General features: G+C 43.3%; 4 protein-coding genes across 5 annotated transcripts in view; 3 read left to right on the top strand and 1 right to left on the bottom strand.

Annotated features, from left to right (window-relative positions):
• Nucleotides 1–32594: 32594 nt before the first annotated feature.
• On the top strand, nucleotides 32595–43203 carry CDX4 (caudal type homeobox 4; the record flags this gene model as incomplete). The annotated part of the gene is made up of 3 exons (XM_082264012.1): nucleotides 32595–33024; nucleotides 41010–41155; nucleotides 42973–43203. The coding sequence occupies 3 exons, from the start codon at nucleotides 32595–32597 to the stop codon at nucleotides 43201–43203; spliced, it is 807 nt and encodes a 268-aa protein (XP_082120138.1).
• Nucleotides 43204–94244: 51041 nt separating this feature from the next.
• CHIC1 (cysteine rich hydrophobic domain 1) lies at nucleotides 94245–136706 on the top strand. The gene is made up of 7 exons (XM_082264641.1): nucleotides 94245–94423; nucleotides 104737–104791; nucleotides 112724–112879; nucleotides 115145–115201; nucleotides 115296–115355; nucleotides 125993–126133; nucleotides 136253–136706. Exons 1-6 carry the CDS (start codon nucleotides 94248–94250, stop codon nucleotides 126041–126043), a joined length of 555 nt encoding a protein of 184 aa, XP_082120767.1. The 5' UTR covers nucleotides 94245–94247; the 3' UTR covers nucleotides 126044–126133; nucleotides 136253–136706.
• A 17175-nt stretch (nucleotides 136707–153881) lies between these two features.
• LOC309560084 (uncharacterized protein) lies at nucleotides 153882–232182 on the top strand (the record flags this gene model as incomplete). The annotated part of the gene is made up of 15 exons (XM_082263604.1): nucleotides 153882–153981; nucleotides 160553–160604; nucleotides 163493–163565; nucleotides 176881–176972; nucleotides 183090–183142; nucleotides 201979–202089; nucleotides 207618–207751; nucleotides 211109–211233; nucleotides 212385–212490; nucleotides 212605–212788; nucleotides 214320–214380; nucleotides 214473–214528; nucleotides 226330–226495; nucleotides 229161–229319; nucleotides 232053–232182. The coding sequence occupies 15 exons, from the start codon at nucleotides 153882–153884 to the stop codon at nucleotides 232180–232182; spliced, it is 1602 nt and encodes a 533-aa protein (XP_082119730.1).
• Nucleotides 232183–236713: 4531 nt separating this feature from the next.
• The window catches only part of LOC309560700 (ligand of Numb protein X 2-like), a 108970-nt gene continuing 57325 nt past the window's right edge, over nucleotides 236714–288358 (bottom strand). For both annotated transcript variants that reach the window (XM_082264324.1, XM_082264325.1), the window contains 8 exons: nucleotides 276114–276316; nucleotides 275809–276005; nucleotides 260212–260586; nucleotides 256233–256409; nucleotides 252001–252175; nucleotides 248965–249190; nucleotides 241315–241473; nucleotides 236714–237085 (listed from right to left, as the gene is read on the bottom strand). In XM_082264324.1, coding sequence (XP_082120450.1) covers nucleotides 236950–237085; nucleotides 241315–241473; nucleotides 248965–249190; nucleotides 252001–252175; nucleotides 256233–256409; nucleotides 260212–260586; nucleotides 275809–276005; nucleotides 276114–276316 — 1648 coding nt within the window. In that variant the 3' untranslated portion in view covers nucleotides 236714–236949. The remainder of the gene's footprint in view (nucleotides 237086–241314; nucleotides 241474–248964; nucleotides 249191–252000; nucleotides 252176–256232; nucleotides 256410–260211; nucleotides 260587–275808; nucleotides 276006–276113; nucleotides 276317–288358) is intronic.

A 288358-nucleotide genomic window follows, 5' to 3' on the forward strand; every position in this document is an offset into this window, starting at 1 on the left:
TCCTGAGGGAATAGAAATAGTGGGCGTGGTGTTGCAGGGGTCAGAGCACCTATGGGAATAGGTATAGGGTAGAAGATTCTAGAGCCCTCTGAGCCCCTATATAAGGTAGAGCTCTCCTCAGAGGGGCTCATTCGCCTCAGAAGATTTAGCAGTGTGAATTCCCCATTCCCCCCCCCCCTTTTTTGTCGCGGCTGTTTAAAAAAAAAAAATATATATATATATATATATATATATAATAGGTGTGGTGTCGTTTTTGCTATAGCAAAGGGCAATTTTATATGTTTATGAGTGGAAGTTGATGCTTGAAATGTGATGTTATTTATCCGGCCTGAGCTGTGGTGGCTAGGCTGTTGAGTGTGTTTAAATTTTTAATTATATATTTATTTATTGAAGTTATTTTAAAATCAATAATAAACGGCCGCGGCCTATATATTTTCCAAATAATACAGGTGTCTGCTTCTTATTTTATTTACTTAAGTAAAAATGCTAAGTTGTTATTGAATCCTGCCTACCGTCCCATACAAAGCCTTTCCACTAGGTTCAATTCTTTTTCTGATCTGATGGGTTAGGGAGGAGATCCTACAAAGTGTTTCGATTGCCTATATTTCCACTCGTTTAATTAATATCAAACCAGCCCGATTTTTGAATTAGTGTAAAGACCTGATCTTCCCATTATGTGTTATATCCTTTAACTGCAAACTCCTTAACCAACCACCAAACCGTTTCTCTATTCCTGGTAAAAAATATTTTGCGTCTTCTAGTGATTGTATTCCCAATCAGCCTGCTTGTGTAACGCATCCCATGCTTTAAATACAACTCTCGTTAATTTGTGTGTATCCTCGTGTGTCTCCCTATACTTTGGTAGGACCCAGATGTTCTTATCCAATTGTGTTTGACTTAATGTAATTTCTAACCCAACCCATCTTTTCCTCGTGTTTTTCTTTTTTGTCCATTCTACCATTTGTGATATCACTGCTGCCGTGTAGTATCTTTTTATGTCAAGGGCCATTATCCTCCCCACATCTTATCCCTGCTTACAGCTGCCATATGAAATTTAACAAAAATTTTTTTAATTGTATTGAGGTATGCTGGTGGAATAGCAATAGGTAACATTTGGAATCTATATAATATTTTAGGCAGGATTATCATTTTAAACATATTTATTCTGCCAAACCAAGAGATCGGACGGCTCATTAAATACTTCATATTTAACTTTATCTTATCAAGCAAAGGTATGTAATTATCTTAAAATTTTACTCTAAGAGTGTGATTCCTGCGCTATCATAGAAACTAAGGTTTCCCTGAAGCTGCACGTACAGTAACTGGTACCAACAAACAGTTCAAGATACTAAAAAAAATGTGGGGTTGTACTGCGCTGTCAGGGTGTTCAAACTCAACTTCTTAAAATTCACAGATATAAATTGATTCAGGTATATAAAGTGCTTCTATGCTTTTTAAATAAATGCAGATATTCAAATATGAATTCATTTAAGTATATAACGTGCTTCTTTGAGTTTCATAAATGTGCTATTCAATTGTGCAAATAATACTTCATTAAAAAATCACATTAATAAAATTAAATTGTGTGTTGGTGTCTCAATTACAATAAACGACTAAATAAATAAAATGTGCTTAATAGCTTAAAGTGAGTTTGTGCATCCTTAAAGAGATTTAAAAATCCGTAACCATTTATAATAGTGCTTCCTTCTATACCACATGTATACCTTAGTGTGACAATATAGGTGCTGTACACAAAATCTCCACAAAATAAAATATATATGTAGTGTCCAATCAAATTAATAATCAATTGGGTGGTTTACAGTGTTGATAATCTTCCTCCACCTTTAGTTTCCATGATTGGGAGTTTTTTTCAGTGATTACACTTCTAGGTGCTCTAAAGGCTCACCTCAAATGAGGTCAATAATACACTTGTATCATTGGACCTGTGTGGTTCCCTCTGATCCTTATCACCGCGTAGTCCTGCTCCTTCTGGGGGAATCACAGTGTCTCCTGGTCTGTGTAAATCTCCTTTACCTAGGGTGGGTTTCCTGTGGAGGCTTTTACTGAATCCTCCTTGGTTCGGTTTGATGGTTTAGTGCCTCTGCTCCTTAAGGCTCATTAAAACAATAGGGCCATAATGGTGCAGTAAATAACGACTTTTATTCATAAAAATATAGCAGACTTACATATAAATTCACTGCTTGCTGTATTCGGACAAGCGCTGGGGGACCTCCGTCCCGTTCCATCATGTCACTTCTAGGTTCCTACGCGTTGCGTCATGCTACCACGTGACTTCCTCAGGGATTACCCATTACAGGAGGTGACGTGCTATTTATCTCGGCGGAGCCAGAAATAATTTGAACGCCATATTTAAAGTTCTTAATAGACATACTTAAGCAGAAGTATGTTTTCCCCCATCTTAGGATTTATTTTTTGCTAGTTGCCAGTTAGTTTTGATACATTAATGGCTGTGTTAATCCCCGTCCAACCTTTATTCAATCTATGCTATCATTATCACACCGGAAGTGAGGTTTTTCATTTCTATTATGTTATAAATACATAAATCGTGTGTTAGAGAGTTTACAGCGTTGCATTACAATATATAAAATTAACCACTTTACCACCGGAGGATTTTCCTGCTTTACGTCCAGGCCACTTTTTGCAACTTGGCACTGTGCGACTTTAACTGACAATTGCGCGGTCATGCAATGCCGTACCCAAACTAAATTTACGTCCTTTTTTCCCACAAATTTGATCACCTCTGCGCTTTTAATTTTTTGCGATATTAATAAAAAAAGAGCGAAAATTTTGCGAAAAAATTGACATTTTCTACTTTGACGGTTAAAAAATATCCAATATATTAAATTTTTGTCATATATTTAGGCCAAAATGTATTTAGCTACATGTCTTTGACAAAAAAATCTCAATGAGCGTATTTTTAACCGCTTTAAGACCGGAAGATTTTACCCTATTCCTGACCAGGCCATATTTTGTGATTCGGCACTGCGTTATTTTAACAGACAATTGCGCGGTCGTGCAATGCTGTACTCAAATTAAATTTATGTCCTTTTTTACCCACAAATAGAGCTTTCTTTTGGTGGTATTTGATCACCTGTGCGATTTTTACTTTTTGCGCTATAAACAAAAAAAGAGCGACAATTTAGAAAAAATTACAATATTTTTCACATTTTTTTTATATGAAATTCCCCCCAAAAAAATGTAAAAATCAAACTTTTTTAACATTTTAGGCCAATTTGTTTTCTGCTACATATTTTTGGTAGAAAAAAAAATCGCAATAAGCGTATTTTGATTGGTTTGCGCAAAAGTTATCACAGCTAATAACTACGGGAAAGATTTATGTCATTTTTATTGTTTATTTTTTTTTACTAGTAATGGCGGCGATCTGCGATTTTTTTTTGCGGGACTGCGACATTGCGGCGGACAGATCGGACCCCTAACTGACATTTTTGACACTTTTGGGGGTACCAGTGACATTACTACAGTAATCAGTGCTATAAATATGCACTGTTACTGTAATAATGACACTGGCAGGGAAGGGGTTAACTTTATTGGTGATGAAGGGGTTAAATGTATGCCTGGTGCTTACTGACATGTGTGGGGGTGGGGATTGTGTGACACAGACACAGATCGCAGGTTCAGCTATGCTGAATCCTGTAATCTGTCCCTGCCTGTCACAGAGGAGATCCGCCCACTTTGTTTACACAAGCGGGCGGATTTCCTCACTCGATCCCCAACGATCGGGGAAGAGCGGCGGTGATCACCGCCTCTCCTCCCCTGGCCCAACTACCGCTGTGTCTAAATACAGCGGGAGCGAGCCTCCGGCGGCACGCGCACGCCGCCGAGAAGGGGAGAAGTCCAGCGACGTAGGTCTACGTCGCTGGACGATAACAAGCCACTTTGCCGCAGTACGCTCAATGTGAGCGGTCGGCAAGTGGTTAATTTATCAGAAAAATAAAAACCATACAATATATCCTATATAATTTGGTTTTGAATTTTAGGAAGTTGAGTTTGAACACCCTGACAGCGCAGTACAACCCCACATTTTTTTTATGTAATTATCTTGGTATAAATTTTCAGGTGGTGGGGTTATGTTTATCCCTATATATTTTAATTTGTCCTTCACCCAGGTAAATTGGAAATCCTTCTGTAGGGCTTGCTCTTCTTTTTTACTTAGTCCGATATTTAGGATTTCTGATTTAATTGGGTTTATTTTGAAATGTAATAGTTCCCCGTATCTCTTCAATTCCTTGATGACATTTGGAAGTGTTATTCTGGGGCTTCTAATATAAAATAAAACATCATGTGCATAAACTGCGATTTTATGTTCTTCTTGTCCAATCCAATTCCCTCTTATATCTACATTATTCCTTACAGATGCCTACAATGGTTCTAATCACAGTACGAACAACAGGGGCGAGAGAGGGCACCCCTGTCTATCTCATTGCTCATCGTAAATTGTTTTGATAAACTGCCACTTACTTTCATTGATGCAGATTTATTCCTGTATAAAGCTCCTCTCCATTGCATAGTCCTTTATTGTTTCAAACATAAACTCCCAATCCACCCTGTCAAAAGCTTTCTCAGCATCAACTGATAGAAAGAGAGCCGCAGTCTCTTGTCCCTTAAACTTATGTAATAATAATTTTTACCCTCTCTACCTGGGATAAATCCTGTCTGATCTGCATGGATACATTCTGTCATCAGATCCTTTAATCGAGACGCTAAAATTTTTGCGTACAGTTTTATACCCGTATTTATCAATAATTTTGGCCTATAGCTAGAACACAGAGTTGTATCTTTCCCATTCTTAGGACTGTTAAATCGTTCTGCAATGACTCCGCTCTCACCTCCCCCTTTTCAGCTATCTCATTCAAGTAGGAGCAGAGTTTCGGGACCAATATTTCCCCAAATCTCTTGTAATAACGGATAGTATACCCGTTGGGGCCAGGACTTTTCCCAGATGGAGAGTTCTTTACACTTCCCTTACTTCTTTTAGGGTAATCAGTGTCTCGAAAGCCTGGAATTTTTCTGTCTATTTTGGCAACTACAAATCCTTTATATATTCTTGTATCTTTTGTTTTCTGAGTTGTTCTCCTGCTAATGTATCTTTTTGCCAAATATAAAGTTTAGTAAAAGTTTTGAAAAGTACTGGCTCTTTCTGTTGTCAAGTGCACTATTTCCCCTTTACTGTTCTTTATTTTTTCTATATAGTTATTTATTTTTCATTTTTTAATATTTCTGCCAGATATTTTTCCAGGTTTGTTGCACCATTTATATCTTTTCTTGGCAACCCTGTTGAAGCATCGTCTCGTCTCTTCCTCCAACAGTTCTCTCAGTTTATCTCTTTTTAATATTAATACTTTTTGTGTCTCCACGTTTAAATTCTTTTTGTGTATTTGTTCCCACTCATGTATCTTAAAATTAATCTATTTATATGGGTAGTTCTTTCCTTTTTTTTTTCTTCTAGATCCTATTGAGATAAACATTCCTCTGATATAAACTTTCTGCCCTTCCTAGGTTGTTGCCAAGGAAACCTCTGGGGTCTAGTTTACGAGGAAGTATTGGTCCAACTCTTCCTCTATTTTTTTTCCCACTTCCTCATCCTGCAATTATTCTTCATTTTTATTCAAGGGTTCACCTTTCCCTGGGAGCCTGAAAATTGTATTTCCATAGTAATTGGGGCATGGTCACAGATGGTCATTGACCCTATTGATGTACTGACTACTGCTTCTATAAATCCTGTGTTCTATCATAGTATAGTCTAACCTAGACTATATCAAGTGCGCGGGGGAATAGAAAGAGTAATCCCTCTCTCCCGGATGTTGAATTCTCCAAGCATCAACTAATTGACATCGGAAAAGCTTACTCTTTATCTTTCTCAATTAAAAATCTCCCACTTCCCGCGCACGCAATGTACAATCCAGAAATGGATCCATGCAGAAATTAAAATGTCCAGCCAATAAAAGGTTGCCCTTTTTATATAGGGACAATTTATCAAATCCTTTACTCAAATACTCTTTTAAATTTTTATTTGGGCAATATATATTTGCCAGAGTGCAATCCCTTCTTGAAGTTGTCCCTTTAGGAAGATGTATTGGCCCTCTGGGTCGACTAATCTCTCCTCCAGGGAGAATCTTACCTCTTTAGCCATACCAATTGCCAGCCCTTTTGCTCTCTTAATAGGTGAATCTCCATAAAACCAGGTCGAGTAATATTTTGAATATATTTTCACATTTGTATCCTGTGCAAAATGAGTCTCCTGTAAGAAGATAATTTTGGCGGAGTTACGTCTAAGTTCTTCTAAAATTTTATGTCTTTTAATTTATACTTACTAAAGGAAATGAGACACTTTACAAATTTCCTTTTATTATCCAATCATATGAAAAGCAGAGATTCCTGGTTACTTAATTTATCTAAACATGATTGGATAACTGAAGTGAATATTCATACAGGTTATAGTGTTTGCATTCACTGCTCCTCCTTGGTAAACTCCTTGGTCCAACTCTGTCAAGGGTCATAATAAAAGAGTCACAGTAACAGACAGGATTTTGTGCAGTGCCCCAGCATGTGCAGGAGATCTCAAGGAATCTGTTTTTAATCCGTGACATAAAGAGTATATAATTATTATTATTATTATTCAGGATTTCTATAGCGCCAGCAGTTTACGCAGCGCTTTACAATGTTAGAGGGAGACAATACAGTTACAATACAATAAAATAGGATTAAGAGGGTCCTGCTCAGAAAAGCTTACAATCTAATAGGGTGGGGCAGGTGGTACAAGAGGTTGTAACAGTAGGGAATGAGCTGATGGAAGATCAGTTGAAGGTGTGATAGGCTTCCCTGAAGAAATGAGTTTCCAGGGATCGCCTGAAAGCAGCTAGAATAGGAGATAGCTGTACAGGTTAAGGTAGAGCGTTCCAGAGGATAGGAGAGGCCCTGGAGAAATCCTGGAGATGAGCATGGGAGGAGGAGACAAGGGAGCTTGAGAGTAGGAGGTCTTGAGAGGAGCGGAGAGGACGGTTTGGGTGATATTTGGAGACAAGATTGGTGATGTAGCTCGGGGCAGAGTTGTGAATGGCTTTGTATGTTATGGTTAGTATTTTGAATTTAATTCACTGGGCAATCGGGAGCCAGTGTAGGGATTGGCAGAGAGGGGAGGCAGACACTGAGCAGTTGGTAAGGTGGATAAGCCTGGCAGCAGAATTCATGATGGACTGAAGAAGGGATAGCCTATGAAGTGGTAGGCCTAAGAGAAGGGAGTTGCAGTAGTCAAGGCGAGATGTATCAAGTTTTGAACAGTCTTTAACCACATTAAGACCGCCCGCTGCACATTTACTGCAGCAGGCTGCCTCTTCTGCGTGAACTGACGTAGCCCTATGTCGGTCGCATGCGTGGTGCTGGGGGGCTTGCGGCCGCGATTGCCGCCGTGCTATTCACGATCACTCCCTGCTGAGAGAGAAGTTCTCTGTCTGAAATTATCACAGAGCGCCTATGATCCTTCTATATAGGAACACAGGTCTCTATGATCATTTCACAAGCCCCTCCCTCATACAGTTAGAAAACACTCCCCTAGGTTCCCACTTAACCCTTTGATCACCCCTAGGTTAACCCCTTCCCTGCCAGTGTCATTATTACAGTAACAGTGCATATTTTTAGTACTGATTACTGTAGTAATTTCACTGATCCCCCCAAAAGTCACAAAATGTCAGTTAGGGGTCCGATCTGTCCGATGCAATGTCGCAGTCCCACTAAAAATTGCACATCGCCGCCATTACTAGAAAATAAATAAATAAAAATGACAAAAATCTTTCCCCTAGTTTGTAGACGCGATAACTTTTGCGCAAACCAATCAAAATACGCTTATTTAGTTTTTTTTTACCAAAAATATGTAGCAGAATACAAATTGGCCTAAAAGGATGAAAAATTTAGATTTTTAAAAAATGTTTTTTTTTTGTTGGGGAATGTTATATAGCAGAAAGTGAAAAATATATATTTGTTTCAGAATTGTCGCTCTTTTTTGTTTATAGCGCAAAAAATAAAAATTGCACAGGTGACCAAATACCACCAAAAGAAGGCTCTATTTGTGGGGAAAAAAGACATCAATTTTTAATTGGTACAGCATCGCACGACTACGTTATTTTCCGTTAAAGTAACACAATGCCGAATCGCAAAAAAGTGGTTAAGGAATATAATGTGATCCTCAAACAATATATGGTTGTATTAGCTTCTGAGGCATAGTCGCGGATACATTCTGAACATGGTAGAGAATATTGACCCATTATTTAAAGTCCATAGGACCCATCTTGATTAAATATTTAATTTTCTCAGAACAATTTTTCTCAGAGTATGGTATACTTGTTACACTCACATACACTGGATGCATAAATTACCACCACCAATAAACCTGGGCAGAAGATAAACTGAAATGTTCATTTACTGTGTCATGTCACACAGTGCTAATTCAAGATAAATAAAGAGTTCTGTAGAAAGGAAGTTATCTCACCAAGACATCTCCAGATAAACTTGTGCTGTCTATGTCCTTCCCAATTTATGTGATCTATTATACACATTCTGATCTAATCAGAATATGTATAATATATATTTCCATGACTATACATATAAACTATACAGTACATATCGTATTTACTGTATAAACTTTCATTTTGTAAAGCTACAATTATAATTACAATTTAGATTTCATTCTAATCTAACGGTTCCACTTTTTTCCAGCAGATGGCACTACAACCTAATGATAAGGAAGACCCATGAGTATAGTCCTCTGGGTTTACCAAATGTCAGGCAATGGCAGGGGTGATGTGCAGCAAACCAAAGCAAATTATCAACATTTTTGAGTGATCAAAGCAATGAAAGATGAATAATAATTGGGGTTGAGGTGATGGGGGGGGGGGGGGGGAGTAGATATGATTTCATTTTTTTTTTTTTTTTCACTAGATAAGGTGCAGTCTTTAAATAGCTACTGCACTTGTAATTTATTCTACATTAGAACTTGTACAGATAAGCGCTGAAATCAAGATATGCCATGTCCACAGCACCACCCTGGTCCAAAGCATTGGTAATATAGTCAAAAAATTTAATCAGATTTGTCTGACATGATCTGCCCTCAGTAAAGCCATGCTGCTTTGGGTCCAGCAAGTTGTGTATTATTAAGTGATCAACGATCCTTCTTTTAAGGAGGGATTCCAATAACTTGACTACAGCTGATGTTAAACTCACTGACCTGTAATTGTCAGCTTCTACCTGGCTACCCTTCTTGTGGATAGGTACAATATTAGCTGCCCACCATTCATAGGCATGCGCAAGGAGTGTGCAAGGTGTGCCTGGGCACACCCTAATCACTATGTGCAGTGCTGATTCCCCCTACTGCCCGGGCTCCCCCCCCCCCACCCCCTTCAGTTTGTGAATGAACAGGAAGCCACGCATTATTACAGTAACAGTGCATATTTTTATAAATAAATAAATAAATATTTTTATTTCCCACAAATAGAGCTTTCTTTTGGTGGTTTTTGATAACCTCTGTGGTTTTTATTTTTTGCACTATAAACAAGAAAAGAACCACAATATTGAAAAAAAAAAAAAAAAAAAACTATATTTCTTGCTTTGTGCTATAAAACATACCCAATAAAAAATGTAAAAAAAATCAAATTTTTTCATCAATTTAGACCAATATGTATTCTTCTATATTTTTTTGGTAAAAAAAAAAATGTTAATAAACGTATATTGACTGGTTTGCACAAATGTTATAGCATCTACAAACTATGGGATACATTTATGGACTTTTTATTGTTTTAATTTTTTTTTTACTAATAAAGGCGGCAATCAGTGATTTTTAGCAGGACTGCGACATTGCGGCGGACAAATCTAACACTAATGCCTCATTTCCACTGAGTGGTATGGTTCGGTATGGTACGGTACGCAATTTTTGCCGTTTCCATTGTCAAAAGTTGGGAAAGGTACCCTAATTTCGAACCGCACCATACCACTTTTTTTTGGGACCCTTTCGTTGGGGTACCAAGCACATTAGTACCGTACCAACAGGGTGGAGCTACACTGTTGAGGTACTGTTGGCGGTGGAAACACAAGCCTGATCAAGGTGTACCGTTCTGAACCGTACCGCTCAGTGGAAACGAGGTATAAGTGACACTATTTAGGGACCAGTGACATCAATACAGTGATCGGTGCTAAAATGCACTGTTACTGTATAAATTAGACAAGCAAGGAAGGGAACACCAGGGGAGATCAAGGGGTTAACTGTGCTCCTAGGGAGTGTTTTCTAACTGTGGGGGGAGTAGATTCACTAGAGGAAAAGGAAGAAAATCTTAGCTGAAACACAAGATCTCTCTTTTACTCCCTGACAAAACAGCGGTCTGCTTTGTTTACAAAGGCAGACTGCCGTTCTTTCATTCCTCCGAACCCTCACGGCTGCCGGACCTGCTGATTGGTTTCCTCTGTACGTGATTTTGCTCAGTCGGGACGCCCTGCCACAGTATATATTTGGTGGGCGGTCCGGAACTGGTTAAATAGCTACTGCACTTGTGATTCATTGTAAATTTGAACTTGTACAGGTAAGTGCTGTTTGCATAGCACACTTGGCTTTTGTGCTAAAAGTCTTGTTTGCTGCAGTGTTAATTTTGGCAGCAAATTTCAATTTAGTTTTAGTCTTAGTCTTAGGACTAAAATGGCCTTTTAGTTTTAGTCCCATATTAGTCTTCTGCAAGTGTTTTAGTTTTAGTCGTATTTAGTCGACTAAAACTCAAGTACATTTTAGTCGACTAAAACATCTTACATTTTAGTCGACTAAAACTCATTTTAGTCATCTATATTCGAATGGGTGTAGTTCAATAGTAATTTGTAATGCATTATTTAAGCATTTCTCTACAATTTCCAAACTCATTATATACTACTGCTGGTCCTGGAGTGAAAAATCGAATATGTTATTATTTATGATATTAAGCTTTGAGCATGCACTAGCACAGCACTACACCAGTGTTAATTTTGGCAGCAAATTTCAATTTAGTTTTAGTTATAGTCTTATGACTAAAATGCCATTTTAGTTTTAGTCGTATTTTAGTCATCTGAATTGTTTTAGTTTTAGTATTTAGTAGTTTTAGTCGACTAAAATTGTGTTCATTTAGTCGACGAAAACGTTTTAGTCGGTTTTAGTAGACGAAATTAACACTAGTTTGCTGACACACAGTTGGAATCGGGTTGGTCACATGCTTCGGTGTTTCTTTGGTAGAAACGGGTTCCGCAACCATCCATGCCCAGGGCTACTGTTGGAAATCACGGTGCCCCAAACATCATCAAAATATAAGATTGATAATTTCACTAAATACACTAAAATCCTTATTAGCGGACACAAAAATAACGTAGCTTACAAAATTCCTGCTAAATCTAAAAGATAAAACTGCACTGATGTAATAAATAAAGCTCTATGTGTGAATGATGAATTGGGGCTTAATTATTATTATTATTATACAGGATTTATATAGCGCCAAACAGTTTGTGCATCCCTTTACAATGTGAGGTAAGACAATACAGTTACAATACAATTCAATACAGGAGGAATTGGAGGGCCCTGCTCGTTAGAGCTTACAATCTAGGAGGGAGGGTCAAGTAAAACAAAAGGCAATAACTGTGGGGGATGAGCTGATGGAGAAGATGGAGGTACATTTGTTAGGGGTGGGTAGGATAGGCTTCTCTGAAGAGGAGGGTTTTCAGAGATCATCTAAAAGCTAATAGAGTAGGAGATAATCAGACAGATTGGGGTAAGGAGTTCCATAAGGTTGGAGAGGCTCTGGAAAAGTCCTGGGGGCGAGCATGGGAGGAGGTGACGAGGGAGCTGGAGAGCAGGAGGTTTTCAGAGGAATGAATAGAGCGATTAGGTTGGTATTTTGAGACTAGGCTAGTGATGTAGCTGGGGCTAAACTGTGGTTGGCTTTGTAAGTTTTTATTAGTATTTTGAATTTAATTTGTTGGGTGAGTGGAAGCCAGTGGAGGGATTGACAGAGAGGAGCAGACACGTAAGATGGATGAGTCTGGCAGCAGCATTCATGATGGATTGAAGGGAGGATAGCCATTGTAGAGGTAATCCAATGAGAAGGGAATTGCAGGTTTCGAGACATGAGATGGGTGCTGTGGCCTGTACAGTGTGAATCCGTGTTTTTTTGTTTTTTTTATTGTATGTGGGTGGAACTGTGTGCAGGCAGCCTATGGGGGTGCAGCAACTGTACAGACAGCCACAATTTGACAGGCTAGTGGACACAGGTGTACAGCCCTGAACACAAAGTGTGCATTTGGGACCACTCACCCACACCTGCACACCTAAAATAATTTCTTATTATTATTGTTGGATATTTTAGATTGTACCTTAACTTGCTCCAGGGCGGTCCGTATAAAGCTATGTGAGTCCTTATTATTTAAGTAGATGGTTGTTAGTAGTGGGTGTGCAGAGAGGAACATGAGATTAGGATACTGTTTAAATTGGTTGTTCCATTGTCCACAGGAAGTGGGTAGACTCATATAGACTTTGGATGGCTGAGAAGAAGCTTGAAGGTTTCCCTGATAACACACATTGATATAAGGCCTTGGGCTAGAGGTCTTTCCCATCCTACTGAAGACGCCAATTACATGGCGACACGCGTATAAGAGGGGGGAGCCCAGCCTGTAATGTCACAGAGCCACTCTTAACCTGGCCGAGTGGTGAGCTTTTCTGACACAGATTGAAATGTGCTGATTTTTATTGTTTGTCTTGTAAGTGTAGTTTTAAAAGGGGGCATTTAACCACTTAAAGAGGAAGTAAAGTCATTTTTTTTTCTTTTTTGTTACCTGAAAAGTAGCGCTGGAAAATAATGGGGGCCACACAAAATATTGACACTTGTGGCCCAATTTAGACATTTTTACTTAGGGGTGTACTCACTTTTGTTGCCAGGGGTTTAAACATTAGTGACTGTGTGTTGAGTTATTTTGAGGGGACAGCAAATTTACACTGTTATACAAGCTGTACACTCACTACTTTACATTGTAGCAAAGTTTTATTTCTTCGGTGTTGTCCCATGAAAAGATATAATACAATATATTAACAAAAATTTGAGGGATGTACTCACTTTTATATATATAATTTTTCAGCAAAGACTCTGGAGAATAAAATGGTGGTCTTTTAAATATTTTTTATCATGCAGTATTTGCCCAGCGGTCTTTCAAACGCAATTTTTTGGGAAAAAATACACTTCACTGAATTAAAAAAAAATGAAACAGTAAAGTTAGCCTAATTTTTTGTATATATTGTGAAAGGTGATATCACGCTGAGTAAATAGATACCTAACATGTTACAGTTTAAAACTGTGACAAATAACGGAAAATTGGAATTGGGAGGGGACTCCTGCTGCCATGGAGTCCATCAGGAAAGGAAAATTACGGTAAGTATTTGATATCAATTTTCTGTTTTCCTGACAGACTCCATGGCAGCGTACGTTCGGGAAATAACTCGCTATACACTCCCGGGTGGGAAGATGCTGAACAAAGAAAACTTTAATTGGCACTGTCAACTGACAAGACTTGTACGCCAAAATTAACTGAAGATAAAGCAGCAGGTTCAATACAATAATGGGAAAGGAAAGTATTGACAGATGACCAGGATGCTGCTTTGCAGATCAGGTCAGGCGCGACGTGTTTGGAAGCTGCCCAAGACGTAGCAACGCTTCTTGTAGAGTGAGCTGTAATCGCCTCTGGAGGAGCCAAGCCCTTCGCTCTATACGCCCATTGGATAGTCTGAACGATCCATGCAGCCACTGCTCTAGAAGATGCACGCATTCCTTTCTTTTTGCCATGGAGCAGAACAAAAAGGAAATCCGATTGGGGAAGGAGGATGTGGCCTCCAAATATTGACTTAGAGTGTTGCCCACGTCTAGAGGATGGACTGAAGATTCCTCATCAGTTCTGAAGGTGGGAAGAACTATCTCAGCATTTTCGTGGAAGACAGAGGTCACTTTTGGATTTGACCCCAGCATAGGGATTAGGACCACTCTGTCTTGAAAAAAGGTCAGAAAAGGCTCTTTGTGACCCAAATTGTGTATCTCAGAGACCCTCTTAGCGGAGGTAATGGCCACCAAAAATGCTGTCTTCAACGTAAGTTCCTTGATAGGCATGGAAGCAACATCCTTTGAAGAAAAAAAGTCCAAAACTAATGGAAGATCCCATTTTGGAAATCTCGGCCTTCTCTGAGGCCTAAGCCTGACTGCGCCCTTAAAAAATTGCTGAATCAGATGATGACTTGCCCACTGAATTCCGGTGAAGGCTGAAATGGCGGATACTTGCACCCGGAGAGAACTAACTGAGAGGGACAGATCCAGACCAGATTGCAAGAAACTTAGAATCTGCTGAATAGTAGGTGTACCTACTGGACCTGACCTCTGGGCCTGATGACTCATGAACCTGGCCCATATCCTTTCATATACCCTGTTTGTGCTAGGTCTTCTTGAACTCATGAGAGTCGGGATCACCTCTTCTGGACATCCGAGAGCTTTCAAACTCCCCCTCTCAAGAACCAAGCCCTGAGGTGCAGCCGTGCAGGGCATGGGTGCAGAGTAGGACCCTGAGATAGAAGGTCCGACCTGAGAGGTAGAGGGATTGGATCCCTGAAGCTGAGAAGGGACAGCAGGGGAAACCATGGCCTGTTGGGCCAGAAGGGGATTATTGCCACGATCTCTACTTCCTCCATCTTCAGTCTCCGGAGGAATTGGAGTACTATTGGAACTGGTGGAAAGGCATAAGCAGACTGGAAGTTCCACCTGTCCGTGAGGGCATCCACTCCGAAGGCTCAAGGATCTCTGAACCTCGAGTAGTACTTCCGAAGCTTCTTGTTGCGTGGACTCGCAAACAGATCCACTTCTGGCAAAATCCCCAGGGACAGCACCCAGTTGAACACCTCCTGATGGAGAGACCACTCGTTGTTGTCTAGTTGGAAACAGGATAGGAAGTCTGCCTCCACATTCAACACTCCCGGGACAAAGACCGCTGAAAGATTGGCCAGATGATGCTGAGCCCATGTCATAATCGGCTCTGTTTCTTGGAGGAGAGACATGCTGCGCGTTCCTCCCTGTCTCTTGACATAAGCCACTGGCGTGGTGTTGTCCAATCTTAGCAGCACTGAGGCCCCCTGCGTTAGATGGTGAAAAGCCTGAAGGGCTTTGAGGGCAGCTCGTAGTTCTAGAATGTTGGACACCACTCCGTGACCGGGAAAGTTCCACCTGCCTTTTGCCACTTCGGACAGACAGTGGGCTCCCCAACCTGTACTGCTGGCATCGGAGGTTATCGTTTTAGACACTGACGAGCAGTGACACGAGAGCCAGCGAGAGGCAGCGAGAGCGTGAGCCACCCTGCTCTGGACTACTGGAATTTTCTCTTCTGGCAGGGAAATGGTGCACTCCACCGTGTTGAACAGTGCCCCAAGAAACACCAGCGACTGCGTAGGCACCAGATGGCTCTTTTCTAGATTCAGAATCCAACCGAATTCCTGAAGCGTAGAGATCACTTGCTCCAGATGCAAGAGTAACTGACGTCTGTCCTGAGACAGAAGGAGGAGATCGTCCAGATAATGATGCAATCTGATGCCTCTGGTCCTGATGAGAGCCACAACTGCCAGCAAGGTCTTGGAGAACGTGCGAGGCGAAGTTGAGAGCCCGAAGGGAAGACACGTAAATTGCATGTGATCATGACCCACAGCAAATCGGAGGAACTGATGGTACTCTTTTGCCACAGGAACGTGGAAGTACGCGTCTTTTAGGTCGATCGATGCCAACCAATCTCCTGGGAGAATCGAATGTTGTATGGTGACTAGGGACTCCATTTTGAACCTTTCTTGATGGATAGACCTGTTGAGATATGTGAGGTCTATTACCGGACGCCAAGTGCCGTTCTTCTTCTGGACGAGAAACAGAGGTGAATAGACTCCCAAACCTCGTTCTGCCTCGGGAACTGGCACAACAGCACGCTGAACCAGTAAGGAGTCCACGTAAGCGAGAAGAATCTTCTTTTTTTCTGCCGAAGGAGGAAGTGAGGTTGCGACAAACCTGGGTTTGGGAACGTTGTCGAACGCCCACGAATGTCCCTGGGACACGATGTTTAACACCCAGGGATCCTGGATTGAGGCCGCCCAGACATCCCGAAATTGGAGCAACCTGGCCCCTACCGGGAAGGCCTGGACGGGCCCAACCTCAAAAGGATTTGGTGGCCTCCCGGTCACCAGACGAAGAGCCTTTAGAGCCTTTCTGGAAGGTGGATTGCCTTGACTTCCAACCTCTTCCGTAGGACTTGCCCGGTCTGTAGCTGCGTGCTTCCCTGGCACGATTGGTAGTTTGTCTTCTCGGAAAAGAGCGCTTCTGAGCGCCTGGGCGTTTATCCTGAGGGAGGAACCCAGATTTTCCACCCGTGGCCCGAGTTATGGCTGCATCCAATTTGTTCCCAAAGAGGGAAGAACCCTCAAAGGGAATTCGGCACCATGCCTGTTTGGAAGCAGCATCAGCAACCCAAGGCCTAAGCCAAAGGGCGCGTTTAGCCGTAACCGAAGCCAGCATAACTCGAGCCAAAAGGCGAATGGTGTCTAGAGACGCCTCCCCCAGAAAATCCGCAGCCATCTTCAGCTCCTGGATTGGGGAGCTCTGGAGCACTTCTTCCAAAACTCCTCCAAGAGTGCCCTCGAGGGCATTAATCCAGACTTCCATGGCCTTTGAAATTGTAGCCAAAGCCAAAGCTGGCTTACAGGCCATGCCGGCCGAAAGATATGCTCATTTAAGGTCAGCGTCGATCCTCCTATCCAACGGATCCCTAAAAGAGGCTGTATCCTCCATTGGAAGGGTGACATGCTTGACCAAACGCATCACAGCTGCATCCACACTTGGGGAAGATTCCAGGTACTTCACCTTTTCTTGTTTAAATGGATACAACTTCGCCATTTTTGTGGTCAGGGAATTTTTCCTTTCCACTTTGCCCCACTCTTCTGTAATTATATCTCCCAGCTCCCCTAGGAATTGAAAGTCCAAGCGCTCTTTGCATAGCTGTTTGAAATATTTTCGTTGTTTCGGGGAGGAGACAGCTGGTTCTTCCCAATCAAGGGCTTCTCTCACCGCTTTCACTAGAGGGGAGACAAGGCTGAACTCAAATCCTGAACGGGAGTCATCTGAATCAGAATCGGACTCTGACGGAAGGATAGAAGGATGGCTGGGTTGGGAGGACTCAAAAGGATCCTGAACCAGAAGATCTCTTTCCAGAGAGCGGGATGGCCCTGCCGAAGTACTCGGCTTCTGTAACTCAGCTAGAGAGTCTTTGAGGACTCTGCACACCACTTCCTCAATATGATGGTCCGACTTCTCCCTTTCACCTGTAGCTTGGGCATAACAGGGTTTACACAAAGAAGAACCATCCGTTACTATGGTACCACATCCCCAGCATTTCTTCCCGTGCGGGCGCTCAGAATGGCCATGATGTGTTGAACCAGAAGTTTTGCCATCACGTCCCCTATTATGGGGGGAGTTGCGTCTGGACCTAGATGAGGAGTGCCGGTGATGCGACTTTGAACGTCTGTCATGGCTGCGTGCGTTAGGCTGCTGATCAGACCTAGAAGAGCTGGAGAGAGAGATATGTAGCAATACATAAGAGCAAACACAGAGACCTTCCCCTCCCCTTAAATGCCCAGCACATACCTGGTATGAGCGGGCTGGCCACTAGGGGGCGGAGAAGCGTCCATGATCACAACAACAGAAGGCGAAACAAAACTCTTCCTACAGCCAGATATAAAAAGGACACACTCTGTACCAATAATTCCAAGAGAAGCAAAACTGCCAAAAAAATCCTTGTAAAATCAAGATTCTTACCTGTATAATGCCAGTCAGAGTCTGGGGGAGGCTGTATCAACGTGCCGACCTTCCCACCAGCTCTGACAAACAACAGGATTTAAATATGCCGCCTCGCGGCCGCCGAACGCTGCCGCGCATGCGCGAGTGACGTCACGCGTCATCCCCGCGCATGCGCACCGAATCCCGTGCCCGGCGGCTACCGTGCATGCGCAGAAGCGCCGCGCAACCCGGAAGCGGCGGCCGCAGACGCGGCCACGGCGAGACCGGGAGCCGCCGGACACAGAAAGCAGGGAATAAAGCGGACCGTGAAAAATGTGAAACCCAGCCCGCACTCAACCAAGACAGTAAGTAAAACATCCTAAAGACACTGACGCACACATAGGAACAAGCACTGAAGTACAAAATGAAGTAAAAAAGATGTCCCATAACAGGGCTTAGCACCCTGCCCAGAGCAGAGAAGGGTCCCAGAGGCGCACCACCGGTCCATATCTTCGGGCAAATTTAGGCCACCCGCGGCAGCAGGTCTCTCGGCCAGACCCCCAAGCTCCTGCAAGGGGTCTCTTCCATTGCCCCCTCCATACCCTGCTAATAGCCAGGGCTTATCGGAGGCTCCACGACCCCTTCTGCTTCAAAGTATAGGACTGAAATAGTAGGAACATAACACCGTATGTATGAGGAGGACGAAAAAAGAACACTGATGCTGAAAGGGAGCAAAGATTTATGGGAGTGGGGTCCTATGAGGTAGGAGAGGAGGCGGGGCCTACCCGAACGTATGCTGCCATGGAGTCTGTCAGGAAAATGGAATTTCAAAATCTCCATAGGTAACGTTTTAACATTTTTAAATGGTTACCAGTTTAGAGTTACAGAGGAGGTATTTTGCAAGAATTCTTGCTCTCGCTCTGGCGATCGTGGCGATACCTCACATGTGTGATTTAAACACCGATTACATTTGCGGGCGCAACTTACGTATGCGTTTTCTTTGGTGTGCAAGCTCATGGGGACGGGGGGGGCGCATGCTTTGTTTTTATGTTACATTTGGGATAGATATGTTTATATTTTTTGTAATCAACACTGTTGCAGATTTGGTTATGGTCAGTAGCGCTGCACTGTATTTATAATTACTTTTTGTATCTTAAGTGTGGTGAATCACTATGTAGTGTACAGCAGCTATTGAATCATTTTTTTTCACAGAGGGATTGTTTGTTTTATTGTGTATATACACATAATAAGTACACTGTTTTAGTGCCGGTTCACACTTGTGCAATGTGGGAAACCTGCGAATCCACTGGAGGTTCCCGCATTGCACCTGACTCGCAGGCAGTTCACACTGCCATATGCAAACTGCTGGGAGTGTCAATACAAAGTTAATGACAACCCCACTTTTCTAAAGTGATGACCTGTAGGCAGGGCCAGCCCTACCATGGGTCCCGCTGGGTCCATTGGACTCAGACAGCACTTGGATAGGGGCAGTAAATTGACATCCAAGATTTTTTTTCCAGCAGTTTTGTGTGTCATCAGTTTGCGGCGCATTATGGGCATCATTTCTCCATCTCATACTGCCGCCGTAGAGCAAACTGATGAGCATGAGGAGGCGGAACGTTTTTTTTGTGTGATCGTGGTGTGCGCAATGACGTCAGCGCACTCCATCTTACGCAGAGCAGGCTGGATCTTCTAGGGCAGTGGCCGCGGTAGACACAGGAGTGACAGTGAATGTTTGGTAGACCGGTCCGGTGGTGAGTTATGGAAGAAGTTAACAGCAGGGGCGGACTGACAACTCATGGGGCCCCCGGGCAATAGGAGATCATGGGGCCCCCTGTGTCCTCACCCACACCCAAGCCACACCCACACAAAGCCCCACCTACATATTACACTGCCTACGCTACATGCGTTTGTCACAGAATTTCTCTACACTATGTTTAAAATAAATGTTTATTATAGAAAATAAAGAAAAATAAACTTACATTAAAGAAAGTACAACAATGGTACATTTCCAAACTTAAAGTGAAGTTCCACTCAAAAGTGGAAGCTATGCTTATCTGATTCCCCCCTCCCCTTCCGGTGCCACATTTGGCACCATCGGGGGCGGGTACCTGTTTTTGACAGGTACCCTGTCCCCACTTCAGTCAGACCTTGCCGTAGTGAGATACATCAGCATTTGCATCCCCTCCTCCTTCCCCTGCTGCCGGGCCAGTAAGAGCGCAGCGCACTTCACGCATGCACAGTTGGGAACCGGCTGTGAAGCCCCTTACAGTCAATGGTGGCGGCAGCACCTGACAGCCAATGGAAACACGGCTGGATTCCAGGACAGGTAAGTGTCCTAGTATTAAAAGTCAGCAGCTACAGTATGTGTAGCTGCTGACCTTTAATTTTTTGAGGTAGGGGTGGAACTCCACTTTAAGGTTTTCATAAATTAACACAATATAACAGGTGCAACAAATGTCTACTTAGCTGAACAGTTTAATAAAAAAATATACAAAAAATTAAAAATACAAAGCTCTGACCAGCATGTTACAAAATTTTGGACCTAGAATTACTTTCACTCTGACGTTCCCGACAATACCATACATAAATGGCGCTACTATTGTTTACATATGTGTGCTCGTCCTACATAATGCTTTTTATATAGAGGGTATGCTTTACACTTTTAATAACATATATATATATATAGTATGTAAATCATTTTTATATAATTTTCACTAACCACCAATGTAAGGGGCATTCCTCCCATCGACCACCATTGTAAGGGGAAGTGTTTCTACAGGCCACCAATGTAAGGAGCATTCTTATTGCTAACCACCATGTAAGGAGCATTCTTCCCACTCCCACTGACCACCAATGTAAGGGACATTCTTCCCACTGACCACCAATGTAAGGGACATTCTTCCCACTGACCACCAATGTAAGGGACATTCTTCCCACTGACCACCAATGTAAGGGACATTCTTCCCACTGACCACCAATGTAAGGGACATTCTTCCCACTGACCACCAATGTAAGGGACATTCTTCCCACTGACCACCAATGTAAGGGTCATTCTTCCCACTGACCACCAATGTAAGGGTCATTCTTCCCACTGACCACCAATGTAAGGAACATTCTTCCCACTGACCACCAATGTAAGGAACATTCTTCTCACTGACCACCAATGTAAGGAGCATTCTCCCTGCTGAAGTCTATGGATGTCAGTGTTATGTATATAGGGAACAACACTCAGTATACAGATATCAGTGTAACATATAGGGAATATAACTCACTAAGTGCCGGTTCACATTTGTGCAATGCGGGAACGCTGCGAATATACAGCGTGTTCCTGCATCGCATCCGCACATCTGGCAGTTCACACTGCCATATGCGATACGCAGGGGGTGTCAATTAAAAGTTAACGACAACCCCAGTTGCGATCGCATATCCCAGTGCGATCTGCAAGTTCGCACAGGATCGGATCGCACAAGTGTGAACCACTGTGCGATCCGATTCTGATGCGGCTCAAAAAATGCCTCTTGTGCGAGTTTGCTGTGAATGCACTGCGAATTCAGCCATACAAAGTGTATGGCTGAACTCGCATCCGCACATCCGATCGCATGTAATGAAGGAGCAGTGCGCTCCGAATTACATGCGATCTCGCAAACTGCACAAGTGTGAACCGGCACTAAGTGCTATTCCCTATTTATAACACTGATATCTATACACTGAGCAGCACTCAGTCTCAGTGTACAGATATGAGTGTGCACTCAGTGTACTAGGAAATAGCACCTGTAGATGGGCATTGGGCAAGAAGAAACACTTAGCCTGGCTTGTGATTTTAGACATACCACTAAATTGCGGTGATTACACACTGACCTGCTGCTGCTGCACACCATGCATGTCAGATGGCTATCTCTGAGATGACTTCACTCCGTGTGCACTCTGCAGCCTCCAGCTCTCTCATCGTCTGTCTCCCCCGGCAGGAACGTATATTGTGGCCCCGCCCCTCTGCTGAATTCCTTAGGGGGAGAGGTGGCCGAAGCGCCTGTCACTGCTATCATCCTTATCGCTCTCTGATCTCAGCAGGCACTGGATCCTCTCATACAGCTGCATCAACTGCCGGCAGGGATGCCAAAGCTCGCTGCCTCCTCAGGGCATAAACCTCCTCTATCCTGCATGATAAGCTGTGGGCACATCCAGGGGCGGACTAAGCCTCTCATGGGGCCCCCCCCTGACTCGGGGCCCTCGGGCAGTGCCCGAACGCCCGAATGGTCAGTCCGCCCCTGGTTAACAGTATATAATATACCCTACAAAGCAGCCCTTAAACCCACTAGAAAGCATTCCCCTAACCCCCCCCCCCCACAAAACAGGCCCTTAACCCATCCCCCCCCCCCTTCTCCCACAATGCAGCTGTTGCATGTAAATCTTACTTCCTGATAAATTACATTTTTAGTTTTAATTATCACAATATAAAATAATGGATGTGGGGCCCTTTTTCTTGGGTGTGATTTTTTTGGGGGGGTTGGGGGGGGGGCAGCATTTCATTCTCGGACCCAGGCAGCACAATGTCTTGGGCTAGCCCTGCCTGTAGGGGCTTTGAAAGTGGTAGTAACCTGTACTTTTTTACCTACAGGTAAGCTTATACTACAACTTGTAAGCTAAATGTATATCTCCTAAATGTGCACGGTTTAGGTGATATTCTAGTGAGCAGCAGTCGGTGATGTCTTGCATTCAGAAGGAACTGCATTCCCGTGCCATTCCTTCAGAGCTCAATGCCGTGGTCATGAGAGTGTGCCGCTGGAGGGCTTTGTTTTCAAGGTCAGTCTTCATAATGTGGTAGTATGCAATACACACTACCACATTATGCCTTGAAGGGGAGATCTCTTTCTTTTTTTTTTAAAGTGTCGCCTATGGAATATATGGGGTACCAATGTTCTTTGTCATTTTGCAGGCACACACAATTTTAAAGCTTTACATGTTTGGTATCTATTTACTCAGCACAACCTCATATTTTAGAACAAATTCGGTAATATATTGGGTTTCTGTACCCTAAAATTAACTTTAATGAAAATGTGTGCTTGATAAACCATTGCACAAAGTGTTACTGCTATATCAATCCTGCATTTTATTATTTATAATAATAATAATAATAATAATATAATAATATTCTGTGACATGAAAACTTTTGGAAAAATTATATATAACGTTTGGGGGTTTGAACTAATCTTTAAGCCTAAGGCTAAGTTCCCAATTATGCAAAGTAGATGTGGGTTTCCCCGCATCCAATTCGGATGACAGGATAGTGTGACCGACTCTTAATAGAGCCGGTTCACACATCTCCAGGGCAGCTGCGGAGCACATTGCAGAAGTGTCCTGTGCATCTTTGGCTCCATTTCAGGTCTGAATTTAGGCAAAAACTCGGACCTGATTCGCACCTGAAACAGTGAACAGGGACGCACCCGGACCCCCTGCTGTGACCTGCACCGCAGCTAGTGTGAACCCAGCCTAAGATGATTTTTTTTAAACATTTGTGCAAAAAAGTCTCTGGTAGCAAAAATGGTTAAACATACATGTCTGAGCAGAAAACTTGATATACATTTTTATACAGAACAGTATATAGGTATTCTACAAAACTTTCTATTATTTGCAGCATTCTTCATGCTTGTATTTTCATGTTACAACTTCTAACATCTTGAAATATTCACATTTGCATTTCTATTTATGCCTTATTTTACATATAAACTAGTTCAGTTCAATGGGTTTGTGGGTCCAGGGTTAAAGTGACTCCTTTATGGTTTTAGCATTGTCTTCTGTGACCAGTAGATGGCACCCTTAGGTAACATAATGGAGATGGCTCCCTCTAGTTATCACAGTACAGGAAATCTATGACTTGATGTGTTCTTGTTTGTCAGCACAAAAAATGTTAACAAAAACATGCTCTTTGTTACACAACAATAAAATCATGTTTTGTGCTTTTTTTATTACTTTTATTAAAGTATATTTCAAAGTAAAAAACATTTTTGCATAGAGCTGGAAAAGATTAAAAATCCTATTGGATTTTTACACCTATCTGGGAGACATTAAGTCCCGGTTAACATATATGTGATGACAGACATTGCCTGTGATTCGGAGCAAACTGCTTTGCAAATCACATGCAATGTCTGTGTGATGCAAATTCAGCCATACAGATTGTATTGCTGAATTTGCATCGCATTCAGATACAACTCGCACAGGACCCTTTTTTGGGTCCGCACCAGAATCGCATCACATGGGTGTTCACACTGATTCATGTCCAAACTGATCTGGGGGTGTCGTTGACTTTATAGCAATTCGCATATGGCCTGCCTGCAAGTTGAATGCGATGTGGGAACCTGCAGTGGATTTGCAGGGTTCCCGCATTGCATATATGTGAACCGCCACTACTCTCACTTTCTGTCCTGGTGAAAATGATTTCACCAAGCAGGGTTTGAGGGAAAATCAACAACAGAGACAGAAATAAAAACCTGATAGCGATTCCAGACTTTTCCCAATCTACTAAAATACATTCAGGTTGAAGTGTTGCTGTTGGAGAATTGCCCACACTTCCTATCTGGTAAAACGTTGTCAGCAGCACAGAAAATCTCTCTATCGGTGCCTCGGATAGCAGTAACAACCCCCACTGTATCCAAAACTAAGAAAAATGTATTGACTGACATACATGGTAAAGAAGGGCCCACTGAGCCAAAGCCTTGTTTTAAAAATTGTCTATGTATACAGCCCCCTGTGCTCCACATCTGAATTGAGGTCTCATACGTGTCAGGCATCACCTCTAAAACATAATTCTCTGATTTATATATAAATATTCTCTATTCTCTTATCTCTCAAGATAAGTATAATCTATGATCTGCACTCATCCTAATACACAATCTAAAAATGTAATAAATAACTAACCCCCAATAAGATGCTGTATGAATATCAACAGATACAGTATAATACAATAAATATCTAGACTTAAAAAAAAAACCCCAATAACAAATACACCAAAGTGTTTATAACCACATCAATTTTAACAAAGTGCTTGTAGAATAAACCCAACAATGACACATGAAGTGTCCATCCACCATAAGTGTCCATCAGCAAAGTCTTGTTGTAATAATCCCAATGTGTAGGATATGAAACATACAAACTCTTGAGAAAAAGAAGTGCATCTCTCCTCAAACTGCATGGTGTGTACCTCATAACTAGGCACCCCAATCCAATTATTAAAGGTCTAACAGGGGCTCTAGTGTAGGAATATGGGGGTTAGATCTAGTCTATGGGGAGTTAGATCATAAGGGTGGTCAGCATCAGAGAAGATTTTTGGCCCAAAGATGGAAAATCCAGAGGAGGCTGCCTCTATCAGGAACAGGTAAATAAGCACCTTGGGAAGAGGGGTGCAAGGCTAGATTATGTTAGGGGGCTAGGTAGGGTGGACTGTGTTTTAGGCAAAATTACACTTTAAATAAGGTATATTTTTCTGAACTGTTTGTTTTCTGATTATCTATATGATTTTCACCAAAATTGAAGCTGCAGGGAAGTAAGCCATTGGTAGGACTGGCTTGAGAGGCATTGCTCTGATACAAAGACATAAGGTTATTGCCCAGTCCAGCTAAAACCACCAGATTGGGCAAAGGTCTTCTCGTGTCTCTGTTACTGGGTACCTTATCACATTTGTACAACTGGAGTAATGACGCTCAGTTTAAAGTGTTTGTAAGACCCCGTTCACACTGGGGCGACCTGTCAGGCGACCTGGTCGCCTGACAGGTCGCCGTAGGTCGCCTGCCATAGAGAAGCTGTGGACCCATTCTAATAGGAGCGACACAAGTCGCTCCGACTTACAAAAAGGGTCCGGAGCTTCTTTGGGGCGACCTGGAGCGACCTGCATTGACTTCAATGTTATGAAGTCCGTGCCGGCCGCTCCGAGGTCGCGGTGCGAGCTGCGCACCGTGACCTGTGAGGTCGCCCCGGCAAGTCGGATCGCCCCAAGATGAACGGGGTCTAAAGGTCCTTTTTTTCCTAAAATAATAAATATGTTATACTTACCTGCTCTGGGCAGTGGTATTGCATAGAGCGGCCCCAAGCCTCCTCTTCTAGGGTCTCCCATCGGCACCCCAGGCTCCTCCTCTTCTGTGTTTGCCCCCATAACAAACGCTTGCTATGAGGGCACACATGTGGGCTCTCTGCTCACAGGATTTGATTGACAGCAGCAGGAGCCAATGACTCCTGCTGCTGCCAAGTCTCTTGTAAGAAGAGAGAGAGTGGAGAAGAGCTGCTGCAAATAGACAAAGCGTTGGATTGAAACATGCTCAGATAAGTTTTTAAGGGGGGATGGGGGAGCTGACATTGAAAGGTTTTTATTACCTTAAGAGAGAATGCATTAAGGTAAAAAAAACATTTACCTTTACAACCACTTTGTGTTTTACGTTCCATAATGGTTGCTAGCATTATAAAGTGACTGTTACTGCTGTGTGAGAGTCTCTACAGAGATACTTCAATCATCATCTTTTAATTAAAATGTTTATTTTCAAGCATGTTGACAGATCACATGTTTTACCATGTAAAGCATTTGTTACAAAAAGCAATGTTGATGCCAAAGGGTCTACAACATCTAACGATCCCCACAGAGTTTAGATCAGTGGTGATCAACTTACTAGATACATGGGGCCTCAATTGTGGCCCCACATTCCCCAAGGGGTCACTTATAATATTCAGTATATGTAGTGTTGCAGAGGTTTGACAGAGACTGTGACGCACTTCTGGAGAAGTCTGAGATTTGCGATATGCTATAGGTATAGTTGCTGGCTGGAGATGTGCTGCAGGAAACTGTTAAGGTGCAACATAACAAGTTTTAGCGTGCATGCATTACCACACTCCAACTGACCTAAATAGAGGGAATATAGGCCAGTGTTGGCAAACCTTGGCACCCCAGATGTTTTGGAACTAGATTTCCCATGATGCTCATGCGCTCTGCAGTGTAGTTGAGCATCATGGGAAATGTGGTTCCAAAACATCTGGGGTGCCAAGGTTCACCATCACTGGAATAGGCTCTTGGACACTGGCGATATGTTACATGCAACTGATTAATATCACAAATCAATGTTCTCACTAGTAGCTGCTGGGGCCCAAGGCTGCACTATTATTACCAATAGGCCACAGGCTGGGCACCAGAGAATTTGGCTGAAAACAAAAGATCAACAAATATACACATCAGACAAAGAAGAATGTTCTGGCATATGGAAGATGGAAGGTCAAATGTCTGATGCCAGCTTATCACAAAGTAAAACAACTGAAACTTGGCCAAGTAAGTTCATCCTAGATGCCATGGATCATGCCATGAGCCTTTGTCAACATTTTCCCTTCTGATGGATTTCACCACCACCTTTCTCTACAATATATTGTGAAAAGCTGTACCTGTTACTGAATTTTGTGAAATAAGAAAAAGTTACTTATTAAAAAAAAAATCCATCCCAAATGCAGGCGTTGTCTCCCAAGAATGTCTCGCTCAGGCCTGGATTGGAGGACCCAAAGACATTTGAATATTCCCAGATTTTTAAATTAGGCTTACATTCAATTGTCATAAATCACTATTGTGTGTATTCTTAAAACAATGCTGATGTTATAAAATTAGAGCTGTGATCCTAGATTTCCTTTAATTGTTTTCGGGCATCTTTACCAGTCAGCACTTCTTCAAGTGACCATTCATGTTTGAGTCTACAGAAAATGGTGGGATAAGAGTGCTACATACACCTCTGGTGCCTGCTTATCAGGGGAAAAGCAAGTGATCAGATAAGACTCAGATGAGATCACCTGTAGGAAAAATGGCCAGATCTGAAGACTGAGATCTACTGTGTTTTGGAGCCTTTAGGGTGCATTGACACTTGTGAATGCACCTTGCGGGCGATTACATGCGAGAACCCCAGCGGGGGTTCCCATGATTAGTTGAGAGTAGGCAGCCCTGGGAGGCTGACAGCTCTCACAGTTAATTCACATGTAATCTTTCATGCTGCGATCACATGCAAGTGATCAACTCTTTACTCAATTCCCCTACCACTGATCTCTGCAGTATTGAAGGTAAACTGCTAGATGAAGATTCTGCAGAATCAGACACTTCTTGGAGGGGTGATTTCCATGCCTCTGCCTTCATTATTACCATAATGTATTAGTTGTCATTTAAAGTGTAACTCATCCCTGTTCTTAAATTGTGAGTAGACTGTGTCTTTTTGTAAAAAAGACTGTATTTGCATCTTGTCAGTGCAATACACTGTAGATCTTGTGTGCCAGAATAATGCAACTTCATCGTGCTAGTGCAGGAGTTATATCATCAATGACCACCCAATGGCTTAGCGATGAAGACACAGGATGTGGAAGAAGCAACAGATGCTGGAAATAAAGAAGCAGCAATGAAAAGAGCAAAGCTGTCATTGCTGATGCTGAAGGAGGCAAAACTCAGAGGTAAGTTTGCCATGATGGACAGGTATACTGCGCATACCTGTCCATCATTGGGGAAAGTGCCCCCAGGGCTCCAGGTGTCAGTTTCATTTTATGAATCTATTTATATGAATGGATATGCATCACACTGATCCACAACCCTATGTTCCCCATGGGTTTTACATAACTGATTCAATTTTACTTGGGTGTCAAAAGGACTCTATAATCACTTGAACACAAAGGGAGTCCTTAACATTGCCTCTTTACAAAGTTCTCACAACACTCGTTGTTGGGGATCTTCTGGTACTTACAAGTTACAAATCAAACTTCTTTGCCTGCATTTCTGCTTCTCCTATCTGATTGGATTTTATACCAATTTCAGTGATAATAACAATATTTTTTGTATTCAACATTGTCTCCATGTATTTTGTTTGTTTTCATAATGCTAAACACTTTAAATAAAGAGAACATTTAGCCCCCGTTCACATGCAAGCGACGCTACTTCGCACCGCAACCTCCGAGGTCGCGGTGCGAGCAGCGCGCCGCGACCTCGGAGCGGCCGCCACGGACTTCATAACATTGAAGTCTATGGCGGTCGCCTCCTGGTCGCCCCAAAGAAGCTCCGGACCCTTTTTCTAAGTCGGAGCGACTTGTGTCGCTCCTATTAGAACGGGTCCGCAGCTTCCCTATGGGAGGCGACCTGTGAGGCGACCAGGTCGCCTCACAGGTCGCCTTAGTGTGAACGGGGGCTAAAAATGTCTTCACCTATACCAGGGTTTCTCATCCAAGGGTTCCCCCAAAGGATGCTAGGGGTTCCTTGAGCAATAAGCAATTCTTGACTCTCAAACAAGTTCCCACTGGCACCATTTTACCTATTAATAAATATAGGCTTAGAAGATCTAGACATCTAGATGGCCATTCAATGCTGATATTTTTAAAGACCTGTTAAAGTGTATGTAAACCCACACCTTGTAAAACAACCCATTTCGTTTAAAATAGAAATGAAAGGCAAAACATTTATAAATAGATATTTAAAAAAAAAACATTATAAACACTTTTGACCCTTTTTTATATAAGTGATCACATTCCTTCTGTTCTCAGCTGTGTAAGAGCAGGGAGTGGAGAAACAGCAGTACACTAAGCTTCCCCATAAATATGTGTGCAAGGGGGGTGTGTCATAACAAGTCTGATTATTGAAGGAGAGCAGGTTGAGTTTCCAACAAAAAAATCGAATTTATAGTAAACAATTCATCAAAGCTGTGCAATTTAAGCAAAATAAATAAATCAATAAAATAAAAAAATATTTCTATACAATAACAACATATCAAAAGTAGGAAACGATGTGAATAAATATAAGACTAAAAAAAACAAGTGCTCTGTGTTTAAAATGTAAAGGTGCTCCAGTGCTCAAGGTGTTTGTAAGACAGTGGGACCTCTTACCAGGCCGCAATGAACTCAAATTATAGAGATCAATAGAGCTTATGTAGCTTAGAGGAGCCGATGCTCTAAAGCCCCCTACACATGGACCGAATGTCGGGAAGGCATGTTGGAAAATCAGCAGCCGACGACTCCCAATGAGCGCTCCCAGCCAATGGTGGAGAACACTGATCTGAGTTTTCTGGTGGGGGGGACGTCCCCTTGTCAGAACACAACAGCTCAGCGGGGGAGATCGCTGTACTAACTTTGCATAGTTAGTACAGCAACTCCGACCAAAGCTGACAGGTTTTTAGGGTTCAACCCACTGGGTTGAGCTGAAAAAAAAAAAACTCATAGTGTGTACCCAGATTAACCCCTGAATCTTCACACATCTCAGTGACCCCAATGACTGCAATTAGCAGCAAAGTTCCCGGCATGTAATATACGACACAGCTTACACTCCATCTGCAAGCTCCAATATACTGTAGGTGTGCATCAGGATATGGTGGACTTGTGGGTTCTGGCAGCAGTGCTGCACAAACAAAAGTAAAAAAGCACGTTTCTTAACCACTTTAGCCTCGGAGGATTTTGCTGCTTAGTGACCAGGCCCTATTTTGCTATTCTGTACTGCGTTATTTTAACGAACAATTGAGCGGTCGTGTGACGCTGTACCCAAATAAAATTTACGTCCTTTTTTCCCACAAATAGAGATTTCTTTTGGTGGTATTTGATCACTGTGCAATTTTTATTTTTTGCGCTATAAACAAAAAAAGAGCGACAATTTTGAAAAAAAAAAAACAATATTTTTCACATTCTATAACATTCCCCAAAAAAATTTAAAAATCTAATTTTTTTTTAACATTTTAGGCCAATTTGTTTTCTGCTACATATTTTTGGTAAGAAAAATTGCGATAAGCATATTTTGATTGGTTAGTTATTCTAACTGTAGAGGGGCGTGGCTTGTGAGATCATCACAGAGACATGTGATCCTATATAGCCTCTGTGATCACTTCAGGGAGAAGGACAGAGGGCTGTGTTTACATCAGCCATCCATCCTTCTCTGTCAGCGGGGGGAGATCGCGAGTGGCCAGCGGCCATCAGAGCCGCCTGTCACATGCACTGGCTCCCCAGCTGACGAGCGGGGGCGAGAGTGCGCCGCCGGCGGCGCTTTTGCCCCCTAGAGTCTCCTGAGCGAGCGACGTAGTGCTACGTCGGTTTGCCCAGGAGTGGCCGCCTGCCACAGTAAATCTGCAGTGGGCAGTCATCAAGTGGTTAAAATCAGTGTGCAATCAGTGTGCAGTCCGGACATCTGCGGAGATGGATTTCAGAGCGCAGCTCCCTCTGTGGCTGGCAAACCAGAGCCGCTGCAGCCAGACACTATAGGCAGGGAAAGAACTGCCGCTGCGAGACACAGAAGACACCGCCGGCACCTGGCAACGTGGGCACATTATCCGGCGGTGTCTTCTGTCCCACATACGTGGGAGTTCACTGTATGCATTTCTTGCTATTTAAGGGGAAAGCACAATTTATTATGATAACCAATATCAGCCAAAACACATTGCGCTGCCTTTTTTTTGCTGATATCTGTTTATTATTTTTGTGTCTGAATAATAGTGAGTGCAGCTGTCCCATAGTATTATTTTTTGAGACTATTTTTTTTGAGCACTTTGAGAACAGTATTTTTGTTTACTATGATAATGCTTTAGCAAAATAAACATAATTAATTTATGGTTTACATTTACCTAAGTCAAAACTGTTAGCAGTATTTTAGAACCCATATATCAAAGCTGAAGTTAGTCCAAACAATACATTTTATGATTGCCATAAATACTGCGCTCTGTGATTTTTGTCTGTCAATAAAACTTGACACATGGTGGTCAGACATAGAAGCTCAAGTAGGCATGTCTATGCATAATCTATGCATGGGCAGATGTCCCACTAGGAGCAACCAGTGATAAGAAAGCAACCCATGCCTGTTTATATGTACTACTATTACTCATAATGTTTATCACCTACATGGCTAATTTGAAGATTTTATTAATTAGAAGGCACAGTTCATTTTTACACAACCCAGGAAACAATAAGAGAAGAGATAAACATTTTCATACAAATGTACTATTTATTTTCTGAGGTTATGTTTTATACATTTTCAAGTCATGTGAATAAGTTGATATAAACTGCTGTCTGCAGAAAACTGCTCAGGTTACCCTCAAATATCTTAGAGTAGGCACCCCCTATTTTGGCTAACCTGATTGAAATATCAAAAAATGTTTCTACATTCTCATATAGAGCATTGAATAATATGTTTCTCTGCTGATTGTTTGCTTCATTGGCCTCATTATCTGTGTAGACTTCCCTGTAAGCCTAATAAAATGTTCATACGTACACCATGTATATTCACAGAGTATATACTGTTATTAAAAGGCAAACCAGGACATTTTTTTCTTAATTCTGCACTTGTTGGAGGACTACTAACATAAACTGAGTTTTATTGGGCATATGTGGCCTAAACTTTCAGCTGAGGTTTACATAAAGTTATCAATTATGACAGCAGTAGTTGTTTGAAGAATGTTGAAAACTTTATATGAATTGAAAAGGAAGCACTGGAAGTAGCAACAAGGTGATGATACTGGGTTGTCCAGCCTTTCATTTGAATGCAAATGTATTTGGGGGCCAGGCAGTTATCTCTGACATCAGACAGGGCCTTAGTAAACTGTTACTGCCAGCACCTGGTCACACCATTGTTAGTCATGAGTAGCAATGAGACTCCACAGCTAGCAGGGGTCATTTATGGATAGACTGAAGGAGTGAAAGAAGCAAGGGTCAATTTAAGAGGACTATACAGCTAATGATGACCACGGAGGAATTGGTACAACTATGAACATCGCATATTCTGGGAGTAAATCAGGTAACATGTACCCACTTTCTGTAAGGCCAACAAATAACAACCATGCAGGGCAGAATTATGCGTCCAGTCAGCCATACTTTAACTATGTGGCTTATCATCATGTACCAACCATGGATAACCAAGTGCAGTCCTGTGGAGTATGGGGATCACAGTATGGATCACCTCGGGAAGACTGGAGCACTTACTCTGCTTCGCCATCCAGCGCAAATACCATACAGACCTCTGACTTATCACCCAGCCAATTTCCTTACAATTCTCCTGGTTATAATTCTCCACATCCTTCCGGACTTGGGATTATGCATACAGCTGAAGGAAATCATACAGCTGCACACTCGCCCAGCGGTCAAAGTCAAAACTCCTATGAATGGATGAGAAAAACAGCACAGTCTACATCTACAGGTTTGTGAAAGAAGCTACATTAATACTCAATGAAAATGTTCTTTCTCTGTTTACACAACTTGATTCTGGTTCACTGTCATACAGAATAGAAATTGACAATTTTTATATGATATATGCGGTAGTCAATGTCAGAAAATGAATATTTTTGGGGCAGCATATTCCAGACTCACTTAGGTTTCATAGAGCATTAATAAAGGCATAAATACGTTTTACCTTTTAGAAAGCAGGCTTCGAAAAACACCTGCATCTTTCACAGTTAAAAAATATAGCTTTTAAATAGCAAAATTCACTAAAACAATAGTGTCTCATATTAGGCATATTCTTTCATTGATGAAGTACATATACAGTATGTGAAATTTAATAGTAATTCTCTAAAAAAAAAAATGATTTTTTTAAAAACTTAAGCCCAGTTAGGAACACGGAGCGGGGGTTGGATGCACAGATAATCAACTTGATATAAATATACATCTATTCTTTCTAGTAAAATAAATGAATAATAAAATACTCCAGTGGCACAGCTGTCTGTGCTGTCATCAAAGATATGTTAGTGTTTAACCCCCCCCCCCAAAAAAAACATTTAATACTTATTCAAGTTCTACTTCCTTACCAAAAAAATGTAATGAAATTGAGGTAAACCTTTATTTTTGACACAACATATTTTCAAGAATATTCACAATATTAAAGTCCTATATTTTACGATTTTCTATAACCTATAACAGTTTTTAATGTCTACATTTGTCTGAGATTTACACACACATCTTTCAAAATCTGACAACATTTTAACTTGCAGGTGGTTTAAACTGTCCACAAATCGAGGCAAACTTATCGCATTGCATTCACAACTCCCCATTTATTGCACTAAGATTAAGAAGGATCAGTCATGTATAAGCCAGAATGCAGGTAACCAACAGTTGAACATAGTAGGATATAGAAAAGCGGTACTGTCATGCACTGTGAATCAAACAGTAGCAGCATGTTGTTCACATGTGCTGTACAATTATTGTACAAAAACTAATTAACAGCAGTAACATACTGTAGTAAAGTGTCTTGTTTATTGTAGGGTGTAACAGGTTTAATAGATCTATAAAAGCTGTCAAGCTAATATGAGGTTAGTAACTATTCTCTAAATCAAACTGTCTTATATACAGGGAGATTAACGAAAATATTAACTGCAATCATTTATAGAGTATATAACATAACATTTAGCAACTGAGATTAGGAAAATATTTTTTTGTAACATAAAGCCATATGCTTGAAAATCATGTAAATGGAACCCTATCCCTTTTTTTTGTGCTAACATTCCAACCATCTGAATTATCCATTAATGTTTCCAACAATTATTGCAGGGGGAAAAAATGAAAAACAGCAATCATAGGTACAATTTGCGCCTTGCTTTTTTATAATTATTTCCCTAATACTGAGTCTGCAACTGATATTCTTGTTTGGCTTCAATGTTTTAAAGTCAGGGCTTTTTTGGCAGAAGAAGTACTGAAGTGTAGTCTTGCAATAGGTTGATCCGGCATGAGTATTCAATCATCTTGACTGGGTGTGGACAGGCACCAGCTGATATAAGGATCTATTCTTTAGTGGTACTGGAAGGATTTATAGTAAAATGCCTTATGACCAGTATGGTAGCACTATTTAACCAAATATTAAAGGATTGTAAACAACAAACACTTGGATTTTACTCCAGTCCAATAGCCTCTAGTATAAACATATAAATTACATAGGGATTTATTTACTAAAGCTAGAGAGGGCAAAATTAGTCACAATTCTGCAGAGAAACCAATCAGCTTCCAGGTTTTATTGATAAAGCTTAATTAAATAAGCTGAGGTTAGTAGCTGATTGGTTTCTCTGCAGAATTGTGACTCATTTTGCCCTCTCTAGCTTTAGTAAATAAACCCCATAGTGTTAATTGCAATACATCTGTGTGTGTAGCATCTCATCAAGTACATAAAACAAGTAGGTGCTCTGCAGGTAAAATATTATATTGCTCTACAGAACCAATGCTAAATAGATGTTTATTTGCAAATGTCCATTACCGCTGATCTGTACAGACTAATGGCCTATACACATGATCCACAAATCGGACTACAGATAGTCCGTTTTTATTCCGGCATTTTAGTCGCATATTGAAAATGGAGAAGTTACTAAAGTTACGAAAATTCTCGTACGACAGGATAAAAATTCGGAAGTGATATAATGTGTTCTAGTGTATTTGTATTGTATTTTCGGATGACAACTGTACTGATTAAACGAAAATCGTACGATCTGGTATCGTACACGCAACATTTTCGTGCTTGTCCGATCGGATAATATCGGATGAACTATGGTGATCAACTCTCAAAAGCTGTGTACTAACGATCCGAATATCGTACGATCGCTTAGAAAACTGTATTTTTCGTCCGATTTTCACATCGTGAGTATGAGCCATTAGGCTGGCCATGCATTATGTGAATTTCTTGTACAATTTTCCTTTATATTTACCAAAACCATATAATATGAGGTCAAACCTAAACACTTTCAATTTGTATGCAATCAGGCAGGCCCTTGCACTACATAGTTCAAGGTAAATCTAAAGGAAATTGAAAAAAAAAAATGCATAATATATGGCCAGCTTGATGGGGGGTTGTAAAGCACATGGGGGTGACAGGACATCTCATCATCCACAATATATGTGACCTAAATACTGAGAATGATGAAATATGCTCAACAAGCCATGTCCCTTCTTTATTACAGCCGCTGTATTTATGCACCTAAATACAACCGTTGCACAGCATGAGAAGATGTATTTGTAAAGATCCATCTGTTTAGGTCGTGTACTAGAGAACTAGGCACATAGAACAACACATGCATTTATTCTGCATGTGTTTTTACTCTCTGTAACAGTGAGCTCTCTCTCTCTGACACCACATCCCAATATTATACCATATTATAAATCCAATTATAGTGGGAATTTTAAGGTATCAGATAAAAGAAAGTATAATATGTTCAAAAATATATAGTATTTTAATTAATACAATAATAAAATGACAACAAATGAAAAAAAAATATTTTAATGAAAATATATTTATACTTTCTGTACATGGGATACCTTAGGTGCTTGCATTTATAAAGTGGGGAAGGAACTTTAAAGACTGAAATGTTCCATGGTATATTAGTATTTGTTATTATATCCAATGCTTAATACTTTGCATGTTAAAATATGAATTAGTTATTAATTTTAGTTGACCAGTTTAATAAGCATTAAAAAAAATATCCGGGGTTATTCTTTTTTTTTACATATTTTTTGATTACTTTTGACTTCACCAAATGGTACAATAAAAGTAAATACCACTTCATTTTTGGGATAACTTTTACAGAGAAGTTTGACATTAAATGCAGGTTTCATTCTGTCCTTTCGGGCATGGTAAAGGTATCAAGGCCTTTATTCACACCTCTTCTGCTTTCGCTTTGATATGCAGCTTTGTATTCCCATAGTCCCTTTTCTCCTGGGGTTATACAGCCGGAAAGGGTGCTGATTTTCACAACATATAAAAGAGACCACAGGCTTTTATTGCACTTGGAAGACTTTTATGATCATCATGTCTTTAATGATGTATGGCTTTTCTCCTAGTAAATCATGGGTATATTTAGAAATGTTAAGCAAATTTGAAGCAAGTTTGCCACCTATATTATATATATGTTAATCAAAATAGCTTTTAATATTGTATTTACACACCCTAATATCCACATTTACAGACACACATCTGGCAAAGTCATAAAGTTGGGGGATGAGCATGGGAACAAGTGACCCAAAACACATTGGTTCTTACTCTACAATGGACACTACTATACAAAGAGTATTACAAAAGCACAACAGGTTTTTGGAATGATACAAAAGGAATCTAACTACCAACATCATTGGGAAGGTGCAATAAACAAACACTAAGCAATTGACCCCTCTAAAAGGATGTTTCCCACAGGGCAGAAGTCATTTTTGCAAACAGTATTAGGAAGAACCCCTGCAGAATAAAGGACACCAAAAACTTGTTAAAGAATATAATTAGACAGATATAAAATATTTTCTATACATATAGTAAAAAAGGTACACTGCACTGACAGGGCATTTTTTAGGAGACTTTATTATTATTATTTAGGATTTATATAGTGCCAACACTTACAATACAATTCAATACAAGAGGGTTAAGCCTGGTACACACTGACACTTGTTTTTTTCGTTCAACCAAGTGGGCTGAACATAAAAAAACAGAGGAGCTGGCGCAGAGCTAGCTGTACTAACTTTCAATGTTAGCACAGCGATCTCCCCGCTGAGCTATTGTGTTCTAACAGGGGGACTGCCATTGGCTGCGAGCGTTGATCGGATGCCATTGAGCTGCGGTTTTCCAGCATTTCGGTTCGACAGAAGCCAGACGTTCAGCCATCTTCTGTCGGATAGGCTGCTGTACACATAGGCCGAATGTTGGATGGTTTCTGTTGCACCGGCCGATAGAAGCCGATATTCGGCCCCTGTGTACCAGGCTTTAGAAGAGTCTTGCTTGTGAGAGCTCCCTTTCTAAAAAGGAAGAAGTGATATGTGAGATTTTCATATTTTGGCACAAACAAATAACGTATATTTGTATAATTTATTTAATACTAATTACCTATGTAGCACCCAAATGCCTGTCCTCCATTAGCAAATTCATGTTTAAACCTAAATAAATACATCTGTAGTAAAGGAAATATGGGGGCAGCCATTGCTAAACTCCTGGAAATGTTTTTTGCCTGGCTATTTCTTCAATATTTTCTTGTCACAAATAAGCCTGCAGCAAGTGAACTCAGAACTCCTGATCTGCATATTTATTTCAGGTTAGTGTGGAACTCAATGACTCAGGAAATACTAGAGCCATTGGCTCAGCATGACAGACAGGCAACCAGCAACTGAAAAGGCAGTCCAACATTTCTCTTTTTGCAGGTTTCCTTTAATTAAGTTACAAGTTAAGCTATCCATAGACATGAGATTTGCCTGATCTGGCTATTTGTGGCTAGATCAGGTGATGACCCTATGCCTGCAGGAAACCCATCACTACTGCCACCCAGAAGAAATACTCGATCAGACAAGCTGGAATCCCACACCAGTCACCGTGACCCCTCCCACTAAGCAAGTGAAGGTTCCCGCTTTACCACCTTCTCATAACCATGGAGCAACACTCTGAGGTTAATCAGGCAGGACATTCAGGTTTATGTTCCTCCAGAAAGTTTTTTTCTTGACTACATTTAGATCATGATTGCATGCCTGACTGCTTGTCTAAACCTGTAGAATCAGGAGTATACCTTCAGTCTTAACAGACTTAGTACCAAGATAAAATCATTACAATAACACTTTGATCTCAATTATATCATCCTGCTTGCACAGAGGGAGTCGCTAAACATATTTCCTGTACATGGCAGGTGACCTTTGGACAGATTAGAAAAAGTGTGCAGAAAATGTCAGATTAATGTACAAAATAGTAATATATTGGGCATTGTATGTCCTCAGGCTCATAGTTATAAGATGACAGTTGCTTATCCAGTCGTTTTCAAACAGAATGGGCAACTATTGCAATTTGTACAACCAGATGTTTACAGGCCAAGAACTATTAGGGTACCTACAAGTAACAGTACTTTCTGCTGCAGGCTGACAATGCTAAGTAACTGCCTCTCAGTTAGCAGCAGAGATGACAACCTGCCATGCATACTCCTTCAGTTGGCCATTGGAGTACCTATCAAGTCTGTGCAAGCCTCCTTTAAACCTGACAGGCAGCCCAACAGTCTAGGCTAAAGGGCTGAACAAAAAAAACTGACAGCTCAGGTTGGAATCCGCTGTACTAACAGTCCGATGTTAGTACAGCGATCTCCCCTTCTGTTCTATTGTGTTCTGACAGGGGGGCAGCCCACCCCGCCAGAACACTCTGGTCTGCGCTCTCAGCCATCGGCTGAGAGTGCTAAATGGGAGCTAGTCGGCAGACCTTTTTTGGTCATACCCCTTCGACAGAAGCCAGCCTTTATTGGACCGACTCTAGTACACATGGGCCAAATGTCGGCTGGTTTCTATTAAACTGGCCAATGCTGTCTGACATTCGGCCTGTGTGTATGGGGCTTTAAGATGCTCATACAACAGGCTAATAACACTGCTGATGATTAAGAGGCAGTGGCCTTATATTGTTAGCACGCAACAGGAAATATCTTTACTTAAAAAATCTCCGGTTAGAAAACTTTACAACAGATTCATAAAGACGATATTGCTTATGAAAAGTGTACACATTCAGGCATTATAAAGGTAGTTGAATGTGAACAACGAATGATGTTGTCAGATGGATACTGCCAGCACTACTTACATCAATCAGAAACAAATGAGGCAAGTCTTCTATTTCCAGCAATTGCAGCAAGTCTGAGGCAAAGGAATGGGGCTCCCCACAGACATGAGAACACTTTGATTATCTATCATGTGTATCAGTACCCTTAATCTTCATTCAGACATAAGCTGCTCTATGACCCTGGCCAACACATCTTGCCCAAGCCTGCCATGGGGAAAGTTGATCAACTAAGTTGGATTTTCCTGACCAATCGCTATTGTTTCCCGAGACAGGCTGGTGCCTGTATCGGCCTCCCCTTCTTCTATAGTCACAGACATGCATGTACACCAGATGCAACCCTGCATATTTGTAGAAATATCTTTTATTAGAAAGATTGTTTGGTGGCTAGGCCGAGTACACAGCTAAAGTTTCATGTTCGCTGGCAACGTTAGGTTCAGCTTTACTTTTATTTAAACCAATGCCTCCAAAGAATGTTTACATGGGACAAAGCATTTTTGTTACAGTACAAAGCCATAGAAAACAATAAAGTATTATCTAATTAGTAACTCTCTTGTCTTGAATTGTATTGTAACAGTACTCTCTCCCTTTATTTAAGTGAATGTGATGAGGCCATAATCAAATTTTGTCCAAGCAAAAGTCGTTTTTAATGTTCTTTGCACATGATAAAGTGTTGTTTACAAAGTGAATTTTCATCACCTTTACTAAGCTAGTGAAAAATGTACTTGCAAAGTGAAAAATCACTAGCAAAAACAGCCTTATTTTAGTAAATCAACCCCAGTAAGTCAAACTTTGAATAAGAACCCAACATTTTGTTTCTCTGAACAATTCAGAAACTCCTTGGTATGAAAAACATTTTTAGCGCAATTTCTTGAATGACAATCCTACAGTACTTTCCCTAACATGAAAGGGAGTCTGGGCAACACTTTCGTCTTTTGCTTGTCAAAGACGTTCATTGATAAGATCACCTTGTAGCTCCTTTGTCTGCTATCAGTTTGAAATTAGCACCTCAATAGAACTTAAAGAACCAATTTGGGCATCTTTGTTCCTCTGTATGATTCCAAACTTACATCAAAGAGAATAAGGAAGGATCAAAGGCATCAGCACACGTAGGTAGTGTTGTATTTGTTTGTTATCTTCACAGTTGTGTTTTGCTTTGTTTCTTTGCTTTTTTTCTCCCTTTGAGTTGGTTACATCCTGTCTCAGCAGAACACCGAGATACCTGGAGGCAAGACTCTTAATGACCCCAAGTGTTACTGCTTCCGTACAGTTTATGGTAGTAACCAATACATTATGAAAACATGAGCACAAATATGTTGCCTACAAAACAGGAGCAAGTTGCCTTACAGGTTTGGTTACCTTTGAAAATATCAATTGATAATACATTGTAAGCACATAAATTCTCATCATAAATTAACCTGGTCCGCCTGAAACCCTCCAGTTGTACAGGAACTACAGGTCTCAACATGCCTTGGTTTTCCCCATCCCCAATGTAACCTATTACTTCTTAGGGTGTACTACATATTGTTAATGTCATTAGGAATTAATTAATCACAATAACTAAAGGATTGATATAAAGAAATGTTAGTATTCTCACGCAAAATTATTATAATTGCTGGAATAAATTTATAACTGCAGTTCTGGTTTTCTAGGTAAGACAAGAACAAAGGAAAAATATCGGGTTGTTTACACTGACCATCAGAGACTGGAGCTTGAAAAAGAATTTCATTACAGTAGATATATTACTATAAGAAGAAAAAGTGAACTTGCTGCTAGTTTAAGCCTTTCTGAGAGACAGGTAAGTTCTAAACAGTTATCAAAATGTTTTTTTATTAAAAACGAAAAGGATAATGATTTGTTACAAAAAGCTCTGGACACTAACAAGCCCCTGATGTTTACTATCTGAGTGGCAGTGTTGGCATGTTACAAGGAATGCAGCACCAATGAAGCCAACTGGCTCCAAAAAAGCAATACTGTAAACACTAAGAGTGCGAGAATGAACACTAAACACTTTGTCTTGGCAATCAACTTATCGTATATTGCTCCCTTTTAACTTATACAGGTGTTGCCTATGAAAAGTGTCTATATTACCTTTATAGTTTGCCCCAATACAACACTTTGGGGTTAATTTATAAAGAAAAAAAAAATGTGTAAACGTCTCTCCATTTGTGCAAAAACCACAAACAATAGCCGTAGTGTTTGTAATATTGTGTGAAATGGCAGCTTCTATTTGTTGCCTTTTGCAAGGTGAATGTAGTATTCTTCAATATTCGATTCTAAGAAAAAAAAAGGCCTTAAGAATATTCAGCAAGGAAAGTTAATGAACTTTCAACCAATAGAGAAAATAGCCTAAAACTATAGACTATAAACAATTGACCAGAAGAGGAAATAATAGGGGGGATGCCTCTGCACTCCAAAGTGTATGGAGATTTCTGTGCTCATCACTGATGGTCTAATAAATCGGCTACTGCGAAGAGTGAGAATAAACTTCTATACAGAAGGGTCTGTTGCCCATCTGTGTAGGGTTTCAGTAAACTCTTCAAATAACAGAGTTCAGTCTCTGCAAAACTCTGTTAATTCTGTATAGCAGTACATCTGTGTAGGTAGTGAGAACAGGAATCTCCATACACTTCGTACACAGTGCAGAGGTCTATCTCTTCTGGTCGAATGTTTTTAGTCATGTTAAGCTATTTTCTCTATTGTTTGAAAGTTCACTAACTTAAAGTGTAACTAAACTCACAACAGTAACATCAGTCTGTATATGCAATAAAGAAAGCTTGGTATACTCACCGTGAAACCTAGGGGTTAATCCTGCGTATTGTGTAAAAAGGCTGTTTGATCCTGCCTTCTATGACTGGCAGTGATCACATGAAAACTAACCAACAGGTTAGTTGTATAGAAGTCGATTGATAGATCGACTTCAATACAATCAGCCTGCCCATTTATTTATGATTGGAATTTGGCTACTTCCTGCTAAACCAATCAGCCTATGGCCAGCTTTACCTTGTAAAACAATTTATTCAATTTAATATAGAAAATCAAGGAAAAAACATTTTTTTTAAAATGAACACACGATACAATGCGCCTGTAATCAATAACCATAACGTTCAGGTATCAGCCTCTACACCATCATACACCACCGGATCAAACCGCTGCTTTCCAAATGTATCGGTTTGTATCATGTGTTCTGGTAAGTGTTCATTACCTTAAACAGGAATCATGAGAGGTTTAGTGAAGGAGCATGTCAGGACACATTCATTTATGAACACACCGGTGAAGGAATGAAGGAATGAACATTCAAGATTATAAATCATTGGACTGTTATTAACTTAATATGTCTGCTTGTGATAATAAGGACTTTATTAGCTCTACTAATGTTTTCTTTCCAATTACTATCTTAGATTGTTTATTGGTAGGGTAACATATGTGGTTTCATTGTCTATTTTATTAATAGCAGCAGCTTCGCAAAGGTGTATATCTTTGAGAGATGAATATTCGGGATTTCTCTATTTTGAGTGTTGGGTGAGGGATTGGTTGTGTTATCACATAATAATCACTCTAGTTTTATTTTAACCACTGTTGTTTTAATATCTCTCTCATTATTTGACTCAATAGGTTAAAATTTGGTTCCAGAACCGAAGAGCGAAGGAAAGAAAGCTTTTCAAAAAGAAAATGAATCAGTTCGAGGGATCCGGCTCTCTGCAGAGTGATTCCAGTTCAGCCAGTCCCAACCCACACTGTGACTCTATGATACAAGGGGAAATGACAAGCTCTTTATATCAGCAACGACAACTTGCACTCAATAGCCTGCATCCCGATGACATCATACAGCAAGTTGTTGTGTAAATGGGAAGCTTAAGCACAGCCTATTACAACCAGAACTAATTATAGGAAATTAAAGATTTCTTTTGTTGCCTTTAAGACTGAAAGCTGTTACCCTCTTTAACAGAGGTAGAGTTTAGCAGATATAGCAACTACCCATAAAGAATGTCTTAAAGTACCTGTCATGCAAGGAGATGCTAACAAAATTGTTACACCTCTCCTGCAAAAACTGAAGGAAGACAATGTTACACTTTTTATAACGTACCAAGGAGTTCCAAAGTCAAATGACTGGTTTACTTTGGTGAACTAAGAACTAATTTTGTACATCCTTTTAAATGTTACATATAACTACTCTTACACACACACACCTTAAAATTATTTGTCATTAGGTGTGTGTACCGAATATATTGTTGTTTATGCTAACATTTTCTTTGTACAAATGTTTGAACTGAAATCTTAATGAGAAATAATACTATTACTGAGAAATCTTTAACCCGATCTACATCCACTCAAACAATGTGCACATCCTGTACAGTTTTAGCTCATACTCTGTTCATTACCAAATGATTGCTGTAAGGAAAAGGATCAAAACAGTTTGGTGATTTTGTTCATTCATGTGAACAGAATAAAAGATTAGAGCATCTGACAAAAACAAGTTGACTTCAATTAATTAATGGCATATACAAAATATATATACATATACAGATCTACCTTTTATTCTGTTCATGCAACTTTTCCACTGCATGGTACGGATCAGTTTGGTTCGGTTTGGCACTTTTCCACTGCATGGTACTGCATGGTACGTGTTAGAACGGTTCGGTATGGTTTGGTACAGAGGGCGCTTTTCCACTACATGGTACGGCTCGCTTAAACAGTACTACCTCGGTTGGGGTTCCAAGCAGGCCGTACCGATACCATATCCCACAATCCTTTGCATGCAGCATTGATTTTTTGTCACTACTAGCCACTGATTGGTCAGAGAATCGTTGTAATCCCACCCACTTACTACTTAGTGGAAAAGCAAACCAAGCTGAATAGAGCCTATACAGTGCTGAAAGGTGCCGACTCGTACCACGCAGTGGAAAAGAAAACTGAGCCGAACTGGGCCAAGCAGTGCCGAGTGGAGCCGAGCCGGTACTTGCAGTAGAAAAGTTCCACAAGAGAGTAGTGTGTAATAACATGTTTCAATGCACTCTCACCAATCGAAACATTGTCAAAAATATTGCACCTTCTATGCTAAATTAAATATACATAAGGTTTTCATTGGCAACAATAAAACAAGCTAAAAAAGAACACTATATGTTTTTTTAAAAGCCTATCTCCAGTTAAATGTATTTATTTTAATTTTGGATACAGTGGGGAAGACTTAACATTTTGTCATTTTTTTATATATCTGTTACATATACTGTATATATATTATATATACTGTATGTATACTGTATATTTTGATCCAGTTGGACAAATTTCCCCTCACTTCCTGTGCCTGTAAAGCTTGTACAGGAAATGGGGAGTGTGGTCATCAGCAGCAAAGGAAATCATAGACAACAATAAAAACACTGTCATATGTTTTTATTGTTCCTACTAAAAATCTTAGCACTTCAGCCAGATTTTTATTGTTGTCTGTGTTCCTTTGAAAGATTTACCCCCACTTCCTAATATCACTGGAAGTGATTAAAAATGTCTTCAACAGGGACAAAAACATATTCTGCTCTATCCAAGACAAAATACAACATTTTGGCTGGAGCTGGGTTTTAAGTGCTTCTTGGCTCCTGAGATTTGCAGTTTTGATTCAAACATTCCACCCAAAGGTTATATTTCATTAATATTTTCATCTAAAAGTTATATTTCAGTAGAGTCTACTTGCACAAGTAATCCTATTAATTCAAATAGGCTTTTATAGGCTGCAATATTCAGCCAAGTGACTGTTTTTTTCAGTCCTAATGACTATCATAATAACATTTGTAATGGCAAATATTGATCCATAGGTTAATAATCTGAGTTTATATGTCTTTTTTAAGTCTATGGAGAATTCAGCCTTGCATAGTTTAAATTTCCCACTCACATTGTGCGCTCCCATTTTCATTTGGTTGTTCGATTTCCCTTTTTGCATAATGGTAATTAAAATTAAAAATTCAATATTAGGAGTTGTGCCATTGTGAAATGGCCTCAACAGATCTGGGAACTCAAACATATGAGTCCTCTTACTGAAGTTTGCAACAAATGTATGACATTGTTATTGAAACAGTTTTATCTTGTGCCATATAACCACATTTTAAAACACTGTGGATGAACTAGAAAGAAACTTTTTTATCAGGTATTGTGTACTACTGTGCAAAAATTTTAGACAGGTGTGAAAAAATGCTGTAAATTAAGAATGCTTTCATAAATAGAAGTGTTAATAGTTTGTTTTTTTTCAATTAAGAAAATGGAAAGTAAATGAACAGAACATAATCCAAATGAGATTGATATTTGATGTGACCAACCTTTGCCTTCAAAACAGTGTCAATTCTCCTAGGTACACTTGCACACAGTTTTTGAAAGAACTTGGCAGGTAGAATGTTCCAAACATCTTGGAGAGCAAACAACAGATCTTCTGTGGATGGAGGCCGTCTCAAATACCTCTGTCTCTTAACCAGTTTATGACCGCCCACCGCAAACGTACTGCGGCAGGCAGCCGATCCCAGGCAAATTGCCGTAACTGTACGGCGTTCGCTCTCGGAAGGCTAGGGGGCGAGCGCGCGCTCCCACCCACGCTCATCAGCAGGGAAGCCGATGCAGCGGGCAGATGGCTCCGTTTGCCGCCTGACACCCGCGGACGTTCCCAGATGAGATCAAAGGACGGGCAGCTGTTGTAAACACAGCTGCCGGTCTTCTCCCTGTAATGATCATAGAGCCAATTCTATATAGGATCCTTCTATATAGGATCACATGTCTCTATGGTCATTTCAGAAGCCACACCCCCCCCCCCCCCCACAGTTAGAATCACTCCCCTAGGCTCACATTTAACCCCTTGATCACCCATAATGTTAACCCCTTCCCTGCCAGTGTCATTTATGCAGCAACAGTGCATATTTTTAGCACTGATTACTGTAGTAATGTCACAAGTCCCCCCAAAATTGTCAAAAATGTCAGTTAAGGGTCCGATCTGTCCGCCGCAATGTCGCAGTCCTGCAAAAAAACGCAGATTGCCGCCATTTCTAGTAAAAAAATAAAAATGACATAAATCTTTCCCGTAGTTAGTAGACGCAATAACTTTTGTGCATACCAATCAAAATATGCCATTTGCGATTTTTTTTTTTTTTACCAAAAATATGTAGCAGAAAACAAATTGGCCTAAAATGTTAAAAAAAATTTTTTTTTTTTTTTTTTGAGAATCTCATATAGCAGAATGTGAAAAATATTGTTTTTTTTTTTTTTTTTCAAAATTGTCGCTTTTTTTTTTAATTATAGCGCAAAAGAAAAGAAAATCGCACAGATGATCAAATACCACCAAAAGAAAGCTCTATTTGTGTGGAAAAAAAAGATATCAATTTTATTTGGGCCCAGCATCGCACAACCGCGCAATTGTCCGTTAAAGTAATGCAGTGCCGAATTGCAAAATAGGGCCTGGTCAGGAAGGGGGCAAATCCTTCCGGTCTTAAAGCGGTTAATGTAATCCCAGACAGACTTAATGATGTTGAGATGAAAGTTCTGTGGGGGCCAAGCCATCACTTCCAGGACTCCTTCTTCTTCTTTGCGCTGAAGATTGTTCTTAATGACATTGGCTGTATGTTTGGGGTTGTTGTCCTGCTGCAGAATACATTTGGGGCCATTCACGTGATAGTATGGCATGATAGATAAGTATATGCCTGTATTTTTCTGCATTGAAAACGCCATTATTCCTGACCAAATTTCCAAATCTATTTGAGGGAATGCAGCCCCAAACTTGCAAGGAACTTTCATCATGCTTTACTGTTGCCTGCAGACACTCATTGTACCACTCTTCAGCCTTTCAGTAAACAAACTGCTTTTTGCTACAGCCAAATATTTAAAATTTTGACTCAATTGTCCAGACCACCTGCTGCTATTTTTCTGCACCCCAGATCCTATGCATAGTTGAGTTGCTTAGCCTTATTTCCACATCAGATGTATGGATATTTAGCACAATTCTTCCATGGGTCCCACTGGTTTCCACCAGTTCTGTGCTGATGGCACTGCTGGACATCTTCTGATATCGAAGGGAAGTAAGCATGATGTGCCTTTCATCTGGTGTATTAAGTTTCCTTGGTGACCACTTCATCTACCACCCTCACCATTGCCCTTTTATTTGTGCTTCTTCAAAAGAGCTTGAACAGCACATCTTGAAACTACAGACTGCTTTGCAATTTTTGCCTGGGAGAGACCTTGTTGATGCAGTATAACTACCTTGTGTCTTGTTGCTTTGTTTAGTTTTGCCATGGTCATTGACCTGTGACATGAAACTGTCTTCCGCAGCCTGACTTTAGTAGCAGAGTTTGGCTGTTCCTTGTCCAGTTTTAAGCCTCCTGCACAGCTGTTTCTGTTTCAGTTTCAGTTAATGACTCTGTTTAAACCTACATATGCAATTGACGATCATTAGCACCTGCTTGGTATATTTTGTTAATAATACACCTGACTCCAATGCAGCACATTGATTATGCGATTTTCTTTCCTGAAACCAAATCGCTCAATTCCCCCATCAACATAGTCAGTGCTGATGGGGAAATCCCTTTTGCTGAGCTATTGCGTTCTCCCAGTGGGGGAGGGGGGAGTCGTCCCCGCTGGGAGAACACAGTGACTACTGCTAGCAGCTATAGCCACTGGCAATAATCACATGCTAAAAATCTGACATGCTGGTTGTACCCAAGTCAAGTCGATTGATTGACTTGGGTACAATCAGCCTGCCCATATATGGATCTAATCTGTTCAGCTAGAACCGGCTAAGATTCAATCCATCTATGATCGGCTTAAAAAGATTGTAAAGTCTTGTTGTTTTTTTTTTTTTTTTTGTTTAAATAACAAACATGTTATACTTACCTCCTCTGTGCAGTTAGTTATACACAGAGTAGCCCAGATCCTTCTTTTCTCCGGGCCCCTCGTTGCTGTTCTTGGCTCCTCCATCCTATCGAGTCCCTCACAGGAAGCAGCTTGCTAGGGGGGCACCCCGAGTCGAGCTGCAGCTTCATCTGTCCATTAAGATATGGAGCTGCCATTCAGCCCGCCCCCTTTTTCTCCTGAATGGCTCAGTGACTTTGATTGACAGCCATGAGAGCCAGTGGCACCACAGCTGTATCTCAGCTAATCAGGAGGGAGAGTCCCGGATGGCCGAGGGAGTCTTGGACATCGGTGGATACAGAGGGGGCACAGGTAAATATTAGCGGGTGCTGGGGAGGCTGCTACACACAGAAGGCTTTTTATCTTAATGCATAGAATGCTTAAAGATAAAAAAAAACCTTCCTGCCTTTACAACTCCTTTATTCCCACAAAATCCCTAACTTTGTGCAAGTGTACAAAGTGTGCAAGCGTAAGAATTGATGCTGGTTTAAAGCCAAAGGATAGTCACACAAAATATTGATTTCATTTAGATTTTTCTTCTGTTGGCTCACTTTTCATTTTGGAAATTGCTAAAAACATACAATTAAAATATAGATTTTTGAAAGCATTCTTACATTACAGCATTTATTCACACCTGCCTCAAACTTTTGCATAGTACTGTATACAGTATTTGTGATCTTGGTAATAAATATACTACAATTTAGCTTTTAATAATATATCTTAAAAAAAAAAAAGAAAAACTAGCTAAAAAATACATATAAAATATTCTGGTGCCCTGGAAACATTTTAGAAAATGTTAAAAATCAGTAAAATGTCCCTTTTCATATTAATTAATTTAGGACAATAAATCCCATATTACAATTTTAAATTATAGAACAGAGTGACATCAGTTTATGCAAGTATTTAGCTTTTGCTTTATCATCCTTTTATGAACTGTTATATCTTGCTGAGGAATGCATGATATGCAAATGTCCATCTAGTGTGACAGATCCACTGGCTAGGGGTTAACTATTTCTAATCTTTCAGTCTATCTGCATAGAAGGGAACATCTGCACAGAGACTGTGATTTCTGCAATCTATCTTTCATTTATCCATAATATGAAAGTTTGGAGCATGGTGTTTCTAGACTATGTAGTTAACTAGGTCAAGTTCAACACTGTGGAATCAAGTCACATTTTTTCTAGGACCACTTGCTATATACACTGAACAAAATTATAAACACAACACTTTTGTTTTTACCCCCATTTTTCATGAGCTGAACTCAAGACTTTTTCTATGTACACAAAAGGCCTATTTCTCCCAAATGTTGTTCACAAATCTGTCTAAATCTGTGTTAGGGAGCACTTCTCCTTTCCGGAGATAATCCATCCACCTTACAGGTGTGGCATATCAAGATGCTGATTAGACAGCATGATTTTTGCACAGGTGTACCTTAGGCTGGCCACAATAAATGCCACTCCACAATGTGCAGTTTTATCACACAGCACAATGCCACAAATGTAACAAGTTTTGAGGGAGCGTGCAATTGGCATGCTAACTGCAGGAATGTCCACCAGAGCTGTTGCTCGTGAATTGAATGTTCATTTCTCTACCATAAGCTGTCTCCAAAGGCGTTTCAGAGAATTTGGCAGTACATTTTAACCGGCCTCAAAACCACAGACCATGTGTAACCACACCAGCCCAGGACCTCCACATCACATCTTCATCTCCAAGATCATCTGAGACCAGCCAGCCGGACAGCTGCTGAAACAATCAGTTTGCATAACCAAAGAAATTCTGCACAAACTGTCAGAAACCGTCTCAGGGAAGCATGCTCCTCGTCCTAATCGGGGTCTCAATCTGACTGCAGTTTGTCATTGTAACCAACTTGAGTTGGCAAATTCTCCCATTCGATGGCGTATGGCACTTTGGAGAGGTGTTCTCTTCATGGATGAATCCCGGTTTGCACTGTACAGGGCAGATGGCAGACAGCGTGTATGGCGTTGTGTGTGTGAGTGGTTTGCTGGTATACGACAGCATGTTCCATGTCCTGCCAATATCCAGCAACTTCGCACAGCCATTGAAGAGGAGTGGACCAACATTCCCCAAGCCACTATCAACAACCTGATCAACTCTATGCAAAGGAGATGTGTTACACTGCATGAGGCAAATGGTGGTCACACCAGATACTGACTGATTTTCGGATCCCCCCAATATAGTAAAACTGCACATTTTAGAGTGGCCTTTTATAGTGGCCAGCCTAAGGCACACCTGTGCAATAATCATGCTGTCTAATCAGCATCCTGATATGCCACACATGTGAGGTGGATGGATTACCTCAGCAAAGGAGAAGTGCTCACTAACACAGATTTAGACAGATTTTTGAATAATATGTAAGACAAATAAACCTTTTGTGTACATAGAAAAAGTCTTAGATCTTTAAATTCAGCTCATGAACAATGGGGGCAAAAACAAAAGTGTTGCGTTTATAATTTTGTTCAGTGTAAATAGTACTATATCATGTATGTCAGTGATAACCCCTGGAACTAACCCATCAGTATTTAGGATTTATAATTTTTGCATTGGGGTTCTTCTAAAGTGATTGTAAAGTCCCGTTTATGTTTTCCTATAAAAATAATAAACATTTTATACTTACCTCCTCTGCGTAGTGGATAGAATGCATTAAGATAAAAAACCTTCTGACTTTACAACCCCTTTAAGGACTATATTGTGAATACATTTTAGAAACATGGCTTTGCTTTATGAACAATTTTTGAATGACAAGATTTTATTGCCTATATCAGTGGTCTACAAAGTCGTGGACATCTTTGCTTGCTTTTATCTGGTTCCAGGGGCATTATTTTCATCCACTGATACCAACAATGGGGCATAATTCCCCAGCTGACATCAGTGAAGGGGCAGTATTACTACCAATGATGACAACAATAGGGCACAATGCCTCCCAATGACACCAAAGATGGGGCATAATTCCTTCCAATGACACCAAAGATGGGGCACAATTCCTCCCAATGACACCAACAATGAGGCACAATTCTTTCTACTGACAATAACGATAGGGAATTATTCCTCTCACTGACACAAAGATAGTGCTTTGTATAATCCCAATGACGTTGGAACCTTTTCTATTCCCAATTGCCACAGTCAGCCTTCTGTAAAGGCAGAAGATTTTATTATCCAAATGTATTCTGTGCATTAAGATAAAAAGCCTTATGTGTCCAGCAGTCTCCCTCAGCCCACCTAATACTTGCCTGAGCCCCATCTCGATCCAGTGATGTCCACGAGTGCCTTGACTCTACCTCCTGATTGGCTAAGACACAGCAGCGGTGCCATTGACTCCCGCTTCTGTCATTCAAAGTCAGTTAGCCAATGAGGAGAGAGGGCGGGGCCAAACCGTGGCTTTGTGTCTGAATAGATACACAGAGCTGCGGCTCTGCTCTGGCAGTTTGCTATGGGGGCACCCAACAGCAGGGAGGGGCCAGGAGCACCGAGGAGGGACTCGAGAAGAGGAGGATCTGGGCTGCTCTGTGCAAAACCACTAGACAGAGCTGGCATAGAGCACGTAGTATAACATGTTTGTTATTTTTATAGAAAAAAAAAACAAGAATTTACAATCACTGTAAGTCTAAAGGACAGTAAACTGGCCCTTTGTTTAGAAAGTTTGGAGACCCCTGGTCTATATCATGATAGATTTTGTCTCATACGTCAAAAACATGTCTATCATTTAATGCCTAAAGGAAGTTGAAAGTTTGAAGTAGAACCTGCATAGTGCTTGTAGGGCCACCCACAACTGGAATTTTACCAGAATTAGCATTAGTCAGCCAAAGTTCAAGTTAAATATGCCCGGATGAATTACATTTTTGCAGAGAAAAAACAATCCTAATCTGGCCAGTTACAGTACATGCAATAAAAAGATTTTAATAAACTATATTGTCCTATCTGCTGCTAGTATCAGTAGCCAGTTGTGGTTATTCACATCCAATTTGTGTTTTTTATTATTATTATTGTACTTATATAGAGCCATCAATTTACACAGAGCTTTACACATATATTGTACATTCACATCAGTCCCTGCCCTCAAGGAGTTTACAATCTAAGGACTCTAACTTGCATTCATACATACACATTGTAGGGCAAACTTAGACAGGAGGCAATTAACCTACCAGCATGTCTTTGGAGTGTGGGATGTTTGTTCTGTAATGCTGACAATGTTTTCTTGCAATGTAATCTGTCTAGAAAGCAAATATGTTCAACATTAGGAAAAAGTCCAATTAAATGTGACTAGACTAGTACAAGCTATACAATGGCCTAGATAATCGAGAACCTTCCGAGAAAGCTGACACAGTTTTCACTCCCTGCACTTCCTGCAGTCATTTCCTACTTCCTAAGTGCTGAATGGGAGATCCCCTGCTCCTCTGCAGGGAGCCAATCTCATCAACAGGGAATAACATATTTTGGGAGGTTCTGTACAGAAACAGAATACCCGTATACAAGGAAGCCACATTTGCCAGACTTAGAAAATGATAGTTGGCCACAGATTGGACTTAAAAATCTACAAACCCGATTACAAAAAAGTTGGGACACTGTACAAATTGTAAATAAAACAGAATGCAATGATGTGGAAGTTTCAAATTTCAATATTTTATTCAGAATACAACATAGATGACATATCAAATGTTTAAACTGAGAAAATGTATAATTTTAAGGGAAAAATAAGTTGATTTTAAATTTCATGACATCAACACATCTCAAAAAAGTTGGGGAAAGGCCATGTTTACCCTGTGTGGCATCCCGTCTTCTTTTTTTAACAGTCTGCAAATGTTTGGGGACTGAGGAGACAAGTTGCTCAAGTTTAGGAATAGGAATGTTGTCCCATACTTGTCTAATACAGGCTTCTATTTGCTCAACTGTCTTAGGTCTTCTCTGTCGCATCTTCCTCTTTATGATGCGCCAAATGTTTTCTATGGGTGAAACACCTGGACTGTAGGCTGGCCATTTCAGTACCTGGATCCTTCTTCTACGCAGCCATGATGTTGTAATTGATGCAGTATGTTGTCGTGCATTGTCAAGTTGGAAAATGCAAGGTCTTCCCTGAACGAGACAACGTCTGGATGGGAGCATATATTGTTCTAGAACTTGGATATACCTTTCAGCATTGATGGTGCCTTTCCAGATGTGTAAGTTGCCCATGCCACATGCACTCATGCAACCCCATACCATCAGAGAAGCAGGCTTCTGAACTGAGTGCTGATAACAACTTGGGTTGTCCTTGTCCTCTTTAGTCCGGATGACATGGCGTCCCAGTTTTCCAAAAAGAACTTCAAATTTTGATTCGTCTGACCACAGAACAGTTTTCCACTTTGCTTCAGTCCAATTTAAATGAGCCTTGGCCCAGAGAAAACGCCTGCGCTTCTGGATCATGTTTAGATATGGCTTCTTTTTTGGCCTGTAGAGTTTTAGCCAGCAACGGCGAATGGCACGGTGGATTGTGTTCACCGACAATGTTTTCTGGAAGTGTTCCTGAGTCCATGTTGTGATTTCCATTACAGAAGCATTCCTGTATGTGATGCAGTGCAGTCTAAGGGCCCGAAGATCATGGGCATCAAGTATGGTTTTCCAACCTTGACCCTTACGCACAGAGATTGTTCCAGATTCTCTGAATCTTTGGATGATATTATGCACTGTAGATGATGATAACTTCAAAATCTTTGCAATTTTTATATATAAATAAATATATTTAGAGAACACTGCTAAAATGTTGATATTGATATTGATAATTATTTTATACAGACAATATAAAGGTTAAAATCACAGCTATAAAAACATAAGCTTAAGGTTTCACATATAGTACTACGAGCAGCTCCAAGTGGCAATACCATAACCACTACTAGGACTATTCGATTATACTGTATAACAAAACACCACAATCCAGGTTCATACAGTAGTTGGGTATTGATATATTGGTTGGGGATATGGCCAGAATTAATTTCCCTTAGTGCTTCTTCAGGAGTGAGGTGAAAATCTCTAATAATCTTACAACTAAAGGATGCTGTTCATCACTACGCCAGCACAGGGGTCCCATAACACCTCAATCAATGGGAGTCACTGAAGGAGCAGAGTGATGTCAACAGCACCCATAAATCGTTCATTATATATTGATGCTCATATCAAAGGTGATGGTTATCACAGATGTAGTATATAGATGATTTGATCAGGTCAGTGAGCCAAAACACTCCACTGAAAGTACTTCCTTCAACAGGTGGAAGAGTCTCCTGCCTGTAGGATGTCTCTAGTCCAGTTGGATCAATTGCTGATCCAGCTAGATGAGAGACATCCTACAAGCAGGAGACAGCACTTCTGCTAATTGCAAGGCAGCAGCCTAAGGGTGACAGAAACAGGAAGTGCTGTTATTGGCAGAATCGTAAGTTAAGATCTTTGCAACAGATTCACATAAAATTATTTGCTTAAGAAAATTGTATTTTTGGATTAGAAAAAGAATCACATAGCAACAAGTCAGATAGCTAAAGCATGTGAAGTCTAAAAGACCAATCACCTAACCTGTCGAGGACCAACCTTGGTAGTGGAATGGCCAAAGCACTTCCATTTATGCAAGAGCCATCACTAGACAGTGGACAGCATAAGGCCATACATGGGTCAAAATTCAGCCTGGTTAGCAGGGGCCTAATTTCAATCTATGTATGGGCAGGCTGGTTGTACACAAGTTCAAGCTATCAACTCCTGTACAACCAACCTCTCGATTAGCACCACTATGAGAGTAGGGAATCCAAAGAAGACAGAGCATATAACAAGGGGTTAAAATGTGTAAAATTAGTGTAGCACTGCTACCTTCCAAACATCAATTCTATTATTTCCCCTCTAACTAACTCACTTCTCAATAGTCCATCAATTTAATAGTGTAAGTCGTCCATTCATATTTCAATAAATAATAATAATAATAATATATGACTAAAGGATAATATTACAGTGCATCAATGATCACATCAATAAATAAATTGGTGAAATTGTTAAAGAATATATACATTTATTTAAAAACTATATAATGGATAAATTAAATACAAAACACCCAGTGGGTTGCAAACCCCTATTTTAGCAACAACAGTTCAATCAAACGTCCTAGTTCACAAACTCAAAGGCCCTGTTCACACCTGAGCGTTTTTCAGCTCATCAAACGCTCATCTCTGAAGTCTCCAAACGCCCAACAAGCAAAATCCCATTCATTTCAATGGCCCCTATTTACATCTGAGCATTTTGTCGCCTGAAGCATAACGCCTGAAGCTCAAAAAAGTACATGAGCTTTTTTTTTGGCAGATTACAAGCATTTCTGTTAGATGTCAATGCCTGCCCTCAAACACATGCAAAAAAACGCCTGAAAAACACCCGAAAAACCAACTGAAAACGATACGCTCAGGTGTGAATGGAGCCAAAGTGTTCCTTAATATGTTCATCATGTGTCTTGTGAAAACTTGTACCACAGTGATCCACCACTTTCAGGCATGCATACTCACCTCCATCTCTGACCCGAAAAGTAGGTGAATACTTGCTTTGTCAGATCACTTTCCAGGATCCCAGGTCCAGCATATCCCCACAGGTAGGCAAAGTATGTCCTCTTCCGTTTCTCACTCTTTAATGGATTAGTATTCAGGCATAAGGAATAAACAGAAGGCTGGCTTCTCCAGAAGTTTCTCCTTCAGATTCTAGGCTGTGTCTGACTCCAGACATGGCGCTGTAGTGTGTATGTATTCTATGTATTATGTGTCTATCCTTTTTGATCTTAAGGGTTATTCATCACTTTATTCTTATTGCAGTGTCTTGTGATTTACTTATATTGTACCTGTACACTGATTGTCATTCATGAGATATTTTTTTGCAATATATTGAGAATTATTGCTAGAGTAGGGATTTGCAACACAGTGGGTGCTTTTTATTTCATTTATCCATTATATAGTTTTTATATATACTTATATATTCTTTAACAATATTACCATTATATTTATTGTTATGATAATTGATGTACTGTATTATTATCCTTTGGTCATATATGGGATGTTAAATGTGTATGTATGGATGACTTACACTATTGAGTTGATGGACTATTGAGAAGTGAGTTTTTTAGAGGTGAATTAATAGAATTTATGCTTGGATGGCGGTTCTACACAAATTTTTCACTTTTTATCTTTTGGTGTAGGGACACATTTGAGATGTTGGCAGCAGCTACTGTTACATCTCATTGTTTTTCATGTATGCTTGGCAGCGCATGAGAATTTATCTTGATTTATAACAACAGGTTATTTCTCTATTGGGTTTTTTGTGCCCAAGGTGGAGGTCATTTGCAAAGCCTAGATCATGGAGTGAGGGGGAAGATAAGGAGGAAAATGTAGCAGGGGAAGAACAGGGAGGACACCTCTTAGAAGGGATTCTTCCTAGCAGGACATACGCCTATGGACACCACAAAAGCCATGGCTAGGTGTGAAATATTGCAACATGGTAACCACCCCCTTGACAAACCTTCACTGGGAACAAAATGTACATAAACTGTGAGTCCCAGAATTTATGTCTGGATATTTAGTCTTTTCAGAGATTGTACATCACCAATTATATCGAATGCCAATGCACTATTTAAATGGTCTGCACTATAGCGTATGTGGCAACATGTAAGTAAGAAAATTTTCTTAAAAGCTGCAGGCAGTCGGGCACGGCAGTATGCTGGATGATAACAGAACTGGTGTTACAACTATTCTCAGCCAATACCTGAGGAAACAAATGTGTGGTAGCCAGATCGTCAGAGGAGTGGTGGTGGTTGGTTGCGGTAAGCTGTTAGGCAGCAGTGACCAGAAGGCTTAACCAGCACACGGGTCATGATATCTGGCCACACGTGTATCATTGGCCTTAGCTATTTGTGGTGAACTGATCCTCTGGCTAATCCTATTATCTCACAGCAAGACTTCCAGACAAAACACTTAGCATGTTCTTGGAGACCAGGTATTCTCTGCCTATGTTTTTTGTCTTTTGAAGGAGACATACATGATTCCTGCTATATCAATCGAAATTTGAGCCAGAGGTGGCCCTGATGTTACCACCTGGCTCCACAAAAGTTGATTGAAAAACCAAAAGAGCCGGATGGAAAATTGTCAGCCAAACAGTGACAGTCCCATCGCATGCAGTCACTGTTTGGGTATTCAGACAGTCATGGGTGCATATTGGGGAGTGCATACAACCTAACTATATGGCATTTGGCGTCCTAAAATTAGATGGTCTTTTCTTTCAACAGTGGACCATACCTAAATAATGTGTCTTATGGCCACTTGCATGCTCCATTGGAGGCTCTTCTGACAGGGTGTCTACTACACAGATACACAACTCGATAGCTTGTGTCTGAATAAATGTCTGAACAAAGACCTGCATGTATTATTTAAATAAAAGCTACAGATTTAAAGTTAGTGGAAATTACTTTTCAAATTGCATTACCATATAAATGCTTACAGTATATGAGATTTTACTGTTTGAATATATTACATATATTATTCAGACTGAGTAAAATTGATGCCATATCTGTAAGAAATCTTTTGGTTTCTAAGCTCCCATTAACAGGGTCCTTCTTACCCTCTTGAATTGTATTGCAACTGTATTGTCTCCATTTATTTTGTAAAGCGCTGCGCAAACTGTTGGTGCTATTTAAAGCCTGTATAATAATAATAATATAAGTATATTAACCACCTTTACAGTGAAGGAAATATTTATCAGCTATTTCCTTAGTATCTTATAATGTCTGGACTCTGTAACATAGCCCAAGGGTAAAAAGAAGCAGAGCACAAAAACAGTTTATGACTCTTTAGATCTGCTCTAAGATAACCAAGATAAAAGCACTAAGCCATTTTACTTTTTCTGAAAGATAGTGAAAATATGAAACTTTTTTTTACAAATGTAAAATCTTTCAAGTCATCTTTATGGTGCATAAAAAGTAGGAAACAATGGAATCAGGTATACACATAAGCCATATCTGAATGGCATTTCAGTATAATGAAAGCCTAAGTTATAAAACCAACTTTTAAATGTTGTCTCCCCATTGTTCCCCTAACCTTCATACATTTTCTAATACACTGCAATGGTAAGTTCTGTTTGTATTGTTTTCCTATGCAGTCAAATGACTCCAATGCTCCAGTAATGTGGAGGACTGACAACAGAGCTGAAAAACACAGAGCCATAAAGTCACCAATTGGCTCAGCAGGGGCGCCATTCAGAGAATGCTTTGCATTTTCGAAATTAATTCAGAGTTCTCTTATTGGACGAGGTGAAGAACATATCACCACCCCTGCCTTGTCCAATCACAGAATGCTTTGCATTAATTCAGAAAATGCGAAGTATTTTCTGAATGGTACCCGTGCTGAGCGTCCAATCTCCTGTATTCAGTAAGCAGGAGTACAGCTGCTCGGCACAGGACCTGGAGATCACTAGCAGTATCTACTTTAGTGATTTCCAGCATCCAGAGGCATCGGCCAGGTATAGTACATGCATAGTTAGGCCCAACCTGGACCAGTGTACTATCTATAGTATAATAGCCTTGCCTGAAATTATTTTTTACTATATTCTTCTTGCAAAAATATAAATAAATTAAATCTCAGCATGGATATATATATATGCCCTGCACTATTAGGTATGTGTCCTTGACATCAGCTTCTGAGATCATTCAGAATTTACTGACTGGTGCATTGGGCTTGAAGTTGGTTTCCTTCTGACATGTATTTACCCTTCTTCAAGTGGGTTTTCACTCCTACAGGAAAGCAAATTCTCCTGAACCAAGCAAAAGACCATTGATACAAAAGTTTTTTGCCTGCAGTGCAGATTATATGAGTTTTTCTAACCGTGACATACAATTAGAACAACAAAGGATTTCCAACAAAATAATTAGATTTTTTCCTAGTGGTTGTTGCATTTTAGACATCATTACCACATACAGTACATGATCTTCTGCTCTTCATTCATTTAGTCCAGTCTTCACAGGGTCCACCTTGGACCAGCCTTTTGTTTGCTGTGGGTTAAATAGCAAATCATCTGAACAAGTACAACACTAAGCAAATTTCGGAACAACCATATATTGTAAGGTGAATTATACAGGTACCAAAACTACCTATGGATCCTTTCACAACAAATGAATTGCAAAATTACAAATTAGTTACACAGTTCACAAGTAAAATATTTTATTTTTTGCCACTTTTGACTAAAAAGCTATGAAATCCCATTACAATATTTATAAATAAAAAACAATGGCAGAAGAATTCAATATGTAAAACACTTTACCAATAAACAACTGATGCCCACCAAGTTCTTCTACTGAATGCCACAAACTTTTCTTTGCTACTAGATTGTCTTTTAATGTCTATTTTTACACTTTTAGATCCAATGTCATTGTACAAGTAATGTTTCTTTATCTTTTATTTTATGTTCTACTTTTTTGAAAAATCCAATAAAAATATACCGGCAATAAAAAAAAAAAAGTAAAGCCCTCCTAATGGAAATGCTGTAAAATTATTTGGAGTTGATAACCCAATGATATAAAAAGGCACAAAGTAAAATATACTGAAGATTAAATTATTTTCGAAACATCGAAATGAGGATAAGAGTTGCACATGAACTCCCTATCGTTTTAGGGCTTGTCCACACCAGAAAATTTTGAAAATGACTAGCGATAGCACGCTTTCATGCAGTTAAAGAACATTGGTTAGTGCTTTAAAGCCCTGTTTACCCTAGCAGTTGGGGGGCAGTAAAACCATGCTTTTACACCATAGTTTTATTGCCCCCAAACACTCCCAGAGTGTACACATACCGTGGCTGTAATGCTTTGCAGTGTGTCGCAGCAAAAATGATCCCAGCCATCATGTTCAGTGGACAGTACCACCTGCTGACCATAGCCCATTCTACTGAATGGGAGTGCCCTGTAATCACCCCCAAGTGGCTGAGGCAAATTTGTGCAGCATTCAAGGGGTTGAAGCAGGAAGTGAGAGGGTGATACACTGCCTCCTCACTGCCTGTCAAATGCTCTCTGAACAGCAATCTAAATGCAGATTGCTATGCAGAAAACAAGGTCTTAAAGTGCTGTACTACATCTTACAAGTGTTCTTACAGGAGTTCTAGCACTGGGCTGCATAAATCCCCCTGCTCCGCTCCTTGACTCTTGGGCTTCAATCCTCCTGCAGCTGGCTTCTCCTCCTTACCTTCCCACTGGCTGCGTTGCAGGGAGATCAGTTCCAGTATCTGCACCCGGTGCCCCCCCCCCCCCACCACTCTGATTACTGCCAGCCCACATTTCTCTAATCCCTCTTGTGTGCCCTGTGTTCATTAAAACATAGTAAACTGTGTTTACTACGTTTCAGTTTGTGAATGATAAAGAGCAACTGTTCAGAATGCTTTCTGTTCATTTCCTGTCCAGTGCAGCTGAGGCTGCAGAGAAAGGAACTGAGGAATCCGTGTCCTCAATTCCTTTCTCTGTCTCAAAAGTGAAACTTTAACTTTAAGGGTCTGTTATTTCACAACAGCCCCCCCCCCCTCCCCAAAAAAAAGAGCTGTTAAAAATGTAAATAAATAAATACATTTCTAAAAACTGTAAAAAAAATAATAAAACATATAATTCATTAAGGGTTTGTTCACACATGCTTTGGTCTTTCATTCAGGTCACTCTTTAGTGAGCACTTTTCAGGCGGTAAGGAAGTGTTGTACCGCCTCCTCCCTGCCTGCTTTAAGCCCTTCAAACTTACATCAGCATTTCACAACAGCGTGCATTGCATGTAATTACAGGGCACTTGCAGAGCAGAGCTATTCACTTGAATGGGTCACATTCAACATGGAGTATAATTCATGCCACGATTGTGAAGCAAAGAATCATGGCCTTAGCATGTGTACACCCCCAGGCTCTACCTCTGCAGCTAAAAGGGGTAGCAGTTGGGGGGCGATAAAAGCACAGTGTAACTGTGGGGTTTTACTGACCCTTTACCTCACATATAAACAAGAGCCAAACAGATTTATTCATACAGACACCCTGGCCATGTGATAGAGTGGTTCATTCATGTGGCTAGAGCTGCTTGCTACTCTATGGGGGACGCAGCGGCTGTACAAACAATACCACAGGTCCTAATTTGACAGGTGTGCAGGTGCAGGTGAGTGACCCTGAATGCACACTGTCTGTGTTTGGGCCGTACATCCACACACCTGTCAAATTAGGACCTGCAGCTGTGTTTGCATAGCCGCTGTGCTCCACAGGGTAACATAAGCTGCCTGCACACAGCTCCGGCCACATAAACAAACTGCTGATTCACACTCTACAGGCCACAGTGCCAATGTGAATGACCCAAGACCACTGGGAAGGGATTTGCTCCAGGAGGGGGAATTGATGGGAAGGAGGATTTTTGTTGGGGAGGGATTTGGAGGGGAAAATGAAATGTGCTATGAATAGGGATTCGGGGGGCTGAAGTATGATTTGTTTTGGATGGGAGAATTTGGAGGGTAAAGCAGAATTTGTTCTAGGAGTTGGGGATTTGTGCAGGATGAAGCAAAGATTTGGGCTGGGAGGGGTAAGAGTGCAGATTAGTGCTGTTTTTTTGAGGGGGGGGGTTTACTGAATGGGGGGGATTACTTTAAGAGAGGAATTTCTACTCGCCTGACCCCTAAATTGCGCGTTACACACCTCTGACTCCTGCACTCTTTTTGGTTTTGTACGTCTGACAACTAATGCACATTGCATCATACTCCTTTCCCCTGCATTCTGAACTATTGTACATTACAGACTCCTGCACGTTATACATTATATTGTATGTTACAGACTCCTGCACTATATACATTATATTATACAGTATAATAGACTCCTGCACTCACTTCACTATTTTGGACATTACACACTTCTGCATTATATACATTCTATTGTACATGACCTACATCTGAACAAAGCGTTCCATATCTCAGTCTCAACAGTTGCTGGTTGCTAAGCCAGCCCTTAATAATTTATGTTGTTCTTTAAGGTAGGCATGGGGAAAAGTGTAAGCTCTCTGTCTATTTTTAATGCACAAAATCATTCTGTATGCAATGGAAGAGATTTTTGATGATTGTGCTGAGCTTTATATGTGTTTGTAAGACTCCTGCTTGTGGCACAGCAAACAAAGCATAGGTACAATGAAGCCTGCATTTTGTTTACCCATGCCCCTTAAGCCCCACTGTTAACAGTTCGGCAGCACCCACTGTTTGCCGACATGTGTTGCATGCACTGCATAACTATTCTACCTGGAGTGTCTGAATTTCTTCCTCCAGGCCATCAAAATTTATCCACACCTACCTTCTTTAGCCACACCCACTTTTCACCTTGGTGAGGTCACTGTCCCCCTGAAGTGTCCCTCATTCTCAACTTCAAAAGTTAGGAGGTATGCACTCTAATTTGATAGGCATGTAGATGAGCAGAACATGTCTAGAACTGTGTTCATGCAGCCACTATGTCTTCATAGACTGACATGGGCTGTCTGCATGAAGCACCTGGAAGTTCTAGCTGTATAAACAAACCGTTCAAACCAATTCACAGTGTGCTGACCTTAGCGCCTCTGTGAATGATGCCTATTGCAGTGGTGGTCAACTTTCTTGATATGGGGGGGGGGAGGCCCCAATTGCAGCCCCCAAAATCACCAAAGGCATCAAATAAAATTTAGTTTCAGGCTGCTGACACAACAGGATATAGTCAAAGACTGTGGGCATGATACAAAGTTATAGTCAGAGACTGTGTTTATAAAATAGGAGATGGTCAGAGATGTTGATATGGTACAGGAAATAGTCATAATACGGGAGATAGTCAGAGACTGCGGGCATGATGCAAGAGATGGTCATAGACTGTGGACATAATATAAGAGATGGTCTGAGGCGAGATGGTCTAAGACTGCAGAAATGATACAAGAGATGGTTGGAGACAGCAGACATTATACAAGAGATTGTCAGAGACTGTGGACATGATGCAAAAGATGATCAGGGGCCGCAGACATGATACAAGAGATGGTTGGAGACTGCAGACATTATATAAGAGATGGTCAGAAACTGAGGATATGATACAAGAGATGGTCAGAGACTGTGGATATGATACAAGAGATGGGCAGAGACTGTGGATATGCTGCAGGAGACTTTCAGAGACTGTGAACATGCTATAGGAGTTGTTGTTGGAGACCAGGGTCGAGCTTTAGAAGACAGTCATTGATCGGTGACATACTATGAGACTGCTACAAAATTACTACTATAACAGGACAATAAGGGAAAAAATGAGTGTCTGCAGGGGCCCCAAAAGCTGCAGGAAAAGTGCCAAAGGGCTGCAGAGTGAACCCAAGGCTGTAGTTTGGGAACCAGGGGACTCTAGGATCAAATATATGTTAAATATGCAACAGTGATTCCTGGTTTCAAACAGAGCCGCCATCAGGGAAGGACAGCTGATACAAACATAGGGGGCCCAGGCGTCTCGAGGGGCCATGCCAACCGGGCATCCTAAACTGCCTACTCTGCTGCAGCTGAGCTCCTTTATTTGGTAGGTGGCAGTGGGTGAGCGGGTTGGTGGGGGTCGTGTGACCGGTGGTGAAGCATGGTTCAGTCAAATTGAGGGAAGGGCCACATCTTATATGGTGATTAGAGCTTGGCTGGATGGTGGCTGTGAAGAGGAAGGGTAGAGCTTTCGTGAACCAACCTGCCTATTTAATGTTTCATTGCTGCTGTATAATTCCTATACCTGTGAGCTGAGCTAATGCTTTGTGGCTGTCTCTTTGCGGGAGGGGATGTCTCTAAGCTGGATTGGGCTGTCTCTTTGCTGGATTGGGCTGTGTCTTTGCTGGATTGGGCTGTGTCTTTGCTGGATTGGGCTCTTTTTCCTGGAGGGGATTTCTCTTAGCTATATTGGGCTGTCTCATTGCTGGATTGGTCTGTCTCTTTGCTGGAGGGGAAGTCATGCCAGACTTTAGTGAAGGAGAGGTAAAATGTACATATTTGTTTGGGAAAATATAATTCCTTGGTCCCCTTTCACACGGGGGAAAAATCATCAGTGTATCCTCTTGCTCAGGGGGGAATCTCTTCACTGATCCCCACTAAGCAAGCGAATGATAGGTTCGTGTCCACTCCGCTGATGCAGAGTGGACACAGACACATGGGGTGGTCAGATGGAAGCCGACCACCTGTCAGTTTCCATCCAACTATCATCTGATCCTACAGACGGATGGGGAATGAATCCCTATCCGTCTGTTTTTAGTGGATCGGATCAGGTGCTGGCAGATGTTAACAGACACTTTGGCTGTCTCTTTGCTGGATTAGGCTATCTCTTTGCTGGAGGGGATGTCTCTTTGATATATTGGGATGTCTCTTTTCTAGAGAGAGGATGTCTCTTTGCTGGATTGGGCTGTCTCTTTGCTGGATAGGAATGTCTCTTTGTTGGCTAGGGCCATTTGAAGGAAGGTAGGGTGAAAATGTTACCCACCCTTTCCTTTACATGCCTATTTCACTGTGAAATGGGCATGTAAAGGAAGGAGAGGTAAAATGTAGTGACAGGCTTCATTTTTTCTGGACAAAATATAATTCCTTGGGCCCCTATCACACATGGCGAATCTGCTCAGCAGGGGATCTCGTTGCTGTTCCCCACTGAGCAAGCGAATGGCAGGTTCGTGTCTGCTCCACTGAAGCAGAGTGGACACAGACACATGGGATGATCGGATGGAAACGGGCCACCTGTCCGTTTCCATTCAACTGTCGGCTTGATCCGATAGATGTTGGGGAACCAATCCCCGTCTGTTTTTAGCAGATTGGATTAGGTGCTGGCAGGTGTAAACGGACACATGTTCGTTGACATCCACTGCTTCATAGAGAGGAATCCGATTGGGTACGTCTGAAAAATGGGCAAGCGGACTGGATTGGTCCACCAGTGTGAAAGGGGCCTTAACTGTTAAATTTTGAAAACACTGATGACTTGGATTACACTCTTCATTCATGTATATCTTTTATATCTATTTTGTAAGAGTGTGAAAATAAAAGTGGGTGTGCTAAAGGACTCACTGGGATAGCCAGTAGGCATTTGATGGAACGGCCAGTGGCTGGGCCCTGGGGATTGTTGGTGGTCAGGCCCATTCAGCCCAGGCCTAAAGCTGTATAAGGGGCCCTGAAATTTCTGATGGCTGCCCTGGTTTCAATATATCTAAAGTCCAAACTTTTATAATAATAGTTTGTTTGTTTTTTTATTAATAACTTTTTAACACAGGAGAGGGGGTAGAGAAGAACCATGCAAAGGAATTGCACTATACAAAAATAGAATGGATATCCATGAATAAAAATAACAGCAGCAAAGATGGTCACTGCACCATATGAAGTTTTTTAAAAAAAAGCTGGATCAGCATCACTTTATAAAAGTCTCTGCCCAGCCACTGCAACAATCACAGGCAGAGGCATTTGCTGGCGGTGCTGTTCTCAGTGACCCTGAGCCAGGCTGTTTGTCACTTAGGAGGCCCAGTTGTGGCTCCTGCCTGTGTGAGGGGTGCAAGGGGCAGCCAGGGAGCTCAGTAATGCTGAACCTATGATTTTGTCAGTCTGAGCCTTATTGAGTGTCCAGTGTGGACAATATGACCTCAGTGTCCCTCCCTGAATGTGCCTCTTCTGAGTCTGCTACCTCCATCAGCTTCATTGTCAAAACGGCCCTGGTTTTCACCAAAACAGGAAACAAGGGGAAATTTTCTACTCAGGAAAACTGCTCTGATGATAAAGAAAGATGGCCACACATGTATTAATATGAGCGTCTGATATGATGGAATTAGAGTTGTAAACCACAGACCTGACAGTTGTTGGATTTAGCCTGCTTTCCATTGATTTCCATGTTGTCAAGTTATGGGCCATTGTGAAATTTTGATGACCGCGTATGATTGATTAAACATCTGCCTGTGTGTCTGACAATCATTCATTACACAAGATGGATTCATTGATCGTATCCTGATACTGTATGTGTTGCATCGCTTGAAATTTTCCAGAAGGAATTGCTTGACTGTGAGTGTATCTACATAGATATAAAATTAATGCATACACTACTGTGCAAAAGTTTTAGACAGGTGTGAAAAAATGCTATAAATTAGGAATTCTTTCAGAAATAGAAGTGTTAACCAGTTTTACTACTACAGGGTGGCCCTCCTGTGCAGGATCACGCAGTGGTGTATTTTGGCTTTATGCTGCCCTAGGCAAGACTAAAATTGGGCGCCCCCCCCCACCTAAATTTGTCCCATCCCTTCTTGCTTAAGATCCACCCCTTCATCTGTAAACCCCACCCCTTCCTCTTTAGGCTCCACCTCTTCCTAGTAGAACTTCACGTCTTCAGAGGTGGGGGTAAAAGAGAGAGCGTAAGGGGGAGGGCAACACACAGAGAGTTGGTAGAGGGGATGGGGGTGTGTGCAGTGCAGTCTCTATACACAGATCCGGCACAGCTGTGCAGATTGGATTTACCTCGGTGTTGGGGGTGTCTGGTGCTTGCAGCTCTTCAACCCAGTGACTTTGTTGACTACTGGATTTTCTCCAATGCATACCACCTGATAATCCCTCTGGGACAGTGGCAGTGATCCGATCACATGCCCCGCACACCGCCTGATGTTCCCCCGAGGACCGGACTGTGGGTGTGCTTGGTGTGAGTTGTGTGCCGCCTCCTCTTTCCCCCTATGCTAGACGTAGCCAGCTCCCATCCCTACACATGGGCAGTGGCGTCATTAGGGTTGGTGTCACCTGGTGCAGTAACACATGGTGTCAACCCCCCTAGCGCTGGGCCCCCCTCTAAAGAACCAGTAGATGATTCAATCTTCTGGTTGGGAACGCCTAATGTGAACCCCCCTAAAGAACCAGTATACAGTTTTCCCTTCTAAGGAACCCCCATCTGGGCTGTGGATCTCCCCTAGGGAACCAGTTAATGAGTCCCCCCCTCTAAGGAACCAGCACATCATTCCCCCCTTTCAGGATCCCCCCGATCTGGATACTGGAACCCCCTTTCTGAGGATCCCCTGATCTATTCACTGGACCCCACTTCTGAGGAACTCCTAATCTAAACTTTGAACCTCCCATCTCAGGAAACCCATTTTAGACTCTAGACCCCCCTCCTCTGAGCAACCAGTAGATGATTCAGCCCACCACCCTCCACCCATAAATTAAACATAGCATTTTGGTTCATTGTACTGCTTTATTTCAGTACCCCTAAGACTTACTTTTCTCTGAGTCTCTGGGGGTCATATGCCTGGTTGTCCCTCTCCAGTTGGAGAACCTGTCGTTGAGCCCCTGCGTCTCAGCCTTCTTCTTGGTCCTGTTGGCTTTGCACTCAGGATTGATGGTATCTGCCAGGGTGAAGTCCATGGTGTCCTGAAGCTGGGCTGGGGGGAAGCTGCATCTCAGCCTGACCAAGGTTTTAGACAGCTAAGGAGTAGGAGGAGAAAACAACCCTGCTTTTGGCCAGACCACCGCAGCCGGAGCACAGAGCACTGCCCAGGGAGTACCTGCTTCTGAAGGTGACATATTGGCAGCTGCTGGAGGAGCTGGACCTGGGATTTCCCCAAAGATCTTCTAGTAGAAAGCTGGGTATGGCCAGGTTGCAGGCGGAGCCGCTGGGTATCACCGCTACTGAGCATGGGCCAGGTAGAGCGGGGAGCTGCAGAGGAGTCGGGACTGGAATCGGCGCTGAAATCGCTGCACGGGGTTCGGGCCTAGTCTAGAGGGGGGAGGGCAGCGGCTGCAGCACAGCGCTGGGTACCCGAGCCCCCCCCCACCCACCCACCACTTACTCATAGTGTCCCTGACTCCCTTCTACCCAGAAGTGACACGTGCCCCTGAAAAATGCTGCCCAAGGCAAATGCCTTGATTGCCTCACGACAGATACGCCCCTGGGATCGTGTATATATATATATATATATATATGTATATATATATATACAGTATCTCACAAAAGTAAGTACACCGCTCACATTTTTGTAAATATTTTGTTATATCTTTTAATGTGACGACACTGAAGAAATGACACTTTACTACAATGTAAAGTAGTGAGTGTACAGCTTGTATTACAGTGTAAATTTGCTGTCCCCTCAAAATAACTCAACACAGAGCCAATAATGTCTAAACCGCTGGCAACAAAGGTGAGTACACCCCTAAGTGCAAATGTCCAAATTGGGCCCTAAGTGTCAATATTGTGTGTGGCCACCATTATTTTCAAGCACTGTCCTAACCCTCTTGGGCATGGAGTTCACCAGAGCCTCACAGGTTGCTACTGGAGTCCTCTTCCACTCCTCCATGAAGACATCACAGAGCTGGTGGATGTTAGAGACCTTGCGCTCCTCCACCTTCCGTTTGAGGATGCCCCACATATGCTCAATGGGGTTTAGGTCTGGAGACATGCTTGGCCAGTCCATCACCTTTACCCACAGCTTCATTAGCAAGACAGTGGTAATCATGGAGGCGTGTTTGAGGTCGTTATCATGTTGGAATACTGCCCTGTGGCCGAGTCTCCGAAGGGAGGGGAATCATGCTCTACTTCAGTATATCACAGTATATGTTGGCATTCATGGTTCCCTCAATGAACTGTAGCTCCCCAGTGCCAGCAGCACTCATGCAGCCCCAGACCATGACACTTCCACTACCATGCTTGACTGTAGGCAAGTGTTAGGACCCGGACTTGAACCTGGGACCTCCATGGTGTCTGGCAATGACTCTACTCACTGAGCTACCTGGAATGCTGGACAGCTCCCTGGACAAATCCTTGAATGATCCTGCTGTGAATCTTTATTGCCTTGAACCTTGAACCCTTTGCTCCTCCCATGAACTTCCTGTTATAAACCATGTCTTTGCACTTCCTGGTCGCCAGAATATTGTGCCTTAAACAGCCGATATCTCGCTTGTCTCTCCTGCTGCCGTCTGTATCTTTGCTACCATCCGTTATCGACACTTGGCTTGTTCCTCGACTACTCTTCTGTTTGATCCCAACCTGCAACTACTGGTTACCGACCTTTGGCTACTCCTTGACTACGCTTCAGCTTAATCCCTATCTGCTACTGGACTCTGACTTGCTCACTTCCTGGTGGGGCGATCTTGAGGACCGCGACCTGGTGCTAACACGCAGCAAAATCCATCTCCACCTTCAGGAGCGCTGGTGAAGACCGGTTAGTACTTAGACTCCGCACCTCAGGTGAGCCTGCGTCATCTGCCTGGGTGACCTGTCAGTGTTCCTATCCTGCTGGTTCCTGTGTGACCTGCGACTGCTATAGCTACTGGTCTTCGAGCCTGACCCCGGATCGTGACAGAATATTCTGGCCCAAAATATGGAGGCCGCTATAGCAAGCATCGTGACTCCTCTCAGGCAACAAATTGCTGAGCTGCAAGAATTTGGTGTTACCTGCCAAGAAAAAGTTAATAAACTAGAAAGTCTATTGGAAAGACAACAGAAGGAGATTCATGCTCTGCAGAGACTACTACTGGACCGAGGTGATACTATCACACATATGCCTCAGCCTTTACCATCCAAGTTTAATGGAGACCGCCATCATTACAGGGGTTTCCTAAATCAGTGTCGTTTATATTTTCAAACACACCCTGCTGCATTTCCTTCTGAGAAGAGAAAGGTAACCTTGATTCTCGAACTTCTGACTGGAGAAGCTCTAGCTTGGGCCTCCCCATATATTGAGCAGGACAGTGCTATTTTAAATAATCTGCAGACCTTTTTGACCGCAATGGATCAGGTTTTTGATGATCCCAACCGCTGTGCTACTGCTGAAGCAAAGCTGCATAGTATGAGGCAGGGAAGACACTCTGTCGCTGAGTACACAGCAGAATTCAGATGTTGGGTTGCAGATACTACTTGGAACCCTGCTGCGCAAAAGAGTCAGTTCCGCCGAGGGCTTTCTGAACAGGTAAAGGATGAGCTCGCTAGAGTTGAGACTCCTGATGATCTTGATGCCTTCATCCAATTATGTATCAAAATTGATCAGAGACTTACAGAAAGGAGGAAGGAGAGGCTGGGAATGTTTGCAAGTAAGAGTGGCATGCGTTTCTCTGCTACTCCATTTGTTCAGCAGGATTTCAAAGTTGCTCCTAATTCTAACACTCCTGAGCCAATGCAGGTAGATGCAATTAAGAGATCCATTTCCATTCAGGAGAAAGAAAAAAGACGTTCTGAGAACCTATGTCTTTACTGTGGAGATTCTGGTCATTATGCAATTAACTGCCCTAACAAGGTTAGAAGAACAATTGCATCGGTTGATGTGATCACGCCTGAACAAATAAACTCCATTAGCCAGTCCATCTCCCCGTTGGTCCAGGAAGAAAATAAAGTAAATTCTTCACTACCTCATTTTGTCCTCCCTATTAAACTTATCTCTGAGGGCATTGAGATTCCTTGCTCTGCTATGCTGGACTCTGGTGCAGGGGGGAACTTTATGGACATAGACTTTGCCAAAAACAATATGATTCAGACAAGAAATAAATTAGCCCCAGTCGATATGGAGACAGTGGATGGATCACCCTTAACTTCAGGACCTGTTACCCATGAAACAGTCCCTTTGGTTCTCCAATTTGAGGCTAACCATCGTGAGACCATCAGTTTTCAGCTGATTACGTCACCTAAATTTCCTGTGATCTTGGGCATCCCTTGGTTTTCCACCCATAATCCCTCAATCAATTGGGAAGCACGCGTTATAAATTTTACATCCCACCATTGTGAGGAATACTGTAGAGAGCCTTGTCCAATTAGTTCTCCACAGATTAAGGAAACGCAGTTGGATGTGGTTACAGCACAGTCATATCTCAAACTGCCTCCACAATACCATGAGTTTCAGGATGTCTGTGATAAGAAGAACGCCGACCAGTTACCTCCTCATCGCCCATATGATTGCCCCATTGAGCTACTCCCTGGTGCAGAAATACCTTAAAGGTGCTCAGGGAGTGGCTTGATGAGAATTTAGAGAAGGGGTTTATTAGACACTCAACATCCCCTGCTGGAGCAGCCTTGTTCTTTGTTGAAAAGAAAGACTCTACCTTACGTCCTTGCTAGGGTTGAGCGGACACCTAGATGTCCGTGTTCGACGGGTTCGGCCGAACTTTAAAAAAAAGTCCGGGTCCGTGTCCCGGACTTTTACCGAACTTTTCCCGGACACCGAACCCCATTGAAGTCAATGGGGACCCGAACTTTAAGGCACTAAAATGGCTCTAAAACACCAAAGGAAAGGGCTAGAGTGCTGCAAATGGCAGCAAAACGTAATTAAGTGCATGGCAAGTGCTCTGCAAACAAATGTGGATAGGGAAATAACTTAAAACAACAAAAAAAAACAGAAAAATAAAACAATGTTCTTCTTCATCTCTGAAGGACGAGGCCCATATGGAGTAGGAGGGAGGTTGAGGTGGTGGTGGATGTGGCGGTGACATAGGCGTGCGCACAGGGTGTGCTGGGTGTGCCTGGGCACACCCTAATCACCTAGGGCACATAGCATTGCCAGTGAGGAGATGGGAAAGATCTCCCTGGGACCTGCTCTGCTCTATTTCTCCTTGCCTACAGGTACATGGCCCCGATACATTACTCTCCCTGCTGGCAAACACATGCATGTGTATTTCAACTTTGGGGTGCACACCTTAATGCAATAGGCTGCGCACACCTATGGGCAGTGTAGGTGGAAGCGGCGGTGGAGGAGGACCAGGGCCGGATTAACAGCATCATGGGCTTGGTGCTGAGGATTTTGAAGGGCCTTAAGGGCCGTGCCTTGCCATGCACCCAGAGGAGGAAGGGTGCAGCCATGCATGCCTAATTCAACATGGGATGCTGTCTCTGAAGCCCATAAACACATCCATGCATCGCCAACTGTCCCTCCTTGTCCGGCCTTCACGCTGTGTGGGGAGGTTCTGAGGGTGCTGCCTGGGGAAGCGAGCATAGAAGCCAGACTTCTGTGTTTACAAGTGACAGAAGAGCGGTAACAGTGAATATGGCCAACCCATGTGTGCCAGGCTGCCCAGAGGCAACGAAAGGCTGTCCTCTGTGGGAGGTGTATCGTCCGTGTCCTCTGTATCCCCCCAGCCACGCACCAGTGATGGCCATGAGCTGGCCTGGGTGCCACCCTGCTGTGAACATGGTTCCATCTCCTCCTCCAGCTCCTCCTCCTCCTCATCCTCCTCATCCTCCAGAACTGTGCCCCTGCTGGACAATTGCGTCCCTGGCGTTTGCGTGTGCAGGAACCCACCCTCGGAGCCCCTTGCGAATGACTGCCCTGAAAGCCTTGGAAATGTTACCTCTTCATCCTCCTCCTCCTCCTCATCCTGTGCCACATCCTCTTCCATCATCGCCCGAATTGTTTTTTCAAGGAGGCATAGAAGTGGGATAGTTAAGCTGAGAACGGCGTCATTGCCACTGGCCATGTTGGTGGAGTACTCAAAACAGCGCAACAAGGCACACAGGTCTCGCATGGAGGCCCAGTTATTGGTGGTGAAGTGGTGCTGTTCCGCAGAGCGACTCACGCGTGCGTGCTGCAGCTGAAACTCCACTATGGCCTGCTGCTGCTCGCACAGTCTTTCCAGCATGTGCAAGGTGGAGTTCCACCTTGTGGGCACGTCACATATGAGGCGGTGAGCGGGAAGGCCGAAGTTACGCTGCAGCGCTGCCAGGCGAGCAGCAGCAGGGTGAGAACGCCGAAAGTGCGCACAAACGGCCCGCACTTTCTGCAGCAGCTCTGACATATCGGGGTAGTTTTTAAGGAACCTCTGCACCACCAAATTCAGCACATGCGCCAGGCAAGGGATGTGCGTCAAACCGGCTAGGCCCAGAGCTGCTATGAGATTTCGCCTGTTATCGCACACCACCAGGCCGGGCTTGAGGCTCGCTGGCAGCAACCACTCATTTGTCTGCTGTTCCATGCTCCTCCACAACTCCTGCGCGGTGTGTGGTTTGTCCCCCAAACAGGCAAGTTGTAAAACTGCCTGCTGTCGTTTACCCCTGGCCGTGCTGAAGTTGGTGGTGAAGGTGTTACGCTGTCCGGATGAGGAGGCGGTAGAGGATGAGGAAGCGGAGTAGGAGGAGTTAGGAACAGGAGGCAGGAGGCAAACTGAAGCGCCCTGCAATCCTCGGTGGTGGAAGGACATGCGCCAAATTGCTATCCGCCTCAGGCCCATCCGCCACTGCATTTACCCAGTGTGCCGTTAGGGAGATATAACGCCCCTGACCGTGCTTACTGGTCCACGTATCCGTAGGTAGTTAGGTGGACCTTGGCACAGATGGCGTTGCGCAGTGCACACCTGATATTTTCCCCCACTTGGTTGTGCAGGGAAGGGATGGCTTGCCTGGAAAAGTAGTGGCGGCTGGGCACGACGTACTGTGGGACAGCCACCGACATAAGGTTTTTAAAACTGTGCGTCTCCACCAGACGGAATGACAGCATTTCAAAGGCCAATAATTTTGAAATGCTGGCATTCAGGGCCAGGGATCGCGGGTGGGTAGGGGGGTACTTCCTCTTCCTCTCAAGTGTTTGGGAGATGGAAAGCTGAACGCTTCCACGGGACATTGTGGAGATGGTTGTTGGTGACCCAGGTGGTGGTGTTGCTGACAGATCGTCTGTTTGCGGGGTGGCAGGTGCCGGTATCACTACAGATGTGGCTGGAGCGGCCGAGACTGCAGCAGAAGAGGAAGCAGGATGAGCCAGAGACGTTTCTTGGTTTTGAAGGTGTGTACTCCACTGCAGCTCGTGCTTTGCACTTAGATGCCTGATCATGCAGGTTGTGCTCAGGTTGAGAAGGTTTATGCCTCGCTTCAAGCTCTGATTGCACAGGGTGCAAACCACTCGTGTCCTGTCATCAGCACATTTTCTAAAGAACTTCCACGCTAGAGAACTCCTTTGAGCTGACTTTGGTGCGCTCGTTCCCTTGCTGCGTTGGGCAGTAGCGGGCGTAGTGTCTAGGGCACGGCCGCTCCGCTTCTGCACCCTGCTCCCTCTTCTGCTGTGCTGGTGGCTCTGTGCGACCACCGCCTCTTCCTCCAAACTACTCAGGTCACCTGCATGACGTTCATTCCATGTGGGGTCGAGGACCTCATCGTCCTCCACATCATCTTCCACCCAGTCTTCACCCCTGCCCTCCTTGTCGGTCTCCACAATGCTGAACGCCGCAGCAGTTGGCACCTGCGTTTCGTCATCATCGGAGACGTGCTGCGATGATCCTTGCATGTACTCATCTTGAGAAATAAGTGGTTGGGCATCGCTGCACTCAATCTCTTCCACTTCTGGGGCAGGGCTAGGTGGATGGCCCTGGGAAACCCTGCTGACAGAGTCCTCAAAAAGAATAAGAGACTGCTGTATGGCTTGGGGCTCAGACTGCTGGCCTGATTTGCAAGGGGGTGAGGTGAAAGACGGTTGGACATTGGCTGCAGGTGCCAACTCTGACCTTTCTGCAGTAGACTGGGTGGGAGACAATGTGAAGGAACTGGAGGCACTGTCAGCAGCAAACCAATCTACTATCGCCTCAACTTGTTCTGGCCTCATCACTTCTAGGGGCGTTTGATGCCCTACCAAATACTGATGCAGGTTCTGTCGCCTACTCACACTTGAGGAAGGTGTTTCACTTGTGCGTGTAGCTGGCACAGATCGACCACGTCCTCTCCTTGCAACAGGAGCTCTACCAGCAGCACCACGACCCAGGCCACGGCCCTTATTTGACGGTCTCCTCATATTTCTGTAATTTAAGATCTTGCCCTAGAAAGGTTTTTATTGAATAGCGGAATAGGAAATATGATCCAAAAAAGTGTATGTATCTCGCACGTACAAAACCACACTAGGCCCCAATTACTATTGTTTCTACCCCTAAAAGGATGGATGAGGAGTAGGAGGAGTATGGAACAGACAGCACCCTCAAATCTTCAGAAGTATGAGATGAACCCCAAAAACTTGGAAAGGTGGATCTCACACGTACCGACACAGACTATCCCGCAATTCAATTGATCCTCAAAGGTTTTTATTGAATAGCGGAATAGGAAATATGATCAAAAAAAGTGTATGTATCTCGCACGTACACAACCACACTAGGCCCCAATTACTATTGTTTGTACCCCTAAAAGGATGGATGAGGAGTAGGAGGAGGAGTATGGAACAGGCAGCACCCTCAAATCTTCAGAAGTATGAGATGAACCCCAAAAACTTGGAAAGGTGGATCTCACACGTACCGACACAGACTATCCCGCAATTCAATTGATCCTCAAAGGTTTTTATTGAATAGCGGAATAGGAAATATGATCAAAAAAAGTGTATGTATCTCGCACGTACACAACCACACTAGGCCCCAATTACTATTGTTTGTACCCCTAAAAGGATGGTTGAGCAGTAGGAGCAGGAGTATGGAACAGGCAGCACCCTCAAATCTTCAGAAGTATGAGATGAACCCCAACAACTTGGAAAGGTGGATCTCACACGTACCGACACAGACTATCTCGCAATTGAATTGATCCCCAAAGGTTTTAATTGAATAGCGGAATAGAAAATATGATCAAAAAGAAAGTGTATGTATCTCGCACGTACACCACCACACTAGGCCCCAACTACTATTGTTTGTACCCCTAAAAGGATGGTTGAGCAGTAGGAGGAGGAGTATGGAACAGGCAGCACCCTCAAATCTTCAGAAGTATGAGATGAACCCCAAAAACTTGGAAAGGTGGATCTCTCTCACACGTACCAACACAGACTATCCCCCAATTTACTGATCCCCAAAGGTTTTTGATTAAATAGCGGAATAGAAAATATGATCCAAAAAAAGTGTATGTATATCACACGTACACAACCACACTAGGCCCCAATTACTATTGTTTGTACCCCTAAAAGGCTAGATGAGGAGTAGGGGGGGTATGGAACAGGCAGCACCCTCAAACCTTCAGAAGTATGAGATGAACCCCAACAACTTGGAAAGGTGGATCTCTCTCACACGTACCAACACAGACTATCCCCCAATTTAACTGATCCCCAAAGGTTTTTGATTAAATAGCGGAATAGAAAATATGATCCAAAAAAAGTGTATGTATATCACACGTACACAACCACACTGGGCCCCAATTACTATTGTTTGTACCCCTAAAAGGCTAGATGAGGAGTAGGGGGAGTATGGAACAGGCAGCACCCTCAAACCTTCAGAAGTATGAGATGAACCCCAACAACTTGGAAAGGTGGATCTCTCTCACACGTACCAACACAGACTATCCCCCAATTTAACTGATCCCCAAAGGTTTTTGATTAAATAGCGGAATAGAAAATATGATCCAAAAAAAGTGTATGTATATCACACGTACACAACCACACTAGGCCCCAATTACTATTGTTTGTACCCCTAAAAGGCTAGATGAGGAGTAGGGGGGGTATGGAACAGGCAGCACCCTCAAACCTTCAGAAGTATGAGATGAACCCCAACAACTTGGAAAGGTGGATCTCTCTCACACGTACCAACACAGACTATCCCCCAATTTAACTGATCCCCAAAGGTTTTTGATTAAATAGCGGAATAGAAAATATGATCCAAAAAAAGTGTATGTATATCACACGTACACAACCACACTAGGCCCCAATTACTATTGTTTGTACCCCTAAAAGGCTAGGAGTAGGGGGAGTATGGAACAGGCAGCACCCTCAAACCTTCAGAAGTATGAGATGAACCCCAACAACTTGGAAAGGTGGATCTCTCTCACACGTACCAACACAGACTATCCCCCAATTTAACTGATCCCCAAAGGTTTTTGATTAAATAGCGGAATAGAAAATATGATCCAAAAAAAGTGTATGTATATCACACGTACACAACCACACTAGGCCCCAATTACTATTGTTTGTACCCCTAAAAGGCTAGATGAGGAGTAGGGGGGGTATGGAACAGGCAGCACCCTCAAATCTTCAGAAGTATGAGATGAACCCCAAAAACTTGGAAAGGTGGATCTCTCTCACACGTACCAACACAGACTATCCCCCAATTTAACTGATCCCCAAAGGTTTTTGATTAAATAGCGGAATAGAAAATATGATCCAAAAAAAGTGTATGTATATCACACGTACACAACCACACTAGGCCCCAATTACTATTGTTTGTACCCCTAAAATGCTAGGAGTAGGGGGAGTATGGAACAGGCAGCACCCTCAAACCTTCAGAAGTATGAGATGAACCCCAACAACTTGGAAAGGTGGATCTCTCTCACACGTACCAACACAGACTATCCCCCAATTTAACTGATCCCCAAAGGTTTTTGATTAAATAGCGGAATAGAAAATATGATCCAAAAAAAGTGTATGTATATCACACGTACACAACCACACTAGGCCCCAATTACTATTGTTTGTACCCCTAAAAGGCTAGATGAGGAGTAGGGGGGGTATGGAACAGGCAGCACCCTCAAATCTTCAGAAGTATGAGATGAACCCCAAAAACTTGGAAAGGTGGATCTCTCTCACACGTACCAACACAGACTATCCCCCAATTTAACTGATCCCCAAAGGTTTTTGATTAAATAGCGGAATAGAAAATATGATCCAAAAAAAGTGTATGTATATCACACGTACACAACCACACTAGGCCCCAATTACTATTGTTTGTACCCCTAAAAGGCTAGATGAGGAGTAGGGGGGGTATGGAACAGGCAGCACCCTCAAACCTTCAGAAGTATGAGATGAACCCCAACAACTTGGAAAGGTGGATCTCTCTCACACGTACCAACACAGACTATCCCCCAATTTAACTGATCCCCAAAGGTTTTTGATTAAATAGCGGAATAGAAAATATGATCCAAAAAAAGTGTATGTATATCACACGTACACAACCACACTAGGCCCCAATTACTATTGTTTGTACCCCTAAAAGGCTAGATGAGGAGTAGGGGGGGTATGGAACAGGCAGCACCCTCAAACCTTCAGAAGTATGAGATGAACCCCAACAACTTGGAAAGGTGGATCTCTCTCACACGTACCAACACAGACTATCCCCCAATTTAACTGATCCCCAAAGGTTTTTGATTAAATAGCGGAATAGAAAATATGATCCAAAAAAAGTGTATGTATATCACACGTACACAACCACACTAGGCCCCAATTACTATTGTTTGTACCCCTAAAAGGCTAGATGAGGAGTAGGGGGGGTATGGAACAGGCAGCACCCTCAAATCTTCAGAAGTATGAGATGAACCCCAAAAACTTGGAAAGGTGGATCTCTCTCACACGTACCAACACAGACTATCCCCCAATTTAACTGATCCCCAAAGGTTTTTGATTAAATAGCGGAATAGAAAATATGATCCAAAAAAAGTGTATGTATATCACACGTACACAACCACACTAGGCCCCAATTACTATTGTTTGTACCCCTAAAAGGCTAGATGAGGAGTAGGGGGGGTATGGAACAGGCAGCACCCTCAAACCTTCAGAAGTATGAGATGAACCCCAACAACTTGGAAAGGTGGATCTCTCTCACACGTACCAACACAGACTATCCCCCAATTTAACTGATCCCCAAAGGTTTTTGATTAAATAGCGGAATAGAAAATATGATCCAAAAAAAGTGTATGTATATCACACGTACACAACCACACTGGGCCCCAATTACTATTGTTTGTACCCCTAAAAGGCTAGATGAGGAGTAGGGGGAGTATGGAACAGGCAGCACCCTCAAACCTTCAGAAGTATGAGATGAACCCCAACAACTTGGAAAGGTGGATCTCTCTCACACGTACCAACACAGACTATCCCCCAATTTAACTGATCCCCAAAGGTTTTTGATTAAATAGCGGAATAGAAAATATGATCCAAAAAAAGTGTATGTATATCACACGTACACAACCACACTGGGCCCCAATTACTATTGTTTGTACCCCTAAAAGGCTAGATGAGGAGTAGGGGGAGTATGGAACAGGCAGCACCCTCAAACCTTCAGAAGTATGAGATGAACCCCAACAACTTGGAAAGGTGGATCTCTCTCACACGTACCAACACAGACTATCCCCCAATTTAACTGATCCCCAAAGGTTTTTGATTAAATAGCGGAATAGAAAATATGATCCAAAAAAAGTGTATGTATATCACACGTACACAACCACACTGGGCCCCAATTACTATTGTTTGTACCCCTAAAAGGCTAGATGAGGAGTAGGGGGAGTATGGAACAGGCAGCACCCTCAAACCTTCAGAAGTATGAGATGAACCCCAACAACTTGGAAAGGTGGATCTCTCTCACACGTACCAACACAGACTATCCCCCAATTTAACTGATCCCCAAAGGTTTTTGATTAAATAGCGGAATAGAAAATATGATCCAAAAAAAGTGTATGTATATCACACGTACACAACCACACTAGGCCCCAATTACTATTGTTTGTACCCCTAAAAGGCTAGATGAGGAGTAGGGGGGGTATGGAACAGGCAGCACCCTCAAACCTTCAGAAGTATGAGATGAACCCCAACAACTTGGAAAGGTGGATCTCTCTCACACGTACCAACACAGACTATCCCCCAATTTAACTGATCCCCAAAGGTTTTTGATTAAATAGCGGAATAGAAAATATGATCCAAAAAAAGTGTATGTATATCACACGTACACAACCACACTAGGCCCCAATTACTATTGTTTGTACCCCTAAAAGGCTAGGAGTAGGGGGAGTATGGAACAGGCAGCACCCTCAAACCTTCAGAAGTATGAGATGAACCCCAACAACTTGGAAAGGTGGATCTCTCTCACACGTACCAACACAGACTATCCCCCAATTTAACTGATCCCCAAAGGTTTTTGATTAAATAGCGGAATAGAAAATATGATCCAAAAAAAGTGTATGTATATCACACGTACACAACCACACTAGGCCCCAATTACTATTGTTTGTACCCCTAAAAGGCTAGATGAGGAGTAGGGGGAGTATGGAACAGGCAGCACCCTCAAATCTTCAGAAGTATGAGATTGTGTTCACTGTACCCCACAAAGATTGAGTTCACTGCACCCCACAATGATTGTGTTCACTGCACCCCACAAAGATTGTGTTCACTGCACCTCACAAAGATTGTGTTCACTGTACCCCCCAAAGATTGTGTTCACTGCACCCCACAAAGATTCTGTTCACTGTACCCCACAAAGATTGTGTTCACTGCACCCTAAAAGGATGTTGTTCACTGCACCCCACAAAGATTGTGTTCACTGCACCCTAAAAGGATGTTGTTCACTGCACCCCAAAAAGATTGTGTTCACTGTACCCCCCCAAAGATTGTGTTCACTGCACCCCACAAAGATTGTGTTCACTGCACCCCAAAAAGATTGTGTTCACTGTACCCCCCAAAGATTGTGTTCACTGCACCCCAAAAAGATTGTGTTCACTGTACCCCCCAAAGATTGTGTTCACTGCACCCCACAAAGATTCTGTTCACTGTACCCCACAAAGATTGTGTTCACTGCACCCCAAAAAGATTGTGTTCACTGTACCCCCCCAAAGATTGTGTTCACTGCACCCCACAAAGATTCTGTTCACTGCACCCCACAAAGGATTTTGTTCACTGCACCCCAAAAAGATTGTGTTCACTGCACCCCAAAAAGGATTTTGATCACTGCACCCCAAAAAGGATGTTGTTCACTGCACCCCAAAAATGATTTTGTTCACTCCACCCCAAAAAGATTGTGTTCACTGCACATCACAAAGATTGTGTTCACTGCACCCCAAAAAGATTGTGTTCACTGTACCCCCCAAAGATTGTGTTCACTGCACCCCACAAAGATTCTGTTCACTGTACCCCACAAAGATTGTGTTCACTGCACCCCAAAAAGATTGTGTTCACTGCACCCCAAAAAGGATGTTGTTCACTGCACCCCAAAAAGGATGTTGTTCACTCCACCCCAAAAAGATTGTGTTCACTGCACCCCACAAAGATTGTGTTCACTGCACCCCAAAAAGATTGTGTTCACTGCACCCCAAAAATGATTTTGTTCACTGCACCCCAAAAAGGATTTTGTTCACTGCACCCCAAAAAGGATGTTGTTCACTCCACCCCAAAAAGATTGTGTTCACTGCACCCCAAAAAGATTGTGTTCACTGCACCCCACAAAGGATTTTGTTCACTGCACCCCAAAAAGATTGTGTTCACTGCACCCCAAAAAGGATGTTGTTCACTGCACCCCAAAAAGGATTTTGTTCACTGCACCCCAAAAAGATTGTGTTCACTGCACCCCACAAAGGATTTTGTTCACTGCACCCCACAAAGATTGTGTTCACTGCACACCAAAAAGGATTGTGTTCACTGCACCCCAAAAAGATTTTGTTCACTGCACCCCAAAAAGATTGTGTTCACTGCAGCCCAAAAAGATTGTGTTCACTGCAGCCCAAAAAGATTGTGTTCACTGCAGCCCAAAAAGATTGTGTTCACTGCAGCTCACACACAGAAAAATGGATGTGGATCACTGACACCTGCCTATCTCCAATCCCACACCACACAGCAATATCGATTGTAGTTTGTAGAACACAGTTTCCCTAAAATTCAGCAGACTCTGTCCCTAACAGGATTGAGAAGAGATCGTAGATCAGGATTGAGTGCAGATTCACCCCACCCCCCACACAGCAATATCGATTGTAGTTTGTAGAAGACACTGACCCTATAATTCAGCAGACTCTATCCCTAAAATGCCTACAACTCGCCCTGCCTAAACACTCCGACCTGTCCCTCAATTCTATCCGGACACAAATGGTTTTTTCCTGCCTATCTTTCCCTAATCAGCAGCCAGCACATTGATGTGTGCTCTGTCCCTTAGCTAAGCAGCAGAATGACGCTGCTGCGGCGGCTGCCTCGAACTTATAAAGACTTGGTCACATGCTTCAGACGGCCAATCACAGCTACTAAGACATTTGCAGGCATGGCTGGGATGGCTTAAGGCACACCAGTTAAACGATTGTTGATTGGCTGTTGAAAGCCCGCCATGAAAAGAGCGCCAAAGCATGCAAAACCCGGAAATAAAACGACCGAACACGGATTTTTACCCGAACATACAGTAAAGTGTCCGTGTCCGTGTTCGGGTAAAAAAAATCCAATTATTCGGTACGAACACGAATAATACAGTCCGTGTTCGCTCAACACTAGTCCTTGCATTGATTACAGGCACATGAATAAAGTTACTATTAAAAACCGTTATCCTCTCCCGTTGATCTCTGAAATGTTGGAAAGACTTCGTTCTGCCAAGATTTTCACAAAGCTTGACTTGCGGGGGGCTTATAACCTTGTTCGTATCCGCCAAGGAGATGAATGGAAAACCGCCTTTAGAACCAGATACGGACACTTCGAGTCCTTGGTTATGCCTTTTGGTCTTTGTAATGCCCCTGCAACCTTTCAACACTTCATCAACGATGTTTTTCGAGATCTGTTGGACCAATTTGTAGTTGCTTATTTGGATGACATCCTCATTTTTTCCAATAACCTAGAGGAGCATCGCAAGCATGTTTGCACTGTCCTTGAAAGATTAAGGCAGAATCGACTTTATATCAAATTGGAGAAATGTGAGTTTGAACAAACCCAGATCCAGTTTCTCGGGTATATTATTTCACCAGATGGAGTAAGCATGGATCCTGAGAAGATTAGAGCAGTAGTAGATTGGCCTGTCCCTGCAAACGTTAAGGAAATTCAAAGATTCATCGGGTTTGCCAATTTCTACAGGAAATTCATCAGAAATTTCTCTAAGGTGATAGCTCCGATTACACAGCTGACAAAGAAAGGGGTGCCCTTTGTGTGGTCATCTAATGCTCAGGCTGCTTTTGATAAGTTAAAGACTCTGTTCACTTCTGCACCAGTATTGGTACATCCCAATCCTGAGCTACCGTTTGTAGTGGAAGTGGATGCTTCTGACTCTGCTGTGGGAGCTATCCTTTCACAACGAAGCGGTGAAAAGATGCAGCTTCATCCTTGTGCTTACTTTTCTCGTTTAATGTCTTCAGCCGAGAGGAATTATGACATAGGGAATAAGGAGTTACTGGCAATTAAGGAAGCCTTTTCTGAATGGAGGCATTTGCTGGAAGGTACTAAGCATCCTGTGACTGTTCTCACTGATCACAGAAATCTAGAATTCATTTGTTCGGCCAAAAGATTGTCTTCTAGACAAGCACGTTGGTCGCTGTTCTTTTCTAGATTTAATTTTATTATCTCATATAGACCTGGGTCAAGAAATGGTAAGGCTGATGCCTTATCACGGATGTTGTCTGGGCCTTCCCAGGAGAACAATGCTGAATGCACAATCCTGTCTCAAAAGAACTTCCTAGGTGTCACAAGTTCAAAGGCATTCTTGAGTCTCCTCAAAGAAGGTTACGAGAATGACTCACTCCTCAATAATCCTCCTATGGACATCAGTCTTGAGTTCAAGAATGGCTTTTGGATTAAAACGCATCGCCTCTATGTACCTGAGTCTGCTCGGGTTGAAGTCCTCCGGTTGAGTCATGACTCAAAACTTGCTGGACATTTTGGAGTTTCTAAAACAGAGGAACTTTTATCACGCTCCTTTTGGTGGCCTGGGTACAAGAAAGATGTTAAAAGGTATGTAGCCTCGTGCCTGACCTGTGCACGCAATAAGACACCCCGAGCTTCTCCTTTGGGGTTGCTCCAACCACTCCCTATCCCATCAAGACCATGGGGGTCAATTTCTATGGACTTTGTGGTTGATTTACCCCCCTCAAAAGGAATGACCACTATCTTGGTGGTCGTTGACCGCCTCACCAAGATGGCTCACTTTATTCCAGTTAAGGGGGTACCCTCTTCGGAACAAACTGCAGAGTTGATAGTTCGAGAAATCTTCAGACTACATGGAATTCCTGAAGACGTTGTGTCAGATCGAGGAGTACAGTTTACTTCAAAGTTTTGGAAAAGCTTTTGCTCAGCTTTAGGAGTAGCAATCAACCTGTCTTCTGCTTTTCATCCTCAGTCTAATGGTCAGACTGAGAGGACCAATCAAACTTTAGAACAGTACCTTCGATGTTTTGTTAGTTATCTTCAGGATGACTGGGTGGACTATCATCCCACGGCAGAGTTTTCTTACAACAATTCTAGACATAGCTCAACCTCTCAAAGCCCGTTTTTCTTAAACAATGGTTATCATCCAGTTTTTATTCCTGATCTCCCTATCTCAACTCCAATTCCTGCTGTAGCCAACAGATTAACTATGTTGCAAGAGATTCAGGAGAAATTAATTGAGACTTTGAAGGAGGCTCAGGAATGTTACAAGAAGGCTGCTGATAGACATCGCCGATCACTTCCTACCTTTCAAGTGGGTGACAAGGTTTGGTTATCAACCAAAAATTTGAAGGTCCATGTTCCATCTGCAAAGTTGGGACAAAAGTTTGTGGGACCTTTCCAGATTTCTGCTCAGGTCAACCCAGTCACTTTCCGTTTAAAACTTCCCGACAGTATGAGAATTCACCCAGTTTTTCACATATCACTGCTCAAGCCATTTAAGGAAAATCCCTTTCCTGGAAGAATTCTTCCGCCTCCTCCACCTGTTGAAGTACAGGGTGAAGAAGAATTTGTAGTGGAGAGAATTCTTGATTCCAGGATGTTTAGGAATAAATTACAATATCTGGTTCAATGGGAAGGATATGGACCAGAAGAAAATTCCTGGGAGCCAGAAGAAAATGTTCATGCCCCTAGATTAACAAAGGAGTTCCACCAGAGGTTTCCTCTTAAACCTGGTCCTAAGACGTCCAGCGGACGTCCTGGGAGGAGGGGAGTACTGTTAGGACCCGGACTTGAACCTGGGACCTCCATGGTGTCTGGCAATGACTCTACTCACTGAGCTACCTGGAATGCTGGACAGCTCCCTGGACAAATCCTTGAATGATCCTGCTGTGAATCTTTATTGCCTTGAACCTTGAACCCTTTGCTCCTCCCATGAACTTCCTGTTATAAACCATGTCTTTGCACTTCCTGGTCGCCAGAATATTGTGCCTTAAACAGCCGATATCTCGCTTGTCTCTCCTGCTGCCGTCTGTATCTTTGCTACCATCCGTTATCGACACTTGGCTTGTTCCTCGACTACTCTTCTGTTTGATCCCAACCTGCAACTACTGGTTACCGACCTTTGGCTACTCCTTGACTACGCTTCAGCTTAATCCCTATCTGCTACTGGACTCTGACTTGCTCACTTCCTGGTGGGGCGATCTTGAGGACCGCGACCTGGTGCTAACACGCAGCAAAATCCATCTCCACCTTCAGGAGCGCTGGTGAAGACCGGTTAGTACTTAGACTCCGCACCTCAGGTGAGCCTGCGTCATCTGCCTGGGTGACCTGTCAGTGTTCCTATCCTGCTGGTTCCTGTGTGACCTGCGACTGCTATAGCTACTGGTCTTCGAGCCTGACCCCGGATCGTGACAGCAAGACACACTTGTCTTTGTTCTCCTCACCTGGTTGACGCCACACACACTTGACACCATTAGAACTAAATAAGTTTATCTTGGTCTCATCAGACTACAGAACATGGTTCCAGTAATCCATGTCCTTAGTCTGCTTGTCTTCAGCAAACTGTTTGCAGACTTCCTTGTGCATCATCTTTAGAAGAAACTTCCTTCTGGGATGACAGCCAAGCAGACCTTTTTGATGCAGTGTGCGGCGTATGGTCTGAGCACTGACAAGCTGACCCCCCACCCCTTCAACCTCTGCAGCAATGCTGGCAGCACTCATACGTCTATTTCCCAAAGACAACCTCTGGATATGACGCTGTACACGTGCCCCCAACTTCTTTGGTTGACCATGGCAAGGCCTGTTCTGAGTGGAACCTGTCCTGTTAAATGTAAGATTCTGGTACCTCTGGTAGCCTTATTTTCCATTTTCTTTTCAAATATGCGTCCCACCTTTCTAATTAGGTGGTACGCATACACCTTTAAGACGGATGACGTCATCGCCGAGCGCCGCAGAGCGGCTATTTCAACCGCCGGCGTTCTCTCTCACATTGTTCATTCAACCTGCCTGTGTGTCCACATGCTTACAAGCTTGTCTTGCTACCGGAAACCTCCAGCTATTCTCTTTTACTTGGAAACAGACCGGAACCTCACTACTGATCCCTGTATCTCGCTACTGGATCACTCCCTCACTACTGGACCCTTCTACTACTAACCTTACTAGTGATAAGTACCCCACAGGGGAATCCTCCATAACCTTACTTACACTATCTACTTCTGCACATTAAGGACTGTTACTATCTATGCATACTAATTCTATCATCTGCACTGTTACATAGATTGCTAGCTCTTGAGTTTACTACCATCTATCCTTGCACTGGGTTAGTCTATCCTGTATTTGTCATCTGCTGTCCTTACCACCTGTTACCATACTCGATTACTAACCTATCTGCATTCTACCTAATACCATCTAATACTCTCCTGAACATTTCTATCAAGTGCTTACCATCTCTGTCACTGTTCACACCTGTCCCTTTAGCACATCATCTTCATACTATCATATACATCCTATCACTCCAGGAACATCTTATTGAGTGTGTATATCTGTATGCTGAAGCTGACAGGCCCACAGTGATGAGTCTGGAGAGTTGGATCTGGTTATTCAACACATCTCTACATGACTACTGAGTGGAGATTCTGCAGCTGCAAATCCAGCCTACTACAAAAACGAAGGAGCGTTACAGATTGAACGAACCTAAAAAATGGATTCATCAGAATTACCCACTCAAGTGCCACAATTAACAGAACAAGTAAATGCATTAATGCTTGCTCTTACTGAAGTAAAAGAAGAAAATCAGACTCTGATACAGCAGGTAACCCGTCTTTCACGGCTCACTGCTGCTCAACCCCCTGAACCTAAAATAAACCCTCCTCTAGTGTTTACAGGTGATCGGAAAAAATTTTGTGAATTCAAAAATGCATGTCAATTGCTTTTTTTGTTAAAACCTCGTACATACCCTACTGATCAAATTAAAGTCTGTACCGTTATCTCATACTAAACGGGTGATCCACGGGCCTGGGCAGACTCTCTCTTTGAGAAAAATGATCAGCTTCTCAACTCCTATTCTTTATTTCTAGCGGAACTCGCTAGTTTATATGATGACCCCAACAGGCAGAGTACTGCTGATATTCAATTGAGGGCTTTAAAACAAGGAAGGAGACCTGTAGAAGACTTTGTAGCTGAGTTCAAAAGATGGACCCTTGATTCAGGGTGGAATGATACATCTCTGCGAACTCAATTCAGACTCGGGTTGTCAGAAGCTGTTAAAGACAAGCTCGCCCGAGCGGATTTACCTGGCACCTTGGATGCCTTAATACAACTCAGTATCAACATCGACAGGCGACTGCGTGAAAGAAAGGCTGAGAAAATGGGAATGCCATTGTCTAGTCCTTCTCGGATTTCAGCCGTTGACCCTACTCCCATGGAGGTAGGAACCATACGCCCACCTTTATCAACTACTGAACGAGCCAGAAGAAGATCCAGAAACCTCTGCATGTACTGCGCATCCCCGGATCATTTGATAAGCGTCTGTCCCCTTGTCCGCAAAAAAGAGGGTGAGTGTTCACATGTCTTGCTAGGAGGATTAACGACTTCCTTTTCTAACCCCTATCTCTTTGTTCATTTGACATTACAGTGGGACCAGACTAGGATTACCACCAAGGCTATGATCGACACCGGATCTTGTGGAAACTATATTGATACATGTTTTGTTACCTTAAATAAAATACCTATTATTTCAAAACCTAAACCTGTTTCTGTTAGTTTCATTAACGGTATTCCACTATCTTCTGGTCCAATCACCAACCAGACACAAGCACTCCTCGTCACTACTAAGGAGTGTCATATGGAGACCACCACTTTTGATATACTATCTTCACCCCATTTTTCTATTATTTTGGGACTCCCCTGGTTACACACACATCAACCAATCATAGATTGGAAAAGACGGACTTTGTCTTTCCCTTCTCACTATTGTGAGATTACGTGTAACCTCCCATCTTATGGAAAGATCCTGTCTGTGGTGTCAGATGAGATTGCACCACTATGCTATCAGGATCTGTCCGAAGTATTCCTTGAAAAAAATGCTCAAATGTTGCCTCCATATAGGGATTATGATTGCACTATCGATCTACTCCCTAACAGCAAATTGCCTTTCGGTCATGTTTATCCTCTTTCACAGGATGAACTTTCTCATCTCAAGGAATACTTGGATGAGAATTTGACAAAAGGGTTCATCAGACCCTCTACTTCTTCCACAGCTGCAGGACTTTTTTTTGTCCGCAATAAGGATTCAAGTCTTAGGCCTATTATCGATTATAGGCAATTAAATACGATTACAATAAAGGATCGCTATCCTTTACCGCTCATCCCTGAACTCATTGAACAAGTGCGTGGGGCTACTTACTTCTCTAAATTAGACCTGAAAGGGGCATACAACCTAATCCGAATCCGTGACGGAGATGAGTGGAAAACAGCATTCAGAACCAGATACGGATTATTCGAATATCTTGTGATGCCATTCGGGTTGTGTAATGCTCCCGCAGCTTTCCAAAGGTTCATAAACGACATCTTTAGAGACTTACTTGATGTCTGTGTTGTAGTATATCTGGACGATATACTTATCTATTCTCGATCTCTCTCTGAACATATAAAACATGTAATACTTGTGTTATCCAGATTACGCGCACACAATCTATACGTGAAATTAAAAAAATGCCTATTTCATAAAGAAGAAATATTATTCCTAGGATACATCATATCCAAAACCGGAATTAAGATGGATATGAGCAAGATATCCTGTATTCTGGACTGGCCTATACCAACAACTCGTAAGGCATTACAGCGATTCCTTGGATTTTCAAACTTCTATAGGAAGTTCATCAAGAACTTTTCTGCCATTGTGAGACCTCTCACACAACTGACAAGTATAAAGAAACCATTCAAATGGTCAGAAGAAGCAAATCGAGCTTTCTGCTTGTTAAAATCAAGCTTTACTTCTGCTCCCATACTACGCCATCCAGACCCATCCCTCCAATATATTCTGGAGGTAGATGCGTCAAATATGGCAGTAGGAGCAGTTCTCTCTCAACGACCAACAAATACTTCACCACTCCACCCAGTTGCTTTCTTTTCAAAATCATTAAGCAGCCCAGAGGTGAATTACCCAGTGGGTGAAAAGGAGTTGCTTGCCATAAAAAGAAAGCTCACTTCTCCCTACCACCCTCAGACCAACGGACAGACTGAAAGAGTCAACCAGTGTATAGAACAATATCTGCGTTGCTACACATCATACCTACAGGATGATTGGGTGGACCTTCTCCCTCTGGCGGAATTTGCTTATACCAACGCAACCCACAGTACTACTAAACAAAGTCCGTTCTACTTGAACTATGGGTTTCATCCCACACTTCTTCCACCACGCATCCTACCATCAAGTAACCCAGTAGCCTCAGACTATCTTACCCAAATAAAGGACTCTCTGGGTTTACTTAATACCACTATCTCACACGCCCACAGCCAACAAAAAAGGTACTACGACCTACATAGAAGACCTTCTCCTCAGTATGCTATTGGAGGCCTCGTTTGGCTATCGACAAGAAATTTAAGATTAAAGATCCCTAGCAAAAAGCTTGGACCTTTATTTCTGGGACCCTTCCCAATTAAGAAACTTATTGGAAAAGCTGCAGTACAGCTCACCTTACCAGCAGATCTCAAGATCCATCCCATCTTCCATGTGTCGCTACTGAAACCCCATGTTCCTAATCAAGGAATAAGGCCTACCATCTTGCCTCCACCTCCAGTACAAGTTGAAGGCGGAGAAGAATATGAGATTAAGGAGATTTTGGATTCTCGTATCCACAGAGGAAGACTCCAGTATCTCATAAGATGGAAGAACTATGGACCCCAAGACGACACCTGGTTGGATACCACTGATGTTCACGCACCTAGGCTTATACGAAGGTTTCACTCGAAATACCCGGAGAAACCAGTGCTATAGGCCTTCCGGAGCCGGCCTTAAGGGGGGGGTACTGTAAGATTCTGGTACCCTTATTTTCCATTTTCTTTTCAAATATGCATCCCACCTTTCTAATTAGGTGGTACGCATACACCTTTAAGACGGATGACGTCATCCCCGAGCGCCGCAGAGCGGCTATTTCAACCGCCGGCGTTCTCTCTCACGTTGTTCGTTCAACCTGCCTGTGTGTCCACATGCTTACAAGCTTGTCTTGCTACCGGAACCTCCAGCTATTCTCTTTTACTTGGAAACAGACCGGAACCTCGCTACTGATCCCTGTATCTCGCTACTGGATCACTCCCTCACTACTGGACCCTTCTACTACTAACCTTACTAGTGATAAGTACCCCACAGGGGAATCCTCCATAACCTTACTTACACTATCTACCTCTGCACATTAAGGACTGTTACTATCTATGCATACTAATTCTATCATCTGCACTGTTACATAGATTGCTAGCTCTTGAGTCTACTACTATCTATCCTTGCACTGGGTTAGTCTATCCTGTATTTGTCATCTGCTGTCCTTACCACCTGTTACCATACTCGATTACTAACCTATCTGCATTCTACCTAATACCATCTAATACTCTCCTGAACATTTCTATCAAGTGCTTACCATCTCTGTCACTGTTCACACCTGTCCCTTCAGCACATCATCTTCATACTATCATATATATCCTATCACTCCAGGAACATCTTATTGAGTGTGTATATCTGTATGCTGAAGCTGACAGGCTCACAGTGATGAGTCTGGAGAGTTGGATCTGGTTATTCAACATCTCTACATGACTACTGAGTGGAGATTCTGCAGCTGCAAATCCAGCCTACTACAAAAACGCAGGAGCGTTACATTAAACCGCTGTATAGTCATGGCCACCGTGCTACAGCTAAGTTTCAGGGTCTTGGCAATCTTCTTATTGCAAAGGCCATCTTTATGTAGAGCAACAATTCTTTTTTTCAGATCCTCAGAGAGTTCTTTGCCATAAGGTGCCATGTTGAACTTCCAGTGACCAGTATGAGAGAGTGAGAGTGATAGCACCAAATTAAACATACCTGCTCCCTATTCACACCTGAAACCTTGTAACACTAACAAGTCACATGACACCGGGGAGGGAAAATGGCTAATTGGGCCTAGTTATGACATTTTCACTTAGGTGTGTTCTCACTTTTGTTGCCAGCAGTTTAGACATTAATGGCTGTGTGTGGAGTTATTTTGAGGGGACAGAAAATGTACACTGTTATACAAGCTATACACTCACTACTTTAAATAGTAGCAAAGAGTAATTTCTTCAGTATTGTCACATGAAAAGATATATAAAAATATTTACAAAAAATGTGAGGGATGTACTCACGTTTGTGAGATACTGTATATGTGTATGTGTATATATATATATATATATATATATATATATATATATATATATATATATATATATATATATATATGTGAATCTACTCTTCCACCTGCAGGGGCACACGTGTGAATAGTCACAGCAGCCGGGCACTGGATGCCTGCTGGCACCCTCCAATTGTCTGTAAAACACACAAAACGAAGATCTGTCTATGTACACAAGGCAGAATCTCCATTCTGAAAATGACAAACAAATACAAGGTCGCACCAGCCTAGTGCATTATCCTTTAAAATATTTATTTAAAATGAAAGGTATTTTAAATAAATATTTTAAAAGGATAATGCACTAGGCCGGTGCGCCCTTGTGTTTGTTTGCCATTTTCAGTGGTCCCAGACTACCCTGGTCTTGTAAGAGACTGCAAGACCAAAGTTACCCAGTGTTGCCGTGTCGGTAGTTCTCAACAATTGCAAGTTTGTGGCTGAGGTGGATAGAGGATTGCACCACTCAGAGCGCAGGGGACAGGTGCTTTGCAACAACATTTTATTTGTAGAATCTCCGTTCTGACAGGGAGGAAGGGATGGATTTTGTGTCACTGCATAGCAGGGAATAAAATCTATCTCTGCCCCTAGTAAAAGCAGCACACACATGTCACAAAAACACGGGCTAGGCACACAGGTAACCCTTTGGTTGCCCTAGATATTTAACCCCTTCCCAGCCAGTGTCATTAATATAGTGACAGCGTATATTTTTAGCACTGATCATTGTATTAGTGTCACTGGTTCCTGCAAAGTGTCAGTTAGTGTCCGACTATCTGCTGCAATATCGCAGTCCCACTATAAGTTGCTGATCGCTGCCATTACTGGTAAAAATAAATAAATAAATAAAAATTCCCTAAATATTTCCCAGTTTGTAGGCACTATAATGTTTTTGTAAACCAATTAGTATACACTTGTTGGGATTTGTTTATCAAAAATATGTATCAGAATACATATTGGTCTAAATTTATGAAGCAATTTGATTGTTTTCAATTTTTTTATTGGATTTGTTTTATAGCAGAAAATAAAAAATATTGCTTTTTTTTGTCAAATACCACTTAACCACTTGCCGACTGCCGCACGTCTATGGCGGCAGTCAGCCCCTCAAAGGCAAAGTGGTGTAGGACTACGTCGCTAGCCTGTGAGCCTCTAGGGGGCGCACGCCGCCAGGGGTGCGCTCCCGCCCCCACTCGCTCTCTAACATGTCCGCGCGTGTGACCGGCGGACCCGATGTCCGCCGGTCACTCGCGATCGTCCGGTACAGAGGGAGAAAGGCAGGCGGCTAATGTAAACAAAGCCGCCTGTCATTCTCCCTTGAGTAAGTGCAGAGATCATACGGTCCTGCTATCTCTGTAGTTACACAAGCAGCCACATCCCTTTACAGTTAGAAGCACGCCCCTAGGGACACATTTAACCCCTGCATGTCCAATAAAGTTAACCCCTTCCCTGCCAGTGACATTTTTACAGTAACAGTGCATATGTATAGCACTGATTACTGTAGTAATGTCACTGGTAAACCCCAAAAGTGTCAAAAATGTCAGTCAGGGGTCCGATCTGTCCGCCGCAATGTCGCAGTCCCGCAAAAAAAAAAAAAAAAAATCGCAGAACGCTGCCATTACTCGTTAAAAGAAAAAACAATAAAAATGACAAAAATCTTTCCCTTAGTTAGTAAACGCAATAACTTTTGTGCAAACCAATCAAATTTTTACCAAACATATGTAGCAGAAAACAAATTGGCCTAAAATGTTAAAAAATTTTGATTTTTACATTTTTTTGGGGGAATTACTTATAAAAAAATGTGAAAAATATTGTTATTTTTTTAAAATTGTCGCTCTTTTTTTGTTTAGAGCACAAAAAGTAAAAATCGCACAGGTGATCAAATACCACCAAAAGAAAGCTCTGTTTGTGGGAAAATAAGGACGTCAATTTCATTTGGGTACATCGTCGCACGTCTGCGAAATAGTCCGTTAAATTCATGCAGTGCCGAATCGCAAAATAGGGCCTGGTCAGGAAGGGGGTAAAATCTTCCAGGGCTTAAGTGGATAAAGAAAGCTCTATTTGTGGGGAAAAAAGGACATACATTTTATTTAGGTACAGTGTTGCATACCTGTGCAATTAAAATAGAATGGAAAGGTGTATGACGCACAAAAGAAGCTCCTGTACCTTTTTGGGCGTCATGCGTCCCGCGATTCTGTTTGCGCAAAGTTATCACGATACGGCAGGCAGAAATCGAGGCAACATCGCACAGCGTTTGGGGTGCCATTGCAAATCACGGACATCGCACAGGCATCCCGCGATTTGCAATGATTCCGGATCGCGGGCAGAATCGCAGTGATTCGCTACGCCCACATCTGAACGTAGCCTCAAATCATATAACTGCTTTTAGACATATGTGTTTGGGTGTAAAGGGGATGAGGTGACAACCCTATCCCCCCTGTACAGAACAGAGGAGCCAGGCCAGCCATGCTCTCCATACACTCTCATTTATGACACACACTGCATTCTATCTCACACGACCACCATCCCTCATAGTATCAGAGCAACCTGCGCCACATTTCCCGCCCTCCGCTCACACCGCGTCACAAGTCCCGCCCACCTAGAGTCACGTGAGGTCTCCGCAATCCCCGCTCCGTCCTGAGGTGACGTCATGAGCGTCTTGCTACCAAACATGGCGGACTTTGATACCATATACGAGTTGGATGAGGAGGAAGAGGAGGACGGAGAGGAGCGGGAAACGGGCTCGGGCCGGGTGGTGGCCGAGGAACATTTACTCCGATACGCTCCGGACCCGGTGGTAGTGAGGGGAGCCGGACATATTACCGTGTAAGAGACGAGGGGGGTCCGGTGTGTGGTGGGGGAGCAGGCCTCGGTTGGGGTGTAAACACTAGCCGGCCTCTCCTTCCCTTACACGGCCGCCGAGCCTGCCTATACTAGCTGTACACACAATGCTGCTCTAACTCCCCCTGTTAGGACATTATTGGGATGGATCAGCCAGAAACTCCTCTATGGGCAAAGCCTGGGAAATGTTCCCATCATCAGTACAGAGTGTGCCCCCCCCCCCTCCCCCATACACACATCACCAGAACCTGCTCTCTCCTGCCAGACAGGACTTCTTGTGATGAGGTGACAACGCAGCCCCCCCACGTCTGACACATGTGCAGTGATGTCATGTGGACTGTCAGTCTGCATTGGACAGCAGGGCTCTGTGCACCCCTATGTGACCTGCCACAGCCTCATACTTCTTTACAATTTGCTGAAAATTATTTCTTCAGATTTAGAACAAAGTAGTAATAAGCCTTTATTTTGTATTGTACGGGAATGGCCCTGCTATTCTGATTTTGGCGGTGTTTTACATTTTGTGGGGGAAATGCAGCAGTAAAGTGGGTGATCTGTAACCCCCACATACTGCATGTGTGTCTATGGTGGCCGAGGTTTGTGTGCTGAGAGCACTCCGGTGTTCCGTGAAAAATCCATACCCGTGAGAAAACCATACCCTCGTCACTTCCGGTTCCGCTACGGAGGGTATGGATTTCTCACGGTAGTTAAACTTGCGGCGCTTACATTAAAACAGCTCATCTGAAACGTAAATCATCTCCGCTCTTCGCCCTGTCACTGCCCTCATCTCCGGTAATAAATATAAAAGCGGATCACGGAGCCACGATCGCCGTCACATTTACATCACATACACCCGCCACCGCTTTTATATTTATTACCGGAGATGAGGGCAGTGACAGGGCGAAGAGCGGAGATGATTTACGTTTCAGATGAGCTGTTTTAATGTAAGCGCCGCAAGTTTTACATTAGACACAGTGCCGTGAGAATTTCATGCCCACCGAGCATGCGCACTTGTCTAATTCTTTAATGTTCAATCACGTATCCGGGGCTCTGAGCATGCGCACTGCTGCGCTGCTCAGCTGTTTCAGCCCGGAAGTGACGAGAGTATGGTTTCTCCACGGGGTATGGTTTTTTAACGTTACACCGGGCACAGGTAGCTCCTGGTTATAAACGGTGGTCATGTGACAGCCAGTGGTCATGTGATCTGGAATGCTTTCCCACTCTTCCCAGCATAAAAATGATGCTGAAGGCGGCTTTTCTTATTCGATTGTTGAAATTAGCCTCCTTTTCACACGGCTTCCTATTCATGTTGGGTCTTTATGCAAAAAGTGATTATTTACTATCTGCAAAGTCTATCACAAAGTTTGGCAACAATTCTCTCTCTAACTGCCATGTATAAAGTGATTGTAAAGTCTGTTATTTATTTTTATTAAAACTGCATGATTCTGGATAAAATGAGAATAACTGATTTTTTTCTTAGAATAAAGATCACGATTCTCGTCGTAACCTCTTTTTACATTTATGCACAAAAAATTTGGGCTAACTTTACTGTTTTAGTTTTTTTTAAATTCATTAAGACCACATTCGCACTAGTCCGACTTGGACCGCGACTTGTCAGGCTGACAAGTCGTGGTCTGTCACGCTCCCCATTGTGCGGTACAGGAGCCGTTCTAATAGGAGCGATACAAGTCGCTCCGACTTAGAAAAAGGGTCCTGTACTACTTCGGGGCGACTTGCATAGACATTCATTTTATGAAGTCTGTGCAGATCGCGCCGAAGTCGCGCTGCACGCGACTTCACAGGTCGCCCCCTAAGCCGGAGCGACGTAGTGTGAACCGAGCCTTAAGTGTGTTCCCCCCCCCCCCGAAAACTGTTTGAAAGACCACTGCGCAAATACAGTGTGACAAAAGATTGCAACGATCGCCATTTTATTCTCTAGGGTCTCTGCTAAAAAAAAAAAAAAAAGTTTGGGGGTTCTAACTAATTTTCTAGCAAAAAATACTGATTTTAATCCTGCAGCTCTAATAAAAATAACAAACATGTTCTACCTACCTGCTCTGTTGCAGTGGATTTGCATGCAGCCCAGATCCTGTTTCTCAGGTCCCTCTTTGCAGCTCCTGCCTCCTCCCTTGAGTCGAGTGCCCCCACAGCAAGCAGCTTGCAATGGGGGCACCCGAGCCAAGCTGCAGCTCCGTCTGTCCATTCAGACATGGAGCTGCCATTTGTCCCCCCCCCCCCCAAATTGGCTGGCTGACTGACTTTAACAACAGACAGCCCAGGGAATCGTGGACATCCCTAGACAGAAATTGGGTTCAGGTAAGTATTAGGGGTTCTGCTATACACTTTTCCCTTAAATTATAGAATGCAATAAGATACAAAAAAACAACTTTTGCCTTTACAACTCCTTTTTAATGGGGTAATTCTGGATAAATACTATTTTCTCTATAAAAACCATCTTGGCTCCCCCAGATGTTACTTTTCATATAATTGGGCATCCCTCTATTAAAGTTATATTTGGCCTGAGCTAAGTGATATAATTTGTAAAGTATGACACCCTGACAGTCATGCATTTCAATATGAAATTCTGAATAAGAAACCAAGCAATTTATTATAGGAAAACCATTTTTGCTCACCTAAATTCCACTTGGTTTATACCAATTGGGCATCATTCTATTTAGAAAAGTTGAATTTGGCCCGGGCCAAGTGATATAAAATATGGCCCAAACATTTCAATGGAAATTTCCAAATAAGAAACCAAGCAATTCCTATATGAAAACTATCTTGGCTGATGCAAATTCCACATATTTTATTCTAATTTGGCATCTTTCTATATAGAAAATTTAAACTTGGCCTGAGTCAAGTGAGATGAATCATAAAATATGGCACCAAACTTGGCACCCTGACAGCCATGCATTTCAATGGGAAATTCTGAAGAAGCAGCCAAGCTAATCCTATGTTAAAACCAACTTGGCTCACCCAAATTCAACACTTTTTTTTTTTTTTTTTATATACTCATTGGGCATCCTTCTACATAGAAAAGTTCAATTTGCCTCGAGCCAAGTGATCTAAATCATGAAATATGGCACCAAACTTGGCACCCTGTCATCCATGCATTTCAATGGGAAATTCTGAATAAGAAGCCAAGCTATTCCTATATGAAAGCCATCTTGGCTCACCCAAATGCCACTTGTTATATATTGGGCATCCTTGTATATAGACAAGTTAAATTTTGGCCTGAGTCAAGTGAGATGAATCATTAAATATGGCACCAAACCTGGCACCCTGACAGCCATGCATTCCAATGGGAAATTCTGAATAAGAAGCCAAGCTATTCCTATATGAAAACTATCTTGACTCATCCAACTCCCACTTTTATACTCATTGGGTATCATAGAAAAGTTCAATTTGGGGCTAAGCCCAATGATGTAAATCATAAAATATGGCACCAAACTTGGCAATTTCAAATTGGCCTGAGCCGAATGGTATACATCATAACATTTGGCACCCTGACAGCCATGCATTTCAATGGGAAATTCTGAATAAGCCAAGCTATTTCTATACGAAAACAATCTTGGCTCACCCAAATTCCATTTGTTCTATACTTATTGGGCATCTTTCTATATAGAATTTAGCCTGAGCCAAGTAATATGAATCATGGGATATGGCACCCTGTCAACCATGCATTTCAAGATCCAGTTCTGAAAAGGAAACCGAACAATATGTAAACCATCTTGGCTCACCCAAATTCCACTTTTTATACTCATTGGGTATCCTATATAGAAAGATTCAATTTGGGCTAAGCCCAATAATGTAAATCATAATATATGGCACCAAACTTGGCACCCTGACAGTCATGCATTTCAATTGGAAATTCCAAATAAGAAGCCAAGCTATGAAAGCTGTATGAAAATCGTCTCACTGATTTGTACAGTTTGTTTCATTAGTATTTTTAATAAAGAAGGGATATGAATGACACTCAAAGTAAGTCAAATCTGGGTGAACCAAGATGCCTTTCATATAGGAATTGGTGAACGACCGATATCGTTTTTTTGTTGCCGGTGGGATGGGAGACTGGAGTGAGCGGGGGGGGGGGGGGGTTCTCAGCCACATCAGTTGTCATTACAAGACAGCCAACCGTCGGCTATGGATGCCGGTACCGGGGTGATGCCTCTGCAGGCATCACTCTGGTACAAGCACTTTCCTGAAATATCGGTCACCTTGGTGGCCAATTCCGATATATCGGGACAAGTGCATATCGGCCCTCGATATATATCGGCTTTGCCAATAATCAGTCAATCTCTAATAGGAATACTTTGGCTGTGAGGGTGCCATATTTCATAGTTTATATCACTTGGCTTAGGCAAAATTGAACTTTTCTATATAGAAGGATGTCCAATTAGTATAAAATAGGTGGAATTTGTGCGAGCCAAAATCGTTTTCATTTAGGAATTGCTTTTTTTCTTATTTAGACATTCCCATTGAAATGTTTGTCTGTCATGGTGCCATATTTTGATTTATATCACTTGGCTTGGGCCAAATTTAAGTTTTCTATATAGGATACCCAATTAGTATAAAACAAGTGGAATTTGGGTGAGCAAAGGATGGTTTTCATAGATGAATAGCTTGGTTTCTTATTCCGAATTTCCCATTGAAATGCAAGGCTGTCAGGGTGCCATACTTTACGATTAATATCACTTGGCTCAGGCCAAATTGAATTTTAACTAATAGAGGGATGCCCAAATATATGAAAACAAGTCACATCTTGGTGAGCCAAAATGTTTTTTTTTTTTTTTTTTAGAGAAGATATTTATTCCGAATTGTTCCATTAAATACATGGCAGTTAGAATTGTTGCCAAGTTTCACAATTGTGTTATAAAGTTTGCAGATAGTAAATAATCAAATCACTTTTGTGCACAAAGCCCCAACATGAATAGGAAGCTGTGTGAAAAGGAGGCTAACTTCAACCATCAAATAAGAAACTGGCTGAATAAGGAGCCACCTTCAGCATCATCAGTAAAAGGACTGCCGTGACTCCACAGGAAATAGTTGAAGAGTAACTCCACTTTTGTTGAGAAAAAAAGACATTCTCCTGCGGGTAATTAAGGAATATTTATTGCAAGGATTTTAACAAACCTTGTTGCAGATTCCTACCTTATGATGTTCTGAGGAAAAAGCTGTTTGTGTCCATGTGCTCAGTGAATCTAATGGGAGCAATTTTATAATTCTCTGTCAGCTGCTGCACCTGCAGGGCTCTGAGGAAAGTGACATGGTCTGCATTACTTTTAGACGTAATTGTCTTTAGGCTGCATTCACATGTCAGCGTATGGATCGCGGCGCGATTCCGCCCGCGATCCGGAGATCGTTGCAAATCGCGGGACGCCTGTGCGTTGCCCGTGATTTGCAATAGCACCCCAAATGCTGAGCGATGTTGCCGCGATTTCCGCCTGCCGAATCGCGGTAACATCGCACAAAAAAAATCGCGGGACGCATTTCGCCCAAAAAAAGTACAAGAGCTTCTTTGGAGCGTATTGCGTCCTGCGATTATTTTTTTTTTTTTTTTTTTGCGCGATGTTACCGCGATTCGGCAGGCGGAAATTGCTGCAACATCGCTCAGCGTTTGGGGTGCTATTGCAAATCACGGGCAACGCACAGGCGTCCCGTGATTTGCAACGATCGCGGGCGGAATCGCAGCGATTCTGCCCGCGATCCATACGCTGACATGTGAATGCAGCCTTAGGGATGACCAAGAAAGATGCAACACTCATACTACCTAAAAATCCAAAAGGTGTATAAAAACATATATAGGAAACTTACGTTACCTCAAAGTGATAACTAAATAGGAGAAAAATAAACGTCAGTGCAGGTATTCCTTCTATTTTGTAGCGCTCTTGCAGTGCTCATCTGTTCCTCCATGCACAAAGGAACAGATACCGGTCCTAAGGAACTTCTATGGCCCTGTCCTGCTCTCCTAGTGTAACTGGCTGTCTCCTGGAATCTCCTCCATGCTCTTGAGACTGTTGGGAGGCACAGAAAACCTTGTGGTAATGGCATGTATTAATGTGCCATCCTGGAGGAGATGGACTGCCTGTGCAGCCTCTACAGGGTCTAGGTATCGCCTCATGCAGTGATGGCGAACCTTGGCACCCCAGATGTTTTGGAACTACATTTCCCATTATGCTCATGCACTCTGCAGTGTAGGTGAGCATCATGGGAAATGTAGTTCCAAAACATCTAGGGTGCCAGGGTTCGCCATCACTGGCCTAATGCTATCAGTAGTGGGACCCACCCTAGCCATATGCAAAACTAGTGAAAAACTCTGAAAAAATGAGGAGAAAAAATGTCAGTGGCCTCCACCTGTAAAACCATTCCTGTTTTGGGGTTTGTCTCATTATTGTGCACCTGTTGTTAATTTCATGAACACCAAAGCAGCTGAAACTGATTAACAACCCCCTTCGCTACTCAACTGACCAGATCAATATCCCGAGAATTTAACTGACTTGATGCTATTCTCCTTAATAAGTGTTCTTTTAATTTTTTTGAGTGTTTTTCCTGAAGCCTGACTGGAGTACTTCCAGGACGTTGGTAAGGGAGGTCTAGTCATTACTGCTTAACTCCATCATCACAGGAGTGAGTTTTCAATTGCTGAGCTCAGGGCTGCTGCATCAGAGGAGACAGAGTATGAAGGAGTCTGAATCAAAGAAGCTCCCTCCTGTCATGGTAGAAGTTAGCAGTAATGATTGGGCCTTGTCTAAGGCTGGCCATACACTATACAATTTTCTTGTTCAACTTTCCTTTACATTTACCAAAACCATGTAATATAGGGTCAAACGTAAACACTTTCAATTTGTATGCAGTCAGGCAGGCCCTTGCACTACATAGTTAAAGGTAAATCTAAAGGAAATTGAATAAGAAAATTGTATAGTGTATGGCCAGCCTAACAATGGTCTGGGAGTATTCCAGTCAGGCTACATGAGGTATGCAAATGGCCTAGACTTATAGCAAGGGCATTATCCAACTTAAGTCAGAGCTGCACAGTTTGTTTTTTTTATCTACAAACATGCCTTACTTGTAAAGGCGGAACTTAACACATAACCACTTGATAAAATAAATGTTTTTTAGCAAGAAAAATGCATTCCAAATAAATAATTATGCTACCAAAATGAGCGTGTGTTGTAAATTGCCTCCAGAATTCCTCCTGTTTCTACTTGCTGGAGGCTGCCATTTTGCTGAAGCCCAGAGCCCATCGTAAAGCGGAACTAAACCCATTAAAAAAACAATTCTCAATCCCCGCATTCCAGGAATGTAACGGTCACATTTGCTTTAGTGTGCAACTTAACTGTCAAAACCATCAAATTACTGGTTTCATAACTGATCACATGTGTGGCACTATGGCAGTTGCAGATCAAACAGAAGCAGCTTCATTGGCTGTAAAGGATAGGAAGGTTTAATTCTACTTTAAGGCTGTCAGCAAATCTGCTTCTACAAACTCAGCAGAAATGGAGAGCACCTGAGCATGTGGAAAACAGGGTGAGACATTGTATTACTGGATTTTAAACAGTATAGACGCTTATTTTTTAACGATTTATATAGCTCTACGTGCAAAAGGGGCCATCTAGCAGGACTTGATGGGAGTAAAGAGCCAATCGCAGCAGCTTCTTGACCATGTTACATACCAGCTATGTCCAATCACAGCTGATCAATGTAGACAGGATTTGTCGGTTATCGGCAATCCTCTCCTCATGCTGATAGAAGAGCTGATAGGCGGCAATCCACACAGGGGACATCTACACTGATAATCGGGGCACTGATTATCAGTGCAGCCCAACCAGTGCCACATATCAGTGAATGAGAAAAATCACTTCTTTACAAACTTTTATACCAGAAACTAAGAAACCTTTTTTTTTTTTTTTTTTTTTATTTTCAGTCTTTTCTGTTATATTTAGCAAAAAATAAAAAAAACCCAGTGGTGATTAAATACCACCAAGAGAGCTTCATCTGTCACAAAAAAATGATACAAATTTTGCTTGAGTACAGTGTTGCATGACCACGTAATTGTCATTCAAACTGGCAGCACTGAAAGATGAAAATTTGGACTGGAAGGGGGTGAAACTGCTCAGTAGGCAAATGGCTGAAGCAGAGCTTTACCCATAACAACTTAATAGTATTCTTTTGCAAGGAATAATAATTATGCTATCTAAACTGGTGTGTGCTGTAAATTGCTTTGCTCCTGTTTCTTCTTGCTGGAGGCTGCTGTAATATTGCTGAATCCCAGAGCCCCTGAACAGCAGTAAATCATAAAGCGGAACTTAACCCATTTAATAGCTTCAAAAAACAATTCCATTCCTGGAATACCAGGGTTGCCAACTGTCACATTTGCTTGTTTCCTCAACCAATCTGTCAAACCATCAAATGTCTGGTGTAACTGATCACATGTGCAGCATCATGGCAGTTGCAAACCAAACAGAAGCAGCTTCCTTGGCTGAAAAAGATAGGAGAGTTTAAGGCTGTCAGCAAATCGGCCTCTACAAATTCAGCAATGCCTAAAATGGGGAGAAACTGAGTATGTGCAGAGCAGGGTTAGACAGTGTATTGCTGGATGTTTAACCACTTGCCTACTAGGCCTATTTTTGACATTTGGTGTTTATAAGCTAAAATCAGTTGTTTTTGCTAGAAAACTACTTAGAACCCCAAAACATTATATATTTTTTTTTAGCAGAGACCCTAGAGAATAAAATGGAGATTATTGTAATTTTTTTTTATCACACCGTATTCGCGCAGCGGTCTTCCAAACGCAATTTTTTGGGAAAAAAAATCACTTTTTTGAATTAAAAAATAAGAATCCAGTAAAGTTAGCCTAACTTTTTTCCATAATGTGAAAGATAATGTTACGCTGAGTAAATAGATACCCAACATGTCATGCTTCAAAATTGCTCACGGAATGGCGATGAACTTTGGTACTTAAAAATCCCTATAGGCGACACTTTAAAAATTTCTACAGGTTGCCATCTTAGAGTTACAGAGGAGGTCTATTGCTCTCGCTCGAACGATCGCGGCGATACCTCACATGTGTGGTTTGAACACCGTTTACATATGTGGGCGGGGTTTCCGTGTGCGTTCGCTTCTGCGCGCGAGCTAACGGGGACAGGACACTTTCATTTTTTTTTTTTTTTTTTTTTTTACTATTTATTTTATTTATTTTTTTTAAAAAAAAAAAAAAAAAAATAGAAATAGGCAAGACAGGACCTCTTTTTTGTGAGATCTGGGGTCAAAAAGTCCTCAGATCTCACAAGTACACTAATAAAGTTGGAAAGGGAAAAAAAAAAAAGACGACAAAAAAAAAAAAGGGACCTTTAAGTCGGTTGCTCGGCAACGACGTTTGCCGTCGCTCCGGTCCTCCAAGACAATAGAGTCGAGTGAGGGCAAGCTTGCCCTCACTCGACATCCTGTCTGTGAGGATCCGGGACCCGATAGTTTTCCCCGCTGCCGGCGGGTCCGGTAAGCGGGGAAAAGGACTGGGGGGGGCACCTATTCCACCATCCCGGAGGGTGATCTTGCGGCGACTCCGCCGCTGGGACCACCCTTATCGGAAAGCCCATCGCCTGCAGTTTAAAAAAATACCAGGGTTATGGCAGCTATCTGCTGCCATAACACCGGTATTTAGCTTTAAACTCAGGACGTATATGCACTATGGGCCGGTATTGAGGTGGTTAAAGTGGAAGTAAAGTCCGCTGTAATTAAAAATATATATATATATATATATATATATATATATATAAATATTTTTTTTTTTTTTTTTTTTTTTTTAAGGCCTCCCAAGGTGGATTATGCCATAATGTACTAATATGCAGCACAGTGCTGGGACCAATACAGCGGGCTCCTAGTGCTTCCATCACAGCTGATAAACAGGATTTTCCAGGGTTTGGCATTCCTCTACTCGTGCTGAAAGCGCAAGGAGATCCAATATCTGGCAAATCCACACATGACCAGTGCAGCCCTAACAGTGCCGCTCATCAGCACACATCAGTGAAGGAGAAAATATACTTTCACAACATTTTCATAACTGAAATAAAAACTGTTTTTTTCACTTAAGCAAAAAATAAAAAACCCAGTGGTGAATAAATACCATCAAAAGACAGCTCTGTCTCAAAAAATTATAACATGTTGTTTGGGTATAATGCTGTATGACCGCAAAATTGTCATTGAAATTGCGACAGTGCTGAAAGCTGAAAATTGGCCTGGGCAGGATGGGGGTGAAAGTGCCCAGTAGGCAAGTCGTTAATATGTATTTTTCCTTCTTTCAGGTTTGGTCTAAGCAACAAGTTTGATGCAGAATTCCCTTCGGTTTTGACCGGAAAGGTAAGCATGTTTTGTTTCTGAAAACTTTGTGAAAGCATAAGGTGGGGTGGTCACTAACAATACTATTAAATACATTTATAGTAGGTATCTCAAGATTTCTGCTCTTCCTTGCCTCTCTAAAACAGAATTTACTTTGTTATCTGGCCTTCGGGCTTGGCAAGCCAATTTGTTATCCCCTGTCTATTAAGTTGGGCTCAGTGACTAGTAAGGGCTCTTTCACACGGTCCGCCTCCGTAGGCGGAACCGTGCTGCTCAGCGGGGATCGATCCGCCGATCCCCGCTGAGCCGGCGGATGACAGCTCCGTCTCCGCTTGCAGTGCCGTGAGGGAGGTGTCACCGCTTCCGCTACTCTCTATGGGGGATCGGATGAGAGCGGACCGCCTGTCCGCTCTCATCCGATCCCTTAACGGATGGAAAAATAGGGTTTCCATCTGTCCGGATTTCACGGACAGGATAGGATACGGATGGCAGCGGGTGTAAGCGGACATGTCTCCGCTGACATCTGCTGCCCCATAGAGCTGCATGGAGGATCCGATCAGATCCGCCTAAAAAAACTGACACGGATCTGATCGGATCGCCCGTGTGAAAGAGCCCTAAGGGAGCTTTCACTGGGAAAGGGAATTGCAGTGGATAGGACTTTAACCACTTGCCAACCGCATTAGGTATATATACATTACGGTTTGCAAGTGATTTACCAGAGTTATGGCTCAAGCGATCGGCCATAACCCCAGTGTGTGTGTGTGTGTGTGTGTGTGTGTGTGTTCAGCCCCGGTTCACACTTGTGCGTGTGCGGGGTTCGCATGTAATGTCGGAGCGCACTGCTCCGACATTACATGCGATCGGCTGTGTAATTGCACACTCTTGGAGGGCCCAAGAGTCTTGGCTGCTGAGACTTCTCTGATTGTTCTGCAGTATGCTATGTCGCAATAAATTATTTTGTCTACATTTTATGATTTTTATATGAAGTAGACTAATAGGTACTGAACATCTAATTGCGGACGTTAACTAAGTTTTCTCTTTGTCGCAGATCAAGGCTTTTGCCAGTTATTATGTGGCTGTTTTTATTTGATACTACTGATTAGGGCTGAACGATAGTCGATATATCGACTATCGTTCTGCGGCCGTAGGCGATATTCATATCGCCGAGGTCACGATATTTTGCATAGGCAGGGGGAAGGGACTCAGGAGGACTCACAGACTTCCGTTAGACAGGGACTCGGAGGAGAACTCACACATCCATCCCACTGCAGCCCGCCCCACACGTTCAGTGAGTCTCACTCTCCGCCCTAGTTTTCTCAATATGACATTCAGGGAACCAATCACGCCGTGAGAAGCTGCATAGCTAACCATCACGCGTGCCTGCATACCTGATTGGTTCCGCTGTGCCGCTACTCACGGCGTGATTGGCTCCCTGAATGTGCCATTGAGAAAACTAGGGCGGAGAGTGAGACTCACTGAACGTGTGGGGTGGGCTGCAGTGCACGAGTGAGTCAGTGTATGCGGCTGTGCTGTGATCCTTTCCCGGCTCCTAGTCCACCACTCCAGCCTCCTACCACCACCAATGTGAGAGACTGTCACTGAATAATCTGATCGATTCCACACTGTCACTGAGACTGAGTAATTGATTTTAGAGTACCATTATTAACCCTGACCTGCCCAGTGCCCTGTATCTGCAATTAAAATTTAGAAGGCTGCCTGCATGCTTCATGATTTCCATTCCCAGCATCCTTCCCAATCCCTTGTTGACTTTAGCCTGGATTGACGGGTCCCTCAATATCGCAATATATATTGTTGCAAAAAAATACGCAATATATTTTTTTTCCAATATCGTGCAGGCCTACTACTGATAGGGCTCTTTCACACGGGCGGTCCGATCAGATCCGCCTGTCAGTTTTTTTTAGGCGGATCTGATCGGATCCTCCATGCAGCTCTATGGGGCAGCGGGTGTCAGCGGAGGTTACCTCCGCTGACACCCGCTGCCATCCGCATCCGATCCTGTGCTGAAATCTGGACGGATGGAAACCCTATTTTTCCATCCGTTCAGTAATCGGAGCGGAGCGGATCTGATGAGAGCGGACAAGCGGTCCGCTCTCCTCCGATCCCCCATAGAGGGCAGCGGTTGCTGAGACACCTCCCTCTCCGCTCTGCAAGCGGAGACGGAGCTGTCATCCGCCCGGCTCAGCGGGGATCGCGGATCGATCCCCGCTGAGCAACACGGATCCGCCTGCGGAGGCGGACCGTGTGAAAGAAGCCTAAAGCCCCGTACACACACACAGATCGTCGTCATACAAATGTTCGTCTTTTCTCCCCGGGATGTCGGTGTCTGTTGAAAAGTGCAAAGACAGCACAAGAATTTTGTCCGCAGACTTCAGCTGACTGCAGAAGTGATGTCATGTAATGGTTAACTTTCCCTGTGTTTTTTATTTTCTGAGCATGCCCAGTCTTGCAAATCTGCGGTCTGTCGGCTGATTTCTGTACTGACAGGCGAACAATCGTCCGTTCTGGTGTCCGCAGACAAAAATTTTCATGTTTGCAAGAAAGACTCTTGTCCGCGGATTGTGTGCAGACAGCTGTCGGAGGCACCATACTAACACGCGTACAATCGGCAGATCTTTCGTCCGCCGACGTTTGTATGACGACGATCTGTGTGTGTGTACGGGGCTTAAAGCCCCGTACACACGTACCGATGGTCGGCTTACAAATGTTCCTCTTTTCTCCCCGGGATGTCGGTGTCTGCTGAAAAGTGCAAAGACAGCACAAGGACAGCACAAGAATTTTGTCCGCCGACTGCAGAAGTGATGTCATGTAATGGTTAACTTTCCCTGTGTTTTCTATTTTCTGAGCATGCCCAGTCTTGCAAATCTGCGGTCTGTCGGCCGAATTGTGTACTGACAGGCGAACAATCGTCCGTTCTGGTGTCGGCATACAAAAATTTTCATGTTTGCAAGAAAGACTTTTGTCCGCGGATTGTGCGCAGACATCTGTCGGAGGCACCATACTAACACGCGTACAATCGGCAGATCCTTCGTCCACCGACGTTTGTATGCCGACGATCGGTACGTGTGTACGGGCCTTTAGTCTACTTTGTGCATGGGCCTCAGCAGCAAGTGGTCCATGATTTGTGAAGCTTTTATTATGTGCCTACTGCTTTAACTCTGACTATATGCAGTTGGCAATATGGTTGTCTTTATACATAGACAATGTGTGTGCCTGGTTTGGGGATCAGACCTCTGGGCAGGAGCCTGACCAGGGTACCCCTTTTATTTGAGTTCACAACTTACTCTATATATTGGTGATATTTCTACATGCCTTCTGTAGGAAATAGATTTTCTTGCAGCAGGTAGTACATGATTGGGCACCAGTCAGTTATTTATATACGTATCTCTTTTATTATACTCCAGTTGTATATGAATTACCCAGGAGACCTAGCTCCTGAGGCTTCATCCAGCAGGCAATCATATCCCACACATTCAGGCATTACCAGACACACTCCCTGGGCCTGACACTGGTAGCCTTTAGGACATGATTCCAGTCCTCTAGCTTCAGGGGAATATGGTATATCACTTATCTCCTCAAAAGCAATTGTGTTTATGCAAACATCCCTACAGTAGAAATAGTAAGTCCTAATGTTATGGCACTATACAAGAGGGTGTACCTACACTAAGGACGTGGGGCCACTACATTATATTGTAGTGTCTATGTTCTGTATAATTGTATATCCTAGGCAAGGGCTGCAGAGGCAGCCAGGTCATTCACATGATGATCTGCAGCATGTTTTATGTGGAGTGTTTTATGGGTGTTTCAACCTATCATTATTTGCTATCACTCGGACCTTATACCTGGCTTTGCTTGTTATGGCACTATATTCAAATAAAGAAAATATGCATCTTTTTATATGGCCCCTGAGCAGAAGTGAATCATAAAGCGGAACAAATCCAATCCATTTTAGGTCTCTACAGTTACATTCCTGGAATGCCTGGATTGTGAACTGTCACATGCACTTGTTGCATCAACCATACTGTTAAACCATCAAATGGCTGGTGTCATGACTGGTTGCATGTGCAGCACCATGACGGTTGCAGATCAGACAGAAGCAGCTTTCTTGGTGGTAAAGGATAATAGGCTTTAATTCTGCTTTAAGGCTGTCAGCCGATCCGACTACGATCTCGATGCCTAAAATGGGGAGCAACTGAGCATGTGCACAGCAGGATGAGACAGTGTATTACTGGATTTTTCCACAGTATAGACCCTTATTAGCATTTTACATAACAGGGCCAGCCTGAGGTGATATAGCAGGACTTTGTTTTCTGATTAAAGGTCCACTTTAACAGAGCATGGTGTAACAATCCACATGAACCGGTCATCCTGTTACTGATACAGACCCAGTCTCTCCAAGTAGGGATCCACCCAGCTCTACTCATACCAGTATCACAACTAGCGCTAGAGTCCTTGGGGGGACTCGGACTTGATGCACAGGAAGAACACCTGATATTTGCATTCAAATGAGGAGACAGTTAAATATTTAGGGCTGCAACTAACGATTATTTTTATAATCGATTATTCGACCGATTTAAAATTTTCCGATTTAATCAGATAATAACCTTAAAGGTGTGGTGTATAATTTAGTTAAAAAAATTAAAAATGAAATATCTATATGCAGTGGTAAATATAATTAACCAACTATAATGGTTAGGGAGCAAAATCTCTAATCCATGCTAAAAATACCAGACAAAAGAAATACTGTCTATACTATTAGAGGTTTAATCTGGTAAATATCATCAGACTCGGAGAGCAAATTTTTTATTTAAAGAAAAAAAAAATGTTTTGTCGATTTTCAGACAGAACTCTAATAAAGTATATTATGTATGACAGACTCCCTTGTCATATTTAGGTGGTGGCTTGATAAAAGCTCCCTGTGCCTGCTGTCACTTATGGTGGCCATACAAAAACTAACAAGGTCTTCCTTCAAAAAAATGTAAATTTTTTAAGAACATTTATTCGATTTTCTAATCGCTAGTGGGGTCAAATTGGCGTTTGTTTTCGACTACAGTGACTGTAAAATTTGAAGCAGCAGAATAAACAAGAAAACATACAATTTCTGGGGAAATTGTGTGAAATGTTCTTGCCGTCACCGGTAGTCTCCAGCTGGAGTGGGCGGAGTAACTGTGTGTGGGAGTGGCAGCAGTATGTTTGTGTTGTGTGTGGGGGGGGGGGTCTAGTTTGGTCTAGTTTTGAGCATTCCGGAACATTCTGCCATTCATTCTTATGGGGCAACTTACCAAAGTTGGGAGGTGCCCATCTGCATAGGGCTCTAGTGTAAAAGCTCTAAATCTCACAGCTTAGAGACTTGTACCGTAGGAATCAGAACATCTAGGCTGACATTTTGTATAGTATGTCTTTGAGACATTAAAACTGAAGGCACAGTCACAGGTTAGAAAACGGCCTTGAAATTTGAGATGGTTTGAGTGCAGTTTCAATGAATGTCAATGGATGGCGTGAGTTGGAAACAAATGGTCAGTGTATAAACTATAAGGGCTATGGCTTAGATGTGGACATGTTAAGTGGCAGCAGAGATGGGCAAACATTTTGATGAAACATTTGTGTAGGTGGCCTTAAAAATGAGTGGAGTGGCAGCAGTTTAGAGATTGTGTTTTAGATTTCTTCGCTCACCCTCTATTTTCAGGCCCCACTCTAGTTTTGAACATTCCGCCATTCATTCCTATGGGGCCAATTTCACCACAAAAACTATATTTCGCAAACCATTTGGCGAAACCTTCCAAAAATGTGGTTTTTCGTTCAGAAACTACATTCATTTTAAAACTGAATGTTAAAAGCAAGTTATAACTCCATTATAACCATTAGGTTCTGAAAAATGGAGAGCTGTGTCCAATAAACTCAGAGAAATGGATTTTACGATAAATCAAAATCCCCCCCCCCTCCCCCCAAGAAAATGAAAAACCACTGCGCAAATACCGTGTGACACAAAAAATTGCAACAATCGGTTCCCTAGGGTCTCTGCTAAAAACTAAAACTTTTATATAGTTTTGGGGACCTTAGTAAAATGTCTAGCAAAATACTGATTTAAACTTGTAAAAGTGCCAGAAATGGCCTGGTCTTCAAGTGGTTAACCCTGAGTCTGTTAAAATCTAGATAAGATATGACACCCAGATAAAACACTAACGTGTGCTTGGGTAAAAACTGTTTTTGCCCTCCATGCTGACATGGGGCATCTTTACCTCTTACATGAAAAACTGTTAGAAGTACATTAAGTGTCTCACTGGAATACAAAACTTGCAGCTTTTACAGGGTTCCAAGCCATGATGTATGTATGTGTGGTGATGGCGGAAAATTGTTACAATGGATTTTCAATCATTTTGATAATATTGAAATTAGCATATTATTTTTGAATAAAGAATTCTAAATACTTTTTATTTTCCTATTGTCAGAAGTGAAACAATTTCTGGCTTGTCTGTACAGTTAATACGATTGGTCCAAACAGGAAAATTGTGTGTATGTATGTGTGTATATATATATATATATATATATATATATATATATATATATATATATATATATATATATATATATTAGTTTTTTTTTTTTCTCTGAATTTATCTGTTTATCCTGTGTTTTTTATTTATTTATTTTTTTTTAATATCTATTCACCACAAAATTGGGCTACCTGAAGATTTATAATCCAACTGCCCTAACATGATTCAGGTGACTGCAACTGTGTAGATAAACCTTTAGGGAAGACACCATAGTTTCCTGCCAACTACACTCAACAGTAGATGTTCTATAGTGAGATAAGCCTACAGTTCAGAGGTGTAAGTCATAAAATTTCTCTAGTATTGTTGGTGGAGATGAAAGGTGATTGATTAGGGTGGTAGTGGTTTTGTTTGACTTTTTAACAATCCAGATCTTGCCTGCTGGGCTTTGCTTAGTTTTTCTGTTTGTTGCCTTCATTGCATCCTGTCGTAAAATATTATGATCCTTTTTGGTGTTTGAAAGAAAAGCAGTTGCCTAAGGGAAATGTCTTCACATTGTACTAAAGCACAACACATATTAAGGCCTTTTCAGGATTTTGAAAAAGGGAAAAAGGGTGAGAAAACAATCACTTAAGGCGAGAAAGTAGACTTTAAACAGACCATTTATACCGTGTTCTATATATTCTATATATACGTGTTCTATATATATTTGCATAAAAATGTAACCAATGTGATCTGAGATCTTTAAAGACTTTCCAGCCGTTGCTTTGAAGAATGGAGGTTGTTGCAGATCACACCACATATCCGTTTCAGTGGACTAGAAATGCCTTGTTTTTGTAAAGGCAGCCTGCATCTAGCAGTGGTTGGGAAAGAACTTGTTTTGAGTGGGAAATTTTTATTCTGCAAATTTTATTTAAATCTAAAGCTGGCCGTACACTGTGCCAAATGTTCAGATGGTTCCTGAGGCACTGCCCGAAATTGTCAGTTGGTGGCCCTCCAGGTCCTGCTTTGTTCAATAGAAGTCAATCATTCTATCGACTTTTGTGGAAGGAGCCTGTAGGAAGTTTTTTTGTGAGGGAGCAGCTGCAACCAGTCACATGCAGTCACTGTTTGGGTATTATTAAAAGCTGGTGGGGTCGGCTCTCAAAATACAACTGCAGTAGGAGATTTGTTTAATCTGCACTGTATAATGTGGATGAAGAAACCTGTTGAAGTAGAAAATAAGAAAATAGAGCTCTAATACTCTGAAGGCCATGACTATTCTCACATCAGCTGCCTGGCTGTTCTGTAGTGTATGTGAATAGGCATTTCTTCCATTCACATTTTTGCAACTAGAGTATATCCATGTCTAATGTATTTTTATTTTTTTTCTGTGACAGATGAATAGCTTTATTAAGGACTTTGCTGAGCTATGTCTTAAAAATCTTCTACTTTTTCCTTCCAGGTTGCTCCAGAGGAGTTTAAAATCAGTATCGGTCGTGTAAATACCTGTTTGAGAAAGAATCTCCCTCTCAATGTGAAATGGCTGCTATGTGGCTGTATCTGCTGCTGTTGTACATTAGGCTTTAGTTTGTGGCCTGTTATATGCCTGAATAAAAGGGTTAGTAAGTACAATTTGACTAATGTGAAACAATCTGTACAGTGAGAAATAAAACCTACCCTGCATTTTTGTAGAAATGTTTTTTCTTGTATATGGTGTTCATTTTTCTTGTATTTGTGCTAGGCTGCAAAATAAATTCACAGTTCGTAAACTGCATCTGATAGCTTTGACTTTTTGGTTGTCACATATATGTACATGGCAGTGATCTCTCGAACAGCTGTGAGGAAACTTTTAGATTTTGGGGCTTTGTATGCAATTCTTCATTACTATACAATTTCATCAATGTTTTGATGGCATACACACAGCTTCAATCATTTAAAAAAATGGAAAAGCCGCTAATTTGATGCCATATCTCTAAAACCGATTTTGAATTTAATTCGGTGCCCTGGAACATACCTAGTTTAAATTGTAACTATGGCTAAAACAAAAAAATTGCATCTATGATTATCTGTCACTAGCATTAAATTGGAACTAAACCCTGCAAGCGGAACTACCCTCCTTAACCCTTTGTTTGATCTGCAGTTCCCATGCTGCTACACATCAGTTTTGACCCCGGCCATTTGGTGGCTTGACAGTTCATTTTGAGAGCGCAAGCTGCTGTGACCGCTATCATTCATGGCATGTCTTGAATGTAACTGTTTTGGGAAACCGTTAAAATGGTACTAAAGTCAGGGTTACTCATCAGTTACTACTCCAGAGGTCCCTTGCTGGCATCTTCTCCCTGGCTTCTTCCAGGTGCCAGTTTTCAGCCATCTTGATTGGCTGGTGAAGGATGACATCACTCTCGCACATGTGCAGAAGTGCAGAAATCCCAGCACACTGGCAGTGTGTTTGAAATGTATGTGGAGCTGTGCATGTACAACTCTGTATACATTACAGAGGACTGGGAACAGGCGGATGTATTTTATTGCAGAAGAGACATTGCATGTGTCTGCTGCAATAAAGAATGTACCTGTTGTTGGTAGTTTTTCTTTTTCAGCCTTTAGTTCAAGTTTTAAGTTAGTAGGTTTAGTTCCACTTCATGGAGCAGTCTTTAATTTTGTGAGGCCCCGTATAATTTAGATTTACCTGGTAATCAGCCAGAGCCTGTTTTTTGTCTTCCTTTATCAGACCAAGGCAAATGTGGCCATTAAAGGGTTAAGAAAAACTATTTAATACTGACGGGTGCTTACAATGATCAGCTTTTAAAACCTTTATCCCAAAAGGGGGGGGGGGACTATTGCTGTAAATGCTTAATAGGTGTGAGCTGGAATGTAGCTTTAATTGGTTAGTTGCTTCCCCCCCCTCAATATGCTAGTGCATCTAAAACTCCACTCTCCACTGACTCAGTGCTGCTGTCCAAGGGTGGATAGGTTTCTCCTCTACAGATACAGTGGAGGAGTGAATGTAGCCATCCTATGACAGGAGATGAATGGGCCGATCATAGGATTAAAATAAAGACTCAAGCAGCTACCCCTTTTTTTTTTTTTTTTTTTTTTTTTTGCTGGCTTCACTTGTTGCCTGGAATCTTAAAAAAAAAAAAAAAAAAAAAAAAAAAAAAAAGCACCTGTAGTGTTAAATAAACATGCACTTTAGACGAATAACATTGTCCCCTCCCATATTGCCTATGGAACTAGAATTGTTAGTTTCATGGATTGTACAATTAGTTTAATTGCCATCAAGACTGTGTGTCCCCTCACTTCAGTGTCCTGTAGCAGGATACAGTCACATGACTGGAGAACATAACCAGCAGCTGTACCTTGAGGCTATGTTATGAAAACTGGAGAAATGTTTCAACTGCTGCCTATAGTAACCAATTAGATTCCTCGTCTTGCATGAGGTTAAACCGGTTGCAAAGAGCTCTCCTCTTTTTCTTAAGTTTGTGGATTATCTGGCATTCAGTAAATGTAGTTTTTCAATTTGAAAACAAACGACTACACTAGTAAGGCCCCATTCACACTTCCACGATGCACAATAGCGCGGAGGTTTCATGATTTTTTTTTTTTTTTTTTTTTTTTTTAATCTTTTGCTACAGTGTAGGACAGCCTAGTCACTTGATGTGAATACAGGGAAAGTTCAACATAAACTGTCAGAATATTGTGTAGAAAGCTGTTAGCATACTTTGGGCTCAGCTAATGTAGCTCCTTTGTGAGAACATGCTGAGTTGGGCTTCAAGATATGTTGTTTGATAATACTATACATACTGACTGCTATACTAAAATATGTGATGGTGTTCCATATAAATCATGACTACATTACTTTTTTTTTTTTCTCTTGTTTTGTTAGACAAGGCGATCTATTCACAAACTCTTGGACTGGGAGAATAACAGATTATATCACAAGGTAAATAAATGGTCATTTGAAAATGGTGGCTTAGCTGGCAACAATATATAAATACAAATCGCTTTTTATTAACTTTGTACCAATTTTTCTTTAGCTTGGCTTGCACTGGAAACTGAGCAGAAGGAAATGTGAATCAAACAATATGATGGAATATGTGAGTATGTGTTTTTCATAAAGAGAGATGTATTTAAAGCGGAGTTCCACCCAAAAATGTAACTTCCGTGTTAAGGCCTCCCGACCCCTGACATGCCACATTTGGCATGTAATTTTTTTTGTGGGGGAGGGAGTGGTTACCTAGATTCGACAGGTACCCACTTCCGTTTGGTGTCTCGAGCGGAAGTTCTCCTCTCCCCCCTCCTTCCCTGAAATCTTCTGGGACACATCACAGAAGATTGCCCGTCCACTCAAGATGTGCAGCGCGACTCGTGCATGCGCACCCAGCTGTGAAGCCACAAGCTGTCACAGCCGGGTGCCCACACTAGAGAGCCTGGGACCGCGGGGAGAAAAGGGATAAAACTGAGGCTCCTGCCGGCTGCATCGCTGGACCGTGGGACAGGCAAGTGTGTGTTAAGTCAGCAGCTACATTTTTTTTTTTTTTTTTTTTTTGTAGCTGCTGACTTTTTAATAAACGCAAAACTGGTGGAACTCTGCTTTAAAGACCTATTGGTGTAAACTTTGTACTAGTCACTCATTACCCCCAGGTTTGCTGATTTCAAGTTAATCTGTGCTTTTAGAAAAGAAAAAAAATTTGAAGTCTTGTTTCCTATGCACACTTGACGTTTATCCCCTGTGCCTGAGATTCTGGCATTTTCAGGTGCAACCCTACTGCCAGCAGCCTGTAAAAGGCTGAGAGGCTGAATGCTGCTGCAGAAACATTCTGTGAATGGGTAGGGGGAGAGGTGAGCAAACACTGGTTTCTGTGTATGAGAGTTACAGCTCTTATAAATGCTCTTGCTATACTTCCGGGCCTAAATGAATTTGTAATTACTACAGAAAAAACAATCCTACTTAACGTGGCATACATTTTGTAATACTTCTTTTTACGCTGCAGATTAAAAAGTATTTGCCTGTTCACTTCAGCAACCAGGTCTGCTGGTAAACATGGTTAAAGTCTTCTTTTTTTTTTCTTCCTGAAATGTTGCAATGCAGTGTAGTGTGTGGAAACACTCTACAGTGAAAAAAGTAGTGCATGCCTCACTTTTTCCAGCGCGCGCCACTACAATGAAGTGGTGTGAACTGAGTACACAGGACACAAGTAGGGTTGAGCGGACACCTAGATGTCCGTGTTCGACGGGTTCGGCCGAACTTTAAAAAAAAGTCCGGGTCCGTGTCCCGGACTTTTACCGAACTTTTCCCGGACACCGAACCCCATTGAAGTCAATGGGGACCCGAACTTTAAGGCACTAAAATGGCTCTAAAACACCAAAGGAAAGGGCTAGAGTGCTGCAAATGGCAGCAAAACGTAATTAAGAGCATGGCAAGTGCTCTGCAAACAAATGTGGATAGGGAAATAACTTAAAACAACAAAAAAAAACAGAAAAATAAAACAATGTTCTTCTTCATCTCTGAAGGACGAGGCCCATATGGAGTAGGAGGGAGGTTGAGGTGGTGGTGGATGTGGCGGTGACATAGGCGTGCGCACAGGGTGTGCTGGGTGTGCCTGGGCACACCCTAATCACCTAGGGCACATAGCATTGCCAGTGAGGAGATGGGAAAGATCTCCCTGGGACCTGCTCTGCTCTATTTCTCCTTGCCTACAGGTACATGGCCCCGATACATTACTCTCCCTGCTGGCAAACACATGCATGTGTATTTCAACTTTGGGGTGCACACCTTAATGCAATAGGCTGCGCACACCTATGGGCGGTGTAGGTGGAAGCGGCGGTGGAGGAGGACCAGGGCCGGATTAACAGCATCATGGGCTTGGTGCTGAGGATTTTGAAGGGCCTTAAGGGCCGTGCCTTGCCATGCACCCAGAGGAGGAAGGGTGCAGCCATGCATGCCTAATTCAACATGGGATGCTGTCTCTGAAGCCCATAAACACATCCATGCATCGCCAACTGTCCCTCCTTGTCCGGCCTTCACGCTGTGTGGGGAGGTTCTGAGGGTGCTGCCTGGGGAAGCGAGCATAGAAGCCAGACTTCTGTGTTTACAAGTGACAGAAGAGCGGTAACAGTGAATATGGCCAACCCGGGGCCTATATAAAAGGTAGGGGCCTGGAGCTGCAGCTCCAATAGCCCCTACATTAATCTGGCCCTGAGGAGGAGGACGAGGTAGCCAACACTGCTTCTTTTCAAAAATTTTAAATGAGGGTACACCCCAAAAGAGTGAGAAAGAGCAAAAATGGAACAATGGGTGGGTAAGGTCGGTATCCATTGCTATTCTGCATAAGGTACGGAAAAGTCCCGTGGGATCCATGCCTGGTTCATTTTAATGAACGTGAGCTTGTCCACATTGTCTCTGGACAGGCGGCTGCGCTTGTCTGTTATAACGCCCCCAGCCGTGCTAAATACCCGTTCAGATAATACACTGGCTGCAGGGCACGCCAGCACCTCCAAGGCGTAAAGGGCAAGCTCAGGCCATGTGCCCAATTTGGAGACCCAGAAGTTGAAGGGGGCAGACCCGTCATTCACTACATGTAGGCGTGTGCACACATACTGCTCCACCATGTTGGTAAAATGCTGCCTCCTGCTAAGACGTTCCATCTGAGCTGCTGGTGCTGCTGTTTGTTGTGGCGTGCTGACAAAGCTTTTCCACATTTCGGCCATGCTAACCCTGCCTTCTGAGGTGCTGGTGGTGCCCTGGTTGCGTTGGCGACCTCCTCCTCCTCCTCCTCTGCCTTGTGCTTCCACTGTGGCCCCGCTGTCAGATGGGAATGCCAGCAGCATGGCGTCTACCAGCGTGCGCTTGTACTCGCGCATCTTGCGATCGCGCTCCAGTGAGTGAATTAAGGACGGTACGTTGTCCTTGTAACGGGGATCCAGCAGCGTGGCCACCCAGTAATCAGCACAAGTTAGAATGTGGGCAACTCGGCGGTCGTTGTGGAGACACTGCAGCATGTAATCGCTCATGTGTGCCAGGCTGCCCAGAGGCAACGAAAGGCTGTCCTCTGTGGGAGGTGTATCGTCCGTGTCCTCTGTATCCCCCCAGCCACGCACCAGTGATGGCCATGAGCTGGCCTGGGTGCCACCCTGCTGTGAACATGGTTCCATCTCCTCCTCCAGCTCCTCATCCTCCTCATCCTCCAGAACTGTGCCCCTGCTGGACAATTGCGTCCCTGGCGTTTGCGTGTGCAGGAACCCACCCTCGGAGCCCCTTGCGAATGACTGCCCTGAAAGCCTTGGAAATGTTACCTCTTCATCCTCCTCCTCCTCCTCATCCTGTGCCACATCCTCTTCCATCATCGCCCGAATTGTTTTTTCAAGGAGGCATAGAAGTGGGATAGTTAAGCTGAGAACGGCGTCATTGCCACTGGCCATGTTGGTGGAGTACTCAAAACAGCGCAACAAGGCACACAGGTCTCGCATGGAGGCCCAGTTATTGGTGGTGAAGTGGTGCTGTTCCGCAGAGCGACTCACGCGTGCGTGCTGCAGCTGAAACTCCACTATGGCCTGCTGCTGCTCGCACAGTCTTTCCAGCATGTGCAAGGTGGAGTTCCACCTTGTGGGCACGTCACATATGAGGCGGTGAGCGGGAAGGCCGAAGTTACGCTGCAGCGCTGCCAGGCGAGCAGCAGCAGGGTGAGAACGCCGAAAGTGCGCACAAACGGCCCGCACTTTCTGCAGCAGCTCTGACATATCGGGGTAGTTTTTAAGGAACCTCTGCACCACCAAATTCAGCACATGCGCCAGGCAAGGGATGTGCGTCAAACCGGCTAGGCCCAGAGCTGCTATGAGATTTCGCCCGTTATCGCACACCACCAGGCCGGGCTTGAGGCTCGCTGGCAGCAACCACTCATTTGTCTGCTGTTCCATGCTCCTCCACAACTCCTGCGCGGTGTGTGGTTTGTCCCCCAAACAGGCAAGTTGTAAAACTGCCTGCTGTCGTTTACCCCTGGCCGTGCTGAAGTTGGTGGTGAAGGTGTTACGCTGTCCGGATGAGGAGGCGGTAGAGGATGAGGAAGCGGAGTAGGAGGAGTTAGGAACAGGAGGCAAACTGAAGCGCCCTGCAATCCTCGGTGGTGGAAGGACATGCGCCAAATTGCTATCCGCCTCAGGCCCATCCGCCACTGCATTTACCCAGTGTGCCGTTAGGGAGATATAACGCCCCTGACCGTGCTTACTGGTCCACGTATCCGTAGTTAGGTGGACCTTGGCACAGATGGCGTTGCGCAGTGCACACCTGATATTTTCCCCCACTTGGTTGTGCAGGGAAGGGATGGCTTGCCTGGAAAAGTAGTGGCGGCTGGGCACGACGTACTGTGGGACAGCCACCGACATAAGGTTTTTAAAACTGTGCGTCTCCACCAGACGGAATGACAGCATTTCAAAGGCCAATAATTTTGAAATGCTGGCATTCAGGGCCAGGGATCGCGGGTGGGTAGGGGGGTACTTCCTCTTCCTCTCAAGTGTTTGGGAGCTGGAAAGCTGAACGCTTCCACGGGACATTGTGGAGATGGTTGTTGGTGACCCAGGTGGTGGTGTTGCTGACAGATCGTCTGTTTGCGGGGTGGCAGGTGCCGGTATCACTACAGATGTGGCTGGAGCGGCCGAGACTGCAGCAGAAGAGGAAGCAGGATGAGCCAGAGACGTTTCTTGGTTTTGAAGGTGTGTACTCCACTGCAGCTCGTGCTTTGCACTTAGATGCCTGATCATGCAGGTTGTGCTCAGGTTGAGAAGGTTTATGCCTCGCTTCAAGCTCTGATTGCACAGGGTGCAAACCACTCGTGTCCTGTCATCAGCACATTTTCTAAAGAACTTCCACGCTAGAGAACTCCTTTGAGCTGACTTTGGTGCGCTCGTTCCCTTGCTGCGTTGGGCAGTAGCGGGCGTAGTGTCTAGGGCACGGCCGCTCCGCTTCTGCACCCTGCTCCCTCTTCTGCTGTGCTGGTGGCTCTGTGCGACCACCGCCTCTTCCTCCAAACTACTCAGGTCACCTGCATGACGTTCATTCCATGTGGGGTCGAGGACCTCATCGTCCTCCACATCATCTTCCACCCAGTCTTCACCCCTGCCCTCCTTGTCGGTCTCCACAATGCTGAACGCCGCAGCAGTTGGCACCTGCGTTTCGTCATCATCGGAGACGTGCTGCGATGATCCTTGCATGTACTCATCTTGAGAAATAAGTGGTTGGGCATCGCTGCACTCAATCTCTTCCACTTCTGGGGCAGGGCTAGGTGGATGGCCCTGGGAAACCCTGCTGACAGAGTCCTCAAAAAGAATAAGAGACTGCTGTATGGCTTGGGGCTCAGACTGCTGGCCTGATTTGCAAGGGGGTGAGGTGAAAGACGGTTGGACATTGGCTGCAGGTGCCAACTCTGACCTTTCTGCAGTAGACTGGGTGGGAGACAATGTGAAGGAACTGGAGGCACTGTCAGCAGCAAACCAATCTACTATCGCCTCAACTTGTTCTGGCCTCATCACTTCTAGGGGCGTTTGATGCCCTACCAAATACTGATGCAGGTTCTGTCGCCTACTCACACTTGAGGAAGGTGTTTCACTTGTGCGTGTAGCTGGCACAGATCGACCACGTCCTCTCCTTGCAACAGGAGCTCTACCAGCAGCACCACGACCCAGGCCACGGCCCTTATTTGACGGTCTCCTCATATTTCTGTAATTTAAGATCTTGCCCTAGAAAGGTTTTTATTGAATAGCGGAATAGGAAATATGATCCAAAAAAGTGTATGTATCTCGCACGTACAAAACCACACTAGGCCCCAATTACTATTGTTTCTACCCCTAAAAGGATGGATGAGGAGTAGGAGGAGTATGGAACAGACAGCACCCTCAAATCTTCAGAAGTATGAGATGAACCCCAAAAACTTGGAAAGGTGGATCTCACACGTACCGACACAGACTATCCCGCAATTCAATTGATCCTCAAAGGTTTTTATTGAATAGCGGAATAGGAAATATGATCAAAAAAAGTGTATGTATCTCGCACGTACACAACCACACTAGGCCCCAATTACTATTGTTTGTACCCCTAAAAGGATGGATGAGGAGTAGGAGGAGGAGTATGGAACAGGCAGCACCCTCAAATCTTCAGAAGTATGAGATGAACCCCAAAAACTTGGAAAGGTGGATCTCACACGTACCGACACAGACTATCCCGCAATTCAATTGATCCTCAAAGGTTTTTATTGAATAGCGGAATAGGAAATATGATCAAAAAAAGTGTATGTATCTCGCACGTACACAACCACACTAGGCCCCAATTACTATTGTTTGTACCCCTAAAAGGATGGTTGAGCAGTAGGAGGAGGAGTATGGAACAGGCAGCACCCTCAAATCTTCAGAAGTATGAGATGAACCCCAAAAACTTGGAAAGGTGGATCTCTCTCACACGTACCAACACAGACTATCCCCCAATTTAACTGATCCCCAAAGGTTTTTGATTAAATAGCGGAATAGAAAATATGATCCAAAAAAAGTGTATGTATATCACACGTACACAACCACACTAGGCCCCAATTACTATTGTTTGTACCCCTAAAAGGCTAGATGAGGAGTAGGGGGGGTATGGAACAGGCAGCACCCTCAAACCTTCAGAAGTATGAGATGAACCCCAACAACTTGGAAAGGTGGATCTCTCTCACACGTACCAACACAGACTATCCCCCAATTTAACTGATCCCCAAAGGTTTTTGATTAAATAGCGGAATAGAAAATATGATCCAAAAAAAGTGTATGTATATCACACGTACACAACCACACTAGGCCCCAATTACTATTGTTTGTACCCCTAAAAGGCTAGATGAGGAGTAGGGGGGGTATGGAACAGGCAGCACCCTCAAACCTTCAGAAGTATGAGATGAACCCCAACAACTTGGAAAGGTGGATCTCTCTCACACGTACCAACACAGACTATCCCCCAATTTAACTGATCCCCAAAGGTTTTTGATTAAATAGCGGAATAGAAAATATGATCCAAAAAAAGTGTATGTATATCACACGTACACAACCACACTAGGCCCCAATTACTATTGTTTGTACCCCTAAAAGGCTAGGAGTAGGGGGGGTATGGAACAGGCAGCACCCTCAAACCTTCAGAAGTATGAGATGAACCCCAACAACTTGGAAAGGTGGATCTCTCTCACACGTACCAACACAGACTATCCCCCAATTTAACTGATCCCCAAAGGTTTTTGATTAAATAGCGGAATAGAAAATATGATCCAAAAAAAGTGTATGTATATCACACGTACACAACCACACTAGGCCCCAATTACTATTGTTTGTACCCCTAAAAGGCTAGGAGTAGGGGGAGTATGGAACAGGCAGCACCCTCAAACCTTCAGAAGTATGAGATGAACCCCAACAACTTGGAAAGGTGGATCTCTCTCACACGTACCAACACAGACTATCCCCCAATTTAACTGATCCCCAAAGGTTTTTGAATAAATAGCGGAATAGAAAATATGATCCAAAAAAAGTGTATGTATATCACACGTACACAACCACACTAGGCCCCAATTACTATTGTTTGTACCCCTAAAAGGCTAGATGAGGAGTAGGGGGAGTATGGAACAGGCAGCACCCTCAAATCTTCAGAAGTATGAGATTGTGTTCACTGTACCCCACAAAGATTGAGTTCACTGCACCCCACAATGATTGTGTTCACTGCACCCCACAATGATTGTGTTCACTGCACCCCACAATGATTGTGTTCACTGCACCCCACAATGATTGTGTTCACTGCACCCCACAAAGATTGTGTTCACTGCACCTCACAAAGATTGTGTTCACTGTACCCCCCAAAGATTGTGTTCACTGCACCCCACAAAGATTCTGTTCACTGTACCCCACAAAGATTGTGTTCACTGCACCCTAAAAGGATGTTGTTCACTGCACCCCACAAAGATTGTGTTCACTGCACCCTAAAAGGATGTTGTTCACTGCACCCCAAAAAGATTGTGTTCACTGTACCCCCCCAAAGATTGTGTTCACTGCACCCCACAAAGATTGTGTTCACTGCACCCCAAAAAGATTGTGTTCACTGTACCCCCCAAAGATTGTGTTCACTGCACCCCAAAAAGATTGTGTTCACTGTACCCCCCAAAGATTGTGTTCACTGCACCCCACAAAGATTCTGTTCACTGTACCCCACAAAGATTGTGTTCACTGCACCCCAAAAAGATTGTGTTCACTGTACCCCCCCAAAGATTGTGTTCACTGCACCCCACAAAGATTCTGTTCACTGCACCCCACAAAGGATTTTGTTCACTGCACCCCAAAAAGATTGTGTTCACTGCACCCCAAAAAGGATTTTGATCACTGCACCCCAAAAAGGATGTTGTTCACTGCACCCCAAAAATGATTTTGTTCACTCCACCCCAAAAAGATTGTGTTCACTGCACCCCACAAAGATTGTGTTCACTGCACCCCAAAAAGATTGTGTTCACTGTACCCCCCAAAGATTGTGTTCACTGCACCCCACAAAGATTCTGTTCACTGTACCCCACAAAGATTGTGTTCACTGCACCCCAAAAAGATTGTGTTCACTGCACCCCAAAAAGGATGTTGTTCACTGCACCCCAAAAAGGATGTTGTTCACTCCACCCCAAAAAGATTGTGTTCACTGCACCCCACAAAGATTGTGTTCACTGCACCCCAAAAAGATTGTGTTCACTGCACCCCAAAAAGATTGTGTTCACTGCACCCCAAAAAGATTGTGTTCACTGCACCCCAAAAAGATTGTGTTCACTGCACCCCAAAAAGGATTGTGTTCACTGCACCCCAAAAAGGATGTTGTTCACTCCACCCCAAAAAGATTGTGTTCACTGCACCCCAAAAAGATTGTGTTCACTGCACCCCACAAAGGATTTTGTTCACTGCACCCCAAAAAGGATGTTGTTCACTGCACCCCAAAAAGGATGTTGTTCACTGCACCCCAAAAAGGATTTTGTTCACTGCACCCCAAAAAGATTGTGTTCACTGCACCCCACAAAGGATTTTGTTCACTGCACCCCACAAAGATTGTGTTCACTGCACACCAAAAAGGATTGTGTTCACTGCACCCCAAAAAGATTTTGTTCACTGCACCCCAAAAAGATTGTGTTCACTGCAGCCCAAAAAGATTGTGTTCACTGCAGCCCAAAAAGATTGTGTTCACTGCAGCCCAAAAAGATTGTGTTCACTGCAGCTCACACACAGAAAAATGGATGTGGATCACTGACACCTGCCTATCTCCAATCCCACACCACACAGCAATATCGATTGTAGTTTGTAGAACACAGTTTCCCTAAAATTCAGCAGACTCTGTCCCTAACAGGATTGAGAAGAGATCGTAGATCAGGATTGAGTGCAGATTCACCCCACCCCCCACACAGCAATATCGATTGTAGTTTGTAGAAGACACTGACCCTATAATTCAGCAGACTCTATCCCTAAAATGCCTACAACTCGCCCTGCCTAAACACTCCGACCTGTCCCTCAATTCTATCCGGACACAAATGGTTTTTTCCTGCCTATCTTTCCCTAATCAGCAGCCAGCACATTGATGTGTGCTCTGTCCCTTAGCTAAGCAGCAGAATGACGCTGCTGCGGCGGCTGCCTCGAACTTATAAAGACTTGGTCACATGCTTCAGACGGCCAATCACAGCTACTAAGACATTTGCAGGCATGGCTGGGATGGCTTAAGGCACACCAGTTAAACGATTGTTGATTGGCTGTTGAAAGCCCGCCATGAAAAGAGCGCCAAAGCATGCAAAACCCGGAAATAAAACGACCGAACACGGATTTTTACCCGAACATACAGTAAAGTGTCCGTGTCCGTGTTCGGGTAAAAAAAATCCAATTATTCGGTACGAACACGAATAATACAGTCCGTGTTCGCTCAACACTAGACACAAGCCAAATTGCTTGTGTATGCAGTAGGCTGTGTTGGGCAAGGTTGTTGTGGAAATGGGGTCCCTAATGAGTCTCTGACCAGGAAAAAAATGTTCTGGCTTTTTCCAGGTCTCAATTTCCACAAAATTGAAGGAAGGCAAGAAATAATAGTCCAGGGGCTTGCATATTCTAAAACTGACTTATTTACAACCCTCTAATCTCCAAAATTGTTCACCACCTTCTTCTTTTAGTTCTCTTAAAAAAAAACCTATTTGGAATTGGGGCCCAATATGCAGGACAGATTTTGTTCTAGCTGTATGACCCACAAGGTTTTGGAACCAGAATTGGTATGAAGGCACTGAAGAATTTAGAAACATTTTCTGAATGACACCTGATTTAAAATTTTGAATGGAAACTTTAGTGCTTATGAAGTGTTTCTCACTTTTGATTTGGATTTGTGAAAACGTAGGGCATGCTATGGTTTGAGCAAGTGTAAGGCCTTATGCACATGAAGCTTAAAAGCCGCTTATACAGGCGTTCAGTATGTATGTTGTGGTTTTGTTTTCCTGCCATTCTGGCAGATTTTCCTAGGCCTGTGTGCATGAGACCTAAAGATGGCACATGCTTTAAGATGGGCATCCAATGGTTGCCTTGGGGCTTTGTTAGTTTGTAGTGGGTGGTCATATAAAGAAAATGTTGATGTGCAGTCTAAATGATTTAAAAAAAAAAAAAAATAGAGGCGTTTCAGTGGTTTTCCTGCAGTCTTATGCACAGACTGAACTTTTTTTTTTTTTTTTTGCAGGTTATACTCATAGAATTCGTACCAAAGTACCCAATATTTAGACCGGACTGAAGATGATGTGCTTCTGCTTCATTTCATAATATTTTGTTACTGGTCATTCCTACCCTTAGTGCCTTTTTAGATGGTTTGTGGAAAGAAAAGGTATACTACTGTGTTTTTAAAAACACAAAATGGGTGTCTTTTTTTTGTATAGCAGTACAGTATCCGAATAGCTTCTGTATTTTTTACATGTATAAAGAAAATCAAGATTTGCACACTTATTTTTATGTTAAGGGAAGCTTTCTGTGTTGCACTTCATTTTGCCCATATAGTGCCAGTGTTAGGCAGCTCATTTTGCTGTAAGCACTTCGCACTGATGGGATTTAATATTCTATATACACTCATTAATGTATATAGTTGCAGTTAGGGACATGCATCAATGCTGCTTTAACTCTAGCTTATTGCCTTATTGTACCTATGTCTCTTCTACTATTTAATTTTTGTTTTTTACACTAATACAAACTGATATCTGCTTATATACTTGTGCCCTAAAGGCAGAGGATAAGCAGCTTGGTTAAATCACTACTGTTCAGGCAGGCCATGCTGAGCTTTGAAGTTCAGAAAACTAAGGAAGTTTACACATTGCCTGGTCTGTTTTTAAAGTGCTTTGTCGCTTATTATGAGACAGTACTACACATGCAATGTATCAGTGTTGTGGTTATTAGAGATCTGTGGTATTTCAGCACCTCACAATAAGAATATAATGAAAGCTGAAATAGATTATTTAACCAAAAACTGTAAATATTGCCTTTTCAGACCTGCAAGTGTTATACTTATGTTTACAGAATGTAATATAACTGTTACAGTATTGCCAATTCTGGTTGAATTTATAAACGTACATGTAGGCTTCATTTGATTGTATGAACCATTTTACTATTTTGCAGTTACATGAGATTAGTCTGTATTTCTTTGTGCTGTTGGCCTACCAGCAGAGGCTTATGTTATGACATTTTTAAGCCATAAGCTGGTGATATGTTAAGTGAATGGCCAACTTGCACTTTACGAGTATGTGTTTTTGTGTTAGGAGCAGGCCATCTTCTCGCTGTGCAAGTGTTTAAAAAAACCCACATTGAGAACCCCAGTATTGTATCTATTTATGTACTACAGAATTAATGTGATTAGTTTCAATAGAAGGGATTTAAGGGTTTACAAGTTCAGTTAGTCATGGGCTGCAATAATGCAGTGCTTTGATCACCACAGAGAAAATTTCTCTTAAAATGCATTTCCTGCTTTTGATGTGATTAAAGGAAGAAGGGCTAGAACCTCTGTCAGTAACTCAGCTAGGAAGAGACCCAGGCAGTTGTCATATTGGGGCATAAGTGAGGCCAAATCCAGTAGATGAAGGCTGTAAATGTATAGATGGGTGAGTGCAAATCTCCCAGTATGGTAGAGAAACATTTGACAAATTTCCCATAGTTTGCCTCTCAGGCGAAAAGTCAAATGTCCCTAACTCAAACCTATTTAGCAGTAAAAACCTGGCCTTTACATTCTGAAATTCTGCTTGAAAACCTCTTAAATAAATTCCAAAATTTAAATGAATATGTATTGTCCTCTCCTATCACCATATAGAAGTGAACCTTTTTGCCATAATGCACTAGTGACATACAGTATAATATACTAGATGTAGCCACATACATGTGCACAAGCATGATGCCTCAGGATGTTGTATTTTTACATTTAAACCCATCACCCATTCCTTATAACAGCAATAGGTTAATACAGCAGACAATAGTTGACTAGTAGGGAAATAGCGTGCTGGATAAATTGATTTTAATTTTTGATCATTTTAGGAATAGACTTGTGTTGAAAAAAAAAAAAAAGTAATTAGAAAATTACAAAGTAATTAGAAAATTACAGTTGAAATTTGAAAAGGCAAACATTCAGAAATGTTTTAAGGGGAGTTCCATTTAAAAGTCAAACTTCTGCTTTAAGGCCTTTTTTTGGGGGGGATACCTAGTTTTCACAGGTACCCGCTCCCACCTCCGATGGGGCTGCCTAGGCAACTCGAGAGGAAGTTCTCCTCTCCCTGCAGTCTTCTGGGACACGTCATAGGTCCTAGAGGAGTTGCCTGTCCACTCAGGACGCGCAGCGTGACTCGCACCCGGCTGTGAAGCCGCAAGCTGTCACAGCCGGGTGCCCACAGTAGTGATGCCGGTGCCGCTGAGAGAACCGAGGCTCCTGCTGGGCGCATTGCTGGACCGTGGGACAGATAAGAGTGTGTTTTATTAAGTCAGCAGCTACACTGTTTGTAGCTGCTGACTTTTAATAAACACAAAAACGAGTGGAACTCGGCTTTGTGTAGACTCCAAGCAGAAATTTGCATGCCATCTTATAATGCTTCAGTGTATTTGGCTAGGTTTCTAATATATGATCTAGGGATTGACCAATTATCGGTGGCCGATATTCACTTTATTTAAAAGTATTGATATCGGCCACAAACTTGCCGATTTATTGCTTGAAGTGATTGTACTGCCAGATTTTTTTTTTTTTTTTTAAAATGACCGTATTCAAAACAGTCAAACTTGGTGTTTTGAATGCTTTTAAAGAGGTTGTAAACCCAAAAAAACCCTGTAAGACAAAGGCATAATGTGCTAGTATGCATCGCAGACCGAAGCCCCACAGCAGTGCCTTCACATCGATGTCACCGCTGCCATTTTCCCCGGAGTTACCTCCGGGTTTGCGTGCTCTGGTGCTGCGATGACATCACACTCGTGAATGCGCACAGAAGCCGCCGTTCATGGCACGGGTGGCCGTTCCTTAAGAGCGCATGCGCCAGTGATGTCACGGGCTGCATGTCAAGTAAATATCTCCTAAACAGTACACGTTTAGGAGATATTTACACTACCTATAGGCAAGCCTTATTATAGGCTTACCTATAGGTAAATGTTTGTAGAGGAAGTTTACTTCCTCTTAAGTGCAAAAACAAATTCAAAGGACAGTGTAAAAATAAAAACTTTCGATGTGCAGAATATCGGCTAACGGACTTAAGAGTGGCCAGAAAATCGGTATTGGTTGATCCTGATAGGATTCGTTATGTTGAAGAGAAATTGCAATATTTACCAACACCGGATTGTAAACCATTCCTGAAATAAGGGCAGTCATGTCAGCTGAGGAGACCACAGATTTTTAACGATTTATTCCCCAAAGTGCTTAAAATTGTGTAACACATGGACTATGCACATTTTCCATTTTTGTAAGGTAAACAGCAAAATAGTTTATTCTTGGTTAAAGCTGAACTCCATGGAGCCACTGAAATACTTATTTAAAATGCTGAACTGTTTTCACCTGCCAAAGGTTTGTAGTTCAGCCATTTTTGTTATCTGGGCAATCCTTCCAGAAGATACAAGCAGATTGTCGATGATCACTGCAGTATTAGCACAGCCTGGTCTAGAACAAAATGAAAATACACCCCTTGCCTGTTTATTGGATAATGATAGGGTAATCTCTCTGCTGAATCTGCTCTTCCTCCTATCAGGTTGTTCACAGCAGAGCCTCCAAACTGTGCAGGGTATTACAGAAGGCTGATATCAAGACAGTCTGAAGTATTTAAAGCGGCTTGCAATTGGAATACATGTAACTTTTTAAATATATGCGCAGTTCTGGTTTAAGGGCCAGTTCACACCATAGAAACGCAGTCCGGATGCTTTATTGTATGCACTTTTTCGGTGCGTTTAAGCGCTCCAGTGCATTTTTTCCCCTTCCTTTTTCTTCACCTTAAACAAGGACATGTGTGTTTCAGTGCCTTTTACCATGTTCCAGTACAGTTCAGTGCAGAAAAAATGCAGCATGTTCTACTTTTTTTTTTTTTTTTTTTTTTCAAGAATTGATCACACTGGTGTGAACTTTGCCATTGAAACCCATATAAACTACTATCCATGAGTTCTTTGATGCAGAAAAAAAAACTCACTGAACTGCATGTGATGTGAACTGGCCCTGAATGCCATAAATGTTTTTTTTTATTTTTTTTCCTTTCCACAATATGGGTGTACTTTATGCATACCTCATGCTAAAAGCAATGGAAAGGTATTTAAAATGCCTATGGTATTTCAAGCTCACAATTTTGATTAAAAAAGTATCCTAGGCAGTAGAAATTTTTTTCTAACATAGCACTTAAAATTGACATCTGATGTTCCTGAATTTGTAGCTGGCCTTGTGCAATACTTTAGATTTTATATCTTTAACATGAAATTGAATAAACGTAATGTCTAACAGTATTTATAGCCAAGTAGGGTATATCTTTATAGTAGTGCCATAAGCTTAAATGAGGAAATTAATTTGCCCATTAGATAAGGGGCCAACCATTTTTATAATTTAATGAAGAAATCCCTTACAATTTTTTTTTTTTTTTTTTTTACACATCTTTTGGAATTGTGTGACTTGGCATAGAATTATTTTGACCAAAAGACTTGTTCACTTATTTGCACAGTGCCATAATTTAGTTACTTTCAAACTTCACTCTTAATTACCACCATTCATTTCAGGGATGGGCCATTACCCCTCATTAAATGTGTTTTTTATTTGTAACATGAGGGGAAATTTTTGTTTTCACAATATGTCGCCTAAGTAGTTTACTGACAATCCCCCTAGTTTGCTTGGCTTTGTCTTTATTCAAAACAGAAAACGTGGCATAGTCTGTTATACCATGGATTACTTAAATCTAAAGTTTAGCTCCCTCTGAGCTGAAAGTTGTAAGGTAACTGCGCTCGTAAATTAGAGGCCAATTTTTGTCTGGATGCATTTCACTAGACTACTTGCATGGTCACATTATTTAAAAAGTACTTCATACTTTAAAGAAAACATGTATATTCTATATATAGTATTACCTTTTTTATATATAGATTTTTTTTCTACATACTTCTTAAAATTATTTTTCTTTAATTTAAAGGGAAAACGTCAACCTATCGTATGCTAGCAGTGCTGCCAAAGTGCAGGCATTAAGTACCCTTGATAACCCTGTAATAGATTTTTTTCTATACATCTCAAGATGACTAGATTATCGATTTAGCAGTGTGTATTGCAGTGGCATTCATTTTAAAGGGATTCTAAAGCCTTAGGGTCCTTTCACACGGTCCGCCTCTGCCGGCGGACTCCGTTCTGCTCAGCGGGGATCGATTCGCCGATCCCCGCTGAGCAGGCAGATGACAGCTCCGTCTCCGCTCTGTGTGTGGCGACAGAGCTGTCAGATCCCTGCTGTCTTCTATGAAGGAATCGGATGAGAACCAACCACTTGTCCATTCACATCCGATCCGTGGACGGATGGAAAATAGGGTTTCCATCCATCCGGATTTCACAGTCAGGATCGGAATCGGATAGCAGCGGGTGTCAGTGGAGATGTTTCTGCCCCATGAAGGATCCGATCAGGTCCGCCTGAAAAACTGACAGGACCCTTAAACTATGTGGAGGGATGCGTGTTCCTTTCCTGCAATCATCTCACACACAGTGTAACTGCAGCCTTTCTGCCCCCTCCTCTCTGCTCCTGACAGATGAACAGAAATGAACACTATCTGCCCTTTTGAAGGGGTGTAGAGTGGAAAAGACTGCAGATAAACAAGCAAAACCTATGTAGGAGGATTTGTTTCATTACTGTGTATTAGCTGAGGCTGTTCACTTCACTGGGTGGGTATATGTGAGGGTTTACAACTACTTTAAGGATTTTAACCTTAATATATTGTATGCATTATAGTGGAACTTCACCCAATAGGGGAATTGCAACTTTTTTACATCCCCCCCCCCCCCCCCCAGCACATTTGGCACTTTTTGGGGGGGAGCGGGTACTTGCTGCCACTTCGTCTCAGATCGCTGCTTATTATTAATATATAAATTAGAGTTTTACAATTACTTTAAATAGCCCTCCAAAGCACAGATATGAAAAATGTGAGTTGCAGCACGTCATGCACCATTTTAGGTGTGTTAAGCCCGATCACAATATTGGGCTTAATGCAATGCACAATAGCCCAGGTACATAGTGCATACATTAAAGTGGAGTTCCGGCCTATTTTGCAACTTAAGTGATTCCTTGCTCGCTATGCTGATCAACAATTGGGCATTTTCAAATTTTTTCGGGGGTCCCTTCCAATCAAAAATGCCCTGAAAATAAGGTATTTCCTCCTTTTTTTTCCCCCCTCTGTGGCCACGGCCGCCGATATCACTTTCGCCTTTGCATTGCATCCTGGGAGCTGTTTGTCATCACTCCCAGGAGGCTGAAATCGGGAATAACTCTCAGAACACTCCCTGGAATCAGGAAGCAGGACACAGCAGATTACACTGCGGCTTCAGATGGCCACATCCAAGATGGCCACGCTCAGAGAGCACTTTTAAAAGTAAGATTTTGACTAAAATCCAAAACTGTAAACCTTGCAAGTATGAGAATAGCGGTTCTGTAAAGGGCGATGGATTAGTATTATTGGGGTATTTTTAGTTAAAGGTATTTTGAGGCCGGAACTCCGCTTTAAGGCTGTGCCCCAGTGAAAAATCGGCTCTTATGGTTTAAAACCGAAATCCTGTGTGTGCCTGGAATCCAGGATTACACAAAAAACTGATTCCCAGAGGTACCTCCCTTGTACTTTAGCAGTTCTTTTACTCAACAATTTGATATACCAGAGCAGTTTACTTTAACATGTTTGTTTGTCAGTTAGGATCTTTATCAGAAAAAGTTCATAACGTTTATAAAGTACAGTATTGAGGGAAAGATCTAAAAATGGAAAAGCAATACTTTCTGTACAATGGATGTTTAAACCACTATAACTGAATGTAAAATAAAAGTACAAAACTAGTTTAAAGCATACAATACTGACAGGTACACATTTAAAAAATGGTAAATAAACTTTATGTAAATGTCTTAATATACTACAGTGGAAATATAATCTAATCCAAAAAAGTCTCTCAAAGTGGATGTCTCCCAACAAATGCCTTTATATTCCGTTAAAAGAAAGGTAACCTGGTTAAAAAAAAAAATCTCCATACCTCTGATTTTCACAGGTACTCGGCGCACTTCTCTCTTGCCTCCAAGATTCCTTGGATTTCGCCTTTATCATTTTGTAATGATGACGACAAAGGATGTATAAGACCAATTATCTGTGGTACCAACAGGCACAGTGTGACACACTTTTGGAAATGTTTGTAGTACTCAGAACTACACTTTAGACCCCTTTCACACTTGGGACTGCAAAGTCGTATGACAAGTCATACTCCATGATTTCCAATGAGTACTGTTCATATCTGTGCAACTAAGTAGTCCCTGCACTACTTTGGGCCTACTTTGATGCATTTTGAGGTCCATAGACCTCAAGATTACACAGGAATTGCTTGAAGTTCAGTCAAAATCGTGCGACTTGTAGGTCGCATAAGTGTGAAAGGAGCCTTGTAGTGAACAAGTTAGTTAGGCACAACTGGGCTTTTTTGGATTTTAAGGCAGCATAAACCACAATAATGGTTCAGTGTAGTAACTACAGGCAACCACGCAGGTAAAGGTTTGCATCATTTTAGAGCATCCAGAACAATTTAAAGGATAAGTTAGAACTGGTTACCGATGGTACACATTTAAAATCTGTCTTGTATTGGTCTGACTGCTTGGACCACAAAATACGTTTGTATGGTGTAGTGTTCAGCATTTCTTTATAAGCAGTTCATTTTATTGTTCCATCCATGATTTACTAGTTGGGTGGCAGACCATATACTGTATTGTCACTCATAGAATAGGCACATTTGGAAAGGAAACATTGATATAACATTTAAGCTGGAGTAGATATGTACAGTATACTGTGCATGAAGCCTGCAAAACTTTGCTTTTCCATTGTTTTTAGATGCAATATACCTTTTTGGAGCATTTCTTGGTTTTACTAATCATTCAAGAATACGTCCACCTTTTAAAAAGAAAAAAATAAATAATGCACATTTATTTTTATTATATTTATCTTTTTCTAAGATGAGCAGAACGAAGGTGCAATGCCAAGCTCCTGCAGACTTTCAGGATGGCTATCTGTCCATACCTCAAATGGGCAGGCAGTTTTTTGAGAGCAGAAAGATCTTTGGACTACAAGAGCGTTCACCAGCACCTTCACAGTTTATTGAGAAATAGAAGCCATCAGCTGCAATAGGTGATGATACTTGTAGTCTATTCATTCACAGGAGCAGCCAAGTGGGCAAAGCCCTGCACAGCCATTTTTAAATTGTGACCGCAGGTGTGGGGAGAGGATCCCCCGCTGGCACTGAGGGGGGGGGGGGTGAAGGTTACACCCTAAAGATAACATTTTAACAAACGTGAACTTGGCCTTTAAAAAGTGTCTTAAGTTAAAAGGGACCTGTCAGTATGGCAGAAACCATTGCTTGCTTGATATGATTATGCAAGTTTTGTGGCAGTTAAAATTACCCTTCCTAGTTTGAGTCATTAACCCAGAACAAGTATGTGCATATTGTCATTTCAGTATCGCTGGCTGTATGCATGGTCTGGGTGCTGACCTCTCCATTAATGAAGGAAGGATTAGGTTGTAAGGCCAAAGTTTGCACATTCATAAGTTGGCAATTTTTGCTTCCAGATTTTCCCATGTCTTCATTTATTTCCTTTTTAATGGAATGTTCACATAATGCTAATAGGCATCACTTATACCAAGAAGAGGACATGTGTAGCACTTTACGTTTACAACAGCACTATAGCAGTAGATGCATCTAATTATAGCAAAGCAAAATTCCAGGCACAGTCCCCCCCCCCTTCTATTGCCTGATCGCTGCTATGTCTTTTTACCTGCTTTTGTTTAGACTAGATACTACAGCTATATCTATCAACTTGTGAACAATCAGTTGGCCCATACATGAATTGAACTTAAGCCTCGTACACACGCACCGATTGTTGGCCGTGAATTTTCGGCCAACGGCCGATTGTCGGCTTGCTAGTATGATGCTTCCGACAACCGACTGCGACTTTTCGGCCGAACAAAATCTGGTGTGCATGCTATAAAATTTTTGTTGGCCGTCACCAGAACGGCCGATTGTTCTTCAGTCAGTACAGATTTCGGCAGACAAAAATGTGATGAGCAGGACTGGGCATGCTCAGAGAAGAAAAAACACACGGAAAGTAAACCAGCACATGACATCACTTCTGCAGTTGGTTGTTGGCCGACAAAATTTGTGTGCAGTCTAGAGCACATTTCAACCAACACAACAACACTGGACAAAAGACGGCCGATCGGTCGGCCAACAATTGGTGCGTGTGTGCGAGGCTTTAGTCCAGTCCCTGCTGAACTGGCTGAATTTCCATCCATGTATGGCCAGCTTAAGACCAACAACAAACTGGTCTTGTTTTTTTAAAAATGTTTTACATATGCATGCAAATACTATACATTCCCTTTTGAAATGGGTATTACATTCTCTTATATTAACATTATGCCACATTGACGCATGTGCAGCAAAGTGTTAATGTGTTTTAATCGGCTGCCAACACTCACAACTAACCTAGTAACGTGTCCACAAATGTGGTGCTGCTCAATTTGACTGACATGGTACCATAGTAGGTATCAGTATGTTGTCATGCATTATGAGAATGTGCGCTAATTCAGTACTATTATGAAGCTGGCCTAATGCATATTTGTACCAAAGGCAGTTTAAAATGTAGTCTACTAGTTTTGATGATTTTAAAAAATAAATAAATCTATAAAGAATTTCTGCACACAGATGTTTTAGTATACATTTAGATTCCATCATTCTACAAGGGAGATGGAGTGGAGTTGGTGCAACAAATGAGAAGCTACTAGTGTCCATGGATGCATGGAGACTGCAAAGGTTCCAAGTCCTTTAATCAATATGAATAGCAGCAGACCACGTCTGCGGGAGCACACACTGTCATACTGTACAAATCTAGATTGATATTGGGAGTTCAGTTACATCACAGCAGAATATGGAACTATAACCCATCTGTAACAGATGTGTTTTCAAGGCTCCTCTTCTATAGTGTGGGAATAATTCATTTTTTATTTTGTGTCTTTTTTAAAAGATAGAAATCATTGTGTGAAGTTACCTACAATGTGTGGTGGAAAAGGAGCTTAGGCTGTAAAAACATAAGTAAATGTGTTTTATGCAGTATTGGAACACTGTTGAATCACTTATTTGGGTCTACATTTTTTGCCTACTTTTTATTTAATGCAGCTAACACTTGTGAAATAAAAATGCCTGTTCCAGCAAATTCACTAAAGAATATTTATCTACTGCTCTGTTTTACTTTCTGTGTAGTTTTATCCTGTAGGAAAATTAAGATACGCATTCTTTTTCAATTACACATGGATTTCTTTTTGTGCCCTATCTGGATTGTGTATATAACAAAGCAGCAGAAGCTATTGCTATTACAAGGACTACACAACTCGGGAGTTTTTACATATATTACAATATCAGTGTTAGCAATGAAGACAAGAGAATTTATACTCTACTCTGAGGACATCTACTGTCAGTGACTCACATCTGGTCTGCTCAAGGAATCGCCACTATTACTGAAAGTTACACAGCGACAAGAACTGAGCCTCTGTCAGCCATGGGATAAACAAATGGTAGAAGTAACAAGAATGTGCCAAATATAACGCAGACTGTTCTACCAAGTGGAAGTCAATGTGGGAAATGTCACTGTGGAGTCACTGGTCAAATAACTGCATTTCAACTGATGAAATAAAAAGTCAATCATTGAATTGTTTTCTGCCATTTTCATTCATCTATTGTGAGCATAATGGATGTACTTGACAAGAGTCTACCTTTTTTGTACATGTTGTTTTTGGAAAGGGCTCAAATCTGTCAGATTTTTATTGCTGTGTGTGTCCCCATGTGGGAAAAGCGTTCATTACTTTCTGTACATGTAACACAACAGCGAGAAATTGATCAGAAGTTTGCTACTTCCATATTTAGAAGATTTCCTTTTTATTACTTGTTGGTTTGCTGGGCCTAGAAAGAGAACTATTCAAATCTCTACCTAAAAGATTTTTTTTTTTCCCAGTCCTGCATATAATGGTCAGGTTATCAAAGGGTAACCTGTGACCCTTAAATCTTCCAGTTTAGAAAATAATGTATTACCTTGAGTTATGTACCTGGCTGGTATATCTAGAAGGTTAGTTCAATTTGCATGCATGTCCTAGTACTTTCAAGCACCATAATCCTCTGATAGTAGATAAGGGTACACAGTCCATTTACCCAAGACTTTCATCCAGGCTAAACCAACCTGCTCTGTTTGTAATGTGGTGTAAGTCCCGGTTCACACTGGTGCGATGTGTGAAACCCTGTGAATTGGTGCCGGTTTCCACATCGCACCAGAATCGCACAGTGGTTCACACAGATCTGCAAATTGCTGGGGGTGTCAATGTCCAGATTGGATTGCAGTGGGAACTGTGAAATGGTGCAGTTATCGGATAGCATAGGTGTGAACACCCATGGGATCTGATTCCAGTGTGAACCAAAAAAGGGTCCTGCACCATTTTGGTGCGAATGCGATGCGATTTCAGCCATACGTTTTGTATGGCTGAAATTGCATCGCACAGACTTTGCATGTGATCTGCACAATGCGGTGCGAATCGCATGGGATGTCTGGCATCGCACTAGTGTGAACAAGGCACTAAAGCTCCTGGGTCTTCAAATATGCAGGGCTGGACATTTTCATCTCTGCTCAATGTAGATTCTTTGCTGTGTTTTGGACAAAGTGAGAGACATTGTCATGTCATTATGTGACACAAGGCTGCACTTCAAACGTCAAATGATGGTGGAGTGGTGCGGCTCTCGTTCTGTCAGAGTGTGTGGTGAGGCGAGCCGATCAGCGGCTCCTCCTCAAAGGGGAGTCTAAGACAGGCAATCGGGGCACCGATCATCAGTTTTGTCCTTTTTTTTTTTTTTTTTTTTTTTTTTTTTCTTCTTTTTTAGTAAGGATAAAAAAACCCAGTGGTGAATAAAATACCACCAAAAGAAAGCCATTTGTGTGAAAAAATGTCATATGGGTACAGTGTAGCATGACCGCGCAATTGTCATTCAAAGTGTGACAGTGCTGAAAGCTGAAAATTGGCCTGGGCAGGAAGGGGGTGAAAGGGCCCTGTATTATAGTGGTTAAAGAAAAAAAAGAGCATGCTGCATTTTTCCAGACCGCAAATGCAGGGAAAGCTCTTCAAATGCACCACACACCCCTTTTAAACCAAGCCCCAAAAATGTATATTAAAAAATGCACTGCAAAACGCAATCAAGGGTGCTTCAGATGCATGTAAACCTTCAGTTATGTGCCGTTTCTGGTGTGAATGGGCCCTAAAAGACACAAAGAGCATGGTTAAAACCTATTGCTACATGAGTGCAAAGTACAGAATATGGGCGTATAGTGTAAAATATATGGTGCCTAATTTATGCCCACAGGAATATGTTACAGAAAACATTTTGAAAAAAATGCCTTTTTACATGTAAGGATTTTTAAATTGCATGCCTTTTTATATTTTCATCCATAGGCTCAAGCAGACCAGCAAAAATTAAAAATATGCTATATATTGGTATACAATATTTGTTGCTAGAATGTTTCTAAATGTTAACTGTGCTAAAATTATAAAGTGTATTTAGTTTGTGATTTTATTGTTTAACATGGATCCATTTGAAGCGTGGCCTTGAGCACCTGGAGGTCTCTCTGGCATCTCTCTGCTAATCCCCACTGAGCAGGTGAATGATAGGTCTGTGTCTGCTTGGCTATGCAGACTAGGCACAGCCCGCTCTCTTCTATGGGGCAAACGGACCTCCTGTCTGTTTCCATCCGATGTGCCAGATGAATGGGGAATAGGTCCCCCATCGGTCGGTTTTTGGCGAACCGGATCAGGTGGCAGCGGGTGTCAGCTGACATCCGCTGCTCCATAGAAGAGACTGGAGGGTCCAATCGGGTCCGCCTGAAAAACTGAAAGGCAGACCTGATTGGATTGCCTGTGTGAAAGGGGCCTTAAAGAGTAACTCCACTTTTGTTGAGAAAAAAAACACATTCCCCTCCAGGTGATCTCTGTACATTACAAGGATTTTAACAAACTTTGTTGCAGATTCCCTCCTTTTGTTATTCTGAAGAAATCACTGTCTGTTCCTCTGTGCTGAGTGGGTCAAACGGGAGTGCTTTCATAATTATCTGTCAGCTGTGGCAGCTGCAGGGCTCTGAGGAAATCTGCTGCGTCTGCCTACCGTTAGACGTGTTCCTATTGGGAGTATCTCACCAAAAATTACATTTTTGTTGCAGGGGATGCCAGAAATCTGACTTGTATCTTAGGCAGACTTCTGGGAAAAATAGTGAGCCAATCACACAAGCAGGAAATTTCTCTGGGGTGTGGTCAACATTCTGTGTATAGATAAGCTCCAGGTAGCCATATTGCATTGTCAGAAAATTACAATAGCTGCGGATTGAAAAGGCAAGGTCATTATTAATATTCAATTACAATATGATTTGTGTCGTAATTGTATACGCTATATTGTTTTTTTTTTTTTCTTTATTTGCTGATTTTTGCTCAGCTGCCTTCTGTCTGACATCCCTTGATTGAAAAATCAAAAGAGCTTGGTGGAAATTTGACAGCCGTAACGTAGCAGCTCTCAATCAGATGCAGCTGTAGGGGACTAGCAGCAGATAAATCGATTCATGCTATTCACCAATCTGCAGGCTGAACTAAAAAAAAAAAAAAAAAAAATCAATGTATGGCCAAGCCATATTAAACAAAAAGGCATTGATTTGTTATATTGCAGCATACTAGTTCTTAGATGTGTTGGCTGCATAATTTTTTTTTTTTTTTCCCCCCTTCAGGCTTTTTGTTTTTACTTCACCTGGTGATCCAGCTAGTTAATCTGCTAATTTTTAACAGAACAAGCCATCCTGAAAATGTAGCAGTTAGAGGGATGAGACAAACCATTTAAAACTAAGAGGGGTGTTTACAATGATCAGCTTTTATTTTAAACCTTTATCCCAAAAAGAAAAAACTTGCTGTAACTGCCTAGAAAGTATGAGCTGGAGCTTGGCTTCAATTTTGTTTGGTGTATTTGAAACTGCTCGTACATCTAACACTCCCTTCTTCTCCCAGACTGACCATTGTCCAAAGGTGTGCCCCTGGGCTCACTTCACATCCAGAATAGAGGCACTCTTATATAGAAGGTGTGTTACTGGACAGATCACCAGGTGAAAACACGTGGGGAAAAAAACCCTAAAAAGGAATACAAATGCAGCCATCACACCTAATAAATGGTAGGCTGCAATATATTAAATTTAGGGTTTTAGGTTAAATACCGTTTTAATTGTACAAAAGTCAGGGGAACATTGCGGCAGCTAGTCCATCATGGCATGGCAAAGATCATCGCTAAAAAACAAGGCAAACTCAAAGATAAATTTGCCTTCTCAGAGGGGTATGCATACAAATGGACTGGGAAGAACTTTGGTAGGAGGGGACCTCTAAGAGACGTATAATCCCAGGGTCAATCCACGGCTATAGATCCTACTGAATCTGACATCCGATCCGATCCGATCCTGTCCGTCAAATACGGACAGATGGAAACCCTATTTTCCATCTGTCTGGCGGATCAGATCAGATGAGAATGGACAGGCGGTCCATTCTCATCAGATTCCCCCATAGAGGACAGCGGGGATCTGACACCTCCGTCTCTGCACACAGAGCGGAGATAGAGCTTTCATCCGCCTGCTCAGCAGGGATCGGTGAATCGATCCCCCGCTAAGCAGAATGGCTCAGTCGACGGAACGGGGCCGAAGAGGCCCCTTATCTTTGGTTGCACTTCACTGGCGGAAGCCAAGAAGGGTAAAAAAAAAAAAAAATCCACACAAAATCACATACACAAGGAGTGTCTCCTCCCCCAGAGTATCAGGCTTCAGGTGGTGGTACTCTTTTAACTTCCTCCACATTTCACAATGTTGTTCCCAACATTTTGGAATTATCTAGTTCCACTTCTAAAACATATATAGTAAGGGTGTAGCGCTAATCAACAACGATGCAGGTCCATAAACAGGGAAAGTCCACAAGGTGATAATATCAACTCCACAAAATATGTGTAAGGGTTGAAAGATCCAAGACCACCACCAAGCTGAAAGACGCACTGCCTCTTACCAGATGACATGGACCCTCATTACAAAGGTCATGTCCAGCATTCACTTGTAAAGTCAAATCAGCACTCTTCCAGGATGACAGGAACGATCCTCTCCAAGTGTGCCCAAGTGAAACAAAGCAAGAGTATCCTCATAGCGTATTATGTTAAGACTGTTTATTATCATGCAAGTAAATAAACTGCTTACGTGGTAGTTGAATCAGTATAGCAGAATGGAAGTTCCCCATGTATTGCGGTCCGCATCCCGCCAAAACAATCAGTTAACAATGATTTCTCTTACGTCCTCCGACAGTCGCCGCCTCTTCATATTCGTCACATATGGGGTATTAGACTTTGCTCCGAAGGAGTAGCTAGGCAACAGAATATGTTAACATTAAAGCTTTTAACATATCCCACCCTCAAGGGGTGGTCCCCTCAGTCAATACCCTCCTACTTCCTGCAACCATATCTCAGTTTCAATGTCTAGCTTGTCAGGAGTGGCTGGCTCTCTCTGTGCTGGGGCTTTGTGCCCCAGACTCTTTCTTCTTTTTTGATTTTTTGTTTGAGTTTTTTCTCTACCTTTTACTTAACTGTTCTTTTTGTCAGCATTAGTTAGTTCTTCTGATGAAGAGGATCATGCGGGCTGGGTCTCGGGCTGATCCCCCTGGTCGCAGGTCGTGGGTCAGTGGCTTCCCAGCCTGCCATCGAGCGTTCAGCCAGGTAACGCTCCTGGCACAGTGAACGACCCATCCCTGTTCGGTGCAGGGATGATTGGTGAGGTGGCTACCTCACTGGACGCTGTGCGGTTTCTTAACCCCCATTTTGTGCGTCTTGTATGCGACTCTCCCTGCCTCATGTGCAGCGGCTTGTTCGCCTGTGCGGGTCCCCCACGCCATTGTGAGGTAAGTGTATCTATGTGGGGACCTGTCTGTCTGGGGGGGTGTCAGTCTGGGACTGTGTAACCTGCCTCTGTTCTCACTGTTTGTCTCCCTATCACTCGGCTGCATGCTGTGGGCTGCAAGGGGGGGGGGGAGCTGTGTGACACTATGTGTGTCAGCTTTGTCAGTGTGAGAAGCTGTGTGCTGTGGGGCATGTTTTGTGGCATGTTTGGGCACTATACAGCGATCGCTGCGGCGATCTACCATGTTTTTTATATATGGCTGAAATGTGTGCATTACTGTACTGTGGAGCGGCGGTTTCGGCGCCAAACGGCGCCATTTTGCCTACACTCGCTCCGGCCGCATGTTCTACATGCATGGCGGCCATTTTCTTGTAGCCTCCCATAGGCTTTAATGGAGCGCCCTGGTCATATCACTTCCTCTTCTGGGTACACCGATCGAGGCAGCAGCAGCGGCGAGGGTCTCCTCAGGTTATATCCTTCTTATCCATTGCCTGTGTCAGTTTTATTGTCCCTGTGGGGGTCTCATTGTGCTTGCGTGTGGTGCGGTGGGCTGCGCTCGCCGCGCTTGTTAAAGGGGCAGTTAACCCTTTATTATCCGGCATTTTGATATTGGGGCAATGGATTCTCAGGAGGGCAAATTTCCTACCGCCTTGGTGGATAGCCAGGGGACCGCTGTTTCCCCCCCAGGGGGGGATTTAGCCACTGTTGTGGCTGGCCTTGCTGCTCAGGTGCAGATGCTGGTGGCTGCTCAATCTACCAAGAGACCCAGAGTTTCTCTTTCCTCTGATTCTGAGGGTGAAGGTGATGGGGCTGTTATGGCGGGGGTCTCCTTATCGGGGTCCCGCTCCTCCCTGGATCTAGTGGGGTCCGAGGTGGAGGCTGAAGTTGAAGGGGTTGATAATTCTCCCCCTGGCTCGCCTGAAGAGCTTGCAATCATGGATGAATTGATTGCTTCCATAAAACAAACGCTGCGTTTGCAGGATGAAGTGTGTCCCCCCGCTGCCTTGGCGGCTTATGGGACGCAGAGAAAACGCAGGACGCCGCAGGTTTTTCCCTGCAATGATGATTTTCAGCGCGCTGTTAAGGAACAATGGCGCAATCTACGCAAACCTTTTGCTGTGCCAAGTAGGTTCAAGCTGCGTTATCCTTTCTCGCCTTCCACTGATGAACGGTGGTGTGTGCCACCCCCGGTGGATCACGCAATTGCGGTTTTAAACAAATCTACTGCGATTCCTGCAGAGGATTCCCCGGTGTTCCGTGATGCCACGGATAGGAGATTGGAGTCTCTTGCCCGTCATACTTACTCTATTACGGGTTCTATGCTTAAGGCTCTGTTTGCCTCTCTCATGGCGGCCCAGGCTGTCGCAAGTTGGAAGCAGATGCTTAGGCGCGTCCTTGTGGCCGATTCGGCCTCGTCAGCGACCCTGGATATGGGGGATCAAATCCACCAGGGTGTCATGTATCTGTGTGATGCGGACTTGGACTTAGTCCCGTTGGCTGCACGTGTGCACAGCGTGGCGGTGTTGTCTCGCCGCCTGGTTTGGTTGAAATGTTGGTCGGTGGACCAATCTTCACGTAAGACCTTAGCCAATCTGCCTTATGATGGGTCTCGCCTTTTTGGGGAGTCCTTGGATGTGTTGATTAAGGGGATCACCGGAGGTAAGAGCACACTCTTGCCCCATTTCCCCAAGGCTAAGGGGGCTTCTGGGAAGAAGCATGCTAATTTTCGGCCCCCTCAGGGGTCCTTTCGTGCCTTTCGGTCGCACTACAAGGGCAAACCGTTCAAAGGTCAAGGCTCTCAAAAGAAGCCCTGGTCTGGGAAACGGAAGTCCGGTCAGTCCGGATCCGCAACCCATAACAGTGCGGCCTGAAGGGGCGCCCTCACCCAGTTTTGGGGTGGGGGGACGCTTGCTCGGTTTTCTTCAACCCTGGTTGGCCCGCGTGCGGGACAGATGGGTTCAGGAGATCGTTCGATCTGGTTACAAGATCGAGTTTCTCTCTCGGCCGGAGAGCAGATTTTTTCCCTCAAATCTTCAGCTGTCTCCGGAGCGTTTACGGGACCTGCACCTGGCGGTGTGGGACCTGAGGGCTCAGGGAGTGGTGGTTCCGGTGCCTCATCGGGACAGATTTCGGGGGTTTTATTCCAATCTGTTCACCGTGCCCAGGAAGGAGGGCAAGGTTCGTCCAATTCTGGACTTGAAGGCTCTGAACCGCTCTGTGCGGGTTCGCAAGTTCCGCATGGAATCCCTGTGGTCGGTGGTGGCTGCCCTGGTTCCGGGGGAATTCATGGCCTCCATCGATTTGAAGGATGCGTATATTCACATCCCCATTTTCGAGGGTCACCAGCGGTACCTTCGATTCGCCATTGCGGAGGATCACTACCAGTTCGTGGCGTTGCCTTTTGGCCTCGCCTCGGCTCCGCGGGTTTTCACCAAGGTGCTTGCACCGGTTCTGGCATTATTGAGAGCCCAGGGCATTTCTGTCCTGGGGTATCTGGACGACATTCTGGTTCGGTCTGCGACCAGCCAGGGTCTGGAGGAGGACCTGTCTGTCACGATGCAAACTCTGCAGGAGTTTGGTTGGACGATAAATTTTCCAAAGTCGACACTGAGTCCGTCGGTTCGTCTTCCCTACCTGGGAATGATCCTGGACTCGGTGCAGGCGAAGGTCTTCCTGCCGGAAGACAAACTCAGAACTCTTCAGGAGGAAGTCAGGTCCCTCCGGGACGTTCTGAGATGTCTGGGATTGATGGTCTCTGCCTTCGAGGCGATTCCCTTCGGCCAGTTTCACACGCGGGGTCTCAAAGCGGAGATCCTGTCCATGTGGGACGGGCGACCTCAATCTCTGGATCTTCAAATCTCGTTGAGTCATCGCACCAGAAGAGACCTTCTGTGGTGGCTCCAGTCCCCGATGGTGTCCGGGGGCAAGTCGTTTCGTCCTATCTCGTGGACGGTGATCACCACGGATGCCAGCCTGTCGGGCTGGGGTGGTGTTCTGGGCGTTCTGTCCGCCCAGGGAACTTGGTCGGAGGGGGAGTCCTCTCTTCCGATCAACATTCTGGAATTGCGTGCGATAAATCTCTGTCTTCATCGCTGGACGGACCGGCTGCAGGGCTGCCCGGTTCGGGTGCAGACGGACAATGCCACGGCGGTGGCCTACATCAACCACCAAGGGGGCACCAGGAGTGCCCGAGTGGCTCGAGAAGTGGCCGACATTCTGACTTGGGCCGAGACTCATGTCCCGGTGATATCGGCGGTGCACATTCCGGGGGTGGAGAACTGGCAGGCGGACTATCTGAGTCGCCAGACCCTGGATCAGGGGGAATGGTCTCTTCACCCGGCTGTCTTCCAGATGTTGTGCGCGAAGTGGGGTCTTCCAGATGTGGACCTGTTCACGTCTCGTCTCAACAACAAGGTGAGGAGGTTCGTGGCAAGGACGCGCGACCCTCGGGCAGACGTGTCGGACGCGTTAGTGGCCCCGTGGCATCAGTACAAGCTGATGTACGCGTTTCCACCGATTCAGTTGCTGTCCAGGTTCCTTCGCAGGTTACACTCGGCACGCAGCACTGTGATTCTTGTGGCACCGGACTGGCCTCGCCGGTCCTGGTACGCAGACCTCGTGAATCTGGCGGTCGACGCCCCGTGACGTCTACCTCTTCGAGACGATCTCCTGTCTCAAGGGCCGATATACCATCCTGCTTTACAGTCGCTGGCTTTGACGGCCTGGCTGTTGAGACCGAGGTCCTGAAGGAGAAGGGTCTCTCCCTGGAGGTCGTTCATACCTTGATCAACGCGAGGAAGTCTTCCTCGGGGAAGGTTTACTACCGTACTTGGAAGGCCTATTTTGCCTGGTGTGAGTCCAGGGGGTTTTCACCCCGCACGTACTCGGTTTCCCGAGTGCTGTCCTTCCTTCAAACAGGTGCCGATCAGCGTTTGGCGCTGGCTACGATAAAGGGTCAGGTGTCTGCGCTGGCCGTTCTGTTTCAACGTCCTGTGGCTTCCAACTCCTTGGTTGGCACTTTTGTTCAGGGAGTGCGGCATCTGGTTCCTCCTAGGAGGGATCCTCTGCCCCCTTGGGACTTTTTATCTGTGTTACAACGTGCTCCTTTTGAACAGATCAGGGAGATCTCGTTGTCTATGTTGTCCAAAAAGGTCGCCTTTTTGGTTGCGATCACTTCGGCTCGCAGAGTGTCGGAGCTTGCGGCTTTGTCCTGCAAGTCTCCGTATCTGGTTGTTCATTTGGATAAGGTGGTCTTGCGACCTAATCCTTCTTTTCTTCCGAAGCGAGTTTTGGAATTCCATCTTGCTGAGGATATTGTCTTGCCTTCGCTGTGCGCGAAGCCTAAACATCCGCAGGAGGTGAGGCTACATTCTTTGGATGTTGTTTGGGCGATAAGGGTTTACCTTAAGTCGACTGAGTCTTTTCGAAAGACGGACTCCTTGTTTGTTCTTCCAGAGGGTCCTCGGAAGGGCATGGCGGCGTCTGCCTCTACCATCGCCAAATGGATCAGGCAGACCATTGAACAGGCGTATGCCTTGCAGGGGAAGGTTCCCCCTGTGCCTGTGAAGGTGCACTCTACTAGATCTCTGGGTACGTCTTGGGCCTGTCATCATGGGGCTTCTGTAGCCCAGGTGTGTAAGGCGGCGACCTGGTCGACCGTGCACACTTTCACAAAATTCTACAAAGTAGATGTTCAGGCATCGGCGGATGCTTCCTTTGGCCGCAAGGTTCTTAGTGCGGCAATTCCCTAGGGTCCCTTGTTGGGGACCTCTGGCTGTTGGGATAAGTTTTTTATCCCCTGGTTCTTTGTCTTTTCCTGGGTTGTTGCTCCTGTTGAGCAATTATTTTTTCCTGTAGCCCAGCTGGTTTCCTTCCTTTGGTAAGGTTCCTTTCTTTGATGCGGAGACTGCGTTGCCTTTCGGCGCGGATGCGTTTCCCACCCCTCATGTTTGCACTGCTTTGGGACGTCCCCATATGTGACGAATATGAAGAGGCGGCGACTGTCGGAGGACGTAAGAGAAAACGGAATTTTTGTAAAATCTTACCTGTAAAATTCCTTTCTCTGAGTCCTCCGACAGTCGCCGCCCCCGCCCCTCTTTTGGGGTTTGGTTGTATACTCTACTGCTATTCCACTGAAACTGAGATATGGTTGCAGGAAGTAGGAGGGTATTGACTGAGGGGACCACCCCTTGAGGGTGGGATATGTTAAAAGCTTTAATGTTAACATATTCTGTTGCCTAGCTACTCCTTCGGAGCAAAGTCTAATACCCCATATGTGACGAATATGAAGAGGCGGCGACTGTCGGAGGACTCAGAGAAAGGAATTTTACAGGTAAGATTTTACAAAAATTCAGTTTTTTTAAACTTACAGCACTCGATCCAAGAAAACAACCGCTAAACAATTTAGATACATTTGTTCTCAACCCCCCCCCCCCCCCTAGTTTCCTGCCTGCAGCGAATACCAGGGAATCTCTGCTGAGTTTCTTGCAGTAAATCCCAAAGGATTCAATTGGTCCGATTGCCGCCTGACACCTGCAATCGCTCCCCGCTGAGAGACAACGGTCAGCTGTTGTAAACACAACTGACCGTTCTCCCTGAAATGATCATTGAGCCCCTGTGATCCTTCTATATAGGATCACATGTCTCCTATGGTAATTTCAGAAGCCACGCGCCCCTCCCAGTTAGAATAACTCCCCTAGGTCACATTTAACCCCTTGATCACCCACAGGGTTAACCCCTTCCCTGCCAATGGCATTTTTACAGTAACTGCATATTTTTAGCACTGATTACTGTAGTAATGTCACTGGTCCCCCCAAAAGTGTCAAATGTCAGTCAGGGGACCGATCTGTCCGCTGAAATGTCGCAGTCCCGCAAAAAATCGCAGATCGCTGCCATTACTAGTAAAAAAAAAAAACAATAAAAAATGACAAATCTTTCCCGTAGTTAGTAGACACAATAACTTCTGTGCAAGCCAATCAAAATACGCTTATTGCGATTTTTTTTTTTTTTTTTTTTTTTTTTTTTACCAAAAATATATAGCAGAAAACAAATCGGCCTAAAATGTTAAAAAATTTTAATTTTTTATTTTTTGAAAATATATTGTTTTTGTTTTTTCAAAATTGTTGCTCTTTTTTGTTTATAGCGCAAAAAATAAAAATCCCAGAGGTGATCAAATACCACCAAAAGAAAGCTCTATTTGTGGGAAAAAAAGGACATTAATTTTATTTGGGTACAGCATGTCACGACCGCGCGATTGTCCGTTAAATTCACGCAGTGCCGTATCGCAAAATAGGGCCCGGTCAGGAAGGGGGCAAAACCTTCCGGTCTTAAAGTGGTTAAGGAAAAGGCGAGCATTCTGTGAATGGTACTTGTGGCAAGTAAGCAATTCTTGGTGTTCACTATACAGAATTGTAATCACTCAGCAAGGGAAGACAGTGGCGATGACTGCAGTAGTAGAGACTACTACAGTGATTCTCCGCTTCCCCAGCAGTCTCAAAGGTTTGGAATATATAAAACAGTCAGCAATAACTTTATAACCACCCATTTATCCACTTAAGCCCTGGAGGATTTGGCTGCTCAATGACCAGGCCCTATTTTGTGATTCGGCACTGCGTGAATTTAACGGACATTTGCACGGTCGTGCGACACTGTACCCAAATAAAATTGACGTCCTTTTTTTTTCCACAAATAGAGCTTTCTTTTGGTGATATTTGATCACCTGTGCGATTTTTTTTTTTTCCCACTATAAACAAAAAAAGAGCGACAATTTTGAAAAATTAATATTTTTCACATTCTTTTATATGAAATTCTCAAAAATAAATGTAAAAATCTAACTTTAACATTTTAAGGCCAATTTGTTTTCTGCTACGGTATATATTTTATATCGCAATAAGCGTATTGGTTTGCGCAAAATTTATTGCGTTTACTAACTATGGGAAAGATTTAAGTAATTTTTGTTTTTTTTCTAGTAATGGCGGCGATCTGCGATATTTTGCGGGACTGCGACATTGCGGTGGCCAGATCGGACCCCTAACTGACATTTTTTACTGATTATTTTTTTTTTGGGAGTACCAGTGACATTACTACAGTAATTAGTGCTAAAAATATGCACTGTTACTGTAAAAAAATTACACTGGCAGGGAAGGGGTTAACAGTATGGGTGATCAAGGGGTTAAATGTGTCCCTAGGGCGTGATTCTAACTTTCAGGGGGCGTGGCTTGTGAAGTCATCACAGAGACATGCAATCCTATATAGCAGGATCACATAGCCTTACTTCAGGGAGAATGACAGACAACTGTGTTTACATCAGCCTTCTGTCCTTCTCTCTCAGCTGCGGGAGAACGCGCGTGGACGGCGGCCATCGGAGCCACCGGTCACACGCACTGGCTCCCTGGCTGACGTGAACATGTCCAAATTGGGTCCAATTAACAAATTTCCCTCCCTGGTGTCATTTGACTCGCTAGTGTTACAAGGTCTCAGGTGTGTTAAATTTCTGAGGATCTGAAAAAAAGAATTATTGCTCTACATAAAGATGGCCTAGGCTATAAGAAGATTGCCAAGACCCTGAAACTGAGCTGCAGCATGATGGCCAAGACCATACAGTGGTTTAACAGGACAGGTTCCACTCAGAACAGGCCTCGCCATGGTCAACCAAAGAGGTTGAGTGCACGTTCTCAGCGTCAAATCCAGAGGTTGTCTTTGGGAAATAGACATAAAAAGTGCTGCCAGCATTGCTGCAGAGCTTAAAGGGGTGGGGGGTCAGCCTGTTAGTGCTCAGACCATACGCTGCACACTTCACCAAATTGGTCTGCATGGCTGTCGTCCCAGAAGGAAGCCTCTTCTAAAGATGATGCACAAGAAAGTCCGCAAACAGTTTGCTGAAGACAAGCAGACTTAAGCCCCATACACACGTACCGATGGTCGGCTTACAAATGTTCCTCTTTTCTCCCCGGGATGTCGGTGTCTGCTGAAAAGTGCAAAGACAGCACAAGGACAGCACAAGAATTTTGTCCGCCGACTGCAGAAGTGATGTCATGTAATGGTTAACTTTCCCTGTGTTTTCTATTTTCTGAGCATGCCCAGTCTTGCAAATCTGCGGTCTGTCGGCCGAATTGTGTACTGACAGGCGAACAATCGTCCGTTCTGGTGTCGGCATACAAATATTTTCATGTTTGCACGAAAGACTTTTGTCCGCGGATTGTGCGCAGACATCTGTCGGAGGCACCATACTAACACGCGTACAATCGGCAGATCCTTCGTCCACCGACGTTTGTATGCCGACGATCGGTACGTGTGTACGGGCCTTAAGGACATTGATTACTGGAACCATCTCCTGTGGTCTGATGACCAAGATAAACTTAATTGGTTTAGATGGTGTCAAGCGTGTGTGGCAGCAACCAGGTGAGGAGTAAAAAGACAAGTGTGTCTTGCCTACAGTCAAGCTTGGTAGTGGAAGTGTCATGGTCTGGGGCTGCATGAGTGGAGCTACAGTTTATTAGGGAACCATGAATGAACATCTACTGTGGCATACTGAAGCAGAGCATGATCCCCTCCCTTTGGGGACTGGGCGACAGGGCAGTATTGCAACATGATAACAACCTCAAACACACCTCCAAGACGACCACTGCCTTGCTAAAGAAGCTGACGGTAAAGATGATGGACTGGCCAAGCATGTCTCCAGACCTAAACCCTATTGAGCATCTGTGGGGCATCCTCACACGGAAGGTGGAGGAGCTCAAGGTTTCTAACATCCACCAACTCCATGATGTCGTCATGGAGGAGTGGAAGAGGACTCCAGTGGCAACCTGTGAAGCTCTGGTGAACTCCACGCCCAAGAGGGTTAACCACTTAAGCCCCGGAAGATTTTACCCCCTTCCTGACCAGGGCCTATTTTGCGATTTTTTTTTTACTGCGTGACTTTAACGGACAATTGCGCGGTCGTGCGATGCTGTACCTAAACGAATTTGACATCCTTTTTTTTCCCCACAGAGCTTTCTTTTGGTGGTATTTGATCACCTGTGCGATTTTTTGATCATGCGCTATAAACAATAAAAGCGTAAATTTTGCAAAAATAATAATATTTTTCACATTTTTTTATATGAAATTCCCAAAAAAAAAATGTAATCTAATTTGTTTTATGCTACATAGGTTTGGTAAAAAAAAAAAAAAAAAGCGCAAAAAGCGCATTTTGATTGATTTGCGCAAAAGTTATCGCGTTTACTAACTAAGGGAAAGATTTTTGTCATTTTTGGTGTTTTTTTTTTTAAACGAGTAATGGCGGCGATCTGCGATTTTCTTTTTGCGGGACTGCGACATTGCGGCGGACAGATCGGACCCTTGACTGACATTTTTGACACTTTTGGGGTTACCAGTGACATTACTGCAGTAATCAGTGCTATACATATGCACTGTTACTGTAAAAATGACACTGGCAGGGAAGGGGTTAAGTGTGTCCTAGGGGCGTGTTTCTAACTGTGATGGGACATGGCTACTAGTGTAAAAACAGAGATCAACGGTCCTACATAGTAGAACCGTCTGATCTCCATTCTTACACAGGGGAGAATGACAGGCGGCTTGTTTACATTAGCCGCCTGCCTTTCTCCCTTCCCGGCGAACGATCGCGAGTGACCGGCGGACATCGGGTTCGCCCGCTATTGGCTCACAAGCCAGTGACAGGCTAGTGACGTACCGGTACGTCACTTTGCCTGGCCGGGGCTGACCGCCGCAGTATATGTACTTGCGGCTGTCGGCAAGTGGTTAAGGCAGTGCTGGAAAATAATGGTGGCCACACAAAATATTGACACTTTGGGCCCAATTTGGACATTTCCACTTAGGGGTGTACTCACTTTTGTTGCCAGCGGTTTAGACATTAATGGCTGTGTGTTGAGTTATTTTGAGGGTATAACAAATGTACACGGTTATACAAGCTGTACACTACTTTACATTGTAGCAAAGTGTCATTTCTTCAGTGTTGTCACATGAAAAGATATAACAAAATATTTACAAAACTGTGAGGGGTGTACTCACTTTTGTGAGATACTGTATATAAAAATATATATGTTTTAAAAACTATCATTTTCAGCCAAATGCATCCTGACCAAAATTTCCATTTGGTGAATCTCTACATTCTAGAACCATTTTTGCAGTGTGGTAGGGCGCATTATCCTGCTGAAAGAGGCGGCTGCCATCAGGGAATATCACTTCCATGAAGGGTACTTGGTCAGCAGAAATGTTTAGCTAGGTGGTACCTGTCAAAGTAACACGTGAATGGCAGGACCTAAGGTTTCCCAGCAGAACATTGCCCAAAGCATCACACTGCCTCCACCAGCTTGCCTTCTTCCCATACTGCATCCTGGTGTCACCTGTTCCCCAGGTAAGTGACGCACATGCACCCGGCCATCCACATGATGTGAAAGAAAATATGAGTCGATATAAAACCAGGCTAACTACCATTGCTCCGAGGTCCAGTTCTGATGCAGGTGATGGGTTTTGATGGTCAGCATGGGCACCCTGACTGGTCTGCGGCTACATAGCCCCATACACAACAAACTGCGATGCCCATTTTTTTTTCTGCTTTCAACACAACTTTATAAACAACATGTTTGCTTGCTGACTAATATATGCCACCAACTTGTAGATGCCATGGTAAGAAAAAATCAATGTCATTAACTTTACTTGTCAGCGGTCATAAAGTTATGGCTGATCGGTGTATACTTAGGTTGGTCCAAACTGAACCAATGTAACTCTTGGCTGGAGATCAACTTTAATAATTCCCTATTCTATTTAATTCTTCCCTATTCTATTTAATTCTTCCCAATGAAGTTTTATGGCAAATGATTATAATCCAGGTATTGCTGACACATTACAGGGCCTTACATATTTATTATACATTCACACCAACAAATATGGACACCTCTTCCAATGCTGGCCATACATTTTTGAAAAACGAACACTCGGCCATGAGAGCAAACGATTGTGCCATCATGTAATGACCGATAAATCGTTGAGTGTTGGTTCACATTATAGCGATGTCAGACATTGCATGTGATTCGCACCACACTGCTGTGCAAATCACATGCGATGTCTGTGCAATGCAAATTCAGCCATACAGATTGTACAGCTGAATTTGCATCGCATTCAAACCATAGGCATGCAGGACCCTTTTTTGGTCCGCACTAGAATCGGATTGCATGGGTGTTCACACCTATGCGATCTGATTCCTACCTGAATTGACAGTTCGCACTGCGATATGCGATCTAATCTGGGGGTGTCATTAACTTTGTATTGACACTCCCAGCAGTTTGCATATGGCAGTGTCGAGTCGGGTGCGATGCGGGAACCTGCATCACACCAAGGAAATGGAATGGAATGGAATTCAATGGAAATAAATTAATCGGTTTTCTGTTAGTTTTTTTCGCATGTATCGAATGCAAACAGTTTGGATTAGAAACACATTAACCTTTCAATTTATCGTTTGTTCAGCAGAAAGTTTCCAAATTTGTCTTTTGTTTTTTTCGGCTCAAAAACGTCACAACCGATTTGTGCCCATTAACTGGCCGAAAAACGAATTTGCCCGATTTTTCATATAGTGTGTGGCCAGCATTAGTCCCATCAAAAATGAATAAATCAAGTCTTGACTCTTTGGAGACTTCTGATGTCCCCATTCTCTGGGTCGCTGAGAATTGTCCTTGTGCCCCCCATGACCTTTATTTAGGGGGGAAGGATAAAGAAAGGAACCCCCCCCCCAGGTGAGGAGGATGGAACTGTCTAGCAGGGATCTCGCCTGATCAGTAACCGTCGGCACTAGGACTGGGATGATCCAGGTGGAGGGGCCCCTGGAGATGGCTGCACCTGGAGCTCAGTTCTGTGTCTCCAGCCTGACATCGTCCTGCACACCTGTCCATGGAAGAGCCGTCAGATGCAGCCGGAGGGGCCCCGGACACCGCATTACCAATGGCTACTGAGAGCCTGGAGGAGGAACTGTGGCTGTACGGAGGTAAGTGTGCTGGACTGGGCGGATTAGAGCAGGTGTGATCTGCATGGAGGATGTCCGCTGATACTGATTATATCTTCATCCCTGGGGCATGCAGGCAGCACTGAAAGGAGCTGGGGCAGGACTGTCCGACAATAGACATGAGTGCATTGTGTCTGGACCATAGAACGTGGGAACTCATCTCATTCAACTGTGAGAAAGGTGGGAACCCCATCTGACACCCGGCAATGAAGGGATCTGATCAGTCGGCCAGCATTGCCATACACCTCCAGATCTCTCCCCTCTTCTTAGCTCCCATTGATGGATTATTTTAGGGAAGCCTCATAAAGTGTACAGGAAGGGCAGTGTCACCCAAAATAAGCTTCAGCTCACCATACACCAGGAGAATTTGGGTAAAAATATGTCATATTTTGTAAAAAAAAAAAAAAAAATGACTATGTTGGAAAGGAGGGAGAAGGGGCTGGGAGAGCAGAACTTTCCCTTTGGAGTGAGGTCTCCTTCTAAACAGATTTCATTATAATATGTATAACCTTTCCCCCAATGCAAACCACATTGACAGTCAGAATTTAATTCGTTCGAGACGATATTTGCATCCTGTCCTTAGAATTTTATGGACAGTGCAGTTAAAAAATAATATCCATTTGAACCCATTAACTAGGAAAGCGAACATATTTTGTAAAAAAAAAAAAAAAAAAAAAAAAAAAAAAAACGCCTTTTTAGTTAAAATGGGTTCAAATGGATATTCATTTTTAACTGCACTGACCATAAAATTCTAAGGACAGGATGCAAATATCGTCTCGAACGAATTAAATTCTGACTGTCAATGTGGTTTGCATTGGGGGAAAGGTTATACATATTATAATGAAATCTGTTTAGAAGGAGACCTCACTCCAAAGGGAAAGTTCTGCTCTCCCAGCCCCTTCTCCCTCCTTTCCAACATATTTGACAGGTGTGTTTTTTTTTTTTTTTTTTTTTTTATTTGGGGTGGGGAGGAGAAGCACCTCTAACCAGTCCAGGCATTTTGCACTTTGTGAAAATCTTTTCCTTTTTTTTTTTTGTTGCTAAAAAATTACTTAGAACCCCCAAATATATATATATATATATATATGTGTGTGTATATATATATATATATATATATATATATATATATATGTATGTATGTGTGTATATATGTATATATATATATATATATATGTGTGTGTGTGTGTGTGTGTGTGTGTGTGTGTGTGGTTTTTTTTTTTTTTTTTTTTTTTTTTTTTTTTTTTTTTTTACGTAGACTCAGTAGAGAATAAATTGGTGGGGTTTTTTTTATGTCGCACAGTATTTGCATAGCGATTTTTTTTTTTTTTTTTTTTTAAACGCAGTTTTTGGAAAAAAATACACTTTTTAAATTAATGCAAAAAAAAAAAAATGCAATACTTAACCCAATAGATACCAAACATGTCACGCTTTAAAATTGAGCAGGCCTGCACAACGGCGACAAACGGCGTAAATCGTGCTATTCATAGGCAAAGATTTAAAAGTCTTTGCAGGTTGTCACTTGTCAGATGTACAGAGGAGGTCTGGTGCCAGAATTACTGCTCATGATCTGACATTCGCATTGATATCTCACGTGTGTGAGATGATTGCGGTTTGTGTGTGGGACCGACCCACGCGTTCACTTTTGCGCGCTAGCACAAGGGAATGGTCACACTTTACTTTTTTGTTTTTTTTGTTTATATAATTAATTTATATATATTTTTTTTTTATTGTTACACTGTTGCTTTAATTTTTTTAATTTTTTTAGCACTTTTATTGCTGTCACAAGGAATATAAACATCCCTGTGACAGCAATAGGCACATGACAGGTACTCATTATGGTATGGATGGATCTGGGGTCTATAAGACCCCAAATCCCACCTTTTCACTTTAAAGCATCCAAGATTCATAAGCCGGAAGTGATGTCATGACTTCGCTTTGAGGTCACCATATCTGAGACCCGATCAAAGCCGATTCCGGCTTTGTTCGGGTCTCCGGACAGCTGGCAGATGTCCCGGCTGGTCACTCAGGTCTGCCAGTGGGACGGGAGAGCCCGGGCGACTGGCAGAAGGTGGCAGGTGGGGATGTTCACTCCCGCTGCTTGTAATAACAGCTAAATGGCTGCTTAGCTGTGTCGGTTATTATTACAAGAAAGCCGATCGTTGGCTCTAAAAAATGGTATCGGGCTGATGCCTGCCAGCTGCAGCTTACTCCGGTACAGCCACTTGAAGTCAAATCACATACAGGTAACGTGATTTGGCAGCAAGTGTTTAACTACTTCCCGCCCGCCCCGAGGTCCCTTTTAAACACTTCTGAATACCCGGGGGGGGGGGGGCTGAAAGATGAGCTGATCACATGACCACCGTGTGGTCACATGATTTGGATTCACAGTTCATATTCCCATCGGCCACATTCCTGGAATGAGCTCTTAAGGTGCCGGGTGCTATAGTGACCGCCAGATGGATACTGGAACATGCACGATAATGTAGATATTCGCCAGCACACAAAGGATCATCAATTTGTCCAAATGGTTTTTATTAAAAGATCACATCACAAAACAATGTTGTAGTGCAACGTTTCGGAGCCATGCAGAACCGTTCCTCAGACATGTGAGGATCAGCCCTGATGGAAGAGGTCCTGGTGGCTCCGAAATGCTGCACTACAACACTGTTTGGTGATGTGATGATGATTGGTGGCTGCTTTGCTGAATCCTGATCATAATGTAGATATTCACCCGCACACCAAGGATCATCAATTTCATCCAAATGGTTTTTATTAAAGAAAGATCACATCCCAAAACCAGTGTAAGGTTTCGGAACCACGCAGGACCCCTTCGTCAGGGCTGATCCTCACATGTCTGAGGAACGGGTTCTGCATGGCTCCAAAATGTTGCACTACAACATTGTTTTGTGATGTGATCTTTTTTTAATAAAAACCATTTGGATGAAATCGAGGATCCTTGGTGTGCTGGCGAATATCTACATTATGATCAGGATTCAGTCGCACCAGCCACCAATCATTACCAGTGATTGCACTCTCGGCCAACCAGTGGCACATACATGCAGCACGTGGACGTTAGTCACCCTTTTGCTGCTGCACATAGGTGTTAGGTGGTCCTAAAGGGGTCAAGTCAACGAATGGGACACACAGAAAATAATGGTTTTCGGTGTGTCCTTGAAGTGACCAGCGTTTTGCTAATGCATAAAAATACAGCCTGAGTGCTTTCAGCTCTTTTACCTACACCAGACTACTCTCAATATAAGAATCAGATTCTTTCTAATTGTCCCTGTGTACATTTGTACACCTCTATTGTTCATACATAAGCTATTTTTTTTTTTTTTTAAACAGGCGTTTATTTTGTCATTTTTGCTCCCATCGTCTTCAATAAGTGTGCCTATAAATGTGCAACATGGGCATTTTTGTAGGTTTTTGCACCAAAAAAAAAAAAAAAATCCTTTCCTCCTGTAGAACTGCTCTCCGTCCTTGGCCCAGCCCAGAAAACAAACGCCTAAAACGTGCAAAAACAAGCAAGGCTTGTAAAATCCCTAAAAAAAACAAAAAAACTTCAAAATCACTAGGAATATGCTCTGCTCTGGTGTGAATGCAGCTAATACGTCCATTCCATTCAAGTAGCCAGTCTGGGTGAAATCTGCAGGGCTTTCAAATGAAATTGGCTAAGGCAATGTTGACAAAAAATAATGTTTAGATGAAAGATTTTTAAGACTTTCCGTTATAGCCAGCTCTATGAGACTTGTCCTATTATCACAATTCAAATGATTAGAATGTTACATTATACACCGTGTCACGCAAACTCTGCTGTGCTAGTGCCTGGATATCTGGAAAACATGCCATGATTGGGGAGCAGAGCTGGAACACAGACAAAAGAATATTAATCTTCCTAGAAAATCCAATTTCCTTAAAGCGAATGTAAATTAGCACCCTCAATAATTAAATTGGGATTAAAGTGGGGTTTGATGGCATAGATTTCAGAATTAGTGGCTGTTTAGTAATAAAATGCTCGTTATTTATTTTATCTAAATTATCTGTGTTATTTTTTGTCTTTATTACATCTGTGTTGTTTATATTCTTTATAAAATCTGTATACCTAATATGCTCAATGTTATCTGTGTTATTTATATTCTGTATAATATCTATATTCTCTATATTACCTATATACTCAATGTTATTTGCGTTATTTATGCTCTCTATAATATCTGTATTATCTGTATTCTTTGTATTCCCATGTGTTGTGTTTCTGTGTAAATTGCTCTGATTTCTTTGCCATGTGTTATTCTGAGCCTCCTATAATCACACGTCCCTTAGTGTATGCTTCCACATAAACACAAATTCCCATTAGAAGTAGTAGTTTCAGAAAATAATTAATCCCTTACTCCTTATTAGGGTTTGAATTTAGCAGTTGAAACACGCCTATATTTTATTAATGGCAGTTAATGCTGATTGTTCAACAGCACCATGAATTTTTTTTCATTATTTTCAATTGGATTGAATTATTTTGATACCTAATTTATGAACATGTAAGAGATATAACAAACAAAAAAAAAAAACACATCTTTATTGCTTTAATTTCCGCAGGAAATACAGTGCATTGCGAAAGTATTCGGCCTCCTTGAACTTTGCGACCTTTTGCCACATTTCAGGCTTCAAACATAAAGATATAAAACTGTAATTTTTTGTGAAGAATCAACAACAAGTGGGACACAATCATGAAGTGGAATGAAATATTTTGGATATTTCAAACTTTTTTAAGAAATAAAAAACTGAAAAATTGGGCGTGCAAAATTATTCAGCCCCCTTAAATTAATACTTTGTAGCGCCACCTTTTGCTGCGATTACAGCTGTAAGTCGCTTGGGGTATGTCTCTATCAGTTTTGCACATCGAGAGACTGAAATTTTTGCCCATTCCTCCTTGCAAAACAGCTCGAGCTCAGTGAGGTTGGATGGAGAGCGTTTGTGAACAGCAGTTTTCAGTTCTTTCCACAGATTCTCGATTGGATTCAGGTCTGGACTTTGACTTGGCCATTCTAACACCAGGATATGTTTATTTGTGAACCATTCCATTGTAGATTTTGCTTTGTTTTGGATCATTGTCTTGTTGGAAGACAAATCTCCGTTGCAGTCTCAGGTCTTTTGCAGACTCCATCAGGTTTTCTTCCAGAATGGTCCTGTATTTGGCTCCATCCATCTTCCCATCAATTTTAACCATCTTCCCTGTCCCTGCTGAAGAAAAGCAGGCCCAAACCATGATGCTGCCACCACCATGTTTGACAGTGGGGATGGTGTGTTCAGGGTGATGAGCTGTGTTGCTTTTACGCCAAACATAACGTTTTGCATTGTTGCCAAAAAGTATAATTTTGGTTTCATCTGAGCAGAGCACCTTCTTCCACATGTTTGGTGTGTCTCCCAGGTGGCTTGTGGCAAACTTTAAATTACACTTTTTATGGATATGTTTAAGAAATGTCTTTCTTCTTGCCACTCTTCCATAAAGGCCAGATTTGTGCAGTATATGACTGATTGTTGTCCTATGGACAGAGTCTCCCACCTCAGCTGTAGATCTCTGCAGTTCATCCAGAGTGATCATGAGCCTCTTGGCTGCATCTCTGATCAGTCTTCTCCTTGTATGAGCTGAAAGTTTAGAGGGACGGCCAGGTCTTCGTAGATTTGCAGTGGTCTGATTTCAATATTTATCGCTTGCACAGTGCTCCTTGGGATGTTTAAAGCTTGGAAAATCTTTTCTTTTTCCAAATCCGGCTTTAAACTTCTCCACAACAGTATCTCGGACCTGCCTGGTGTGTTCCTTGTTCTTCATGATGCTCTCTGCGCTTTAAACGGACCTCTGAGACTATCACAGTGCAGGTGCATTTATATAGAGACTTGATTACACACAGGTGGATTCTATTTATCATCATTAGTCATTTAGGTCAACATTGGATCATTCAGAGATCCTCACTGAACTTCTGGAGAGAGTTTGCTGCACTGAAAGTAAAGGGGCTGAATAATTTTGCACGCCCAATTTTTCAGTTTGTTATTTGTTAACAAAGTTTGAAATATCCAATAAATTTCGTTCCACTTCATGATTGTGTCCCCCTTGTTGTTGATTCATCACAAAAAATTACAGTTTTATATCTTTGTTTGAAGCCTGAAATGTGACAAAAAGTCGCAAAGTTCAAGCGGGCCGAATACTTTCCCAAGGCACTGTATCTGGGTTCTTGGTTGTGGACTTTCTGTGAATTTAGACTGGAGACAGATTTCATGTTTTCAGTGGGTTAGGAGCCCTGTCCCACTTCCTTCACAATGGGGATGAAGCTTCCTTATTTGTTCCTGCTTCTCCTGCAGAATACATTGTAAAGGCTTCACTGGAAACCATTTTTGTTTCTAATGATTAAAACAAAGCTAAAACCTTCTTGTTTAGTGCTAATGATAGTGTGATGACTCTCTTCAACAGCATGTTTTAATATTGGATAAATTGTTTTCTCTCACACATATCTACTGTACTTTTTATTTTTTTGGATTGTATCCATACTGACTGATGTGGTTTTTGCAGGTTCTCCTACTGCCTCTCCACTGTCTCCAGATGAGAATGGATCAACCTCTGGGTAGGTCTATCCTAGCAGGAATCAGACTTGTATAAAGTACTCGAAATTTCTACTTGAGTAAAAGTACAAGTGCTCGATCAAAAAGTGACTTGAGTAGAAGTGGAAGTGCTCGCAGAAAAAGTTACTTAAGTAGAAGTACTAAAGTATTCAACATTTTTTTTACTTAAGTATTGCAAGTAGTTTTTTCAAAAAATTTGCTACTTAAGTACTAAAAGTAAAAAGTACCAGTAGTTTTGAAAAAAAAATTCTACTCAAGTACTGAAAGTAGAAGTACAAGTACTGTGTTATGTAGTTATTAAAGAAAGAAGTCAAAAGTTTGAACATCATATTGTTTTTTATTATTTCAAATGATTTATTCAAATGATTAACCTGTGTTTGTTAGTAGTTTCTTGATGCACTTTAAGCGCTGTAGCATCATTTATTTGTTTGTTTCATATTTTCTTTTTATTGGAAAGATTTGGTATAGCAGCTTTTATTATACACAGCCTTTATTTTCGTATGCGCTGATTTACAAATGACATTATACACATTTTTTTGAGCTTTATGCAACCTGCCATCTACTGTTCTGGCAGTGGTAATTTTTTTAAAAGTAACGAGTAACTATGCAGCACAAAAAAAAAATACTTGAGTAGAAGTATCATCATCGAAAAAATGTAGTGAAGTAAAAGTAGAAGTAGGAGAAAAAAATTCTACTCTAGGAAAGTACAGATACCGCATTTCGGTACTTAAGTACAGTACTTAAGTAGTTCTACTTCGTTACTATACATCTCTGGCAGGAATGTATAGTGGTTCTATATATACGTTTAAGGTCAGAGTTAAAAATGAAGCATTCTTGCATGCTTTTTAAGCTCATTTTCTAAAAAAATAAGTGTCCTAAATCCTTTAATCCATTTAATCTCAGTTTTATAATGCACACTAAAACATAACATTGCAGATTTTATTAGTTGTGGATGCTTTAAGTATGTAGTTTGAGCAGACCTCTCTCTATTTGCTCCACTGATGCCTACATTTTCTTTATTTTGTCCATGCAAAGTGGGCCAGAGAATGCAGATATAATGGTGTTGTATATTCCCTGGATTACTTAAAATTTAAAAAGGTACAGCCCTATTAAATATGAAGAGGTATTTTTTTTTATAATCACACACTCCTCCCTGCATGTTTTATGTACATAAATGTACTGTCTTGTGTGTTCACATTGCCATTTGTAGCCCTCCTTAATGTGAATATGTATGTGTGTATTGGGGGGGATAAAAATAATATATACACAGTATCTCACAAAAGTGAATACACCCTCACATTTTTGTAAATGTTTTATTATATCTTTTCATGTGACAACACTGAAGAAATGACACTTTGCTATAATGTAAAGTAATGAGTGTACATCTTGTATAACTGTAAATTTTGCTGTCCCCTCAAAATAACTCAACACACAGCTATTAATGTCTAAACCGCCAGCGACAAAAGGGAGTACACCCCTAAGTGAAAATGTCCAAATTTGGCCCAATTAGCCATTTTCCCTCCCCATTGTCATGTGACTCGTTAGTGTTACAAGGTCTCAGGTGTGCATGGGGAGCAGGTGTGTTAAATTTGGTGTTATCGCGCTCTCTCTCTCATACTGGTTACTGGAAGTTTAACATGGTACCTCATGGCAAAGAACTCTCTGAGGATCTGAAAAAAAAAAAAAAGAATTGTTGCTCTAAATAAAGATGGCCTAGGCTATAAGAAGATTGCCAAGACCATGAAACTGAGCTGCAGCACGGTGGGCAAGACTATACAGAGGTTTAACAGGACAGGTTCCATTTAGAACAGGCTTTGCCATGGTTGAAAGAAGAAGTTGAGTGCTGCCAGCATTGCTGCAGAGGATGCAGGGGTGGGGGGGGGGGGGGGGGTCAGCCTGTCAGTGCTCAGTCCATATGCCCCACACTGCATCAAATTGGTCTGCATGGCTGTCGTCCCAGAAGGAAGTATCTTCTAAAGATGATGCACAAGAAAGCCCGCAAACAGTTTGCTGAAGACAAGCAGACTGAGGACATGGATTACTGGAACCATGTCCTGTGGTCTGATGAGACGAAGATAAACTTATTTGGTTCAGATGGTGTCAAGTGTGTGGGGCGGCAACCAGGTGAGGAGTACAAAGACAAGTGTGTCTTGCCTGCAGTCAAGCATGGTGTTGGAAGTGTCCTGGTCTGGGGCTGCATGAGTGCTGCCGGCACTGGGGAGCTACAGTTCATTGAGGGAACCATGAATGCCACTATGTACTGTGACATACTGAAGCAGAGAATGATCCCCCTCCCTTCGGAGACTGGGCGTAGGGCAATATTCCAACATAACTACCCCAAACACACCTCCAAGACGACCACTGCCTTGTAAAGGTGATGGACTGGCCAAGCATGTCTCCAGACCTAAACCCGATTGAGCATCTGTGGGGCATCCTCAAATGGAAGGTGGAGGAGCGCAAAGTCTCTTAACATCCACCGTCATGGAGTTAAACAGGACTCCAGTGGCAACCTCTGAAGCTCTGGTGAACTCCATGCTCAAGAGGGTGAAGGCACCCTTTAAAAAATATTGACACTTGGGGCCCAATTTGGACATTTTGACTTAGGAGTGTACTCACTTTTGTTGCCAGCGGTTTAGACCTTATTGGCTGTGTGTTGAGTTATTTTGAGGGGACAACAAATTGACACTGTTATACAAACTGTACACTCACTACTTCACATTGTAGCAAAGTGTCATTTCTTCAGTGTTGTCACATGAAAAGACATAATATATTTACAAAAATGTGAGCGGTGTACTCGCTTATGTGAGATACTGTATGTATGTGTGTATAAAAATATTATACAGTTTTTTGTTTTTATTATTATTTATTTGTTTGTCCCCTGAATCCATAGACATACGCGATCATTTGATCCCCTTCAGGAGATCTCTAGTGGGAGCCTGGAGCAGAAGGAAGGGTCATTACAGGTGAGCTTCTCTTTGGTTCATATGTGCCAAGGAGGGACATTTTATTCAGTTGACAGTAAAGCAATAAATATGCAAAAAAAAAAAAAGAAAAAAAATTGTGCTGATATAAATCCTAGAGCAGCTAGCACAATATCTTGGTACCAGATAAAAACCAAACAGTTCAGTGCTACATAAATTGGGAAATCCTCATTACTCGTACAATAAGCATGTATACAAAAATTGCATCACACATGTGATCCAATTAAACGGACAAATACATGAATTTAAATATTAAGTGAAATGAAAAAATATGCCACCAGAAAGAGTGAACACAAATATAACCAATATGAATGAACTCAAGGTTCACAGGAGAATGTATATCCACGATCCCAACAAGATCAAGGGGGGAAAAAAAAAAAGGAAGTCCAAAAGATTCGGAGAAGTGTCATCCAGGAATTCAGTCAGAGTGTGCAGTAAAGGTAAAGCTGAAGAAATCCCCAAATTCCAAAGGGACTGGCATTTCACACCACCCAAGTGCAACAAATGGGGGGTAACCAGAAAGTAGGGCCACTAATGAAAAGTGGTCTAGAGCACTTAAAAAGTAATTGTGGGCTCTCACATCCCTATAATCTTCCTCCAAAACAGCTAACCATCTTCAGATGGGTAAGAATCAGGCATCCACTTGAACAAAACGCTGGCTCATGACAAATCACAAATGCGAACCGAGCATTATAAACCCACGGAAAGGGAAAAGCAAGCTCCATAGTGGAGATCCGCATACAAAGCATTAAAATTAAATGAAGCCAATACACTTGCAAAGTTATACAGACAACCGTGTCGATAAAATCATAAAGAGACGTCCATTCACCAGTTTCCAAGATGGCCACAAGTAAATCGAGGTTTTTAAATAAATATGTGCAGGAATCAAATCAGACCCACAGTTAGTGATGGACGAACATCGGCTGGGGCGGTTCGCGAACCGCAAGTTCGCAACGGGCCCCATTGACTTTAATGGGAGGCGAACTTTAAAAGGTCATATTTGCAGCCACAAAAGACTTACTAGCTGGTTACAAATAGTCCCACCACATGGACAATGTCATAACAGAAGTACTGCAATTGCAATTTTTTTTTTACAGCAAAAAAATGTTTTTTTTCCTAAATCAGCCAGAACTGACAGCAGCCGGTAAATACATGTCAAATACATATAGGGTCCATTCACACATCTGTAAAATGGGTCCACATCCATTCCACAATTTGGCGGAACGTTTACAGACCCATTGATTTTTCAATTCCAGTCTGAAAAATTAGGCATTCACAGGATACAGAAGTAAGTGTCGGCCATGAAAGGCCCCAAAAAGTTAGCCCACATGGGTTTACCTGTCAGCTAAGAACATTGTATTCTGTGGCTGAAGGTACATTAGACATTGACAGGATACAGAAGTAAGTGTCGGCCATAAAAGGCCCCAAAAATTAGGCATTCAATGGACATGAAATGCCTTTTATGCCGCTGTATTTGTCAAAGACAAGGACCATGAATTGTTGTGGGTAGATGGCGGTCTGGCGGATATTTGTGGCCTGTCATGAGGAATTTTAAATGAAACATGGTCTACTGGTCACATGTGTTGAATCCCTCAGAGATTCATGCCTCATTCGTTACTATAAATGTGAAGTAGTCTACACTGTCATGAGCTAGGCGAGTGCGCTTATTGGTCACAATTCCCCCTGCTGTGCTGAAAGTCCTTTCGGACAGTACACTGGACGGGGGCAAGCCAACAGTTCCATTGCAAATTGTGCAAGCTCTGGCCAGAGGTCAAGCCTGCCCACCCAGTAGTCCAGGGGTTCATCACTCCTCAGAACGTCCACATCGGTCGTTAACCCGTTGTAGTCAGACACCTGTCGGTCTAGGCTTTCCCTGATGCTGGATCCGGAGTACAGCTGTTGATGGGTCGGCTAAAAGAAGGATCTCCTATCTCAAGTGACCAACACATCTTCATACCGCCCTCTTCTTGCAGGCGATGTTGGATTGCTATCCGCAACTGTCTCTCTGTGACTGGAAATTCCTCTGCCAGCGCACGCAAAAGCAGGATGCAGCATTTCTCGCAGCAAGGCCTGGAAGTGCTGCATTCTGACCGCCCTCTGTGATGGTGGTAACATTTCCGCCATTTTTTGTTTGTCCCGGGGGTCTAAGTACGTTGCCAACCAGTACTGGTCCTTGCCCTTTATGCTTTTTATATGGGGGTCCCCCTTAAAACACTGGAGCATGAAGGCCCCCATTTGCACTAAACTGGGCGCGGTGTAGTGGCCTCTCTCCAGCTCATCATCCAGGATAATCTCGTCCTTGTTCTCCTCCCCCCATCCACGGACAACACCAGGGATCCCAGACAGGTTTAAAGCATGCTCTTCTTGCTCCTCCTCATCCGCCCCGGCACCATCCTCCTCTGACTCCTCTTCAGACTCCTGTTGTTGACTTGCCTCAGATGGAGTAGCACTCCCTGGGAATTCATCCAACGTTGCGAGTTCCTCATCCTCCTGCTCCTGCTCCTCGACGGCTTGATCAATGGCACGCTCCAGAAAGAAGGCATAAGGTATGATGTCACTGATGGCGTCCTGGCTGCGACTGATCAGTTTGGTGATCTCATCAAATGGCCACAGAAGTCTGCATGCATCGCGCATGAGCAGCCACTGGAGAGGTGAAAAAAACCCAAGCTCCCCAGAACCTGTCCTGCCGCAGAGTTCGTACAGGTAGTCATTAACTGCACGTTTCTGCTGGAGCAGCCTATCAAGCATATGCAGCGTTGAGTTCCATCGTGTCGGGCAGTCACAAATAAGACGCCTGACGGGCAGGTTGTGTCACCGCTGAATGTCAGCAAGGCGAGCCATGGCTGTGTAACATCTTCTGAAATGGCCTGAGATTTTTCTGGCCTGCCGCAAGACATCCTGGACCCCAGGGTATTTGGCAACGAAATCACTGCACGACCAAGTTCAGGACGTGTGCCATGCATGGCACGTGTGTTATTTTGCCCTGTTTCAGCATGCTCAGCAGATTGGCACCGTTGTCGCACACCACTTTACAAACTATCAAATTGAGTGGTGTCAGCCACTGATCTGCCTGTGAACGCAAAGCTGAAAGGAGTGCAGGACCCGTGTGGCTCTTGGCTTCCAGGCACAACAGACGCAGCACAGCATGGCGACGTCTCACCTGGCATGTGGAATAGGTTCTGGGGATCTTAGGTGGCACAGCAGAAGAGACGGTAGCAGCGGAAAAGGAGGAGTCAGCCGAGGAGGAGAGGGAGGATGGAGTAGGAGGAAGAGAAGAGGCAGGCCTGCATGCAATCCATGGCAGTAAAACTAAATCTACACGGGTTCCACGGATTTACATGCTTGACGGCCGTCAGAAGGTTCACCCAGTGGGCAGTAATTGTTATATACCTTCCCTGCCCGTGTTTGCTGACCATGTGTCTGTGGTCAGATGTATCTTGGCACCGGCACTGTGTGCCAGAGATACATTCACTTGCCGCTGAACATGGCCATACAGCTCTAGAATGCCCTTCTGTAAGAAATATTTCCTGCCAGGGGCCTTTCATTGTGGTGTTCCAATGGCCACACATTTCCGAAAGGCCTCCGAGTCCACCAGTTGATATGGCAGTAATTGGAAGGCTATCAGTTCCAACAAGCCAGCAGTCAACCGTTGGGCAAGAGGGTTATCCGGCGTCGTCATTATTTTACGCTCCAACATTTGGGCCATGGAAGCCTGCCTTTTTCCAGAACAACGTGAGGACGGCATGATGGAAGGTGGAGTGGAGAACAATTGTGAGGAGAGAGAAGAGGCTGGATGGTGAGAGCCTGGAGTGTGGCTTTGTGGGTTCTGACGGCGTTGCTCCCACTGGACTCAGTGATGGGAGTTCAGGTGCCTTCTTAAGGCGGTCGTCCCTAGGTGAGTGTTGGGCTTACCGCGACTTATGGGTTGACTGCAAAGGCTGCAGATGGCAACCCTATTGTCAGCAGCAGACACATTAAAAAAATCCCACACTGCGGAGCCATGTGCCGGCGTCCTGGGAACCCCAGATGTGACCGTACATGGTTGATGGCTCGATTTTGATACATTTGCAGTCTGCTTTGTCCCTCCTGTGCAATGCAAGTTCCGCCTGCTTCTCCTCCCTATCTGCTGGTCCGTCTTTTCCTCTGAACTCCCCTCCTCTTCCTCTCTTGTGGGCACCCTTGTGACATCCATAGACACCTCCTCATCCACGTCACCTTTCCCACCACTAACATTCGAGATCTCGGAGTAGGCAGCAACAGCGGGGACCAACCTCCCTGGGCTGATCTGGGTACTGTCGTCAGACTGCTGAGTGGCGGCTGTTGCTACCTCCTCTTCCTGATCCGATGCCAACAATGGCTGCGCATCGCAAATGTCTTGTGATGGATCAGAAAATAATTCCAGTGACTCAAGCGGAGGGTATATGTTGCTGGTGGTGTCTTTGGGGGTGCACACAGCAGAGAGTGAAGCGGGTGTACATAGAGAGGATGAGGAGGGTGCAGAAGAGGAAGGCTGAGTGAGACACTCAACCAAGTCTGGTGCGTCCTTTGATGTAATCGAACGCACCTTTTGAAACTTCACAATTTGGCACCGGCCTACTGCTCCTGCTCTACCCCTACCACCCCTGCGTAAGGGCCTGCCTCTTCCTCTGCCTGTCATTTTTTAAATTACCCTGTGACAAAAGTCTCTAGAGAAGGGCAGTATATGTGGAACAAGGTATATAACACCCCGCTTCAATATGTGGTATTGGGGGGGGCCACTGGTCTATCACACCAGTTCTAATACTTTAAAAGTGCTTTTGTCACTGTTTGTAGTATTGCTGCAGAAACGCTCAACACACCAGTCACAATGCTGCACAATACAAATCCACTATAATATGCTTTCTATATTACAAAGTATATTATAGGTGGATTACACCCCTATATAGTGCACTGCACACCTATAACAAATGACTTTTGTGGACCTTAACAGAGCGATTTGTGTCACTGACGAATCTGTCCCTGGTGCACACAGCAGACCTCTCCCTACACTGACAAGAGACAGTACACCTATACCAAATACCAGCCCTTAAAAATTACTTTTGTGGACCTCAACAGAGCGATTTGTGTCACTGACTATCTGTCCCTGGTGCATACAGCAGACCTCTCCCTACACTGACAAAAAGCCGAATGTGAAATGGCTGCCAGCTCAGGTCTATTTATAGGGTAGGGGGTATGTCCATGTGCTGCAATGTTTCAATTGTTTGTCCCGTTCCACCTGATGGCTGTGTCATGGGTCAAAGTTCTCCCCAATGTAAACTAATATGGCCGCCGCAAACAACACCATGTGTTTGCAAAATCAGCGGGCTGCGAACAAGCATGATAAGGTTGTCTATCATCTTTAATTTTTCTTACTTTACACCATGGGTTTCCCACCTTTTGGCTTCTCTGGGCCACATTGAGTGTAGAGAAATTTTCTCGGGCCGCATAAAAAATATATACTATAGTTAAGGTATATAAGTAATAAAACGCCCCTGTGTCCTTTCCGCTCCACCGCTCCCACCCCCCCCCCCCCCCCACGCATTAATTTAACACAACTAGAGGATGATCAAATAAAATGAAATCTGTATACAGAGGTTTACTTCTTCTGAGAGATATTAAAGGAACACTCTAACCACCATGACCACTTCAATGAATTTGAAGTGATCGTGCTGGTAGGAGTCAGAAACACAGGGGGATATTTACAGTTATGTGCTGGGGGATAGTTGCACCCCCAGCACATATGACTTAGGCAGCCAGAAAATATCATGTCTTTATTCATACATGTATAAACAATGACATGACATATTATGACAAAATACAACTAGTTATTAAAAAACATATTGCAACAATTTACACACGCTAATGCACATACTTTTTCTACTTATTTTGTAGACTGCTGGCGGTTACTGCTGGTCATGCGGTTACTGCTGTCATGACGTCGGGTACTGCTGGAGAGGCAGCGGCTGCAGTAGAGAGCAGAGCCGCTGCTTCCTGTATGGTTCCTGTCACAGGCGGAGAAGGGGTGCATTTCATATCACTCCGCCTGTGACAGAGCCAGAACTATACAGGAAGCAGCGGCTCTGACACTGACTGCAGGCATCCTAAGTGTCCCGCGGCAGCCAGGAGATTGCACGGCACTTGCAGTCTAGTGCGCGCCCATCCAATGCAGCCTAAACGGTGCCCATCCAATGCAGCTTCACCAGTGCTTGCCCATCCAATGCAGCCTGATCAGTGCCCATCCAATGCAGCCTCACCAGTGCATGCCCATCCAATGCAGCCTCATCAGTGCGTGTCCATCCAATGCAGCCTCACCAGTGCGCGTCCATCCAATGCAGCCTCACCAGTGCGTGTCCATCCAATGCAGCCTCACCAGTGCGCGTCCATCCAATGCAGCCTCACCAGTGCGCGTCCATCCAATGCAGCCTCACCAGTGCGCGTCCATCCAATGCAGCCTCACCAGTGCGCGTCCATCCAATGCAGCCTCACCAGTGCGCGTCCATCCAATGCAGCCTCACCAGTGCGCGTCCATCCAATGCAGCCTCACCAGTGCGCGTCCATCCAATGCAGCCTCACCAGTGCGCGTCCATCCAATGCAGCCTCACCAGTGCGCGTCCATCCAATGCAGCCTCACCAGTGCGCGTCCATCCAATGCAGCCTCACCAGTGCGCGTCCATCCAATGCAGCCTCACCAGTGCCTGCCCATCCAATGAAGCCTCACCAGTGCCTGCCCATCCAATGAAGCCTCACCAGTGCGTGCCCATTCAATGCAGTCTGCAATGAAGAGAGAGGAGAGCCGCTGGATTACAGAGCGGGGATCTTCCGCTTACCCGTCGACTGCTTTCATGCAAAGTCCTACCTCCTGGACCAGCTCCTATGATGGGTGTCACCAATGTGCTTTCTATCATAGGAGCCAGTTCAGGAGGCGGGGCTTCGTATGACAGCGGCCGCCGGGTAAGCAGGAGATCCCCGCTCTGTTTGTAATCCGGCGCTCGCACCCCCCCCCCCCCATTCTGAGGCAGCCTCTGTCTACAGTTAGTTGGAAGCTGCTTTGGGCGTGCCCCTGACTCGACTTCCTTCCTCCCCAGCAAAAAAAATAAAAATTTGTCAGGGGACAGTGGGCCGCATTGCCTGCAGTTCTGGGCCGCAGGTTGGACATGCCTGCTTTACACTAAAGAGCTTCCTGCACTTTAAATTGGCAGTAGTATTTGTAGTATGGAGGCCATAATGCTACAATATAAACAGGTCTCTTCTATGTAAGTGTTTTTTTTTTTTCACTTTATTACACACTTAGGGCTCTTTCACACGGGCGGTCCGATCAGATCCGCCTGTCAGTTTTTTAGGCGGATCTGATCGGATCCTCCATGCAGCTCTATGGGGCAGCGGAGGTCACCTCCGCTGACACCCGCTGCCATCCGCATCCGATCCTGTGCTGAAATCTGGACGGATGGAAACCCTATTTTTCCATCCGTTCAGTAATCGGAGCGGAGCGGATCTGATAAAGGCGGACAAGCGGTCCGCTCTCCTCCGATCCCCCATAGAGGGCAGCGGGTGCTGAGACACCTCCCTCTCCGCTCTGCAAGCGGAGACGGAGCTGTCATCCGCCTGGCTCAGCGGGGATCGCGGATCGATCCCCACTGAGCAAACACGGATCCGCCTGCGGAGGCGGACCGTGTGAAAGAAGCCTTACTGCTATCTATTTTTCAGCTCCTTGAAGAAAGGTGTTTTTTTGTTTTTTTTTACAGATCTTACAACATGAAAATCAGTTGTACCTTACCTTCCTACTCACCCAGTGCAAAAGTTTTATCCTTTTTGCTGGCATCCCCAAAGCCTGAAAGTAGAACTAAAAGCTTCTGTATGGCAACCTCCTAGTAGTCATGATGACGTGGCTGATTTGTGTCTAGTAAATGGATTTGATACTTGTTTAGACTAAGTGAATAACACTGATTATGTTGTTACAATAGCAACAGGTGAACATGTTGTCCCTGAAGTTGATGTAGTGAAAGCAGAAAAAATGGGCATTGCAATTTGCTGTGTATGGGGCTGTGTAGCCGCAGACCAGTCAGGGTGCCCATGCTGACCGGTGTCTACAGCCAAAAGCACCTACAATGGGCACACAAGATCTGGACCACAGAGCAATGGAAAAAGGTGGCCTGGTCTGATGAATCCTATTTTTAAATCATGTAGACGGCCAGGTGCGTGTGCTTCGCTTACCTGGGGAGAGATGATACCAGGATGCACTCTGAAAAAAGGCAAGCTGGTGGAGGCAGTGTGATGCTTTGTGCAATGTTCTGCGAGGAAAACTAGGGTCCTGCCATTCATAGGAATGTTACTTTGACATGGACCACCTACCTAAACATTGTTGCTGACCAAGTACACCTCTTCATTGAAGTGGTATTCCCTGATGGTAGTGCCCTCTTTCAGCAGGATAATGTCCCCTGCTACACTGCAAGAATGGTTCAAGAAACACAACGAGTTTGAGGTTGATCCATGAAGGCCCCATCTCACAACTTACAGAACTCAAAGGATCTCACACTATATCTACAGAGGTCTAATTGGCGACCATGCCTAAACAGGTCAGGGCTGTTTTAACAGCAAAAGGGGATCTACTCTCAATAAAAAGTGGGTGGTCATAAAGTTATGGCTGGTCGGTGTAGGATGCATAAGCTTCATAAAGTAAATTAAAGCAAATTAAAACACTTCTTTGCATTCCCTGACTGACCAAAATCCTTCTTCATTTGTGTCCCACATGTTCCCACTTCCAAACGCTGCAGCTCTCAGACTAGGTGTCATCAAGAACGAATTGTGAATCGGCAGTGACCATGCTGATGACCGCCCCCTGCAAAAAAATTTCACCCCACTTTAGTGTAGGCAGGCACAGCCTACATGAGTGGCAACTTTTCTCTGAATTTAGGAGCAATGCGGCATCATGCTACACAATCACAGGAAGCTGCATTAGATAGATTTAAAGGATAAGTTCACTTTTGTAAAAAAATAAGTACTCTTTTTTTATATTTTTTGCAAGTTAAAAAAATGCTTTTATATCTTTTTTTTTGTCAGGGACCTGTAAAGCATTTTACACATGATCAGCTTATTGTGTGTGTAATGCCATGGTCCTGTAGACTATGTGTAGCTGCCTGCCTGTTCCTCCAATATGGGCAGGCAGTTACTGTACACTCTTACAGGAAGCTCAATGATCTACCAAGAGCAAACCGAGAATGCAAATTTTACAGAGGCACTGAGGACTTTCATGGTACCACCATAGACATAACAACCAAAGGTAGTTCATAGTTTAAAATCATCCATATTTTATTACAAAATTTCTAAAATCAACACTATACTAGACAAAGAAAAGTATGATTTAAAATTGATACAGGAAAAGGTACTCCTTCAAGACTGGATGCGGTTCCTTAATACCCCATCAGTTGAGGGGTCTATATTAGATGTTTATCCAGTATTACTCAACAGAATTCACAGGGTAGCCACTTCTTTAGGAGTAATAATCTGCAAAAGATAGAACATGAGCAATAATATACAAATAAAGTACCATATCTATATACTGTACATATATACTTGTGTACACACGCATATGAAGAATATACATGTCAAAATGCAGAGGTATATCTCTCTATATGCTGTGTAGAAAAACCACGTGGCCAGTGCGATAGATACTCACCCCGGAATTCACCCAGACCCAACAGTAGAAGGAGCACCACAAGGAAGTCGCCCTGGTGAGTGTGGGAGCCAGAGGCCCCTTTTCGCACAAGCTTTCCAATCCGCCTCTGTTTTTCAGGCGGACCTGATCGGATACTCCATGCATCCCTATAGAGCAGCGGATGTCAACGGAGACCTTTCCGCTGACACCTGCTGCTACTATCCGATCAGATCCTGCCGGTGAAATCCAGACGGATGGAAACCCTATTTTCCATCCGTCTGGAGGATCGGATCAGATGAAAACGGACAGACGATCCATTCTCATCTGATCTCTCCATAGAGGAGAGCGGGGATCTGACAGCTCCATCTCCGCACACAGAGCAGAGACAGAGCTGTCATTCACCTGCTTAGCGGGGGATCGGCGGATCAATCCCCCGCTGAGCAGAACGGACTCCGTCAGGCGCACCACCCATGTGAAAGGAGCCATAAATCAGAGGCAAGTATCTCTGTTTCAACAAAGGCAGCAAAATGTAACATAGCATAAACCTAAAGATAAACATTCCAAACAATACCACAGGTATGCACCAAGTAGCTCTAACACCTTAGAATATCATACAGTGGCGATATATATGGGCAGGTAAAATAAAATTCCCCCAGCTCAATTCCCCCAGCTCAAGTAGCCAAAGTCAATGATCTACAGTGGGTAAAATAAGTATTGAAAACGTCACTATTTTTCTAGGTAAATTTCAAAATTTGCTATTGACATGAAATACTGTATCGGTAACATCCCATGCAATCCATATATAAAGAAATAAAACAAAATAAATAAGTTCAGAAATTAAATTGTGTAATAAAAGGAAATGACACAGGGAAAAAGTATTGAACACTCTAACTGAAATTTATTTAATACTTTGTATAAAATCCTTTGTTGGTAATGACAGCTTCAAGATGCCTCCTGTATGGAGAAACTAGTCGCATGCATTGCTCAGGCGTGATTTTGGCCCATTCTTCCACACAAACAGTCTTCCAATCTTGAAGGTTCCGTGGACCTCTTCTATGAACTCCTGATCTTTAGTTCTTTCCATAGATTTTCTATTGGATTCAAGTCAAGGGATTGCCTGGGCCATTCTAACCGCTTTATTTTCTTTGTTTGAAACCATTTGAGAGTTTCCTTGGCTTTGTGTTTGGGATCATTGTCTTGCTGAAATGTCCACTCTTGTTTCATCTTCATCATCCTGGTAGATGGCAGCAGATTTTTATCAAGAATGTCTTGGCACATTCTTTCATTCATCCTTCCTTTTATGGTATGAAGTTTGCCAGTACCTTATGCTGAAAAACAGCCCCAAACCATGATGTTCCAACCTTCAAGTTTCACTGTTGGGTATGGTGTTTTGGGGGTGATGTGCAGTGCTATTTGACATTCAAACATGGCGTCTATTTTGGGATCCAAAGAGTTCAATTTTGGTCTCATCTGACCAGACTTTATTCTCCCAGTAATTCACAGGCTTGTGTAAATTTTGTGCAGCAAACTTTAAACAAGCTTCAATATGCTTTTTCTTCAGCATTGGAGTCTTGCGCGGTGAGCGTGCATTCAGGGCATGGCAGTTGAGTGCATTTTTATTTGTTGTTTTCTTTGAAACAATTGTAGCTGCTAATTCCAGGTCTTTTCTGAAGTTCTCCACGAGTGGTCCTTAGCTCTTGGACAACTCTTCTGATTATTTTCACTCTTTGGTCAGAAATCTTGCGAGAAACACCTGGTCGTGGCTGGTTTATGGTGAAATGTTCTTTCCACTTCTGGATTATGGCCCCCAACAGTGTATGGATTGCATGAGTTGTTACGACGTGGTGAAAATTGCATGTCAATAGCACCTTTTTAGAAATCTATTCACCTAGAAAAATGTTCAATACTAATTTTACCCACTGTATATATGGATATATGGAGGAACTACCGAGAGTTATCAACAGCGTCATTGTAGTTCTTCGAAAACTTCAAGCAAACAGCTGCAAAGGCTGACGTAACTTTTGCCATTCACAGTGAATGGATGACCCGGCCATATGGGGCTCTGTGGATTTTTTTAAGATTTGTTATCAAAGGTGGACTTCTCCTTTCAACTGACAGTTTCAACATATATTTGCATAACTTTACAAGGGGACTAAGGGAAAACTGCAGATGCTCTTAAAATGAAGTGCTAGTGCGCTTATAGCATTTTTTTTTATGGGAGGCAATTTTCCTGATTTAAAAAATACTTGGGTATACTCCTGCTCTAAAGTTTATCAGACCTGTTCATCAGTAACATTAAATCTCGATCTGACAGAATAACATCAGCCCACAATTTAGATAAAACCCATTTGCTCTGTTTAGGCTCACACAAATGTTCAAGGTGAAGCTTTTGAAGCACCTTTTTATGTGACATTCAATGCCTCTCTCTTGCCTTTCCAAAAGCATAAAGGATGTTTTGGTGCATTGATTTCAATGGGCTGCCGTAATGCTGCAAAAATGCAAAATGAGTTTTAAGTGGATCTGATATTTCTATGTGTTGGATACTCTGCCTTGACTGTCTCATAGCAAACTTGTGATCACAGTGGATTATTAGTACATGTAGTGTCTAGGCCTGATGAGATGAGGTAGGGCAGTAGAGAAGTAATAGCCTAGAGACTTTGAAAAGGGTCAGGCCCAGCTGGTATCCAGCTAGAACTACCTAGCCCAGTGCCAAGATGTCTTCCTTGAGGAAGACAATCCAGATGATTCCACAAAAATGATTATATTAGCTTCAAAGGAAGCATTCAGTAAGTCCTGTTTGTGTGATCTGGTCTGCATCCAGACATGGAGCAGGGGTGCCCATGCTGTATAAAATGTTAATAGAGCATCCACCACTTGCCATTTGCTGGTTTGGGTGGTTTGGGTGGGTTGGGTGCCATCATGTTGTTTCTACTCAGTCTTGTCTCTAGGAATACATTTGCAGGTGGCAGACTGCTTTGCCAGCTTGGGTGCACAGACGTGGGGAAGAAAACCCAAAACGAATGCCATAAATTTTAACTGAGAGCCTACAAAAAGGAAGTGGGTGTGATGAGATGAGAGGTTAATAAGCTATAGTCTTTGAAAATGATACATGGAATTGATTGATAAAATAGGAACATGAAAAGGGACGAGAACATTTTCCATGAGAAAGAATGGCACTGATTTCCTGGTCAGTATTTTGATGTAGGAACTCTTTCTAACGGGGTTATGCAAAAATGATTTTAGTTGTTTACTTATGTGTTTTATTGCCCCAGTATATTAAACGAGTGATGGTAAGGGAAGTCCTAGTATGTTTGTGTGCCTCATGGCCTATGCTGGCTTTCAGTAGGGCTAGCAGAACTTAAAATACTGACATACAAAATCTATATTCTGTCCCCTCCCCCCCCCCCCCCTTTTTATATATCCCATCTCTCAACCTGTTCCCTAATGTGCAGATGCAAATTACCGCACCATTCCTACCCTACAATGATGTAAGCTCAGTGTACACAATACATCAATGTAACAATTGTATGTAACCCTATTTTGTGAATCGTTATATCTGTTCTGTTGTACCTTGAAAACCTTTTCAATAAAAATGTAATGGAAAAAAAAAATCTATATTCTGTACAGATCACTCAGAGCTTCAGTGATGACGAAGAGGACAGCGACACTGACAGCGATGATGTGGAGGTCACAATCGGTGATATTCATCCATCCTGCATGTATGTTGGTTTTAATTCCTCCATAGAAGAATAAGAACAAGTTCTAATTATTATTAATAATCATTGGGGTGGTCTATGATCAGCATATACTGTATTAAAGACAGACACAACACAGTGTACATACAAAATGTACTACTTGGGTAAAAGGATGGCTTGCTTCCAGAATATTTTTTTTTTTTTTTTTCCTATTCTTTGGACTTATTGGTAACCGCAATATGGCTTTAAAAGTCCAAATGTAAAATGCCTTTTACTGTGAGAACATAAATTAACCTTGCAGCAGAGAATTAGGAATGTAGAACTGTGTGTTGGTTCTCAGGCCTGCAGTCAATGAGAAAAATTAGAGTTATTTCCCAGCTAACTGACACATACTGACACTGCTAAACATGGTCTGAGAATCTAAAGTTGGCCATTTACTATATGAATTTTGGCTGGTTCCTAATGAACCAGACAAAATTTGCTGCAAGGATGGCCCTTGTAAACCCCCTCCTTCCCATCATTCTTCAATTCTAAAAAAGCAAAGGAGGTGGGCAGAACATTTTTGGCCAAATAGAGGCTGTCCAGTCAATTACAGCCCCTGTTATGGTGTTCTGAATGTCACCTGCGGTGACTGTAAGAATAAAATAAGCACATCTCTGGTTGTCCATCTGCACTGTATAGCGTGGATAGAAACCTATTTGTAAATTCTTCTTTTTTTTTTTTTTTTTTTTTTTTCTTTTTAAATTTTTTATTGAATATTTGCATAAAACATAAGAGTGCAAGACAGTACCAAAAGGTATAAATTGAATAACCATCAAAATGTTTACAGTTTCACAGGTTAAGTTTAAATCTACAAAGAGAAATGACATTCAGGTCTGCTTTACCGACGACAGGGTATGTAAATGACAAAAGAGGAATCAAGTGAAACTAGTAAAGAGAGGGAACAGATTAGAAGGTATAAAATGAAGGTGTGAACAAATTCTGAACAATCATTGGGAAAAAAAAAGGGTCAATACTGAGGAGATGTCAAGTATCATTACTGTGTCATAAACCAATCTTTCCATATATTCCATTGTGAGTCAAATTTACTTTTATAACCACATTTGTTAGCAAGAAATAATTCATATAGATGATTGGTTTGTATGATTCCGAGGACTTCCGAAATATTCAGAGGATTTCCAGCCTCTTGTTATGAGTGACGTAGCTGCTAGCAGGATGTGAGTGACCACCGTGCAGTGGGATGGGGGAAATTGTCGATGCCAAGGTTCAGTATTGCCATTGCGGGGTTAGGAGGGGTAAGTATACCAGTAATGCTGGAAATACAGCAAAAAATACTGTTCCAGAAACTGGTAAGATGTTTACAGGACCAAAACATATGCATAATATTACCAACAGCTCCACAATCTCTCCAACACAGTGAAAAACTGGATTGTGAAAATGTGGACATCTGTAAGATACCACCTCCAGGCTATTTTTTGTAAAAGTTCCTAATGTGCTACACATCTAGAAGTGTTGTAAACTGCTTTAAATGCGCATTGCCACTGGGACTTAGTATAGCTTTTACCAATGTCAACTTCCCATTTTTGATATGGGGGCTAAACTTGCAGAAATTAAGCTTATCTTAAAATTGTAGAAAAGGGATATGCCTTTATGGGGCATAGATATTAAGGGAATTTTGTATTTTTTTTTAATTCAGCCTGCAGACTGAATGAAAGGGACTGGCCAGCTTTAGCTTAGAACAAAAAAAAATTGTTCGAGGATTAAACAAGAAAACACTTGCCACCGTGTATAGCATTTCTAATACATGTGATGTTTTATAATCTAGATCAGGGATCTCCAAACTTAACAAAGGGACAATTTTTACTGTGCTTTTAGGGGGGCCGGACTGTGGGCAGTTGGGAGTAGAAATTTGCTCCAGCATCAGTGGGAGTAGACCATTTCTAAGGCTTGGTGGTCAGTGGTGTTTAAAAAAAAAAAGACATTGTGCATGTGGTCAGCAGGAGTCAGAATAGTGCCCCGTCATTGGTATTTGTGGGAGGAATAGTGGTTCATAATTGGTGTCAGTGGTAGTAAGCATTCCCCATCATTTATATCAGTTGGAGGAATCTTGTTTAACTGTTGGCGTCAATGGAAGCAATAGGGCCCCACCATTGTAATTAATGGGAGGAATAGTGCCCCATGTTTGATATTAGTGAGAGGAATAGTGCCCCTTCCTTTATATCAGTGGGAGGAATAGTGCCCCATCTTTGATATTAGTGAGAGGAATTGTGCCCCTTCCTTTATATCAGTGGGAGGAATAGTGCCCCATCTTTGATATTAGTGAGAGGAATAGTGCCCCTTCCTTTTATATCAGTGGGAGGAATAGTGCCCCATCATTGGTGTCAGTGGGAAAAATTATGCTCCATTGTTGGGGTCAGTGAGAGGAATAATGCTGCTTTTCAGTAGAAGGAACTGTGCCCCAAGGACTGGATAAAGTTAAGTAGAAGGGCCACAGTTTGGTGACCACTGATCTAGATTCTGAAATTTTGGAATATTTATTTTACAATGGACAAAAGCAAACCTGACATGTATGCTGCAGTCAGTCACAAACACTCAGTCATTAAGTCACTAATATTTTAACACTGCAGTAAAGCAAATACCATTGCCAGGCTTAGTGACTGGCATTGAGCCTCACTACTCGGTGTACCCCACAGCTTTGTCAAACTGTAAGTTCCATACACAAAGGAACAAATTGGAGTCCACATACAGCAGATACGTGCCTTGACACATTTCAGGCTACTGTGCTCAGTCCTGAGACGTTTTGAGATAGGGTCTCCTGGTGGTTTACCTCATTAACACAGCAGTATTTTTATTTTTCTGCGACATAGTTGTGTTTCCCCAACCCAACACCAATAGCAGTGAGGAACCTGGAAGGGGGACTTAGGGGAGTATATTTGCCTTCACAAGGTAAGGAGGAAAACACTCTTGGTACCATGTGTTAGAGGTGTATGGGAAATGGTTTTAGTAAAAAAATATTTTTTGCCTGGTGTGGGGCTCTAACTAACACTTTAAACAGTTACAGCAACAGTTATTTCCTTTTGGGATAAAGGTTTTACATTAATGAACCCCTGTCAGTGGTAAATGGTTTGTCTCAACCCTCTACCTGCCACTTTTACTGGACAGCTCAGTCTGGTAAAGGAAGTTCCTGCTGAATGGACACATTTCAATCAGTGTATGGCCAGTTTGACGCTAGACCGCATAGACACTCGCAATTCTAAAGTCTGACATGTTAAGTATCTCTATATACTCGACAAAACCTCCCCTTTTTATATTTTACTATAAAATTGGATACTGCATTTGTGTGCCCTAAAATTGACTTTCTTGTGTTTTTCTGAAAAAATAAAAAAATAAATAAAAAATTTGCGGCAATATTGTGTAACCTAAAGGGTTTGACTCAGCACTATTTTAGTGATAAGGGCCAATGCTTTTATGAAATTTATAAAATTTAAGAGGGTTACTAATCTCCAGGCCTAAAATGATTTTTTTAAACAGCAAAAGGTTTAAAGTGTAAGTTCATGTTTTTCAGAAACAAGTGAAAATGTGAACTAACAGTCAATCCTCCTCATCCCCGGTGCCCGCTGTATTTACCTCTGTGGGTGATGCGCTGTCAATGCCCACTCAACCAGTGCAATGGTCCAGGAATTCTGATTTGTCAGTGCTGGTTCAGAGTAGAGCTGCACGATTCTGGCCAAAATGAGAATCACGATTTTTTAGCTTGGAATAAAGATCACGATTCTCTGTGTAACAAAAAAATTGGGATAACTTTACGTTTTTTTTTTTTTATTCGTTAAAGTCTATTAATTGCGTTTGAAAGACTGCTGCGCAAATACAGTGTGACATAAAATATTACAACAATCACCATTTTATTCTGTAGGGTCTCTGCTAAAAAAATATATAAAATGTTTGGGGGTTCTAAGTACTTTTCTAGCAAAAAAAAACTGATTTTAACTTGCAAGCAACAAGTGTCAGAGAAAGGTCTAGTCTTTAAGAGGTTAAACTTCTTCTCCCTGGCAGAGGGAAGGAAAAGATACAATGTAATCATTTTTGTTTATAGTTACTGGGAGACTTTAATGCTGATAGGCGTTTGCCGGGAGGCTTTTTTTTTTTTTTCCACAGCTGTTCTCTCTGCTATGCAAAGAATCGAGGAAATGTCAGGTTTAGATCGTCAGGGGGGTGAATCGAGATCGCGATTTTCATACGATTTAATCGTGCAGCTCTAGTTCAGAGCATCTCTGTGCCTTAGAAACGCTGCAGAGAGACTAGGGAGAGAAGTGAGGATTTCAAAAATCCCCCGGACCGCTGCATCGGGTGTGTGGGCACTGACGGCTCATTAAAGAAGAAAAATAGTCCTATATCGAACTATCTAGAGCGCTTGCTAGTATTTATATACAAGTGTGATCAGATACTGTGCAAACAATATGTGAAATGATCCCAATGCTTTGAAAAATTATATAAATATTATAAATTAATAAAATCCTGTGGTAAATGAATCAAAATGTGACATAAGAAGCATATATAAAAATACATATAAAATATAGTGTTTAAAAGTTCATCACGTGATATAAATAAATAAGTGATTGTGAAAGTTCCAATTTTTGTTGTTTTCCTTCAGTTCAAAATGGTTTTCTTCAAATACGTAACTGGATGATAAGATGAAAGTGCACAGTGATATTTTCCACAATTTATGGTGACTTTTTTCTTAAAAGTGCAAGTGCTGTTTTCCTTTTATCCTGTGATATATTAGAAGGTGGGTGACTTACCAGATGTAATGGGTCTCATATTTCATACGATATTGAGGCCAATCACGCTTGTGGGCCCTCAGGGCCACGGTAGGTCCCCTTGTGGTGCCTCCTGGATGTGCAGGTGATGATTCCCTTCTTACCGCTCCATAGATCAGCGTATAGTAGAGGTATAAAAGAGATAAAAGCTCCAGATAGCGTAATACAGTTTTTTAAAAGGGTTTTATTCCCATAAAAAGCAGAGTTCCAATAAAAGTATGCAGCAATGATCGGCAAAGAGTGCACTTTTTTAAGTGTTACTTTACTTTTACTGACGGCTCATTACCCATGAAGGTAAGTACAGCAAGGATATAAAACACAAATGTGTAGCGCTATCCACAATTGAAAAATCAAAACCCAATATACATGACAGTGAAGCAAAACAATGTGAAGTCCATATAATAGTCCTTAAATGAAAAAGGAAACAAAAACACTTGTTCTAAGAAGAAGGAACCACAAGTCCCAGCATGCGGATGTAATCTGTACTTCTTAGCAAAAAAGGATCACCCGTGGAAGGAAGAGCCCACCAAATAGCAGCTTACCAGATTGCGATGGCCACCCAAACTACTGGATAGGCCACAAAACGCTTGACACAAAGTAAGGAGACCGCCAGGTATCACTTCTTAGGGTGTTGTAACAAGGAGGCATTCCAGACCAGGAGCCACATGTATATAAAGAAATGTACAGGCACATGGCGTAATAGAGTTTAAAACATCCAATTTATTTGTAAAAAAAAAAAAAAAAGGCACTCGCATGGTTAAGAGTATTCAGACATATGCATTGTGTCATTATATAGAGAGCGATATGTGTAAATGGAAGAACTTGTATATATTGCACATTGTACAGATAAAGTTTCGCAGAAGAACATTGCAGAATATTAAAGAAGAATGATCACTTTTTCTACAATATTAATTTTTTCTATTGCAGCTAGCGTTACAGGGCACCTAGGAAGATGGGATGAAGGCGAAAGTGTTCTTTTTCCCATCATTCTAGGTGCCCTGTAATGCTAGCTGCAATGCCAGACGGGATGCCCTACTTTTGGCACACGGGTGCCGGACACCACAGCTAGCAAGGAGTTGACAATGTGCTCCTTTCGCTAACATCCAGCACTTGCCCCCCTTGCTCCCTGCAGTGTAGGGCAGCCATCTGCCAGCTGGGGGGGGGGGGGGGGGCACCCAGTCCAAAATGACAGCTAGCATTACAGGGCACCTAAGAAGATGGGGCAGTATGCTACATGGACTTTGTCCATTTTAGGAGCTGAGTATTGGAGAAAAAAAAAGAAAAATCCTTCTTTGAAATAACTTTGAGTTCATTTATTTTTCAGGGAATCCGCAGGAACCCAAAATGTCAAAGGAAACCGAGGCTATGGAGCAGCTGGTAAAATATTTCTCTTCTTTACCCCAGTCTCTTATTTATGCAGTTTATAAAATAAAAAAAAAATCTGTTACTGATATGTTCCATTTCCATTCAGGCTGTGAAAAGTATGCTTTCCTCTAACAACTGCTCTTTAACAGCAGCTTGGCTGTACCCCCAGTCTGGATGGGTTGTGCAGTGAAGGCAGTCTTAGGATTATGAAATAGTTTGTGGAACACTGGGTGTAATAAGTCTGCTTTCTTCAAGCCTGTCTCCAATGTGTAAATGACTACTACTGAATAGAGGCGCTGTGCTGTGGATGTTCATTTTCAATTGCTTCATACTTGGCAACATTTGATTACATCTTTCTACACTTTCTTGTGTGATGTTAAGGCTTTCATGTAGCTTCAGGATATTTTCTAAGAGTTTGTTCAGGCAAGAAGCTGATCTTTTAATAACAAGGATAAAGTTATGTTTTTTCTTTATACCTTCATTGTTTCACCAAATATTATATACAACAGTAGAATAAAACGGAACATTATTTAACAACTCGATGCATGTTTGGCAAATGGAAGAATTACAATTATCTATGAATGTCTGGGTTGTGTATGTATCACTGATATAGGGAACCAGTACGGAGTGCCGGTCAGTGTTCATTTTGGCAGCAAATTTCAATTTAGTTTTAGTCTTAGTTTTAGGACTAAAATGGCATTTTAGTTTTAGTTCCATTTTAGTCTTCTGCAAGTGTTTTAGTTTTAGTCGTATTTAGTCGACTAAAACGTCCTACATTTTAGTCGACTAAAACGTCCTACATTTTAGTCGACTAAAACGTCCTACATTTTAGTCGACTAAAACGTCCTACATTTTAGTCGACTAAAACGTCCTACATTTTAGTCGACTAAAATCGAATGGGTGTAGTTCAATTGTAATTTGTAATGCATTATTTAAGCATTTCTCTACAATTTCCAAACTCCTTATATACTACTGCTGGTCCTGGAGTGAAAAATCTAATATGTTATTATTTATGGGATTAAGCTTTGAGCATGCACCAGTGTTAATTTTGGCAGCAAATTTCAATTTAGTTTTAGTTATAGTCTTTTGACTAAAATGCCATTTTAGTTTTAGTCGTATTTTAGTCATCTGAATTGTTTTAGTTGTATTTTAGTTGACTAAAATTGTGTTAATTAAGTCGACGAAATTAACACTGGTGCCGGTTCACAGTGGTGCGATGCAGGAACCCTGCAAATCCACTGCAGGTTCCCACATTGCACTCGATTCGCAGGTAGTTCACACTGCCATATGCGATCGCTGGGGGTGTCCATACAAAGTTAACACCCACAGATCAGTTTGCATATTGCCATGCGAACTGTCAATTCGAACATGAATCGGATCACACAGGTGTGAACACTCATTCGATCTGATTCTGGTGCAGACCAAAAAAAGGGTCCTGTGTGACTTTGGTTCGAATGCGATACGAATTCAGCCATACAATCTGTATGGCTGAATTCTCAATGTACAGACATCACATGTGATTTACTTAGCAGTGCAAATCACCGGCACTAAGACAAAAGAGAGGAAACCAAGTAGGAGAATAGCAGGTCTGAAAAAGAGCGTAAGTGGAAAGTATGGTCTGTGCTGGAGAATGGTGGATGGGACTGGCTATCAGAAGTCTGCCTAGGGCAACCGGGAGTAACTATAAGGGCAATTTTAAAAGAAAACTGTTAGAAAAGTTATAAGACTTGCCAGTAGAGGTTTATTTAAAAAATGTTTGAAATCCCATAGGGAGCCATATGTTTAGATTGCTTCCCATTTCTAGAAGCAGTTGAGTGTTTATTCACAGAATAAGAGAAATCTTGAACATTACTAGTGATTTTGGTTCCTAAGATGCAAAATTGCATTGAACTCCCCACTCAGAGAGAAATAAATTATTATGTAATTCCAAATCTGGTTTGGAGTTAAATATTAGGTCCTTTTGGCCTATCAAAAATATTTTTGAAGCTTGAGAAGCTCTCATCGCATCTCAAACGTTTTGTTTTTTTTTTTTTTGTTTTTTTTAATAAAATTGGGAATGTTCTAGGACTAGTAAAAAGGGCCGGCCAAAAAAATTACGCCCAACAAAAGTCCCCCACATCCATTATTTTATTTAAATATAAAATTTAGAAAATATTTATACTGTTCTCCTCATCTTCAAAACTCACAACCAGACTGGTCCAACAAACACCCACTGTCTGTCCTCAGTCCTCCTGTCACTCTTGTGTCTGCCCCACTGCCCTAGAACATCCAGCCTGCCCTGCTTGAGATGGAGTGCGCTGATGTCTGACGTCATTGCGCACACCACAATCACGTGAGGGATGTTCCCCTGGAGGAGACACTCCACCTCCTTATACTCATCGTTTGTACTACGGGCGGCAATATGAGATGGAGAAATGCAGCCTGTAACGCGCCGCAAACTGATGACACATAAAACCGCTGGAAAAAAAAATCTTGGGAGTCAATTTGCTGCCCCTCTCCAAGTGCTGCCTGGGTCCAATGGACCCAGCGGGACCCATGGTAGGCCCTGCCCTACTAGTAACATTAAAAAGATTGTTCTCTAAATGATGTAGTCTTTTTTTTATTGTAGCTTCTAGATCTCTGGTACCCAACTTACTGCCCTTTTGGTGCTTATTGTCTTGTCCTTTTGAAATCCTTTTGTGTCTTGTTGCATGCATTCCAATGCTCCTTACTGCAGAGACCAGTTGCAGGTGTGGGCAGTAACCATTTGTTTGTGCTATTTTGCCTATTGGCCTTACAAACAGACAGAATTTGGTTTCACCTCCTGAGTTCAGGTTTGTCGAGTTGTAAACCAGATTCGCCGAACTCTTGGCGAATTGAACCCTGGCAGATTTGCCTATCGCCGCCACAGATGAATGAAATGAGTGCATACAAAGTTACCATTGTTACTGTGTCTGTCTTTCTAACTCGCTTTTGAACGATGTTTATAAACACTGTCACTATCCATTTTTTTTTTTTTTACATCAGCAGCTATTTACACAGCAAATTTTTTTGACTTCTGGGAATTGCTAAATAGTATGTAGCACCCTACAGGGTAGGCGCTAGGTAAAAGTATAGTGGGCCTTGGCTGCCTAACAGCAGGGCCATAATTTCAGCTGGGCTGTCATGTCTCCCAGGTGTGTCTGCTGAGAGGGGAATCTCCCCACTGGCTCCATGAGAGGATTCTCATTGGGCAGTGGAGGAAATCCAATCAGAGACACATTCAGGCCTGTATCTACCCCAGAAGGCAGATTCTGCCGCAGAGGATTCTGGGAGTGGGTATATGTTTGAGGGGAATGCATGACGCAGAGTCCCAGGAGGGAGAGTATGGCTGTCTCTCCTCCTGTCAAAAGGATCGGGTGTTCTGGGTGGCTGCCCGGGAATCCAGAGGATGCTGAGTTGAGCTGCAGGAGGGATCCGGTGTGCCGAGGACCAGTGGAGGAAGAGGGGTTCAGTTCCAGGAAAGCCTGCCAAGGTCATGAGTACTGTGAACTGCCCCTAGGGGTCTGGCAAGTGTAGAGGGGACCACTCCAGAGAAGGTTCTAGGGATCCAGGAGTCAGCTAGCTGTTAAAGGGGGTGCCTAGTCAGAGGACCCTGAAGTGTTAGAGGGGGCGCCAGCGGTTGGGCCCTGACATACAGTGTGTAGTGTACAGAGTTAAGAGTTGCAGCGGCACAAGCAGTGACAAGGAGCTACTTTGGTCAGTGAAGGGCTGAAGGGAGCTGTTCAGTGATTTTTGAGCTAAATTGAGTGTCAGGAGTCAAGTGTTCTACAGCCCTGGATCTTCTGAGTTAACCACTTAAGCCCCGGAAGATTTTACCCCCTTCCTGACCAGGGGGTATTTTGCGATTCGGCACTGCGTGAATTTAACAGACAATTGCGCGGTCGTGTGACGCTGTACCCAAACTAATTTGATGTCCTTTTTTTCCCACAAATAGAGCTTTCTTTTGGTGGTATTTGATCACCTGTGCGATTTTTTTTTTTTTTTTTTTTTTTTTTTTTTTTTTTTTTTTTTTTTATCATGCGCTATAAACAGAGCGTCAATTTTGCAAAAATAACTATTTTTCACATTTTTTTATATGAAATTCCCCCCAAAAAAATGTAAAAATCAAATTTTTTTTTTTTTTACGTTTTTGGGCAATTTGTTTTCGACCTATGTTTGGTAAAAAAAAAAATCACAATAAGCGTATTTTGATTGGTTTGCGCAAAAGTTATTGCGTTTACTAACTACAGGAAAGATTTTTGTTGTTAACGCGTAATGGCGGCGATCTGTGGAGGTGTGTCCCTAGGGGCGTGCTTCTAACTGTCATTGGATGTGGCTAGTGGTGTAATAGCACAGATCAACGGTCCTACATAGCAGGACCGAGTGATCTGTGTTTCTCTATCGCTCATTGACAGACGTAGTCTTCTTGATTCTCAAGAGCTGGGTTATGTTGTCTCCGCAGGAGTAGGACTAGGCAGAAAGACAAAACGTTCTGGCTCCACCTTAGGGGCAGTCCCTGAGGGTATATCCTCCCTCTCTCTGCTACAGGGAATCAGTTTTTTTCTGTCTAGTCAGGAGTAAGGACCTAAGTTCCTTGCTGGGATCTTTTGGTCCTGGCAAGACTTTTTTCTTTAAGAAAAAGACATTTTTTAGGTAGTTTTTCTCCAGTGTTTTTCCTGTGAGATCTTCAAGCAAAAATGCCGGACTGGGCGACACTTGTGGTCACCCCAGCCGGCCTACGAGCGCGTGCAGACCATGGCATTGCGCTTGGTCGGCCGCGACACATTCAAGTAAGTATGCGGGGCCGGGCGACGGGCTGGATGTTGAGATCCAGTGGTCACCCCGGTTTCTGCCTACGAGCGCGTGCAGACCAGAGCTCCGCGCTGGGTCGGCCGCGACAGAGTCCCAGTGGAGGGACTGACCTTGCGAGTTAAAAGTCTCGCTTGGACGCCAGGAACCAGAGAGTCGAGGCGTCCGGAGTGGTCCACAAACCCCCACCCCGGTGGAGAGGGTATTGTGAAGAGGGTGCCTGTCGGTTCGGTATGGTGAGTAAACGTTCCCTTTTTTTCTTTCCTCGTTATGAGGCAGTATGAATTATGGGCCCCTCCATATATGGTCAGTATATATCTGATACTTACAAGTCCCCCTTGTAATACAGCATGTGTTTGTGGGAAGTGGACTTGGTTTGAGAACTAACACTCTACCCAGCAGACTGTAACATTACAGCAGACATAGGAGGTATAATCCTACCTTATTTGTAGTGTATCTCCTGTAGATCCATATATCGCCTCTTAGCAGAGATGCAGGTGGATGTGCTGGGAAAACGATTTCGGCGGTCCGCCGCCATTTTGCCGTAGACCAAGTGCATGTATGTCCTCAGGTCACGCCGGCCGCCATGTTTTTGGAGTCTTATGTCTCTTCTATGGGGACGGCCATGTTTCGTGAGCCCAGCTACCTCGTGGAGAGCTGGGAACGCCGGAAGGCGTACACAGGGGGCGGAGCCACGTCCTTCTACCCGGGAAAAAGCAACAGCTCCTTCCAGTCTGTAAAAGACAGACGCTGACTGCAGTTGGTTGGAAACTTCACTGCATCGGTTGGTGAGCCTTGGGGGTCCCTCTCTCTCTCTGTGGGATCGAGAAGCAGGTACTCTGAGGGGCGCTATTGCGCTAGGGGGAGACACACAAAAAAAAAAAAAAAAAGTTTTTTTGTTTTGCTGGCAAAGGTGTCCTGAATTAACATGGACCCTGCCACTCATGTATCTCCTCCGGATCCCCTCGAGGGGTCTGCAGGATCCTCCAGCACCCCACTGACAATTGAATCATTGTCAGCTATTATGGAAACTTTTGTGTCCCGGGTGGAAGTGGCTTGTCAGGGACAGGGCGCAAGAAAGCGACCCCCGCCTAACCCCTTATTATCTGAAACCTCGGATTCAGACTCTGAGCCTATTTCTGCAGTTGCAGGTACTTCATCTGGGATTGGTGTCTCGGGTCCTGTCTCTTCAGACAGCGAGGAGGATGTTTCGGCATCCGCCATAGCCCGAGAGGAAGCGTTGGTAAACGCACTCATTGTATCTGTTCAAGAAACCTTAAGGTTACAGGGTATTCCATCGGAAATAGCTGAAACTGAAATCCCTTTTGGGACTAAAAAACGCATCAAAGTGGCGAAGGTTTTTCCATTGCCCAAATGTTTTGGCAATCCAATCGAAGAAGAATGGCGTCTGCCAAAACGCACTTTTACTATTTCTAAACGCATTGACAGGCGTTATCCGTTTGAGGAAACCCTCATTAAGAAATGGACAGAACCACCTGTGGTGGATTCACCAATTGCTAGATTGAATAAAGCCACGGTTATTCCTCTAGAAGACGCTCCGTCTTTTAAAGATCCAGTGGATCGCAAGATAGAAGCTATGTCTCGCACCATGTTTTCCTTGATTGGATCAGCTTTCAGACCTATAATAGCTATTGGTCTGGTTTCGCAGGCTGTAACTGAATGGACCAAGTGGTTACGCCGGGACTTAGAAGAGGTCCCTCAGGCGGTATCAGATTTGTTGGAACAAATGATGCAGGGGTTACAGTTTGTGTGTGATGCGGCGTTAGACGCCACTCCATTATTGGCGCGAGCATCAGTCTCAGCAGTGGTTCTCAGGCGTACACTGTGGCTAAAAGGTTGGCTAGCCGACCAAGGTTCCAAAAAAGCATTGGCTAATATCCCCTTTTTAGGAGAGCGTCTATTTGGAGCCAACTTAGATGAGATCATTAAGGATCTCACGGGTGGAAAGAGCACCTTTTTACCGCAAAATTTTAAAGGTAAAGGAACTCGTCAAAGACGAGGGCCTTCTTTTTCTGCTCACAAGAGGTTTTTTCGTCCCGCGGGTGAAAAAACTAAGTCCTCCAAAGCTCCTGCAGGAGGCGTCAGGGGTCGTTGGTCGGGCAAGCAAAAGCCCGCCCCCTCCAGACCTGAAGATAAACCGTCCAAAGCCTGAAGGTGCGCCCCCACCCATAACTGGGGTGGGGGGACGTCTTCGCCGGTTCCCGGATCCATGGCTTTCCAGAATCCCGGACAAATGGGTTTGCAAAGTCATAAGGTCAGGGTACAAGATCGAGTTTCGATCTCTCCCACCGGCGCGATTCTTCCCTTCCAATATCCGACTATCCCCGGATCGTTTAGAAGATCTGCGGAGAGCAGTCACAGATTTACTACAACAAGGAGTGGTAGTCCACGTTCCTTGGACAGAACGGTTTCAAGGGTTTTATTCAAACCTATTTACAATACCCAGGAAAGAGGGCAAAGTGCGTCCAATTCTGGACTTAAGGGCACTCAATTCTTTTGTCAACATAAGAAGATTCAGAATGGAGTCCATTCGCACAGTAGCAGCCTTCCTGCATCCAGGGGATGTCCTAGCGTCCATAGACATCAAGGACGCATATCTTCACATTCCCATTTTCGCAGGACATCAGCGGTTTCTACGCTTTTCCGTAGAAGAGAACCACTATCAGTTTGTGGCGTTACCTTTCGGTCTCGCCACGGCTCCGCGGGTCTTCACGAAGGTGTTGGCCCCAATGTTGGCACTTCTGCGCCAAAGAGGCATATCGATCCTTGGTTACCTAGACGATCTTCTGCTTCATGCAGAGTCTCCTCAGACCTTGCTACAAAACATAGAAATTACTATGATTTCTTTACAGGAATTCGGGTGGCTGGTGAACCAGCAAAAGTCATTTCTGGTTCCCACCCAGAGGCTCGAATATCTGGGTCTAATTCTAGACACAGTCAGGACAAGAGTTTTTTTCTTCCGGTAGGGAAACTCCGAAAGATTCAATCAGCAGTCCAGTTGTTACTATCCAACAGCTGGTCTTCTCTTCAAACTTGCATGAGGGTTCTGGGGTTGATGGTGGCTTCCTTCGAAGCAGTCCCATTTGCCCAGTCCCATACCCGAATTCTTCAGCAAGAGATTCTTCTCAGATGGAATCGGAATCCGGAATCCCTGGACAATCAGATCCGATTGAGCAAACAGACCAGAGAGTCTCTGGTCTGGTGGCTTCGGTCTCCGATGCTCAGCCAGGGAAGGTCATTTCTGCCAATATATTGGACGACAGTGACCACGGATGCCAGTCTATCCGGATGGGGAGGAATTCTCGGTCAGTTATCTGTCCAGGGACTTTGGTCCCCGGAAGAATCCAGGTTATCGATAAATGTATTGGAACTGAGAGCGATCAGACTTTGTCTGATTCACTGGACCGAGCAGCTCCAGGGCAGCCCGGTTCGGATCCAGTCGGACAATGCCACGGCCGTGGCTTATGTCAATCACCAGGGGGGCACCAAGAGTGTCCGAGCGGCCAAAGAAGTGGCTTGCATTCTTTGCTGGGCGGAACGATTTGTTCCAGCAATCTCTGCGGTGTTCATTCCGGGGGTGGAGAATTGGCAGGCAGATTATCTCAGCCGTCAGACTCTGGATCAGGGGGAATGGTCCCTCCATCCAGACGTTTTCCACCAGTTGTGCCTACGGTGGGGCACCCCGGATGTGGATCTGTTGGCATCACGATTCAACAGGAAAGTTCAGAGATTCGTGGCTCGCTCCCGCGATCCTCTAGCAGAAACCGCAGACGCACTGATTGCCCCGTGGGGGCAATACCAGCTAATGTATGCCTTCCCTCCTCTCGCGTTGCTGCCAAGACTTCTTCGCAGGATAGAGGAGGAAGGAATTCCAGTAATTCTGGTAGCTCCGGACTGGCCTCGTCGAGCTTGGTACGCCGACGTGGTCAGACTGGTGGCGGACGTCCCGTGGAGACTTCCTCTCAGGGAGGACCTACTGTCTCAGGGACCGATCTTCCATCCTGCTTTACGATCGCTGGCTTTAACGGCCTGGCTATTGAGACCCAGGTGCTGAAGGACAAGGGATTGTCAGCTTCAGTTATTCCTACTCTAGTTGAAGCAAGGAAAGCGACTTCCAGAAAGATTTATCATCGCACATGGAAGTCCTACATTGCATGGTGTGAACCTTTGGGGTTCCGTCCTCGGTCTTATTCGATTAGTCGAATATTAGCTTTTCTGCAACAAGGGGTTGAGCAGAAACTGGCCTTGAGTACTATCAAGGGTCAGGTCTCAGCATTAGCTATCTTCTTTCAGAAGCCTTTGGCTACTCATTCCTTGGTGCGGAATTTCATCCAGGGGGTGCGACATCTGGCTCCGCCAGTGCACGCGCCGTTACCCCCCTGGGATCTTAATTTAGTGTTGTCGGTTCTTCAGAAACCTCCCTTTGAAGATATTAGGGAGATTCCTCTACCTACGTTGTCCCAGAAGGTGGCCTTCTTGGTGGCTATTACTTCTGCACGCAGGGTGTCAGAACTGGCCGCATTATCTTGTCGTTCACCATATCTGGTGGTTCATAGAGATAAGGTGGTTCTTCGTCCGAATCCATCCTTCCTACCAAAAGTGGTTTCAGAATTTCATCTGAATGAAGAAATTGTGTTACCTTCCCTGTGTCCTAAGCCCAGTCATCCTCGGGAGGTTGTTTTACACTCCTTGGATGTGGTCCGGGCGATCAGGGTATACTTGAAAACGACAGACTCGTTTCGCAAGACGGATTCACTTTTTGTGATCCCAGATGGACCCAAAAAGGGGTTGCCTGCATCTGCCGCGACCATTTCTAGATGGATCAGACAGACGGTAGTACAGGCTTATTCTATTAAGGGTCGGGAGCCCCCGTTCCCTGTTAAGGCGCACTCCACTCGGGCGCTTAGTGCGTCATGGGCCTTTCGCCATCAGGCGTCAGTGGTCCAGGTGTGCAAGGCGGCTACCTGGTCGTCGGTGCATACCTTTACAAAACATTATAAAGTTGATGTAATGGCATCGTCTGATGCCTCGTTTGGCCGCAAGGTTTTGCAGGCCACAATTTGAGGAGACCAGTGGTCTACCTCGAGGGTTTTTTTCCGTTGGAAATTTTTCTTTAGTCTCATTCTTTGTTTATAATGAGCCTTTAAAACTTCTAGTTTGGCACCGGTTGGGCCTTCTAGATTGGATTTGATTTTGTCAATCCCACCCCTCATTTGTGGCACTGCTTCTGGATGTCCCAGCTCTTGAGAATCAAGAAGACTACGTCTGTCAATGAGCGATAGAGAAAAATGGATTTTTGTAAGATCTTACCGTAAAATCCTTTTCTCTTAAGCTCATTGACAGACGTAGTACCCGCCCCTCTATCATTGAGTTGGGTTGGGTTAAATTCTCTGTTACTGCTTTAGAACAGAACTGATTCCCTGTAGAAGAGAGAGGGAGGATATACCCTCAGGGACTGCCCCTAAGGTGGAGCCAGAACGTTTTGTCTTTCTGCCTAGTCCTACTCCTGCGGAGACAACATAACCCAGCTCTTGAGAATCAAGAAGACTACGTCTGTCAATGAGCTTAAGAGAAAAGGATTTTACGGTAAGATCTTACAAAAATCCATTTTTTTACACAGGGGAGAATGACAGGCGGCTTTGTTTACACTAGCCGCCTGCCTTTCTCCCTCTCTGCCCGACGATCGGAGAGAGCCGGCGGACATCGGGTCCGCCGGTCACATGCGCCGGCTTCCTCTGGTACGAGAGGGGGCGGGAGCGTGCCTCCGGCGGCGCGTGCTCGCCCCCTATTCGCTCCCAGGCTAGTGACGTACCAGTACATCACTTTGCCTGGGAGGGGCTGACCGCCGCCGTATATAGTCGGGCGGCGGTCGGCAAGTGGTTAACAAGTTAAAGTCGAGGTTCCAGCACTAGTACAGCAAAGCAGTGTCTTCAAACGTCAGGAAGCGCTGGTCAGCATTCAGCTGGCATCAAGACAGCGCCAACGGGCATTTTTGTACAAAGTCCCAGTTAACCTAGTTGAGCCAGAGGAGTATCCCACTCATTCCCTTCTCTCATCCCCAAAATACAATAAACAAAACCAACCAAAGATGCCGGGGTGGTCAATGTCTCAATTCTCACACTTGGGTTCACAATTTAAATCGGTTGGAGGAGTCACCGGTAACAATGGCAGACCCACATCAGGCTCAAGGCCTGGAAATATTGCTACAAGTACAAGGAAGGAGGGACAGAGGGACATGGCATACTGTACGTGCCCTGTGTACTTTAACCACTTTACCTCCGCTCACATGGAGGCTACTGCGGCAAAGTGCCGCGATCCCGTCCAGCGACGTAGACCTACGTCGCTGGACTCCGCCCCTTGTGGGCGGCGCTCGCGCGCCGCCGGAGGCTCGCTCCCGCTGTGTTCATTCACAGCGGGAGTCGGGCCAGCGGAGGAGCAGCGGCGATTGCCGCTGCTCTGCCCCGATCGTCGGGGATCGAGTCTGGAGATCCGCCCGCTGTGTGTAAACACAGCGGGCGGATCTCCATAGTGACAGGGACTGACAGATCGGAGTGTTCAGCATAGCTGGACATCCGATCTGTCCTTCTGTCACACAGTCACCTCCCCCCCCACACGTCAGTAAGCACCAGGCATACATTAACCCCTCCCTCTCCAATAAAATTAACCCCTTCCCTGCCAGTGTCATTTTTACAGTAACAGTGCATATATATAGCACTGATTACTGTAGTAATGTCACTGGTACCCCCAAAAGTGTCAAAAATATCAGTCAAGGGTCCGATCTGTCCGCCGCAATGTCGCAGTCCCGCAAAAAAAATCGCAGATCACCGCCATTACGCGTTAAAAAAAAAACACCAGAAGGGGGCGTGGCCTGACCGTGATGGTGTGAGGACGCATCTCGTGCGAGCTCCTGCTTCCCTGAGCCTGCCGCTTGACCTGTAGCGACCACCGATCATCTACTTACCTACTGGCGATGCCACCAAAGAAGCGACCGTCCTCCCAGCCCCCCGGAGGGCTCTCTGCACGCTCCACGGACCTCCGCGATCTCTTCTTAGCAACCCCTCGGAGCCGCCGCGAGGCGGCCAAGATGGCGGCGCCCCGATCCTCTCCGGCCTCCACGCTGCTCCCGGGACCACCTTCCTCCTCTGGAACACAGCTATCCCAGGTACAGGGGCGCAGCCCCAACCCCTTCTTGCCGTATACTGCGGTGTCACCTCACTCCACAGACTCTGGAGACACGGAGGAGGACTGGGACTGGAAGGCCCACATTAAGGCCTTGCCGACCAGGACGGAGATTGTGCACCTGATCACCACTACGGTGGAGCAGTCGGTCACTCAGGCATTGGAGGGGCTGAGGGCGGACACTGAGGCTCTGGGACACAGGGTGGCTTCCCTGGAATCCGGCCAGGATGATATACTGCATTCCCTGTCCTCCTTTCAGGAGGCTGCTAGCACGCACGACACTGTCCTTAATACACTTATGGATCAGCTTGATGATTATGAGAACAGGGACAGACGCCAGAACATCCGCATTCGGGGGCTTCCTGAAGCCACCAGAGCTCCTGACCTGGTCCCCTCTGTTCAGGGTATTTTCCGCCAGATTTTGGGAAACAGAGCCCCTGATATCATTGACATTGACAGAGCGCACAGGGCCTTGCTTCCCCCGCCAAAAGAGGGGGAGCCACCCCGGGATGTCATATGCAAACTTCATAAGTATGCTGTGAAAGAGGACATTATGAAGGCTGCACGGTCTATGGCTGTAATCGACTTTGATGGCGCACAACTTTCTCTGTTCCCCGACCTGTCTAGGCGGACACTTATGCAACGGCGCTCCCTGCGCCCCCTACTGGATACCTTACGCTCTCACCAGGTGGTGTATCGCTGGGGATTCCCCTTCCGTCTTACTGCCTCCAGGAATGGCAAGTCGGCCGTTCTCCGCACCAAGGATGACTTGCAACGCTTCTGTACTGCCCTAGATGTCCCCTTGACAGACTTTCCTGACTGGAGACTGCAGAGTGCTCTCCCCTTGCCGCAACGCCCTGAGCGGTGGCAGCAGGTCACCTCGCAAGGTGGGAAGCGTCGCAGAGGTTCGCGACGGGGCTCCGCCCGGGCCTCCCAGCACGACTGAACGTTGCTCACTCTCGCTAGAGACTTGCCGGACGGTGGGCTCTACTCAACTTCTGCTGCTAGGGGGTGCTTGTCTGGGTCCCTCTATTGTTATGGTGGTATTTACACTAGGTTGTTAAATATGCTTGACTTACATATTGATGAGTTCAGGGTGGGACTTTCCCCCCTGCGGACTGGGGCTGACCCGGGGCCCTCAGGGGCCGTGGGTCCCCCCCAGCCTGGCTACAGGTCATGTTTACTTCATTGTTGATGTTCAATGGCTCGGAGATGCATTGCTCCTCTCACTGGTGGTTCAGTCACTACCCCACAGTAGGTGGCCCCGTGGGTCTGGGTAATCCCGAGTCCTTGAGGGTTTTTTTTCTCCCTTCTTTTTTGGTTATGGTTAGTTGGAGCTGCCCCCTCTTTTTTTGAGGTTGAGGGGGCGTGTCCCTTCGGGATGGCTCTCCATGCTGGGGATGGTTTTTGTCTCCTGCTCTCTCTTTTCTACTCATTGTTTCCACTGTCCTATTTTTTCTGGCTGTCTCCCCCCTGCCCTCTCCCCTCTTTTTCCCATTCCCTTCTCTCTTTTCCTTTTCTTGGGTGGTCTGGGGGGGGGGCTGAGGCCCACGGTGGAGGTGTGGAGCAATGCGTCTTGGAGTTCTTTTTGCTTCCCTTGCTGATCGGGGCGAGGCCTTTGATCGCATGTTGTTTACCGGTTCTTGCCGACTGCCCATTGCTGTCTTATGGCTGATGTATTGCGAGTGACCTCGTACAATGTATGGGGTCTTTGCTCTCCCAATAAGAGGGGAAGGATGTGGCAGGAACTGCGTCACTTGCGCCCTGATGTGCTTTATTTACAAGAGACGCACTTCACTGCCTCCTCCACTCCCCGCTTACCTACCCAGATGTTTTCCCAGTGGTATCATAGTGTATCCCCAATTGCCAAAGCCAGGGGGGTTGCCATAGCCATCCACAAACAATGTCCCTTTGTACTCATGGACTCCCTAACGGATCCTGAGGGGCGCTTCCTATTTCTGAAGGGTACGATCCATGGCCACACGTACACTCTTGCTAATGTGTATGCGCCTAACTCTAGAACAGTCTCCTTTTTGTCCTCAACCCTTACCAAGCTCAAGGGGTTTCGGGAGGGCATTGTTCTCTTAGGGGGGATTTTAATGTGGTACTTGATCCCTCCCTGGACTCCTCCTCGGGATGCTCTCCTCTTTCTTTTTGAGCTCAGAAGCACCTTCGGAGGCAGTTCAGGGCCCTGCATTTGGTAGACTGCTGGCGGATCCTCAATCCCGGGGTTAGGGACTACAGTTACTACTCCAAAGTTCATGACATGTACTCCAGACTGGATTTGTTCATGGTGGATCAGTACCACCTGGACTCTGTCTTTGCCGCTTCGATTGGGTCCATTACCCTCTCTGATCACTCCCCGGTCTCCCTGATGATCACGCCCCCCGGTGCTCACCGTGTGACCCGGACGTGGCGCCTCAATGAAAACCTCCTGGATGACCCCTCCATTTTGGATCAGGTTACTGGAGAGGTGCGCTCCTATTTTGAGCTTAACTCTTCGCCTGATGTCTCCCCGTCCGCTGTCTGGGAGGGCCATAAGGCTGTGATCAGGGGGGTCCTCATTTCGCACGGTGCACGATTGAAGCGGCAACGACAGCAGGAGATTTCTGACTTGCTGGATCGTATCCACGATTTGGAAATCAAACATAAGCGTGCCAGGGCTCCTGAGGATGCTCGTTCCCTAGAGGAGCTCAGGAACACCTTGTCTTCCTGCCTGGACAGACGGGCCCGGGATAAGCTGCGCTTCTGGGCACACCATTTTTATGAGCATGGGAACAAGTGCGGTCGCTTGCTGGCCCGAATGCTACATAAAAGGTCGGAAGACCGTCATGTCCACGCCTTGGAGACTCCTGAGGGCAAAGTTGTCAGTTCCCCTCGCATAGCCACTTGCTTCCAACGCTTTTACGAGTCCCTGTACCATCTCCCTCGGGCTGGGGGGGGTCAGCCGTCCGACATTCAAGACTACTTGGCAGACTCCGGACTCCCCAGGCTCCCGGATGGGGTCCTGGAGGAGTTGGAGGCTCCCATTACCGAGACGGAGGTGAGCAGGGTGGTATCTGGCTTGCCTGCAGGCAAGAGCCCGGGCCCGGACGGCTTCACAAACCACTATTATAAGTCCCTGCTCCCCATTCTTGGCACCCATATGTGTACCTACTTTAACGCGGTGTCGGATGAACGGCCCCTCCCACCTGAGGCGCTGTTGGCCCACATTGTAGTACTCCCGAAACCGGGTAAGGACCCCCACCACTGTGCCAGCTATAGGCCCATCTCTCTCCTCAACGCTGATACCAAGATTTTGGCCAAAATTATGGCGCTTCGCCTCCAAGACCATATCGCGTCCTTGATCCACCCTGACCAGGCGGGATTCATGCCCCTTCGAGAAGCCCGGGACAATACTGTCCGGGCTCTCCATGTGCTCCACTGGGCTCAGCATGGACCGGACAGACTTCCCTGTCTGGCTCTATCCCTGGATGCGGAGAAGGCCTTCGACAGGGTGGCCTGGCCATACCTGTCGGGGGTTCTTCGATCTCTGGGGCTCGGGTCCCGTATGTTGGGGTGGATCTTGGCCCTATATCACGGCCCAAGTGCCAGGGTCAGGGTGAACGGGTTGCTGTCGGATCCCTTTCCCATTTATAATGGCACCCGACAGGGTTGTCCCCTGTCACCCCTTCTTTTCGCCCTGGCCTTGGAACCCTTTTTGAGGAGAGTGAGGGCACTGTCTGACATTGCTGGTGTTACGGTGGGTGGTACGGAACATAAGGTGTCGGCATATGCCGATGACCTGCTGTTCTATCTTATCCGACCACAGCTCTCCCTCCCTGTACTGGTACGAGAGCTGGATCTGTTCGGGCGACTTTCCAATTTCAAGGTCAATTATGATAAATCTGAATTGCTACCTATTCATGTACCCCCCGACCTGGCTTCGACTCTACGGCGATCCTTTGGCTTTAGATGGCGGGAGGACTACCTCCCATACCTCGGCGTGAACATCTCCCCTGACTTGAAAACTCTATATGACAAGAACTTCGGCGACCTGCTGGCGCGTATCCATCTTGACCTGGAATCGTGGGCATCCCACTCGGTAACTTGGTTTGGCCGCATTAACGTGCTTAAAATGACCATCCTTCCCCGGCTGATTTATTTGTTCAACACGGTCCCCATGCATTTACCGGTATCCTTTTTTAAACGTCTGCGGCGGGCTTTTCTAAAATTCGTCTGGAGGGAGGGGAGCCCCCGCCTGGCCTATGCTGTCCTCAGGCGGGCGAAAGCCGACGGTGGCGTCGGGCTTCCGGATGTTACATTGTACTATAAAGCTATGGCATTAGTTCGTATGCTGAATTGGGCGCACGACGGTCAGTCTAAACCTTGGGTCCCCTTGGAGAAAACGCTGGCGGGCTGGAATCTTGCGGGTGCCCCGTGGATTCCTTCGGGCGATCGTGGACTGTCGGCCTGGACGTCACCCCTGACTGTGGCCACACTCCGCATCTGGGATGGCCTTAATGCGTCTGGCGCCATGTCTTCCGGCGTGTCCCCTTTGGCTCCCCTGGGGGGATTTCCCTGGTTCCCCCCGGGGGAGGATGTACGCTTTTTTCGCTCTTGGAACGCTGATGGCAAACTGTACTGCGGGAAATTTGCCCCGGCAGGCACTTTGCTGCCCCTTGCGACTTTGCGCGATCGCTTCGGCGACTTTCCGATGTCTGACTGGCGCTATAGGCAACTGACTGACTTTTTCGTCACACTCCCAACTGCTCCACGCCCGATAACTGGCCTCTCGGACTTCGAGAAGTGGTTTGTCGACCCTCCGGAGTCCCGCCACCTACTGTCGCACATGTACAAATTGTTATTGAGCGGGGTCTCCTCCTCGCCTCCCTATTTCATGAAGGAATGGGAGAGAGAGCTGGGGGTGGAATTTTCCCCTCCACAACTCTCTCGCATTCTGCGTTTGACCCATGTCTCCTCTATTAGCACCAGGATACAGGAGTCGGCCTATAAATTTGTGGCCCGATGGTACAGGACCCCTGCCAAGTTGGCTCGGATATTTCCGGGCTCGGACCCTCATTGTTGGAGGGGCTGAGGTCAGGTGGGCACTTTCCTCCACATTTGGTGGGAGTGTCCCCTACTGCAGCCCTTCTGGGACGCTGTACATCTTTGGGTATCCAAGCTGTCGCTCACCCCTCCTTCCCGTGCTCCCCTTCAATACCTGTTCCATGATACACACTCCTCGATCAAACGCTACAAACGTAGTATAGTTCCTTTCCTGCTGAACGCCGCCAAGTGCCTCATACCGAGGCATTGGCGGAGTTCCGCCTGCCCCACGCTCTCTGAATGGAAAAAGGAGGTCAACCTAGTGATGGAAGCCGAAAGACATGTTCTCACGTCACAGGGTAGGGAGGAACGCTTTAAGGACACTTGGACGGGGTGGATGTATTACTCTGACGAGATCTCGGATGAACACACTCCTAATATTAGCGGCTGAACTCTAGGACTCCTACCTGGTCTTCTCCAGCCTGGGGCCCGCGCCCTCTGCCCGGACCTCCCTTTCTCTACCTGTTTTATCCTTCATGTTTGTCTTTTCCCCTATACTATCTCTCCCCCCCCCCCCTCTTTTTTTCCCTTTTTTTTTTCTTGTCTCTCTGAGGCCAGTAGTCGATTCTGCGGCTGTATAAACTGTAACACGGACGTTAATGTGTACAGATGCTGGAACTGTGTGTGGTGTCTGTCGGGCCCTCCGGCCTCCTCTGCGGGGATCCCTTTTTTTTTTGGGCGGCACTGACAGACACAGCGCATCCTGGGGGTCCATAATTGTATTTGCTGTTTGGCCGATATTGGCACACGCTTTCACAATGACTGATTAATTGACCCCTATGGACTTGTTTTTGTTTCACTAATGATGTCCGGACTGAACATAATGCCGATTGTGCCTTTTCTGTATTTTTTTTTTCCTACATGCATTTATGCACTTCTTTGCTATTTTATATTTCTGTATGTTGTTTTGAATTTGTTAAATAAAGATTATTTAAAAAAAAAAAAAAAAAAAAAAAAACACCAAAAATGACAGAAATCTTTCCCTTAGTTAGTAAATGCAATAACTTTTGCGCAAACCAATCAAAATACGCTTATTGCGATTTTTTTTTTTTTTTTTTTTTTTTTTTTTTACTAAACATAGGTAGCAGAAAACAAATTGGCCAAAAATTTAAAAAAAATTAGATTTTTACATTTTTTGGGGGGGGGGGGGGGGGGATTTCATATAAAAAAAAAAAATGTGAAAAATATTGTTGTTTTTTCAAAATAAACGCTCTTTTTTTGTTTATAGCGCAAAAAGTAAAAATCGCACAGGTGATCAAATACCACCAAAAGAAAGCTCTGTTTGTGGGAAAAAAAGGACGTAAATTTTGTTTGGGTACGGCGTCGCACGACCGCACAATTGTCAGTTAAAGTCGCACAGCGCCGCATCGCAAAAAGTGGCCTGGACGGAAGACAGCAAAATCCTCCGGTGGTAAAGTGGTTAATGAAGTTTGTTTGGTTGGGTGTAGCATGCTTAATGTACACAACTATTTAAAGGATTCAGGAAAGCTGCATGAAGCTTTCTGTAAGCTTTGCAAGTGCTTAGTAAAAGTTGGTTTTACATGTTACTAGTTTACAAGTTGAAACCTGTGTGTTCAAAACCTAAGTAGGAAGGAGAAGATGACTGGGAGGAAGGAGCTACAGGAACATGTATCTTCACAGGTATATAGCAAGCAATAGAAATCTATTCAGCCCCGAACAAGTGTATTGGATAAATAAACTGCATGTTTCTTCATATTCAAGATATTAAACTTTGAAAATCTTTACTGCAGGTAAACTGCCACCAAGAGGAATAGATTTTGCTGCTCCAGGTTGTATTAACGGAGTCCCTGTTCTTGAGGTGGATTTGGATTCTTTTGAAGAAAAACCTTGGAGAAAGCCAGGTATTCAATTGTGCTGGTCCCACAGCAACTCTGATGTGATGGGGGGGCTTCTGAGGTCAAAAGTGGGCTTCGGGTGTGAAGGGCAGAATCTGATGTGAAAGAATAATTCATGGTAGTATTAGAGATCATGTATTATCAAGCACCATAAAGTACTATAACATTTTTCTCAAAAGTTTGCATACCCTGGGAGAAATTGTCTTGTGTTTGCATTAGGATTGAAAATATGGCTGATCATGTATTGGCTGATCATGTAAAAAAAATTAATTTTGTTTAAGGATAGTGCTCACATGAAGCCATTTATTATCGCATAGCTGTTTTGGCTCCTTTTAAATCATATTGATAACCGAATTCACCCAAAAGTTTCCATCTCCTGGAATGTTTGGCCTTGGTAAAGACCCACAACGTGACACCCACAGGTTAAAATGACAAATATTAATTTCCAACATCTGTGGCTTTTTAAATTGCAATTAGCATTTGTGTATAAATAGTATATATATTGGCTCTTATGTGGATGCACTGAGCAGGCTAGATACTGAGCCATGGGGAGCACAAAAGAACTGTCAAAAAACCTGCATAACAAGGTAATGGAACTTTAAAACGATGGAAAGGGATGTCAAAAGATATTTAAAGCCTTGAATATACCAGTCAGCACTGTTCAATCCCTTATTAAGAAGTGGAAAAGGTCAGGTGGATCAAGAAAGATTGCAGCCACAACTACCACAAGCGTAGTTCAGGATGCAAAGGAAAAACCCATAGGTAACCTCAAGAGAAATACAGGCTGCTCTGGAAAAAGATTGTGTGGTTGTTTCAAGGAGCACAATACGATGATACTTGAACAAAAATGAGCTGCATGGCTAAGTTGCCAGAAAGAAGCCTTTTACCATGCCAATGCCACAAAAAACCTTGGTTACTGTATGCCTGACAACACCTTGACACGCCTCTCTGCTTCTGGCACACCGTAATCTGGAGTGACAAGACCATGTCATGTTCATGAGATGCTCTTGGACTTTTCAGCATGATAATGACCCTAATCACAAGGGTATGTTGACCCTCCAGTCGTTACAGCAGAAAAAGGTGAATGTTCTGGAGTGGCCATCACAGTCTCCTGAACTTAATAACATCATGGGACAACAGTGGGGGTGAGGTCATTGGGAAAAACAGGCCAACATCCTACTTAACATGGAACAAAGGAAGAAATAGGTGTCTCCTCATGGGACCTTAACGGCCTATTATAATACTTAATGGTAAAAATGTATACCAAAAACACAAGGTTATATATAAAGTCATATGTCATATTTTTTTTTTATTTTTTTTTTAGAAATGACAATATAAAAATGCATATAAACAGCTGATGTACACGCCTGAGGAAAGAGAGGAATTTCTGAAATGCATCAGGTGTTTCTCCTAGGGCTATGTGCCAATAGCAGTTTGCTCTAGCCACAGTCTTTGTCTTCATGTTGTACATATACATTTACCTATTACATGTTTTTGCTCTAAAACCCTCTTTTTCTACATCAGCTGTTTATATGCATTTTTATATTGCCATTTCTAATTGAATATGAATTTATATTTTTATATATAACCTTGTATTTTTGGTATACATTTTTACCATTAACATACTAGGCCGTTGAAGTCCCATAAAGGGACACCCATTGCGTCCTTTGAACTTAATAACAGCGAGCCACTCTGGGGAGATCTCAAACTGGCAGTTCATGCAAGAAGACCAAAGACTTTTCATGACTTGGGGCATTTTGCCAAGATGAATGGGCAGCTATATCACCTGTGAGAATTTGGGGCCTCATAGACAATTATGTCAGAGACTGTATGCTGTCATTGATACTAAAAGGGCAATACACAGTATTAAGATCTAAGGGTATGTAGACTTTTGAACGGGTTATTTATTTTAATTACTTGTTTTACATGTTTTGTTTTATGATTGTACCAATCTGTTATGACCTGCAGTTGAATATGAATCCCGTAGGAAATAAAAGAAATGTGTTTTGCTTGTTCACTCATGTTTTCTTTAAAAATGGTACATACTGTACAGTATATTACCAATTCTCCAAAGGTAAGCATACTTTTGAGCACAACTGTACATGCACTGTCTTGTATAAAAAAAGAGGCATTATATTTAAATAGTATCTTGTTCAACTCACACTGACCAAAAGCTGTATATTATTGAAAGTGATTAAAACGTTTGTAAATGCAACATTTTTTTTTGGAAGGGTTGTTTGTGTCCCCACTAGGTAGATTTACCTCTCTATTTGTCTCCTCTCTACATTGTGACTTAAAGTGGGCATTTCCATCCTATCACTAAAAAGCACATCAGAATTCAGTTCTGTGTGCTGATATAAAAAACCCACTTACATTCCTTTGTTTAACCGACATTATTTGCATTTTTTTACAATTACTGTTTATACCATTTTCTGGTTGAGTGAAGCACTGGTGATGTAACCAGGGCCTCACAGATGATTTGCACAAACACATGTTCTAAGAGGCCAATTTCAGAGCTCCAGGTAGTAAAAAGTGGTGGATAAAATGATCATCTTTATTAAACATTTAAAAAAAAATGGTGCACATTAAGAATGAACATGGTCATTTTATTCCATAAACCACTTGAAGGCCAGTGTGTTAAGATGTAGGGTAAGTGGTAGTAGCATGCAGAGTATACTAAATGCTGCATAAGAACTCATGATGGGTCAAGGTCTGTGCTCAGAGCTTTAACTGTGTGATGTGGCCATTATTTCCATCTTGAAGGTAATACCTGTAGACATACAGAATACAAATTGCTTCATAGCAATTGTATAGAGATTTTTAAAGTAATATACCTACTTTTACTAAAACTGGAGAGCGCAAAATCCGATGCGGCTCTGCATAAAAATCGGCTTCCAGGTTTTTTGGGGTTTTTTTTGTTGTCAAAGCTTAATTGAACAAACTGAAGTTAGAAGCTGATTGGCTACCATGCACAGTTGGCACTCTCGAGTTTTATCAAATCTATTGGTACTTGAATAAATTCCTGTGTTGCAAGACCTAGCTCTGGACCCCCTGGTTAACTGAATAGTCTGGCTATAGTTAGGGCTCTAGTTACACACTGGGTTTTGTTGAGGAAGAAAGCAATTGCTTAATTCTCTGCAGCTCAGATAATACACATATACTGTATCTTTGTAGTCTCCTGACTCATGGACTGCACAGTCTATTGGATGTTTTGCATGTTCTAGCATGCAGCAAACTACTACATACATTTTATATAAAAACTCCTGTTAATCATTTACATGGCATTAGTGTAACAAATGAGTTGCACAAAAAAGTTAACACTAACTTATGGCAAGGGCAGCATCTTCGCTGGGTGAGAAATCCTGCATCCTCTAGGAATGTGTATATGGTGCATTATCCGTGTAAGTGCAGCATTTGAAATGTAATCATTGTCATTACAATGTAAGCAATTGGCATGCTGTCAAGTGTGATGGCGAACCACAAACCCTACATGCACTGTCACAGCAACGCCTTAATTGTACATTACAGGAATACAGGATGTTAGTCTTAGATAATGGGTTGAGCAGCTACCTACCGTTGACTTGACGTTGAGAATCAGAGCCCCTCATAACCCCTCTCACCCCCAACAAGCCTGTTTTATGTTTGTGTCCTTATGGGAATGGATGTCTTCTATCTGCTCTGTTAGAAGCAAACATTTTTTTTTTTTTCCTTTGCTGTTTTTTCATTAAGACTCTTCAAGCAATCTACTAGCTCCTACATTGTCCACTGCAGTTTCTACTTTGCAGCTTTCTGGGTCAGGTGACTCTACAGCTAATTTAAGGAGCATACCCAGAACTAAGGCAGTGCAAGGCTGGCCTGAAATACTGCTTTGGGCACTGAAGCTTGCATTTTGCGCTCACCTAGGAATGCAGTGCAATGTGATAAGTTGGCCAAAGGGCACTATACAGATCCAGGGCTGTGATCCATCCATAGTTGCACATTGTCACGGAAGGGTTTATGCCCACAGAAAGGGGGAAGACTTGAATGAAGGGGTTTTCAAGTGATACACATTGCACTGAACTGGCCCAGAAGAATGTGGCACTCGCATACTCAGACTGCTGGTGGACTCTTTGTGGGCTCTCCCAGATTGTTCAGATCTTCTATTCAATGGTCAGGTCCACCTTCCTGCTTCTTGGTTCCTCGCTTGAATGGTCTGGCTATTGAAGCCCAGGTCCTGAGGGACAGATGCAGATCAGATTCAGTCTTCTTAACACTCCTGAAAATCAACTTTACAAAGTTTATCATCGCACCTGGAAGGCCTAATTTGCATGGTGTAAGGTTAGGAAATTTCATTCCCGGAAATACTCCATAGGAGAAATCCTGTCTTTCCTTCAACCTTAGCCTTTCCTTTCCAAAGACTGCTTGCGTCCCACTCACTGGTGAAAACCTTTGTGCAGGGTGTCGCTTACATTATTCCCTCTGTGTGCTCCCAGTGATATTGTGGGACCTCAACTACAACCTGGTTTTGTTGGTTCTTCAGAAACCACACTTTAAGCCTATTAGGGATAGTTCTCTGTCTTCCTTCACTCAGAGTTGAACTCCTTGTTCTCATCTCTGTGTGGGGTTGGATTCCTGCTTCTCTTCTCTGTTCTATTTCTATATAGACAAGACCTACTTTGAACCTATAGTCTGAAGTAGGTCTGAAGGTTCGTCCCTTTGCAGTGAAGGCACACTCTTCTCTTCCACAAATTTCTGTGCAACATGGGCTATTTCGCATCAAGCATCTGTTTCTCAGATTTGCTAGACTGCCAAATTGTCTTCTGTTGACACGTTTGTTTTACCATGTGGATGTTCTAGCTTCTTCTGATGCTAGTTTAAGGCAAAAGGTGCTTTAGGCTGTCCTCTTGGTTTTCAAGCCCTGTTTGTTACAGGGCCTGTTTTTCATATGTTTGTTGTGTTGCAATATATGCTTAAGAAAATATGATTTTTTACTTTTTTTAAATACTTTCCTTGGAGTACATAACGGGCCAGAGATCCCTCCTCTCCCTTATAAATCACGATTGTTTGCTACAAAACTGAGGCTTGCTGGGAGTGGCAGGGGTTATGCTAGGGCTGTCCTTACAACTTTGATGTCCAATTAGCTGCATAACCCACAGTCTAACGTCCTGTGCCCTGTAATATTTTTCAAGAATAGGATTTTACAGGTATGGTTTTTAAGAAAATCCTATTTTCCCTCATACATTTGAGCAATAAGCTGCGTACGTCAGTGATAAGAATGCAAGATAGTCATGTGAGCACGACAAGCAGTGATTTATTTTGGATGTGTCCTGATCAAGATCACAGAGCTCACACTGTTGGTTCTAAAAACATTCAGTTGATATTCACAGTACTGAAATCTGAACTGCACCCAAGCTGTACTACTATACACTCAAGTACACTTTTATACTACTGGGCACAAATAACTTGAGTGGGTGATACTTCAGATGTACCTAAAAAAAAAAAAAAAAAAAAAAAACTTTATGTAATGTTTTTTGTGTACTTTGTTCATTTAACAGGTGCTGACATTTCTGATTACTTCAACTATGGGTTTAATGAAGCAACCTGGAAAGTGTATTGTGAGAAACAAAGAAGACTTCAGCTGGGACTGGACAGTGCTTATCATACAAACAGCAAGGAGAATAAAATAATGGTACAATAGACAAAGTATAAAATTAAGGATCTCGTACAACATGGATGATAACTATTGCAGACAAAAAGATTGCATGATGAAGTTCAAAATATTTATCAGACATTGCTCAAATTTATAGAATGTCTGAATAGCCATGTGTAATCGTTACATTTGGCCATGCATTAAAAGAGCTAAAGCTGATTTTCAGGCAATGGCCACATTTACAGCTGAGATGCACATTGATAAATTATCTAAGCTCTCAAACAATATGTTATTCCATCCAGCCACTTTTCCAGTTCAGACACCTCTGCAAGAAAGCACAGCTAGGACCGTGACACTCCTTTCTTTGTTAGAGAATAAGGACCCCTCCCTGCACCTAGTATTTGGTATTGAAGAAGCAAAAACATACTCCTAATGCCTTTATTTCTGCTCTCTCTTACGGTCACCCTGTTCTCTGTCAGTAAGTGTAGCAGTGCTGGATTGGCAGTTAGTGCTGCCCTTACGTTTTCAAGTCCCAAGCCGGCCATGCATGAATCGCAGTTCAGCTGGTTCAGCAGAAACCCGGCCAAATTTCAATCTATGTATGCGTGCTGTGGTTGAATAAAAGTCGATGTATCGATCAGCTTCTGTACAACTGACCTACTGAGAAATTTCCGCTCGATTGGTGCTGCAGGCTATAGACTGTAGTGCTGATCTGTGTATTTTGATGGTGGGGAAGCCTCCCTGCTTTCATAATACAATAGCTCAGTAGTGCAGATTCCCCAATCCACCTCGACTGTGTGAATGGGGTATTAAGGTCAGTTTTTTTTTTTTTTTTTTTTTTTTTTTTTTTTTTAGTTGAACAAAATTTGACTCCTCTACGGCCAGCTTTAGGCCCCTTTCACAAAGGTGGAGCGGGCAGATCTGAACGGATGCCCCATGCATCTCTATGGGGCATCCGATGTCAGCGGAGACCTGTCCGCTGACATCCGATCCGTCAAATCTGGACGGATGGAAACCCTATTCTCCATCCGTCGAGCGGATGAGAATGGACAGACGTTCCATTCCCATCCGATACCCCATAGAGAACAGCGTGGAGACAGAGCAGCAATCCGCCTGCTCAGCGGGGGATCGGCGGATCGATCCCTTGCTGAGAAAAACTGAGTCCACCGACGGACTCCCCTGTGTGAAAGGGGCCTTAGTGTTACTGTTCCAGGTATGGCAAAAGGCCAATATTAAAAGAGATTCAAGTACTAATATTTGTTACTGTATATTTAGAAATACTGTTCATGTAATATTATTTTTAAATAATATACAACTTAATTACATGGTGTATAATTTGACATTTGTCTGGAATTCAGCTTTATTATTCATTCATTTTCTTTAACTACATGCCCGATTTTCAGTTTGGACACTGTACAAATTGTTAATAAAACAGAATGCAATGATGTGGAAGTTTCAAATTTCTATATTTTATTCAGAATACAACATGGATAACATATCAAATGTTTAAACTGAGAAAATGTATCATTGTAAGGGAAAAATAAGTTGATTTTAAATTTCATGGCATCAACACATCTCAAAGTTGGGACAAGGCCATGTTTACCACACTGTGGCATCTCCTCTTCTTTTTATAACAGTCTGCAAATGTCTGGGGACTGAGGAGACAAGGTGCTCAAGTGTAGGAATAGGAATGTTGTCCCATTCTTGTCTAATACAGGCTTCTAGTTACTCAACTGTCTTAGGTCTTCTTTGTTGCATCTTCCTCTTTATGATGCGCCAAATGTTTTCTATGGGTGAAAGATCTGGACTGCAGGCTGGCCATTTCAGTACCCGAATCCTTCTACACAGCCATGATGTTGTAATTGATGCAGTATGTGGTCTGGCATTGTCATGTTGGAAAATGCAAGGTCTTCCCTAAAAGAGACCTCTGGATGGGAACATATGTTGTTCTAGAACTTGATGCATTGATGGTGCCTTTCCAGATGTGTAAGCTGCCCATGCCACACGCACTCATGCAACCCCATACCATCAGACATGCAGGCTTCTGAACTGAGCGCTGAGAACAACTTGGGTTGTCCTTGTCCTCTTTAGTCCAGGTGACATGACGTCCCAGTTTTTCAAAAAGAACTTCAAACTTTGATTCGTCTGACCACAGAACAGTTTTCCACTTTGCTACAGTCCATTTTAAATGAGCCTTGGCCCGGAGAAAATACCTGCACTTCTGGATCATGTTTAGATATGGCTTCTTTTTTGGCCTATAGAGTTTTAGCTGGCAACGGTGAATGGCACGGTGGATTGTGTTCACCGACAATGTTTTCTGGAAGTATTCCTGAGTCCATGTTGTGATTTTTATTACAGTAGCATTCCTGTATGTGATGCAGTGCCGTCTAAGGGCCCGAAGATCACGGGCATCCAATATGGTCTTCCGGCCTTAACCCTTACGCACAGAGATTGTTCCAGATTCTCTGAATCTTTTTGGATGATATTATGCACTGTGGATGACGATAACTTCAAACTCTTTGCAATTTTTCTCTGAGAAACTCCTTTCTGATATTGCTCCACTATTTTTCGCCGTAGCATTGGGGGAATTGGTGATCCTCTGCCCATCTTGACTTCTGAGAGACACTGCCACTCTGAGATGCTCTTTTTCTACCCAATCATGTTGCCAATTGACCTAATAAGTTGCAAATTGGTCCTCAAAGCTGTTCCTTATATGTACATTTAACTTTTCCGGCCTCTTATTGCTACCTGTCCCAACTTTTTTGGAACGTGTAGCTCTCATGAAATCAAAAATGAGCCAATTATTGATATTTGCTTGATATGACATTTCAAAATGTCTCACTTTCAACATTTTGATATGTTATCTATATTATATTGTGAATAAAATATAGGTTTATGAGATTTGTAAATTGGTCCATTCCAATTTGTACAGTGTCCCAAATTTTTTGGAATTGGGTTGTATTTGGCTGCTGGGGAGGGAGATTTACTAAAACTCGAGAGTGCAAAATCTGGTGCAGCTCTGCATAGAAACCAATCCACTTCCCGTTTTTTTTTTTTTTTTTTAGTGAAGGCTTAAATGACAAGCTGCAATTAGAAGCTGATTGCCTACTATGGCACAGCTGCACCAGATTCTGACTGCTCCAGTTTTAGTAATAACCCCCTAGATGTCATTGCTCTAATTTTGAGTATAGACTATTGAATGCTGAACCGCTGTCATGAGAACTGTTTCAGAGCCACATCCTATTATAATTTTTTGGCATCTGCATATTTTGGCACACCCAGAAGTGTGATGAGTACGATATGTGTCTTGTTGATACTTTTATCTGAGACTTCCATTGGTTCCTAAGCTTTCTCTTTTTTGTTTGTATAAACTATACTTTGCATTTTGCAAAACAGGTCCAGCAAGGCAGAACGGGTAATGTGGACAGAGGAAGAGAAAATGGCTATGAAGACACTGAAATGCAGTTTATTAATTCAGGTTGTAAAGAAGGAAAAACTATTTCTGAAACCTCCCGGAATGGGTGAATATTTTTCATATGAATTGTACAAACCATAAATAATAGGGGAGCTAATAATGCTTTGTTTTCATATATATTTGCTTGATTGTAACGTCTCTGTAAACATTACAACTTTATGGACTGAAACTCACAAATTCATCAGTGCCAGAACATAATTTTGTTTTTTTAATGGTAAATTTATGGGAAAGAATTTAAGGGCTAGTTCAGTCCAAAATTCTACTGATTTGTGGAATCAGTGCTGACCTATTGTATGACGAACAGAAATTATCACACTTGCCAGCTAGCCTGCAAAAAAAAATTGTTACTTTAAAAAAAGAGGGTTTAGTTTGCAAACCTTTGCAATTGTGTAAGCCACAGTGCCTACGTCAAGGCTCCTCTGTATACTGTGGTCCTAACACTATAATTTTGAGAGTCTCCAAGTGGAGCACCTATAGCAGTGGATCGATTAAGGGCAGGTTTGCCTGGAGGAAGCCGACCTCTCCTTAAGGCCCAGGGATGCACCGGACCCCCAGCACTTCTTCTGACTTCCTATATTCCTTGGGGATTCCAACAGTGAGTTCTCTGTGGTGTCATTGCTGTATATGTTCCCATCTTGATGTTCTCCCACTACCCCTCTTACATTATACTGGCTATCTAAAACAATTGACAATACAGCAGGGAGAGTGGGACCCCCTTGTTACAGTTATTGAGGGCGTGCAGACCCCAGAACTCAGTTACTCAGATTTCAGCACCAGAGTCTCTAAGATAAAATGAGCCATTGGAGGTTTAAATCTCAGTTAGCGAGTGTGCACTCGCTTCGTCATTCAGCCAAGTGCTATAGTGATTCTTAGGTCATTACATAACCGAGCCGAAGATGCAATCTGGTAAATAGCATAAATATCCTTTTATTGAATACTTTGGGGTTGAAAGGTTCCAAGACAAGTGCTTCTGCCCCTAGGGCCCTTGTTCATAGCGGAGTTGTGTCTGCAAGCAGTTTGTGGAGGCTGAAGTTGGGCATCGGATTTGTGTTCTCCTCTTCAGCATTGGATTTAAGGGTAGTAGCACCTCATCTCTTGTTGGGTCATTACATGTACTAGCTACAAGAAGGCATGGGAGTATATTGCTTCTTGTGCATATTTCAATGATTCACAGTACTATATATAATTGCTTTATAGAAATCAGACTGGAAGCACTGATGCAGTGGTTGGGGAGATCTGTAATATAGCTCGTGTTGAAGGCAGGAGATGGGACATTCAAGAACCAAATGAAATGATCTTTGAGGTAACAACACTGTCACAAAAATATACCTGTGCTTCAGTAATAATATAGATCTGTATACAATATAGACATGTTTGAGATGGTATTGTGTACATTCTGATGTTTTTGTTTCTTAAGGTGGTAGCTAATCATGGGTATAAGCCCCATGGCATGATTCAGCATCAGCAGCCTCCTCCACCTCTTTTACCTCCACCAAACATTGCTCCAAATCCTCCAGTGTACAATGGACTTCCTCCACCGCCTCTCTTCTTCCAGCGCCCACCTAATCCCTCTCAGGCTCCTGCACAACTTCATCCTCCAGGTGACCCAAACCATCAGATACATTTATCAAATAGATGAATTTCTCTTGCCTCTAATTCTTGGTTTACATTTTATTCACACCATTTTTGAATAACATCCGTACCCAACCTAGCTGATATACTTCCAGTGCATTGAGGCAATTTGCTATCAATAATAATATCATGTAAGCCATGCTTTTGCACACCTTTTATTATTAAGCCTAGAGATTATGAGCATTTTTTTAGTTAGCCTGGCCATACATTAGAACATTTTAATTTTTCCTTTAGATTTACCAAAACCACATATAAAATGAGGTCCAAACTAATCACTTTCAATTTGTATGCAATCAGTAAGGCCCTTGCACTACATAGTTGAAGGTAAATTTAAAGGAAAATTTAATAATACAATTGTATAATGTAGGGTCAGCTTTACTCAATGATTAATGTTATTGCATTGCAAAAGCTATTAGACATTGATCTCCTCTCCCAAGCTCCACAGAACAATTGCTCATTTGGGAGTTTTTTTTTCCCCCATTCAGGCCCACCTTGTGGGATTAATCGCCTAACAATGACCCAGCAGTCTCTTGTAATACATAGTATGAACAACAACTGTCAGTTCTACTTGATTGTGGGTAAATATGTGTTCAGTGTGTACATGACTGAGATTGTGGCATTGGTTGATAGCTGACTAAAAGATGTAGTACACTGAGGCTAAAACTGCTCCGTGGATTGTCGCTCGTCGCATGTCTCATTGTAGATTTCTACTGCTTCTTTCTGCATTATTGGTTTACCCAGGGCTTTTATTCTCAGAGAATGGGTACAGGAACTGCCATCTTCTGAGTCACCCTTCGTCTTTGTCCCCTACCCACCTCTGAGCAGGGTCCCTAGGTTTCACCCCCTACCCACCTTCCAGTACAGCCCCTTTTAGAGAATACAGAACCAAGTATAATTTTGTTCTTCTAAGTAATTTGTATGGAATTTGATAGGCCCCACCCCAGCAACAGTAGACCCCCCCCCCTGCAGCAATACACCCCCCTCCACACACAACACTAGCCCTCCCTCAGCAACAATGGACCCCCCACAACAAAATACCATCCTAGCAACAACAGATCTTCTAGTATCCAACACCAATAGACCCACCAACAGCCAGCAGCAATAAATGTCTCCCAGCAACAATTTACCCCCTAGCAAAAGGGGACACCCCCACCAGCAACAATAGACATACCTGGCAACAATAGACCCCCACACAAAAATAGATCCCCACCAGCAACAATAGATCCTCCAGCAGCCAGCATTGATAGACCTTCAGGCACACCCAGCACTCCTTGCCATAAAATGCATTCAGTGCTACAGGTGCCGGAACTGCATGTTTTTGAGTGTTTTTTCTTTGTAGACATTTCTGAAATTTTCAACCATGTGGTCTTTTCAAGGTGTAGGTAAAGTCCTAAACTATATACTGTTTTTTAATACGTACACATGCGCAATTAATATGTGTGTGCGTATCATTATAATATACTAAAAACACTTTTTTATTATTTTTTTTTATTATTTTAGCACTGCTTCCTCCCCCTCTTGTACCACCACCACCTCCTGTCCATATTCCGCCACCCAGTGGGTAAGTCTGAGAATGTAATTTTCTGTTGTCTTTTTTCCTCTCTAATTGTAAAAAATACTAAAACTTTTGTGTTTTTTGTTTTATATCCAAAGTCATCCTGTCACTTATAACAATAGACCGCCTCCTCACAATGGTTATTACACCACTGGTGAGTAATGTTTATGTTTTTATAATGATTATTGCTTATAGTTGGCTAAGAATTTTATGAAGTTCTGTAATAATTATGGTGAAATAATTGTTGTTTCATAACAGAGTGAGGATTGGCACGATGGTTGTTAATAAATTATCCCTGTGACCACCTATATATGCTATAACTAAAAGTGCAAATACAAGATATACAGAAAAAAGTAATGTACAAATAGTCCATCCAATCATGGACTCTTTAGGGCTCAGTACTGTCTGTAGTTCAGGACAAGCCTATGGGAGGGGAGTAGAAGCAATCTCTGGGACCATGTTTAAAAAAAAAAAAAAAAGAGTGCAGAGGTTCCTCTAAGTGCAAACTGATGATGAAATTTATTTAGAACAAAGTAAGAAAACCACTTACATTTTTGAGTAGGTAAAAACAGGCATGTATAGATAGTCCACCGTCCGTGGGACAGCACTAGTGCTGTAGACACTGGTATCCCCGCTCAGCTGGGAACGGAAGCCGGCTGCATGTGTAGGATTCAGAATAGAGCGCTGGAACGCTGTTGAAACGCAATGTTGAGCATGATGACCCCATAGGACGTGCCACAACACATTTCCAAGCATGTGCACTGGCGATGGCCAGTCAGTGCGTGCTCCTTTGTTAAGCTCTTGACAAAGGAGGGCACACTGACCGGCCACTGGCATTGCGCATGTTCGGAAATGAGTCGTGTCATGTCCTGTGATGTTGTGGCGATTCAACAGCGTTCCAGCCCTCTCTCCTGGTGCCTTCTACACATGTGTAGAAGGCACCAGGGGAGAGGGGCGGAACGCTGTTGAAGCGCCACAACATCACAGGACATGACACGACTCAAGTTCACCGGCAGTGGCCGGTGAACTTGACAAAGGAGCGAGCACACACTGACTGGCCATCGCCAGTGCACATGCTCAAACGCATATTCCAGCTTTCTATTCTGATTCCTTCTACACATGCAGCCGGCTTCCAGACCCAACTGAGCGGGGATACCAGTGTCCACAGTGCGAGTGCTGTCCTATGGACGGTGAACTATCTATAAATGCCTGTTTTTTGTGCTAAATAAATTTCATCATCAGTCTGCACTTAGAGGTGCCTCTGCACTCCTTTTTTTTTTTTTTTAATTGTTTTTTATGCCTGCTGTGATGGCTGAGGTTTTACCCTAAAAAAGTACAAATTATAAAAGGATTATCTCAGCACAATTGTTATCTTAATCAGACAGGACAGGTGTAGTTAGCCACAGGGTGCTATACAGGCCTAGGGCCATCCACCCCTGTGGAACCCATATCCTGAAAATCCCTTTGGGAGAAGGCACACTGTGATGGATGAAGCCTGAATCACATATAGGGACCAGGGACATGGACAGGCAAGACAAGCTCCCCTGTTTGTTCGACAGTCAATATAGCCCCATAACATGTATGAGAAGTAATATACACTATATTACCAAAAGTATTGGGACGCCTGCCTTCGTTCGCACATAAACTTGAATAGCATCCAAGTCTTAGTCCATAGGGTTCAATATTGAGTTGGCCCACCCTTTGCAGCTATAACCGCTTCAACTCTTCTGGGAAGGCTGTCCACAAGGTTTAGGAGTGTGTCTATGGGAATATTTGACCATTCTTCCAGAGGCGCATTTGTGAGGTCAAGCACTGATGTTGGAAGGTCTGGCTTGCAGTCTATCTGTTTTAGTTCATCCCAAAGGTGTTCTATAGGGTTGAGGTCAGGACAGTCAATTTCCTCCACTGTTCCCACAAAGTAGGGAGCATGAAATTGTCCAAAATGTATGCTAAGGCCTTAAGGCCCCTTTCACGCGGGCTTTCTGATTAGGTCTGTCAGTTTTTCAGGTGGACCTGTTTGGATGCTCCATTCACCCCTATGGGGCAGCCGATGTCAGCGGTGACATACACACTGCCATCCGATCTGATCCTGTCTGTAAAATCCAGACAGATGGTAACCCTATTTTCCATCCGTCTGGCGGATCCGATGAGATCGGATGAAAACAGACAGGCGATCCGTTTCCAACTGATCTCCCCGTAGAGGAGAGCGGGACTCTGATAGGTCCGCCTCAGCACAGTGAGAGGAGATGAACCTGTCACCTGCCGGCTCAGTGGGAATCGGCAGATCGATCCCATGCTGAGCAAAACCGAGTCCGCCGGCGGAAAGATTGTATGAAAGCACCCTTAGGGTTCCCTTCACTGGACATAAGGGGCCAAGCCTAACCCCTGAAAAACAACCCTACACCATAATCCTGCCTCCACCAAATGATTTGGACCAGTGCACAAAGCAAGGTCAACAAAGACCTGGATGTGCGATGATGGATGAGGAATTTGACTGGCCTGCACAGAGTTTTGACCTCAACCCGATAGACCACCTTTGGGATGAATTAGAGCGCAGACTGCGAGCCAGGCCTTCTCTCTATCATCAGTGCTTGACCTCACAAATGGGTTTCTGGAAGAATGGTCAAGCATTCCCATAGACACACACCTAAACCCTGGGGACAGCCTTCCTAGAGGAGTTGAAGCTGTTATAGCTGTAAAGGATGGGCCAACGCAATAATGAACCCTACGCATTAAGACTGGAATAACATTAAAGTTCATGTGTGTATAAAGGCAGGCTTCCCAATACTTTTGGTAATATAGTGTATGTGTATCCTGAATAGTAGTTGTGTGTGTGTGTGTATATATGTGTATATATATATATATATATATATATATATATATATATATATATATATATATATATATATATATATATATATATAAACTATCAAAAGAAAAACAGAAATGTGTTTTAAACATAACCACTTATACAGTATTAAACTTTTCAAACTTCCACCATTTAGAGCTTTGTTTCAGGTTGATGTCTAGGCGTTACATCACACCACAGGTCATACAGTTCACTGCCACTTCAGCCTAGAGTCTTTAAAAGGTACTCAAGTGCTTCCTCCCACCTATTTGTCATGAGAATGGTAGACACCTAGGTTGCTGAGCACTCCTTCCTGGACTAGTTTACCTCATTTCGCCATCCTACTTCATCACAGGGAAATAGCCTCACTGGTGGCAATGGTGAAAACCAGGCAAAAGCGAACTGCAGCAAAAGCTCAGGCAAATATTTGGTGTGCTGACAGCCTGAAAACCACTCAAACTGTTCAAAGTGGCAATGCTTAACGTGTGTCGGAGCAGGACCCCATTTTAGCATGGGTCTCCATCTGATTCTAGCTTTATTTCAGGCACACAACTAGAGGCCTACCTGACTTTTCTGCAACTATGTCACAATTTTCTGAACAACTAATGGCTTTAATACAACCATCACTGTCCAAGACTCAAAGTTCCAGACTCCTTTTTTTTTTTTCACCCCTATCGTCTCTGCTGGAGTCAGAAGAGGACCTGGCAGTGGTGTTAAATGAGGCTGCAAAAGATTTGTCACCCTGAGGCTCCTATACAAATGATGTTATGGCTTCATGCAATATGTTCACCAGTTTTAATGCACTCACTGCTGCTGTGCCCAAAAGCCTTGGCATTGTCACACTTCATTCTCCTCCGTCTCTCCATGCCTCTTTGGGGGGTAACAAATTAGAGTTCCAACTGTACTCTCACTATAATTTAAACTAAAAACTGCTTAATTACAGTAGACTTGCAGAACATCCTGAACCGTTTTTTGACCCAGGGAATGATCATTCCAGTATCTCTGAAAGACAGGTTCTCTAAGTATTCAATCCAATGGTGGTATTTGTCCCATCCTGGACCTTAAATCCCTAAACTAGTACGTTCAATTTTCAAAGTTTTTTAAGGAATCCACAAGGTCGGTTATCGCCTGAGTTAACGAGAATACCTAGAATCTATAGCAATCCAAGATGTCTGTCTTCCTTTTCCGTTTTACCCACCTCACCAGCGCTAGAGACTAACACTTCCAGTTTGTTGCACTACTTTTGGCCTATCTAGAGTATTCACAAAGGTACTTGCACCCCTTCTTGACCTTTTAATAACTGAAGGCATTCAGGTTACAGGGTATCCTTCCATCTAACTGCAAATCCCCACAAGACTATTCAGATAATTCAAGCTTTTGGTTGGGCAATCAACTGAAAAATTTGCTCTCCAACCCTATCTTCTCTTGGAAAATATGGTCCTCATTCTAGACCCGGCCCAAGCAAAAAATCTTCTACCGAAAAACAAACTGGTCTCTTTCAGATCTTATACTTGGGCCCCATGGTCAGAGACAACCCTCTGTGAAGTTCTCTATAAGGGTTCTGGGCCGTATTGTGGCCTCCTTTCAGGCTCTTCCATTCACCCAATTCCATTCAAGGCCTTTCCTGCACAACAACTTGTTGGCATGGAATAAACCTGCTTCCTTACTTTAGGCAAGGAACTTGGTAAATTTCCACCCGATGGGGGAAGTAATTTCTACCATACCAATGGAAGGTGATAATAACAGATGCCAGTCAGTCTTTCAGGCTGCGGAGGAGTGTTCCACATTTCTCACAGTTCAGTGAACATGGTTACCCAAGGAAGCCAAGCTCCTAGTCAACATCCTGGAGCTCAGAGGACTCTGCATCACTGGACCCCCCCCCCTTTCTTAAGAAACACCCCATTAGGGTGCAGTTAGACAATGCCATAGCTATGGCCTACTTCAATCACCACGAGGGTACCAGGAATCATGCAGCCTTAAAAAGAAGCAAGCCTGATCATCTCATAGAAACACTGTTCAGTGATATTTGCTGTTCACATCCCATACTACTGTGTAGTGGTTTTACACAGAGCAGCCCAGATCCTCCTCTTCTCGGGTCCCTATTCTGCTCTCCTGGCTCCTCCCTCTTGTTGAGTGCCCCCACAGCAAGCAGCTTGCTATGGGGGCACCTGAGCCGAGCCACAGCTCCATGGGTCTATTCAGACACGGACCTGCGGCCCGGCTCCGCTCCTCTCTCTCCTCATTGGCTCCCTGATATTGATTGACAGCAGTGGGAGCAAATGGCGCCACGCTGCCATCTCAATCAATGAGGAGGGAGAGTCTCAGGCAGCTGAGACACTCCTGCAAAATCGCTGGATTGAGATGGGCACAGGTAAGTTTGAGGGGCTGCTGCACACAGTAGGATTTTTATCTTAATGTACTGAAAGTATTGGGTTAAAAAAACCTTCTGACTTTACAACAACTTTTAAGTACTCTTTAGGGACAGGTTTTGGTCTGGTTTTTGTTTTTTTCAAAAACCTCTGGATTTGCTTTTCCTTGAAGAGGAGAAAAAAAAAAAAAAAAAAATATATATATATATATATATATATATATATATATATATATATATATATATAATTTCCAAGACTTTTTCTCGATTAACCCAACCTTGCAGCTTCCTTGGGACCTCCAATTGGTTGATGATCTTTCCTGCAAGGTAGCTGCCTTAGTGGGTATCATGGCTATCCTTGCAAAACACAGCCACTGATGACAAAGTAGTCTTGCCCCAAGACTCTTCTTTCATCCTAAGGTGGTATCAGCCTTTCACTATTATAAATATATAATCCTTCCTTTGCTGTGCTCTGCTTGCAAGCACCCAAAAGAGATTATTCAGACATGGTCAGAGTCCTCAAAGTGTACCTAAATGTTACAGCTTCTATCAAAAAGACGGACTACCTCTTTGTCCTAAGCTCAGGACCTCATAGGGGACATCCTGCTTAAAAATCCACCATTGCTAGTGGGATAGAAGAAAGCAAATTGTTACTCCAGCTAATGTGGAAGTCCATGAACTGTACTCAGGTGATCTAGCCAGGGCATTTAGGTCCCATAGGTAAGATTCTTGAATCGGGAAGCTGGCAACTCGGATGCTCTTGAATAAAAGTACTTTGTTACATGGGTACACAGGCACAGGCTATATGCTGACGGGTTACGGCAATGGAGCCTTCATCAAAGCATGAGTGGGATAAGACAACTCCTCTCAAGAGGCTGCACCCTAAAGGATAAAGTACCTTCTGCACTAATACCTGCTCACTGAATCAGGTTGGTAAGAGTTTTCTGGGAATTCAAAGTTTCCCTGGTTTGTAAGGCTGCCACTTGTTCTTTGATTCATACCTTTTCCAAATTCTACAAGGTGAGTGATTTCAGCTATTGGCAACAAGGTTTTAAGTATTAATACTTTTTGTATAAGTATTTATCACCAAATTTTTACCATTGACGGGTCTTCGTAATCTGACAAACATACATAATATGACATAAGAAAATAGAGGCATAAAGGCTATATTTCCAATTGGCCTTGTGCTTCTAACAGGTTGTACCATTACGATCCTATTCTCCATCTCCTCTCAGTTGTCTTACTTTTCTCCTCTCCTATCCCATTCATTACTGCAATTTCCTTTATTTCTCACATAGCACAACATCGACAACTAGATTATCCTGATGTTAAAATCCCTTCTAGCCCCTGCTCCCCATCCAGACATATCCCCCCCCCCCCCGCCACACATCCTCTTATTAATCCTTAATGTGCCAAACCAAAAACTTAACATGCAATTTTTGTCTTTTAATCCCTTCCCTTTTTATTTCCCAATAAATTTCCTTTCCCATTTTTTTCCCCTTTTTTCTTTCCCTTCCCTTTCTTCTCTTTCCACTTTCCTCCCATCTTCTAACCTCCCTTTTTAAAAAAAAAAAAGAGGAAAAAATAAATCACACCTACTCCCACCCCCTTTGAAAACCATGAAATGTATATATATTTCTCTATCGCTCATTGACAGACGTAGTCCTCGGTGATTCAACACCCTCAGGACATCCCAAAGCAGTACCACAAATGAGGGGTGGTTAAAGTGATTCAACACCCTCGGGTTATGCTGCCCTCTACAGGAGTAGGACTAGACAGGAAAGAAAACGTTCTGGCCACACCCTAGGGGCAGTCCCAGAGGTTATATCCTCTCACTTCCTGCTCTAGCAAATCAGTTATGTCACAAAGCAGTGTTTAGAGAATTTAACCCAACCCAACTCAAAAACAGAGGGGCAGGTACTACGTCTGTCAATGAGCTAAGAGAAAAGGATTTTACGGTAAGATTTTACAAAAATCCATTTTTCTCTATCGCTCATTGACAGACGTAGTCCTCGGTGATTCAACACCCTCGGGACGTCCCAAAGCAGTACCACAAATGAGGGGTGGGAAAATGGAAATCTAATCCAATCTAGAAGGCCCAACCGGTGCCAACTAGAAGTTTACAATGCTCATCCTCAATGATGAGACTCAACAGAAATTTTTCAACTAGTTAGGAGTAAGGACCTAGATACCTTGCTGGGATCTTCGGTCCTGGCAGGAGGTTTTTCTTAGAAAAGATTTTTTAGACCGCTTTTTTTCTCCAGTGTTCCTGTGAGATCTTCAAGCAAGAAAGCTGAACTGGGCGACGGGCTGGATGTTGAGATCCAGTGGTCACCCCAGTTCAGCCTACGAGCGCGTGCAGGCCATAGCTCTGCGCTGGGTCGGCCGCGACATAGTCCCACTGGACGGGGACTGACCCTGCCAGTTAAACGTCTCGCTGAAACGCCAAAGACCATGAGTCACGGCGTCCGTATTGGTCGACAGCCCTCCTACCTCGGTGGAGAGGGGTACGGTCAGGAGTTGGCGCCCGCCTGGTTCCGGTATGGTGAGTAGTATGTTCCCCCTTTCCCCCTGACGGGTCTTGTGGTGAACGCGGGCCCCTCTCTGTAATGGTAAGGATGGGTTCCCCTCTATCCTATAACATGTCACAGATCCCCCTAATTGAGTGTGATTTTTGTGTACAAGAAGCCAGGAGGCTTGGTTTGGGAGCTGACAATCTAATTGTAAAAATGTGAAAATGATTGTAGTCAGTGGCAGTACTAGAACTTTACTGTGATAGTATAAGGTATCCTACCTGTCAGAAGCCACAGGGCGATGTCTATACATGTATACTGCATTCCAGATAATTCCTCCAGCTAAGCAGATGCCTCCCGACGGCCACGGACCGCATACGGCCCGCCAGGGTCCGGTACCGCCGACCACGCTGACCACCATGAGGGTGAAGGGTTGTGAGGCCGAGATCCTTCTGCAGACATGCCGCTATTCTGTGCAGGCCGCCGCCATTGTCTGGTAGATCGCACGAGGCCGCCATTTTGGTGTAGCCTCGTGTCTCCAGCATGGGGCGGCCATGTTTGAGGTGACTCAAACACCTCATGGAGCCAGGGGGAGGCGCCGGCAGGCGTGTTAAGGGGCGGAGCCGCCTCCTTTACCCAGGAAATAGGGCCAAAGACTTCCTGTCTGTAACAAGACAAGCACTGAGCAAGCTGATGAAAACTTCTGTGCATCAGGGATGAGCCTTGGGGTCTCTCTCTCTCGGGTCCAAAAAGGCAGGTAACACTGAGGGGCGCTGTTGCGCCTGGGGGACACACACAAAAAAAAAAAAAAGTTTTTTACTTTGTCATTTTTTGTCGCTGGCAAGTGTCTTGTATAATCATTGACCCTGCCGCATAGGTATCCCCACCTGATCCCCTCAAGGTGGCCGCAGGACCCTCCAGTACCCCACTTGTTTTTAATGCATTATCGGCAGTTTTGGAGTCTTTGGTATCCCGGGTGGAGGTGGCCTGTCAGGGACGGGGGTCAAGAAGCGACCCCCGCCTACCCCTATTGTTTATCAGATACTTCAGGGGCTGTTGTCTCAGGTAATATCTCCTCAGCAGTGAGGAGCACGTTTCTGCCTCCGCCATAGCACAAGAGTGGTGGATGCACTAGTTGTGTCCGTCCGGGAAACCTTTAGTCTTGAGGTTACACCGGCAGAGGTAGCTGAGACCGAGATTCCTTTTTGGTACTTGTTAGCCTACCAAAAGGGCGAAGGATTTTCCTTTACCCAAATGGGGTCGTTTTGAAACGAACCCCTGTTATTTCCAAACGCATGGCTAGGTGCTATCCGTTTGAGGAATTCCTCTTTATAGGATAGACGGTACCACCTGCTGTCTTGCCACAGACTGTTAGGATAAAAGGACCTCGTAACAACGAGGACCTTCCTTTTCTGCTCATAAAGAGTTGTTCGTTCCGCGAGGGCGGGCGATAAGGCGAAACCCTCCAAAGCCCCTTTAGAGGGGTTTCAAAGGGCACTGGTCGGCTAAACAAAAAGTCCGGCTCAGCCAAGCCTGAAGATACAGCCTGATGCGCCCCTACCCATCTCTGGGGTGGGGGGGGATGTCTTCACCGGTTTCTGGAGGACACAGGATCGAGTTTTGATCACTTCCACCGGTGCGATTCTTCCCTTCTAACATTGAACGGTTTCAGGGGTTCTATTCGAACCTATTCACAATGCCCAGGAAAGAGGGCAAGGTGCGTCCAAATCTGGACTTGGGAAGAAATAGAGTCCATCCGTACAGTGGTGGCCTCCCTGCATTAGGGGGATTTCCTGGCGTCCATAGACATTTAGGAGGCCTATCTTTATATCCCCATCATCGCAGGACATCAGCGTTTTTTCGCTTTCCCAAAGATCATCCCTGGTTCCCACCAGGAGACTGAACTATCTGGGCCTAAGGTTGGATACATCCTGGGCAAGAGAGTTTCTCCTTGCGGAGAAACTCCAGAAGGTTCAGTCAACGATTCGGATGTTGCTGTCCGTCAATTGGCTGGGACTGATGGTGGCCTTCTTAGAGGCAGTACCGTATACCCAGTCTCATACCCGAATTCTCCTGAAGGAGATTCTTTTTTAATGGATTCAGAATTCCGATTCCCTGGACAATCGGATCCGGTTGAGCGAGCGGACCAGGAAGTCTCCGATGCTCAACCAGGGGAAGTCATTTCTTCCGATAGTATCCAGATTACCAATAAGGGTATCGGAACTGAGAGCGATCAGATTTTGTCTGATTTACTGGATCGAGCAGCTCTAGAGCAGCCCGATTCGGATCCAATTGCATATGGCCTCTTCATCCAGAGGTTTTTCACTAGCTGTCCCTTCATTGGGACATCCCGGATGTAGATCTGTTGGCACCTTGGCTTAACAGGAAGGTGCGGAGGTTTGTAGCTCGCGCCGCGATCCTCTAGCGGACGCAGCACAAAAGCTGATCGCCCCGTGGGGGCAGTATCAGCTACGGCATGCCTTCCATCCTCTCAAGTTGCTGCGGGAACTTCTTCGCAGGATAGAGGTGGAGGGAATTCCAGTTATTCTGGAAATTCCGGATTGACCTCGTCGAGCCTGGTACGCCGACTTGGTGAGGCTAGTCGCGGACGCTCCTTGGAGACTTCCTCTCAGGGAGGATTTGCGGTCTCAGGGACCGATCTTCCATCTTGCTTTAGTCGCTGGCTTAATGGCCTGGCCATTGAGACCCAGGTACTGAAGGACAAGGGAGTGTCAGCTTCAGTTATTCCTACCTCCAGTTAAAGCAAGGAAAGCGACTTCCAGCACATGGAAGTCTTATATTGCATGGTGTGAATCTATTGGATTTCCCCCACATACCTATTCGGTGACCCGAATTTTGGTCTGTCTGCAACAAGGGGTTGAGCAGAAACTATCCTTGAGCACGATCAAGGGTCAGGTTTTTGGCGTTAGCAAGCTTCTTTCAAGAAACCTTTGGCTAATCATTCCTTGGTGCGGAATTTCATCCAGGGGGTGCGACATCTGGCTCCGCCAGTGCGCGCAACCTTACCGCCTGGGATCTTAATTTAGTGTGGTCGGTTCTTCAGAAACTTCTCTTTGAAGATATTAGGGAGATTCCCTTGCTTACATTATCCCAGAAGGTGGCCTTCTTGGTGGCCATTACTTCTGCACGCAGGGTGTCAGAACTGGCCGCATTATCTTGTCGTTCCTTGTCTGGTGGTTCATAGGGATAAGGTGGTTCTTCTTCCGAATCCATCCTTCCTTCCTAAAGTGGTTTTCAGAGTTTTTCATCTGAATAAAAGTATTGTGTTACCTTCCCCGTGTCCTAAGACTAGCCATCCTTGGGAGTTTGCATTACACTCCTTGGATGGGGTTCAGAAGGATACACTTGACTACCACGAACTTGTTTTCGTAAGACGGACTCACTTTTTGTGATCATGGATAGCCCTTGAAGGGGTCGCCTGTGTCTGCCGCGACCATATCTACATGGATCAGTCAGACGGTGGTACAGGCTTATTCTATTAAGGGTCGGAATCCTCCGTTCCCTGTTAGGGCGCACTTCACTCGAGCGCTCAGTACTTCCTGGGCCTATCGCCATCAGGCGTCAGTGGTCCAGGTATGTAAGGCGGCCACCTGGTCGTCGGTACATACCTTTTACAAAAGTCTCATCATTGAGGATGAGCATTGTAAACTTCTAGTTGGCACCGGTTGGGCCTTCTAGATTGGATTTGATTTCCATTTTCCCACCCCTCATTTGTGGTACTGCTTTGGGACGTCCCGAGGGTGTTGAATCACCGAGGACTACGTCTGTCAATGAGCGATAGAGAAAAATGGATTTTTGTAAAATCTTACCGTAAAATCCTTTTCTCTTAGCTCATTGACAGACGTAGTACCCGCCCCTCTGTTTTTGGGTTGGGTTAAATTCTCTAAACACTGCTTTGTGACATTTGCTAGAGCAGGAAGTGAGAGGATATACCCTCTGGGACTGCCCCTAGGGTGTGGCCAGAACGTTTTCTTTCCTGTCTAGTCCTACTCCTGTAGAGGGCAGCATAACCCGAGGGTGTTGAATCACCGAGGACTACGTCTGTCAATGAGCTAAGAGAAAAGGATTTTACGGTAAGATTTTACAAAAATCAATTTTTATCACTCCGGGTCTCTGTAAATGTATAATCTCATTTTTCCAGCTGTAATGTGACTTCAGGACATTGTAGTTGGGTTTAATCATATGTTGCTATTGGATTACTGCAGGGCAAGGTGTGGTGAATTACCATTCTGTCTCAACTGAACAGACCTCCTGGGTGACAACTGTAGACAAAGGTACCAGCAGTCTTGGGGGAAATGACTGGATGCCACGCAGGCAAAGGGAGCGGGAACTTGACAGACCTAGAAACCTAAATATGAACAGTTATAAGAGGTGAGTAAATTGCTATTGTTTTATTTCAAGTTTTACTTGGGATTTTATATTTAACCACTTATTGACCGACATTTGTATCTAAATGTCCTGTGAGCAAGTGGTTATTACAAGACCATGGCTGCAGCTGGCTGGTTTGTAAAAGTGATCTGAGTAGGTTTACAGCCACCTGATCATAGCCCTTAGAAAATATTTAATGTTTGGGGATTCAAAGTAATTTTCTAGCAAAAAAATAAATAAAAAAATGTGTGTATGCAAAATTTAAAATTGCCCCAGACAGCAAGAGGTTAAGGATGCCATGGGTGGAGTCTCCCTTAACTCAGGAATGAGCACAATTTGATCCAAGCCAAGGGCCTTTCAATAAATTTTGCTAGTTTGGCCTTGCATAGGAGTACACACAAGGTACTCGGCATACATTTTTAACATAGAGGCCGAATCGCACATTATTCCCTTTGTTGTGCTGAAGTGTAGGCTGGGACAAGATATAAACATATGTACTGTGAATCCCTGTGTACAGCAAAATTATAATAAGAAAACGTCATCATAACCAATGTGGTAGTGTTGGAGGTACTACAGTTACACCAGTGTCAGAAGGACTATGATTTAAGAAGGGTTGTATTTCCAAAGGAGCTAGGGTGCCATAGGGTTACAATTACAGGCGAGTGTGAGAAACCATATTATCCACAGTGCTATGTCAGTTTAGGGGTCTATGTATGAACTGTTCTACAGAAGCACAATGTGACCATAGGGTGCAGGTTAACTGTGCGCAGATACCATAATTACCTTATTACTAGAGGTCCTAAAATGGTACCTTTTTAAAAAACAAAAAAAAAACCCTTAATGAGTGAACACTTTTGGAAAGTAGCCCTCTAATGCCTCGTACACACGCAAGGATTGTTGGCCGACCGATCGGCTGTCTTTTGTCCATTGTTGTTGTGTTGGTTGAAATGTGCTCTAGACTGCACACAAATTTTGTCGGCCAACAACAACCAACTTCAGAAGTGATGTCATGTGCTGGTTTACTTTCCGTGTGTTTTTTCTTCTCTGAGCATGCCCAGTCTTGCTCATCACATTTTTGTCTGCCGAAATCTGTACTGACTGAAGAACAATCGGCCGCTCTGTTGACGGCCAACAAAAATTTTATAGCATGCACTCCAGATTTTTTTCGGCCGAAAAGTCGCAGTCGGTTGTCGGAAGCAGCATACTTACAAGCCGACAATCGGCCGATCGGACGTTGGCCGAAAATTCGCGGCCAACAATTGTTGCGCGTACGAGGCATAAGAGCCATATTCATCTATGGTTTGGATTCTCTGCAATGGTGTTGCATATTCAGTCTCTCAAAAAAAAAAAAAATTATGCGGTGTGCTTTCCCCCATCCTAAGCTCTTGGTTGACCTTTTAAGATGGCCAGTCAAAAGGTTTGAGTGATTAAGTACTTGGCGTTGTTGCAAATTTAATAGTACAATTTAATTCCTTTGCAAATAAGGCATATTTTACATGGAGCTGGTGTGCTGAAATACAATTAAGTTAGAGTGTGCGTAGTACTCTGACTAAAGGCTTCTCCCCACCTGCCCTGCTAGGCATGCGTGCAGGAGCAGCCGTTCATGGCATGGGTGGCATGCACTGTAAATATCTCCTAAACGGTGCATGTTTAGGAGATATTCATAGCACCTATAGGTAAGCCTTAATATAGGCTTACCTATAGGTAAAAGTATTTAAAGTGGGTTTATAACCACTTTAACTCCTTGCAGCCGACGCCTGCCAGCTGTTTAAGGGCTTTACAATGCCGGGAGGTGGGGCTTATGGTCTTTGTGACCATGTGGTTGGCTGTCACAGCAGTCACATGATCGGAAAGCACCCATTCGCAAGCAGCGAATGGAAGCTTTCAGTTAGCCGCCGGCATCTGTGTTGGGAGCACGCTTTTGCATGCAAATATGCGGCCACTCAACCCAACTGCTGAGAGGCCGCATATTTTCATGCGCTCTGCACAAAGAGGTTAATATGGTATTAAACCCAAAAGCAAACATTTTATTATATTGCAGATTACCATTTCTTAGATGTGATAGTTCTATTAATTTTCTTTTTTAGACTTTCTTTCCTTTATTTTCATCTAGTGATCTGGCCAGTAAGTTTTGTTTTTTTTTTGTTTTTTCAAAAGAACAAGCTCTGCAGCAGAATGTATAAGGTGCAGAGATGAGACAAACTATTTAACACAATGATCAGCTTTTATTCATTTATGTAAAATTTTTATCCCAAAAGGAAAACAACTGTTTGCTATAACTGCTTATAAAATATTAGCTGGGGTTTGGCATCAATGTGTTAGTTTATTTAAATCTGCTAGTACATCTAACACTCCCCTTCCCCCAGACTGACAATGCTGCTGTTATACGGTGCCCTGTTCACCTTCATCTAGAGTGGGGGCACTTTAATACAGGTGGTATGTTACTGGCAAGATCACCAGGTGCAAAACAGAGGGAAAAAAAATCAGCTAATGCAGCTACCACATCTAATTATTGGAAAGCTGCAATATATTACATTTTTGGTTTTGGGGTTAATACTACTTAAATGTTTCTGTGATGTCTATGCCTCTTTAGTGGTACGTAATCTGTTATGGGGAAAGAAAATCAATATAATTGGTTTAAATGTCATTTTTACTATTTGGCCCCAAGTGAAAGCGATCGATATGTGAATTACAACCGGGAAAAAAGTTATGACTGTGAACGTAAACATCGGCATAGCCGTGATCAAAGCTGGAACAGAGAGGAAAAATCTCGAGCTGAGCCGAGGGAAAGGGATGAGAGCTCCAAGCACAAATCTTCCTCACGGCGGTAAGTTATCATAAAAGCAGATACTATGGATGCCTAACATTTATGATATTTGTGGGAAAAGTCTTATTCTCTTTCGTTCATTGACCGACACAGCTTCTGGTATTCATAACCATTGGTTTATACTGCCCCCTACAGGAGTAGGACACTAGGCAGAAAACAATTCTGGCTACACCCATGGGCAGTCCCAGGGGGGTATACTTCTCTCTCTGCTATAGCCACTCCGGTTTTTTCCTGCCGAGTCAGGAGTAAGGAACTAGCTTCTTGCTGGGATCTCTGGTCCTGGCAATTTTTATTTTTTCTTTTGAATAGAATTTTTTTTTTTTCTTGTGAGATCTACAATCAACTGTTGGACTGGGCGACAGGCTGGATATTCTAGATTCAGTGGTCACCCCAGTCTGGCCAGCAAACACGCACAGACCTCCGCTCCGTGCTAGGTCGGCTATGACATATCCCCCCTGGATTGGGGAATTTCTTGGTAGTTCCCACCCCTCATGTTTAACACTGCTTCAGGACATCCCAATGGTTATGAATATCAAGAGCTGTGTCTGTCAATGAACGAAAGAGAAAATGGGATTTTTGATTTACCGTGTTTTTCTGATGTTCATCGACAGACACAGCACCCACCTCTTTATGGAGTTATAATTCACCTGACACTGCTTGCAACAAAACTGAGTGGCTATAGCAGAGAGAGGGAGTATACCCCCTGGGACGGCCCATGGGTGTAGCCAGAATTCTTTTCTGCCTAGTGTCCTACTTCTCTAGGGTGCAGTATAACCCAATGATTATGAATACCAAGAGCTGTGTCCGTCAATGAACATCAGAGAAATGGATTTTACAGTAAGTCAAAAATCCCATAATTTAGGGGGATGTGGTTTAGAATATATCCTCTTTATAATGATCAATCTAAAAGCAGTGTTTGCTGCCTTGGTCTTGTTTAGCTAACCCATGTGCTCTGGGAATTTTGTCAAGCATTAAGTGTTTATTTATAAAACAATTTTACAAAACCAGTCAAAGGCATGCTTGGGGGTCTATTTAAAAAAAAAAAAGCCTGTGTGAATAGTGTAACGGACCCCCTTACTCAAGGAGAATATGTCCGCCATATAAGCTTCCCTTGCCTGATACCAGCACGATCAAGGATCCCTTAGCCCACCCAGTAACTTGTCAAGGCGACAGTGTAGGGTGGTAAGAAGCATAAGACTGTTTATTCAAACACAGGCACAAAGAGATACACTCTCGGACGATCCCCCTCCCCTTTAGCAGCTAATCCACATATACATGCCATAATAGGTTGATCCCAAGGCAGGCAGAAACAATGGGATACAGGCACTTCATAACAAACCCCACCTCAAAATATCTAGCCATGGTTTGAGATAAATTCCTACAATATTCTTTCAACACAAACCACACATAGAACCCAAGATAACAGCAGTAAAACTAATTGCTGAGTCCAGTGTGGTTGTACAGTGAGTTTGATTGGTGCTATTGTGTTGTTTTGAGGGGGATGCCCCCCACCAGAACACTATGGTCAGGGATCTCAGCCATTGGCTGAGAGTGCTGATCGGCAGACCTTTTTCGGTCATGCCCCATCGATTAGAAGCTTCTGTCTGACCGGCTACAGTACACACGGGCTGAATGTCGGCTGGTTTCTAATGAACCAGCCGATGCGACATTCGGCCCATGTACCAACAAAAATGTAAAACTATAGGATAATATAAAATAGCAGCACTTCATTCCAGATAAAACTGGTGCAGTATTTTATAGGCTCCCTGCATTGTCCAGATGCCTTTGCAAAAATGTCCAGAGAGAGTCATGGGTGAATGACAACCACAATAGAACAGCCAACAGTAATTCCTCAGAAACTGTAGAGTTGAGGTTGGAGTTCCATTTGCCCGCCTGCCAAAAGCAAATGTCAGTAGCTTGGCATACAACCCCTTCCCCCCCCCCCCCCCCCGCGGTTGTTAGGATGTCGATGTCCTAGAAAGCATCCTTGGCCCACAGCCAAATGTTACAAAAAAAAGATATTAAATGTAATGGCCTTAACATTTAGCTGTAAGTCAGGAATGTGATCCAAAAACCAATCCGAAGCCAGATGTTGTTCTGTCTGGTTTTTATTGCTTTGTTTTCCTTCTAGTTGAAAGTGTCTCTCTCATTTCCTTTTTCAGTGGTCACTGTAACAGAAAATGGTGATAGGGGGACTTCTCAAACAGGAACACAGATGGCAAAAAATGTTTTTCTTTCAGCTAGCCCTGCCAAAGCAAAATTGATAACTAAAACCTAACATAAACGTAGCAAAGAAAGTAATAGATGCTTACCTTGCACTGTGGCTTCTGAATGCTTTTGCCTAGGTGCTAGTGATGTCACCCAGCCTCACCATTCTGGGAAAGCTGGGGATCCAAAAATTTGAAGAGATTCTCAGCTCTTCTAGGAAGCTGCAGTGAGGCTATGTGTCATTGACTTCTGCGTAAATGTGATCCAAAGAATGTATCTTGCAACTTTTTGATGATAGTGATCTTGTACAGGGGAAAAGGGGAGGGGCGTTGTTGTTGTCAAACAATTGGGGTTAGATCTTTAAGGCAAAAGCTCGGCTTTCATACATATCCTCCTGCTAGCGGGTTATGCTTTTTTTTTTTGCATTCAGGAAAATTGGATAGGTAAAAAACTATTACAGCACACTGTTGTTTTTGTGTATTATTTTTGGCCAATGTTTAGAAGTACCATCTCTTTGCAACTTAGGAAGCAAGACAGTGAAGAAAAAGAAACGCATCGGCGCCATAAGCGCAAGAAGAGCAAACGAGGCAAAGAAGAGAAGAGTGCAGACGACGATGTCCTCTCACACGGAAACCGGCATGATCTACGGGAGTAAAGCACTCTATATGCCATCTAGCACATGAGGCTTGGAAAAAGTATGACAACAACTGGGACACAAGTAGCACAGGGTGACAGCTTGAAGAAAAACATAAGCATAATTAGCCCTGAAGCACAGTGAATACCCCTTTACTGTGTGTATCTTGGAGATGTGCGATGATCAGGAATTGGCAGAATTATTACCTTGTACTGAATGAGGATTCAGAGCTGAAAGAAATTCCTTTGCCAACTGTGCACTTGTTGCAGTGAAAATAAAGTGCATTATCCTGTACTTGTATTGTAAAGAAGACAAATACTGAAACATGGATTGAACCTTGGTGTTGACCTAGGTAAGCTTCCTTTTACTCCATTTTCACACATGGCCATATTCTGCAGAATACATTTTCATGTTTTCACTTACTGCTGCTATGAAAAGATCATTAGGATCTGTCTACTGAAGGTTGCCAATCCTTAAGTGTTTACATAAGAAATGGCAAAATACTTATGAAGACAAGGTCAGTTGACTCTGCCTTTTTTGGTTGGTAAGAAGCCTGGCTCATGAAAATAACGCTTTCTTTGCACTAGTACCTTTACTAGTGCAACTTGGAACTAAATATATATTATGCTTTCCTCAGATGCAAAGAGCTGTAAGCTGTCTATTCAGTGGATCCTTGGCATCTGAATTTATTGAATACTGCATTGTTGTAAGATACCACAACTACACTGTTTCTATTCTCATTGAATAATTATCACAATTCCCATTAAGGCTGCCAATAAATGGGCTGATCTCTTATTGAAAACATGAGATTGTTACATCTGTCCATCCTCAAACCCGTGAGTTTCTTGGACTGGGTGTGGTCATTGGTGACCAACTGAGGATGAAAGTTTTTCCACATGCACTGCATTTACTAACTGTGTCCACAGAATACATTGTGCTAGGACAGAGAGGTTGTAAGGGTGGACAAACAACATAAGTGTTTTGCATTGGACTGCTTCACCCCCCTCAAAATGAAAAAGGTGAACTGCTGCCCTATTGATTTTTGGATTTTATCATTTACTCTTTATACTGATTTGTATATGTTGAGCATTTTTGTAACTAGGGATGAAAAAGCCATTGTGACATAGATTGAAACTAAAGCGTAAAAAAAAAAAAAAAAAAAAGCTAACTCATTGTATTTGATACTTATTTATTGGGAATCTATTTATCTTTGAGCACTTTGATATATTTTCATAATGTGAACCATATCTGTGTTTAACAATAAAACTGCATTAACTGAAGGTAACATTGTCTCTGTTTCATAAGCAGTTATGCTGTACGTATAAAGCAAATGGTCTAGCAATTTTTACTGCAATAACAATCCAAAAGAAAATGTTTTCCCCATGTAGATTTATAAATAAACTGTTGCAAGTAAGGGTTTCCTTTATCAAAAGATACTTGAAAGTGCTTCAGATTTCTATATTGTTGGTGTGTGTAACCGGCTTTAGTTATATATGATCAGCTTTGCCTTTATGGAGTCATTGTTAAAGTACAGTAGTGATTGTTTGTTTTTCCCAGTTTTTTTCCCCCCTTTATGCAACATTTTCAGTGGGTGAGATGTCCAGTTTTCAGTGGGTGAGATGTCCAGTTGTGTTGGCTAAAGCCCCGAACACACAAGTAGAAATTCGGCTGGGAAATTTCGTCCGACGACCGATCTGCCGATTTTCGGCTTGTTAATATGGTGCTTACGAGAACCGACTCCGACTTTTCGGCCGAAAAAATCCTGGTGTGAAGGCTATATCATTTTTGTCGACCGTCAAAACACGTCCGATTTTTGTCTCATTAGTACAGATTTCGATGGGGAAAAATCTTGTGAACAAGACTAGGCATGCTCAGAGATGAAAGAACACAAAGAAAGCAATCCAACACATGACATCACTTCTGAAGTCGAATTCTGTCGTGCGGGAAAATTTGTGTGCAGTCTAGAGCACATTCCAACCAACAGACACCCACTCTGGACAAAAGACGGACGACCGGTCGGCGGAAATTCGTTGCGTGTGTACGAGGCTTTCGTTTTTCTATAGATAGATGAAGATAGAAATTTAAGGCCCTTTACAGGCATGCCCCATTAATGGCAATGGAACTGTTCTAATCGGTGCAACTCAAGTCGCTCAGACTTAGAAAAAGGTTTCTGCAATACTTTGGAGCGACTTCATCAGGACTTGCATTGACTTCTGTTAAAGAAGTTGTATAAAGTTGCGCTGGTGTGAACTGGCACTTAATGATATATAACTGTAAATTAAATCATTGACTGATCAGGTTTCCAACACAACATGGGGGAGAAATTACTCCAATTGTTTTAGTATACAGTGCAAATCAATTTTCTTCATAAATTCGCATAATGTATTTATTTTGGGGGCCTGATTTATTTTTTAAAGTGCTGCTAGTACCTGAAAAATCTATGTAGTAGAGACCTCCCAAGTTGGTGGACTTTGATTTACGAACAAGAGGGAAAGCCGGCCGCTGACCCATTGTTTGAAATCACTGGGTATGGTCACACTATTAACTATCTATTGCTTACCTAAAGGCGTTGAAAGGGCAGAATTTTTTTTTTTTTTTTTTTTAGCTTCATGCATTCTATACATTAAGATAAAAAGCCTTCTGTGTGTAGGGTGTAGCAGCCTCCCTTAATACTTACCTGAGGTTCTTTTCTGTCCACAAGTCCCTTGGATGTCTGGGACTCTCCCTCCTGATTGCCTCCCATGGCTGTCAATCAGTTAGCCAAATCAGGAGAGAGAGGGTGGGGCTGAACGGCAGCTCTGTGTCTGAATGGGTACACAGAGCTGCTGCTTGCTGTGGGGCACTCTATAGGAGGGAAGGGCCCAAGAAGAGGATATGGGCTGCCCTGTGCCAAACCAACTGCACAGAGGAGGTAAGTATAAGATGTTTGTCTTTTTTTATAGGTACTTAACTAAGCACATTTAGAACCAAATTGTATTTACTGACAATTTCATGCACAACCTCTACATTGAAATTACATTGACTGCACTTCAAATAAAAAGCATAAGTAACATTCTGACAAAATATTTTTTTTAATCCAAACTTTATTTCACAATTTACAAAATCCATTTTAATTTAATGTTCCTGAGATGTTTTTTTTTTTTTTTGTGAATCAGGACCACTTCATAGCTACTAGTTTTAATTAGGTAATCTGTAGTGGACAGTTAATTGCTGGCAACGCTTTTTGTAATTTTCATTGAGATATTTTGCCTCCATAATTTTCATTGAGATATTTTGCTTCCATCATACCTACATGTTTTTAAAGCTGAACTCAATGTTTCCTGTCATTTTAAATATATATTCTTTTTGAGGGGTGTGACACCCTGGTATAATGAAATTTTACAGAGTGCTCTGGATAGTGTATTATGTTGCAGCAGCTTGTACTACATACTTACGGTAAGCTGTGCTGTCTTTCTGCACCTGGAAAGAAACAGCTGGCACTACAGTGTCTGTCATTTAGGAAAAGCCTGGTATTTTCATCAATGAATACAAGGTGTTTTCTGATGTGGAGAAGTAGTGTAGATGACCTCCCTTCGACTTAGGCAATCGGAGAATGCCTTGCTTTCATTGATAAAATATACATGGCTGTTGCTGAATGGATGAGATGCTGTAGGACTGACTGTTTGTTTCTGGGTGCAGAAGGGAAGTTGCTGGGGGGGGGGGGGGTCAGGAAGATGGCAAAGCTTTATATGTTGTCCAAAAAACGGTTTTATAGCGACAGGAATTGTGGAGTTCAGATTTACAAGTTTAAAGTATGTTTACTTTGCCAAGCAAATTCTCTCTCTGCTTAGTGGATGTAGGGAATCTGTACTGACTTCAATCATGCGCAAGCAAAATTCCTGTTTTTTTTTTTTTTTTTAAGTTTTCCTTGATCATCATTGGGCAAAATTCTTTTGAAAAGTTAACATGCTTTTATTATTGGTGACTCAACCACGTATGGTAAATTGAAGGCCAATACTCCTGGGGGAGGGGAGAAAAAGAAAAGTCTTCACCGGAGGTCTCTATGTAAATGTTTGTGATGCTAAATGCCATTAAGAGAATTAAATTCCTAGCATCTGGGTGCCAGAGCACATTCACTAGTTACCAAAGGCTTAATCCACACTCGCAATATCTTAGTAAAATGAAATTTAGAAAGAAATTTGACTGTGACAGACCCAAGCCAGACAAGCGCGTGTACTACACAAGCCTGTTTCATATTTAAAATCTTCTTTAAAAACAGGCTGCCACAGACAACACAAATTACTAGTCATCTACTGAACCCCCTTTCATAGTACCAGCTGGTATACCTTATATAAATTAAAGGCAAAATGGGTAGGTAGACATACAGGTAGTTAAAAAAAAAAATTAAGGCAACATTACTTATTGTAAAAAAACAATGCTGTGTAACAGCAAACTTCATTTACCAATGACACATAAAATCATTAGGAAGATCACTGAAAGTGCAAGTTCAGTGGATTGTCTGATTGATAGTAGTAACCCTTTATCTAAGGTGCATTATGTCCCCTTTATCCTTATTTCATGTATCTTTTTAATTTATCATTTTTTGCAAGAAATGCTGTATCAGTGTTATACTTGGTGTTAAGCTTTGCATCTGTGATTCAGATATCTACACTAAATATTTTAAATCTTGTCCTTAAAAATGGATTGGTCTACTTTGTGGCTTCATGGGGAACCATGAGCACATTAAGGTTTTCTAAAAGGTCTCAGACTTAAAAAAAAAATAATTAAATTTTTCACACAGTTCTACACTTATACGAGACTCCCAGGCCAGGAGACCACTGTCAAAGTGACTCTGTTCTTCTGCTCTTTCAACATGGGGATCAGTTCTGCATTACTCATTCCCACGGCAGACACACCATTGACTTCAACAATCTCATCTCCACACCTAGACAAAGAATGAAAAGAAACTAAATTACCATAATATATGTAATAAACAAAAATATCACAACAATTCAACTTTTTTTTACAACTAAAAATCACACAGAAGCAGATAAGCACTACTGGCAAGGCTTTTCCCTTCAGGAACCTTATTTATCTGAAAGAGAATCACTACAGGCAGTGGAATATCCCCCATGTATGCAAGGCCCCAGGGAGGGATTGGGCCTACTGTGAACTGTACACACAGCCATGCTGCTTTCCTGACTCCTAAGCTACAGCCACACTTATTTTTGGCTTCAACTGCAAGGAAATTAACACAAAGCCAAAAAAACAACTCAGCCCAGTCATACTGGATTCCTCTCTGTGACTTGATTGGACAGTGCAGCCTGGGAGGGAAGTTGCAATCGTATTCAGAGGGATATTATATATAGCCATGTATATTTTTTATATATAGCCTGTTCTCTACTATTAACTATCCCCCAACAACTGCCCCCTCTATCCAGCCTGTTTTGTCCATCCCCACCAGCAACTGTCCCTCTTCTCTCAGACTTACAATTTTTTTTTCTGCCAGTGGCACCACCTATGCAATGACTTTTTTTTCCCCCTCACACTGATGCCAGGGCATTTCTTCTTTTACCACCTTTAGCAGTATTTTGTGGGTACAGGGATTGTGTATTCAGCTAATAGGTACAGGTTCTGTTTAATCATTTCCTTTTAAGTCAACTCAGGACTATGGATTTTAGCCCAGGGTCTTTCATTATCTTTGTCATACTATTTTGACTTTTATTAGCTGTAAAAGCAGGCCGATTTCCCCCTCATAGGAATTGGTAACATTGACATATTGTTTATACTAATTAAAATGTGCCTGGGCACAAGTGAAAGGCAGACCCAACCATGATCCACTGAAGCGTAGCCAGGAAATAGCTGTGAAGTCTTATTGGTAAGGCTAGGTTCCCACTAGTGCAGTGCAACTTGGTGCATTTTTGATAAGTTCCTAATGCTTGTTTTACTAACTACTGCAACTCATCCCTGTTATCAGCCAGCAAGAGTGAGCCATTGTTTAAGACGCTGGCAGGTGCCAGCTCCTTAAGCAGGAATGAGAACGAACCCCTTTGTTTATTTAGTGTTGGAGGGGAAGGTGCGCAGTCATTCAGCAACCGACAACAGCCAGGAGTGGTTGTGTTTGGTGGGCTTTTTTTTAGTGCAGCTCAGTGGTTATCATGATTGATGAAGACTTTACATTAGGGGGACATTTTTTTTTTGTTTTTATTAAAAGAACTTATCACAAATGGTTGAGTTTTTATTGACTTTTTTTCTTCTTTTTGGTTTACATTCTGCTGACAGCAGGGACAAACGTATTATTGTTAGGATGCCGATGCCTGATAACCATTACTTATCCTTTCTGCTCACAACAGGGTGAGTCACGGGTTGTTAGGATACTGCAGGTGCCGGCATCCTAACAACCAGCACAAATAGTACACGAAATCACAAAAAAAAAAACAGTATGTAGATGCATTTCCATTGAAGTCTACGGGCCAGAAGATTGCATCAAAGTCACATTGATGTAAACAGGCACCATTAAACGCAATAGTGTTTACATACATCAATGCAAGTATAAACAGACCTGGCACCCTCTAGCATTAGCCTGGAAACATTGGCTAATCAATAGGCAATCTTCAACTTGCCCAAGTATTTTGCTCACAGGAGTAGTGATGTTAAAGCCATAAAGCAGGTTAGAGAATAATCTTACACCGCGGAGGAGGATGGGAAGAGGGCAATGTTTTTTTTTCCTCCAACTTCTTCTAGCCCTGATGATGCTTTGCTATGCAAAAGATGGAGATGGGAGCCACTAGCATACCTAGGAGCTTTTGGGAATTGGAATTCCTGAAATCGGGATGTGGAGGAAGGGGCTAGAATAATTGGGGGTTATTTATCAAAACTGAAGTCTGCAAAATCTGGTGTACTCTGCATGGAAACCAATCAGCTTCCAGGTTTTATTGTCAAATTTAACAAGCTGATTGGCCATCATGCACAGCTGCACCAGGTTTATTAAGTCCCCCTCCCCAAATTGTTTCTTACCCCAGTAAGCACTAAGACTTACTGAAGGAAAAATTTAGCCTTGTAGGCAAACACAGAGTATCTCCTGCCGCCATTCTCTTAACACCATTACCCCCAGCATCATCAATCAATGACCCTCCTGCTACCTCCCAGTTGAGAGGACACTGGCCTCTTAGAAAGCAGTGGCTCAGGTACTCAGTCCCTAAAATGTTTGTAAACATGCTGCAGTGGCCATAGTAAATACAGAGCAGTGGTTCCCACAAGATCTGAAAACTTATGCTGTATGCATTCTACTGTGCTCGTTTTCCCCTCTCTGTATGGCTAACTAACCTTAAGGGCTTGTTCACACTTGTGCATAGGCCTGCTATTTCAGGACTAGAAAACTGCAGGTCTGCCAAGGGCACACAGAAGATGATTTTATTTAAATGGGCCCTGTTCACACTTAAATGCAGCCTTCAGGTAAGGTGCAGTGCCCAAATTTACTCCATCAGCATTTTCCAATTCTCTCCGTGTCTGAATACACCGCAGTGCTTTAAAACTGCAAGGCATTCAAGGCCAGAGCTGAGACTTCCTGCACAGTAAAATGCAATGGTTTCAGCATAGAAAGTATGAAAGAGTACTGATGTTTTACAGTATAAAAAAAAGGTGTGTGTGTGTATAAAATCTGCAATACAAAAGCATTATATTTTACTGCTAAAATGCAGCTCCAGGATAAGATGTATAACTCCCCCACAAATGCCAAGTCAGATATGCACAGCCAGGGCCGCCATCAGGGGGGTACAGCCCACACACATGTAGGGGGCCCGGGCATCCCGGGGGGCCCCAAACAGGGTAGGGTTGCCATCTGTCCTTGCAATACCATTCAATTGTAAGTTCTGCCAATCCCTTGCAGACTGGCACTATGTAGGGGGTCCTGCCCACCAATAGCCCTCACACACAGCTGTAGACCCTGCCCTCCCCTGTTCTCCGGTTGTTCATGCCTGGACAGGAGGGGCAGCATTTACTAGAACCATTCACCTTTATTTTTCTGGAATGGAGGCGATGGAACTGGAGGAGGAGGAGGACATGGGATGAAAGAGGACAGGGAATGGAGAAGTAGGACATGGGACTGGAGGAGGATGACGACATGGTTGGCGGGCCCTGGGGAATGTTGGTGGTCAAGTCCTGGGGGGGCAGGCCTAAAACTGTGTGTTAGGGGCCCCAAAATTTCTGATAGCTGCCCTGTGCACAGCTTTACAAATAAAAAAAAAAAGTGCCAAGACCCAATATCATCAAGCATACAAAAAAAGCCACATGTGGGTCCAGACTACAGTCTCTCCAACTGACAAGGAAACCTACAAAGTCAGCATAACAGTTTATGAGCTTTTAAGTCTTCTTCATTGAGATGCACAGGAGATATAAAATCCACACACCCTGTGTTGACACTTTCAGCCAGGTGGGCTTTAGTCCTAACAATGATCGCACTAAAGAAGAGCTTGTACGTGGTAATGCTGATTGTTTGAATGTACAGCCTTACACAGACAAACATTAAAACACAGCATGGAACCTTCCAAAACTGAAGTGTTAAGCATGACAGTAAAGAGAATAAGATTCAGCCTTTGTGTGTCCACCATATTGAAAGAAAAAGAGCCAAGTTAGAGCCAACGTAGTCTGATGAAATGCACTAGCAGACTCACGGAAGCTGCCTCTGAGCTGGCTTCCAGGCCCTCCTGCCTCCCTGGGCAACACAGACTGTTGCTGCAGCCAATCAGGAAAGGTATGACACTGTCACATGTCCATATTAGAATCCCCTCACCGGCTACAGTTACAGAACATGTAATTGGTTGTTTACACATTACAGGAATGAATGAATGAATACATTCTCCAAACTTGCAGGACCACTCACTGGCTGCCACAATTTCAGAGATTGCAGGGATTAAATTAATGATTCAGCAACTGGTTTAAAATTCTGGCAATACCAGGTCAATTTTGGAAAGATCCCAGGTATAGGCATTAGCTACTGTGTGTAATGGAAACATTTTTTTTGGACTTTGTTTTGGGAACAATATTAGCACATAATTTCAGGAGAGGCTCATTTTCTAAGGCTGCTGACCACTAAATGTATTACTATCTATGCAATACAGGAAAAAATAAAAAGTGAAATACAGTAGTTTATTTTGCTGAAAAATTTCCACCTACTTTAATCGCCCATCAAAAAATGCTGGAGTAGCTGGTACAATGGTTTTAATGAAGAATGGCTGATTCCCTTTGTTTTCTTCATAGCCACCAACAATGCTGAACCCCCAGCTTTCAAAGGTACTCTTCCGTAAAGAAATGTGTCGACACCAGTGCAAGGAGCTGTTAGAAAAGCAAGCGTGTCCTTATTAGATTCACAGAAAAATTGTTTTAGTGACAAAAAATGGATTTTTGTAAAATCTTACCGTAAAATCCTTTTCTCTTAGCTCATTGACAGACGTAGTCCTCGGTGATACACCACCTTCGGGTTATGTTGCCTCCACAGGAGCAGGACTAGACAGGAAATTAAAAAGCTCTGGCCACACCCCAGGGGCAGTCCCAGAGGGTATATCCTCTCTCTCTCTCTGCCTCAGCAAATCAGTTATGTGAAAAAGCAGTCTTTAGAGATTTTAACCCAACTCAAAAAAACCAGAGGGGCGGGGACTACGTCTGTCAATGAGCTAAGAGAAAAGGATTTTACGGTAAGATTTTACAAAAATCCATTTTTCTCTAGCGCTCATTGACAGACGTAGTCCTCGGTGATACACCACCTTCGGGACGTCCCAGAGCAGTATCACAACTGAGGGGTGGGAAAATGGAAATCAAATCCCAATCTAGAAGGCCCAACCGGTGCCAACTAGAAGTTTACAATGCTCATCCTTAATGATGAGACTCAACAAAAAAAGAGAAAAATTTTTTTTTTTTTTTTTCAAACAGAAAAAAACCCTCGAGGTAGACCACCGGTCTCCTCAAATTGCGGCCTGCAAAACTTTGCGGCCAAATGAGGCATCCGCCGATGCCGTCACATCAATTTTATAGAATTTTGTAAAGGTATGTACCGACGACCAGGTGGCCGCCTTACATACCTGGACTACTGACGCCTGATGGCGAAAGGCCCAGGAAGTACTGAGCGCTCGAGTGGAGTGCGCCCTAACAGGGAACGGAGGACTCTGACCCTTAATAGAATAAGCCTGTACCACCGTTTGTCTAATCCATTTGGCAATGGTCGCGGCAGATGCAGGCAAACCCTTTCTGGGGCCATCCGTGATCACAAAAAGTGAATCCGTCTTACGGAAAGATTCCGTAGCTTTCAGGTAAACCCTGATTGCCCGAACCACATCTAAGGAATGCAACGCATGTTCCCGATGATGCTTGGGCTGAGGACACAAGGAAGGTAGTACAATATCTTCATTCAGATGAAAATCTGAAACCACCTTAGGAAGAAAAGATGGCTTAGGATGAAGTACTACCTTATCCCTATGAATCACTAGGTATAGGGACTGGCATGATAATGCAGCCAGTTCTGACACCCTGCGAGCAGAAGTAATAGCCACCAAGAAGGCCACCTTCTGGGATAAAGTAAGCAAAGGAATCTCCCTGATGTTTTCAAAGGGAGGTTTCTGTAGAACCGACAAAACCAAATTAAGATCCCAGGGCGGTAAGGGCGCGTGGACTGGAGGAGCCAGGTGCCGCACCCCCTGGATGAAATTCCGCACCAAGGATTTGGTAGCTAAAGGCTTCTGAAAGAAGATTGCTAATGCTGAAACTTGACCCTTGATGGTGCTCAAGGCTAGCTTCTGCTCAACCCCTTGTTGCAAAAAGGCCAATATTCGAGACACCGAATAGGTACGTGGAGGAAATCCTAAAGATTCGCACCACGCAATATAAGTCTTCCATGTGTGATAATAGACTTTGCTGGAAGTCGCTTTCCTTGCTTTGATAAGGGTAGGAATGACTGAAGTAGACAAACCTCTGTCCTTCAGTACTTGGGTCTCAATGGCCAGGCCATTAAACCCAGCGACTGTAAAGCATGATGGTAAATTGGTCCTTGAGACCACAGACACTCCCTGAGACGAAGTTCCCACGGAACGTCTACGACTAACATGTCCAAGTCGGCCAGGCCGGCTTGAGGAGGCCAGCCTAGAATTTCTAGGACCACTGGCGCTGATTGGATCTGAACCAGGCGTCCCTAGAGCTATCTGGCCCCGACCATCCAAGAAAGTCTGGTCGTTTTCTGTTCCCACACATTTATCAGATACCTGATAGTTATCAGGAAAGGTGATCTTTTCTGGTTGAACCTCAGGGACCGAAGTCACCCGACTAGAGGCTGCTTGGCCTATCTGGTCAACCAGATCCGATTCCTGTGAGGTATCGGGACTAATCTTAGGAAAAGGTAAAGGAAAAGATCTATTCAGGGAACGGTAACTACCGCTTCCTGTAGTACTAAAATGTTGGAAGGGAAGAATCGCACCGGTAGTAGTGGTTGATGCTTGATCTAATGTCCTGAATACCGGTGAAAACGTCCCCCCACCCTGAAACCGGGTGGGGGCGCACCTTCAGGCTGTGTACTCCTTTGCTTCGGGTTTGGCTGGGTTGGTCCTTTGCTTGTCTGACCAGCCCTTCTTGAACCCTCCTGGAGGAGTCTTGCCTTTCCCGTTAGTACCAGCCGGGCGCCCTTTATGGGCGGTAAAGAAAGGTCCTCGCTTGTTGCGAGGTCCCTTAGCTTTAGCAGCCTGTGGCAAAAAAGTGCTCTTGCCCCCAGTGGCATCCTTAATGATTTCATCTAGGTTGGCCCCAAATAGACGATTCCCCTGAAAAGGGAGATTAGTCAAGGTCTTTTTGGAACCTAGGTCAGCTGACCAGCATTTTAACCACAGCACACGTCTGAGGATCACCGCTAACTTAGATGCATGCCCTAATAAGGGAGTAGTGTCCAAGGCTGCGTCACAGATAAACTGTAGCCCTTGTATAATCTGTTCCATTAAATCAGATGTCTCCTGGGGAATATCTTTTCCCCTAAGATCTTGGCGTACCATTTTCGCCCATTCCGTAAGTGTCTGGGAAACTAGACCAATAACAATTACTGGTCTAAATGCTGACCCTATCAGAGAGAAGATGGTGCGGGACTCTGCTTCTATCTTTCGATCCACCGGATCCTTAAAGGACGAAGTGTCCTCCACTGGAATAACCGTGGCTTTATTCAGCCTGGAAATAGGCGGATCCACGACTGGTGGTACCGTCCATTTCTTAATGATGGATTCCTCAAACGGATAGCGTCTAGCAATACGCTTGGAAATAGTAAAGGTACGTTTAGAATGCTCCCATTCTTCTTTAATCTGATTACCAAAACATTTAGGTACAGGGAAAGCCTTCGCCGTCTTGATGGGCTTATTAGTACCAAAAGGCATCTCTGTTTCAGTTGCCTCTGCCGGTAAAGCCTCAAGTTTCAAGGTTTCCTGCACTGCCACAACTAGTGCGTCCACCAGTGCTTCTTCCTGAATTATAGCAGGAGAAGAAGCGTCCTCCTCACTGTCTGAGGGGGCTTTACCTGGGATAACAGCCCTTGCAGAGGAACCTGCAACTGCCGTGACCATCTCTGAATCTGAGTCAGAGGTGTCAGATGGTATAGGGGTAGGCGGGGGTCGCTTCCTTGACCCCCGTCCCTGACAGGCCGCCTCCACCCGAGCCACCATAGACTCCAAAATTGCTGTAAATGACTCTATACTCTGTGCACCGGCGGGTCCCGTGGCCCCCTCGAGGGAAACAGGTGGGGGAATATGTGTGGCAGGGTCCATGATAATTCCAGTCACTTCCTGGATAATATAATTCAAAAGTAAAAAACTTTTTTTTTTTTTTTTTTCTGACCCCCAGCGCCACAAAAAGCCCCTTAGTGTTACCTGCTAGGGATCCCTATCGATCGAGAGAGAGAGAGAGAGATAGACCCCCAGGCTCACCACTTGATGCTCAGAGTTAACTGCAACAGGTTACAGCGCTGTCTTGACAAACAGGAAGTCTTTTGGCTGGCTGCCCAGGAAGAAAGGAGGCGGCTCCGCCCCTCTGCACGCCTTCCGGCGCCTCCCCCAAGCTCCACGAGGTGTTTGGATCACCTCAAACATGGCCGCCCCCATGCTGGAGACACGAGGCTACGCCAAAATGGCGGCTCGTGCGATCCAGCAAAAAAAATGGCGGCGGCCTGTACTGAATAGCGGTGTGCTGCAGGGCACACAACACTCTCTCTGCATGGGGATATGGCGTGGTTGGCGGTACCGGCCCTGGCGGACCGCATGGCCGTTCGGGAGGCCTGCTAATAGCTGGAGATCTGATTTGGAAGGCAGTCTACATGTCCGTGGCTTCTGACTGGTAGGTAGCTTATACTTAACCCGTAAGATTCCCAGAATGCCACAGATTACATCTTTTAAACATGTATACAATTAGATTGTTAGCTCCCAAACCAAGCCTCCTGGCTTTTTGCACACATAAAATCACACTCAAAGTAGGAGGATCTGTGTCATGTTATAGGATAGAAAGGGACTCTTTCTTACCATACAGAGAGGGGCCCGCGTTCACCACAAAACCCGTCAGGGAAAAAGGGGGAACATACTACTCACCATACCGGAACCAGGCGGGCACCAACTCCTGACAGTACCCCTCTCCACCGGGGCGGGAGGGCTGTCGACCGATACGGACGCCGTGACTCATGGTCTTTGGCGTTTCAGCGAGACGTTTAACTCACATGGACAGTCCTTTAATGGGACTTTGTCGCGGCCGACCCAGCGCGGAGCTATGGCCTGAACTGGGGTGACCACCGGATCTCAACATCCAGCCCGTCGCCCAGTTCAGCTTTCTTGCTTGAAGATCTCACAGGAACACTGGAGAAAAAAAGCTGTCTAAAAAAAAATCCTTTAAGAAAAAATTCTTGCCAGGACCTAAGATCCCAGCAAGGTATCTAGGTCCTTACTCCTAACTAGACAGAAAATAACTGATTTGCTGAGGCAGAGAGAGAGAGGATATACCCTCTGGGACTGCTCCTGTGGAGGCAACATAACCCGAAGGTGGTGTATCACCGAGGACTACGTCTGTCAATGAGCGCTAGAGAAATAGAAAATAATCACACATCACTTATTTTAAAAACATTTAGTCAATATCATAATCCTCAAAAAAGTGTACATCAATTAGCGCAGTCACAATGAATACATTATACTAAATATGAATGTAAAAAAAAAAAAAAATACATAAAAATAGAAATGAGGTTGCAAGTTAAAACACTTAAAGGCAATACCACAATACCTTCAACTGTGATCTATAAACATAAATAGGGCCCCCTGGAGCCACGCATGTGATGTCCTACAGCGGCCATCTTACCCAGCGGCAGTGTGTTTGTAAGACAGAGCTCTTGTCCCAGCACTGTTGAGTAACTATTTTTGTAAGTGGCAATTTTTATTAGCAGCAAATAAATATTTAAAAAATAGAGCACTATTGGCTGTTTCTTCATCTTCCTGTATGTTTGAGCTCCTGAGCAGGGGAGAACAGCATATTGTTTGAAAGGGTAAAGCACATAATACCTACTGTTGGCTCAGTGGTCATATTCTGGAGGTGAGCAGCCACGCACTATTTAGGTGGAGGCAATTGGCACATTGGGTGTTGGCTTTTAAAGAGCTTTATATCACTTCATCTACGTTGGTGATTGGACTTTTATTAGCAAGTTTATTTTGGATTGTGATTTTTTGATTTATGGACGTTTATTTCACTGAAAAGGTTGCGCTACACTATTTATGTTTATAGAATATCATACAATATAAACAGAAACAAGGGCTCTAAAAATCGGCAGTACTGGAGGGATCTTGAAAACATTCAGCTTTTTCCCTATTTAAGAAGAATGCATCCTCTCCCTGTTCTCTTCTCCTACCTTGACATTTCTTCACCCTCTTCATTGTGGTTACTTTTTCTCCTTCTCCCTTGGCTGTGTTGTCATCTTCCCAGTTCGCCTTCTTACTGTAGCGCATTCTACCCCTGCTTTGGTAGGCTTTGCACTTTCATTATGTGGCATTACTCTCCTGCTTAACTGTAGCTTATTCTACCCTGGCACCTGTGCTGTAGGGTCTCTTTTTTTATTGCTTCATTCTTCTATTTCTGCCCCTTCTTCCTCTGCCAATGTGCTATATTCCCAGTGCCACTCCTACACTGCGGCCCCTTTTTTCTACATGTGTGCTGCAGTCCTTGTGCTGTTATCTGTGATTTTCTCCTGCTTCACACAATGGCTTTTCCCTCCCTTCCTCTATGCCACAGGATGTATGGTATAAATGCTCCTGTTTCACTTCGGCTTTTTTTCCCCTTGGCTCTATACTGCAGGTCTCTTCCTCAATATTCTACTCCTTATACCATCTGGCTCTGTTCTCTCCACCCTCTCTGTGATCCTGCTTCAACCAGGAGGAGAAAGACAGTAAAGGGATACCTCTCTATCAGCATTTTAATCCCTTTTGACTAAACTGTAGTACTGATGCATTTAATTATGGCCCGTGCTTCAACAGCCATTAAACAGAGACAAAACAGAAAAGCATGATGGAGCCCTTGGGACAGAAGGTCTGGATGACCTGGAAAGGCCCACATGGAGTCTGCCAGGAGTGCAAGCTCATGTACCACATCCTCCTGAGCCAGTTTGGTGCAATGAGCATCACCAGAACCAAAAAGGCTGACAATCATTTCCCCACTTCTCAGCACCCTATCACTGAGAAAAGGGCTTGGAGCCAGATTTGGCTGGCTTAGAAGACCATGTCTACTGATAAAAGCATGTTGGACTTCAAAGTGGAGGTGTGAATGTAATCTTTCCTAGTCCCAGTAGTAGAAGGGCCTGCAGGAGTGCAAGCCCTCCTCTGGAGAAGAGTACTTTTGACCCTGGAAATCCACTCGATATACTTGTTCAAGGAAGAACCACACAGGCACTTTGCCTTGAAGGCTAGCTGCTCAAGGCATTTCCTGCATGGGAGTGCCATCAAGCGAGATCCTCCACATGTGGATGAACAGGAGCCTCAACCAGGAAATCTGGCAAAGACTACAAGCTGTGCACAAAGTAACCCAAGGCCACAGACAAAAGATCCAAGGGGTGGTGAATGAAGGGATATGTAAAGATAGATCTAGGGTTTCAAGATGTACACTTAGTTCAGATAGCTAACATCTGGAAGCAACTGCAGGCTACATGGCAGAGCTTACGGAGGAAAATAGGGCCTGAAACGGGACTAACTTTGTGTCCACTGGGACAAAATATGGCTGGGTCTACCACAGGGAATGTCCATTTCTGTAGAAACCCACATAATATGATGTTGCTGAGGAAAAGATTTCAGAGGTACAAAGAACTTTTCAGAGTGAAATTTGCCTAAAAGTTTTACCAAATTTGGGCAATTTTAGAGAACTCATTCTGGAGACCTTGGAGTGAGCAGACTCAGGCTGCTTCAATGCAAAACAAAAGCTTGCTGATTGTGAAAGGGTAGCATTGGTATCCAAACTGAAGGGACTGGTATGGATTGGGGGGGGGGGCATAATATTTTCTTAAATTTTTATTGTCGGCAATTGTTTAGTTTACATTCAGCTGTCAATGGGGAACCCCGCTGCGGCCGGCTTGCAGGCCTATTTCTCAACAACAGCTGTTCAATGGTTGTTAACACCAGTGGCTGCCCGCCCCTTTGCCCAATTGCTACCGCTCCCGCTTCAGTTCTGTATTCTTAACATGTTAAAAGAGTAGGGTGAGTCAGTCAAGTGCATCCCCAAAATAAATGAGATAAAATACATTTGTTCTCTTAACCATTATTTATTTGCAATTGAAATGCACGAGTAACATACCATGGAAGGCCAAGCCAGTGTATCCAAAGTGGAGACCAGATGCCGCCAGGGTCCCTCAGGCCCTCAGCACCTCCCTCTGTAGGCTCTCCTTGTTTCTCTGTGGGCGTTAGCTCCAATACCTTCAGGACCACAGTGTGTGAAGCAGCGTTACACTTCAGAGCAGAAACTGCATCCATATAGATCAGGCAAGTCAGGTCAGTCCCATTTATACTAAGAAGAACATCGCCTGTACAGAAGATGTATGTTCAGTCACTTTTATATCAGGTAAGATACAGTATATATACAATAAATGTAGTTCTAGACATTGAAAATAGTATATATCCTTTTTTTTTTATTATGATCTCTATTTCTCATAGAATAAATCTAAAAAAATTACTGAATATGGATTAACATTTTAACTAATAAAAATCCTAACTTTTTCCCCAGCAGAAGGTTTACAAGTGAACAAATAGTTTCATCAACCCAGAAAAATGCATTTTACATGAGCCTCTTGCATTTGACCAATGTAAATCTTCAAGTGTGCTTAAAGACTTAAAAACTATTGATTACATACATGCTCAAATATAATCATTGTAGATACAGATCTATTTATCCTATAAGCAGTGAAATGTGTGCATATTTGCATATTAAATTGGTATTAAACCCACTTTTTAAAAACTTGCTGACAGGTAGAGTTTTTTTTTATAGCAGAAGAGACCCTTTCAGTCTCTTCTGTCATAAACCTTCCTCCTGCCTGTCAGCGGCATGCACAGCCCTGCATATATTTAAGGCACCCGGTGTCGGTGTGTGCCATGGTGATGTGACTCCTGTGCAGTGAAGAGAGCACCGTGCATGTGCGCAGTTTAAATGAGCCAAAGCCATGAGGGTGTACTTCCATCATCCTGCCTGACATTTAGGCAGGATGGAGGGTGATCTAGCACCAAAGAGTTTGTGCTGATGGGCTGTGCACAGCCTACACAAATAATGGGGAAATTAGCACCTTTTTTACCAGCTAAGCAGTGGTATGTACTGTGCTTAGGATCCTGGAATGCATAAGGAGTTTTGTGGGGAAAAAATGCAGGAAAGATGAGCCAAGCCTGTAAGAGAAAAATACCTATGATTGTTGTCACCAGAACAGGAGTAGAGGGGAAATCTCCCAATCCCCTCAACCCTTCTTACAGGTGCTGCTGCTTAAAGGTGGCCTTTCCTGTCACTTAGGGAAGATATGCCCTTACTTTCTATCTGTAGAGCAAGAAAAGTGCATAAATCTCTCCTTTGGGAACACAAACGGGGACAAAATATTTCCTTACATATGTGAACTAAAAATAAAGTTACTCAAAATGAAGTTTTACACTTCAAGTGTAGGCCAAGTGTTCCATTCTTTACTCACTTAAGGATCAGGCCTATTTCCGACACTAGTTGTGTACAAGTTAAAATCAGTATTTTTTGCTAGAAAATTACTTAGAACCTCCAAACATTATATATATATATATATATATATATATATATATATATATATATATATATATATATATATATATATATATAAAACATATTTTAGCAATGACTCTGGAGAATAACATGTCGTTGCAATATTTTTTGTCACGCAATTTTTTGGGAAAAAATACATTTCACTGCATTTAAAAAAAAAAACTATGTGAACGATAATGTTACGCCGAGTAAACAGAAACGCAACATGTAATGCTTCAAAATTGCGCACACTTGTGGAATGACGACAAACATTGGTACTTAAAAAATCTCCATAGGCGATGCTTTTAAAAATTTCTACAGGTTACCAGTTTAGAGTTACAGAGGAGGTCTAGAGCTCCAACGATCGCGGCGCTACCTCACGTGTGGTTTGAACACCGTTTACTTCTGCGCGCAAGCTTGGAAGGATGGGGCGCTTTAGATTTTTTATTTTACCTTTTATTTTTACACTGTCCCTTTAAAAAACATTTTTTTGATCACTTTTATTACTATTACAAGGAATGTAAACATTCCCTGTGATAGGATTAAAGCAGGACAGGTCTTCTTTCATGTGAGATCTGCGGTCAAAAATACCTCAGATCTCACATCTACACTAAAGAAAAAAAAAAGTATTTTTTTTCCCATCATGAAAAAAAAAATGGGCCCTTTAAGGCTGTTGGAAGGAAGCGACATATGATGTCGCTCTGGTCTTCCAAGGCCATAGAGTCGAGCGGGGTCCAGCTTGCCCTCACTCGACTTCCTGCCTAGGAGGGAAACGGACCAGATCGTTTTCCCCACTACCGATGGCTCTGGGAAGCGGCGGGGGGAACCTCTCTCCCTGCCCATAAAAGTGATCCGTGGCGAATTCACCGCTGGGACCATTTTGTCGGGAAAGAGGACCACCCGCCGAGTAAACAAATACTGGGGTATGGTAGCTATCTGCCATAACCCCGGTATTTACTGTCAAAGTAGCGACGTAAAACTGCAGCAGGCGGTCTTGAGGTGGTTAAAGTATATGTGAACCTTCACCTTCTAAAAACAACACATTCTGTTTAACATAGAAATGAAAGGAAAAACTTGTGTATAGATTAAAAAAAAAAAATTAAAAAAAATAATCATAAAATACCAATTTTCTCCTTTTTCAGAAGAGATCACATTCCCTCTATTCTCAGCTGCATAATAAGCTCAGATTGCTAGGGGAGGAGAAACAGCAGTATACTGGTCTTCCCAGTGACAGGCTGTGCAGGGGGGGGGGGGTAACACAAGTCTAATTATTGCAGGAGAGCAGGCAGAGTTCCCAGCACAGCTAGAGAACTGCCTATGCTGTGCTCTCATGCCTAGTGTTCAGTTTTTAATAGGAAAGCAAAGAGACTGGCAGGAACACCGGGGATTTCACACAAAGGAAGCAATACAAAGAACAGGATACTTTTGCATACAATTACATGGTATAGCAGGCACATAACAGAAATATGAAATGTTCGGGTAACATTCTTTAACTTTTGAATGCTGAGCAAAATGTATACTCAGTAACTGTATGGAATGTGAAAACCCAGTCTCTAAAAGTGATTTGCAACAATGACAAATGTTTACCTTTTTTAATTCTCCCATCCCTGAATAGACAGCCAACTGGCTGAACACTGGACACATAGATGGGGAGCCTATTTTTATGGTCACGGCCTCCTCCTATGGTAATTCCCAGAGATTCTCTTGGCTCTTTCTTCAAGGTGACAGTCTTCCCTAGGCTAGAAAGTACTGGAAGTTGATCCTATATTTTGTATATGGAAGTAACAAAAAAAGAAAAATACATGTCAAGGCTTATCAGGTAATATAAATATACTTGCCTCACTCTACTCCATAAATATACAGTTGGGTCCATATATATTTGGACACAGGCACAATTTTCATACTTTTGGCTCTGTATGCCACCACAAAAAAATTAAAACCAAACAATCCACATTAATTTGAAGTGCAGAATTTTAGCTTTAATTCAAGGGGTTGAACATAAATATCAAGTACAAATTATAGGAACTGTCACCATTTTTATACACACAGTCTCCCCATTTTCAGGGGCTCAAATGTAATTGAACAAATTATTATAATCATAAATAAAATGTTCATTTCTAATATTTTGTTGAGAATCCTTTACTGGCAATGTCTGCCTGAAGTCTGATGCTGTGCCAGGCTCTAACTGCAGCTGTCTTCAGTTGTTCTTGGTTTGTTGGTCTTTCTGTCTTTAGTTTTGCCTTCAGCAAGTGAAATGCATGCTCAATTGGGTTGAGATCAGATTATTGACTCGGCCTTTGCAGAATATTCCACTTTTTTTCCTTCAAAAGCTCCAGGGTTGCTTTTGCAGTGTGTTTTGGATCATTGTCTATCTGTACTGTGAAGTGCCGTCCAATCAACTTTGCTGAATCTGGGCTGACAATATATATCTCTAAAAACACTGCAGAATTCATCTGGCTGCTTCTCACTTCTGTCACATCATCAATAAACACCAATGACCCAATGCCACTGGAAGCCATGCATACCCATGCCATCACACTGCCTCCACCATGTTTTACAGATTATGTTTGCTTTGGATCATGAGCTGTTCCAAGCCTTCTTCACACTTGTTTCTTCCGGTCATTCTGGCACAGCTTAATCTTAGTTTCAGCCGACCAAAGAATGCTTTCCAAGAAATAGTCTGGCTTTTTTAGATGTTTTTGGCAAAGCGTTATCTGGATTTTCTATTCTTCAGGCTTATGAATGGTTTGCACTTTGTGGTGAACCCTCTGTATTTGCTCTAGTGACGTCTTCTCTTGATTGTAGACTTTGACAATGATACGCCCACCTCCTGGAGAGTGTCCTTCACTTGACTGGATGTTGTGAATAGGTTTTTCTTTACCATAGAGAGGATCCTGCGATCATCTTCCACATCCGTGGATGTCCAGGCCTTTTTATGTTGCTGAGCTCACCAGTGCGTTCTTCTTTCCTCAGAATGTACCTAACTGTCGACTTAGCGACTCCTAATGTTGCTGCTATCTGTCTGATGGATTTGTTTTTGAAGCCTTACAATGGCCTGTTTCACTTGCATGGACAGCTCCCTTGAATGCATGATGTAGGTTCACAGCAATAGATTCCAAAAGCAAATACCACACTTAAAATTAACTCCAGACCTTTTACCTGCTTAATTGATGAAGAAATAATGAAGGAGTAGCCCACACCTGGCCATGAAACAGCTTTTGATTCAATTGTCCAATTACTATTGGTCCCTTGAAAAAGGGGGAATGGCTAATCTTAAGAGCTGTAATTCCTAAACCCTTCCTCCGATTTGGATATACATACCCTCAAATTAAACCGGAGAGTGTGCACTTTCAGCCCATATCCATTATAAGTGTCGGTTCACACTATGGTGATCCGACTTCGGGGGCGACCTGTGAAGTCGCGTGCACCGCGACTTCGGCGCGACTTGCACGGACTTCACATAATGGAAGTCAATGCAAGTTGCTCCGATGTCGCCCAGAAGTAGTACAGGAACTATTTTCTAAGTCGGAGCGACTTGAGTAGCTCCTATTAGAATGGTTCCCATAGCACAGAATGGGCCGCGACTTGTCAGGCTGACAAGTCGCCTGACAAGTCGCGGTAGTGTGAACGGGGACTTAAACTATAGCTTAAATATCTTTTTGTAAATACCTGAAAAAAAACACAAATTGTGCCCATGTCCAAATATATATGGACCTAACTGTATATATAAAAAACTATCCTAATAAATTAAAAAATGTATTTTTTTTTTTAAATGATTGTCAGCACAGAATGTTTAGTGCTTAAGCTAGAAAAAAGGGATAAGCAAAACTAAAAGTTTGTATCTCCTCAGTGAAAATCAAGAGAATTTAACAAAATTTTGCCACTTTGGTCAAATGCACTGAAGTCATTAGAAAAGGCAAATTAAGGCTTTTTTTTTTTTTTTAAGGGTGTACAGTAATGTGCTTTAAAATTGCTCTCAAAAGGTTACTGAAGCTCCTTTTAACTATCCTGGACCTGGCCAAAAATGGTCCCCATTTTTTTGCCTCAGACATATAAAGCAAAACACAAGCCAGACCTTTTTGGGTTTTTTTGGATAGAGTAAGGGAGGGTTATAACCCCCTGCCACCTTTTTGCCATCTTTATTGCATTGGAGATATTTCCCTTCACTTCCTGTACCACTAGCCACAACATAGGCGTGCGCAGGGGGTATGCCAAGTGTGCCTGTGAACGCCCTAATCACTATGTGTGGTGCCGATTCCCACTACTGCCTGGGCCCCCCCTCCCTGTTGGGTCCCCCACCCCCCGATCCTGCTGGCTTCCCTCCTCTCCTCCTACTCCTGCTGCTGCAGGGAATGTTTCAGGATGGAGAGCAGGGCAAGGGGATAGTAAATATGTAATTTTCGGCCCTTTTTCTAAATGAACACACTTGCTAACTGTGTCCATTCATAACTAAAGCATTGTAAAGTGTGTTTACTATGCTTAAGTTTGTGAATGAATAGGAAGCCACTCAGCGCAGAGTGCTTCCCATTCATTCACTGCCCCGTACAACTGAGGCTGCAGAGAAAGGCATGTGTGTTTGAACTTTTTGGGTGCACACCCTAATGCAATAGGCTGGGCACACCTATAAGTCACAACAAGAATTCAGGAAAAATAAATACAATGTTCGGGAAATCCCTGGTTGTCACCAAAATTAGTGTCCCCATTGGAAGATTGGCAAATTTTACAAAAGCAGCTCAATAAGTCAAATGAAGAGTTTTTGTTTTAATGAAGTCTTCTGGTGAAATCAATTTAGCCAAAATCACGCCACTCACCACTTGTAGACAACAGAGTGGAACTAATTTAAGAGAGACTGACATGCAACACTGAGTTGATCTTAAGCTACATGTTTAATTCCATATTTAATCAAATCTAAAACAGGGGGAAAAATTATATTCTTGATAAAAAGTAGAATTATTTATTGTACTTGCTTCCTCTTGTTTGAGGATAACTTTCGAAGCCATCGACAGTCTTTTTTTTTCTTTTTTTTTTAAACACACATCACACTTAGACCTAAAAGTCGCACAATTTTGCCACGATTTTGACCAGACTTGAAGTGATGCCTGTGTAATCTTGAGGTCTATGGACCTCAAAAGGCATCAAAGTCAGACTAAAGTAGTGCAGGGACTACATTGAAGTCGTTGCAACTTGAATTTGCACAGATATGAATGGTACTTATCGGAAATCATGGAGTACGACTTGTCATGCGACTTTGCAGTCCCAAGTCGCAGGACAAGTCACACAAGTGTGAAAGGGGCCTTAAAATACTCCATATCAGAAGACAATACATCTTATGAATTCACTGGGAACGAAGGTCATCAGTGTTGGATGATCCCATGCACTGAGAATTTACAGCCCTAGCTTTAAAGGAGGAAGTAAAGTTTGAATGTTGGCCTCATTAACAGATCATATACTGGCATCCTTTCTGAAGAGAGGTACAATGCATTGTTCTGTTGTCAAATGAATGTAGATTGATTCAGGTGTTGAGTGCTACTGCAAGCTACACACAGTAAGATTTAGCCACTCGACACCCAGGTTCAATCATGGATTGGCAATCTACACAAGGTTTATTTTGTAACATCTCTATGTTCTGGATTGTGAGGAACAATTTCACACAATAACCACACACAACGTTTTTCATCCGATTATTGATCTGGTGAGTAAATAGTTCCTGCACTGTACAGAAGCCAGTTACTCTTTTCAATAGATCTAGAACAGGCGTCTGAACAGATTGTGTTCTGTTATGACAAATTCCTAGCAGATTCTGCACTTTTAATACTTACCCTCTGCTTTGTGGATCTCCTCTGGCATGACTGCTGACTGTGTCTCCTGCGTGCGTGCACTGGGCTGCCTCCATCGCTGCTACTACTGCTGCTTCCTGATGAAGTCCCCTCTTCTATATCTATGGCCTGTGGTGTGGTTTGTCTGAGGACCACAAAGTTCACTCGTGCCTCGCTCATCTGTAAAGCACAAAAGCAGTATTTACATCCATAAGTTAGTGAACAACTTGAGGTTAACTGGTTTTTAAATTTGTGTTTAAAATGTATATACAAAAGACAAGATTCTGCACCACACTTAGATGTGCAGCCATCATTACTAAAACTGTAAAAGCTGCATTGCAAAGACCTACACAAATGATCTGACATCATGCAGAATACTGCGAAATAAAGTACTTCCGCTTGTTTTACAAGAGAAGTTCGAGATTTAGAAAAAAATGATTATATATAGCACACTACAAGGTAGGTGCTAGGCAAAGTATAGTGGGCCTTGGCTGCCTAACAGCAGGGCCATGATTTTCAGCTGGGCTGCTATGTCTCCCAGGTGTTGCTATTGAGACTGGGGAGTCTCCCCACTGGCTCCATGAGAGGGTTCTCATTGGGCAGTGGAGGAAACCCAATCAGTGGCACATTCAAGCCTGGATCTACCCCAGAAAGGCAGATTCTGCCACACAGGATTCTGGGAGTGGGTATAAGTTTGAGGGGAGCACATGACGCAGTGTCTTTGGGGGGAAGCAGAGTCCCAGGAGGGAGAGTACAGCTGTCTCTCCTCCTGTCAGAGGAATCGGGGGTCCCAGGCGCCTTGCCTGAGGGGACAGAATGAGCTGAGCTGTAGAGAGGGTCTGGTGTGCAGAGGACCAGCGGAGCAGAGGGGGTCCAGTTTCAGGAAAGCATTCCCAGTTTGTGAGTACTGTAAACTGCCCCTGGGGGTCTGCCTAGCTGAAAGGGGACCACTCCGGTGAAGGTCCAAGGGATTCAGGAGCCAGCTAGCGGGAAAAGGGGGTGCCAGTGTTGACCCTGAAGTGTAGAGGGGGTGCCTAGTGAGAGGACCCTGAAGTGTAAAGGGGGTGCCAGCGGTTAGGCCCTGAAGAGTTAAAAGTGTACAGTGTGCAGTGTTGAGAGTTGCAGTAGCACAAGCAGTTACAAAGAGCTACCTCAGCCAGTGAAGGGTTGGAGGGAGCTGTTTACAGGACTTTTGCGTTAACCAGAGTGTCAAGAGTCAAGTGTCCGTTTAGTCCAGGACTTTTGAGCTAACCAGAGTGTTAAAAGTCAAGTTCAAGCACAAGTTCAGCAAGTCAGTATTTTTCAAGTGCCAGCAAGCGTTGGTCGGCATTCAGCTGGCATCAAGACAGGGCTAACAGGCATTTTTCTGCAAAGTTTCCCAGTTGTACCTAGTTGAGCCAGAGGTGTATCCCACTCATTCCCTTCTCCCATCCCCAATATCAAATAAACAAAACAAGCCAAAGATGCCGGAATGGCCATTGACTCAAATCTCACACTTGGGTATTCAGCTTAAATGGGCTGAAGGTGTCACTGGTAACAATGGCAGACCCACATCAGGCCCAATGCCTGGAAAACCTGCTACACATACATACATAATATTATATATATATATATATATATACATATACACATACACACACACACACATATACATATACACATACACATACACACACACACACACAATCATCTAGGTAGATGCAGCATCTGTCCCCTGCCATCTCGGAGACTGAGAACTGAGCGATCAGCTACCGCTGATCACTCTGCTTCACCATTCTGTGGAGGGGAGCGATGGCTTGAGCTTTCAATGGATCGCAAAGGGGCTGAGCCAGCTGCCAGTCCAGGCTTCTAGGCGGACACTGACCACATGGGTCGGGATCTTTTTATAGTCTAGACCGATTCTGTTACATCAGCCAACAGAGAGCTTAAGCCCACTGTAGCCTGAAAATGGGTCACAGCAGTGCAGAACAAACTGCACTCCTGTGATCCAGAGGAGATCTACAACCAAAATAGCTTTGGCTATACTTCTTTAACCACTATAGCCCTGGAAGGTTTACCCCCCTTCATGACCATTCCATTTTTTTTTTTTTTTTTGCTGGACTGCGACATTGCGGCAGACAAATCTGACACTAAGTGACACTTTTTGGGGCCCAGTGACACCAATACCGTAATCAGTGCTAAAAAAAAAAAATGCATTGTCACTGTACTAATGACACTGGTAGAGAAGGAGTTCACATCAGGAGCAATTAAAGGGATAAAGTGGCTCCTAGGGAGTGCTTTCTGTGTGGGGGATACTTTGACTGGGGAAAGACAGATCTGTGTTCCTGTTTAGCAAAAACAAGATCTCCATCTTCCTCTCTTACAGAACGGGGTTCTGCCTTGTTTACAGGACACGCCAATTCTACTCAGGTGAGGCAGAACGGCGGTCTGCCTTGTTTACATAGGCAGACTGCCGCTCTGCCTCTCCTGAGAACGACTGGCGTGTCCCAGTGGACATCGCATCTTCGCATCTGCCGATTGGCTCCCGCTGTGTCCAATCACAGCAGGAGCGGGTTGCCGGCGTTGCGCCCCAGCACACAAAATCACATACAGGTATGTGATTTGGCACAGGAGGGCTGCCCTGCCGCAGTATATCTGCGTGGGGCAGTCCATAACAGGTTAAAGCACATTCATATTTTTGCAGTCGAACTGGAATAGCGCTATTTTATATTTGTTACATATTAACATAGCATACCTTTAGAAAAGAACATTTAAAATGTAAGCAGCAATTTTTATTTTTTTTAAACTCCAAGTTTTATTCTGCTATGCAGAGGGGCCTGGGGAGTTAAAGTTGAACTTCAGGCTAAGCAAATATTGTCTAAATACAAGAGGCATGTATATTCTTACTTGAAACTTGGGGAATAGTTGAGTATTTCTTTCAGATCTGTGCAGTAATTTAATGTAAAACTTTGCCTCTGTGAAGACACTCCCTGTAATAAAGGCATCACTCCCTGTAATAAAGGCATCTCTCCTTGTACTGGTTGACTGATCTTGCTGTAGTTTTCTGAAGGCAGACTTTAGTGGCTGGGTCTGTTGGGTCCGTCCCTTTGACAAGCTCTCTGTACAGGCTATCTACAGCACAGTGAGGATATCACTGCCAACATACAAGGTAATGTTTGGGTTTGCAGAGGTATTTAGTGCACACAAAGTGGATTTATATAGTATGATGCTATTGAGGTATATAATTGCATTAAAACGTTTTGTGCCTGGAGTTAAACTTTATTGGTTACCATGATTAACGCTGTCTGTACTATACTGACCGATCTCATTAACAGTTGTAAACCAGCTTTGAACACTGTCTGGAAGATCTGGAAGCTGGACTTCTGCATTAACAAGGGGTAACCAAGTGTGTCCCTTTTTGTCGGGGGGGGGGGGGGGTGGAGAGATTCCTGTTTTAAATTGTTCAGAGTTCACATTTGCTGTGGATCATTAAATTGGGAGCTGTGTTTACATCCTATTTGCTGTGAACAATGTGCCCATGACACCAATAGAGGCTGTTTGGGAACAGAAGGCATGTTTTGCATTGGGCTGAATGCCCATCTATCAGGTGCAGCTCACACACAAAAACAGTATTTATACATGAAGCCAGGACACTGCAAGTCATGATGCTTGAAATGCGACATCTTCATAAAAGGTAAGCACTATTATTACATATTTTTCCAATGTATGCAGGATACCACACAATTGCATAAGTCATGGTCAAATTGCAGTATTACTTTAAATATACACTAAAAGCAAAGACTTTAATTAAACTTTGCATACACTAACAAGGGCAACTAATCCACCTAAGAGACGCTCAGACACAAGAGGACATTAGACCTGGTAACAATCCTATCTCGATGGTTACTAAAAGTTGAGTACACACGATCAGAATATTGTACAGAAAATATTGCTTCAAAGCGATAGTACAATAATCTGGTCTTGTCTCTTTGTAGACTATTACCTGAATGATCTGCGCTGCTGTCTCAGGAGTTCCTTGTCTGAGATCATGACCATTGATAGATAGCACCTTATCATTACACTTCAGCCTGCCATCCTTTGAAGCAAGTCCTCCATCTAACAAATCCAGAACAAAAACTCCAGGTTCTTCTGTCTTTCTGACCAGCTTAATTCCTAGAGGTTCAGACCGATCCCGCTTCATCAAGGCAACATGGATGACCTCCTTGCCAAGACTAGGTGTGGTACCGCTTTCTGTACGCTGAGACCTCTGAGAGAAGCCTTTCTCCTGCAATACCGTGAGATACAGGACAGTAGATGGCTGGCGGAGCAAAGCAATGGCTTGGCTGTGGGATACATTGCTAATGTTCATGCCATTAACCTGGGATATGCAGGGGATAAACACAAGAAAACATTCCATAAATATCAAGATTAAATTATGCTTCTGACTACAAAGACACAATAAAGTACTAAAATAAATTCAAATAATAATGTTGAGCTCCAGGAATTATTCATATTGAATACTTATATTGGCCCAGCTAGGCACATTGTAAGTATGCACTTCTCATACCTGATGGACCACTAGGTGAGTTGGAAATCACTGAAATTGTCGGCACTCAAAGCTGCTCATGTTCCTTGCGAGCAGCTGCCCCACTGAACGCACAAGGTTGTATTCTCAGCACAGCCACCATTCATTGAACACCTTGTATTTTTACAATGAATACAAGACTTCTCTGCTTGGATGAGGTGGAGATTATGACATCACTGCACCTCCTCATCACCTCATCCAATCAGAGAATGCCTTGTATAACAAAAAAAAATATATATATATATATATATATATATATATATATATATATATATATATATATATATATATATATATATATATATATATATATATATACACACACAAAAGCATTCTATGAATGGATTGTACTGCTGAGCAAGCAACTCCCTGTGATCAGTGTTCAAAGAGGCAGCCACTCACAGAATCTGAGCATGGCCCAGAAGACTGCAGCCATCACTGTAGTAGAGTCAACAACTACAGATATTTCCACCTTCTCAAGCAAGCCATAAGGTATAGGATATGTACACTTACAATGTGCCAAGCTGGACCAATGTAAATATGCAATACAAATAATTCCAATAGTTCAGATTTAATGACCTGATTTTTGAGTTGGTCATACATAGCCCAGTAAAACAAGAGATGGGACCAAAAATGGTTTACTGAATGCAAAAGTTGGGCTACGTAGAAGTTCAGTATCAAGCACAATCAACTCCTTAAAAGGAGAAGCATGGGGTTAATTAAAAAAAACATGCATACCTCAATGCTGCAGCTGTCCCACGTCGGCCCTAAAATCGAGAACAGCAAAATCACATGACTGCTGACCACTCAGCTCTTAGTCTTCTTGGAGAAGAGAGCAGTGACGGTCAGTCACCACTCTCCCCTCTGCCCCTCCAGCACTCACTGGAGCGCCAGGATTGAGAGCGGGTGAGTGCAGCTGGCTTTGGCTCTCAGTTGCATGCTAAGAGACAGAGCCAGCTGTCCATTTGGGAGCTCGGTAGATCTTGACAATATGGTCGGGATCTGATCCTCCCATAGCCTGGAGTGGCTCTGTGATGTCAGCTGACAGTGGGCTTTCTTTAGCCCACTGTCAGCCGATTCTGGGTCACAGGAGAGCAAAAGTAAGTGCACTTTGACCATCAAGAGAACTATGGCCAGTTCTCATATAAATCAATTGCTATTGCAAGAAGATGTTTATATAAATTGTGTTAATAATTCAGAAGGAAAACAGCCAGTTCCAGTAGATTACAAACCACTCAAAGACAGGCAGATGCTTTACAATTGGTCATCTGTTTTTCTACAGTTACCTTTATTGCGTATTTCCATTAGTCATTACTTTAACCTTCCAGGGCGGTATTCCCGAGTGTGGCTTCCGTGCGCTCCCCCGCCGTCCTCCTCACAGTCTCTTTGACTGTGCCAGCGGCAAATTCAAAAGTGTAAAAACACTAAATGACATGATACAAAGTTGCGATCCTAATGGATCACACTGTATCATGCCATTTCAGCAAAGGATTGCACCTGGTGACTTTTCCAGTGCCCTGCCTGTGCTTTTCCAGTGCTTGGTCCCTTAAATGGCAGCCTGTAAAACCTTGTAGCCAAAGGACGCATCCGAGGATGCTAACACATCCACTCTGTAAAACTTGGTGAACGTATGTACACACGACCAAGTGGCCGCCTGGCAAACCTGCATCACTGAAGCCTGATGGCGGAAAGCCCAAGAGGCACTCAACACCGAAGTAGAGTGAGCCGTGACAGGGAAAGGAGGAACCTTGCCCTTAAGAGAATACGCCTTCACAACCTTCTGTCTGATCCATCTAGAGATGGTCGCCGCAGACACAGCCGGACCCTTAGAGGGTCCATCCGTATTAAACACCAGAACCTGCACCGCAAGGGGTTAAACAGAAGCTTCTCCTGAAAACAGGAGTAATGGCCTAAGATGGAGCAATCCACTCCCAATCGCCAAAATAACCCCCCTGAGGCCAAGTAAGGTTCCTTTAAGACATTTAAAACAGAGCTAGGACAAAAGGGTCCCAGCAGGGAGCCGTTTGGCCACTCCTAAGACTAGGCAGCTAAAACTGAAGATGCAACGGTGAGGCCAGGTGCAATACCCAAGGACCCTGCCCCCCCTGGGTGTTTCTACCTGGTTACTCCTAGTGGGAGGGGCTTATTACCCATCGGTCTATGTTTTAAAGCAGCAACTACGTCCGTCGGTGTACGAAAAAGAAAAAACCCTACTCTATAAAAAAAAAAAAAAAAAAAGAAGCTGTGACTTTAAAGTGGCTCTTAAGGCTGAAAAAAAAAGACCTTCAGTGTGCAGCTCCCTCCTCAGCCCCCCCCCCCCCCCTTTATACTCACCTGAGCTCAATCCTAATCTTGCAATGTTCACAAGAGCAGAAGCTCTCCTGGGTCTCTGCCTCCTCATTGGCTAAGACACAGCAGTGGGAGCAACTTGCTCAATCACAGCCAGTGAGAAGGGGACGGGGCAGGGCCAAACCATGCTCTGTGTGTCTCACACACAGGTGGTTTAAGAGGGAGCACACGAGTGCCCCCAGAGCAAGCAGCTTGTAATGGGGGCACTCAGCAGGGGGGGGTAGAAGCCAGGAGCGCTGGCGGAGGACACAAAAAGTGGAAGGTCAGGGCTGGGGCTGCTCTGTAGAAAACTATTGCACAGAGCAGGTAAGTATGACATTTTTTTTTTTTTTTTTTTTAACAACAAATAAGGTAAGCATTTACAATTGCTTTAAAGAGGAGCTCCAGGCACCCCCCAAAATGTTAAAAGTCATAAGCTACAAAAACTGTAGCTGCTTACTTTTAACATAAGGACACTTACCTGTCCAGGGATTCAGCAATGTCCTCACCTGAGCCGATTCTTCAGTTGGCTTTGGGTGCAGGCACCAGCATCTCAAGTAAGGGAAACAGGCAGTGAATAGGCAGTGAAGCCTTCCGGCTTAATAGCCAGTTTCCTACTGTGCATGCGCGAGCCATGCTGCGCCTTTTGAATGGTCCAGTAGTATTCTGGAACCTGTAATGTGTCCCAAAAGACAAGGGAGAGGGGGGCTGGAGAATTTTTGACTTAGATCATCATGGCACATCTGACTGAAAATGGGAGCGGGTATCAACCAAAAAGTGCCAAATTGTGGCAGTGGAGGGGGGGGGGGGGGTTGCAATCAAGCGGAACTTCCCCTTTCAGGTGGAGTTCCGCTTCAACTTCTTCCGGTCCGCACTATAGCCGAAAGACGGCTACAGCGCAGACTCGAATTTCCGGGGTGCCGTCTTTAAGCGGCCTCCCAGTAACAGGCTCCCGCGAGCGCGCATCGGGGAAAATCTGTGTCGGCCGTGTCCCTTGGACACAGCCAATCACAGATCGTGGTAAATGGCCAATCACAGCGGCCATTTACCACGTGATCGGCCCATGCAATGAGAGATGATCTCATATGTAAACATATGAGATCATCTCTCATCGCCAGCTCTCCTTCCTCACACAGAGACTGCGTGTGAGGAAGGAGCAGAGCCGATCAGCCGTTCGGGGACACAGCAAAATGTAATCAGGGCACTGATCACCAGTGCCCTGATTACAAGAGGTAAATAAAATACAATGTGCCGACAGTGCCCTCCATTAGTGCCCCCCATCAGTGCCCATAGAGCTGCCAGTCAGTGCCTGCTCATCTAGGCACTGATGAGCACTGACTGGCAGCACTATGGGCACTGAGTGTGGGCACTGATGGTGCTGCCCATCAGTGATCAGTGCCGCCCGTCAGTGTCCATCAGTGCCACCCATCAGTGCCCAGCAGTGCCACCTCTCAGTGCCCAGCAGTGCTCATCAGTGCCGCCTATCAGTGCTCATCAGTGCTGCCTATCAGTGCCACCTCATCAGTGCCACCTCATCAGTGCCCATCAGTGCAGCCTATCAGTGCCCATCAGTGCAGCCTATCAGTGCCCATCAGTGCAGCCTCACCAACGCAAATCAGTGAAGGAGAAAATTTTATTTTTTATTTTCAAAATTTCCTCGCAGAAAATAAGAAAAACTTTTTTTTTTTTTTCAAAATTTTCTGTCTTTTTTCTTTTTTTTTTTTTTTTGTAAGAAATAAAAAACCCAGAGATGATTAAATACCACCAAAAGAAAGCTCTATATGTGTGAAAAAAATGCTAAAAATTTCATATGGGTATAGAGTAGCATGACCGCGCAATTGTCATTCAAAGCGTGAGAGCGCTGAAAGCTGAAAATTGGCCTGGGCAGGAAGGGGGTGAAAGTGCCCAGTAGGCGAGTGGTTAAATACACTTTAATTGTATTACAGAAACTAAAGTTGATAACATCTCAAAATTTAGCCTGCAGTGAGAAAATAGGACAGCAATGACAAATCTCAGTACATCACCAAAGTAAATACATTTCCCTGGATGCATAAATTATGTACAGGTTTGAGGTTTTTCAACCATATGGGGCTTAAGTAACCTCAGTTATCAGTACCTGATAACCACATTGCTATTTACAATGGAATACCACCCAACTTCTAGGATGCTCAAACTAGCCAGTTGTCCGCTAGATTCGGTTTAGAACATGTAACCATCTGCTGTCTCATGCACAAACCACATGTTTAGGTGCCAAACCTACTCATCTGTCAGAATTGGCATCACACATGTTCTCTGACCAGGCAGCCTTTATATGGTCAAGAGATATGTAGCCAAGTCATGTGTGTGCAGAACCAATGTGATACCTGCTCACTCTAATCTGTATTCAGGCAAACTTAGAGCAGCTAACGTCACACTCTGAACTTGGACCCACCCCAAAAAGCCTCTGAGTCTGCAGTCCGGTGAATGTGTGACAAGATTTAGGTGAAAGGCAAAGACAGCTTATTTCTGACTGCAAAATACGGACGACGCTGTCATGTGCACAAACTTTGCTGTTATCTTGTAAAATATTTAACCACAATTTCCATTGCATAGCAGGAACACAGTCCTACCATAACAAAATTACCAACGTAACACTGTTTTTCCATGTTCAGTTACAAGCATAGCATATTGGCATTATTATTTAACCAGAAATGTGCACAATAAAATATCAAATGATAATTTTTACACCACAGATGCCCCAAATTTTTTCGTTCTACAAATGGCCAAGCAACTTGGTTTGGTTACATTTTGGCATGTATTGCTATTAAGTTCTTGAAAGGCAGCTTTTTATAATTATAAGTATTATACAAAACTTAAATTGTTCGGTAAAGAGTAATGCTGGTCATACATTACACAAATTTCTTATTCAATTTCCTTTAGATTTACCTTCAACTATGTAGTGCAAGGGCCTGCCTGAATACAAATTGAAAGTCTTTAGGTTTGACCTCATATTATATGGTTTTGGTAAATCTAAAGAAAAATTGTACAAGAGTATTGTATAATGTATTATAACATAAAAGTGTAGCGCTACGAAAAAATGATACTCATAAAACTAATAATAAATAAGTGTCCAAATGAATGAGTTCCTAATAATCACGATAGTGTATGAAAAAATGTCCAACTGAATTAATCTTCAATAAAAGTGAAGAAGACATAAATCCACAAGTGCAATGGTCCAAAAGAAAAGGGAGGAATTCTTCCCAGGGCACCAGGAGTGTATGAAGGAAAGGGGACACCTCTGTGATGGGATATGATAAGCAGCTTACCAAATTTCCATGGCTGCTCAGATTAGTGAGCTAGCCTCTCCCAGCTGTTAAATCCAAACCACTGAAGGTTGAAAGGTACTTTTTTAGCTCCAAGGAATCACCACTTGAGATGTAGTAGGATCGGTATGGGATTGGCACTCATCAATAAATATCGTCAATCATACATGAATATGTGAAGAGAGGAGAGAGGCAACACACATAGCGTAATCCCATTTAAAACTTGTAGTCTTGTTTATTTAAAAGTTATACTCACAGTGTATCTTAACAAACAGGCATATCAATAGCATTATCAGGGAAGAGGATGCGGCGTCCCGCAAAACAGTCCCAGATGGTAGGTGATGGAGGCCGGCTAGTTTCAAGGGGCGTGTGGACGTTGCGTCTGATATGCTATTGATATGCCTGTTTGTTAAGATACACTGTGAGTATAACTTTTAAATAAACAAGACTACAAGTTTTAAATGGGATTACGCTATGTGTGTTGCCTCTCTCCTCTCTTCACATATTCATGTATGATTGACGATATTTATTGATGAGTGCCAATCCCATACCGATCCTACTACATCTCAAGTGGTGATTCCTTGGAGCTAAAAAAGTACCCTTCAACCTTCAGTGGTTTGGATTTAACAGCTGGGAGAGGCTAGCTCACTAATCTGAGCAGCCATGGAAATTTGGTAAGCTGCTTATCATATCCCATCACAGAGGTGTCCCCTTTCCTTCATACACTCCTGGTGCCCTGGGAAGAATTCCTCCCTTTTCTTTTGGACCATTGCACTTGTGGATTTATGTCTTCTTCACTTTTATTGAAGATTAATTCAGTTGGACATTTTTTCATACACTATCGTGATTATTAGGAACTCATTCATTTGGACACTTATTTATTATTCGTTTTATGAGTATCATTTTTTCGTAGCGCTACACTTTTATGTTATTTTGCAATTTGAATCACTGTTGGTTGATTTTGTGTTGGCTGCTGATATTTATCATTTCCTTTTATTCATTATTATTAGCGCGGAAATATTTTTATATTTTTTCTTATATATTGTATAATGTATGGCTAGCCTAACTCCACATTTGCTGAGAAGAAAAAGCATTACTCTCTGGGTGATCTATGCACATTGCAGGGATTTTAGCAAATTATTGTTGCAGATTCCTACCTTTTGTTATTCTGAAGAAACAGTTGTTTCCAAATGCAGGTTTGACACTGGCAGTGTGAATGAGACCTTATTTTTAGAGTTGGGCGAACAGTTTGAGCCAAGAAAAAGTTCAGCCTAAACATTACCCTTTCGGCGAAAACCCAAATTTGCATGGCGCTAGGCGGGATGTTTCCCCTCCTAGTGCCCCACAATGTGCATTCTAGGGCCCTGATTGGCTGAAGCAATGTACCGGACCGCTGGTCAGGTGCAGGACTTTGCCCAAAAAGGACACAGAGCACTGTCAGAGCCATGATGACTTTGCCCAATCATGGCTCAGTACTCATAGTCCCACCCCACACTATAAAAGGTTCCTTCCCACCTGAACCTTTTGCTTTTGTTGTTGGAGACAGAGCAGGGCTCAGTTTACTACTAGCGAGTTAGTGTGTTATTGAGACTCAGTGTAGAGTGTTTGTGTAGAGCGTTAGTGTAGTGTAGAGCATTAGTGTAGAGTTTCAGTGTAGTGTTTCAGTGCAGCACAGTGTTTCAGTTTAGCTTGCGAGTATAGTGTAGTGTCAGTACAGTGTGTAAGTATAGTGTAGTGTAGTGTGTCAGTATAGTGTACTAATATATTGTGTAAGTATAGTGTAGTGTGTCAGTATAGTGGGAGTATAGTGTATTGTCTGAGTATAGTGTAGTGTCAGTACAGTGTGTAAGTATAGTGTAGTGTAGTGTGTCAGTATAGTGTACTAATATATTGTGTAAGTATAGTGTAGTGTGTCAGTATAGTGTGAGTATAGTGTATTGTCTGAGTAGTGTAGTGTCAGTGTAGTGCAGTGTTTAACACAGCATTACATAATATTTCGTGCTGTATACCCCCCCCCCCCCCCCCTTTTTTGGTTGCTGCATGTTTTTTTTTTTTTTTTGTCCCCTGCCTGCCCTCTTTTTTTTTTTTTTTTTTAAATAGTCAGCTGCAGTTTTTTTTGACTGCAATGCTGGTGTTGCCCATTTTTTATTTTATTCTTTATAGTTTTTACATTTCTGTTAGTGGTAGTCCTCAATTTAAAGCGCACCAAACTCCACTTTTCACTCAATAAAGTGCATCCAATCACACATTTCCCAGTTTCTAATTAGTTTGGGTAATAATCCCCCTCCCCCATCATGTCTGGCAGGCCAAAAAGGAGCGGCAGACGTTCCTATGGCACTATGGGGGGGCCAGCAGCATCTGTGTCCACAGGCAAAGGTGGACGTTACCCATGGTATTCAGCCACAGCATGTAGAGGAGGAGGTGGTGGCCTGGCTTACTAAACCATCCCCAAGCTGACACTAGTCCGCAGTCCACTGCAGCTGCAAGAGCGGCTTATTCTGCCTCCATGTCCACAGCTACTCCTGCCCCAGCATCATGCAAGGAGGAGTCAGCTAAATTATGTTAAAACAGCATCAGCCAGGAGCACAGAATGAGATATCTTAAGGACACTTTAAAAAGGAGTACATGTAACACCTTTCCAGAGTCTGGTAGGTTACAGTCTCATGGAAAAGGTAGTTTTGAGGCTTCTGTTTTTGTATATACAGTGGTTCCGTACTTGCCAAATATATATATAACACATACACAGTTGTGCTCATAAGTTTACATACCCTGGCAGAATTTATGATTTCTTGGCCATTTTTCCAAAGAACATGAATGATAACACAAAAACTTTTCTTTCACTCATGGTTAGAGCCGGTTCACACTACTCCGACTTGGGACACGACTTGTGTGCCCTCAAGTCGCCCCAAGTCTCTTGTCATCACAAATTCAATGTAAATGAAAGAGCCGTCTTGATATGCACTACTGAAGTCGCTCCGACTTTAGAAAAGGTTCCTGTACTACTTCAAGGTGACCTCTATCCGACTTGTGGACATAGACTTCAATGGGAGTCGCCTCTAAGTCGGATCCTTATCTATTTTCAAGCCACTTGTTATCAGACTTTCCAGGAAGAAGAAAAAGATTAGCCAGGCATTCCCCACAGACAAAGTCGCCTATCATTTAAGTCTCTTCAAAGTAGTGCACAAATCTCTTCCAAGTCTCTAAACAAGTCTCTTCAAAGTAACGCTAAAAAGTCGCTCCTTCATGGGGCGACTTTCTGGTCGCGGTAGTGTGAACCGGCTCTTAGCCCCGGTTCACACTACTGCGTGTGCGGGGTTCGCATGTCATGTCGGAGCGCACTGCTCCGACATGACATGCGATCAGCTGTGTGGTGCGAGTTTAGCCATACAGTTTGTATGGCTAAATTCGCATCGCACCCGCAGCAAACACGCACAGGAGGCATTTTTGCTGCCGCATCAGGATCGGATCGCACATCGGTTCACACTTGTGCGATCCGATCCTGTGCGAACTGCACGATCGCACTGCGATATGCGATCAAACTGGGGGTGTCGTTAAGATTACATTGACACCCCCAGCGGATCGCATATGGCAGTGTGAACTGCCGGGGGTGCGTGTGCGATGCGGGAACAGGCTGCGAATTCGCAGCCTTCCCGCATCGCATCAGTGTGAACCGAGCCTCAGTGTTTGGCTGAAGCCATTTATCAAACAACTGTGTTTACTCTTTTTAAAACATAATGACAACAGAAACTACCCAAATGACCCTGATCAAAAGTTTACATGCCCCATTTCCCAATACCGTGTATTTACCCCTTTAACCTCAATGACAGCTTGAAGTCTTTTGTGGTATTTGTGGATGAGGCTCTTTATCTTCTCAGATGGTAAAGCTGCCCATTCTTCCTGGCAAAAGCCTCCAGTTCCTGTAAATTCTTGGGCTGTCTTGCATGAACTGCACGTTTGAGATCTCCCCAGAGTGGCTCGATGATATTGAGATCAGGAGACTGAGATGGCCACTCCAGAACCTTCACTTTATTCTGCTGTAGCCAATGACAGGTCCACTTGGCCTTGTGTTTAGGATCATTGTCATGTTGGAATGTCAAAGTACGTCCCATGCGCAGGTTGCGAGCTGATGAATGCAAATTTTCCTCCAGTATTTTTTGATAAAATACTGCATTCATCTTGCCATCAATTCTGACCAAATTTCCTGTGCCTTTGTAGCTCACACATCCCCAAAACATCAGCGATCCACCTCCGTGTTTCACAGTAGGAATGGTGTACCTTTCATCATAGACCTTGTTGACTCCTCTCCAAATGTAGCATTTATGGTTGTGGCCAAAATGCTCACTTTTGGTCTTATCACTCCAAATGACTTTGTGCCAGAAGGATTGAGGCTGGTCTCTCTGCTGTTTGGTGTAATGTAAGCAGGATACTTTGTAGCATTTGTGTAGTAATGGCTTTCTTCTGGTAACTCGACCATGCAGCCCATCATTCTTCAAGTACCTCCTTATTGTACATCTTGAAACAGCCACACCACATGTTTTCAGAGTCCTCTATTTCACCCGAAGTTATTTGTGAGTTTTTCTTTGCAACCGAACAATTTTCCTGGCAGTTGTGGCTGAAATTTTAGTTGGTCTACCTGACCGTGGTTTGGTTTCAACAGAACCCCTCATTTTCCACTTCTTGATTGTAGTTTGAAGACTGCTGATTGGAATTCTCAATTCCTTGGATATCTTTTTATATCCCTTTCCTGTTTATACAGTTCAACTGCCTTTTCCCGCAGATCCTTTGACATTTCTTTTGCTTTACCCATGACTCAGAATCAAGAAATGTCAGTGCAGCACTGGATGAAAGACAGGGCAGCCATCAGAAATTTTGGGGCCCCTTACACAGCTTTAGGCCTGGGGCCTGACCACCAACATTCACCCATGGCCCGCCCACCAAATCTGCCCACTGACCATCCCACCGAGTCCTTCAGTGCACCCACTTTTATTTTAGCACTCTTAAAACTTAATATATGAAAATGAAAAGTATTTTTCCCATCCCTGCACAGAATTATGCATCCCTTCCCACAATATATCCCCATCCCCGCCCAGAATTATCCATCCCTTTCCACAATGTATCCCCCATTCCCGCCCAGAATTATCCATCCCTCTCCACAATGTATCCCCCATTCCCGCCCAGAATCCTGGAGAGAGATGGATAATTCTGGGTGGGGATGAGGATACATTGTGCAGAGGAATGGATGAATCTGGCCTGGGTGGGGATGAGGATGATGGAGTTGCATTGTGAAAATGGATGAGGATGATTCTGGGTGGGGGTGAGAGTTACATTGTGTAGAGCCTCTTCACTATGTAACTCTCATCCCCACTTAGAATCATCCTTATCCATTTTCACAATGCAACTCCATCATCCTCATCCCCACCCAGGCCAGATTCATCCATCCCTTTCCACAATGTATCCTCATCCTCGCCCAAAATTCCTGGAGAGGGATAGATGATTCTGGGCAGGAATTGGAATACATTGTGCAGAGGGAAAGAAGAATCTGGCCTGGATGAGGATGATAACGTTTCATTGTGAAAATGGCTGGGGATGATTCTGGGTGGGGATCTTTTCTCCACCCAGAATCAACCCCAGCCATTTTCACAATGCAACTCCATCATGCCAGCTTGTCTGGTGTCCGTGTCCCATCAGAGGAGTCCAATCAAAAGTACAGGCTGCACAGCAGCAGCACGTCGCTGCACACACATAACTTGGTCAGTGACTTACTCTTCATGCTGCTATCTCGATTCTACTTCATGCACCTGCAAGGCTGGGGCCACTTCCCTCATTGAGCAACTGACCCCATGCCCGAGTGCTGCCCAATCAGATAATACTTAACTATCTTTGCAGAAGCAGGCTCCGCCTCAGTAGGGAACTAAATGAAGCAGAGCGAGTGGCCAGGTTTTACCTGTGGGGAGCAGTGTTGTAACTTGTAGGCGAGCTGGACTGGTGAAATAAGCTTTTATCTCCTTTGCAATTGCAGGTGCCACACGGGGGAAAGCTGGTGACATGTATCACAGTGGCTCTCTCTGTCTCTCCCACAAACCCTGCCAACACAACACCAAAACAGCAACCCCCCCCCAGCGCTGTGTGAACGCGGGGGGGGGGGGGGAAATCGGGTGTTGGCCGGTTGTGGTGTCAGTAAAACGAATCAGTGCTGTGCTGCTGACATTTCCAATTTATGTAAGGGAGGCGGGCCCTGGGCCCCTCTGGACGCTCAGGCCCCTTACAACCGTACTGCCTGTACCCCCCTGATGGCGGCCCTGATGAAAGATATGCGAAGGGTCTGTTAGGAGTCCAGAAACTCATTGACCTTTTACACACACACACACACTAATTACAAGCAAACAGATCACAGGTGAGGATAGTTTCCTTTAATAGCCATTCAAACCCCTTTGTATCAACTTGTGTGCATGTTATCAGGCCAACTTTTGTAAACTTTTGATTAGGGTCATTTGGATAGTTTCGGTTGTTGTCATTATTTAAAAAATACAGTTGATTGATAATAAATGGCTTCAGCCAGACACTGACCATGAGTGAAAGAAAAGTTTTTGTGTTATTCATATTCTCTGAAAAATGGCCATGAAATCATAAATTCTGCCAGGGTATGTAAACTTATGAGCACAACTGTATACACACACATATACAGGCATACCCCACAAGTACACAATGGGACCAGAGCATGTATGTAAAACGAAAATGTACTTAAGTGAAGCAATACCTTTTTTCATTTCTCAATGCATGTAAATACACTAGCTCCATAGGAAATCTTGGTCAGCTTGACATGGCATTGCTCCCAAACCATGCGACAAGGACACCAAGCTTGGGGAGCATGTTAAGGGGATCCAGGACTATGACATAGTAGATTACCTAGGCAAGCTGGCCAGCCACAAACAGGATATGTTGTAGTCCTGGGTCCTCTCTCGGTGCTCCCTAAGTTTGGTATCCCTGTCACTTATGGTTTGGGAGCAGTGCCATATCAAGCTGACCAAGATTTCCTATAGACGCCAATGTTAAAAACCGGGAGTAGTGTCATGCCAAGCTGAACAAGCTGTGTCCTTACTCGCGAGTGTACTTAAAGTGAGTGTACTTAAAGCGGGGTATGCCTGTACAGTATCTCACAAAAGTGCATACAACCCTCACAGTTTTGTAAATATATTTTTTATATTTTTTCATGTGACAACAGTGAAGAGATGACATTTTGCTACAACGTAAATTAGTGCGTGTACAGCTTGTATAACAGTGTAAATTTGCTGTCCCCTCAAAATAACTCAACACACAGTCACTAATGTCTAAACCGCTGGCATCAAAAGTGGGTACACCCTTAAGTTAAAATGTCCAAATTGGGCCCAAAGTGTCAATATTTTGTGTGGCCACCATTATTTTCCAGCACTGCCCTAACTCGCTTGGGCATGGAGTTCACATGAGCTTCACAGGTTGCCACTGGAGTCCTCTTCCACTCCTCTATGACGACATCACAGAGTTGGTGGATGTTAGAGACCTTGTGCCCCTCCACCTTTTGAGGATGCCCCACAGATGCTCAATAGGGTTTAGGTGTGGAGACCTGCTTGGCCAGTCCATCACCTTTACCCTCATCTTTAACAAGGCAGTGGTCATATTGGATGTGTGTTTGGGGTCGTTATGTTGAAATATTGCCCTGCGGCCCAGTCTCCAAAGGGAGAGGATCATGCTCTGCTTCAGTATGTCACAGTACATGTTGGCATTCATGGTTCCCTCAATGAACTGTAGCTCCCCAGCGCCGTCAATACTCATGCAGCCCCAGACCATGACACTCCCACCACCATGCTTGACTGTAGGCAAGACACACTTGTCTTTGTACTCCTCACCTGGTTGCCATCACACACGCTTAACATCTTAACCAAATAAGTTTATCTTGGTCTCATCAGACCACAGGACATGGTTCCAGTAATCCATGCCCTTAGTCTGTCTTCAGCAAACTGTTTGCGGGCTTTCTTGTGCATCATCTTTAGGGGCTTCCTTCTGGGACAACAGCCATGCAGACCAATTTGATGCAGTGTGCGGCCTATGGTCTGAGCACTGACAGGGTAACCCCCCACCCTGTCAACCTCTGCAGCAATGCTGGCAGCACTCATGCGTCTACTTCCCAAAGACATCCTCTGGATATGGCGGTGAGCATGTGCACTCAACTACTTTGGTCAACCATGGCGAGGCATTTTCTGAGTGGAACTTGTCCTGGTAAACTGCTGTATGGTCTTGGCCACCATGCTGAAGCTTAGTTTCAAGTTCTTGGCAATCTTCCTATAGCCTAGGCCATCTTTACGTAAAGCAACAATTCTTTTTTCAGATCCTCAGAAAGTTCTTTGCCATGAGGTGCCATATTGAACTTCCAGTGACCAGTATGAGAGAGTGAGAGGGACAACACCAAATTCACCACACCTGCTCCCCATTCACACCTGAGACCTTGTAACACTAATGAGTCACATGACACCAGGGAAGAAAAAAAGCTGATTGGGCCCAATTTGGACATTTGCACTTAGAGGTGTACTCCCTTTTGTTGCCAGTGATTTAGACATTAATGGCTGTGTGTTGAGTTATTTTGAGGGGACAGAACATTGACACTGTTATACAAGCTATACACTCACTACTTTACATTGTAGCAAAGTGTAATTTCTTCAGTGTTGTCACATGAAAAGATATAATAAAATATTTAGAAAAATGTGGAGGCGTGTACTCACTTTTTGTGAGATACTGTATATACAGACAAAACACTCACACCATTGCTTGCTTGCACATTTCTCCTCTCTTGAATACTCATGGATCTCTGCAATCTATGTTATCTCCGCCCTCATCAGCTCTGCAGCTCTCCTATGACTCACCCCTACCTCCCTTGCTGACAAACTCTCACGAGAGAGGGAGCTGTGCATGATGCCATTAGTCTAGGCCAGGGATCTGCAAACTCTGGCCCTCCAGATGTTGCAGAACTACAAGTACCACGATGCACAGCAAGACTCTGACAGCCACAAGCAAGACACCTAGAGGCAGAGGCATGATGGGACTTGTAGTTTTGCGACAGCTGGAGGGCCACAGTTTGCATATCCCTGGTCTAGGCTAATGACCAGACAAGAAAAAGGAAGTGGGCTGTATAAGGTATTTACTAGCAGAAAAAAAAAATGTTTTACAATTCAAAGTTAAAACAACAAGGGCAGAGGATTTAACAGGTGGAAAGATGAAAAAATTACTGAAGAGTCGCTTTAACAAACTAAAACTGAGCAAATAGGAGGAGAAGTTCACGATTAGAAGTTATACTTTAATAAAGATGCCACTTATGACTTTAAATATGCTGTACACAGTGGTATAGCTCTCTTACCTCTAGGATATGGTCTCCTGGCATAATTTTGCCATCAGTAGCAATCAAAGAGTCTTTTAGAATCTCCTGCACCACAATATTGCCCAAAGGAGTGTCTTTGCCCCCCACAATGCGCATACCAAGCTCCTCCTCAGAGTCATCACGATGTATCTCTATGGTGCTCGTCTCTGCTACAAGACTTGTTCTGTGAGGTTGATCTGAGAGGATGGAAATCAGGTTATAATAGATACAAATCCCCCACAATACTGCAGGAAAGTTAAAATAACAGGAAAAATACCATAAATCCCGATTTAAAAAAAACTCACCATCATCGTGTTCATCAAATGCTGGATTAACTAGACCTGGCTCAGATGTTCCCAGAGCCACCACTGCAGCCAGGGATGACTCTGCCAAGACACTGGAGATATCACTTGCTTGGCTGCGTTCATTCTCACAGGGACCCTTGGCCACACCACCTGGGGTGCTCCTCCTCTCTTTGTCTGCCCTGCATTTTCTGAAACCTGCACACCTAGAGATTACCAGATAAATCACTACTGGTTAGTTGGGGTTGACTTTTTCCACAAAGACCATGATTTTAATGTCAACACATAAACCAAAATGCGGCCTACAGGGCTAAACCAAAAAATACAAGCCACACATCATGATTATATATTAAATCCAAGGATACGTTTCAGGCCAAAAATGTCACACAGATAATCTGGCATCCCACATTAACGACAAGTTTTGGTGCTGTAATGTTCACACACAGCACAATTAAGGCAACAGAATAGGATGCCTCGATTTAACCTGGTATGAAGAAGCAACCACTGTATATAGTGAAAAAACAGCTGCTAATAATCAAAAACTAACCAGACTGACAAAATTGCATTATCTAAAAGTCCAAACATATGATTACTCTGGGTTTCAATCTATGTGATCCTATTTCAGTTGTGTCTATACATCATCCAGTTCCAATTTCAAATATTTGCTTGGGCATTAAAAAATAGTGCTGGCCATCCATCTTACAATTGTACCATCAACTTATATGGCCAACCCAATTGTAAATGAACTGAATAATGGTTGGTGAACCCTAAAGAATATAGTATAAATACTTGGAAAATGGTCATCTTAAAAATCTAGGAATATGCCAGTAACGTAAAAAGAAAATAACAATAAGGCGTCATGCATATTAGGCATTTGCCCAGTTCCTTTGTACGCTCCTGAAAAAAAAAACGCATTTAAGTGTGTATTTGGGCATTTATTTAATCCATAGTAATTCCTTCTGGCTGCTGGTATGTATGAACACTAAAGCACTAAATGCACATAACAGGCACATTTACAGGCATTTTTCTGTTTAAACACTCCTCTCCTGAACGTAGAAGTGATTTTTTTTTCTTCATCCTCTAAGTTAGTGTTTCTCAAACTTATTTTTTTTTTTTTTCAAGCCACCTCTGCACTCGAGGCAGCCCCTTCTAAAATGTAAAAAACAAAAACAATTTACCACATACGGAGCACACTCAACATTAGATGTGAATTATTCTTACAAAGCAAATTCACCTTTTCACACCCGTACTGACTAGTATTCCTTCTCCCTCAGCTAACGTGAACCCATGGCTGACCGAGAAGGGCAAGGGAGGGGGCAAACAAGGATGCTGTGCAGGCAATTGACATCCTCCCCATCAACCAAAAACAACATTGGTCGTTAGTTACATAGTTACATAGTTAGTGAGGTTGAAAAAAAGACATCAGTCCATCCAGTTCAACCTATGATGTGTGTGTGTTTGCTTTTAACCGTACATTGTGTACCCCTGTATGTTGTGGTCTCCAAGGTGCCCATCTAATAGTTTTTTGAAACTATCAATGCTCCCAGCTGATACGACTGCTTGTGGAAGAGAATTCCACATCCTTACCGCTCTTACAGTGAAGAACCCCTTACGCATTTTAAGGTTAAACCGCCTTTCCTCTAGTTTTAGTGAATGGCCACGTGTCTTATTGTATCTCCTCTCTCTGAATAGTTTGTTCCTTATGCTAGGGTCGCCAGTACAGTATTTGTACATTGATATCATATCCCCCCTCAATCGTCTCTTCTCCAGAGAGAATAAGTTCAGTGCTTGTAGTCTTTCCTCATAGCTGATGTTCTCCATTCCCCTAATTATTTTTGTTGCCCTTCTCTGGACTCTTTCCAATTCCAGCACATCCTTCCTGAGGACCGGTGCCCAGAACTGGACAGCATACTCCAGATGTGGCCGGACCAGAGTCTTGTAGAGCGGGAGAATAATCTCTTTATTTCTGGAGTGAATCCCCTTTTTTATACATCCCAGTATTCTGTTGGCTTTGCTTGCAGCGGCTTGGCATTGCATGCCACTGCCAAGCCTGTTGTCTACCAGTACCCCCAGGTCCCTTTCCATCCTAGACTCACCCAGAGGTCCCCCCCCCTAGTGAGTAGCTTGCTTTCTGGTTTCTGGCCCCCAAGTGCATTACTTTACATTTTTCAACATTAAACCTCATCTGCCATGTAGTTGCCCACCCCGTTATTTTGTTCAGGTCCGCTTGCAAGATTTCCACATCCTGCATAGAAGATATTGGCATGCCTAGTTTAGTATCATCTGCAAATACTGAGATTGTACTAGATATCCCCTCCTCTAGATCATTTATGAATAAATTAAACAGGATTGGTCCCAGGACAGAACCATGGGGGACCCCACTTTCCACACCCGCCCAAACCGAGTACTCCCCATTAATCACCACCCTCTGGACTCTCCCCTGGAGCCAGTTCTCTATCCAGGTACTCACCCTATGGTCCATACCTACCTTCCTTAGTTTGTAGGAGGCAGAAATGTTGTAATGGTGCACAATAAAGACTTGCAAAACTGAAAGGCAGGCTTCATTCACCCGCTGGACCATATACAATGTTTTGGCAATTTTTGGCACTTTGAAGAAAGGAAGGCACTTTGAAGGGAGCCAATTGAACCAAATTAAGATATCAGTGGATAGACCTGGGATCGCTACAGCATGCCGGAACTGTGTCCGTTGAATGTCGTGGTATACATCTGGGAGACAGTTATATTGATCAGGCACATATTGTACTGCCATCTGGTGAGTGTGAAGTTTGGAAGGTGGTGGATAATAGCACGCACTGGATGGGTGTATCACCGTATGAGCAGTTTTACATATTTGGCACAGAATGGATTAATAGACATTTTTTATATTTATTTTTTGATTTTTAGTTTAATACACACAAATATTTTTTTTTTTTTTTTTCATCACAATTTGTTGGGTAACAGTGTTGGAACACATATATAGTAGAATTTTTATTTGTGGATTTTTTTGTGGATGTTAACTTTAATAATTATTTACAAATTGGTTAGCGCAGCTACTGTAAAATTCTGGTAATTTGTACACACTCCTTTAAGGAGTCATTTTAGGTTTATTTGCAGCAAACACATTGGCTATAAACTATAGGTTTAGCCTGCACCGATGACACACATACACAAATACGTATTTCAATGCTCATATTAGGAAAATAGATTAATACGCAGCCTGAAAACGAAATAATGTAGTGACTTGTTGGTGAACATTGTGCAAATATTTCCATTCTGATTAAAGAAAAAAGCACAACAAAATAATTTTTACTTTCAGTGATCTAGTAAAAGTATTTTTCACTCTTAGGACAGCCTTGATCTCAAGTGTTAATACATATTAAGCCACCCTGCGTTTATTACGATATAGATTTACAGCTCATATACATAGGCTTTGCTGTTTCCAGGTCAGTGGTTCTGAGTTCAACAAACATCACAAAGAGTACAATGCGATTCTATGAAACAGTGTAATATTTACAGAGCAGTCCCTGAGTCTGGACTATGAAATCATTAATCAAGGACGTGAAGTGTACAACGTGCCCTTCAATTCCTACTCCAGCTAGGACCACATACTGCTTACAAAGAGAACTCCAAGTAAATCCATAAATGTAAATGTTTGGAAAGTTAAAGCCATAATCTTGTCTGCATTCTTCAATCTATACAGAAGGCACGGCTAGAAAAGACAAGTTCTTTTTTTTTTTTTTTTTGACAGCGTAGGGACATGAAATGCAAGGTGGCACTTAAGCAGGAAGAAAAAAGTGCCTGGATTGAGAATAGAGGTGAATGAATGTTGCGGCTGTACACAGCATCTTCAGTTATTTATCCACTTGAGCTCCGGAGGGTTTCACCCACCTGACCAGGGCATTTTTTGCTATTCAGCACTGTGCTACTTCAACTGGCAATTGCAGCACTGCATACAAATGAAATTTGTATCTTATTTTCACATTAATAGAGCCTGCTTTTGGTGGTATTTGATCACCACTGGGTTTTTTATTTTTTGTGATATAAACGAAAAAAAACACGAAAAAAAAAATCCTTGATTATTCTCTCTGGAGAAGAGACGATTGAGGGGGGATATGATATCAATGTACAAATACTGTACTGGCGACCCGAGCATAAGGAACAAATTATTCAGAGAAAGGGAATACAATAAGACACGTGGTTACCGACTAAAACTAGAGAAAAAACGGTTTAACTTTAAAATACGTAAGGGGTTCTTCACTGTCAGAGCAGTAAGGATGTGGAATTTGCTTCCACAAGCAGTAGTATCAGCAGGGAGCATCAATAGTTTAAAAAAACTATTAGATGGGCACCACAACATACAAGGGTATACAAAGTACGGTTAATAGCAAACACACACGCGCATCATAGGTTGAACTGGATGGACTGATGTCTTTTTTCAGCCTCACAAACTTTGTATGTAACTATGTATACTTTCTGGTATAAAATATATCCAATAAAAAAAAATAATGTCTTCATAAATGTATGAAATGTCTTTGGTTAAAAAAAAAAAATAAATAAATACAATTCCCAATAAGTGTATACTGGTTTGTGCAAAAGTTATAGCATCTCCAAACCATGGTATATGTTCTGGAACTTATTTTTTTTTTTTTGCACCGATTGCCACACAATTTGGAATCACGGACAGAATCGCAGAAGGAAAAGTGGAAAAAAAAACAGGTTGCTGTATCTGATCATAAAGTGTGAGCTGGAGTTTGGCTTCAATTTGATAGTGCATCTAAATCTGCTAATACATTTCCCATTCCAGTGGTGTTACTAGGGTTGGTGTCACCTGCTGCGGTAACCAGTGCAGTAACCCCCCCCCCCCCCCCAAATGGAGCTCTCTCCCGTCTAGCCTACCAGTGTCCTGCAGGGTGCTGGGCAGGGCTAGTTTCGGACCAACACAGATGGGAATGACACTGTCGCGGTTGGATTTCACTTCCTTCTTGATGGTGTCACCCAGGTGCGGCACGCAACCCCATAGGGATGCCACTGTCCCACTCCCCCCCCCCCCCCCCCCAGACTGACATGTTGCTGTCTGCTGTGCCTCCTATGCACATTCCTCCAGAGTTGTGTATCTCTAATACAGGAGATGTGTTACTTGCCAGAAAACAGAGGGGAAAGGCCAAAGAAAAGAAAACTGATGCAGCCACCACATCTAACGATTGGTAAGCTGCAAGATATTACAGTTTTAGTTTTGAGTTTAATGACTATTTACTTCGATATGTACATGAAAGCAGCTATAATGGTTGAGCCACACTAGCCCTCTGTCTGCTATTGTCCTAGGAAGGATTTCTCCAGTAACAAATGACTCTGCAGCCTTCAATAACCTCAAACACACACAATGCTTGTTATAGCAAGAGACAGTGGCTGGTCTGCTTGAAAGCCGTGTTTTTTTAATCGAGAGGGAGCTACTTTTTTTTTTTTTTTTTTTAAAACTCAAAATAATAATAATGTGATTCAATTATTCTGCAATTTACCCTACGGACTCAATTAAGAACGTTTATGATTGGTTCACTTATTTTCCTGCTAACAGAATCAAGTGTTAACAAGTCAAATTGCCACAGGCTTTGTGCAGATAGTGTGTATGGCAGAGGATACTGTGCTTTACAGACCAACACCTCTTGTGAGTTTATTCATTTGGGATTTACGTACTAGATAAGCATTGGTTTTATGTTCTATTGATGTTTGAAATCCATCTGACGTCACCTAGGGTGTATGATCTTTACAATCCATGCACTACAAAAGTAGAATAGTGTTTACATGTCGTTTGTGTGTTTAGATTAGTGGTCGACCGATATCGTTTTTTAATGCAGATACCGATATTTTGGTCATCAGTATCGGCCGATATTTTCGGACATGTAAAAAAAGTTTTTTTTTTTTTCTAAAGGTACCCCCTGTGGAGGGATCTGGGTACCGACCCCAAACCCCTCCTTGGTACTGAAAAGCATTCAAAACACCCAAGTTGGGCTGTTTTGAATGCTGTCAGTTTTTTTAATTCGGCGCTGAGTCATGGCATCACTTCCGGGTTTTTTACATGGAGACCGGCGCATGCGCGTTTGCGGCAGGGATACCGTCTTTCATGGGGACACATCTTCATGCTACACCGGGTCTTCTCTTCGGCGGTGGTGGAGGTAGGATGCCCGGGTCTCCCGGTGGGACGGGAGACCTAGGTGAGCCGTGGAAGGCGGCGGGAGGGGGGGGGGGGAACGTCCCCTCCCGCTCCTTGTAATGACAGCCGAGCGGCTTCTCAGTCACATCGGTTGTCATTACAAGTCAGCCGACCGTCGCCTATGGACGCCGGTACCGGGGTGATGCCTCTAGCTGCAGGCATCACCCCAGTACAGTACTTTCCCTAAATATCGGCAATATCGGTAACCTCCAATATATCGGGAAAAGTGTATATCGGCCCCCGATATATCGGTGTTGCCGATAATCGGTCAATCTCTAGTTTAGATATAGAAATATTTTAGAAATCAATAATGTACATAACTACATCTACGTAAATCAGACTAGTTATGATTGACAATGTCCTAAACCAGAATGGGAAGAGACTATATAGAACATTCAAGGTGCACAGCCACACATAGCAAGAAATGAGTAAAATGCCTGCCTGTCATGGTTAGAAGTAATGCATTTACATTGAAGCAGAGAGTGTATAACCATCATTCACAGGGAAGAGGTTTATCAATGTTCCCATATTCATGACCTTTAACAGAAAGCAGAATTTTAGTGTGCACTGCTGAATATTGCTTATATAAATTACATTTATATAGGTGGGTTGCTGAGAGACATACAATGATTGTCACCACTTCCAGACTGGGATACGATCATACATATGTCTATGACAGCCCCTGGTTTACAGCAGGAATCTCCAACCCACAGCTCCCGAGAGTTTGACATGTAGTCTGGGAACATTTGGAGGGATGCCATACAAAGCGCAGCGGCCGCAGCAGCTGACCTAGACAAGAACAACAAATTCATGTCTGTAGGGACACAGGGGGATGCCGTGCAAGCTTAGCAACCACAGCAACCTGCATTGACAAGCAAGGCATCTACACATATGAAGGAATGCAAGGGCTGCCGTGTTTGTAATAGCATTGGCAGCAGAGAATGCAGGGGTGCCAGGTGAGTAAATGTCACATGGTTGGATCAAGTGGGGTGCTGGGGTGGGCTGTGCCCCCCCGAGATTTCAATTACACCTTTGTCTACAACACCCCCATACAGTACATACATAGGATACACACTCACTAGCAGTTAAGGCCAAAGCAAATTGATGTGGCAGCTGATGAGCAGAAAAAGTCAGGCAGATAACAAGTTAACAATCACTGATAGGTACATAATTTACCTATCTGAGCAATAAAACAACTTTTTTGTAATATTTTTTTTTATTCTAAAAGTAAAAGAGGGCAACATAAAAGTAGTGCAATATTTGACACCGTTTTTAATAAACAACAATAAGGATAGCTGAAGAGCTGTTGTTTTTGAGGCTCTCAGCGTGTAGGTGCGGCCACCAGGTCCGGTTCACTATAATGACATGTAGCTGTCGGCCGCACCTCTTCGCGGCTTTTTGCACAGCCAGCGATTACCTGTGGTGATCGCTGCTGGACACACTTTGAGCAAAGTTTTATTGCTCAGATAGGTACATTATGTATATCAGTGATCTGCCCAACTTTTTCTGCTCAATAGCTATCCTTATTGTTATTGTATTTTACGTGCGGCCCAAGACAATTCCTCTTCTTCCAACGTGGCCCAGAAGATCAAAAAGTCCGACGCCCCTGGTTTAGTTTCTCAGCGGAAGAATCCACTAACTGGATGGATTTATACCAAACAATCATTATTTCTGCCCTAAATAGGCATGACAGGAACGACTCCGTTCTTACTGCTTTCATGTAAATGCACATTTGAAAAGAGCAACAAGATTGTTTTTTGGCTGACTCAAATGATACGGTCTATAAAAGAGTATACGGAGTGGCTATACAAGTCTCATATGCCCAAATGCTGGCCATCATAAATAGACCTTGTACACACGGACAATAAAAAAAAAAAATAAAAAAAACATTGCTTTTACAGGCTTACAGCATATTTTGCATGCCTTTAAATTATGTTTTTTTGTCAGCCTAAGAGGTAGTGATGCACCGAAAATTATTGGCCGAAAATAGGGTTTTCACCGTTGTGCCGAAAGCAAAAAAGGTGCCAATAGTGGCTGCCTAAAATCCCTGTGATATTGCCTTTTTATTTTTCTCGTGATTTTGCTGTGCTTATAGTGTATTTTTCACAGGTCATGTGACTTCACAAAATGCATCAAAAACACAAACATGGGTGCATTTTTGATGCGTTCTTGCTGCCTTTCCAGTGCATTTCAATGGGGAGGTGCTGAACAAATATACACCAAAAATGCAGCAAGCAGGATTTTTAACATCGCTTCAAAAAGGTGCCGATAATGGCAGACAAATTCATATTTATTTAAATTCATGATATTAATTAAAAAAAATCAAAGATAATACAAACTATTTAAAAAATATATACGGCTTACTGAATTTTCGGTTTCGGCACCAGAATATTCATTTTGGTGCACCACTACTATGTGCCCATGCACATCAGGCATTTTATTAGTATTTTAAGAGCCGGTTCACACTACCACGACCAGAAAGTCGCCCCGTGACTTAAAGAGACTTGTTTAGAGACTTGGAAGAGACTTGGAAGAGACTTGTGCACTACTTTGAAGAGACAGGCGACTTTGTCTGTGGGGAATGCCTGGCTAATCTTTCTTCTTCCTGAAAAGTCTGATAACAAGTCGTGTCAATTAAGATAAGGAGGCAACTCCCATTGAAGTATATGGGACAGTCGGATCACAGGTCGCTTCAAAGTAGTACAGGACCCTTTTCTGAAGTCGGAGCAACTTCAGTAGTGCCAATTAAGACAACACTGATTGATTAACATTGCTTTTGTTATGTCAAGCTACCTGGGGCAACACAAGTTGCCTCACAAGTCGCGCTAGTGTGAATGGGCTCTAAGAGTAGCGTTATGGAGATATATATATTTTATAGATGAAAAAACAAAAAACAAAGCCTTATTCAGGGAAAAGCTTATGAGCATAATTTATAAGGCATATGCGCCTATGTGGGTAAATCTATTCTGGCCAGTAGGGAGAGTTTAACCTCAACACAATATGCTTGTAAATGCACACAATTACATGTCAAAACAGGCATTTTTTACGCTTGATTTTTCTGCCATCTCCTGGGAGAAAGATCAAGCTTAAATAGGAGTAATTTATTATGCCCATGTGCATAAGGCCTTAAAGTCTGCACCACTAACTTACAGCAATAGTATAGTCTTTCAAAAGACAGCACTATCCTTTTACCATTAAAATAGTCCTAGCCCCAGGTTTCATAATTCTTTAAATAGTTCATTCAGGCCAAGCTGGCCCAAATTAACTATTTTCTTTACCAATTGCTGCAGCTGCTGTCAGCGCTACATACAGTATACAGGGAGAAAAGACACAAACAGGGCGCTGGAGGTAGCAGAATTTAAATATCACCATTTATTAAAACCTAGCACACTTCCATGTTAAAACCACTTAGTCCAGCCTGGGATAATCATTACACGTGGAAACATCAGAATAGGGCTGATCATGCAGCAACAGTGTATGTGACAGTGCTGACGGAAACCCAAAGAGAGCGGGCAGACTGGCAGCATCCATAGCTGCAAGTAGCAGTGGCTAGCTGTCAGATTAGCGGGATGATGTCAGATGTAAGTGAGCCGCTATACATTTCAGGGCTCCATCCCTTTTGTCAAGCCTTTGAACTGCATGAACTTATTGGATCTTTTCTGTGCCCTCCGTGCCCCTGGGACTGGCTCATACATGGACTTATGGTGCACTCTCATACTGGAAGGTGTGCTGTGTAAGTGATGCACACTGTGTGTGCGTGTATCTTGTGTTTGGTTGTTACAGAGTATACAGCAATGTTTTCTGGCAGCGGTGCGGGAAATCCCCGTCCTGTTCCCAGAACAAAATGGAGTCGGGCCAAGCACTCCTCAGTCATTCACAGGAGGTCTCGTATTTTATCAATATGGGTGGGAATTGTGATATCATCTGATCGCCTCTTCACCTCGGCCAGTCATAAAAATACATGGCTTCCTGTGAATGGCTGAGCAGTGCTCAGGCTGACTCAATTCTGTTAAAGCAGCAGACAGGACGCTCCTGTACCACCACCGTGCGGTACACTCTATGTAGCTGATGTTACAGACCGTTTACACAGCGCTGAAAGTGGTTGCATTTCTTAGTGAAGGAAATAGTTTATTATTTAAAGTAACAAAACCTGGAGTTATGCTTGAAGCTAAATACACTTAAAGTGACACTAAACTCTAAAAAAAAAAAAAAAAAAAAAAATTCAGCTCATGTATGTATTTTATATTCAAAATAATAGCTTCTATTGATCCCAGCCTCCTTTTCTGCTGTGATATGATGCCTGTTAGAGGGTGGCTTTCTTGCTCACTCTTATGATTTGTACAAGGGACTTTAGACTATGGCAGTGATGGCGAACCTATAGCACGCATGCTACAGCTGGCATGCAGGGCCCTCTCTGTGGGCACGCCAGCTATACTGGGAAGCAGCCGCCGCTGATGCCTGGGCTCTCTAATCCGTGGACTGTCAGTACTTCCTTGCTCGCCCTCCTTCTGTCAAGCAGCAATGGACAGGGACAGAGCGGCACTTGCAGAGATCACTGCCCGCTCTGATTCCTCCTGCCTCTCCCCATTGGCTGCAGCCAAGCACCAATGTGGAGGTTGACAAGTGCACCATGGAACATTTAGTCCCAGAAGACTATGGGGGGGAGAGAGAGAGAGAGAGAGAGAGAGAGAGATTGAGATTGAGATTGAGATTGAGAGAGAGAGAGAGAGAGAGAGACTGGAGGAACACACTGTGAGAAAACAAGAGAAGGGCGTACCGACCTTGTGCATTACAACTTAAAAGATTATTAAAATCAAAGAAGGGTAGCGTACAATATACTCACAAACGTAGCATATGAACAAGCATATAGGAAATGGGCACCGCTCGCTTCCAGGACACTTCTCTACTGCTGGATAGCGTGATGGCGTCCTCAAAACCTGATGTGGCTTACGCGTTTCGAGGGAGGACCCTCTTCCTCAGAGCCAAAATCGCCACTCAGTGAAGTGTCCTGGAAGCGAGCAGTGCCCATTTCCTATATGCTTGTTCATATGCTACGTTTGTGAGTATATTGTATGCTTCCCTTCTTTGATTTTAATAAACTTTTAAGTGGTAATGCACAAGGTCGGTGCGCCCTTCTCTTGTTGTTTTCTTGTAGTGCCTTTTGGATACCCTTGGTCCTGAGGGGGCAGCAAGACCACTTCATTTGTGTCATAAAACCCCTTAGAAGATTCACCTTCCCACAACCACTTGAGCGCAGGAGAGATATTGTTGTTTTTTGGAACACACTGTGAGCCAGGAGACAGAGAGGCTGAGAGGCCACGGGCAACCGAGAGCGGGTGGACATCTGTTAGGAGGAAGTGTTGCTGGGATTGGTGAGAGGCCCTTGCGGCCATTATCTGTGGCTGTTAATAATTGCAGTGTAGGCAATTTGAAAAAAATAAGTTGGTTTTGTGTCGCAGTTTGGGTACTCAGGCTCAAAAAGGTTTGCCATCACTGGACTATGGGATTTGTGCTGTGTTTAGAGCAGAGCACATAACCACAACTATTGGGCACTGCGCTCACCCTAAACAAACAGAAGGAAAAAAAGGTGAGATTTAGGAGTTCACAGAGGACAATAAAAGGTGGCAGAAAAACAGTAACAAATAATCTAATGAAAACCAGACTACAGGACCAGTAAATAGTGGATGTGTATGGATTTGATTTGTGGACGAAGGATATTGTTTAGTGTCACATTAACTTTGCCTAGTATGAGATGATGCCATCAGTTTGCTCAAGCAGGAGGAAACATATCCTCTGTTTCTTCCCCAGAGATCACTCAAACTGTCTCATTGTAGCCGGACATTGTAAGGATGCAGCAGGGGGCTTATCTATTTCCGATATTTGTGAAGCCAGCCAAGTACAGCACAGGATCTAAAATGTATCTGATGTGCCATCTCCTAGCTAGCATCTCTGTTCAAGAAGAAGTTTGTCATGCTGGATGATGCCTGAACAAAGGTGGTACGGTCTTTTTTATTAGGGGGTACTGTGATCTTAAACCCGC

This window comes from Pelophylax lessonae (assembly GCF_965119305.1).
Source record: "Pelophylax lessonae genome assembly, chromosome: 7".
Lineage (NCBI taxonomy): Eukaryota > Metazoa > Chordata > Amphibia > Anura > Ranidae > Pelophylax > Pelophylax lessonae.

What these genes read in the sequence shown, in the direction of transcription:
- CHIC1 (XM_082264641.1), top strand. Translation starts at nt 94,248, where the DNA reads ATGAGCGTCTTGCTACCAAACATGGCGGACTTTGATACCATATACGAG. An exon ending in GGAGCCGGACATATTACCGT is followed by an intron (nt 94,424 to 104,736) that starts GTAAGAGACGAG and finishes TCCTTCTTTCAG; the next exon opens with GTTTGGTCTAAGCAACAAGT. An exon ending in TTATATGCCTGAATAAAAGG is followed by an intron (nt 112,880 to 115,144) that starts GTTAGTAAGTAC and finishes TTGTTTTGTTAG; the next exon opens with ACAAGGCGATCTATTCACAA.